This window comes from Equus asinus, chromosome 8 (assembly GCF_041296235.1).
Source record: "Equus asinus isolate D_3611 breed Donkey chromosome 8, EquAss-T2T_v2, whole genome shotgun sequence".
Lineage (NCBI taxonomy): Eukaryota > Metazoa > Chordata > Mammalia > Perissodactyla > Equidae > Equus > Equus asinus.
In genome coordinates, this window is record NC_091797.1 from 85,665,688 (window position 1) to 85,916,236 (window position 250,549).

General features: G+C 48.4%; 6 protein-coding genes, 1 long non-coding RNA gene and 3 pseudogenes across 25 annotated transcripts; 5 read left to right on the forward strand and 5 right to left on the reverse strand.

Moving 5' to 3' along the window:
• Positions 1–34,701: 34,701 nt before the first annotated feature.
• LOC106844808 (derlin-3) lies at positions 34,702–37,133 on the reverse strand. Of its 2 annotated transcripts, none has more exons than XM_044775747.2 (7): positions 36,968–37,133; positions 36,704–36,769; positions 36,543–36,616; positions 36,327–36,420; positions 35,694–35,889; positions 35,037–35,127; positions 34,702–34,933 (listed from the first exon to the last, which is right to left on the reverse strand). In XM_044775747.2, exons 1-7 carry the CDS (start codon positions 37,058–37,060, stop codon positions 34,852–34,854), a joined length of 696 nt encoding a protein of 231 aa, XP_044631682.1. In that variant the 5' UTR covers positions 37,061–37,133; the 3' UTR covers positions 34,702–34,851. The 2 variants fall into 2 exon arrangements, with proteins under 2 accessions (XP_044631682.1, XP_044631683.1); XM_044775748.2 differs by having other exon boundaries at positions 36,704–36,766; positions 36,968–37,111.
• Positions 37,134–53,577: 16,444 nt separating this feature from the next.
• On the forward strand, positions 53,578–60,062 carry LOC106829419 (tubulin alpha-3 chain-like). Its single transcript, XM_070516206.1, has 4 exons — positions 53,578–55,384; positions 56,249–56,397; positions 56,713–57,393; positions 59,048–60,062. Exons 1-4 carry the CDS (start codon positions 55,264–55,266, stop codon positions 59,342–59,344), a joined length of 1,248 nt encoding a protein of 415 aa, XP_070372307.1. The 5' UTR covers positions 53,578–55,263; the 3' UTR covers positions 59,345–60,062.
• A 131-nt stretch (positions 60,063–60,193) lies between these two features.
• Positions 60,194–66,943, reverse strand: LOC106844744 (mitotic-spindle organizing protein 2B). 5 transcript variants are annotated; one of them, XM_044775741.2, is made up of 6 exons: positions 66,587–66,943; positions 66,022–66,279; positions 65,749–65,912; positions 65,404–65,552; positions 64,253–64,432; positions 60,194–60,454 (listed from the first exon to the last, which is right to left on the reverse strand). In XM_044775741.2, the coding sequence occupies exons 3-6, from the start codon at positions 65,910–65,912 to the stop codon at positions 60,297–60,299; spliced, it is 651 nt and encodes a 216-aa protein (XP_044631676.2). In that variant the 5' UTR covers positions 66,022–66,279; positions 66,587–66,943; the 3' UTR covers positions 60,194–60,296. The 5 variants fall into 5 exon arrangements, with proteins under 5 accessions (XP_044631676.2, XP_070372309.1, XP_070372308.1 ...); XM_070516208.1 differs by lacking the exon at positions 66,587–66,943 and adding an exon at positions 66,404–66,536 and having other exon boundaries at positions 66,041–66,279; XM_070516207.1 differs by lacking the exon at positions 66,587–66,943 and adding an exon at positions 66,404–66,536.
• Positions 66,944–70,326: 3,383 nt separating this feature from the next.
• On the reverse strand, positions 70,327–91,768 carry LOC106844809 (cationic amino acid transporter 4-like). Of its 5 annotated transcripts, XM_070516202.1 has the most exons (6): positions 91,571–91,764; positions 77,373–78,389; positions 76,785–76,906; positions 76,266–76,317; positions 75,901–76,009; positions 74,250–75,800 (listed from the first exon to the last, which is right to left on the reverse strand). In XM_070516202.1, exons 2-6 carry the CDS (start codon positions 78,352–78,354, stop codon positions 75,494–75,496), a joined length of 1,572 nt encoding a protein of 523 aa, XP_070372303.1. In that variant the 5' UTR covers positions 78,355–78,389; positions 91,571–91,764; the 3' UTR covers positions 74,250–75,493. The 5 variants fall into 5 exon arrangements, with proteins under 5 accessions (XP_070372300.1, XP_070372301.1, XP_070372303.1 ...); XM_070516199.1 differs by lacking the exon at positions 74,250–75,800 and adding an exon at positions 70,327–73,282 and having other exon boundaries at positions 76,266–76,906; positions 91,571–91,768; XM_070516200.1 differs by lacking the exon at positions 74,250–75,800 and adding an exon at positions 70,327–73,282 and having other exon boundaries at positions 75,901–75,946; positions 76,266–76,906; positions 91,571–91,753.
• A 195-nt stretch (positions 91,769–91,963) lies between these two features.
• On the forward strand, positions 91,964–178,604 carry LOC106846949 (mitotic-spindle organizing protein 2B-like). 10 transcript variants are annotated; one of them, XR_011505386.1, is made up of 8 exons: positions 91,964–92,181; positions 92,297–92,460; positions 171,617–171,765; positions 172,243–172,269; positions 172,528–172,636; positions 172,737–175,349; positions 175,936–176,048; positions 176,422–178,604. XR_011505386.1 is itself a non-coding variant. In XM_070516213.1 (6 exons), exons 2-6 carry the CDS (start codon positions 92,297–92,299, stop codon positions 176,477–176,479), a joined length of 507 nt encoding a protein of 168 aa, XP_070372314.1. In that variant the 5' UTR covers positions 91,964–92,181; the 3' UTR covers positions 176,480–178,604. The 10 variants fall into 10 exon arrangements, 5 of the variants coding, with proteins under 5 accessions (XP_070372314.1, XP_070372312.1, XP_070372315.1 ...); XR_011505385.1 differs by having other exon boundaries at positions 172,737–176,048; XR_011505387.1 differs by lacking the exons at positions 172,737–175,349; positions 175,936–176,048 and having other exon boundaries at positions 172,197–172,269.
• On the reverse strand, positions 98,993–102,810 carry LOC106844812 (tubulin alpha-3 chain-like; annotated as a pseudogene).
• LOC139045968 (Y-box-binding protein 1 pseudogene) lies at positions 102,902–111,673 on the forward strand (annotated as a pseudogene).
• LOC106844814 (P2X purinoceptor 6-like) lies at positions 151,054–154,811 on the forward strand (annotated as a pseudogene).
• A 7,253-nt stretch (positions 178,605–185,857) lies between the features above and the next one.
• Positions 185,858–200,895, reverse strand: LOC123282845 (NBPF family member NBPF6-like). Its single transcript, XM_070516205.1, has 10 exons — positions 200,607–200,895; positions 199,587–199,665; positions 198,778–198,992; positions 197,650–197,698; positions 196,810–197,024; positions 195,675–195,726; positions 194,723–194,898; positions 192,563–192,799; positions 190,015–190,229; positions 185,858–187,035 (listed from the first exon to the last, which is right to left on the reverse strand). The coding sequence occupies exons 1-9, from the start codon at positions 200,893–200,895 to the stop codon at positions 190,024–190,026; spliced, it is 1,518 nt and encodes a 505-aa protein (XP_070372306.1). The 3' UTR covers positions 185,858–187,035; positions 190,015–190,023.
• A 17,306-nt stretch (positions 200,896–218,201) lies between these two features.
• LOC123288032 (uncharacterized) lies at positions 218,202–225,079 on the forward strand. Its single transcript, XR_011505396.1, has 2 exons — positions 218,202–219,892; positions 222,752–225,079. It is a non-coding gene; the product is annotated as an uncharacterized lncRNA (long non-coding RNA).
• Positions 225,080–250,549: the final 25,470 nt, after the last annotated feature.

Sequence of the window (250,549 nt, forward strand, 5' to 3'; positions counted from 1 at the left end):
GAATCTCTGTGCCTGCTCCCTTGTCCAGGGACTCAGGGACGTTCTCAGGGCTTTTGGTGCCTCTGCCGTCACCGAGACTCTGTAATGGGGAGACTCTGTAATGGGGGAGAGAAAAACAGAACAAATGGGGGAGACCCCTCCCTCCTGACGCACAAGGCCCCTTTCCCACTAGTCGGGTTAGAAACAAGGAGTTGGTCCCAGGGTGTTCACTGGGCTGCTGGTGAGCGGGAGGCAGAGGAGGGAACAGCTCCCATCATCCCCCATCACAGGGGATTCCAGTCCTCTCTGCCTAGTGGTGTTCGCATCTTAGAGTTCTCAAGGACGTGCTTTCTGTCCTCTGTGAAGAGTGTCATTTGTCATCTGAGAGAGAGAGGTTGTGTGGGACTTACTGCATCTTGGCCCAACCAGAAGTCTGCAGTCACTTTAAAATAAATGTACTCATGTGTTGCACATGTCAAGATATCCTTTTCTTTTCAGGCATAATAATATTCCAGGGCATGCATATCCAGCATTCTCTTTATCCATTCACCTGTGGATGGATGCCCATGTCTCGGCTGTCGTGAGTGATGCTGCGGTCACACGGGGTGCGGAGATCTCTGAGATCCTCCTTCGATTCTCTTGGATGTGTATCCACAGGCGGGATTGCTGGAGCGTGCTGAGTGAAACAGGCCAGTCACCGAGGGACAAATATTGCAGGATTCCACTCAGATGAGGGCTCTAAAACAGTTAAACTCTCTGTGGTTGATGACACTGCATTGTGTAATTGGAGTTTGCTAAAAGAGTAGAACTTCAGTGTTCTCACCAAAAAAATAATAACGTGAGGTGATGGATGTGTTAATACTTGATGAGGGAATCCTCACACGATGTATCAGATCATCAGGTTGTAAATTGCTAACAATTTTATTGTCAATTATACTCCAAGAAAGCGGAAAAAAAGGACTCCCCCAAAAAAGGAAGAAGAAGAAAAAATGTCAAACTCATAGAAGCAGAGAGTAGAATGGAGGTTGCCGGGGGCTGGGGGAGGGGATGCGAGTTGCTGTTCCACAGGCCAAGGTGGCAGTTGTGTGTGATGGATAGTTCCAGAGAGCTGCCCACGGCACTGTGCCTGTAGTTCACACGACTGCGCCACACACTCAAATGTTTGCTGAGAGGGGCAACCACGTTTTAAGTGCTCTCACCACAGTAAAAAAATGACACAATTTCTGGTGATCACAAAATGCTTAGCATATATAACTGAAGGAGTCGTACAGCAAATATCAAACTCTAGAAATAGGTAATTTCCGAGAAATAAGAACTAGAATTATTTGACAATGAAAGAATTGATATCTCACTAAATTTGTGCTCTGAAAAAGATGTACAGTACTGATAAAGGCATATGAGAAAATGTTTTATAGTTGTTTCTATTTTATATGGTCATAGTGTATTACAATGTGTTAGTGCTTGTCTGTGATTACTAAGGTTGCTTGCTTTGTAATTTTCTACATTTTTCTATCTTTTTCTGAGTAAAGGCATGTCTTAGGTAATTTAAAAAGTCATGAAGCAATTTTAGCTTTTGATCAGCCACCAATTCCTCCTTAGCCTTAGGAATTGGATTCTTTAACTCAAGGAAACAGAATAGTAGATAAAGAAAGAGTGTGAGCGTCAGATGGTGGCAGTGATTACGGACAGCAGGAGATGTCCTTGCCACAGTTACTGCTGGCTCCAGAAGAGTCTCACTGGCTGTGTGACCCTGGGCAGTCACTGCACCTCTCTGAGCCTCTGTCACCCACATGAGACTAGTAATCCAGCGGAGCCAGAAACCCAAGGACCTGGTGTCAGAGGGACGTGGGCCCCGCTGCTGACCTGACGTGTGGCCCAGAGCTGTGGAGGAGCCTTGGCTGTACCCTGGCACAGAGCCCTCTCTTGCCCTGGCGTCCTGAGCACTGGGGACTTGGGGACAGTGAAGGCTCTTAGCTCACACAGAGGAGATGGAGCAGAACATGGGAGATGTGCCTCTGAGCCCACAGGACCCGGAGACTCAGCACCCAGGGAGACCTGTGGGGATGGAGGGACCTCCTCCTCCATGAGCACCCACGGCTCGGGCACTTGGGGATCCTGGGTGCTGGTGAGGCGACCTCACTGACCTCCCCTGCTGGGGACACCACACATGCAGCTCACCTTCCTGGCTTCTCCGTCAACCTTTGTCCCACCTTTAAAACTCTCTCTTCCAAATGTCGTTGTGACACTTTGTCAGTTTCCTTCTCCTCTGCTGGGGGCTGCTCTGCACCCACCAACACAGCCCCCAAGTCTGATTCTGAGAGTCCTGGTGTGGATGAGACAGGGAGGCCATCCAGTCAGCCCTTCTCACTTCCCAGAAGGCGAGTGGAGACTGGAGTGTTTGCCAGGCTCGTTGATGTCATGGTGACGATATTAACTCCAACACCTGTAACTTGTCCAGCATTCAGCGTGTGCCAAGCTCGTTACACCGATTAGCTCCTGAAACCCTACAGACCCCTGTGATGTCAGTTCCCATCCTCCACATGAGGAAATCGAGTCTCAGAGAAGTGATGTGACCTGCCCAGAGTCACACAGCACAGAAGTGGACAGGCTGTTATTTGACCACATTTTTGTCGAAGTCCAGATGCCAGAGACATCGTGTTGTCCTGCTGCCCATGGCAGTTGCTGTTTATTATGCTCCTACTGTGTGCTGGGCTCTGGGCGAGGCTGGGAGATGCAGAGATGATAAGACAAACCCATTCTGTGGGTGGTTTCTCATCTGTCCTCTCCCCTGGGAACCTTGAGAGCAGCACCCACAGGTCCCAGCACCTTGCACAGAGCATGGCACACAGTAGGGCCCCAGTTAATGCTGAAGAAATGAATGAGCTACTGCAGGTTGTACAACAAGCATTTATGGTGATTGCAGTTAAAACTCCTGTCTCTGGGAAATTGAAACCAAAACAGGTTTTGTTACCAGACCAAACATGGTCCCTTCTCGGGAGTCGAACCAGAAGTAGTCGTTTCACGAAGTCCAGTTTTTATTTGTGGCATGCAGCAAAGAAAAAGGTGGAGAGCAGAGGGAATCATTTCACAAAGCTGTGGTCCCCTGAGCACAGGGAGATGGGGGTCTTTATTTGAGGTAGGGACTAAATATTCAAAGGGGAAGTGTCAACATCGCCTGTAGAGGCGGGCATAAGCTTGTGTGCGTGGTTTGAAATCATGTTTCTACATACATTGCATGATCTAAAAACGGCTGCTTCACCTGTCCCAGAGGAGGGGGATTTACGATGCTGGTGAGGGCAGGTTACTTTGGTACAACTCTCTGCCTATCTGTGCCAGTGTCAGTCTTGTGGTTGCAGTCTGGGCCAGTCTGGGCCAGTTCAGAGCAGCTGGGTCCAGGGCGCTTGTCACTTAGAGCTTCTTCCTGGAACAGAGCTGAAAACCTCGTAAGCTCAAGGCCCCAACGTGGTAGATGAAAGAACGCCTGCACCTTGCAAGGAGACAGGAGAATTAGGTCAAACAAAGGTTAGAGCTTAGGCAGGACAAGTAAAGCGGGTCAGGGTCCATGTCTGGTGACAGTTTGACCACCCTTTTCAAGAAAGGATGCTGGGTCAGTTTTGTATATGGAAATCTTTGACCCGACCTCAAACTCGTATCCAAATATCAATTCCAGATTTATTGTGGATCTAATTGTATGAGGTAGAACAATAAACATTGAGAAGAAAACAAAGGAGAGGGTTTCCCGACTTTGGGGTGGGCAGAGATGACGTGACTAGGGTACAAGGGAGGCGACCGTGGAGGAAAAATTGACGCCTTTGAAATGAAGAACGTCTGTTCATCATAGACACCAGAAAGAGCATGGGAGATAAGCCACAAAGTGGAGAAGGATTTCTGCAACCCACACGTCCAATGGAGGACTCATATCCACAAAGAAAACAAGAGAAAATGGGCGAAAGACATGAATGGACACTCCCCAGAAGAGGAGATCCATTGCTAAGACTCAGACGGAAATGTGCTTAGCCTCATTAGTCTTCAGTGAAACGCAACTTGAGAACCATGCGTGCTCCTGGAACACAGTCAGAAGAACGTCTACAGTGGAAATTGTCCCTATTGAATGTTGTGAGGATGTGGAGGAACCAGAACTCTCTGTAGTGCTGATGGTCAGCTAAATTCATAAAACACTGGGGAAAACTGTGTTACTATCTCCTAAGACTTAACACAGTCATACCCTTGGCCCCTGCAGTCGCCCTTCTGTATAGACTCAACGCAGATGTGTACTTACATGCACACAAAATACACACAAACTGGAATGTTCTTAGCATCACGATTCCTAAGAGCCCCAGATGTGAGACTATCCAAATCCCCATTAAAGTCCGGATGGATGGGGTGCGGTGTATTCACACAGTGGGACACTGACAGCATCGAGAATGAGCTGCTACAGCTGCGCGCAGCAGTGTGGACGAGCCTCACAAGCAGAGTCACGGAATCAGACCCCAAAGATCACCTGCGGTTGGCTGGTATCTTATGTAGAGTTTAGGATTCGATTCAGGGCCAACAAAGAGCCCTTTAAAAGCACCGCTGGATTCTTTTAGTTTTATCCTTAAGGTATCTGTCACTTCTTTTTAAAAAAATTATTTTAGTGAGGTCATATTGCCTTATAACATTGTATAAATTTCAGGTGTACATTATTATATTTCACTTTCTGTGTAGACTGCATCATATGCACCACTGATAGTCTAGTGTTTTTGTTTATTGGGTCATATTGGTCGATAACATTGTGTAATTTCAGGTGTCCATTATTACGTATCATTTTCTGTGTGGACTGCATTGTGCTCACCACCAATAGTCTAGTTTTTGTCTGTCACCATACATATGTGCCCCTTTACCCCTTTCTCCTGCCCCCCAACTCCCTTCCCCTCTGGTAACCACCTAATCAGTTCTCTTTATCCATGTGTTTGTTTATCTTCCACATATGAGTGAAGTCATACGGTGTTTGTCTTTCTCTGTCTGGCTTATTTCGCTTAGTATAATACCCTCAAGGTCCATCCATGTTGTTGCAAATGGGATGATTTTGTCTTTTTTATGGCTGAGTAGTATTCCATTGTGTGTGTGTGTATGTGTGTGTGTGTGTGTGTGTGTGTGTGTGTGTATTGAAAATAATGCTGCAGTGAACATAGGGGTGCATAAATCTCTTTGTGTTTTTGATTTCATGATCTTTGGATAAATATCCAGTAGTGGGATAGCTGGATCGTATGGTGTTTCCATTTTTAATTTTTTGAGAAATCTCCATACTGTTTTCCATAGTAGCCGCACCAATTTTCATTCCCACCATCCAAGTGTATAAGGGTTCCCCTTTCTCCACATCCTCTCCAACATTTGTTATTTTTTGTCTTGTTAATTATAGCCATCTGACAGGTATAAGGTGATATCTCATTGTAGTTTTGATTTCCATTTCCTTAATGATTAGTGATGTTGAGCATCTTTTCATGTACCTGTTGGCCATCTATATACCTTCTTTGGAAAAATGTCTGTTCATATCTTCTATCCATTTTTTGATCAGGTTGTTTGTTTTTTTGTTGATGAGTTTTTTATATATTTTGGAAATTAACCCCTTGTCGGATATATAATTTGCAAATATTTCTCCCATTTGGTGAGTTGCCTTTTCATTTTGCTGATGGTTTCCCTTGCCTGGCAGAAGCTTTTTAGTCTGATGCAGTCCCGTTTGTTTATTTTTTCTTTTGTTTCCCCTGCCTAAGTAGACATGGTATTTGAAAAGATGATGCTAAGACCGATGTCAAAGAGTGTACTGCTCTATATTTTCTTCTAGTAGTTTTATGGCTTCAGGTCTTACATTCATATCTTTAATCCATTTTGAGTTAATTTTTGTGATGGTGTAAGATAATGGTCTACTTTCATTCTTTTGCATGTGGCTGTCCAGTTTTCCCAACACCCTTTATTGAAGAGACTTTCCTTTCTCCATTGTATGTTCTTGGCTCCTTTGTTGAAGATTAACTGTCCGTGGATGTGTGGTTTTAGTTCTGGGCTCTCAGTTCTTTTCCATGATCTGTGTGTCTGTTTTTGTGCCAGTACCATGCATGCTGTTTTGATTACTGTAGCTTTGTGTATATTTTGAAGTCAGGGATTGTGATGCCTCCACCTTTGTTCTGTTTTCTCGGGATTGCTTTGGCTATTCAGGGTCTTTTGTTGCTCCATATAAACTTTAGGATTCTTTGTTCTATTTCTGTGAAGAATGTCATTGGGATTCTGACTGGGATTGCATTGAATCTGTAGATTGCTTTAGGTAATATGGACACTTTACCTATGTTTATTCTTCCAATCCATGAGCATGGAATATCTTTCCATTTCTTCACGTCATCTTCGATTTCTTTCAACAATGTCTTATAGTTTTCAGTGTATAGGTCTTTTACTTCCTTGGTTAAATTTATTCCTAGGTATTTTATTCTTTTTGTTGCAACTGTAAATGGGATTGTATTCTGTTAGTGAATAGACAGGCAACTGATTTTCATATGTTGATTTTGTACCCTGCAACTTTACTGTATTTATTGATTATTTCTAATAATTTTTTTGGTGGATTCTTTAGGGTTTTCTATATATAGAATCATGTCATCTGAAAATAGAGTTTTACTTCTTCCTTTCCAATTTGGATCCCTTTTATTTCTTTTTCTTGCCTAATTACTCTGGCTAAAATTTCCAGTACTGTGTTGAATAAGAGTGGGGAGAGTGAGCACCCTTGTCTTGTTCCTGTTCTCAGAGGGATGGCTTTCAGTTTTTCCCCATTGAGTTGGTGTTGGCAGTGGGTTTGTCATATATAGCCTTTATTATGTTGAGGTACTTTCCTTCTATACCCGTTTTATTGAGAGTTTTTACCATAAATGGATGTTGGATCTTGTCAAATGCTTTCTCTGAATCTATTGAGATCATTATGTGCTTTTTATTCTTCATTTTGCCGAGGTGGTGTATCACATTGATTGATTTGTAGATGTTGAACCATCGCTGCATACCTGGAATAAATCCCACTTGATCATGGTGTATGATCCTTTTAATGTATTGCTGTGTTTGATTTGCTAATATTTTGTTCAGGATTTTTGCATCTATGTTCATAGGTGATGTTGGCCTATAATTTTCCATTTTTGTGTTGTAATTGTCTGGTTTTGGTATTAGAGTAATGTTAGTCTCATAAAATGAGTTAAGAAGTGTCCCATCCTCTTCAATTTTTTGAAAGAGTTTGAGAAGGATAGGTATTAAATCTTTTCGAATGTTTGGTAGAATTCACCAGAGAAGCTGTCTGGTCCATGGCTTTTGTTTTTTGGGAGCTTTTTGACTTGTTTCAATTTCTTTACTTGCCATCGGTCTATTCAGATTCTCCATTTCTTCTTGATTCTGTTTTTGGGGGTTGTACGATTCTAAGAATTTGTTCATTTCTCCTAGGTTATCCAATTTGTTGGCATATAGCTTGTCATAATATTCTCTTATAAGCCTTTGTATTTCTGTGTTGTCCGTTGTAATTTGTCCTCTTTAATTTCTGATTTTATTTATTTGAGTCTTCACTCCTTTTTTTCTTAGTGAGCCTGGCTAAGAGTTTGTCAATTTTATCTATATTCTCAAAAAACCAGCTCTTAGCTTCATTGATCTTCTCTCTCTCTCTCTCTCTTTTTTTTTTTTTGGTCTCTATTTCATTTGTTTCTGCTCTGATTTTTATTATTTTCTTCCTCCTACTGACTTTGGGCTTTTTTGGTTTTTCTTTTTCTAGTCCTTTTAGGTATAGCATAAGATTGCTTGAGTTTTTCTTGTTTCTTGAGGCAGGGCTGTATTGCTGTAAACTTCCCTCTTAGGACTGTTTTTGCTGCATCTCATAAGTTTTGGTATGTTGTGTTTTCATTTGCATTTGTCTCCAGGTATTTTTTGGTTTCTTCTTTGATTTCTTCATTGATCCAATAGTTGTTCAGTAGAATGTTGTTTAGTCTTCACATATTTGTGACTTTTCCAGCTTTTTTCTTGTAGTTGATTTCTTGTTTCATACTATCGTGGTCAGAAAAGATGCTTGATATGACTTCAATCTTCTTAAATTTGTTGAGGCTTGCTTTGTTCCCCAACATATGGTCTGTCTTTGAGCATGTTCCATGTTCACTTGAGAATAATGTGTATTCTGCTGTTTTTGAATGGAATCTTCTCTATATATATATCTATTAAGTCCATCTGGTTGTGTTTCATTTAAGCCCACTGTTTCCTGATTGACTTTCTGTCTGGATGATCTATCCATTGATGTAAGTAGGGTGTTGAGGTCCCCTATTATTGTGTTGCTGTTAATCTCTCCCTTTAAGTCTGTTAATAGTCACTTTATACAATTTGGGGTTTCTGTGTTAGGTGCGTATATACTAATAAGTGTTATGTCTCATTGGTGGATTGTCCCTTTTATCATTATATAATGCTCATCTTTGTCTCTTGTTATCTTTTTTGTCTTGAAGTCTGTTTTGTCTGATTAAATATTACTACACCCACTTTCTTCTGCTTGCCATTTGCTTGAAGTATAATCTTCAGTCCCTTCATTCCAGACTTATGTTTGTCTTGAGAGCTGAGATGTATTTCCTTGAGGCAGCATATTGTTGGGTCCTGATTTTTAATCCATCCTGCCACTCTGTGTCTTTTGATTGGAGAATTCAATCCATTCACATTTACAGTGATTATTGATATATGAAGGCTTATTATTGATATATGAACTGCATTTTTTCTTTTGTTTTCTGGTTGTTCTATATTTCTGTTGTTTCTTTTCCTTTGTGTTTCTGGCTGCCATTTCAGTTTGGTGGTTTTCTGTGATGTTTTTCTCAGTTTTCTCTTTATTTATGATTTGCAACTCTTCTTTGATTTTTTGTCTAGTTGTTACCATGAGGTTTTTATAACAGATCGCATAGATGAGATGGTCCCTTTTCTGACAGCCTCTTATCCCCATTGGCCTATGCGGGTTCCAGGCTTTTCCTCTTCCCCTTATGCTTTTGTTGTCACAAATTATTCTTTCTTGGGTTGTGAGTTTGTGCCCAAATTGAAGTGGATATAGTTATTTTTGATGCTTTCCTTCACTTTATCCTTTATGTTTTAAGTGTTTACTAACCTATTCTTATATAAAGCTACAATTTTCCCATTCTGTCTGTTTATCTCCTTACTCAAAGCTTTGTAAAGCTTTGCCTTTTTGTTTCAGGTAGGAGTGCCTCTTCCAGCATTTCTTGTAAGGCAGATCTAGTGGCTATGAACTCCCTCAGCTTTGGTTTGTTTGGGAAAGCCTTTATTTCTCCATTGTATCTGAAGAGTAATTTCACTGGATAGAGTATTCTTGGCTGATAGTATTTGTCTTTCAGTATTTTGAATATATCATTCCACTCTCTCCTAGCCTGTAGGGTTTCTGCTGAGAAATCCACTGAAAGCCTGATGGAGGTTCCTTTGTAGGTTATTTTCTTTTCTCTTGCTGCCCTTAATGTTTTTTTCTTTTACATTGACTTTTGACAGTTTTATTATTATGTGCCTTGGAGAAGGTCTTTTTGCATTGTAGTAATTAGTAGTTCTATTAGCTTCATGTACTTTTATACCCAGTTCTTTCCCCAGGTTTGGGAAGTTCTCCACCATTATTTCTTTGAATAAACTCTGTTCCTTTCTCCCTCTGGGATACCTATTGTCCTTATGTTACTTTGCCTAATTGAGTTGGATATTTCTTGAAGAATTTGTTAATTTTTAAAAAATCTTAGTTCTCTCTCCTCCTCCACCAGAATCATTTCTAGATTTCTATCTTTGAGCTCACTAATTCTCTCCTACATATGGTCTGCTCTATTTTTGATGCTTTCTACTTTATTTTTCATCTCATTTATTGTATTCTTCATCTTCAGAATTTCTGTTTTTTTTTTTTTTTGAGTTTCAATCTCTTTAGTGAAACACTCTTTCTGTTCATTAATTTTATTCCTGAGCTCATTGAACTGACTTACTGAGTTTTCGTGTAACTCATTGAGTTTCTTCATGATTGCTATTTTTAATTCTCTGTCAGTTAGATTGTAATCTTCTGTGACTTCAAGTATGGTTTCTGGAGAGTTGTCAGTCTCTTTCTTTTTTTTGGGAGTTGGGGGAAGATTAGCCTTGAGCTAACTGCTGCCAATCCTCCTCTTCTTGCTGAGGCAGACTGGCCCTGAGCTAACATCTGTGCCCATCTTCCTCTACTTTCTTTGTGGGACGCCTACCACACCATGGCTTGCCAAGCAGTAACATGTCCACACCCGGGATCTGAACCAGCGAACCCTGGGCCACCGAAGAAGAACGTGTGCACTTAACTGCTGTGCCACCAGGCTGGCCCCTGTCAGTCTCTTTCTATTCTGCCCTGTTACTGTACTTCTTCATGCTGTCTCATGAACTGATCTTTCACACACGGCACATTTGTGATAGTAACCATCTTCTCTTATTTGAGTACAGCTTTGGTTACTTTGGTTCTGAGTTGCTTCTGGTTGTATTTGAGAGCCTGCACTTTTTGCCCTCCACTGTCTCTGCCAGAGGTGTCATCAGCGCCCTCTTTGTGCCACTTGTGCCTCTGAGGTTGCAGGTGTCTTGCTGCTTATGATGTCACTACAGTCTCATTGGTGCCACCAGGGTCACCAGGCTGTGAGCACTTCTGCTGCTTCTGGGGTTACCTGGGTCTTGTGTTCGTCCCCTGGCTCTCCATGGGCTTGAATGCAGCTGCCCTGTGCCCCACCTGTGCTCCTGCTCTTGGGTTGTCTGGGGGTGCTGACTGCATTGCTACCAGGGGTGCTGGGTTCACAGGTGTCACTGTCACTGCCAGCATCCTAGGACCTGTGGACTTGTATGCAGCCCCTGGGGCTGCTGGAACCTGTGTCGGGAGTGCCACCACTTTGGGCTGGGTCACCAGTTCTGCTGTGGTTCTTGAAGCCTCTGGTTGCAGGTTCCACCTGCCACTGCTGTGAGATACCAGGGGCTAAGCCAGGAGAGGTTATTGTTGCTTGCTTGTGCAGCCTCAGGTCTCTGGCGCCAGCTGGTGTGTTTTGAAAACTCAGGTGAGGATGCCCCATCCTAGCCAGGACAATCTGAGTTTTGTATACTGTGCCTACTTTTGGACGGGCCTGGCCACTGCCGGGAGAGGGGGAGGGAGCACACACACTGGACTCACTGGAAGACGGGCAGGGAGTGATCTGCACCCACCTTCTCTGCCCGTGCAGCATCCACTCACAGGCGCCTGAGCCTGGCATCTGCTCTTTCTGCTCCCACAGTGGTCGCTCGCAGGTGTGCACCAGTGTGAGGATCTGCTCCCTGGATAGCTGCTGCCGGGGGAGGAGGAGGGAGCTGCTCCTCTAGTTGCACTGCCTCCTGGGGGTCCAGTCCTGCCACCTTCAGATTTATAGATGCATGGATCTCTTAGGTGTCCTTTCGTGCTCTGTAGGAAATCCTCTATTGGTCAATGGATGTCCGATTGGTTGTGACTCAGAGGGGAGACACAAAGGGAATAACCTACTCCTCCATGGTGCTGACGTCAGCCCCGTCACTTCTGGAGTCTAGTCCAACTACGAGGAGGAGAGTCACTCTAATGCCTATGAAATGGAATCTTTATAAGATTAAAGCTGGGAGTTTAGAACTCCCAGTTTAGAGTTAAAACTGGGAGTCTGGGAGATTCAATTCTTCGTGATTGCAAAATATTTATTTCTTAACATTTTGGCTTTTCACAAACTGGTGACTTGAAGGAGATATTGTTATTGGGCTGTCTGACTTTTGAGGTTGTTTTTGAGGGTGGAGCAATAATAAGTGTGGGTCTCTCATACTCAGGGTGCAGATCCGTGTGACCCAAACTCTCACACTTCTTTCCATTTGATGACTTCCCTGTGTTCCCCTCCCGCTGAGTGATGATAATCCTCTTCTGACTCTTGTGAATACGTTTTTTAAACTTTAGGTGCCTTGTTTTTTTTTTTAATTAAAACATGGTAATCCTCATGAATATTTCAGGATGTCCTGGTATCTGGAACGTTAACTAATGGAATGCCTCTGGGTTTCGTTGCCCTAGTTCGGGTTCTTTAAATTGTGCGAACAAGATTCTATTCTCCCTTCTGGGGGTTACTTTCTATGATGATGATGCACAATTCAGTCTTTTAATCTTTAAGCTTTAGTGAGGTATAGTTCACACACAATACAAATCACACTTGAAGGTGTGCAATTCTGTGTTTTTCAATATATTCACAGAATTGTATAGCATCAACCACAACCGATTTTAGAGCTTCCCACTATCCCACCAAAAGAGACAGCTTCCTCATTAGGAGACAGTCCCATTTCCCCAAATGCTTAAGGCCTAGACAAACACAAATTCACTTTCTATTTCTATGGATTGGCCCATTTTGAACATTCCATATAAATGGAATCATAGAGTGTGTGACCTTTTGTGTCTGGCTTCTTTCACTCAGCATGATGATTTCAAGGTCCATCCATGTTGTGGCATGTGTCAGCCCTTATGGCTTTGATTGCTGAGTAATATCCCATTGTGTGGCTGTAGCACAGTGTATTTCTCCATTCCTCAGTTGACGGACGTTTGGGTGGTTTCCACTTTTTGGCTATCATTAGTATGGCTGCTGTGAATATTCCTGTGCAGGATTTTGTGTGGGCATCTGCTTTCATTTCTTTTGGTGTATACCTACGAGCGGAATTGCTGGGTCATTTGCTAACTCTGTGTTTCACTATTTGAATACCTGCAAGACTTTTTCCAAAGTGACTGCATGATTTTACATTCCCGCCAGCAGTATGTGAGGGTTCCAGTTTCTCCACATCCTCACCAACACTTACCTGTCTTTTTGATTCTAGCCATGCTATGGGTGTGCAATGAGATTTCACCATGGTTTTGATTGGTATTTCCCTGGTGGCTAATGATGAGTCAGCTGTGTCAGCATAGAACGGCACCTGGGGAATACCCTACTGAGAGCCAGACAATGAAGTCCATCTTCACCACTGCACAGGGCAGTCAGCCAGCCAGGCCCAAATGGGCAGCCTCCTCCGCACAGTCATGGTGGGGGGCAGCAGTGGGCTTGCGGGGCCCGGGTGGGCCTGGGGGAAACACAGACCAACAGTCAGGGTCCCAGCTTCAAAGGACCCAGTAATAGTGCGGGGGCCCAGGGGCATCAGGAGAGGCACAGCCTGTCTCCCCTCCAGGGGGTCTGAGTCAGATGGTTAAATCCGTCCCCCCCCCCCTTGCTGGTCTGAGAGGGGAAGCCAACAACCTGTGCGGGGGGGGCCTCAACCAAAGGTGGATGTCCTCCCCACTGCTCAGTGCTCTCCCTGAATCCCACCTGCCCAAACCCTCGGCGCCTTCTCTCCCTCCATCCACGCTGGCCCGGAAGAATAGGATAAATTTCTCAATGAGAAGCCTAAACGCTAATTAGACTCCAGGTTTTTCCTCCCCGGAGAATTTGTTTGCTTTTTTTTTTCCTCTCCAGGGAATTTAATGGGAGCAGTGCAGAGAGAAGCAGGGTCCAGGGGTCACCCTGTGTGGTTGGCAGGGTGTGGGTGGGGTGACTGGAGGCCCAGAAGGCCAGAGGCTTTCCAAGTGCACATGATAGGGTGCTCCACACACTAAGGGGGCCTGCAGCACTGGAGGGGGCTGTCTCCCATCCTGAGGCCTCACCTTACCCAGCCCCTGCCTGTGGCATTTGCATCCCTAGAGAGGCCGCGGGGGTTCTAGTTAGTTCTGGAGAACTCCAGAGGCTTGTGGATTAATGCAGGGTGTGCAGGATCCTCTAGGACCCTAGCACCCCATGTGCACAGAGCCAGCCCCAGATCATTCCCCATCCCAGGCCCCGAGAACTGCTCTAGACAGAATCCAGCCCCTGTCCCTAAAGCCACTTGCCTAGAAATCTGGGGTCTAAATGTGAGGACCCCATGCAAGATGACGGTCTATGGTGCACTGGCCCCAGCCAAGCTGAGAGTGGTGGGGACTTGAGCGGGGAGCGGGGGTCCCCAGTGGAGGCGTCCACACCTTTGGAACCTATGCCACCCCTCGTGTCAGCCGCCCCCTGGCAACCCTCACCTGAGCCCCACTACCCACTGTGACTCACCTGGCACCTCAGCTCTGGGTCTCCAGATATTGCTGCATTAGGGTCCGCAGGAACCACAGGGGAGTGGTGAGGGGCAAGGCCAGGGCCAGGGAGGGGTGTGCTGGGGTGGGGCCTAGTGTGCACGTGGCTGTGGGGCCAGGCTGAGGACATAAGGATGTTCAATTGTCGGGTCGTAATTTACTGAAAGTCTCGTCTCACAGCAAATTGAGGGCAGACTTGAAGGTGCATCCTCCTGCCCCAGAGACGGGGTTTCCCCAGGACCCCAAGCCCCGGCCTCTGAAACTCTGGAGGAATCCCCAGGTCTCGGCAGCAGAGGGAAGCAACTCCCCTCCTGGGCCCAGGTCAGAATCTCGAGCAAGGGCAGGGGGTCCTCAGACTCTCCCCTCATGCTCCAAGTGCTGTCCAAGAGCCACAGCAACGCTGTCCCCAGAGGGACACCTGGCCCAAGCAGGTGTCACAGGGCCAGGGGACTATGTTCCACCTTTGGGTTATGCCAGAAGCCCCACCACACCTGCCTCACTAAGCATCCAGTTCAGGGAGATGACCCAGCCCCAGGCTGGAACCCAGTGAGGAAGCATGGTGCCATCTAGGGACTGTGACCACACGGGTGACCCCAGAATGATCCTCTGAGACCAGATGGCTTCTTTGGAGGCTGCTGCTCATTTGGAGGAAAAATAATCTGGCCAAACCCATGAGCTGTGTGCTGGGCTCCGCAGAACTTCCAGGGGCCTGGAGTGAGGGATCCCCCTCGCATCCTCAGAGCTGGGGACGAGGATGCCGGGAGCCCCTGTCCAGCTGCCCCTCCAGCTCCTTTTCTGCACAAGGTCTGTCCCTCTCCAGGCTCCTCTCTGAATGGTCTCATGGAGCAGCCAGGAAACTTCCCCCAAATCGTGTGCTCATCTAAGGAGCTGCCAGGAGCCGGTGATCCTCACGTCTCCCCGTGTCTCCGCCAAGGAGGAGAGTTGGGTCCTGTGGTGACACGTGAGGCTGCTGGAAGGGCTGAGATGGAGGCGATCTGGCTGAGTGATTCTCCATCCCCCATTCTCTCTCCCTCTCCTTACACACACACACCCCCATGCACACACACGCGCGCACACTCTCACATGCACAAACACACAGACACATACCACTTCAGGGAGCTCTATTTAGAATTTCTCTCCTTCACCTAAATCAAATTAGAAATGGCACACCAGATTGCCCAAATACAATTTAACATCTCTTTTGTTCTTGCCTTTAAAATCGTACAAATATCTATAACATACTGAGTGATTCCTATGAGCCAGGCCCTGTGCTAGCATCTTTCCTGGAATTAGCTCATTTAATCCTCCCAACAGCTGGTATCAATTAGGATTCAGATGGGTTGCAAGGACGAGAAACAAAACAACAGTGGCTTAAGGAAGAAAGAAGTTCATTTCTCTCTTGTGTTAAACGAGTTCAAAAACTGTTGGTCCAGGACACATGTCAGTGACTAGAGCTCCCTCTTTCTTGAGGCCCCGTCATCCTCAGCATGTGGCTTTCTTCTCATGGGCCAACATAGCTGCTTGAGCTTCTGCATCACAACCACATTCCAGCTAGCAAGTAGGAGGAAGGGAGAAAGAAAGGCTCACCTCTCTCGTGTAGGGTCCTTCTAGGCAGTTGTAGGTGACGTTTATGCTCACATCTTCTCAGCCAGAATTAGTCACATGACCACCCCCGGCAGCAGGGACTGGTGGGAAATGAAGTGTTTACTCCAGGTGACCGTGAGTCCAACTGCAAATCAGGGAAGGAAACGGGAGGATGGCTACTGGTGGAGGGGGGGCACTTGTGGTCTCGGCCACAGAGTTACTATAACTCTGCTTCTCAGATGGGGCACCTGAGGCTCAGAGAGAGGCACTGGCTTGTCAGAGGTCACCCAGACAGTATGTGGAGAGCCAGAGTTGAATCCGTGTCTGTCTGACTCTGAGCCACAGGGCCTTTTGAAATCTGTATAAAAAGATGGAGAGGGGAAGTTCCACGAACAGGAGGAACCCGGAGACACACCTTCAGCATCACTGGCTTCAGGTCTTGGATTTTATACGCAGAGTTTCAAACCAGAGCCATTTTGACAACTGAACGCAAATCCCCAGGAAAGAGCTGTTTCTCGTGGAGGCGGTGAGGGAGCCTTCATTACAGCGGCCTAGAGAGTGCGGCGTCTGCAGGACTCAGGGGAGAGGGCAAGAACTCCGTTAGAATGTCCCTTCATGGCATTAAACCCGGGAGGAGGCCAAGGGAGCACCCCTGGAGGTCCCTCCAAGGTGGCGGCAGGGCTGTTTGTGGGGCCGTCTGTCTCTGCCCGCGGCGGCTCTGAGGATGTGCAGGTAAGCGTGGTCATTAGAGTTGCCTCCAGAGCGGGGAGAGCATGAGATCCGCTGAGGAGTCGGCGAGGAAGGACCCATGCAGGGTGCCCAGATCCTGTTCAGTCCTGACGTGCTGGGCCCACGACACCTGGCTGTGGAACTGAGTCCTCGGCCCTCTCTCCCCCCAACCACTGTGCACATCCCCCCCAGGAGAGGAGATACACATGACAATGAGCACAGCGAAGCCACTTCCTCCTCACAGTGCCTCCGTGACAGAGGGACGTGAATCATCCCCATTTTACAGCAGGGAAAACAGGCTTAAAGACAGGAAGCAAATGGTACAACCACGGTGGAAGTCTGTTTGTTAGTTTCTAATAGAGTAACACACACTCTCACCACAGGACCAGCTCGACTCCAACATATTTACTCAAGAGAACTGAAAACAAAAGACTGGTAAAGGAAACACCCAAATGTCCACAAACAAGAGGATAGATTAAAAAAAAGGATGCTATAGCCACACAATGGAATATTTCTCAGCAATGAAGAGGAAGGAACCACTCATATGTGCAACAGCGTGGATATGAGTCTCACAGAGATTATGCTGAGTGAAAGCAACTGGACACAAAACAGTATACAGTGGAGGATGTCATGCATCTGAAGTCCAAGAACAGGCCAAGTTACTCTAGGGAGACAGAAATCAGAATAGTGCTCCCCTTTGGGGGAAAGGGCACTTAGTGGGAGGGGCACAGGGAAGCTTCTGGAGTGATTTTACATAAGTTGATCTGGATGATACAAGAATGTTGCATTTGGCAAAATAAATCCAGCTATAGACTCAAGATTTGTGCGTTTTTCTGTATGTGAATGATGCCTTGATAGAAAGCGGGGGAAAATATATGAGGCGGCGCAGTGACTCGCCCTGCTACACAGCCAGAACACGGCTGAGCTGCGCCATAACCAACAGCCAGGCAGAGCCGAGTGGTGACGGGATGGCCACTCCTCTTTTCCAAGGATTGGGACGATCTCTGTTCAGGTCTGAGCTTTGTCCCTGAGCCAGGCCCTGGGCTGGGGCTCAGTGAAGATGAACACAACACTACACTCCCGTCCTGATGAAGCCCCTGCCCCAGGACAGAGGACAAGCAGACATCCCAGGGCCATGCAGGGAGCTAGGAGGGGAGCAGTGGACACCCCTGGAGGGGACGGAGTCCAGATTTCCTCGAGGAAGGGGCAGCAAAGCTAGAAAGGAAGGAGGGAACGTGATGCAGGTGTGAGGAAGAGGCGGGGCAATGACCCGTGGTGTGCGAGGAGAGGATGTGGTCCATCTGGGGCAGGAGCTGCTGGTCATTCAGTCCTCCTGGAGCTGAGATGGGGATAGGAAGGGATGGAAAATGCGGCTGATAAGAATAATAAAAGCAGCCGCACTTATGTGCTACCTACTCTGCGCAGAGCACTCTTCAGACGTTAACCCACCCAATCTTCACAAGGACCCTCTGCCGCAGATTGCCCCCATTTCACAGATGATGAAATTGAGGCTCTGAGCGGGGAAGCAACCTGGCCAGGGTCACACAGCTGGTAAGTGGTAGAGACAAGATCTGAACTCAGGTCTGCTGGGCCTGGAATCTGTGCACACAGTCACTCTGCTGCACAGCTGTCGAGGTGGAGAGGGACAGACCACCCCATCCCTAACCAGCCATTTTAGGATTTCATCCACGTGCAGTGGGAGTTACTCAGCCCCTGTCTGAGCTTCAGTTTCTGTGTCTATAAAACATAGACATTAGTAGTTTCTACCTCGAGATATTGTGATGGGGCTTAAAGTGGATGAAGAGTGTGGAGCCACCAGCGAAAGGCCTGGCCTCTATCCCAGCTCTCATTATTCCATGGCTGCAGTCACTGAACAGCCCACGCGCGGGGACCTGCTACACACAGGTGCTCTGCTAAGGGTTTGCATGAGTCACCTCATTTAATGCTCGTAGTGATGTTTGTGTGTGCGTGTGTGTGTGCATGCGTGAGTGTGTCCTCTTCAAAGCCATTTCCCTCTAGGCTCCCTCGTCACCGTTTTTAGCATTACACCAGCTCATGGAGGGTAGGAGAAGGCAGAGGGGCCCCCACACAAACACAGAATCACAGTCCTCCCCCCGCCATCCCCCTGCCTCCCACTCCTGGCCGCTCCATCTCATGGCCTCTGGGCCCTGCAGGTCCAGGCTCTGGCCCCTGGCAAAGTTATTGAAGCTGAGATCCACTGTCCTCCCTTCCCACGGAAATGGACATATGCTACTTGGGGCTGGGGAGGCCCTGGGAACAAGAGAGCTGGCGCCAGGCAGATGGATATAATTCGGTTTGAAGTGTGAAGAGCAGGACTCTAGGCTCTCGTGTTACCAAGCAGAATGGGGGGCAAAAGGATCCCAAGTGGACTGAACAGCCCACGTCGGGGTGGAGGTGGGGCTTCAACTGAGGGACGGAAGCAGTCCTATTCCCTCGGAAGTCAGGGAAGGGGTGAGATTTGGGGGGCCCAGACCCACAAGGCTCCTCCAAATCTCAGTTTCCACATCTGGAACAAGGGTCATTTTGGTCCCCCACCTCCCAGGTCCTCACGAAGACTGAATGAGGCAGTGCAGGTGACGTGCTTGGCTGGGAGCCTGGCGCAGAGCACGCGCTCAATGAACGATGAGCCATTCCCTTTTATTTCCCCTCCCTCCGTGATGACTCTGAACATCACCGATCCTCTGGTTCCCATCAGATGCCTGGAATGCAGACAGATCCCTGGTTCTGGAGTGACGCCCATGGGAGGTGGTGAGCAGAGCAGTGGGGAGAGGCTCACATAAGGTCCCTGAGTTTAAAGCCATCATTGCAGCACGTGGATGGAGTATTGTTACACTAACAGTGGGCTACCGAGACCTTAGGGCCTGGAACAGAAGGTGAGATACAAGGGCCTGGATGTCAGGTCCCCTAAAGGTCCGAGAGAAGAGTCTGAAGTGACTCCATACTGGACGACAGGAATGATTTATGCTGTTTTCTGAAGAGGAGGGTGAGAAAGGCGGATCAGAAAAGCTTGAGGGGCGGAGAGGACGAGAAGAGGCAGCAAGATGGTGAGGGGCGGGAGCTGGGGGAGGCAGAGAGGGCTGAATCTCTCATCAGCACCACCAGCCCCGGAAAGTGTCGATCAAGGGACAGTTTACAAACCAGGGTGCCCAATGCTCCATTTTGAAGTTGTCTCCTTAAAGCACTGTCAACCCCTCCTGTCTTCCACCCCACCCCTGGAATCTGCGGAAAATTCTACTGTCTTGAAAAATCATTTGTACAGTTGGATTTCTTCCTATTTTTTTTCTAAACAGAACTCAAACGGAGTTTCACATCTGCAGAGATGTGGGGCCACAAAGTGTGGAAGCAAGAACCATGGGAACCTGAATCCTTCTGAGAATCGGCAGAAGCCTTGAGGGGCTCTGAGCCAGCGTCATGTTAAGACTTCCCCTTGCCCAAAATCCTCCTGCAAGGCGGGCGTAATCCTCTAGAGAGCTGGGCTCTCCTCTTTGCTTGTGGCAGCTCTGTCTCTATTTGGAGTCTTTCAAGAAAAACGCAAAAACGGGTTGAGTCTAGCTTAAAAGCAAGGGGAGGGGACACTGGAAAGTTCCTGGAAGCTCATAGAATTGAGACGAGACTAAACCATCAGCTGCAGAAAGGCTGGTGACCAGGGCAGGGCAGGGATCTCGGCAGCAGGAATGGCGGGCTCCCTCGGATGACAGATATATTTATTCCTTCTGTCCCTGTGATATCCACTCAAGATTCATGTCCCCAAGAAAGGGACTCTGGGGCCGGCCTGGTGGCGCAGCAGTTAAGTGTGCACACTCTGCTTCGGCAGCCGGGGTTTACTGGTTCGGATCCTGGGTGCGGACATGATACTTGTCAAGCCATGCTGTGGCAGGCGTCCCACATACAAAGTAGGAGAAGATAGGCATGGATGTTAGCTCAGGGCCAGTCTTCCTCAGCAAAAAGAGGAGGATTGGCGGCAGATGTTAGCTCAGGGCTAATCTTCCTCAAAAAAAGAAAAAGAAAAAAAAAAGAAAGGGACTCTGATTGGGCTGGCTTGGGTTCATGGTCACCCCTGCAGTCAGAGGGGTGGGCTTTGTGTGTGGCAGCCCCGGTGGCATGACTTGGAGGGGTGGAGGGACAGTTCCCTAAAGAAAGGAGATGTTGTTCCCAGAATAAGGACAGAGGATATGGGCTCTCACACACACACACACACACACACACACACACACACACACACAGATCCCATCACGTTCCAGCCCTTGGTTGCCCAGCACCCCACTTCTTCCCACACAGACAAATTTAAAAATTGACCCCATCACATAATGCAGTTTTTCCACACACAACTGCACACCCACACACCCCTCCTCACTGAGAAAAGGGCAAATAGAGCAGCCTGTTGATCTGGAAATTCCACTTTCCAGACTAAGTTTAACAGTCTCGGGGTCTATGAGCATGTCAGGAAGGGGTGAGGGGAGGAGGTTGGGGGCTGCTGCACAGACTAGGCACCCAGCCCCCTCAGCAATAGGGACAGTCTAGCTCCAGAGGAGGCGGGTCCACTCAGGCCACGTAGATGGGCCACTCGTCCTCAGTGTTTGGCTCTGACAGTGGCCACATCAGAGAGGAGGTGACGCCACCCAGTGGGACTTAGTCCAGTCCTGAAAGACACCATCATGCGGCACTTGGAGCTCACAAGTGCAAAGAGGAATTTGACTTGAGCAGCAGATTCTTGCGTGCCCACGCGTCCTGACAGGCTGGCGGCCCTACGTTAACACATGCATAAGGATGAGCGTGGAGAAGTTGGAAAGGAGGGTGGCTCTGCAGGGAGGTAGAACGAGGGTTGGAGCCTCTTCCTGGGTCCACAGCCTCGGGGAGGGCTTTACTGTCGGAGCCTCAGTTTCCCCAGTTGTGAAACGGGTTCATGTCTCTGTCACAGTGTTGTCCTGAGGAGCAAATGAGCTAATGCACATCACCTGCTTAGACTAGTACCTGGAACATGGGAAAGGCTCAAGAATCTGGACCGTGCTTGTCCTCTGTGTCTGATGGGGGAGCACACCGGGACTCAGGGGGGAAGAGGTGGTGTGTCCGGGACAGCACACAGGTCCTCAGATTTCATGGAGCAGAAACACATGAGCGAAAGAAAGGGTTAGACGGGTGTCATTCAGTAGAAATGCAATGAGTCACATATATAACTTTAGATTTATTTATAGCCACATTTTCAAAAAAGTAAAAGTATGCATGAAATCAATGTCAATAAAATGCTTTATGTATCCCAATATATCCTGAATATTATCATTTCAACATGCAATCCCTGTAAAAAATGATACTTTCCATTTGTTTTTTTCTAGTAGCCACGTTGAAAAAAATAAAAAGAAGTAGGTGAAATTTGTTTTGATTATATAGTTTATTTAACCCACCATATCCAAAATGTTATTATTTCAACATGCAATCGACGCGAAGAAGCAATAATGAGATATTTTGCATTCCTTTTATCATACAAAGTCACTGACATCTGGTGGGTCTTTTTACAGGTACAGCACATCTTAGTTTGGAGCTGAGGCATTTCAAGTCCTCAGTGGCCACATGTGGCTGCCGCAGTGGACAGGGCAGCGGTGGACCATCTGCACCCCATTTAGTCCTCGCAGTAGCCCTATGAGGTATTAACAGCCTCATTTCGTAGATGAGGAAATGGTCCCCGTGAGGGTAAGTGACTCGCCCAAGGTCACATAGTTCCAATATATCCTGTTCCGATATAGCCGTGCTGGGACCCGGGTCCTTCCACCCCCTCTGGAGCCTGTATGCTTGTCTCAAGATTGTCCACCCCCCAAGCCATGGATTACTGCCATGACTTATGGCCCTCCTGCCAGGCAGCCCTGGGACATAATTAATTTGTCTCTGCCGTTGGAGGCCTGCCTGGACACCCTCACCTCCCCGCACCGCCTCTGCTTCCAGCCCAGAGGATCGATTGATTCACAGCGTGTCAATGGTGCCGGGGAGTAACCTACGGCCGCAGTTAGATCTGCTTAATCAGGCACTTGCTCAGAGCAGCTAGCTGACAATTTTACTGGGTCGGGAGCATCATATTTCAGTGTCTGTTTCCGCCCAGGATTCTTGTTCCTGGATCAGTCGGGGTGGACGCTGATCTGCTGCTTTCTGTGTTACAGCAGTGTCCGGGCTCCTTCCCAGGGAGAGGAAACCCACTGATCAGAGGGACATTGACTGTCTGACCTGGATGGGGTCACCTGTCAACCGACCTGCATTTATTGAGCTCTGTGGGTGAGCTCAGCTCCAGCGGGATAGTATTACTGATGATAATGCCTGTGACTGTAACATCAGTAACAGCTAACCTTGATCCAGCCCTTCCTGTGGTCCAGGTACTGTTCCAGCATGTTGCACATATACAAACACTGCAGGGTAGGGGCTTTAATATTCCCATTTTATAGGAGAGGAAACTGAGGGGCAGGACAGTCAAGAGACTTTCCCAAAGTCACATAGCAGGGAAGAGATAAATTTGGGATCTAATCCCAAGCAGTCTGGCTGCCCTGAAGAGCTCACTGCCTTGTTGAAGAGGCAAGATACACACTCAAGAAAAAGGTGATGCGCACGTGAGGAGAGGAAGCAATAGGGGCTACTGTTTGTGGACTCACAATAATAATATCATAGAAAATGCTTGTGGGAAAACTCATGATGAACCAAGCTCTGTTCTAAGAACTTTACACACCGTAGCTCATTAAATCTCTACACAGCTCTGGAAGGAGGTGCTATGACCATCTGATTTTACAGATGAGGAAACTGAGGCCTGGAGAGGTAAAATGGCCTGGCCAAGGTCACGACAGTGTAATTGCAGTGAGTGGACAAATGATCCTGCTGGGATGTTCACCCGTGTGTTTGGTTTACTGACGGTTCCTTGTCCTGTCCACCCAGGGGACTGTGAGGAGAGGGTGACACCCCCAGAGAGATACCTGAGCTGCTCGAAGCTGACATTGAATGGCACATCCCTAACTGACACAGCTTCATAGTTGTGACGTTTTATGTGCTTTCAGATGAGAAGATGCATGAGCTTCATTGAATTCTCAAAAAATTGAAGACCCACTGCTCTAACAGGTTGTTTGGAGGGAGAAGAGGGGTCACCTTTCCATGGGAAGTGTTGAATCAAGTGGTGAAGAGGATGAGGGATCTGGAGCCAGACCTGATTCCAATCCTGGCAGTGTCACCAAACAGCGGCGTGAACTTGAGCGAGTGGGTTACCATCCCTGAGCTGGGTGTCCTCATCTCTCAGACGGGGGTTGAAATGGTACCTGGTTCACAGGGTCATTGTTGTCGGGATGCGCTATGGATGGAATGTGTCCCCCAAGTTAATATGGTGAAAACCTAACCCACAATGTGCTGGTGTCTGGAGGTGGGGCCTCTGGGAGGTAGACACCTCAGGAGAGAAGCCCCTGGTCATGGATTACGCTCTTGTGAGAAGAGACACGGAGAGCTGGCTCCTCTCTTTCTGCCATGTGAGGACACAGCAGGCAGGCGGCCGTCTGCACACCAGGAAGAGCCTTCCACCAGACGCCACACCTGCCGGCACCTTGACCTTGGACAAGTCAGCCTCCAGAACCATGAGAACAAATGTTTGTTGTTTAACCCCCGTCTGTGGTATTTGTTATAACAGCCCAAGCTGACGAAGAAAGACATGGTGAGACGAGGTTGTATGTGTCAAGTTTGAGAAGAATGCTTAGGGCCGGCTCCGTGGCCGAGTGGTTAAGTTCACGCGCTCCGCTGCGGTGGCCCAGGGTTCGGATCCTGGGCGTGGACATGGCACCGCTCGTCAGGCCACATTGAGGCGGCGTCCCACATCCCACAACTAGAAAGACCTGCAATTAAGATATACAACTATGTACAGGGGGGTTTTGGGGAGATAAAGCAGAAAAAAAAAAAAAAGAATGCTTAACACACAGGAACCCTGGATAAATGGTCTCTGCCGCACAGCTGGTTTCTGCATCCCCCCACACCTTCTCCCAGCCCCGAACTGGGGTTTCTCTAAAACGTAAAATTAAAAATCACCTAAGCCTGCTCTTCACCATCTGCCCTCACACTGCTCTCTGCAAGCGTCGTTTCTAATAAAGCCAGTTCCGAGCCAGTGGGACCCCAAAAGATGCTTCTGCTCTAATGGAAAGTGGACATTCTCCAGAAAAGCTTAGAACCCCCCTTCTCACTGGCCTTCTGTCCTTGGCTGACATTTTCCAAGCCTCCCCCCCGCCTCTCAAACACAGTCCATCTCTCCGTGCCCCATCAGCAGCCAAATGGGAGTGAAGTGTCCCCAATGAAATGCTGGTGATGACGCAGAAATTTCCAGGAGGAACCTCAGGCTAGACCCCAACTTTAGACACCCGCTGCTATGGATCCTGGCACAGCCAGTTTCCTGTGCTACGCACTTTCCACACATTTGCTCATTTAAGTCCTCACAGCGCCCCTCAGTGGCAGATCGTGTTATTACCCTCATTTTCCAGTTCAAGGAACTAAGACTCAGAGAAATGAAATCGCACAACTAAAAAGTGGCAGAGACAGGATGTGAGCCCCAGATCCACATTCCTGACCACAGGGCTCTGCTGCCTCCTTCCCCCAAAGTAAGTGGTCTGTTCACACACAGCAACCATTCAGGATGAGTTTCAGGTAGGACCCAAGGTCCAGTGGATTTTTTTTTTTTAAAGATTGGCACCTGAGCTAACGACTGTTGCCAATCTTTTTTTTTTTTCCTGCTTTTTTCTCCCCAAATGCCCCCAGTACATAGTCGTATATTTTAGTTGTGGGTCCTTCTAGTTGTAGCATGTGGGACGCCACCTCACCGTGGCCTGGTGAGCGGTGCCATGTCCCCACCCAGGATCCAAACCGGCAAAACCCTGGGCTGCTGAAGTGGAGCATGCCAACTTAACCACTCTGCCCCGGGGCCAGCCCTGGTCCGGTGGATTTTTGTCTAACCCCATACCCATCATAAAGGAAGAAAAATCCAGGAGGAGGAACTGGCCAGGAGGCTGCAGCAGGAGGGAAGAAAATGCCACCCCAAATCACACAAACCACTGTGGGTGTCTGCACAGTGAGGACACGTCAATGGTAGCAAGGAGGCGCTGAGAGACTAAACGATCAGAGAATTTATGGTCATTTGGTACAAGGGCTCCCAGGCAGGATGAACCCTTGTGCAGGAGCGCACTGTTCTGGACGCTGCCTGGAGTTGTTTCCACACTGCGTCTCCTGATGCCTCATCCCTTCTCCCAGTCAGGCTGCAGGTGGCTGGCCAGGCATCTCTGTCTAAGGAAGAGCTGACACAGAAGACGAGACGGAATAAAGCAGGCAGGTCCTTGGCTCGTGAGTTATGGAGTCTCTCTCCTGAATCGGAGTCTCTGGGGACCTGACCTGCACACAACTGCGGTTTGATTAAGGTCCTGGGTGATTCTGACGGTCACTGAAGTTGAGAAGCACTCTTGCGATGCTGATGAAGTATTGGGAAGAATGTTTAGTGAGAACTAGGTATTTTATTCTCAGAAAAGCTTCCTGGAATGGAGGAAGCAGAGACTAAGAGAACCAGAGTACTCGGCCAGCAGCAGGACCCTGAGAAAGAACCCGCTCCTCGCCCACCTGACCCCCAGGCCGATTCTGCGGAGCAGGGAAGCAGCCCTGGGTAGGTGGGGACATCTGAGAGCAGCAGGCTTCTGCCGCAGCCCCTCCTTGGGTGTCACCGCAGGAGGGGAGACGGGAAGACCTCGGAGTTCTCAGCGCCCAGGGCGGGATGGTCTGACCTGTGATGTGAGCGGGAGACCTGCCTCCTGAGAGCCCTGGGCTGCAGCACAGCACAGGAGCAGAAGAGAGGTCCAGGGGCCGACGGGGATCCTGAGGATGGAGTCTCCTAAACCCCAGAGTGCTGTGGAAGCAGCAGAGGGCTCCGACAGCACATGCAGGGGACCTGAAGGACCTCTTGGTCGGAAATTCAGACTCATTTGGCAATGACCTAGATGGGCAGATGCATGAAGAGCAGACAGGTTGAGATGTTGCAACTCTTGCCAGATGGAATAAACTAGAAAAGAAGGATCTGATCCTCAGCTCACTGCCCTTCTTTGGCACTAGGTATGCCCCCAGGGTCACCCCAATTAGACTGAGACTAGATTTCTGCTCTGAGGCACGGCGGGGTCTATAGCAGATGCTATGGTGCCCCACCACCATCCTCAGACCCTCTGTCACTTCCATGCACACAGTCCCTCCATGTGCTCTGTCACCCTATGGCCGGCACCTGCATCTCTGTGTGGCAGGGCTGCCCTCAGGTTTCCAGAACCCCCTTGGCCTGCCCACCCAGAGAACCCAAGGTGCCCGCATATTCACATCCCCCAGGACAGCCCTTAACTGATGCCTGACGGGTGCAGGGAGAAGGAGATGCAAATTTGTCAGCTTCCGGGGCCCCCTTCCGGAACTCCGATGTGTGGCCATCACTGTCCCCAGTGCCCTGCAGGACGGAGTCAAGGGTACCCTCTGTGGGATTTTACTTGACCCCTTCTCTTGGGGTCTCACATGCCTGCTCCCTGATCAGGTTTTCCTGGGACCACTTCCTTATAAATCACTTTTACATGACTCCTCATCCTAGAATCTGTTTTTGAGGAATTCCATGTAAAAGAGGAGTTCAAAATAAAACTGAGTTTAGTTATAGGAAAAAAAGTAGGTATCCCTTTATGCCTGGCTGAGTTCATAGACTGAGCTCTGTAAGACTGCACTCGTTATTGAAGACCTTCATAACATCACCTCTTGTCAGCACTCACACGTTTCCATGAATGATCTCATTAAACCCAGGAGTCGGAAACCACTGTTATGCCCATTTTACGGATCCCAAGAGGTTCAGTAACTGTCGCTTCAAGGGCTACAAGCAGTCGGGGCCCTGTGCCAACCGTGGCTCTCTGCCTGGGTCTGGCTGAATTCCAGGGCTCTGAGCAGAAGCGCTGAGGGAAGGCGGAGACCTGGTCCTGAGCTGGGGGCCCAGGGCTCCTCCCACAGGGCGGGTCTGGGCTGAGAAGAGAGAGGACAGACCTCACAGGGCCTTTGTGGCAGAAGGGGCAGGGCTCACAGCATAAAGGCCCCGAGTGCAGTGAACTCCCAGCGTGAGCACCTGCTTGCTGTGTGGCCTTGGGCAGGTCCTGTCGCCCCTCTGAGCTTCAGTTTCTCACTTGAAAGTGGGGTTGATAATGACTAAAGATGCAGATCCACAGGCTGGTGATTCGGGAAGTGGATGTGGGTTCCTGACAGCTGTGGTCTTGAAGAGCTCCTGCCGGAGCGTGCTGATGGCTGCATTCACTATGAAATGTGTCAGAAAAACAAGAAGGTGGGCTGGCGGATAGATAACTGATAAAGCAGGAAAAATAAAAGGCTAGTGGTGGAATCTTGTGATGGATAATGTTCTTTAACTTTGCTTTTGGTTTGACATTTTTCATAAGAAAATGATGGGGAGAAAACCTCCCAACAAGTGATTCTTTTCTGATGTGAATGGTCCCGTCTCTTCTTTATGAGTCATTCTGATGCCCAGCAGGAGAGCCAAGGGCCTGAGGGCTTATCTCTGTAGCATCCCCTAAGGTGGGCATGTCAGTCTTCCATTTGACTTTTCTTTTCTTTGGGAGTTATCAGGTCCAGAGAGCATGTCCCCAAGGTCCTCTGGTTCAAAGGAATGCTGGTTTTGATAGTGAGGTAGTGGGAGCAGGGCTGCAGGTACCCAGGGAGGAACAAGATGGATCTCGCAGCCACTAGATGTGACTTCCCCACGGGGCCCACGCTATTTCCCAGTGCTTAGGAAATCACCCCCATTCATCACCCTTTATGCTTCTGATTCATCTTGCAGGCAAGACAGGTCGTTTTATGCTGAAGCAGGATTCTTTCTATAGCCCTCTGAATTAGGGGGCTGTTTATTCTCTCTCTCCAAAGGCTGTGTCAGTTCATCCTGGATCTGTCAGGGTTCATCCTAACGTGCCTCCCTCCAGCAGACAAAGCCACAAGCGGCCAGGAGCAGCTCACTGGTAATTCACCCAGGGCCAGAGAGACAGCTGCCCCATAGTCAAAACCATGGGGGTCACAGTTAACAATGTAACTTTTCGTGGGAGGTTCCCAGGAAATGACATGACAAGAGGATGCTGGGCATCAGTCAAGGCTGAAGGGTGAAGAAGCAGCATCTATTCTGAAGTTTATTTGTTCCCTTTTATGACACAAGAATTAACTTCTTGGTAGTGATTCAATGCCCAACACACCAAAGCCAGCCGCTATCTTTAGCACAGAGCCTGCCCCACAGTAAATACTCAATAAGTTCTTGAATGAATAAATGAGTGGACAGTAGAGAAAAATACATTTTCCTTCATGGATTAATAATATTTGACATGACTTATTGAGTAAATTGTGTGCCAAATTACGGTAGATTGTGAGTAAGATGGCTCTAATTGTTCCCCTCTCCGCATCCCCTTGTCAGTGTGACTTTGTGTCTCCTGTTAAGAGGAAGAATCTGTTTTCCTGCCCCTGAATCTTGATTGGCCTGTGACTTGTTTTGGTCAAGAGGATGTGGCAAAAGTGCTAGCATGCCAGCTCCAATCCTAAGCTCCCCAAGGCCTGGCGCATGTCCCCTCACTATCCTGGACCCTGTCACGAGCCAGCTGGGGGAGGAGAACTTGAGTACAGACACGCGCTGCTCAATGATGGGGATATGTTCTGAGATGTGTCCTTAGGCGAATTCGTCATCGTGTGAACGTCATAGAGTGCACTTACACAGACCTACATGGTGTAGCCTACTCCACACCCAGGCTCCATGGTACTAACCTTATGGGACCACTGTCGTACATGTGGTCCGTTGTTGACCGAAACGTCATTACGTGGTGCGTGACTGTAGAGCAGAGACAAGATGGTCCAGCTGGGGCCATCCTAGATCAGCCAGCCCCCGCCAAGCCAACCAACCCAGCAGCTGACCAAAACAGCGTGAGGAAGCTGAGATCAGCTGAGACTAGAACCACTCGAGGGAGCCAGCCCCACTGTGAGCTGAACTGTTGTTGTTCTGGGATCTGAGTGTTGTTGCAAGACGCTATGTGTTAGGGGTGTTTTATCACAGCAAAAACTGACAGACACACATACACTCTGTCACCTAATGTCATTTGACCCTTACAATGACCCTCCAAAGTAGGTGTGATGGATACAGTTACCTGTCTTCCAAAATGTCTTCTCTCCTTATCCCAGAACAAGAGGGTTTTAGCGAGAACAGAGCCACCCAGCTATGGACTGAAGTTCCCAGCTCCTCTCGCACTTACAGGCAGCAAGGTGAGTGACTTCTTGCCAAGAATCGCCAAAATGCCTATGACGTGCAAATTCTGCCTCAGTTGCTTCAGATAAAGTCCCTTGCCTGGGAATTCTGCTGCTGTCCCCTCCTGCTGACAGGGCTGGGATAGCGAGGGGACCATAGCTCTGCTGTCAGGCCTGGGTGGACACACCTCTCCAGCCGACCACTCCTGCAACCTTGGGCCAAGCTAGACGGCGGCTGTGTAACAAGGCACTTGACCCCTAGGAAGCTCCTTCACTGGATGTGTGTTGGCTGCTGTAATAATAGTCATCCTCTGAAAATCCCTCACAGCAATATTGTCCCCATCGTCCAGAGGAGGCATCCAAACCAAGGCCACCCACCAGGGGCCCATCGTCTTCTCCTCCATCAGCGTCTGCCAGGCCCTCTCCGCCTTCACTCCCTGCAAGTTCACGGGCCAGGTGGGCTCCAGGCTGTGGGGAACAGACTCCTGACAGGGCTGCAGGAGAGCAGGGCAGGGCTTCTGGGGGCTGAGCCTCAGGAGAGGAGCAGGCCGCCAGCTGGGGCAGAGAGAAAAGGGCCCGGGGAGGCTGGAGAGTGGACAGGGGGAAGGGGTGGGAGAGCATCACGGTTAGGGCTCCACTCTGAGGGGTGCCTGCCAGGCCAGGGGTTTGGGGGTCAGCCTTGAAGGTGAGGGGCGCGTGGGCTCTCCTGGTGGCTGTGGCCTCCAGATCTCTTTGGCCTCCTGTCTCCACACTTGGAACCAAGGCCTGGAGAAGAGGCAGCTCAGCCCTCCACCCCTCTCCCCCCAACCCCCGGCTTCACAGTCTTCACCCAGGCTGACCCCACCCCCACCGCTGTGTCCACTGGGCAAGAGGATGCGCAGGTGGCCCTCGGGGCAGTCACTGAGGGACTCCAGGGTGGAGTGGTTGGGGATGGGAGTTCCAGGGCCCAGCTCTGTGCCCTAAGCAAAGAGCCCAGCCTCTCTGGGGCTTAGGTGGGCCCCCATGAAGTGGGTGGAGGGGCAAGTGTGTGGAACCTTCAGGAGCAGCCAGCCACCCCGCGGCCCTCAGTGAGGGGATGTCCAGGGCTCTCAGGTGGACCATCCTCTTGGTCTCCTTTCACCTCTGTCTGTTTCCTGATTGGTGGGTCCTGGCCCTGAACGTCAAGCAGGGCAGACAGCCCTCCCTTCCCCCCAGGTCCAGTGGTGATGGCTGGCCCAGTGACACCGTCCTCTCAAGGGAAACACCCCCACAGGGAATGCCCCTCCCCAGTCTTGCAGACCCAGAGATGCTGAGGTGGCAGCAAAGGGTCTGTTGAGGGTCTGCTTTGAAGAGAAGCCCGGGGTCCTGGGGGCAGCACTGTTGTTGCCAGGGGAAGTCCTGGCGGCTCTGGCAGCTCTGCCTTGAGCTTCAGGTGACAAAAGCATCCCCAGCCACCCCTCTCAGTAGTGCTCCTCTGAGGAACTGTGCACAGAAATGGGCCCAGGGGAGGAGGCGGAGGAAGCAGGAAAGGTCGGGGCCTTTCCACCCTGCCCTGGCTCCACTGTTCCATCTGCTGGGGGCGGGATGGGGGCGGACAGTGGTTTCTGAGGGCCTTTCCAGCTGCCGCCCTGTGAACTAGCAGGGCCTCCTCTCTCCGCCCCACAGTGGGAACCCCCTGCCCACGGTGGAGATCGCCATCCAGAACGCAGGCGATGCTGACCAGTGATGTCCGCTGCTGGAGACCCTGACGGACACTGAGATGGAAAAGAAGATCCGTGACCAGGGCAGGAACACAAGGTACCCCCTGCAGCTGGCTCTGCCCACAGGCACTGTCTCCCAGGCATGGTTGGGGACCTGTGCTGCCAGAGGCAGGGCCCTGGGTGAGGAGTCCCCATCCAGACCCCAGGTGGGTTTCCTGCAGAGAACAAAGGCAAGCCCTCAGGCCAGGTCTGACCACAGCCCAGACCCTGTGTCAGGACCTGGAGAGATGGGCGGGGCCTGAGCAGGCAGGAGAGAAGGCAGCCTCAGGCCCCAAGCAGACAGGCCCATGCCTAGGGAGGGGCCGGGGATCCCACCACCCACGTCCTGTCTCTGTCCTTCCTCCTGCACCTGGCTGCCCTAGAGATCCCTAGGGGTGGGCAGCTGCCCCAGAGCAGGCAGCTGGCCCTGGGTCACTGCTCTCTCCCCTCCTGCAGGTGGATGAGGCATCTGGCCAACACTGCGCCCCACACCCCCCTCCCCCCCCACCTCGGTAACCAGCCCATTGGTGCTCAGCTCCCATGGAGCATTCAGGATTCAAGTCAACCTGCCTCTCCTTCATCTTCTGGCAAGGGGGCAGCCCAGGCCATCCTGAGGAGCATGGGGCAGGGGGTGCCATCCAGGTCGCCCACCCCAAGGCACACATTCCACTTGCTGAGCCCTAGGACCCACCTCCCCAGTCTCTGGTCAGGAAGTGGCCTCGTTTGGGGTTGTGCTCTGTTTTTGTATAGGAGCCCCAGGCAGGGTTAGCAACACTTTGTCAGTAAAGGCAACAGGTTGTGTTCCATGTCTTCCAAGAGGTGGCATAAAAATCAGAACGAAGAGAGAAAGGAACAGGGCCAGGCTGGGGGTGGTGAGTGACCAAGGCTGGTGTGCCAGGCCTCTCGCCTTTCTGTGCCTCCGATCCCAGGTGGGGGTGATGGGGCTCCAGGGCCCCCATCTCAGCCCCCCAAGGCCTGAGGCAGAGCACAGTCCTTGCTCTTCCTCGGGCCCTCCGGCTTCCAACCCACAACCTGTGCTCCGCACGTCCCCGCACAGAGGGAGAAATGAGAAGTGTGGTCGTGAGGTTCCGAGGGCGGGGGCCCACCTGCCTTCCAGTGACAGCCCCCCCCCGCCCCCTTGGTTGCCTTAGGAAGCAGCTGCAGGCTCCCCTGATGTCCCTGGGCTCTTCTGGGTCCACTTGGTCAGGCCACCCCCAGCCAGGATTGCCTCCTCTCTGGAGTCCCTTGCAGAGGCCTGTCTGGTGAGGACACTATGGGGACATCACCAGCCTGCACTCCAGCAGCAGGAGTAGCTGGACTCTGGCCCTCGGGCACCCAGCTGGTGTGTACCACTCTCCCACACCTCCCAGCAGCGCACTTGGAACAGGCAGACCGGGGCCCATCTCCCTGCTGCCTGGGGCTGTGGCCCAGGCCAGCTCCCAGGAGCTGGTTGTGAGGAATGACGCCCGGGGTGCAGTGCGCCCAGCCAAGTGCTGGCTCGGGCGGTGGGGTGGAGACAATGAGGCACAGCTCTGGCCTCTTTCCAGCTGCGTCTCTGAGGAGCTTGCCATCCCCTCTGCATCCTCGTCTCTTGTGTGGAAATGTCCCCACTCTATAGGAGAGACATGGATCCACGAGGACGGCACCTGTGGGTCTCCTCACTGCGCCAAGCCCAACTTGGTGAACTGGGCACACAGCCGCAGTCTTACTGAAGTACTCGGCCCAGACCTCCAGCACCGGGCTGGCACCACCTTCACTTGCTGGCAGGTCCTTCCCTCCCAGGGCAGGGCTGAGGGTCAGGACTGCTCTGCTCCCCAGGAAGGGGAAGGGGCCCTATGACTCCTGGCTCCCAGCCCAAGCCCCACGCTGGGCAGGGGCCGAGCTCTGAGTAGGGACTGGGGATCCTGGTTGCCAGGATATAGGGTGAGATGGGCATGCCCTCTGGTCTGGGAGCTCCTTGGAGCACACCCTAGGATGACAGCTCCCAGGGAGTTTGTACTCAAACACCTGCCCTTTGTCCAGGAGTGTAACTTGTTGGAACCTCACAGCAAGGGGACAGCTGGCCTTTAGTGGAAGGACCTGAACAAAGGGGAAGATTCCAGGCCCAAGCCCAGCTGACCCTGGAAATGGCTGGGCTCCATTGCTGAGGTATATGTTCAGTCCACGGGGCAGGAGAGAGCCTGGGCCTCCACAGCTGGTGGGCTGGAACAAACGCTGCCTGCCTCAGCCCCACTGGGTGGACCAGCCCACCTGCTGGGAGAGGCCTGGGGAAGGGCCAGCACACCAGTCCCCGGGGCTGGGCCCTCACCGCTGCAGAGCCCGCTGCTGCACCACAAGGTGTCACTACAAAACTAAGGTCAGACTCTGGATAATGGTTTCATCATCCACCAACATGACAACCTTGGCTGGAGGAGCGCTGTGCTGCTGACCATCCAGGGATAAACCGTAACTGGACTGGTCCGGGCCAAGGAGGAGAGCTGGCCAGGTCGTCTGATGCCCACTTTACAGAAGAGAACAGTGAGCTGTGTAGTCAGCTCAGGCTCCCATGGTCCTCAGCTAAAATTGGCAGGGACAGAACTTCCCAGAGGTCTCTGCCCCTGCCAGTCACAGGACTCTGATGAGGGGAAAACTTCTCAAGGCTTTGGGGTCACAGAAGCGTCAGAGCACCTGGTCCTGGGCTTCCTCTGCACCTGACCCCATGGGGCCTTGGCCAAGTCTGCTCGATGCTCAGCTGGAAAATGGGGCAAAGGTCCACTTGTTGGTGGCTGGTTAGGGACAGGAGGGGCCAAGTGAGGCATCAGCCTGAGGGCACCACGGACAGGAGCCCCTGCAGACCGGGCTCAGCACAGACAGGGACAGCCCAATCCCCGCCCCCGCCACTGAGATGTGGTCAGCCCTTCGCTGACTGGCAGGGAGCAGAGGCCCAGCACGGGTGGGTTTCCCCAAGGCTCCAGCAAGGCACTGGCAGGGCTGAGATGAGAACTCTCTATCTGCCGTTGTGAGCTCAAAGCTCTGCTGGGCAACGTGGGCACGTTCTTGAGCCTCTCTGGGCCTCCCATCATTCTGCCTACCATTAGTCTGATAGGGTAGGCCAGGCTTGGCAGGAGTAGAGCTGTGTCCTGGGCCAGCCCCACGCCAAGGGCAGAGGATGGGCATGGCAGGACTAGGCTGGTGGCCCTAGGTCACAGCCAGAAGCACTTGCCCAGTGTGGCAGGGTGTGGCCACTGAGGCGGGGAGGTGGCGGCGGGTGGGGGGGGGGAGCAGTGCTTGGGGCGAAGAGGCCACAGGTCACTCTGTTTATTCGGGTGAGCCCTGGGCACGGGCCTGGTCTCCAGAACAGACTGCTCTGCTGCAGCAGAAGGGAGAGGTGAATGGGAGGCCTGCCAGAGGCCGGGAAACAGGCCCTGGGGCTGGCCCTGGCCGTGGGTAGGGTCACTGCTGCGGGGGTCCTGGCTGCTCCTCAGGGAGGGGCAGGTAATCGGGGTCTTCCTCTGGGGCATCCAGTAGCAGCTTCCTGTGGGGAGGGGTGCTCGCTGAGCTGAGGCCAGCTGGGGCCCTCCATGGGGCAGGGAGGCCTCTGAGGGAGTGGAGGGGGAGGGTTGTCACCCCACACTCACAGGAAGCTGGGGGTGTGTAGCAGCCTCTTGCCTCCAGGCTGGTTGGGGAAGACATCCTCCAGGAAGTAGTAGATGTGGCCCACAGCAATCCCTGGGGAGAGCCGGGGAATGCCAAGGCCACCCTCCACCTGCCAGAGCCCAGGGCCAGCAGAGCCTGCCCCAGGCCTCCATGCAAAGCCCTGGAGGCCCAGCCAGGCCCAGAGCAACCTCGGGCTCCAGAGCCAGAGTGCTCAAAGTCCTGGACACACTGCCAGACCAGGAGCAGGGCCGGGGTTGGTCCCAAAGGACAGGCTTACAGGGCCCAGAAGAGGGCAGGACCTGGGGAGTGGAGGGCCTGAGCACATCCAAGGAGTAGGAGCCATGGCTGGCCAGCCATGGCTGGAAACTTGACCCACCCATCCCCACCCCAGTCAGGACCCACACAAGCACCAGTAGGTCAGACCTGAAGATGTGAAACCTACAGGCCGGCTGGCATGTTCCAGGGGCTGTGAGAAGCAAGAAGCTGGGAGGGCAAGGCTGGGGGGTGGGGCAAGTGAGAGGTCAAGTGCAGGTGAGAGGGAGGGCTGTGCGGGAGCAGCCAGCCTGGGTGGCCCTCCCACAGACCCTCGGGTGCCAGACAGCCAGCTTGGGATGGGCTAGGTGGACAGGCAGGCTCACCCAGCAGGTCCACGAGGATAGAGTTGCCCAGCAACAGGGAGAAGCCCATGAGCGCCCAGGGCAGGAATGGCGCCTGGAAGGTGAGGAGGCCGAAGAAGTTGACCCTCACCCGAGGGCTGCGGCGGCTCCAGACGTACACCAGCATGGCGGTGAGGGCCTGGCCCAGGAAGAACAGGCTGCCCAGGAGCCCCAGCAGCTGGGCCAGAGTCAAGGTGAGGGGAGGCCCTCCTGCGGTGCAGGCCTCAGCCCTACCCAGGGCCCTGACTCCTCAACCCCTGCACTCCTCCCACTGGTTTCCCTTCCCTATCCAGTGTTCCCTTCCAGTCAGGGCCACAGGGGATCTGCTTCGCGTCTCCACCTCACCCCAGCCTCCAATCATGGCCCATCCCTGCCCCAGTTTCTCCTGCTCCTGGCATCAGGGCTCAGCCCCCAGGCACCCCACCTGGCTCGCCTGCATTCCCGATTGGCACTCTGTGTGCACACTGGAGGTGTTGCCCTGGCACCTGGAGCTCAGCACACACTGCACGCTCAGTGCATCCTAATCTGGGGTGACCCGCTCGGTCCCTCCCCGGGCCAGGCGCTCAGGTGGGGCCCCAGGGCAACACAGGCTGGACGCAGAGGCCTGAAGGATACGGTCATGAGGACGCCCCCGAAAAGAAACATGAAGACGAAGTCGGCCTTGCGGCCGCGGAAGGAACCCTCCTCCAGCATGCGGCAGTAGCGGAAGCTGGGCGTCCGTATAGGAAGGGCCACCGGGCCGGCCTCAGTCTCCCCGCTCCGGCCGCCTCCTGCCCGGCCAGCCCGCCCCCTCCCCTCCCCGCCCCGGCCCGCTGCGCGCGGGGAGGATACACGAAGAGCATGTTGAAGAAGAAGCTGAATCCCAGGGGCCCGAAGAAGAGGAAGTTGGTGACGAGCCTCCAGACCTGCGAGGGGAGCGCGGGCGGTCAGGCCTGGCGGGCGGGCGGGCGGGCGGGGAGGCAGGGGCGGGGGCGGGGGCGGGGCGGCCTCACCTGGAACTTCCGGAGCACGAGGTGCGGGTTGAAGTAGAGCTGGAAGGGGCTGAGAAGCTCCAGCTGCTGCGGAACCAGGGGCGCGTTAGGCGCTGCCGGCGAGCCTCCGTAGCCATGGCGACTTCCCCACCGCTGTAACCAGGGCCACCCCACCCCCGCCCCCCACCTGTAACCAACCACGGCGACCCCCGCCCCTGGGCTGTAACCATGGCGATCCCCACCCCTGGACTGTAACCATGGCGACCACCCGCCCGCCTGGCTCACCACCGCCGCAGTGGTGAGGACGCAGGCCGCAGTGTAAGTTCGCGTCACCGCCGGCACCTGCAGGAACTCGGCCGCCACGCCCCGCCACGCCATTGAACCTTCCCAGCCCCGCGTGGCCCGACCTCCGGCCGCGCTTTTTAACTCGCCTCCACGCCCCGCCTGCCCGCCCTCGGCCAATCCGCGTCGGAAGCTCTGCACGCCCAGGCTAGGGGGCGGGGCCTTGAGTCAGGTAGCCAATACGGGGAGGAAGCGGGGCGCCAGGGGCAAGACGGGGGTGTGGGCGGGGGGAGAGTCGGGCCAATGAGCAGGCCCAGCGACTTAGCACGTGGCAGTTGTTGTGGTGGCTGTGGCGGCCGGCGGGAGAACTTGCGGCCAATGAGCACCTGGTCTCCTAGCGGCAAGCTGGAGAGGACCAATAGGAAGGGCCACCACAGAGGCGGGGCTAACTACTTGTTAGTGGAGAAAAGATGGGATCCCGGCCCAGCGACTGGAGGGGCGGGGCCACACGGGGGCGTGGTCGGGGCTGGCTGGACTCAGAGCCTGGCTGCGTGGCTCTGCTGTCCCCCTGGGGCTTCTGGCGACTCTGGGCCCGTCCCTCTTCCCTCTGAGAACCTGAGACAGTGCCACCTGACCTACAGCAAAGGAGGCGCTCGGCAGCGTGTCTCAGTTCCCGCACGTCCAGGGCTCCACTGGAACACGCGGCTCCAGCAGGAGTCTTCCTGGGAGTCCTCGAGGAGGGCCTGCGCTGGGGACTTGAGCCCTCTGGGGGACGCGAGGCTGCTGAGACGGCTGGAGCAACTGGACGGGTTAGAGACGCCTCATTATTTTGGTGGAAAGAGAAACTCCATTTATTCATTCTAATGAAGAAAGTCCACCGTTTATTGAGCACCGACTGTGTGCGGGCACCGTTCTGGATACTGGAGTCACAACAGCCAATAGTGATGCTGTCCCTCATGGTGGAGCCGAGGAGACAGGCAGTCAGAGGCCCGTGCTAACATGATAGCTAGTGTAGACAGGACCCTGCGCTGACGGAATTAGCCACGTGGGGGGTGGAGGATCCGGTAGCCGGCCCCATGCTAGATGGGCTGATCTGGGAAGCCTCTGCGAAGAGGTGACGCTCGATTGTCACTTTAAAAAGATCCCTGTGGCTGCTGTGAGGACAGTAGATAACCAGAGGAATCAGTGAGCAGGGGGAGGCTGCAAGGGACATTGGTGGCTTGGGCAGTATGGAACCTGGAGGGCAAGGAGGAGTGGGATGTGGGTTTGCTGGCACACCGGACAGAGCTGTGAGGTTGGAGTCAAGAGTGACATCGAGGCCTGAGCCACAGAGTGGATAGAAGGCAGTGGCCTTTACTGACATGGAGAATGCTTGGGGAAAAGGCGGGTGGGTGAAGGGTCCTGTTCTGGCCTCATTGAGTTTGGGCACCTGTGTGACATGTGCCTGGAAAAATCCAAGGGTGATGTTGGGGTAGAGGTCAGGCAGGCTGTCCAAATGTGGGTGTCAGTGATCAGCAGACCAGTGGCATTTTGGCCTTGGGCCTGCGTGAGATACCCAAGGGGCGAGGCTAGATGGAGAAGAGAAGAGGCCGGGCCTGGGCAGCTCGACCTTCAGCGGTCAGAGAGGGAAGGGAGACCCAGCCAGGGAGACCTGGGAAGGCTGGATATGGGGCAGGAGCTGAGCCAGGAAAGGGCCTCAGGAGGAAGGCAGGGAGAAGCCCCTGCAGACGTGGCCTGGGAAGGACTGTGGGGTGCAGCCATGCCAAGGTCCCTGGTGACCAGGATAGTGACAGGCATGAGGGAGAGGAAGGTGCCCAGATGGACGTGCCTTTCCCACCATGGGGAGCTCAGCCTTGGATGTAAGTGTGGAAGATGAAGGATGCCTCGGACAGGGCCCTGAGGTCCCCTGAGGAGACTGGACTGGGGGAGAACCAGCTGAGAAGCTTATCTCAGGTAGATCCCATGGAAATGAGGGACCTATGAGGGCCCTAAGAGGGGCCTCCTGGGGAGTGGCTCATAGAGCCCCCGTTCTGGAGGGGAGGGGAGTGGGGAGAGGCTGGGAGCACTGAAGGGGGATGTGTGTGTGGTTCAGGAGTGAGGAGAGGTCAGCAGAAGCTGGCCCAAGGTGCTGAGAGGGGGGCGGTGGGAGCAGGCTGAGGGACCCCCTTGGACAGCCTCCATTTTCCAGGGAAGCAGCCCAAGGTCAAGTCTGAGGTGGGCGGTACAGAGTAGATCCCAGCCAGGTGGAGGTGTGGCAGCAGGCAGGGATCCAGGGCTGAGAGCGGGGCAGGTGCCTGCAGGGCAGGGAGGAGCCAGCAGGGAGGCCCGGCTGCCTGTCGGCCTGGGGCAGGGCAGGTGTCCCTGCCTCCAGCACTAGCAGGCGCTGGCTGGGCCTCCACTCAGGGTCAGGGCAGGGCTGACAGGAGGCTGTCGTGGTCCACAGGGGCCTCTGTCTCCACTTCTACTGGGGCCCATAGGGCAGGTTTCGGGGCGGAGAAGCACATTCCTGGGAGGCTGGGAGCCCAGGGTGGAGCGGCTGTCCGGGTGGGATATCCAGGGGAGCAATGGCTGAAGTCTACTACGGATACCCCCTTCTCAGAGCCCTGGGACCCTCAGATGGGGAAACTGAGGCCCAGGAGGAGGCAGAGCAGGGCCGGGGCAGACCTCCAACACCAGTCCAGGCTTTTCCTGTCCAGTCTCAGGCCCAGGACAGGCCACTCTGGAGACACCAGGTCCACTTCTCATCTGACCCTCAGGCATCTCCAGACAGTTCTTTATGGAGAGAAGCCCCGGGCACGGCACGTCCATGGCCTGGAGATGCAGGCAGGCAGTGTGCTAGATGCTCACATCTGGGGAGCTCTCTCCCAGGCAGCAGGTGGCTGTCCTGCCAGCTAGGCCCGCCTTCTCTCTCCTGTGCTGAGGACTGTGGCAGAAGGAGGACCTGTGGTCCCTTGGCAAGGTGACGACGGGCCCTGCTCCCCAAGCTGCCTCTGGGGTCTGGTGACCCTGCCTGCTGCAGAGCAAGGAGTCCTAGTATCCCTAGCTCTGGGAAAATGAGGGGTCCCCTAAACCTTCTATCCAGGCTCTCCCAGTGCCATAGGCAGGACAGCAGCCCTGTGTGCCCCCAGGCCTGCCTTTCCCTCACAGGCCTCAGACACTAGGAGAGGCCCTCACCAGCCCCTGGGGACACCCAGACAGCTGGGGTCATCCATGCCCTGCTCTCCACAGCCCCACATGGCACCTGATGCTCCCCCGGAACTCTCCAGTCCTCTCCCTCCCCTCCCCCATGCCTCACCACCACCACCACCTCTTTCTCAGGCCTCAGACTCTCTCTTCTGGGGGTGCCCCGGATCTCTGGCTCCTTCCTTCCTTCATTTTCCTCCCTACCAGCCCAGATGTTCTGTTAAAGAGCAGAGAAAGGGAGAGTGGTAGAAACACCCCCTACTCGAGGAAGCCCTCCTTGAGGGGACCAGAGCTCCCCTGTCTTCTGTTAGGGCCCCACACACTGAATTTCTGAGTGGATTTTATCCCAAAGGCAGCACATGCCTGTGGGAACAAACCAGAAGACTCAGACACAAGGCGAGGGTGTGTGGGCGTGTTGGAGGCAGCTGTGCTTTCCTCTGACAACACAGGGTGCCCCTTGCTTGCCCTGAGCATCCTCCGTCAGGGGCCTTTCCTTGGGGGCTGTGCGCTCAGTCCCCACCTCTTCCGGTACATGGACCCCCAACTGTGGTGGGTGTGCCTCCACTGCACCTCCAGCCAGCCCCTCCCAGGAGCAGCAGTGTCCCCTTGGCCCTTTCTGTCTGAGTCATGGATATTTTTAGGACCGAATCCGGAACCCACTCCACAGCAGCTGCTCACAGGCAGAGCACAAGAACAATACACTCTCCAGGTGGCTGCTTCAGGCCTGGGCAGCAGAGGGAACACTCTGGGCCTGGCCCTCTGAGCCTGATAGCAGAACCCGGACTTCCCAGGAGTGAGTGGGTCTCTCCATGGGATAGGGAGGGAGGAGGCAGTGTGGGGCCCGATGAGGAGGATGAGTTGGCATCAGCCAGGGCCGATGGGACCAGCCTGTGCAAAGGCCCTGAGGTGGCATGGAGGGACTGAGAGAAGGTGAGGGCAATGAGGAGGAGCTGCGTCTGATGTGAGGCTGGAGAGAGCTGGGCCAGGCCAAGGAGGGCCATGTGGGCTGTGGCCTCTGTCCCAAGGGCAGTGGGAGCCATGGGATAGTTTTCAGCATGGGGGTGAGGTTAGGATCAGGTAGCAGCTCTTTGGAGGGAGAAGGGGTTGAGAGGAGAAGTGGTCAGAGCAGAGGAGGATGGCAGCAGCCTGCAGTGGTGGGCGTATGACAGAGGGAGCGAATGGGTCAGGAGGTAGAAGCCACAGGACTCAGCGCTAAGACCTTGGGGAGGGCCGGGTTTGGGAGGGAGCCCACCTGTTGGTTTGAGACAGGCCAAGTTTGGGGTGCTGTGGGGACATGACTGCCTCAGGCAAGCCCTCCATGGTCCCCCCAGCCCGGCCCTCCCAGCTCCTTGTCCTCTGCGGCTCCGGTCCTGCCCGCAGAAGGGCTGCCCCAGGCTCTGTCTGTCCCTGGGATCTGCTGTGTGCTGGGCACGGGCCAGCCTCAGACCTGGACTCAGGGCTGGCTCTGCAGCCTCAGGGCCAGCAGTGGACCTGGCCCCTCCCCTACCCCTCCTCCTCGGCCTCAGTGTCCCTGTCTGTGACATGGGCCGGCTGCAAGAGTCCATCTGGAGAGCCTCCTCCAGCTTGAAGGCTGCGCTCTGTTCTACTGTGGGAGGTCAGAGATTCCGGGCGGGGGCCCCTTCCTGTGACAGTCGTGGTTGGCCTCCCCTCCAAGGCCAGTCTCTGCTGTGAATGAGCACCCGCCTGGGAGCGAGGATGCACTCAGGAAGGACTCTCTCTCCCAAGGCAGTGTCCCTGCCACCTCCTCCTGACCTGGGGCTCTCATGTGCCTGTGTCAGGAAGATCCATGGAGGCCTGAAGGGCATGGGATGGAGGCAGTGGGGCCACCCCTGTCCTGCAGGAGCTCGTCCTTGGCCAGGGGGAGACTGGGACGCCCATACTAAGCAGGGAGGGGAGCTTGGCTGGTCAATGGTCCAGAGACAAAGAGCCACAGGTCCTCTGAGGAGGGCCTGCCAGGCAGGAGGACTCTTGACAAAGACAGTGTTGGGATGGAGAGGGGAGAGGGCACGCTAGGCAGGGAGAACGGCTTGAGCAAAAGTGCAGAGGCAGGAAAGAACTCACCTCTCAGGGGTGAGGAAGACACTGCGGATGGGGGCTCAGAGCCCACGCTGGAGCCTGTCACTCTAGTGATAACAGCTGCTCCATGACCCCTCATCAGCCTCTGCAACACGGGTTTTAACAACCTCACTGAAGCCTCACCAGCACCTTACAAAGTAGGTTCCTATTACAGATGAGGAAACAGGCTCAGAGAGGTTAAGTAACATACTTGAGGACACACAGCTAAAGAGGAACCAAGATACCAGGGTGCCAGTCCTGGCTTTGCCACCATGAGGGGTGATGGAAGGAGCCAGTGGGGAGATGGTGAGCACCCCCACTGCTGTGGCACAGGGGAGAATCACCACAGAGGGTGAGGTGCATCATCCGCCTGAGTCTGTGGAGGCCTCCCCAACCAGGCAGCCCTGAGCAGCCTCAGACCCTTCTCCAGGAGCAGTTTGGGTGCAAAACCACCCTGCCACCTCTGGGCCCCTGGAGTGTCTCTTACATGAGACTCTGCTCCCTCGAGACTCCCCTGCCGAGCAGCTTTGGGCTGTGGCTCCCGCCTGGACCTTAGGTTCACTGTCTCTGACCCCCAATGGCTGGATGAGATGGGTCCTTCCCCACCCCAGCTGCAGGGCCAGCCGGAGCCTGGGCCCAGCTCTCAGACCCTCAGCACTGTCCCCAATTCCCACTTCCTGCTGTAGGTACTATGCAATGTCCAAGCCACCTCTGCCCATGCCCACAGCCCCAGAGGGTCTGATGGGGCCTCCTCTCCCCTGCCTCAGCTACTTTTGGGCTCAGTGGGCTGTGTTTTGGGGGAAGCAGATAATCTGCTTGGCAGACTTTGCCCAATGGCAGGGCCGGGGAGGCGAGTTCACAGAGACAGAAGAACCAGGAGATAGAGAGATGAGACTGTGTGACCCGTGCGAGTGTGTACTGCCTGACTGTGTGACCCGTGCGAATGTGTGCTGCCTGTCTGCACACCCAGGGTACACACACCACGGGTCCACACACCCAGGAGTCTTCACACCCAGTCAGGTCCATGTGGCCCTGGGGTGTGTGTATGGAACCTGAGGCCACTGTCCTATGGTCTCCTACTTGTCACCTGCTGGCCAGGTCATCAGGCAACTCTGGTCTGGCAGAGACCTGGAAAGACAGGGCAACCACTCTGGGTGCCCCTGCCCAAGACCAGTGATCAGAGCTCTGGTCAGGTGGACGGAGAGGCTGGGAAAGGCCCGGGCTCACCCGCCTCCCGCTTGGCTTGCATCACTGACATCCCTGCCCAGCAGCCCAGGCCCTGCTCCCATATCTGAGGAGGCGAGCCCCACACCAGGGGCTTGTCCAGCCGCTTGGACAAGAAGCTCACACTAGTGGGCTGGGAACAGAACCCAGAAGCCCTTGTCATCCCTGGTGAGGCCACCAGAATTCCTGCCTCTTTCCTGCCACATTTTGCTCAGAACGTTCTCCCGGCCCCACAGGCCCTTCACATTCTTCAGGTTTGGGGGCCTCTTTAAGAAAACAATACAAAATTACAAATGCAAGATTAGGTATCAAAGGGAATACCTGCTTAGAATGAGAACTGAACAAAACTAACAAGTTCATCAAAGCTGTTGAATACCACTCCAACTTACAAAATGCGGAAAAAATTCCCTCGCTGGTCAGAAGCGCCTCCAGACCTGCCTTACAAGTCATGTTAAAAGAAGTTCTTCAGAGAAGGAAAATAATGTAGGTCAGAAACTTAGACCTGCGAGAGTAGCTATGACAGAAGCACAGTGCAAACGTTACGTTCCCAGGCTGGCCCGGTGGTGGCATAGTGGTTAAGTTCGCGTTCCGCTTGGGTGGCCCAGGGTTCACATGTTGGGATCCTGGGTGCCGACCTAGCACTGTGTGTCAAGCCATGCTGCGGCAGCATCCCACATACAAAACAGAGGAAGATTCGCACAGATGTTAGCTCAGCGACAATCTTCTTCAAGCAAAAAGAGGAAGATTGGCAACAGATGTTAGCTCAGGGCCAATCTTCCTCACCAACCCCCCAAAAATTTACATTCCCTCTGGGTGGAGACGTGGTATATGTGCATAAGCCCCATTTCCTTAATGGCCTCCCAACTCTATTTTAGAAGTCTCGACATATGCTATGCCATTTTGTTATCTCTGTCCCCAGAGAAAATAAACTTCTGGTTTTTAAGCCACCCAGTCTGGTATTTCGCTATGGCAGCCCAAGCTGACTGAGACAGAAGGATCCGCTCCCAGGGAGAAGCAGCAGGGAGGGTTTCTCCTGGTTTCCCTGGCTCTCTGCCGACCTCCCTCCAACCCTCCTGCCTACTGCCAAAGCCGTCTTTCTACCAGCAGACCTGATGGCACCGTTCAGAGGCTCCCCAAGGCCCATCTGGTGTGTCCCAGTGCAGGGGTCGGGTCCCCACTCTCCTCTAAGGAGGAGAAGCTAAGTGTCTCCTTGAACATCCAGTAAGGAGTCACCAGAACCGAGTGCTGCGTTCCGGTGCTGACCTGGGGTCCGCCTGGCTTCCTCCTCCCCTGCTTTTCCCAGAAGTATATACACATTGGATCCCAAAGAAAGTTCAGTCCCCCTTTATGGAATGGAGGAATCGGTGACCGTTCCAAAGTTCTCCAAAAGGGACACTGTGCCCCAACCCAGCTCTTGGGGGTGGGAGGGCTGCAGCGTCGTACCCTCCCCGTCCCCTTAATGAGGAATCCCACTCCTCCTTAAAGAAGTGATCAAATCCTGCCCGGTTCCTGGGTGCTGGACGGGAAAGGCTCTCCAGCACCGGAGAGGGGTGGACAAGAAAGAGGGGGCAGACTTTGGGTAGATGATGGGCAGGCACGTTTGCAAAGATCCCAATAAGGAGTCGGGAAGCGAGGGGGCCTAGGGCATGGGGCGATGGGATGGCAGCACAAGGTTGGGGGGCCTCACTGGATTGCTAACGTCCTGTGCGCCCCCCAGGGGGCGCTGTGGCCACTCCAACCTAAGGTCCGAGGACCCGCCGCCCGCCCCCCGCCTCCAACGCCCGGCCCTCCCTCCACCTTCGGTGACCCTCAACCTTCCCGCCAAACCTGCATCCAATCAGAAAGCGCCTCACGTCGCGCGTGGAGCAACAGCCAATGGAAAGCAGGAATCCTGGCGTCGGTCCGCCCCCAGGCGCTCGGAACCAATGGCCGCAGGGCGGCGGCGGGCTGCCCTTCCGCTGCGGCGGTTGACGTCGAGGAGCGGTTGACGTCGAGGAGGAGCGGTTGACGTCGAAGAGCGGCGGCGGCGGCTGGGAGCTCACCATGGTGAGGCCTGGCCTGAGAGGGGCGCCGGGGGCGCTGGCTCTGGGGGCCCGGGCGCTGTGGCCCCGTGGACGCGCAGGCGGGAAGGCGGGGGACCCGGGCCCGCAGGCGTCGGCGGGGAGGGGCGGAGATCGCGGAGGCCCGGCCTGCGGGGAGTTGAGTGCTGGCGCGGGCCGCGAGGCCTGGGCCCGGAACGGGCTCCATCTCCGGAGGTGGCCGGGGCAGTGGGACCCCGGCGTGGGGGGTCCGGGGAAGGGGTCGCGGTGCGGCCGGCTCTGGAAATCGGTGGTCAGCGGCCACGGCGGCCGCGGGTCGTTGCCCGGCCTGGACTCGGCTCCGAGAGGACGAGGGCGTGGGGTCCCGCAGGCTGGGGGGGGGGGGGGTCCCGGGGCCTCCCTCCACGGCGGAGCGTTCCCGAGGACCCAGGGCCGGTGTTTGTGGGTCGTGTCTGTGGGTGTGGGTCACGCTAGAAATTCAGACGGAGACGATTCACGAATACTTTCAAGCGACGCGTTAACGCAGATGACGCACATGAAAGCCTGAATCGCCACGGCGGTCAGTTCTTTCACGTAAAACCCAGCTTCCACGGAAAAGCAGCTAGTTCAGCTGGCGACTCCAACAACTGCCCCAGTGCTGCTTCCTGAGACCGCGTCTCAGCGTGTGCACGGGTGCTGCGTCTCTGCTCTCCGTTCTGTCCCGGTTTTCCAGGGTGGGGATTTAATACAATTGATCGTCTTTTTTGCTTGATCAAGGACATTTTTGTTTTTGAATTCATAGTAGTTTACATCATTGTGAAGTTTCAGTTTCTTGTCTGTCACCACGTAAGTGCTCCCCTTCACCCCCTGTGCCCAGCCCCCACTCCCCTTGTCCTGGTAACCACTGAACTGTTTTCTTTGTCCATGTGTTTGTTTATATTCCACATATGAGTGAAATCATCTGGTGTTTGTCTTTCTCAGCTGGCTTATTTCACTTAGCATAATTCCCTCCAGGTCCTTCCGTGTTGTTACGGATGGGATGAATTTGTATTTTTTATGGCTGAGTAGTGTTCCATTGTATATATAGACTACATGTTCTTTATGCAATCATCAGCGGATAGGCACGTGGATTGTTTCCATGTCTTGGCTATTGTGAATAGCTCTGCAATGAACATGGGGGCACATATGTTACTTTGGATTGTTGATTTCAAATTGATGGGTAGATACCCAGTAGTGGGATAGCTGGGTCGTATGGTAGTTCTATTTTTAGTTTTTTGAGGAATCTCCATACTGTTTTCCATAGTGGCTGCACCAGTTTGCTTTCCCACCAGCAGGGTATGAGCGTCTCCTCTCCACGCCCTCTCCAACATTTGTTGTTTTTAGTCTTAGTGATTATAGCCACTTTAACAGGTGTAAGGTGGTATCTTAGTGTAGCTTTGATTTGCATTTCCCTGATGATTAGTGATGTTGAACATCTTTGCATGTGCTTATTGGCCATTTGCATATATTCTTTAGAAAAATGTCTGTTCATATCCGTTGCCCATTTTTTGGTCAGGTGATTTTTTTATTGTTCAGTTGTGGAAGTTCCTTTTATATTATGGAGATTAACCCCTTGTCACATATATGATTTGCAAATATTTTCTTCCAATTGGTGGATTGTCTCTTTGTTTTGATTCTAGTTTCTTTTGCCTTGCAGAAGCTCTTTGATGAACTCCCACTTGTTTATTTTTTCTTTTGTTTTCCTTATCTGAGAAGACATGGTATTCAAAAAGATCCTTTTTGGTTCGATGTCAAAGAGTCTACTACCTATATTATCTTCCAGGAATTTTATGGTTTCAGGACTTATCTTCAAGTCTTTGATCCATTTTGAGTTTATTTTTGTGTATGGCGTGAGATAATGGTCTGCATTCATTCTTTTGCATGTGGCTGTCCAGTTTTCCCAACACCATTTATTGAAGCGACTGTCTTTTCTCCATTGTATGTTCTTGGCACCTTTGTCAAAGATTAGCTGTCCATAGATGTGCGGTTTTATTTCTGGGCTTTCAGTTCTGTTCCATTGATCTGTGTGCCTCTTTTTATACCAGTACCATGCTGTTTTGATCACTGTGGATTTGTAGTACTTTTTTTTTTTTGAGGAAGCTTAGGCCCGAGCTAACTGCTGCCAATCCTCTTCTTTTTGCTGAGGAAGACTGGCCCTGAGCTAACATCCGTGCCCATCTTCTTCTACTTTATATGTGGACACCTACCACAGCATGGCTTGCCAAGTGGTGCTATGTCCGCACCCGGGATCTGAACCGGCGAACTCTGGGCCGCAGAAGTGGAATGTGCGCACTTAACCACTGCGCCACCGGGCCAGCCTCTGTAGTACATTTTGAAGTCAGGGATTGTGATACCCCCAGCTTTGTTCTTTTTCTCTTAGGATTGCCTTAGCAATTCGGGGTCTTTGGTTGCCCCTTATGAATTTTAGGGTTCTTTGTTCTAGTTCTGTGAAGAATGTCATTGGGAACTGATTGGGATTACATTGAATCTTAGATTGCTTTGGGTAGTATGGACAGTTTATTTTTCCACTCCACATGCATGGAATTTCTCTTTCCATCTCTTTATGTCATTATCAATTTCTTTCAATAATGTCTTATAGTTTTCATTGTATAAGTCCTTTACCTCCTTGGTTAAATTTATTCCTAGGTGCTCTATTCTTTTAGTTGCTATTGTAAATGGAATTGTATTTTTGAGTTCTCTTTCTGTAAGTTCGTTATTGGAGTATAGAAAAGCAACTGATTTTTGTAAGTTGGTTTTGTACCCTGCAACTTTACTGTAGTGGTTAATTATTTCTCTTAGTTTTCCAATGGATTATTTGGGGTTTTCTGTTTATAAGATCATGTTGTCTGCAAACAGCACGAGTTTCACTTCTTCCCTCCTTTTTTGGATTCCTTTTATTCCTTTCTCTTGCCTAACTTCTCTGGCCGAAACCTCCAGTACTGTGTTGAATAAGACTGGTGATAGTGGGCATCCTTGTCTTGTTCCTGTTTTCAGGGGGCTGGTGCTCAGTTTTTGCCCATTGGGTATGATGTTGGCTTGGTTTTGTATGTATGGCCTTTATTATGTTGAGGTAATTTTCTTCTATCCCCATTTTGTTAAGAGTTTTTATCATAAATTGTTGTTGGATGTTGTCAAATGCTTTCTGTGCATCTATTGAGATGATCATGTGGTTTTTATTCCTCAATTTGTTGATGTGGTGTATCATGTTGATTGATTTGCATATGTTGAACCATCCCTGTGTCCCTGGTATGAATCCCACTTGATCATGATGTATGATTCTTTTGATGTATTGCTGAATTCAGGTTGCCAAAATTTTGTTGAGGATTTTTGCATCTATGTTCATCAGCGATATTGGCCCGTAGATTTCCTTTTTTGTGTTGTCCTTGTCAGGGTTTGGTATCAGAGTGATGGTGGCCTCGTAGAATGTGTTAAAAAGTGTTCCATCTTCCCTAATTTTTTGGAATAGCTTGAGAAGGATAGGTATTAAATTGTCTCTGAAAGTTTGGTAAAATACCCCAGGGAGGCCATCAGATCCTGGGCTTTTATTCTTTGGGATGCTTTTGATTACTGTTTCAATCTCTTTCCTTGTGATTGGTTTATTCAGATTGTCTGTTTCTTCTTGATTCAGCTTTGGGAGGCTGTAAGAGTCTAAGAACTTACCATTTCCTCTAGATTATCCATTTTGTTGGCATATAGTTTTTCATAGTATTCTCTTATAATCTGTTGTATTTCTTTGGTGTCTGTTGTTATTTCTCCTCTGTTATTTCTAATTTTGTTTATCTGAGCTTTCTCTTTTTCTTTGTAAGCCTGACTAGGGGTTTGTCAATTTTATTTATCTTTCTTTCAAGCTCTTTGTTTCATTGATCCTTTCGACTGCCTCTTTTAAATTTGAGATTGCTTATTTGGGATTTTTCTTGTTTGTTAAGCTGTGCCTGTATTGCGATGAATTTCTCTCTTAACATGGCCTTTGCTGCATCCCATATGAGTTTTCATTTTCATTTGTCTCCAGATATTTTTTCATTTCTCCTTTAATTTCTTCAGTAATCCATTGCTTGTTTAATAGCATGTTGTTTAGTCTCCACATCTTTGTCCCTTTCTCAGCTTTTTTCTTGTAATTAACTTCTAGTTTTACAGCATTGTGATAGGAAAATATGCTTATTATTATTTCAATTTTCTTAAATTTATTGATGCTTGCCTTGTTTCCCAACATATGGTCTATCCTTGAGAATGTTCCGTGTGCACTTGAGAAGAATGTGTAGTCTGTTGTTTTTGGATGGAGTGTTCTCCATACCTCTATTAAGTCCAACTGGTTTAGCTTTTTATTTCATTCCACTGTTTCCTTGTTGATTTTCTGTCTGGATGATCTATCCATTGATGTGAGTGGGGTGTTGAGGGCCCCTACTATTATTGTGTTGTTATTAATATCTTCTTTTAGGTTTGTTAATAGTTGCTTTATGAACTTTGGTGCTCCTGTGTTGGGTGCATAGATATTTATAAGTGCTTTTTCTTCGTGATGGAGTGTCCCTTTTTATATACTGCCCCTCTTTGTCTCTCTTTGCCTGTCTTATCTTGAAGTCTACTTTGTCTGATATAAGTATTGCGACATCTGCTTTCTTTTGTTTGCCAGTTAGCTTGGTGTATTGTCTTCCATCCCTTCACTCTGAGCCTGTGTTTGTCATTGGAGCTGAGATGTATTTCCTGGAGGCAACAAATTGTTGGGTCCTGTTCTTTAATCCATCTTGCCGCTCTGTGTCTTTTTATTGGAGAATTCAATCCATCTATGTTTAGGGTGATTATTGATGTATGAGGGCTTAATGTTGTCATTTTATTACTCGTTTTCTGGTTTTCCTGCATTTCTTTTGTTTCTCATCCTGTGTGTTTTGGTCTACCCATTGAATTATCTAGTTTTTTAATGATGTGTTTCTTTGTTTTCTCCTTATTTATTATTTGTGTCTCTGTTCTGCTTTTTTGTTTAGTTGTTACCCTGAGGTTTGTATTTAGAATCTTGTGTATAAGATAGTCCATTTTCTGATGGCCTCTTATTTCCTTATTCTAAACCAATTCAGTCCCTTTCCTCCTCCCCTCCTAAGTTGCTTTTCTCATTTCTTATTCCATCTTGTGTTGTGACTTTGTGGTTAAAATGACAGGGTTATCTTTGTTTTTGGTGTTTTCCTTCCCTTTAGCTTAATGCTGTACTTGAGTATTTGCTGTCCTATTCTGATTCGGTCTACCTGTTTATCTCCTTATGCTGTGTTTTATGACCCCTTTCTCCCTTTTTTCCCCCCCTCAGGTATGAGGGCCTTCTTGAGGATTTCTTGGGGAGGGGTGGGGGTCATCTTGTGGCTACGAGTCCCTTAGCTTTTGTTTGTCTGGGAAAGTTTTTATGTCTCCCTCAGATCTGAATGATATTTTTGCTGGATAGAGTATTCTTGGCTGAAGATTTTTGTCTTTTAAAGATTTGAATATGTTGTTCCATTCTCTCCTAGCTTGTAAGGTTTCTGCAGAGAAATCCACTGAAAGCCTGATAGGGGTTCCTTTGTAGGTTATTTTCTTCTGCCTTGCTGCCCTTAGTATTCTTTTTGTCATTCATTTTTGCTAGTTTTACTTCTATATACCTTGCAGTAGGTCTTTTTGCATTGACAAATCTAGGAGATCTGGAAGCCTCTTCCACATGGATTTCCCTCTCTTTCCCTAGGTTTGGGAAGTTCTCTGCTATTATTTCTTTGAACATGCTTTCTGTTCCATTCTCTTTCTCTTCTCCTTCTTGAATACCTATAATTCTTATGTTGCATTTCCTCATTGAGTCGGATATTCCTCGGAGACTTTCTTCATTTTTTTTTTTTAGTCTTAGATATCTCTCCTCTGTCTGGAGCATTTCAACATGTCTATCTTTGATTATGCTGACATGCTCCTCTATGATGTCCACTCAAGCACTCAGGGAATCCATATTTTGTTTTATCTCTTCCATTGTGTCTTTCATCTCTAATATTTCTAATTGATTTTTCATTATAGTTGCAATCTCTTTTGTGAAGTAGCTCCTGAACTCGTTGAATTGTTTCTATACATTCTCTTTTATGTCCTTTAGTTTTCTGATGATAGCTATTTTGAATTCATTGTCATTTAGATTACATATTTCTGTGTCCTCAGACCTGAATTCTGGGTGCTTGTTTTCTCTCTGGTCTGGAGATTTGATGTAGTGACTGATGTTGCTAGAGGTGGCTCGGTCTTACGCATTCTGATATTATTTGGTTGCAGTTACCACCTAATGCCACTGGCTGGGGGTTGAGAGCTGGGTATGCTGAGCCCTCTGTCATCAGCTGAGATCTCAGGTAGTGGAGCAGTTGTAGGGTGAGAGGGGGAAGGGGGGCTTTCTTCTGCGTGCTCGCTGGGCTTTCTCGCTCTGCTCTAGCTATCTGGTCTCCTGGGGTGTTGGCTTCATGAAGGCAAACTCCCCCCGCCGCCACCCCCTACCAAAGCTTTTGCCCCATTCGAGGGCTTCCTTCTAGGCTACAAGGGCCCTAGGGAGTCCTTCTTGATCCCCTGAATGAACGTCCCCTCCCCCGTACTTTCCCTCATCATGCCTCCCATGGTTGTGAATTGCAGTCTTTAGAGGAGGGAGTGAAGTTCTCTCTTACTCTGTTCTAGCTCCTCAAGGCGGGCTCCAGCCTCTCTGCCCTCCGTTGTATAGTTCCATGTCTCTCCAACGTTTTTGTGTTGTGTTAGGATGTCCTCTGTTGGAGTATGGAAGCCCATTTTTGTTGGAGGGGAGAGAGTCCTAGGCAAGTTCACTCTGCGATGATGCTGACGTCACTCCTCCGTCAAGGACATTCTTAAGTGAAACTGGCTTTTTCTTTTCTTTTTACTCTGAGCGCATAGGGGTGACGAATCCAGTGACCACTGGTGCAGTCTGGTGCTGCTACCTTGATTTGGGCTCAGGTGCCAGCACTTGTGTCCACCTTTGATTGGGCACCATCGGTGCAAATGTCAGCACGGTGAAAGGACCAGGGACCTTATAGTCCTGCTATGAAATGCTTGTATCTCTGTGCTCCCTGGAGAGGTCTGTGGACCCCCAGCGCCTGGGAACTGCGCTGTGATCACTCTGAGGACCATTGCTGCGTAGGGCATCAGGGGAAACCAGGGGTCATTCCCAGGAGGGAGCACAGCTTCCCTGTAAAGGAAGGAGGAGAGCAGAGAGTCTGTTTGCACATTGGGTGGCAGGAAGGTGAATCTTCTGGGTAGGAAGGGAACAAGGTCGCCTTCCAAGACTATGAAGAGAGGAGTTGGTGTGGAGTTTGAAAAGATCAGAGGAATTTTAAATAATTTTTTCAAGGGCTGGCCCCATGGCTGAGTGGTTAAGTTTGCATGCTCCGCTTTGGTGGTCCAGGGTTTCACCGGTTCAGATCCTGGACATGGCACCACTCACCAGGCTGTGCTGAGGCAGTGTCCCACATAGTACAACTACAAGGATCTGCAACTAGAATATACAACTGATATCGAACTTGAAGTGAGTTAGCTCACCAGTTGTGCAGCAAGCCAATCTCTGACATGAGGTGTAGTGGAAGAAAGTAGGAATTTTATTAATGCAAAGCACTGAGGAAGGAGAGAGGGCAGCTAACGCTGAAATCCCAAACTCCCCGAAAAACTAAAAGGAAGGGTTTTTATTTGGGGTTCTAGATAGGGGAGGGTGAGCATATGGCTTTGCTGGCCAGAGCTTCTCCATCAGCCTGTCTTTGGCCTTGAGACTACTTGCAGAGAGGAGGGAGCCCGTGACCTTGCTGGTCAGCAGCTTTCCCATCAGCCTGTATCTCTTTGTGGGGAAGAGATAATGAATCCAGGTGCTTGTCCTTGGTGGTGTCTGTCTCCATGGAGGATAGTGGATTCTGGAGCCAGGAAGCCAGGGAGTAAGCAGGGAATGAGTATTTTGATTTTAACCACGTATATGCTGGGTTTAATGCAGGAAAACTGATATTGGGGTTGGTATCACAACTATGTACTGGGGGGCTTTGGGGAGAAGCAAAAAAAAAAGAGGAATTGGCAACAGATGTTAGCTGAGATACCAATCCTTAAAAATATATAAATAAATAAATAATTTTTCCAGAGAGGAGATACAGCTGACTAAAGAAATGTAAACTTTAATGATCCAGGTGAGGTTGGTGATGAATTTATAATTAAGGCTTTCTGTTGAAAGCTAGGGATGAGTTTCCTGACTGCTTTGGTTAGTGTCTTGGTTAGATCGTCAGATGGAACCGGCCTTCAGACCCCTTAGCTCCCCAGCCCCCTTTTTGTAAATGAAGAAATTGGAGATTTCCCAGGTCACAGAGCTGACTGATCATCCGGGGGCTGAGGGAGTGGAATGCCACGTCAGGCCTCCTGGGAAACACATCCTGTGACATACAGGGTGTCTGGATTTAAGTGAGGCAAAACGAGTAATATGGATTTGAAAATGGTGTGATTGGCTGGATTCCAAAGCACTTCCCAGAGTGTTGATGAATTTTTCCTCTGGAGGAGTGAGTTCCTCGTCACTGGAGAGGTTCTTTCTGGAACTCAGTGCTTCCTTCTGGGATGCTGTGGAGGGATTGCTGCATTATGTCGATCTTTGATGCCCTGACGACTCTGAGATTTGGTGCTTGTATAGAAGACAACAGGACTTCAAGTTCTTGTGGTTGGGTATTAGAATTTAGGGTGGCGGGACACCTCGAATTTCATTTGAGTTTCTCTCTGTATTATAAGGATGATGTGTCTACAGCTGAACAAGTGGTTAGTGTCCGTACACTAAGGTTCACAGCAGGAAATAGGTGGTACTTTCAGAAATAGGTACTTTGTGGAACATCTTTAGAAAGGAACTTCATAAAGGAATGGGCAGAATTTCAGGAAAACACCAAAGGGCAGTGCAGTATCCCAGCATGTGTGATGTCTGGGAGCCATCACCTAGGCTTGAAGCAGTGAGGGGAGGGAGTGGTCACTGGAAGTTGACAGGGTAACTTCATGAGGAGCACTGACTGCTGAGAGTTGTGGCCTTGGTAAGGGGACTCCAGCAACCCATGGCAGTTGGCCAGGGAGGGAGCACCCTGCCCACACTTTCTTCTGACCTCCCACTCTCTTGCTGCTGCCTGACACTGGCCAAAGCAAGTGGAAGCCAGAGGGCAGGGCAGCCCTTTGATGCAGTCCACATGGGTCAGCCCCCGGGAGCCCAGAGCTGGATGGAGAACGACAGAGGATAGACCTAGTGGGAGACACACACAGTGACCACAGTGCTTGGGCTATGGTGACCCATGTCCTAGTCCACTTTTCCTTCCCTGACTTCATCACCCTTTACCTTATTCCTTGGTCTGGACACAGTCAAAAACTGCTATATGCTTCAGAAAATTAAGTGACTAGCCATCATTTGGAGTTTACTATTGACATTACGGGGCTCCCAAATTTTAAAATAACCTAATTTTTGTATAGTAACAAACACACAGAATCTGGGGCTAACTGTGGTGTTTTGTAGCTAGGGTGGTTTAGAGCATGTAGTTTCGCCTAAAGGTCACATAAGCCTTGTGGGAAATAAGGTTTGAAAAGGCTTAGATACTCAGAAGTACATACGTATGTTCTGCATGCCATAGAGTGCCGATTGCCTTGAAGACGAGAGTCTCATGTTTATTTTCTGGTTTCCAGCGCGAGTGCATCTCTATCCATGTGGGGCAGGCGGGGGTCCAGATCGGCAATGCCTGCTGGGAATTGTACTGCCTTGAACATGGAATTCAACCTGATGGTCAGATGCCAAGTGACAAAACGATCGGCGGTGGGGATGACTCGTTCAACACGTTCTTCAGTGAGACTGGGGCTGGCAAGCATGTGCCCAGAGCTGTGTTTGTGGACCTGGAGCCCACCGTAGTTGGTAGGTTCTGAGGCCTCAGGCCGCTGTCCTGGGAGGGTAGGAGAGCCTAGCTAAAGCCCCACATGAGCTCCTTTGAATCCCTCAGCAGAAAGGATAGACGTACAAGTGTATGCCCGTAGCCACGTTAGGGGAGAAACTGGAGAGTTAGTGCTTGAAGTGTCTGTGGGACTCAGGCTCCTAATTAGGAAAACCTCCTGTAAGGTTGGCCAGCAGGAAGATGGGCTGGTGATAGATCCACTCGTGGCCACCTCCGCCCCGGTTAGGTGGTCATGTAGACCCTGTCTGCAGGGTGCCCGGGCACTGGTAGGCTGTGTACTCCCTCAGGCTGGTGCACAAGTCTTGACCTGCATCTTAGGCGTAGAAAGGTGAGTATAGAACATTCGTTGGGTTCTTCCAGATTAGAAGTCTGAGGCAGTTTCCAAGGAGAGCTGCAAAGAGAGCCCCTTTCAGTGGCCACCCAGGGGATGACAGAATGCCACCCTAAAGTCTGTGAGACCCAGGCCACATAGCGCAGCAAAAGCCATGCTGCGGACTGTCTAGTACGTAAGGGATTTTTAAATTGTGCCCTTGGCTGTGCTGGGGTATGAAAACACGCGTGTGTAGAAGGGCCTGTGCGGGTGGGGCTCTACTCCTTCTTTGGGAAGCAGTCCCACTGACATTGTACCATGAGTTGACCCTTCTCTCCTGGAGCCGTAGGGTGCGGTTGTGGTCTGTGCATTAGAGACGTTCCCTGTGAGGCACTGATGCTGCTGACCTACAAGGAACAGCGTGTACTTAGGAGAATGGAACGGCCCCCGAATCTGCCCACTCTGGTGAGTTAACAATAGACCTTAAAGACTCGCGGCCCCTGTGTCCTCTTTGCAGATGAAGTGCGCACAGGGACCTACAGGCAGCTCTTCCACCCGGAGCAGCTGATCACCGGGAAGGAAGACGCGGCCAATAATTACGCCAGAGGCCATTACACCATCGGCAAGGAGATCGTCGACCTGGTCCTGGACCGGATCCGCAAACTGGTAAGAAGAGCTCTGACAAGGCTGCCTGGGGACCTTGTCCTGGACGGGAGGGTAGGCCTTGGATTGTGACCGGGAGGACATTTTGGGAAAAACCGAGGCCGGAGTCATGAATCCACAGTCTTACTCTGCAGTGTGGCTGCGGTGCATCCATGCAGCTTTCCCATCTGCTCTGCTTTGCCTCTAAGTGTGATACGTGTTCACTGTGGAGGTGTGAATCGTGTGATCTCGCATGTGAAGAGAAGTGACCGTGGCGGGTTGGAGGTTGGCAGTGTGGTTTCTCCTGGGCGCTGGCTCACGTCCTCTGCTTTCTCTCAGGCGGATCTGTGCACGGGGCTGCAGGGCTTCCTCATCTTCCACAGCTTCGGGGGCGGCACCGGCTCTGGGTTTGCGTCTCTGCTCATGGAGCGGCTCTCCGTGGACTATGGCAAGAAGTCCAAGCTCGAATTTGCCATTTACCCAGCCCCCCAGGTTTCCACGGCCGTGGTGGAGCCCTACAACTCCATCCTGACCACTCACACGACCCTGGAACATTCTGATTGTGCCTTCATGGTGGACAACGAAGCCATCTACGACATATGTCGGCGCAACCTGGATATTGAGCGGCCCACATACACCAACCTCAATCGTCTGATCGGACAGATCGTGTCCTCCATCACGGCCTCGCTGCGGTTCGATGGGGCCCTGAATGTGGACTTGACGGAATTCCAGACCAACCTGGTCCCGTACCCCCGCATCCACTTCCCGCTGGCCACCTATGCCCCGGTTATCTCAGCCGAGAAGGCCTACCATGAGCAGCTGTCCGTGGCCGAGATCACCAATGCCTGCTTCGAGCCGGCCAACCAGATGGTCAAGTGTGACCCTCGCCATGGCAAGTACATGGCCTGCTGCATGTTGTACAGGGGCGACGTGGTCCCGAAAGATGTCAACGCGGCCATTGCCACCATCAAGACCAAGCGCACCATCCAGTTTGTGGATTGGTGCCCGACTGGATTTAAGGTAGGACTGGTGATGGGGAGTGGGTCTCCCTGTTGGCAAGCAGCAGACCCTGCCATACAACGCTGCCCCTTTGCAGAGTTCCCCTGTTCCCTGACAGCTTGGCTCTTGGTCATAACTTAGGGGACCACAGTGATCATTTATTCAATGGCATCTTTTGAACTTCCTTCCTGAGTTATCATACTGTAGATCTGTGGTGAGTACATTTTTTTAACAAAATCTTTTGAAGGACTTTTGTTCCCTTTTCTGGGTGGTAGAATTAGTGTGGGAAATGTAGGTTGGACTGGGAAATGTGGGCATTGTCAGGGCATTTCGGTAATTCTTGTGGTTCTCTGGGGAATTACTATCAATTGATTGCCGTCACTGAATCTTCCTTCATTCCATAAGGGTAGAAACTACACCCAATTTCAATGTCCTGTGCAGTGTTGGATTTAAAGAAAAACTATCATGAATCTTTTGTGAAGAAAATGGCAACATCTTTATTTCTCTCTTGGGAAGCCTAGAAATTCTGGCCTGAGTTTGCCTCAGACCACAGTTTGTCCCCACCTTCCATTGGATACGGGATGGACACCTTGCTGTCGCTCTCCAGCTTTGTCCAGTCCTGGGTCACTGAACCCTGTGGATGATTTCCCTCAGGACTGTGCTTCCTGAGCCTTTTCATGTCTCCTCTGCCAGCCCAGACCCTCCCTGCTCCTGCTGGGCCTGCTGCAGTGGATTCTGAACTAGGCTTCCTCCTCTGGTCCTCCTCCTCTAGTTCAGGAGTCCGCATGGTGGGTGGACCAACCGCCTGCTTCTGTAATTATGTTTCATGTGGACACAGCCACACCTGCTCATTGGTGTATTGTTGTGGCTGCTTTTGCTGCAGACAGAACTGAGGAGCTGTAACAGACCATGTGGCCCACCCAGCCTAGACTATGCAGGGTCTCGCCCTTACAGACAACGTTTGCTGACCCAGGCTCCAGCTGACCCTGTGTGCTGCTGCCAAATCTCTGAGCACGTCATCCTTTGGGTCCTGTACTTGGAATGCCTCCCCTTTGGTCCCAGCCCTAGAATATCACCTCCTTCCTCCTCCTTAGCACACACATAGGCCACCTCCTGGTGCAGTGGGAGCAGCAGTCCTAGGACCTCTGACAATGTACCTGTCACCTGCTCTGCACAGGCTGGCTGATTTGGTGGGAAAGCAGGGGGTATGATCTTCCCTTGTGATACAACCACAGCTGTGTGCTCTGAATCTACTGGGTGGAAGAGGCTTCAGCCACAATTTAATCCCCATCTCGTTGAAGCCTGTGGAGATAATAGCATATGAAGAATCCAGGGCAGTGTCCCTTTTCAGAAGGAAGACGTTGCTGTTACCTGCGCACTGATCACACATCACAGTTGCTGGGACATAGCCCTTCAGGCAGCTTGGGACCCAGCCAGGGTGGCTGACTCAGGCTCCTCTTTTCCTGTTTTCCTTTTCTGGAAACCAGCACCCTGCTCTCCTGGCACCTTGCCTGGCACCTCGCCTGGCACCAAGAAGGGCTCAGACTGTAGGGTGAGCCGAGTCTTCTCCTGGGTCGCCAGAGGGGACCTGTGCATCTTCTGTTTCCATGATTCAGCCTCCATTTCTGGGTTTGACAGAAGCTTTACAGAGTGCTCTCTTCCCCTTCTCTGGCAGGTGGGCATCAACTACCAGCCCCCCACGGTTGTGCCTGGGGGAGACCTGGCCAAGGTGCAGCGGGCAGTGTGCATGCTGAGCAATACCACCGCCATCGCCGAGGCCTGGGCCCGCCTGGACCATAAGTTCGATCTCATGTACGCAAAGCGAGCCTTTGTACACTGGTACGTGGGGGAAGGCATGGAGGAAGGAGAGTTCTCTGAGGCCCGGGAGGACCTGGCGGCGCTGGAGAAGGACTACGAAGAGGTGGGCGTGGACTCCGTGGAAGCCGAGGCCGAAGAAGGGGAAGAATACTGAGTGGGAGAGTGTGGCTGGCAGCCCCTCCCTTTGTGTCCTTGCCCCGCTGTAACATTATGATACGCTTACATATTAAAGTGTCTGTGTTAAACCTCTGTCTGCTGTGGTGCTCGGCTGGGACACACTCGTCTGCGCACAGGAGTGGGTAGGACCCCAGAGCCTGATGGCCACATGGAAGGCTGGTCAGGGCTGCACAGGGCTGCCCTGCTGGAGTGGGCGGAGTGCCACCTACATCTGTAAGGAGCCACTGCTTACATGACATGACTCGGGGCGAAACAGTCAATATTTCCAATCTAAGATTTCAAAGCATGAAGATTTACTAAATTCTAGGAAAACTGAGTTAGGTTTTTCAATTGAATTTGCCATTTTTTACACTTCTCCATTGATGGCACATGTGGACTAAAGTATAAAAGTTTGAACTGGAGTTTTAAAATCTGAGGTCCGTGCAAGTTTGGGGTGTTCACCAAATCCTAAAACTGTCAGTCAGATGTGTAAGGTCAGGAGATTTTTGGGGAAAAGGTTTTTTTTTAAATTTTCCATGGTATTTATGACCCTCAGAAGGTTAGAAGCTGTAGGTTACAACAAAATTCATCTTTGTCCTCACATCCATGGTCTCAGTAAAAGCATCGTACTTTTCACTTTAAGCAAAACGTGTTGATGTGTTTATGAGACCTGGTAATACGGATATTTTCTCAGACCCGAACCTGAGGTCCTGGAGGGGGAAGCCACTGGCTTAAGTCACTTGGTTAGTTCAGCTGTAGCATAACCAGGACCAGCACACAGAACTAATTCTACATCTTTGTGCCTTACCATATTCAACAGGTGATAGAGAACGTCTTGAACAGACTCTCAGCTTTTCCGAAAGGTTTATTACCAGCTGGAGGAAACCACACAGAGACTCTGTGAGGGGGCTGGGGAGCCCACAGTAGGGCGGCAGGAGTCTCTGCCCATCTCAGGTGCTGCCCCGAGTGGGGCTCTTCCCTGGTGCGCCCCCCTTGGGCAGCCTGGTAGCACTGGGCTGGCGGGGCATCCTCTGGCTGGACCCTTCCCGGCCGCCACGTTCTGCCAACGCTGGGCCTCCACCGAGAGCACTGCTGCCTTTGTTTCTCCCTGAGCAAACAGAGAACACCACGGTCAGGAACCAGGGCAAGCTCCACAGACGCAGCACACCTCCTGTGTTTGTGTTCTCTAAGCGACGTTTACGTTGAGTGTGTTTCTGTCACGGTCCTTTCAGCCAGGGACCCTATGTCAGCCCTGAGTCCTGAGTCCTCCAAGAGGAGTCCTCAGCAGAGTACAGGAGGCCCTCCTAGGACAGGGGCAGTGTCAGGAGTGATGGGGAAAGTTCTAGTGGTCAATTTCGGGGAAGGGAAGCTCAGCCTGTTGACTCCTGCCCTGGAAAGCCTACGCAGCTGGCCATGACTGCTAGCGGCCCTGCCCCCAGGCACTCTCCCCTCTAGACAGCCTGCGGCCTGCATCTGAACCGATCAGGAAACACATCAGTCATTGAGCACAGAAGTCAGGCCTTTAGATTTGATCTGGAAAGCTCTTTCTCATGTTTCGCGCCCTCCCTGTATTCTGCAAACATTCAGTGGTCAAGCTTCCTGTTCCCAGGGTCATTCCTGGCTCCTGCCGAGCCTCGACCTCCTGAGCCTGCCCTGACCACTAGGTCGTCACGCTCAGAGAGAGGCTCCACAGACGGAGCCCATGGGTCCAGACCCTCCTTGATTTATCCCTTGCTGACTTTATTCTCTCTGAAGACAGCTGGGAAGATCTTCAGCCACACAGGGGCCAGAGCTGGATTAAAGGAGTAGCTGCCCTGGGCTCAGGGGGTTGACAGCATCAGTGAGACTGAAAGGACTCCATGAGGACAAACATGCCTGGGAATAGGCTCACCTGCTGGGTACCAGACCCTCCCCCTTGGGCCTGCCCCAGCCAGGATTCTTCTCTGCTCCGGCCTGGCAGGGTCTGCCCTGCAGGCTCTGACCAGGGTACCTGTGCTCCGCTTAACCCCAGCCTCCATCCTGGTTCTCGGTCAAAGAGCCTGCAATGGGGCATTGTGAATTCTTGGAGGAAAGACTCAAGGAAGGTTCTCAGGGGCCTTGCTTTAGGTCACTTCAATGTCACCATTTGTCACCTTGAGCAAGCGGAGGCGTCTGCCTTTGAGACTCTGCAGAACCTGGCACCTCCAGAAGGAAATCAAATTCACTTTCATGCTAATACTGACAACTGAATTCTCCCCAGGATGCCTGCAGGGATAGGACAGACCTTCTTACGAGAATTTCTGGAAAGTTCTTCCTCAGAGAGCAGGGGGTCTTTGCAGCCTACCCACTGGGGACATGACAGCCCTGCTGAAGGAGCACACTGCGTTCGAGCATGGCAGCACAACATCTTCAAGGCCGGGTGACAGGGTAATAGCCAGGGCAAGTGGGTGGCCAGAGCAGTCCATTGCCTGGCTAGAGAGCCCACCAGAAGGTCTGTACCTACCAGCCAGTACTGCTGCCCTCTCTGGCCAGGCACACAGTAGGGGCTTAATCAGTGCTTCCAGAACACATTACAGACATAATGACAGACCGACGTACACCAAGCACATGTACATGTGCACTTTTAACCCTAAACTGAGCCTCCACTTCTTGGGACGGTGTTCTCCCTCATGGGTGTGCCCAGTGACCCCCTCCCTGCATGCGTGTACACAGCCCTGATGCGGTGTTTTGGGAGAAGTGTTATCGTGAATGGAGCAGCGCTGTCAATGGAAATGAGATACAAGCCAAATGTGTAATTTTTACTTCAAAAAGCATATATATATATATATATATATATAGTCATTTGCACATGGGATCAGTATAAGAATTACCCGTGAGGTGTGACATCCCCTCTGTGCGCCCATCCCTTGGCATCTGGGCACATGGTGGGCATCCACATGCCCAGCACCAGCCCCGGGGCCTGTGGCTCCCGCATCAGACAGTGCAGCTCCATGTGCGGCTCACGGCTTCGACGCCCAAGCTCATCTCACCTGTCTTGGAGGGACATCTTTCTAAAACATATAGTTTCCCTAAACTTCAACAGGGAACACTCAACTGAATGTAACTTTTCTTCAGTGACCCCACATCCTCCCCATGAGAAGCACTCCCCCACTGTGTTTCCAGGGGTCTTCTACTTCCCCTTTTTCTTCTGGAAAAGGCAGAAATGAGAGAGCTTATCGGTGATAGTCCCCACAGGCCACCTCGATGGCCAGGGGTCAGGAACAAAGTCAGACCCCTCAGTGGGACTCCAGCCCTTGGACTGGAGCAACTCCACACCCTGATTCTGTGGGAAACGTAACGCTAGTGAGGGCCAACAGCCCAAACCCCCTCATTCTCCTGGCCACCATGGTCCCCACATTTGCCTCGCTCTGACAACTCTCCACCCCAGATCCTGCCATTAATGAGGTGGCCAGAAGGTCTCTATGCACAGATGCTGTGACATGGGGCCTCAGAGACCTGTCTTGTGCGGTGGGCTCTGTCTCTCAGCCACAGCACATTGCTGGCATGGCCTGTCAGAGGCCCCACTCCCCTCCACCACCTCCCCATCAAACCCTTCCCCGGGCTGCCCTAACCCCCACCAGGCATCTCCCCAGGGCCTCTGTGTCCTGGTATGCTGGCCGCTGGCCACCCAGCCCAGCAGCACCCAAGGCCTGAGCACTTGAGGAGAAAACGACCCCATGGAGCCCAGGGCTCCACTCCTGTCCCCATGCTCGGGGCTTCCTCCCCACCTCCCTCAGAGCCCCCTCTGACCCTCCCAACCCCTCTATGCCAGTGCTCCCAGCACCATTCCCACAGCACACCTCCTGACCCTCTGCTCTCTCCCTCTTCCCACATCCCCCAGCTCAGGCCCTCCTCCCACCAATGGGCTGCATCCACGCTCTGCATCAGCCTCCCCACCTGCCCTTCCCCGCTCAGCGCCCTCCCACCACCCCACCTGCAGGGCTGTAGGGCAAGGAGACTGGAGCTGGCCCAGAGGGCCCCCCGGCCTGCTTAACTCTTACTGCTCCAGCAAGGCCCGCTGCACTGGCCTCCTCTCGTCTCTGTTACTGTCGGTTTGTCTAGCCATCTCCCTCCCTGGACCAAGAGCATGTCCATCTCGCAGTCCCACTGCACCCCAGCACTGACAGCCGGCCTGGTACCCAGAGTCCTGAGAAGTGAGCCCCAACACCCCTCAAGGGAGGAGGGCTCTGTTCCCAGTTTCTCCCTCCCCCTGGAAACTCAGCCATCGATTCCTCAGCCCAGCCTCTAGTCCACGCCCCCCCCCCCCCCCCCCCCCCCCCCGCCCCGACCTGCCCCTCGGCCCTTCCCCACTCCTCCCTGGCCTGAGCTCCAGGGGGCACCTGGAACTTGGAGGTGGGCGATGGGGAGAGGGGCGTGAAGGAGGGCAAAGCCAGAGCATCTGTGGGATCTCAGGCCCTCCCTCACACACCCCTGGAAACACCTGGAAGGTACCCCAGCTCAGGAACCAGGCAGAGAAGAAGAGTCACAGTGTATCCTCCAGGCTGCCCACCCGGGTGGCCGACAGCATCTCAGAGGCCAAGCTGTTTCTCACACCCAGGGCTTTGCTCTCCAGAGCACGCCAGGCTGCCCCTTCCCTGCCCCTCGGTCTACTGTCCTCCTCTGGGGTGGGGGCACCTCTACAGAGCACAAGTCTCACCCAGCAGAGTTAACCTCTGGGGGCGGGGGTGTTGGTCCCATTCTAGAAGGACTGCGGATTGTCTCTAATAAAGTGAGCCATGAAATCCTGTCCTCAGTCTCTAAGTTGATGGCAGGGATGGCCCGCAGGGTCCTGCCCTTGCAGCTCGAAGCTGCTCAGGCTTTCTGGGGGCCACGGCAGTTTCCATGGAAACAAGAGCACAACCCCCAGAGATAAACCAATAAACACAACCTGTAAAACGAGAGAACGGGCAGCAAGAGAACCGGAGGGACCCGGGGGGCCCGGGAGAGAGAGGCGAGTGCGGGGCAGCGGGGCCGTGGAGCAGAACCGCAGAGGCCGCAGGTGGTGGGACCCAGGAAAAGGAGGGCCTTGCAGGGGGGCTACAGTTCTTGGCAGAGAGAGAGGAGGCCTCTGGAGGTCAGAGAGAGACACAGAGAGAGCAGACAGAGTGTGGGTCAGTGGGGAGGCCTGTACTCGAGCGCCCAGGGCCTCATGGGACAGGGGACGCAGGAACCCAAGGGCCCTGGCACTCCCAATCACATGGGCCCAGCCTGCCCTCCACCCGAACGTCAGCCCTTCTCGGGGTGTCTGTAAGAGCCCTGTGCTTCTGGCCAAGGAGCCAGCCCAGGAGGTCCGGCTGCATGCCAGAGGGTTTCTGACAGCCTCTGGGAGCAGAAGGGACACAGGGAGGATGCAGGTGGAACTCCACGGTGACACCTGGTCACCAGCGCCTGTTCACCATGCCCCAGTCTTCACTCTGGAGAATGATGAGGCCCCTCACACCTGAGCCCAGCGCTCTGCCACTCCGGCCTCTGCACCCGAGTGTCTAGGGCAGTCAGGGGCTGCCAGGCTGACTCCCGACCTGCATCCAAGGAGGGAAACTCAGCTGGCCAGACTCCTCAGCAAGGCCTGGGCCAAGTGGGGTCCAGGTGAGGGGGTGGGAGGAAAGCTTCTGCCTGCCCGGCTCTCTGAGCACTTCCCTGGAGTCTGTACAAACATGAGAACAGGAACGAAAGCAGTCTCGTTCCCGTGTTTGTGGGATGAAGGCAGGAGCCCAGAGGTGAGAAGAGGCTGGGGCAGCAAAAGCCCCAGATGAGGCCTAGCCCACTGGGCCTCCCTGGGGCACCCGCTCTGCGGCCACCCGATCTGCACGAGCTTTCTCTACGGCGGCAGCCAAGCCGAAGATGGAGACTGAAGCCCCAGGGCCGAGCCCTTGGCTGGCCCAGCGGGTCCCGGGAGAAGACCAGCAGAAAGGCCTGGCCACGGAGGGCCAAGCCGGCGCAGGGCTGGGCGCTGCCTCCCCCTGCCCCCGGCCCCGCCCACGCCCCCGCCATCTCGCTGCCCCGGCCGCAGGGGCAGGGAGCACCGGGCCCAACTCTGACCTCTCGTCTCAGGCGCGCTCGATGTGGGCAGTGACACGGCCGCGGGGGCCTGGGACTCGCTCGGCAGCCTCTGCCCGGCGCACATGGACTTGAGCATCTGGAAGACGGCGAGGGGCGCCACGTTCAGCTTCAGCAGGTCCAGCAGGATCCTGGAGAGACAGACGCGCTGCGCAAGGAGCCTCCTCGCCGGGGCCAGGCTGCTCGGCCAGAGCGGGCAGGCGTGGCCGCCTCCCTCAAGACCCCGACTCTACCCTGGGCCTCAAGGGGTTCCGACAAGGGCGGTGGGGGGAGAGAGCTGGAGGGTCGGGGGTCGCCGAGTGCGCAGCCCCGCCCGCGCCCGCTCACTTGAACACATCGGGGTCCATGGCGCCGCCCGCCGCCTGGGCCAGCTCGTACAGCTCCATCTCCTCGGCGCTCAGCACCTTCTTCCGCCGCAGCGCGAGCTTCTGCAGGGCCGCCTCCAGCCCCGGGGACGCCCCCGGCCCCGGTCCGGCGCCCGGAGCCGCCATCTGCGCGGCCGCGGGAAAGCGCGCTCACGGCCAAGCCCCTGTCCCCGCCCCCTGTCCTCCCCGCTAGCCCGGTCACCTAGCCCAGCCCCACGGGCGCGCCCACAGCGACCTCTAGCGGCCCCTCCGACCGTTTCTTTCCCCGCAGCCCGCAGCCGGAGGGCAGGCCGGCTCCGTCTCCCCTCCGTCCCTCGGTCCGCAGACGTATACGCGCTGGACCGTCTGTTAGGTGTCCCAAGGAAAAAGTGGCCGACCGCTGAGACCCGCTCCTTTTCGATCACGGCTTCCCTGCTGGACTGCCTCGGCCGTTGTCCCTTAGGTAGCAGCACGCAGCGCAGTGCCTGGCATCCACTGGGCGCTCAATAAATGCCTGTCGGAGGAAGAAGGGCAGTCAACACACTCTGCGTAATTGGTCTGCGCCGGTTCCCCACGAGGGGGCGTGCCTCGAGGGCCCGAATCAATGGCGTCTCATTCCGCGAACGCGCAGTCCTTGCCTCTGACACAGCGTGTGAGCCCGTGTCTAAGCGGTACAGCTGCCCCCACTGCGCACGCGTAGTCAGAGGCGGCATCCATACATCCGGCCGCCGTTGGTTGTGCGCATGCGCCTTTTGAGGGAGCGGCCCGCGGAGGCAGCGGCGCGTTTCCCGCCAGGCCAGGGGGCGTCACGCCTCGCGCACCTTGATGCCTACGTTTCGGCGCCCAGAAGCCGAACGGCGGACTCGGTCCCTGAGGCGAGCGACGCTGCGGACCCCACAGGTGAGTGGCGGGAACACCCCGCGTTCTGGCGGCCTCTGGAACCTCCGCCGGCGCCGTCTCGGTCCCCCGCGCGCCCGGGCTGGAACGGCGGGGAGCCAGGCCGGCCGCGCCCTCCTGCCGCCTCCGCGCCCCGCGGCGGGGCTCGGTTACCGCGCGGCGAGCGGCCGGAGGCCGGGAGCTCCGAGGGAGAGCGGAGCCTCGGGTCAGCCGGCGGTGGGGGTCCGCCCGAGCCCTCCTCCCTTGTGGCTCGAGTTCTCCGAGCCTCAGTTTCCCCGTCTGTAGGAGGGGACCCCGAGGCTCCCTTACAGGACGCAGCGGCCGGGGGGAGGCCTGGCGCTGTCGGCGGTGCCAGGGCTGCGGCTCTCAGGAGAGCCCGCCGAGGCGGGACCGCTCGCGCCGGCGGGCGGGGTGGCAGGGCGGGAGCAGCCTGGCGGGCGGGGTTCCGCGCAGGACGGGGCGGGCGCCGCCGCCTCGGGGTCCCGGGGCTGGCCTCCGGCCGCTCCCCGCCTCCTGTAAGCGCGGGCGCTCCGCTCTGGGCCCGCGGGACAGGAGCTCGCGCCGCTCGACCGTCCCCGAGTGCGGCCCGTGCTCCCGGGAGCCCTTGGCGGGGACTCAGTCTTCCTCAGAGCTGGCGTGGGCAGCGGGCGGCATGGACAGCTGAGAGGCCCGGGAGGCGTCCGCCCGGCCGAGGGGCGGAGGTGCGCGTCTCCCCTCGGCCTCGCCGCCGCCACCGGCCCGCGCTCCCGGTCTGTCCCCTCCGATCGCCCCGGCCGTCCCGCAGCACCTCCCGGAGGCAGCGGGACCCGCGTGCCTCCTCCGCTCTGGGTCTTTCCCGTCCGCCCGGGGCGCAGGGCCGAGTCTGCAGAGCCGGCCCGACGTTCTGACGGCTCCTGCCGGGGCCCCTCCGCTGCCTGCGTCCCCAGCAGGGGTGAGACCGAGGAGGCGTGCCCGCCCGCCCCGTGAGGGGTAGTGAGAGGCCTGTGGGCTTGACCCTCGGCTCTGCCCGTTCCCCCCGCCTCCTTCTCCTCGTCTGTGCGGCCCCGAGTTGTTGGGAGGCGGGATTTTCTGTTCTTGCTCGGCAAGCTGGCAGCACAGTCACGTGGTCAGCCGTGCAGGCTCGGCTGGGTTCTCTGCTCCGGGTCCCCCAAGGCCGAGATCGAGTGTTCTCGTGAGGCCTCGGGAAGAGTCTGCTTCCCAGCTCGCGCAGGTGGCAGCAGTTCCTCGGGGCTGTGGGACGGAGGTCCCCTTTCCTTGCCGCGTCGGCCCGGATGCTCTGTGCCGTGCGGTCCGCCGACTGGACACTCTCCTGTCGTCGGCAGGACCCGTCGGCGGTGCCTCGAGGGGCGTCTGACCGACCGCCGGCGGCGGGCCCTGAGGCTGTCCTCGGAATGCTGCCTGCCGCCGCCGGTTAAGGGGACGGCTGCGGAGAGCCCTGCACCCAGGCCTGGCTCCCGGCGGGGCTGGACGGGCGTCCCCGGGCCCCGAGGACTCCCCGCCGCGGGCTGGCGCCGAGGCCGAGGCGGTGCCGGGAGACGGGGCTGGCCGGCAGCGGGGTGGCGCGCAGCGGGCTCTCCGGGCGCTGGGAGGAGGCGGGGTCCCTCCTCGCGTTCCCCCAGCGCTGTCCTGAGACGGCCTCGTCCTCTCCGCGGGAGCCGCTGTGGCCCCTCGCCCGCGGCAGCCCAGCGTCCTGCGGGAGGGTCCGGCGAGGACAGTGCTGCCGCTGGGACTGGGGAGTCTGGCCGCGGACTCGAAGACCTCTCCAGTGGTGGTTTTTGGGGGCCTGTGGACTCGGGTTAGAATCCTTGGGCCAGACTCTGCCTCCTGTTGGTGCAGGGCCTCGCGTTTCCTCGAGCGCTGAGCCCTGGTTTTCTCTTCTGTAGGATGAGCGGATTCAGCTGCAGTTTTCCTGCTTCCTGGGGTATGGGGAGGAGCAAGAAAAAAGGACGCACATCCCAACTTTCAGGTCTTGTAAGTCCTCACACAGAAGTGAGGCGTTCTAATAATCATAACTGTCGTCAGTGAAAGGTGGAGGGACACTGCTATGCTGGGGGCCACCAGAACTGTACTTAAGTATTGAAGGCGCTGCTGAGAAGCTAGTGTGAGGCAGGTATCAGTGATGAAAGTTCCTAATTTCAGTTCTCAGAAGACACTTGCTGTAAACGTTGATTTAGAAGGACGTTCTTCCTCAGTGCACTGTCTAGCCAACAGATCGGAGCCATGGCCTGAACAGCCCAGGTCTCCACCTCTGACTGGACCCCGTGACTCTACCCCTGTTTGGAGGTGGACAAGGCCTGAGATGTCCTTTGGCAAAGCCCTCTGGTTAAAATTCTGGCATTTCCTCCTGATCTTTATCCATCTGCACAGAGGCTTCTTTTCTTCACGTAGTCAGGATACATCCATGCTTTTCCTGCACCCCATGACCTCGGTAGTTTCCTTAGTTCTTGTCCTGAATGTTTTCTTTCCATCGCCTTCCTGATTAATGTCAGCACTTGGCTGAAGCCATCTGTAGTTTTTAGCCTGCCTTATTTCTTAAGGTGATGAATTCAGTAGGTTCATTCTCTACTGCATAAAGGACATCTTGGTTAAGAGGGCTTAAATGACAAGAGAAGACACCCTTGTTTTTTTGGACATTCTCACTGGTAATCACAGTGGGGTACATCATGGGTGGTCAGTCACATGGGAAATCTCCAATTCGGGTGTACACATGGTGAGTACTCTGTGGTCTCTGAGGGGTGCCCTACATGATAGGATGCCCCTTCAGGCTGTCGGGTTGACCTTGGAGCCGACCCCTGCTTATGGATTGGGTAGAAGTCAATTTTGTTCTGCTAATGTGCACTTCTCTCAGGTAACTGGGGATTCCTGAGGGAGGATGCTGGGAAGCAAGCCTGGGACTTACTGGTCTAGACAGCATAGGACTTGCCTCTCTTCTAGTAGCATCCTTTAGGCCAATGGCACACACAAGACCTGATGTATGAGGTATTGAAGAGTCAGGCCAGTGGTTTGTGTCTGACTCCTGCTTAGCACTTGGATTTCTGTTTTGACTCAAGCCACAATATCAGCAAAAGCTACAAAGTGAATATGCTCCTGATTTTTTCCATTTGTTCTCTCTTCTAGGCTAGCCTGAAAAATGAGTCTATAAATGAGTCTAAACTCTTTGCACAGTGCTGCCAAGACTTGGTTGAAGCCATTGAAGATTTTCCTCCGCTTGCTCAAGAAGTTGACAAATGCTGAAACAGGTGACCTAACAGGCCCCTAAGAAACCTCCTTGAGTCTTTTCTCCGAGAACTAACAATTATCCGTTGCAGGCTATTTGACCAAGAACCAGGATGGAGGTTGGGGGTCAAGCGGGGCACACACACCCTGGTCAGAGCCTGCAGGGCAGACCCTGCTAGGCCGGAGCGGAGAAGAGCCCTATCTGGGGCAGGCCCAATGGGGAGGAACTGTGACCCAGTGGGCGAGCCTGTTCCCAGGCACATTTGGTCCCCTGTGTGGTCATCTCTGCTCAGCATGCAAACAGCCCACTGCACCATAGCCAGCTCTCCCCCAGGGATGACGGTGGGAGGCTGGTAGTCGATGCCCACCTGCCAGAGAAGGGGGAAGAGAGCACTCTGTGAAGCTTCTGTGAATCCCAGAAATGGTGACTGAATCATGGAAACAGACGATGCACAGGTCCCCTCTGGTGACCCAGGAGAAGACTTGGTTCACCCTGCAGTCTGAGCCCTTCTTGGTGCCAGGCAAGGTGCCAGGAGAGCAGGGTTTTGGTTTCCAGACAAGGAAAACAGGGAAAGAGGAGCCTGAGTCAGCTGCCCTGGCTGGGTCCTAAGCTGCCTGAAGGGCTGTCTCCCAGCAACTGTAAGGTGTGATCAGTGTGCAGGTGACAGCACCGTCTTCCTTCCAAAAGGGACACTGCCCTAGATTCTTCATATGTTATTTTCTCCACAGGCTTCAACAATATGGGGATTAATTTCTGGCTGAAGGGTCTTCCACCCCAACAGATGCAGAGTACACAGCTGTGGTTGTATCACGAGGGAAGATCGTACCCCTGCTTTCCCTCCTAACGAGCCAGCCTGTGCAGAGTAGGTGACAGATACATTGTCACAGGTCCTAGGACTGCTGCTCCCACTGTACCAGGAGGTGGTCTATGTGTGTACTGAGTAGGAGGAAGTAGGTGATGTTCTAGGGCTGGGACCAAAGGGGAGGCATTCCAAGTTTCAGATCCAAGGGACAATGTGACCAGAGGTTTTGGCAGCAGCACACAGGGTCAACTGGAGCCAGGGTCAGCAAATGTTGTCTGTAAGGGCAAGACACTACATAGTCTAGGCTGGGTGGGTCTGAGCTGGCAGAGGAGGCATGAAAAGGCTCAGGAAGCACAGTCCTGAGGGGAAGAATCCACAGGGTTCAGTGACCCAGGACTGGACAAAGCTGGAGAGCGACAGCAAGGTGTCCATCCCGTATCCACTGGAAGGTGGGGACAAACTGCAGTCTGAGGCAAACTCAGGCCAGAATTTCTAGGCTTCCCAAGAGAGAAATAAAGATGTTGCTATTTTCATCACAAAAAGATTCATGATAGTTTTTCTTTAAGTCCAACACTGCACAGGACATTGAAATTGGGTGTAGTTTCTACCCTTATGGAATGAAGGAAGATTCAGTGATGGCAATCAGTTGACAGTAATTCCCCAAAGATCCACATGAATTACCCAAATGCCCTGACAATGCCCACGTTTCCCAGTCCAACCTACATTTCCCACACTAATTCTACCACTTAGAAAAGGGAACAAAAAGCCTTCAAAAAATTTTCTATTCTGTTAAAAAAACAACTCTCACCACAGATCTACGGTGTGATGACTCAGGAAGGAAGTTTAAAAGATGCCACTGAATAAATGATGACTGTGGTCCCCTAAGTTATGACCAAGAGCTGAGCTGCCAGGGAACAGGGGAATTCTCTGCAAAGGGGCAGGGTTTGCTACTATACAAAAATTAGGTTATTTTAAAACTTAGAAGTGATGTAATGGCAATCGTAAACTCCACATTATGGCTAGTCATGTAATTCCCTGAAGCATATAGCAGTTTTTGACTGTGTCCTGACCAAGGAATAAGGTAAAAGGTGATGGAGTCAGGGAAGGAAAAGTGGACTAGGACACGGGTCACCATGGCCCAAGCACTGTGGTCACTGTGTGTGTCTCCCACTAGGTCTATCCTCTGTTCTCCATCCAGCTCTGGGCTCCCGGGGGCTGACCCATGTGGACTGCATCAAAGGGCTGCCCTGCCCTCTGGCTTCCACTTGCTTCGGCCAGTGTCAGGCAGCAGCAAGAGAGGGGGAGGTCAGAAGAAAGTGTGGGCAGGGTGCTCCCTCCCTGGCCAACTGCCATGGGTTGTTGGAGTCCCCTTACCAAGGCCACAACTCTCAGCAGTCAGTGCTCCTCATGAAGTTACCCTGTCAACTTCCAGTGACCACTCCCTCCCCTCACTGCTTCAAGCCTAGGTGATGGCTCCCAGACATCACACATGCTGGGATACTGCACTGCCCTTTGGTGTTTTCCTGAAATTCTGCCCATTCCTTTATGAATAGTTCCTTTCTAAAGATGCTGCACAAAGTACCTATTTCTGAAAGTACCACCTCTTTCCTGCTGTGAACCTTAGTGTACGGACACTAACCACTTGTTCAGCTGTAGACACATCATCCTTATGATACAGAGAGAAACTCAAATGAAATTCAAGGTGTCCCGCCCACCCTAAATTCTAATGCCCAACCCCAAGAACTTGAAGTCCTGTTGTCTTCTATACAAGCACCAAATCTCAGAGTCGTCAGGGCATCAAAGATCGACATAATCCAGCAATCCCTCCACAGCATCCCAGAAGGAAGCACTGAGTTCCAGAAAGAACCTCTCCAGTGACGAGGAACTCACTCCTCCAGAGGAAAAATTCATCAACACTCTGGGAAGTGCTTTGGAATCCAGCCAACCACACCATTTTCAAATCCATATTACTCGTTTGCCTCACTTAAATCCAGACACCCTGTATGTCACAGGATGTGTTTCCCAGGAGGCCTGACGTGGCATTCCACTCCCTCAGCCCCCGGATGATCAGTCAGCTCTGTGACCTGGGAAATCTCCAATTTCTTCATTTACAAAGTGTGGGCTGGGGAGCCAAGGGGTCTGAAGGCCGGTTCCATCTGACGATCTAACCAAGACACTAACCAAAGCGGTCAGGAAACTCATCCCTAGCTTTCAACAGAAAGCCTTAATTATAAATTCATCACCAACCTCACCTGGATCATTAAAGTTTACATTTCTTTAGTCAGCTGTATCTCCTCTCTGGAAAAATTATTTATTTGTTTATTTATTTATTTATATTTTTGTAAAGATTGGTATCTCAGCTAACATCTGTTGCCAATTCCTTTTTTTCTTTTTGGGCTGCTGGGCTGACGAGGACTGTCCTGAAGGGGAGACAGGAATGCACAGCCACAGTAACTGAGGGCCCTGTCTTCCGGCACCTCCACTGGGATGGGGGTTCAGGGGGCGGTGCTGGGACCTCGGGTGGCTCCAACGTACAGGCCTGGTGGTGCCTCTGCATTTCTTCTTTCTGCCAACAGTCCCCTGCCACTCCCTTCCCAGACCCTGTGGAGATTGAAGGGCCCGGAGTTTCCCCTGTGTTTTCAAGGCATAAACACAGGCCAGTGTGTGGTGTTCAATGGGACCCACAGGACCTGTGAGATCCAAGGCTGGTGCCCCGTGGAGAGCAACACTGTGGCGGTATAAGTGTCCCTGACACGCAGGGCAGGGTCCCAGGACCAGCAGAGCCTGCCCCTTACCTCCCCCCACCTGCAGGAAGCCCCTGCTGGTCCAGGCTGACAACTTCACGCTGTTCATCAAAAACCCTGTCACTTTCAGCAAGTTCAACCTCTCCAAGTAAACATGGCAGGTCCTGGCTGGCCTCAGATCCTCCTTGTCCCTTGCCGGGCCTGACCCCTGACCTCACCTATCTCAGGTCCAATGCCTTGGAGACCTGGGATGCCACCTATTTCAAGCAAGGGCCCTGTGACCCACGCTTCAGGCCCTCCTGCCCTGTAATTCCCCTTTGGGGACCTCACAACCATGGCTGGAGGAATCTTTGAGGACCTGGCATTGTGGTGGGTCTGTTGGGGGCAGGGATCTGGCAGGGCTCGGGGAGAGAGCTCCCTGGGCTGGTGGAACAGTGACGCGCTGTGTGCAAGGCGGTGCTGTGGGCATCCACCACTGCTGGGATTGTGACCTGGACGCCAGGGGCTCTGACTGCCGGCCCCCCGACTCCTTCCAGCTGCAGGAGAGGAGCTACAACTTCAGGTGTGGCCCCACTGCCCACCTGCTGCTCCTCAGCCAAGTCCTCCCCGACCTGTCCTCTTGTGGCGGCCGGGACAGACCACACCTGGTCCGTCTCTTTGGACGGTCTGCTGTGTGTGTGACGGGGGCCCCAGGGCAGGAGGGGTGCTCTCAGCTCCAGGTCCCCCAGCACAGGCTCTGTCCAGCCTCCCTCCTGAGCCCTTTGGCCTCCACCCCACCTGTCCCCACACCCCTCCTGCAGCTGGGACCCCCTACCCCAGCCCCTCCTCCACTCCACCCTGCCTCCAACATCTCCCTCCACGCCACAGGGGGCTTTATTTTTCACTTTTCCCTTAAAGTTTTTTCTGAAAAATTACAAGAATCTATAGAAAACTCCAAAGATTAGTACTGTGAAAACACATATAGCCTTCATCTGGCTTCGCCAGGTTTGTTTTTATTTATTTTTTTTTTACCATTTTGTCCCATTTGCTTTCTCTGTCCTCTGGAGTGAGCTGTGTATATTTAGATTTCAAAGGAAACTGCTGGAAAGCAAGTGGCAGATATCCAGACACTCACCCCTCTCAATGCTGTCCTAAGAATAAGGACCTTCCCCTGGTGACCGCTGTCCTCTTGTCACACTCAGGAAATTTATCACTGGCAGACAAATCTAACATTTAAATTTCCCCAGCTGTGCCAATAATAGTCCTATTTTTATTTTCCGATCCAGGATGCACTCAAGGATCTTGCCTTGCATGTATCATCATACCTTTGAGTCTCCTAAGCAGACATGCACATAGCCACCAGACCTGGAGGGGATGCCGCTTGACACTGCTCGCTGGGGCTGGCCTGGCCTGGCTTAGCTGACCTCCCCAGCTCTTCACAACCATGTGGGGCTGGACCTGCCCACGCCCTGCCCCCTCCCCTCGGTGCTCTCCCCGCCCTATGTCTCTGCCTCGAACTCCTTCCTGACGCCTGGAAAACCAGCCTGACAGTCTCCCGGCAGGAAGCCCCTGGTTACCAGGGGAGTGAGTCCCCTCTCTGGACCCCACAGCCCAGGCCTGCCCCCACTGCCCCCACCCCACTGACAGCGTCTGTTTAGGGACCCTTCTGTCCCTGTCCCCTCAGCAGGCAGGGAGCTTCTGAGAGGCAGGTCCCAGCTTGCTTGTCCCCTGTGTCCTCAGCAGTGACACAGGGCTGAGACCCAAGTCTCAAACTGGGGGTGGATGGAGTCAATGGATGAGTTAGATGAGGCCTGTGAGGGCCGGGCCAGCCCAGGAGTCGGCAGAGCAGGCCAGTAGACTCTCCTGCCCCCAGGACAGCCACTCACTCAGGGAGGCCTCAGGTGCAGAGGATCCCCTTCAACGTCCTGGTCTCTAGGCAGGTAGGGGCCAGGTTGGGGTGGGTGGGGAGGCAGGGGAGAAGGGTGGAAAGAGGCGATGGCCACAGTCAGGGAGGCTCAGCCCAGGTCTGTCTCAGGCAGGGAAGTTCGGGCCACAGCCCATTCAAATGATTTGAAGTTCGCCACCTGTGCTAAGCTCCTGTGATCCTGAGGACCCCGTGGCATGGGCAGGCCTGCAAACCCAAGCTGCCCCAGATAGAAGGGGCTGCCATCCCCTCCAGCCTCCTGAGGAGGTAGGGGAGGACAGGCAGGCCCCCAGCGGTCCTCATAGACTGGTAGCCTGCTCCATTTGACTGGGCTCCTGGGCTGGGGCCTGGTTGAGGGGCTGTAGGGCCTGCACCGTCTCCTCCAGGCTGCCTTGTGTGGCAGTCAACCCTGGCAGCTCCTGCTGGTTCTCCTTGCTGTGCCTGATGCCATAGCCAAAATACGCCACAAGTCCTGAAAGGGTGGCACAAGCCTGAGGGGCAGGTCCCAGCCCAGCTTCCCTGCTTGCTTCCTCCTGCAGCCAACCCAGGGTCCCAGCCTGACCCCCACTCACCGATCAGTAGCCAGACGGACAAGCGCAGCCAGGTCAGGTAGTTCATCTGCAGCATGAGGAAGATGTTGAGGAGGATGCTCAGGGCTGGAGTCAGGGGCACCATGGGAACCTGAGGGGCAAGGGCAGGGCTGCTGGGATGCAGGGAAGGGCTGCTGGCCTGGGGCCTGATTTCTCAGGAGTCCATGGAGCCTTTCTCTGCCTCTGGGGATTCTGGAATCAAGGGCCCACTTGCTATGCAGAAAGAGGGGGATGGAGTACTGGCTTTCCCCGCCCCTTGACCCTGGTGCATCCTGCCACAGCAGAAGAGGAAGGGGCGAAGGGAGGCGGCTGGGCTGAGAGTGAGGGGTGCTGGCTGGAGGAATTACCTGAAAGGTGTCCTCCCGGTGCTGTTGCTGGTGGGCCCCCAGGACGAGGAGACTGAGCAGAAACAGGACAGAGCTGAGCAGGAGCAGCAGGGTGTGGCCCCAGGGTGGGAGGTGCAGGGCCGAGTCCCCAAAGATCAGCCCGCAGTCCAGAATGATGGCTGAGACCACCAGGACACAGAGTGCCCAGGCCACGGCGACTCCAGGTCTGCACCCACTCATGAAGCCAAGGAAGGGCCTCAGGGCTGGTCGCAGCTGCCCGGGCTCAGGGGCTGAGGGGTGCTCAGTGTCCTCCAGCCGTCTGTGTCCTGAGGAGTCCTCATACCCCTCAGCCACAGGGCCAGGGCTGACTGGGCCCAGGGAACTAGATGGAGGGGTCTTTTGGAAGCGTAGCACTATAATGCTGGTGGCCACGAAGGTATAGTCCAGCAGTGTTCCCAGGGACAAGAAATGGACCAGTGCCTGGAGGTCCAGCAGCAGCGCCAGGAAAGCCATGAGGACCCCGAACACCAGGATGCTCACCATGGGCACCTGCGTCTGGGGGTGCATGTAGGTAAACACCTGGAAGAAGAGCCCATCGGCGGCCATGGCATGGACCATGCGTGGCAGGTAAAAGAGGTCGTTGAGGAGGAGAGTGTTCATGGCTGTGGCAGAGGGTGGGAGACTGGTCAGCATGGTGGACAGGCCCCTTGGGCCACTGCTGGGGACCAGGGCATGGGTGGTCCCTTGGGAACAGGGGCATGAGTCTATCTGGGCTCTCAGAGTGAGCCTGAGTATATGTGGGGTGCTGAACTGTTCCCCCTCGCCACCCAGGAATGCGACAGCCCAGTTTAGGTGACAGACCCACTGGAGAATCTGATGAGGGCTGAGTCCCTCCACCAGGCAAGGACCTGGCAGCACATGCCAGAACTGACATTCTGTGTACAATTGGGAGGGGCAGTGATTAGGTCCCTCCCAACAATGCTGGGTGGAGAGTCTAATCATTATCACCTTCCTGGACCCAGGATGCAACTGAGAACGCAGGCCCAGAAGGAGGTGTGTTCCCGGGGAGGCTTAGGGCAGGGTCCCACCACCCTGTCCCCTCCCTCCTTGCCCGGAAGGACCCCTTACCGCAGACGGAGCCAGCTGCCACAATCAAGCCTGCCCAGTTGTAGCCCCGCTGGTAGAAGGCATCAGCGAGTGCTGAGTCAGGGTCCAGGCTGTGCCATGGCACAATGAGGGTGAGGACAATGGAGACAAGGATATAGCCACCAGCCACCAGGCCAAGTGAGATGGTGATGGCCATAGGCACGGCCCGCTTTGGGTTCTGGGCCTCCTCGCAGGAGACTGCAATGATATCAAAGCCCACGAAAGCATAGAAGCAGGTGGCGGCACCGGCCATGACACCAGAGAAACCGAAGGGCGCAAAGCCGCCCTCCTCAGTGCTCCAGTTGTGCGGGCGGGCCAGGACAAACCCCAGGATGATGATGAAGAGGATGACGACCAGGCTGACAGCAAGGAAGATATGGTTGAGCCAGGAATAGATGCGGCATCTACAGGAGATCAATGCAGAGGCCAAAAGTGTGATACCAGAAGCCAAGAAGTCCGGGTACTGGGCCAGGAAGGGCACTTGCCAGATGCCCACATGGGCCACGGTGAAGCTGCGGATGCGGTGGCTGAAGATGGCATCCAGGTAGCCACTCCAGGCGCGGGCCATGACGGTGCCACCAACGAGGTACTCAAGAAGCACATTCCAGCCAATGAGGAAGGCCCACAGCTCACCCATGGACATGTAAGTAAACAGGTAGGCAGAGCCTGCGCGGGGCACACGTGCCCCAAACTCCGTGTGGCATAGAGCTGCTAGCAGGGAGGCCAGAGTGGCCACACAGAAGGACATGAGCAATGCAGGGCCAGCCATCTCCTTGGCTACGGTGCCTGTGAGTACATAGAGGCCCGAGCCCACCATGCCACCCACACCCAGCAGGGTCAGGTCCAGTGTGGTCAGGTGGCGCTGCAGCGATGTCTCTGTGGTGGACTCCTTCAGTGTCTTCAGCCGGTTCAGCTTCTGCCAGAAGCGCGCCAGGCTGGCGGTGCTGGGCAGCCCCCGGGCCATGGTGGGCGGCTGAGAGGAGCACCAGCTGCCGGTACCTACGAGGGCCAGAGCGGAATGACAGGATGCTCATAAGGGTCCTGACAAGTCTTCAGTCCTTGCTCTGACCCTGCCCGGGGGATCCAAGCCTGGAACTACTGGCTGGCTGGAGGGCTGGGAGGAAGCAGGGTTCTGGGTCTGCCAACAGGGTGGGCAGGAGGTCACCGGGAAGCATGGAGATCCCCTTGGCCTGCCACCCAGGCAAGGGAGGGAGCCTAGTGGAGCCTGATTGGGGTGTTTGGGACGGGCCCTGAGGGTGGGTAGGGGGCAGCCCCAGGGAACCCAGCTAGTAACTGCTCCAGTGGTCTGGGATCCCAGAGCAGGGTGGAAACCTGAGGCTTCCCAGAAGCTGTGCCAGGGCTCCAGGACCCAGAACAGGAGCTCCTCTGTGGCCCTGGGCATAGCCCAGATGGCCACCTGGCCTCAGACAGCAGCATTCATCCCCCCATGCCCTGTCCCGCTGGGCAGCTGTATCAGTGCACCCCGCTGGGAGTGGGGGGGCACCCTGGGTCCTACGTCCTGCGCGTGTACCCTGACATGCTGCTGCTGCTGCACCACTGCCTGAGCCACTTCCTCCGTGCTCCTATCCCTGAACAGACGTTTCTCCAAAGAAGATATACAAATGTCCAAGAAGCACATGGGAAAATTCTTGACATCATTAGTCATTAGGGAAATGGACATCAAAACCACAGTGCGATGCACCCCCTAGGGTGGCTACAGCCAAAAGCCAGAGAAGAACAAGTGTTGAAGATGATGTGGAGTGATTAGAACCCTCATACACTGCTGGTGGGAAGGTAAGATAGCGCAGCTGTTTTGGAAAAACATTGGGCAGTTCCTTAAAATGCCAAACATAAAGTTACTGTATGATCCAGCCATTCTGTCTCTAGGTGTGTACCCAAGACGTGAAAATATGTGTTCACACAAAAATTTGTGCATGGATTTTCATAGCAGCATTACTCATAGTAGCTCCAAAGTAGAAACCATCCAAATGTCCATTTACTCACAATGGATAAATAAAATGTGAACTGTCCATACAACGGAATATTACTTGTCCATAAGAATGAATAAAGCAGTGATACGACATTAATGAATTTCTTTTTTTTTAAAGAGTGGAACCTGAGCTAACAACTGTTGCCAATCTTTTTTTTTTTTTTATTCTCCCCAAAGCCCCCCAGTACATAGCTGTATATCCTAGTTGTGAGCGCCTCTGGTTGTGCTATGTGGGATGCCGCCTCAGCATGACCTGATGAGTGGTGCCATGTCTGCGTCCAGGATCCGAATCAGTGAAACCCCAGGCCACCGAAGCAGAGTGTGCGAACTTAACCACTCGGACACGGGGCCGGCCCCTGATGAATCTTGAGAACACTGTGTTAAGTGAAAGGAGCCAGTTACAAAAGACAACATATTGTCTGATTTCATTGATATGAGATGTCCAGAACAGGCAAATCCATAGAGACAGAGAGTAGATTAGTGGTGGCCAGGGGATGGGGGAGGGGGAATGGGAAGTGACTGCTAATGGATACAGACTTTCCTTTCGCGGTGAGGAAAACGTTGTGAAATTAGATCCCAGTCACGGCTGCACAATTCTGTGGATGTACTAAAACTCACTCAAGTGTACATTTTCAGTTGGTGAGTATTATGGTGTGTGAATAAAGTTGTTGTGAAAATAAAAGATAAAGCACCAAACCCTTTCCAAGAAAGAATTCCAGGGGCCAAAGGGCTGAGCACCTGAGGGAGATGAAGCCTGGTGAACAGAGGAGCAGAGTAAGAAGTCGGGGACCACTGTTTCTCCCAGGCTGGCCCCTTGTGCTTTACCTGATTGAGGATATGAAATGTGCAAGAAGACAGAGTCTCTTATGTCTAAGGGCTCTAAAATGGAGCTGGGAAGCCACGAAGGAGACGGGTCTTATGCACGTCCTCATGGAACAGAACCTGAACCTCTGAACTGGGTGATGCTGCAAGACTCCTGCAGCTCGTCACAGTGACGGAGGTTTGCTTCCCTCCAGCCAGCCTTAGCAGTCACTTATTTTTTAGCCAAGATTAGCTATCTGCTCCCAACCCTAATCAACATTTTTAGTAATGCAAACCTCCCTTCTGTGCCTTTAAAAGTCCCTGACTTTTACTCCCTACAGGGACACTATTTGGGTTTCTACCTGAGTCTGTGGTCCCCGAATTGCAATTCTCTGATCCCCAAATAAGCGCCTCTCTGCCCCTCATTTTGGCTCTATTTTTATGTTAACATACATGGTGTCAATAAAGTGGAAGTTGAAGTGATCTCACCTTCGTGGACCGGCCTCCCCTGGAACTGGGTACGGTAGACACATGAGCCATGTGGGGCTCACCGTTTCCATGGATCACCGACCCTTCCAATTGGAGGTCCTCTCAGGTTCTGACCTCCCTCCATTTGGTTGAAGTCAGTGCTTTTTTTGGGATTGGGGTGACCTTCTAGGAGATGACTGTCTCAGTCTGGTGTGGAGGCCACTGCCACAGGATGGCACTCCTCAGCAAGTTTCTTCTTTGAGAGGTGAGCACCCTCACTAAATTGAGGGATTTCTCTGTTGTCATTCTGTAACTGTGGGCCCTCCAGGACCAGCTCAACTGAGCCCATCTCTTAGCAACAGAGTGATAAAGAATTGCCTTTCAGAAAATCTGCAAAGTCACATAGCCAGGGCATGTACAAAAGAAGAAATGGTGACCTGCAACGACCTCAGAACCAAAGATCCTCCTTCCCACAGAACCCAAGGATAGGGGCACGACCAGAAGTTGAAAGTCAGACTTATCAGAAGCAAGGGGTCCCTCATTCCTGAAGATCTGCTGTTAAAATTCCTTCCCCACTTCATCAAAAATGTTTAGAACCCCAGCAAAAATGTTTAGAACCCTGTCATAAATTTTTAAAACCTTACCATAAATGCTTGAAGCTCACCAATCAAAGCCTGTCCCACCAGCGTTTCCACATGCCAGCTTATTCTCCCTAACCTCTTAAATTTCACCCCAAATCCTGTAGTGGGGAGACAGAGTGATACTGGCTCATCCCAAGGTTGACATAAGGGAAGCCATATTGTAGAGAAGAAACCATAGTGTAACTTTGAATGACCTCTGACTAACTAACCCAGCTGGATATGCACCCCCCAGGAGATCTTCCTGCTCTGTAGATTTTATGACCCCTGCTTGTGCAGGTACCTCCCAGCTGCAATAAGACAATAACTTTGTTCTTTGGAGTCCCTTAGTGATGACCCCAGACAGAGAGTCTATCTTGTGTGGCTACTCCCAGTCGGTAACACCAGAAGGTCAACATTCCTAACCCCTCCCCTGTAACCCACTGGCCTATATAACTGCTTCAAGACTGTGCCCCCTTGAAGATGGTTCTTTTGGGCATCAGTCGGCCATCTTCTGCCCTGTTAACAAGCTGTAGTAAAATGCCCTTTCTCTGCCACCATCTTGTCTCTTTTTTTTTTAAGCGAGGATGCCCTGGTTTTTGTTTTTTTTTTTTTAAAGATTGGCCCTGAGCTAACATCTATGCCAATCTTCTTCTTTTTTTCTTCTTCTTCTTCTTCTCCCCAAAGCCCCCCAGTGCATAGTTGTATATTCTAGTTGTAGGTCCTTCTGGTTGTGCTATGTGGGATGCTGCCTCAGCATGGCCTGATGAGCAGTGCTAGGTCCGTGCCCAGGATCCAAACCAGTGAAACCCTGGGCTGCTGAAGTGGAGTACGTGAATTTAACCACTCCGCCATGGGGCTGGCCCCACCTCTTGACAACTGGCTTTTGTCTTGCTGTGAGCAGATCAGCAGATCGTGCAGTAACAAGATCTGAGGGCACAAGCCCCCAGTCTCCCTGCAGATCAATCTCACAGAATAAAGCTGATCTCTTTTCCAAAGGCTGATGCCATAATTAATTGGCTTGCTTATGCGCATGGGGCAGAGAACCCCAATTTTGTGTGGTAACAATTCCTGTCTGTGTGCTTTTCTTTTACTCGAGACTTTCATTTTCTAAAGTTTCCTGAAAGTTTCTCCCTCAAAAATTCCAGCTGGTCTTATGTTTAAGAACTATGGTCCCTTCTCTTGTACCTTTCTCTCTCAATGGAACCAAAATTACTAAGGATGATTTAAAATCACAATGGCAGCAGAGGAAACATTCTAATGACATAAGATCATTTCAAAGGTGCACTTAAAAGCAAGGGTTCAAAATTCTAAAATAGCTTCATTGAAAGTTTTATTGCAAAAAGCCAATGAAAAATTAAAGCTCTAAGAGGGACCTAAAAGAAAAGACTACACAACCGTAAACAGAAGTCCACCAAGTTAGTGGCTCTACTGACACCCTCTTATCTACTCTTGCAGGAGGGCCCCCCGGGGGGGACCCTTCCGGAGTTGATGAGTCTCTGAGGGTTTTCCTGTAAACTTCTATGTTATTCTCTTAAACAGCCTAGGGGAAACTAAAATTAGAATCAGTGAGGTTATTAATATTGCCAGAAATATTTACTGTTTGTTGTGGCTGAAAACTAACAAGATATTTATAAGGATTTCTGGGGGTTGTTTTTTTTGGTAGCTCAAGGGTCAAAAATTGGCTAAATTAAAAGCTGATATTCAGAGCCTGATAGAACATTTTTTTTTTTAATAGGCTTTCTTCCCCAGGTGTTACCACGCAAAATTCTTTCCTCAGGGTTCCTCTTCCACAAACTTTCTATAATTTTCTTTGTTACATTCAGAATTTGTCCCATGCTTTCTTTCTTCCCTTCTAGTACTTCAGGACAAATTTATCTTTCTTAACAAAACAAACAAAAATATTTCCATTCTTGGGGCCAGCCCAGTGGCACAGCAGTTAAGTGCGCACTTTCTGCTTCTCAGTGGCCCAGGGTTTGCCAGTTCGGATCCTGGGTGTGGACATGGCACTGCTTGGCAAAAGCCATGCTGTGGTAGGCGTCCCACATATAAAGTAGAGGAAGATGGGCTTGGATGTTAGCTCAGGGCCAGTCTTCCTCAGCAAAAAGAGGATTGGAAGTAGTTAGCTCAGGGCTAATCTTCCTCAAAAAAAAAAAAAAAAAAAAAGACTGCATGTGTGCATCATATCCAATGCTGATAACTGTCAGGACATGTCCATTTTAAGCAAATCAAAATTCTTAAATAAGCTTTCATTTACCAAAAATTATTTTTTATCATGTTAACTTGAAAGACATTTGGGTTAGTTTCTATTACATTTAGAAATAATTTATATAAGTGCTTACTTGAAGCCAATTGAATAGAGCTCCTTAGAAACTATACCATCAGGAGGTGCGACGTCACATACACATATAAACATATAGACATACACACACAGAGACTCCACAGCATTTGTTTTAAAATTACTGACATGAATCAGATACAGTAATCCAACTCTCCCTAGATATGAATCCAAATTTCGTTTTAAGCTTTTTACTAATATTTGTGGAGAAGACACTCAAGATGCTAAATTTTTGGTGAGAGTGCTCTTATGGCTATTTTTCTTTCCTTTTTCCGTTTTTTTCCCCTTCACTTTTAGGAATTGGTGATGGGCTAGATATTTCCCAGAAAATTTGTCAGCCCTTTGAGATAAGGGACATGAGTGGAATCTGAACTGCCTCTAGAGCTGCATTTCCAGTCTTGCAAGGATTTTTTTTTTATGACAGTTGCTTTTAATTCTTCAGAAATTGGGCTGTAACTTAAATGACATTATAGATTGATCTACTTGTCCAACTACATCACAGAGACAAAGAGAAACTGCTCACATTTTCTCCATGATACAATTTCTGGGGCATATTTGCCTTACCAGTTTCTAACCTCCCAATATCTGGGAGCATTTGGAGAGGAACAAGGGAGGATTTGGGGATTGGAAAAAGGACAAGTGAACTTTGAACCGCCTTCCAGAGCCATATCTCTGGCCCTGCAGGGATGTGCAAGACAAAGATGGTTGTTTCCAGTTCCTCAAAGAGCTGGTTTACAGTCTGAATGATAAAAGAGTTTGACCTACCCTTTCAGCTACATTTTTCCAATTGCTTCTTTATATCGGGGAGATTTTTAATTTAAGATGTTTATCAAAAGATTTTTATGTTCTAAAACTTTAGGGCAATGTATCACACCTTTAAAAAGTCTGCACAAGGTGTTTAAAAAGGCCCCTTTCCTTAAGTGCACAATTCAACTCTAGACCAATTTACTCTGGGGGCGTGGAGCTTTCATTAGCATCTGTAAAGACACAAGAAGAAGCTGAGACTCCAATTTTGATTAAATTCTTAAGATTAGTCATTATGAGAGCTCTCTAAAATTATTTCCAATTTAGAAGTTTTTCCAATTTATGGATCCATCCTCTGACCACTGATGAGCAGGATCTTAACAGCAACTCAAACCAAGAAGCATTTATGGTTTAACTATGGACACAAGAGGTGTCCTCAAAAGAGAGTGAAAAAGAAGCAGCCCTAGGGGTTCAATCTGCCTAGGGGCAGACTTTTTAAAGGTGTGATACATTGCCCTAAAGTTTTAGAACATAAAAATCTTTTGATAAACATTTTAAATTAAAAATCTCCCCGATATAAAGAAGCAATTGGAAAAATGTAGCTGAAAGGGTAGGTCAAACTCTTTTATCATTCAGACTGTAAACCAGCTCTTTGGGGAACTGGAAACAACCATCTTTGTCTTGCACATCCCTGCAGGGCCAGAGATATGGCTCTGGAAGGCGGTTCAAAGTTCACTCGTCCTTTTTCCAATCCCCTGTGGCCAAGGGGTTAAGTTCGCACGTTCTGTTTTGACGGCCCAGGGTTTTGCCAGGACAAATCCTGGGCACAGACATGGCACTGCTCATCAAGCCATGCTGGGGTGGCATCCCACATGCCACAACTAGAAGAACCCACAACTAAAAATACCCAACTATGTACCAGGGGGCTTTGGGGAAAAAAAGAAAAAAAATAAGTAAATAAAATTAAAAAAAGAAGCAGCCCTCACAAGATCCAGAAAGTTCACTTCCAAAAATAGCCCAAGAAAGCAAAGGCTTCCGCTGCACAGGTGGTGGTGCACTAACAAGCAATGAAAGTTGAGACGACAAAGGCCCCCAGTGGTCTGGGACGCCTCCTGACCAACTCCCCTGAGAGCTGATAAAGCCAGACAAAGAGAGTACATCTCAGAACCGTGGTCTACTCAACTGGCCACCAAGATGTACACTGGGACACGCATGCTCCAGATGACAGAGACCAGAGGTCATAAAGCCAAGCTCTCAAGACACAGAGCAAGACAAAAGAAAAAAACCTCATCTTAAAAGTCTTCTCCACAAATATTAACAACAACAACATAACTTTTAAACAGGTAATCTTAAATTGTTCCATCTTCTAGAGACATAATTATTTGTAATTATGTTTTTATGTATGTACGTTTTTATTATATGTAATTATTGTAAACTACTGTTTTGTATTGTACCTGATTCACAGCTAAAAATTTTTTTTTTGAGGCAGATTAGCCCTGAGCTAACTTCCGCACCAATACTCCTCCTTTTGCTGAGGAAGATTGGCCCTGAGCTAACATCTGTGCCCATCTTCCTCTACTTTATATGTGGGATGCCTGCCACAGGATGGCTAGATAAGCAGTGGGTAGGTCCACGCCCAGGAACTGAACCCGCAAACCCTGGGTCGCCAAAGCAGAGTGTGCACAATTAACCACTATGCCACTGGGCCAGCCTGCCCAGCTAAAATTTTTTAAATGAAAGCTTTAAGATCTCTGTGTCGGTCTATATACATGTATGTACATTATATATGTGTGGAAGGGTTCTACCTCCAGATGGTATTAACAAAATTAACTTCTAAAAAGAGTTCTATTTAATGAACTTCAAGTCACAGCTTATATAAATTATTTCTAAATATAATGGAAACTAACCCAAATGCTTTTCAAGTTAACATGATATAAAATAATCTTTGGTCAATAAAAGCTTGTTTAAGTTTGTTGGTTTAATGAAAACAGGCATGTCTTCAGCGTTACCAGCACTGGATATAATGGAAACATACAACTTTTATTCTATCTAGGTTATTAATCAGATAAGCTCATTATCACTGTTACAAGCTTTGTTAGCAAGAAAAATTAACTTAAATTGATAGCTAACTGCCTTAATGTCTCATAAAGTTTTCATGAATAATCTAACTATGATTGTTAAGAATAAATGAATTACATAGATGTTAATGAAATAAGGAGTTTTAAGTACAATAATTATGTTTTATGGTATGTGTACTTTAAAATAGCTTCCCCAAATCTTTTGGTAACTTGAAACCTTAGAGTTTTGCTAAAGGAAAGTAAATGATGGAAAATTCATTAAATATCTGGAAAAGATACAACAGATTTTCAGAAAAGATAAAACATGAAACTGTTAACTACTGAACAGGAGTTTATCTACTTTTGGCTTCTTCTTACAGAAAAACTAAAAGATGTTTGGGTCTAAAAAACTTATGCTATGAGAAAATGTATGTTTTCAGTAAAAGAAGGTATAAGAAATGGAGATATTTTTGTTAAGAAAGTAAATTTGTCCTAAACTAACACTGTTATGGGAAAGAAAGGGCAAATTCTGAATGTAAAAAAGAAAGTTTGTGGAAGAGGAACCCTGAGCAAAGAGTCTTGTGTGAGGTCGAGCTGGATAAGATTGGAATGAGTTGAATTAAGTAAATGAGTTTTAATATCAAAAATAAGCTGGTGCAAAATTAGAATTTGGTTTTCTCTCTGTGCTTGTTATAAGGACAAGGTTTCTTGGGTTTTTAATCTACTCCTGATTAAGAGATGATGAAAAGTTTTTCTTTCCCTTTGAGTACTCTGCCTAAAAGGCAGGGATTTTGTGTTTTATCAAAACAATTTCCTGTGCTTTATGTTAAACGCTGAGTCTTTCCTACTCTAGAGAGCTAAGCTTTTGCAGCTATGTAACCTTCTATATTTGTCTTTGAAATCTTTTCTGCCATCTTGGTTAATAAGATAACTAAATATTAAGTTTCATAGTGATGTGTGATCCTATTTAGGCAAGTATCTTAAGACCTTCTTTGATATTTTTGACAAACTTCCTCAAATCAGATTCTAAATGAAGTCTTTTTGACCTCTAGCTAACATTGGGATTTTTCAAAGGATCCTTGAAACATGTCAAAAGATTGGTTTTCTCTCCTTTTAAAAAGAAAGATATTAAACTAATTAGGCTTATCCGATATGTTAAATTACATGGGAAACATTGTCAAACAAACAATTAAGCCTTCTTTATGTTATGTCTCTACAAGTATATGTTATGAGTTCCAGAAATTCCATGAAATTCCTGGGAGTCTAACATGTCCTGGGATAAAATGCTGTCTGTCATCAGAATTGAGGCTCACACTAAACATCAGGAAAGCTCCTTAGCTGACTTTCATGCAAAGGCAGCAACCACAGAATCTACAAAGATTGGCACATGTGGATGAAGTCCATTCTGCCTCTGCAAAGAATAGTCCCTCACTGCCAGACTTCTGCCATCCTGACATCTTTACAATATGGGGACAGTCTGCTCCTGAATCAGGGAAATGAAGGTGGGTAAACAATGGCTGTAAATTCAACGGTCAGGGCTATGGAAAACCCAAGACAGCTGCTGGGCTCTTCCCGGCTGTCCGGCAAATCCCATTTTTCAGTTTTCACATTGCCTCACCCCCCATAGGAAAAAACTACTTCTCTCCCAGAGGCCTCACAACTCCTCCCTCCGGCTCCTTTGAGCACCTGCAGCTGCACTTCATTCAACTGCCACTTCCTATGACTCATCAATATGTTCTTGTTATTGTATGTGTTTTCTGGATGGGTTACAGCCTCTCCTTTGCCACAAAGCTGATGCCCTCATGATGGTAAAGAAACTGCTAGAACATGTGCTTTCCCCTTGGGATGTACATTCCACAACCTCCAGTGACAAAGGCACCCACTTCAGTGGGCAATCATAGGAACCTTAACAAAAATTCTGCAAACTTCTTGGGATTATCACTGACCCTATCACCCTCAATCACGAGGCAAATCAAGAAAACTAATGGAAAAAGGGATTCAAGCAAAGAAATATTAAATTACACAGGACTACATGAGCTGAGAAAGATGCTCTAATGTTTTATTTTTCCAGATTTAAAGAAACGTTTTCTCTTAATCTGTCAACAATTTGGTAAGACAAACCTTTGTGAACAAAGATGAAACACTGACTTTTTTCTCCCTACCTGATCCCTCCAGAATTCAGAGAGTCTCAGTAAGCATTCTTATTTTCACTTTTATAAAAAATCAGGCCAGGTTTTTAATAACAACAAATTAGTTTTGCCATGATTATCTTTGGCAAAAAAAAAAATTGAGGATAATTGTAGAGGGAAAAATTATGTGTGCACCCTTATACAAATTAGATTCTAGTCCTGTTAATTGTCTTTGAGGTTTGTTATATACCATGGACCGGACTCCCCTGGCCTAAGGCATTGCCTTGGGTCTTGCCGACTGTTGGCTGTGCCCTCTTTGGAAAATATGAGTTAACTCCATGAGACAGTCACCAGCAGATCAGCATCTGCTGGCACACAGCCTTCTGCTGCTCCCCCATTGCCCTATGTGCGTATGACCAGCTACTGTGAGTCTCTATGGTCTTATGCTCATTCCCATCACCAACAGGTTAAAGACTCTTTCCCAGATTCCAATTTAAAGGATGCTGTTGGTCACTGTCTAGAGCCTGGTGACTGGATACGCTAGAAGCATCATCAGAGGAAGACAGCCCTGGAGCCCCACTGGAAAGGACTTTACGAAGTGTTCCTGACCACTGACACTGCTACAGAGCTAGAAGGCATTGTATTCTATGTGCCCCTTTTGGGTACATCTTTGTGTGTGATTATTATGGGAAACACTGGGCTTATGAATGTCTAGATTCATAAGCTGGCATACGGCAGGAAAATGCCTTTTAGGACACCACAGTATTCTATTTCAAGCTCTTGTTATAGAAGGAACCCAACCACAATCTCATAGGTCTAGGTGAGACTTGGAGACCCCCTTTTTACACCCCAACCACTCTCCATTGATTACTACTGCCAAAGGCTCTGTCCTTTGGATTGACGTTGTCCATTACAATCTGTTGATAAAAAAATGTATCCCTAACCATCGATACACTGGAATATTCTACCACTTGAACCCTAGCTCAACAACAATGATCCCTGGATTCCCAAGGATGGGTTGTACTAGATAATCGAATGGCACTCAACGATCTCCTCACAGAACAGGGTGGCATCTGTGTCACAGACAACACTTCCTGCTGTACCTGCATCAACTCTTCTGATGATGTTGAGTTAGAACTCGGAAAAATTATAAAAGGTGCACAAGATGACTGCAGTCCAATGTCTTTCAATGACGCCCTCTGGATCCCTGTTGATGTTTTCAGCTGGCTTCCGTCAGGCAGAGGTGCTTGGATGAGACCAGGACTTCAAATATTGTTTATGAGTATTATTAGCATTTTGCTATGTGTACTTGTATTTAAGCTTCTTATGCTACTACACACTCAGATCTGCTCCAGAACTTCACCAAACACCAAGATTATTGTCACTCAACATACTGAATGATGGATAAGTCTTATGCACCTGAACCTTCAGGCAACCGGATGAAATTCCCAAGAGTCATTTTCAGACCGCCTCCTTGTTGCTCAAATATGGCCTAACCCTTATGATGCTGACTCCTTGGAGTAACCATTGGGAAAAATATACTAATTTCCCCCTGAAGTGGGACATGACTCTCTGGGACAGGTCCATCCCAGCAGTGTGGGACTAAACAAATCTATGGTTGATCAGTGATGCTTTCAGAGAAAAACCTCAATCAAAAGCGGGAAAATGTGAAACGTGAAATAAAATGGAGTCATATATGTCTAAGGGCTTTAAAATGGAGCTGGGAAGCCATTAAGGAAATGGGTCTTATGCACATCCTCATGGAGAACATGAATATATATATATATATATACATATATATATATATATTTTTTTTTTTGGCGAGGAAGAGTGGCCTTGAGCTAACCGCTGTCCCAATCTTCCTCTATTTTTGTATGTGGGATGTTGCCACAGCACGGCTTGATGACTAGTGTAGGTCTGCACGAGGGATCAGAACCTGTGAACCTGGGGCCAAGGAACAGCCCCTCAAACTTAACCACTACACCACCAGCTGGCCCAGAACATGAACTTTTGAACTGAGTAACACTGGAAGAAACCTGCAGCTCATCACAGAGTCAGACATTTGCCTTCCTCTGGCTAGCCTTGGCAATCAATTATTTTTGGCCAAGATTAGCTTTCCGCTGTGAACCCCAACTAACATTCTTTGTAATGCAAACCTCCCCCGTGCCTTTAAAAGCCCCTAACTTCTACTCCCTAGCGGGACACTATTTGGGTTTCTACCTGAATCTGTGCTTCCTGAATTGCAATTCTTTGAGCCCAAAATAAACACCTCTGCCTCTCATTTTCGTTCTTTATTTTTAGGTTAATCGGGCCAGTGGTGTGTCTGAGTCCCGCTTTCTGTTTTGACTGGAGCCAGAATACCAGCAACAGCTGCAAAGTGAATATGCGCCCGATTTTTCGATTTGTTCTCTCTTCTACACTAACCTGAAAGCTCACCGTAAACGACTCCTTTGCACAGCGCTGCCAAGACTTACTTAAAATCACCGCGGAGTTTCCAGCAAGATATAGCTCTGCTAGTGTCTCTGGGGCGTGTCTCCCACACTCCCTAAAAAACGTCATTACTGATCCCACCTCTGAGCGCCGGCCTACACAGAGGCTGACCTGTACTGTAACCATCACATTTACACCCGCATTTAAACACGCGAACATGTACAGGCCAGGACCGCGCCAGGCCTCCCCCCGGCCGCTCCGAGGGCCGAGCGCGCTCCGGCTCGGGCTCACCAGCATCCTGTGGGGGAGCCTCGGGGTCCCCTCCTACAGACGGGGAAACTGAGGCTCGGAGAACTCGAGCCACACGGGAGGAGGGCTGGGGCGGGCCCCCACCGCCGGCTGACCCGAGGCTCCGCTCTCTCTCGGAGCTCCCGCCCTCCGGCCGCTCGCCGCGCGGTAACCGAGCCCCGCCGCGGGGCGCGGAGGCGGCAGGAGGGCGCTGCCGGCCTGGCTCCCCGCCGTTCCAGCCCCGGCGCGCGGGGGACCGAGACGGCGCCGGCGAAGGTTCCAGAGGCCGCCAGGACGCGGGGCGGTCCCGCCACTCACCTGTGGGGTCCGCAGCGTCGCTCGCCTCAAGGATGGAGTCCGCCGTTCGGGTTCTGGGCGCCGAAGTGTCATCATCAGGTGCGCGAGGCGGCACGTCCCCGGCGTAGCGGGAAATCCGCTGCAACCGTTGGGGGATGTTACCCTAAAAGGCGCGGCGCCAAACCAAGGCAGGCTAGGTATGGGTACTAACTCTGACTGCGCGTGCGCAGTGGGGGCAGCTGTGCCCCTTAGACACGGGCTCACGCGCTGTATCCGTGGCAAGGACTACGAGTTCGCGGAATGAGGCTGTTGATTCTGACCCTCGAGGCAGGCCCCCTCGTGGGGAACCGGCGCAGAACAATTACACAGAGTGTGTTGACTGCCCTTCCTCCCACAGGCATTTACTGAGCGCCCAGAGGATCCCAGGCACTGCGCTGGGTGCTGCTACCTAAGGGACAACGACCGAGGCAGCCCAGCAGGGAAGCCGTGATCGAAAAGGAGCGGGTCTCAGCGGTCGGCCACGTTTTCCCCTAGCGCGCGTACACGTCTGCGGACCGAGGGACGGAGGGGAGACCGAGCCGGCCCTGCCCTCCGGGTTCGGGCTGCCAGAAAAGGAACGGTCGGAAGGGCAGGTAGAAGTCGCTGTGGGCGCGCCCGTGGGGCGGGGCTAGGGGACCGGGCTAGGGCTGGGGACAGGCGGCGGGGACAGGGGCCTGGCCGTGAGCACGCTTTCCCGCGGCCGCGCAGATGGCAGCTCCGGGCGCCGGACCGGGGCCGGTAGCGTCCCCGGGGCTGGAGGCGGCCCTGCAGAAGCTCGCGCTGCGGCGGAAGAAGGTGCTGAGCGCCGAGGAGATGGAGCTGTACGAGTTGGCCCAGGCGGCGGGCGGCGCCATGGACCCCGATGTGTTCAAGTGAGCGGGCGCGGGCGGGGCTGCGCGCTCGGCGACCCCCGACCCTCCAGCTCTCTCCCCCCACCGCCCTTGTCGGACCCCCTTGAGGCCCAGGGTAGAGTCGGGGTCTTGACGGAGGCGGCCACGCCTGCCCGCTCTGGCCGAGCAGCCTGGCCCCGGCGAGGAGGCTCCTTGCGCAGCGCGTCTGTCTCTCCAGGATCCTGCTGGACCTGCTGAAGCTGAACCTGGCGCCCCTCGCTGTCTTCCAGATGCTCAAGTCCACGTGCGCCGGGCAGAGGCTGCCCAGCGAGTCCCAGGCCGCCGCGGCCGTGTCACTGCTCACATCAAGTGCACCTGAGACGAGAGGTCAGAGTTGGGCCCGGTGCTCCCTGCCCCTGTGGCCCGGGCGGCGAGGTGGCGGGGCCGGGGTTGGGGGCGGGGGGGCGGGGCGGGGAAGGCAGCGCCTAGCCCTGTGCCAGCTTGGCCCTCCGTGGCCAGGCTTTCTGCTGGTCTTCTCCCGGGACCCGCTGGGCCAGCCAAGGGCTCGGCCCTGGGGCTCCGGTCTCCAGCTTCGGCTTGGCTGCCGCCCTTGAGAGAGCACGTGCAGATCGGGTGGCCGCAGAGCGGGTGCCCCAGGGAGGCCCAGTGGGCTAGGCCTCATCTGGGGCTTTTGCTGCCCCAGCCTCTTCTCACCTCTGGGCTCCTGCCTTCATCCCACTAACATGGGAACGAGACTGCTTTCGTTCCTGTTCTCATGTTTGCACAGACTCCAGGGAAGTGCTCAGAGAGCCGGGCAGGCAGAAGCTTTCCTCCCACCCCCTCACCTGGACCCCACTTGGCCCAGGCCTTGCTGAGGAGTCTGGCCAGCTGAGTTTCCCTCCTTGGATGCAGGTCGGGAGTCAGCCTGGCAGCCCCTGACTGCCCTAGACACTCGGGTGCAGAGGCCGGAGTGGCAGAGCGCTGGGCTCAGGTGTGAGGGGCCTCATCATTCTCCAGAGTGAAGACTGGGGCATGGTGAACAGGCGCTGGTGACCAGGTGTCACCGTGGAGTTCCACCTGCATCCTCCCTGTGTCCCTTCTGCTCCTAGAGGCTGTCAGAAACCCTCTGACATGCAGCCGGACCTCCTGGGCTGGCTCCTTGGCCAGAAGCACGGGGCTCTTAGAGACACCCCAAGAAGGGCTGACATTTGGGTGGAGGGCAGGCTGGGCCCATGTGATTGGGAGTGCCAGGGCCCTTGGGTTCCTGCGTCCCCTGTCCCATGAGGCCCTGGGCGCTCGAGTACAGGCCTCCCCACTGACCCACACTCTGTCTGCTCTCTCTGTGTCTCTCTCTGACCTCCAGAGGCCTCCTCTCTCTCTGCCAAGAACTGTAGCCCCCCTGCAAGGCCCTCCTTTTCCTGGGTCCCACCACCTGCGGCCTCTGCGGTTCTGCTCCACGGCCCCGCTGCCCCGCACTCGCCTCTCTCTCCTGGGCCCCCCGGGTCCCTCCGGTTCTCTTGCTGCCCGTTCTCTCCTTTTACAGGTTGCGTTTATTGGTTTATCTCTGGGAGTTGTGATATCATTTTCATGGAAAAAGCCATGGCCCCCAGAAAGCCTGAGCAGCTTCGAGCTGCAAGGGCAGGACCCTGTGGGCCATCCCTGCCATCAGCTTAGAGACTGAGAACAGGATTTCATGGCTCACTTTATTAGAGACAATCCGCAGTCCTTCTAGAATGGGACCAACACCCCCGCCCCCAGAGGTTAACTCTGCTGGGTGAGACTTGTGCTCTGTAGAGGTGCCCCCACCCCAGAGGAGGACAGTAGACCGAGGGGCAGGGAAGGGGCAGCCTGGCGTGCTCTGGAGAGCAAAGCCCTGGGTGTGAGAAACAGCTTGGCCTCTGAGATGCTGTCGGCCACCCGGGTGGGCAGCCTGGAGGATACACTGTGACTCTTCTTCTCTGCCTGGTTCCTGAGCTGGGGTACCTTCCAGGTGTTTCCAGGGGTGTATGAGGGAGGGCCTGAGATCCCACAGATGCTCTGGCTTTGCCCTCCTTCACGCCCCTCTCCCCATCGCCCACCTCCAAGTTCCAGGTGCCACCTGGAGCTCGGGCCAGGGAGGAGTGGGGAAGGGCCAAGAGGCAGGTCAGGGGAGGGGTGGGTGGACTAGAGGCTGGGCTGAGGAATGGATGGCTGAGTTTCCAGGGGGAGGGAGAAACCGGGAACAGAGCCCTCCTCCCTCGAGGGGGTGTTGGGGCTCACTCACTCAGGACTCTGGGTGCCAGGGCGGTTGTCAGTGCTAGGGGCACAGTGGGACTGTGAGATGGACACTTCTTGGTCCAGGGAGGGAGGTGGCTAGACAAACCAACAGTAACAGAGACGAGAGGAGGCCAGTGCAGTGGGCTTTGCTGGAGCAGTAAGGGTTAAGCAGGCGGTGGGGGTGGGGGAGTTTCTGGGCCAGCTGCAGTCTCTTTGCCCTGCAGCCCTGCAGGTGGGGTGGTGGGAGGGCGCTGAGCGGGGAAGGGCAGGTGGGGAGGCTGATGCAGAGTGTGGATACAGCCCATTGGTGGGAGGCGGGCCTGAGCTGGGGGATGTGGGAAGAGGGAGAGAGTGGAGGGTCAGGAGGTGTGCTGTGGGAATGGCGCTGGGAACACTGGCATAGAGGGGTTGGGAGGGTCAGAGGGGTTCTGTGGGAGGTGGGGAGGAAGCCCCGAGCATGGGGACAGGAGTGGAGCCCTGGGCTCCACTGGGTCGTTTTCTCCTCAAGTGCTCAGGTCTTGGGTGCTGCTGGGCTGGGCGGCCAGCGGCCAGCATACCAGGACACAGAGGCCCTGGGGAGATGCCTGGTGGGGGTTAGGGCAGCCTGGGGAAGGGTTTGATGGGGAGGTGGTGGAGGGGAGTGGGGCCTCTGATGGGCCATGCCAGCAATGCGCTGTGGCTGAGAGGCAGAGGCCACCAGACAAGACAGATCTCTGAGGCCCCATGTCACAGCATCTGTGCACAGAGACCTTCTGGCCACCTCGTTAATGGCAGGATTTGGGGTGGAGAGCTGTCAGAGTGAGCCAAATGTGGGGACCGTGGTGGCCAGGAGGATGAGGGGGTTTGGGCTGTTGGCCTTCACTAGCCTTAGATTTCCCACAGAATCAGGGTGTGGAGTTGCTCCAGGCCAAGGGCTGGAGTCCCACGCAGGGGCTTGACTCTGTCTGGGTTCCTGACCCCCAGCCATCCAGGTGGCCTATGGGGACTGTCACTGAAAGCTCATTCATTTCTGCCTTTTCCTGCAGAAAAGGGAGAAACAGAAGACCCTGAAAGCACAGAGGGGGAATGCTTGTCCTGGGGAGGATGTGGGGTCACTGAGGAAAAATTACATTCAGCTGAGTGTTCTCTGTTGAACTGTTAAGGGAAACTATATGTTTTAGAAAGATGTCCCTCCAGGACGTGTGAGATGAGCTTGGGCGCAGAAGCCGTGAGCCTCATGCAGAGCTGTGCTGTCTGATGTGGGAGACACAGGCCCTGGGGCTGGTGTGGTGAGATGCGCTGGGTGCGTGGGTGCCCACCACGTGCCCGGATACCAAGGGATGGGTGCACAGAGGGGATGTCACACTTCACAGGTAATTTTATACTGATCCTATGTTGAAATGATAATAGGTTGGGTATTTGGGGCTAATTAAAACATATTTAAATTGATTTCCTGTTTCTTTTTACTTTGTAATGTGGCTACTAGAAAATTTAAAATACACATGTGGCTCGCATCACATTTCCATTGACAGCACTGCTCCAAAACATTCACAATAAGACCTCTCCTAAAACACTGCATCAGGACTATGTGTGCGCGTGCCAGGAGGGGGTCACTAGGCACGCCCACGTGGGAGAACACCGTCCCAAGAAGCGGAGTCTCATTTCAGGGTTAAAGTGCATGCGTGTATCTCCTTGGTGCACATCGGTCCCTGTCATTATGTCTGTAACGTGTTCTGGAAGCACTGATTAAGCCCATACTGTGTGCCTGGTCAGGGAGGGCAGTAGTACTGGCTGGTGTGTGCACACCTTCTGGTGGGATCTCCAGGCAGATGATGGACCGCCCTTGCCGCCACCCTGCCAGGCGCTCCTTACAATCTCGGGGTGGCCACTGTGCTGCCGCACTGGCCGCAGAGCGCCCCCACAGTGGCACTGTCGTGTGTTCCGTCCTCTCCTCATTCCCTGCCCCACCCCATCCTCCCTCCCCAACATGCATTCAGTGCACACTCAAGGCCAGTCACTGATATTTGCCTCCACGGCCCCTCTGGCCCATTTCCGCACGAGGGGGCGCTCCCACCACGAAGGAGAAAGAGCTTTCAGGGACCGGCAGGAAGGGATGGGAGCAGCAGCTCCACTGGGCTTTTTATAAATCTTCCTTGTCAAGCAGCTCTGCTGGCAAAGCTTGCAGGGGCTGGTGAGTGGGGATCACGGGTCCGCGCCAAAGAGAAATGGCAGAGTGGGTCCACCGGGTCTGGTGGCTCCTCAGCTTCAGGAGTCCCCAAGTCACAGGTGGCTGACACGCTAGTGTATTTTAGGCTTTTGCTTCATTAGACTGTCTCAGAACACAGAGTGGCCTCAAGTTGGCCTTAGGGATGGGAGGAGCACTGATGTTGAAGACAATAAGCTGGAGTGGTTTTTACATTCAGTGATCACTGACCGTCTTTGACGCTTAAGAGGGCCCCTCAGGAACCAGGCCTGGGAGCATGTCCCCACCGCTCCCCACCCGAGCCTGCAGTCACCGTTGGCTCAGCCCCACCCTCCATTCCCTCTGACCCTAATAACCCTTCCAGGGGGAGCTGGGGCAGGTGTGATCAGCTCCAACATGTCCCTTGCTGGATCCCCCCGGGAGTGTGTGGTTGAGCTGGGCTTGACAAAACAGGTCTTTCCATTGCCAGGCCCTGCAGACCATTCTCCACCTCCCATCCTCGTGTAGGAAATGAAGAGGCCTGAGTGGGTCCCCCCCACCCCCTGCTAATCCCAGGAGCATGTGATTCCTGAAGGACCCCAAGAACCGCACAGAGCTGGGTGATGGCCTGCTTTCATTGCTAGATGGGTTCTCAGTGCCTTCTCAAAGTTACATTGGTTTCTCATGTCCAGGGTTGATGGGCCTTGTCAGATTTAAAGATGAACGTTGTTTGCTCTTCTCTCTTTCCTCTCATCCTTGAGTTTCTAGAACAGCCTGGTCATTATACTGAGGAGGGAGGAAGCTCTCGTGTGTGGCAGGCTGAAGACAAGCCGGCTTCACAGTCAGGCCCACGCCTGAGACCCGCCACTTGGTGGGGGTCAGCTGTGCCTGGTGGTACTCCCGAGTCCTCAGGAAAGGCCCCTCGTGGAGAGTTCGTGGGCACCTCAGCACCGAGGGTTAGGCCAGAGGCCACAGAAGCCCTAATTCTGCCTGGCCAGGCCTGGGGTGGGGCTGTGGCCTCAGGAGGGCACTAGCATGTTGGGAGACACTGCAGGGTGATGGGGCCCACGCTCTCATAGGAGACGGGGTCCTTGCAATGGGACCAGAATATTGGCATTTGCACCAAAGGAAATGGGGGGTGAGGGTTCTCTTTATGTCTGTCTTTTGGGAGTCACTGGTGGGCTGCCTTGGCCCAGCTTCTCCAACCCCCCCCCCCACTCCTGTCTGCTCCCCCTTGGCCCTGGATAACCTGTTATCACACCTTTGTCACATCAAGTGTATGCAAGCACTTGAGTGTGAAGCCCACGGAGGTGAGGCCAGGAAAACCTGAGCCCTCAGAGTTCCCAGCATGGCACCACTGTAACCCTCCCAACCCATAGGGCAGCAAAGACCCCCCGCTCTCTGAGGAAGAACTTTCCAGAAATTCTCTTAAGAAAGGCCGTGCTGGAAGCCAGCCCCGTGGCCGAGTGGTTAAGTTCCACACTCCACTTCGGCAGCCCAGGTTTGGCAGTTCAGATCCTGGGTGGGGACCTAGCACCGCTCATCAAGCCATGCTGAGGCGGCAGCTCACATAGAAGAACTAGAAGGACCCACAACTAGGATATATAACTATGTAGTGGGCCTTCCGGGCGGAAAAAAAAAAAGAGGAAGATTGGCAACAGATGTTAGCTCAGGGCCAATCTTCCTCACTAAAAAGCATTAAAAAAAAAAAAAGAAAAAAGAAGGGCCGTCCCATCCCTGCAGGCATCCTGGGGAGAAGTCAGTTGTCAGTATTAGCATGAAAGTGAGTCTGATGTCCTTCTGGAGGTGCCAGGTTCTGCAGAGTCTCAAAGGTAGACGCCTCCGCTTGCTCAAGGTAACAAATGGTGACAGAGAAGTGACCTAACAGGTCCCTGAGACCCTTCCTTGTGTCTTTCCTCCAAGAACTCACAAGGCCCCATTGCAGGCTGTTTGAGAACTGGGATGGAGGCTGGGGTCAAGCGGGGTACACGTACCTTGGTCAGAGCCTGCAGGGCAGACCCTGCCAGGCTGGAGTGGAGGAGAGCCCTGGCTGGGGCAGGCCCCATGGGAAGCACTGGGACCCAGTGGGTGAACCTGTTCTCAGGCACATTTTGTCCCCTGTGTGGTCATCTCAGTGCTCAGCATGCACGCGGTCCACTACACCTTGGCCAGGTCTCCCCCGGGGACAACCGTGGGGGGCTGGTAGTTGATGCCCACCTGCCAGAGAAGGGGAAGAGAGCACTCTGTGAAGCTTCTGTCAAACCCAGAAATGGTGGCTGAATCATGGAAACAGAAGATGCACAGGTCCCCTCTTGTGACCCAGGAGAAGACTCGGTTCACCCTGAAGTCTCTGAGTCCTTCTTGGTGCCAGGCAAGGTGCCAGGAGAGCAGGGTGCCGGTTTCCAGACAAGGAAAACAGGGGAAGAGGAGCCTGAGTCAGCCACCCTGGCTGGGTCCCATGCTGCCTGAAGGGCTGTCTCCCAGCAACTGTGATGTGTGATAGGTGCCCAGGTGACAGCACTGTCTTCCTTCTGAAAAGGGACACTGCCCTGGATTCTTCATATGCTATTATCTCCACGGGCTTCAACGAGATGGGGATTAATTTCTGTGGCTGAAATCTTTCCACCCAGACAGATTCAGAGCACACAGCTGTGGTTCTATCATGAGGGAAGATCATACCCCCTGCTTTCCCACCCAATGAGCCAGCCTGTGCAGAGCAGGTGACAGGTACATTGTCAGAGGTCCTAGGACTGCTGCTCCCACTGCACCAGGAGGTGGCCTATGTGTGTGCTAAGGAGGAGGAAGGAGGTGATATTCTAGGGCTGGGTCCAAAGGGGAGGCATTCCAAGTACAGGACCCAAAGGATGACGTGCTCAGAGATTTGGCAGCAGCACACAGGGTCAGCTGGAGCCCGGGTCAGCAAACATTGTCTGTAAGGGCGAGACCCTGCATGGTCTAGGCTGGGTGGGCCACATGGTCTGTTACAGCTCCTCAGTTCTGTCTGCAGCAAAAGCAGCCACAATACACCAATGAGCAGGTGTGGCTGTGTCCACATGAAACATAATTACAGAAGCAGGCGGTTGGTCCACCCACCATGTGGACTCCTGAACTAGAGGAGGAGGACCAGAGGAGGAAGCCTAGTTCAGAATCCACTGCAGCAGGCCCAGCAGGAGCAGGGAGGGTCTGGGCTGGCAGAGGAGACATGAAAAGGCTCAGGAAGCACAGTCCTGAGGGAAATCATCCACAGGGTTCAGTGACCCAGGACTGGACAAAGCTGGAGAGCGACAGCAAGGTGTCCATCCCGTATCCAATGGAAGGTGGGGACAAACTGTGGTCTGAGGCAAACTCAGGCCAGAATTTCTAGGCTTCCCAAGAGAGAAATAAAGATGTTGCCATTTTCTTCACAAAAGATTCATGATAGTTTTTCTTTAAATCCAACACTGCACAGGACATTGAAATTGGATGTAGTTTCTACCCTTATGGAAGGATGATTCAGTGATGGCAATCAATTGATAGTCATTCCCCAAATATCCACCTGAATTACCCAAATGCCCACATTTCCCAGTCCAACCTACATTTCCCACACTAATTCTACCACCCAGAAAAGGGAACAAAAAGCCTTCAAAAAATTTCCTATTTAGTTAAAAAAATAGCACAGATCTACAGTATGATAACTCAGGAAGGGAGTTCAAAAGATGCCATTGAATAAATGATCACTGTGGTCGCCTAAGTTATGACCAAGAGCCAAGCTGTCAGGGAACAGGGGAACTCTGCAAAGGGTCAGCGTTGTATGGCAGGGTCTGCCACTTTCAACAGGGAGACCCACTCCCCATCACCAGTCCTACCTTAAATCCAGTCGGGCACCAATCCACAAACTGGATGGTGCGCTTGGTCTTGATGGTGGCAATGGCCGCGTTGACATCTTTCGGGACCACGTCGCCCCTGTACAACATGCAGCAGGCCATGTACTTGCCATGGCGAGGGTCACACTTGACCATCTGGTTGGCCGGCTCGAAGCAGGCATTGGTGATCTCGGCCACGGACAGCTGCTCATGGTAGGCCTTCTCGGCTGAGATGACCAGGGTGCAGGTGGCCAGGGGGTAGTGGATGCAGAGGTAGGGGACCAGGTTGGTCTGGAATTCCATCAAGTCCACATTCAGGGCCCCATCGAACCGCAGGGAGGCCGTGATGGAGGACACGATGTGTCTGATCAGACAATGGAAGTTGGTGTACATGGGCCGCTCGATATCCAGGTTGCACTGACATATGTCGTAGGTAGCTTCGTTGTCCACCATGAAGGCACAATCAGAATGTTCCAGGGTCGTGTGAGTGGTCAGGATGGAGTTGTAGGGCTCCACCACGGCCGTGGAAACCTAGGGAGCTGGGTAAATGGCAAATTCGAGCTTGGACTTCTTGCCATAGTCCACGGAGAGCCGCTCCATGAGCAGAGACGCAAACCCAGAGCCGGTGCCGCCCCCAAAGCTGTGGAAGATGAGGAAGCCCTGCAGCCCCGTGCACAGATCCGCCTGAGAGAAAGCAGAGGACGTGAGCCAGCGCCCAGGAGAAGCCACACCACCAACCTCCAACCCGCCACGGTCACTTCTCTTTACATGCGAGATCACACGATTCACACCTCCACAGTGAACACGCATCACACTTAGAGGCAAAGCAGAGCAGACGGAAAGCTGCATGGATGCACCGCAGCCACACTGCAGAGTAAGACTGTGGATTCATGACTCCGGCCTCGGTTTTTCCCAAAATGTCCTCCCGGTCACAATCCAAGGCCTACCCTCCCGTCCAGGACAAGGTCCCCAGGAAGCCTTGTCAGAGCTCTTCTTACCAGTTTGCGGATCCGGTCCAGGACCAGGTCGACGATCTCCTTGCCGATGGTGTAATGGCCTCTGGCGTAATTATTGGCTGCGTCTTCCTTCCCGGTGATCAGCTGCTCCGGGTGGAAGAGCTGCCTGTAGGTCCCTGTGCGCACTTCATCTGCAAAGAGGACACAGGGGCCGCGAGTCTTTAAGGTCTATTGTTAACTCACCAGAGTGGGCAGATTCGGGGGCCGTTCCATTCTCCTAAGTACACGCTGTTCCTTGTAGGTCAGCAGCATCAGTGCCTCACAGGGAACGTCTCTAATGCACAGACCACAACCGCACCCTACGGCTCCAGGAGAGAAGGGTCAACTCATGGTACCAATGTCAGTGGGACTGCTTCCCAAAGAAGGAGTAGAGCCCCACCCGCACAGGCCCTTCTACACACGCGTGTTTTCATACCCCAGCACAGCCAAGGGCACAATTTAAAAATCCCTTACACACTAGACAGTCCGCAGCATGGCTTTTGCTGCGCTATGTGGCCTGGGTCTCACAGACTTTAGGGTGACATTCTGTCATCCCCTGGGTGGCCACTGAAAGGGGCTCTCTTTGCAGCTCTCCTTGGAAACTGCCTCAGACTTCTAATCTGGAGGAACCCAACGAATGTTCTATACTCACCTTTCTACGCCTAAGATGCAGGTCAAGACTTGTGCACCAGCCTGAGGGAGTACACAGCATACCAGTGCCCGGGCACCCTGCAGACAGGGTCTACATGACCACCTAACCGGGGCGGAGGTGGCCACGAGTGGATCTATCACCAGCCCATCTTCCTGCTGGCCAACCTTACAGGAGGTTTTCCTAATTAGGAGCCTGAGTCCCACAGACACTTCAAGCACTAACTCTCCAGTTTCTCCCCTAACGTGGCTACGGGCATACACTTGTACGTCTATCCTTTCTGCTGAGGGATTCAAAGGAGCTCACGTGCGGCTTTTGCTAGGCTCTCCTACCCTCCCAGGACAGCGGCCTGAGGCCTCAGAACCTACCGACCACGGTGGGCTCCAGGTCCACAAACACTGCTCTGGGCACATGCTTGCCAGCCCCAGTCTCACTGAAGAATGTGTTGAACGAGTCATCCCCACCGCCGATCGTTTTGTCACTTGGCATCTGACCATCAGGCTGAATTCCATGTTCAAGGCAGTACAATTCCCAGCAGGCATTGCCGATCTGGACCCCCGCCTGCCCCACATGGATAGAGATGCACTTGCGCTGGAAACCAGAACATAAACGTGAGACCCTCTTTTTCAAGGCAATCATTACTCTATGACATGCAAGTGGGACCTGATATCATAAATTAATGTTTGTAAAATATTTTGGTGTCTAGAGATTTTCTCATACATTACACCCATGACCTGCTAATGATCATTTCATATCTGAACACCTGCCCATCCAACATGCCTAGAAACACACTTCAACTATGAATAGGAATACAGCCACTATAATCTCATCTTCCAAGCCATCAATACGTAATACAAAAATTAATTTAAAATAAGCAGTCAAGAAATGTTGCTTCCACCTAAGGGTGGATTTACCACCCTGTTTTAAGCAATGGCTTAGAAAATCAGATGAAATATATGAAGTAACAGTTTTCAGTCACTGGCCAACATGCAGCAGAGACAGTGATTGCTAATAGAAGAGAAACAAAGTCAGCTGCATTCCTGCCCCAGAAGTTTCCTGCTGGGGAGTTTCCAGGCTGCAGCAGAGGAAGGGAGACCACAAGCCCAGGGAGCCCCCGAGTGGAGAAGAGAGGATTCGGGGCCCAGGGCGGCCGGGGCAGCAGGAACCCACGGTGCTGATGCTGGAGGGGAGAGAGCTGCAGGGAAAGCGCTCTGTGCAGACCAGCGGGGAGCGCCAGGGAGTCCACAGCTGAGGCCTGCTCAGCACACGTGTGTGAGGGACTCCTGAGCTCACAGCCGCCATGCTGGAGAGCCCCTCCCTCACAAACACTGAATGGGCTCCTCAGAAGTGGGGCCGAACGAGGTCTACATTCAAGGCTGTTCTGGACCCACCTAAGAAAGCTGAAAAGCAAGCCTCAAAGGATCCCACTGTCCAACTGTCTCCAGGTATATGAACAGCATCCCAGAAAAAAGCCTACAGATAGTTAAAGGAACACCAAGAAAATCTAGCACCCAAGAATGTAAAATTCATAGTGTCTGGTACCCAATCTAAACTTACCAAGTATACCAAAAAAAGAGAAAAATTTCAGAAAATATGACCTTATGAAGAGAAAAAGCAATCAACAAAAAGAGACCCAGAGGCCTGGCCTCGTGGGGCAGTGGTTAAGTTCACGCTCTCTGCTTTGGCGGCCCAGGGTTCACAGGTTTGGATCCTCATGCAGGCCTAGCACTGCTTGTCAAGCCACGCTGTGGCAGCATCCCACCTACAGCAGAGGAAGATTGGAACAGATGTTAGCTCAGCAACAGTCTTCTTCAAGCAAAAAGAGCAAGATTGGCACAGATGTTAGCTCAGGGTCAATTTTCCTCACACACATACACACAAAACATAAAACATTAAAAAAAAAAAAAAAGACCCAGAATGGCATAGATGACAGAATTAGAAGACAAGGAAATTAAAATAACTATTATATATCCATATGCTCAGGAAGGTAGAGGAAAAAATTAGCATGATAAGGGAGACAAGTTTCATATTAAAAAGACCTAAATCCAACTGCTAATGATAAAAAAAGAAAATATCTGAAATGAAAAACACAGTGGATGGTATTAACAGCAGATTATGTACTACAGAAGAAAGGATTTGAGGATGATGAAAAAGTTCTGAAAACAGTGGTGCTGGTTATACAACATGTGAATGTGCTTAATGGTACTGAATTATACACTGAAAAATGGTTAAAATGGTAAATTTTGTCGTGTGTATTTTACCACAAAAACAGTTGATACTCAGCAATAAAAAGGAACCACGTTGACACACGCAACAACATGGATGAATCTCAAAATAATCATAGTGAGTGAAAGAATCCAAACCACAACAAACAATGAACTCAGTGATCCCATTTACACAAAATTGTAGAAAATAGAGAAAAGTAGACTGGCAGGGATGGGAGGGGGGCAGGCGGGAGAGATTACAAAGGGGCACGAGGGAACTTGGGGGTGATGGACATGTTCATTATCTTGATGGAGGTGATGGCCTCATGGGTTATCAATATGTTAATAAATGTCAGACCTTGTCAAATTATACACTTTAAATGAGTACCTTATTTTTATGTCAATTATACTTCAATAAAACTGTAAAGAAAAACGCAAATAAGGATTTTTTCAGATATTCAAGAACTGAGAGGATGAATCATTAGCAGGTCACTACTGCAAGAAATGTTAGGGGCCGGCTCCGTGGCCGAGTGGTTAAGTTCGCGCACTCCACTGCGGCGGCCCAGGGTTCGGATCCTGGGCGCGGACATGGCACTGCTCGTCAGGCCACGTTGAGGCGGCATCCCACAACTAGAATGACCTGCAACTAAGATATACAACTGTGTACAGGGGGGTTTGGGGAGATAAAGCAGAAAAAAAGATTGGCAACAGTTGTTAGCCCAGGTGCCAATCCTTAAAAAAAAAAAGAAATGTTAAAGGAATTCCTCCAGGCAGAGGGAAACAATACCAGACGGACAAGTGGGATTACACAAGGAAGGAAGACACTACAATTGCTAAATACAGGGGCAAAGAGAAAAGGCTTTTTGCCATATTTTAAACATATAATTGAATGTTAAAGCAAAATAATGGTTTATTGTGGGGTTACTAGGTCATATAAAAGTAAAATATGACAAACAATAGCACCAAGGCCAAGAAGGGGAAACGGGAGTGGACTGTCATGGACAGTTTCACCTGAAGGTCGACTGGCGTAAACAGAAGATGCAGGCAGTAATCCTCAAAGCAACCACAAAAAATAAAATGAAGGGGAATAGGCAAGAAGCTAATAAAGGAGATAAAATGGAACCATACAAATAATTAACCCAAAAGAAGGTAGAAGAAAAGAAGGAAATGGGAAGAAACAAATGGGATAATTAGAAACAAAGAGGAACCTGGTGGGTTTAAACCCAACCACGCCAATAGTCACATTAATGTCCTTACAAGTCCAGTGCAATTACTTAATAAACAGCAGTTTGTCAGATGCAGAAAAAAGCAAACCCTAACTCTATGCTGACTACAGGAAGCCCAGTGACATGGTAAAAAGTAAAGAATGGAGAAAAATACAGCATGTTAAGGCTACACCAAAGGAAACAAGGGAGGCATAGGAACAGTGTGGTTTTTCTTCTGTCGTGTTTGTTTTCTGCTGACACCGGCACATTCTGAGCACACAGACTGGCCTTGATCCAGGAGAGGGGAGGTTGGGATGGACGGACCGCCCCATCAGGTGTCCTTCAAGCAGTTTTAGAGGAAACATCACGCGGGTACCAGGTGATGAACCTGAGTTCCCCCACTCTGCCACTCTTCTCATGCTTCTCCACAGTGGGTTTGAACCCATGGCTGGGCAGGTGGACCAGCAGGAACTCAGGATCTCTCATTTCTGGCATTCTCTGATGCCCCAGCAGGCCTGTTCTTGGGGATAAAGGGCAGGCCCCACCAGACAGCACATTGCCTACAGGGAGCTCCCAGGGAGCTCCCAGGGAGCAGCGCATTCATGTGGTGTCCAGGTCGGGAAGAGTGCTGGTCAGGACCAACAGTGTTGCTTTCAGAGCAAAGAATTTTCCCAGGGAAAGAGGGTCATTTCACAATAATAAAAGGGCCAACTCACCAGGAAGACATCACAGTCCTTAATGGTTATGTATCATTAGAGTTATAGCTTCTAGACACAGAGCTTCAAATACACAAAGCAAAACGTAAAGAACTGAAAGGAGAAATAGACAATCTATAGGCAAAGATTTCAACACTCTCTTGATAATTGATCGAACAAGTGGACAGAAATGAGGAAGGATACAGAAGCCCTGGATGGCACTGGCAACCACTCTGACCTAAATGACATTATAGAACATCCCTCCAACACAGCAGAGGACACATTCTTCTCATGAGCACAGGGGACATTTGCCAACAGAGACCACATTCTCCAGCAACCATGACATGATTCTCAATAAATCTCAAATAATCCAAATAAGAGTTTGTCAGTAGTGGGAGGGAAGAGCGGACCCCGAGAGCCCTGAGCAGCCCATGCACCTCCTCCAGCTCCAGTCTCCGTCACTGCACCCTTGAGTGGTGACCTGGCCCAGTCACCATCCCCACACGCCGAGCAGCCAGGCCAAGACCCTCAGCTGCCCCCACCCCCAGTGCTGCCAACACCTAGCCCAGCACCAGCGGGAGGGCGCAGGCACAAGAGGGTAATTGTAACAAAGGTTTTGGGAACAGTAAAATGGTTGAGTGTAAGAAATGGATGTGGTTTTATCAAGAGGAAGGACACCAAGGAAGATGTGTGTGTACACAGACGGCCACAGAGAGGAAGAACCCAGCGAGGACCTTCGCGGCGCAGGAGACGGGGAGACTGTGCGGTCTGATGCTGTTGGAGGAGAAGGGGTGCAGAGGCAGCAGAGGTGACAGGCTTGGTGGAGCTGCAGTGCAAGACAGTAAACAGGCAGCAGCCCGGGACCATCATAGCTGCTGTTCACATCACAGGGGTCCTCCACACACCCACCAGCAGGACCACCAGAATAGTGAGAGCAGGAAAGAGCAAGGGATCAGAGAGTGCTCCTGAAGGCCAGGCCCCACAGTGCCAGCCCGACCACATGCAGGCCACAGTCCCCACCTTCCTACACGCAGAGACACTATGGGTGACAAGCACCATGTTCCAGCCGTCCTGTGCAGGGAGAAGTGATGGAGGGGACTGACAACCAGAGTGCAGGAGAACAAGGGAGACCAGTGAGACAGAAGCCGTGTCAGGATATAGACCACAATTCCGCAAGGATCTTCCTCGCCAAAGACAGCCCTGAGAGGGTGGCCATGGAGATCAAGAAAATCAAGGAGATGAGACCTAATGTAAGCAGCCACCTCAACATCAGCACCGCCGCACCTTCAATGACCAATACAGATGCCAGGAAAACCCTAAAGCACAAGATGGTAAAGGGACAAAAGCAGTTGCTCCTGCCGCTGAGAATCCCGCCCCTCCCGAGGCTGAGCAGGCAGGCTGGGGAAATGTGGGCTCTCCATCGCCGCCACCAGGTGGGGAGATACAGGCTCTCCATCGCCACCACCAGCAGGTTTAGTCAGCCGACAGGAAGGAAGGAGTATGAAGTTCCACCAATAAGAGAGGAACTAAAGGTGGGAGCTGAAGACCTGAAGTGCTTGCTTTCTGCCCATTGACCAGATAACTAGAACCATCTGCATCATCCCATGCAGCACGGGACTTTCATTAATCTATCTAAAGACGTCTCTTTTTGGTAATGACAAATGTGTTTTTTTTTTTAATGAAGACTAGTTTTTCTCAATATGTCTTTAAAAGTATTAAAATTGTTTCATATCTGGTCAAGTTAAATTTTTAAGAACCTCATTTTTAATTTGTGATAAAAGTTTACAACTTGATATTCTCAAAAAACTCAACAAACTGCAAGCACCTGTTAATAAAGATCTTAAGAAAAAATTTAAATAATACAAAATATTTTCTCTGAATGTTGGAATTAAATTAGAAATCAGTAACATAAAGATATCTGAAAAATCCCCCAAATAGTTGGAAACTAATAACAAGGGAGATTAGAAAACATTTCAACTGGAATGAAAATGAAAACATGACACACCAAAATTTGTGAGATGCAACAAAAACAGTGCTTAGACGGAAACATATATAAAACACTCATAGCAGAAAAAGCTAGAAAGGTCTAAAACCAAAGATCTATAAAACTCTTCAAGAACATAGAAGAGAAAGGAACGCCTCCCAACTCACTCTACGAGGCCAGCATCACCCTGGGACCAAAACCAACAACAGGACAAGGAGGCACAGACCAGTATCCCTCATGAACACACAGAAAGTCCTTGGAAAGTTTCAAAATCAGTGACCTAAGCTTTCAACTTAAGAAACTAGAAAAAGAGCAAATATCCTAATTATGCTGAAAAAAGGAAATAATAAAGAGCTGAAGTAAAGTAAATAGAAAACAGAGAAAGGGAAAACAAGAGAAAAATCAAACAAAAACCTGTTTTTTTGAGCTGAACGATCACATTGACAAACCTCTACCCAAACTGATTCACAGGAAGAAAGGATAAACATTACCAATATCAGAAATGAAAAAGAGGATGTCACTATTGATACTAAGATATTGAAAGGGTAAAGGAATATTATGAACGACTCTGTGCCAATAAATTCGACAACATAGACGAAATAGACAAATTCCTTATACCTACTACTGGAGCCCCTGAAGGAGAGAGAACCAGAATAAAAATGAGACAGGCAGTCAAAGTGGCCACATAAGGATCCAGATCCTTTTAAGCATGGGTATTATTTTCCCATCTTACAATTATGATCACAGTACAGTTTAGAAATCTCAAATTACTTCAAGTTGTTTCTGATTTCCTAACCCAGCACGGTAATTCCTAGCTCATTAAGAGTGATGGTCTGGAAGCCTAGAAATTCTGCTTCTGGCCTTGTCCTTAGTAAATGAAAGATGAGGGGCTAATTCACAGCTGATAGGCTAATTCTGGTTCCAACCAAACTGCAACACTGAGCCAGAAAAAAATTACCCTTCGAGGCAGGGACAAATTCTCCAGAAGGTTCTCAACTTTGTGATGAGGCTCTGGGATTCCTAAGGGAGGATTTTACCCAAAATATCTGTGGCTGGTATTTCCATTAAATACATCTTGAGACACAAATCCTTCTAACACAAAGGAGAAGTACCTGGAATGGCCAACACTGTCTCAGAGGAGATCAGTGGAAGTTCTTTTAGGTTAAATTCACACCAACTTGTCACCACCTCCCCCTCATCTGAAGTTCCGGTTTTTTTTGTTTTTTTTTTTTTTTAGGAACGTTAGCCCTGAGCTAATATCTGCTGCCAATCCTCCTCTTTTTGCTGAGGAAGACTGGCCCTGAGCTAACATCCATGCCCATCTTCCTTTACTCTATATGTGGGACGCCTGCCACAGACACGTCTGCACTGGGATCTGAACTAGCAAACCTCGGGCCACCAAAGCAGAACCTGCACACTAAACCGCTGCACCACTGGGCCAGCCCACTGAGGTTTCTTAATTTAGTTGGTTCAACTAAGTACTATGGTCTCGTAAAATCTTATTAGGCATTTCAACTTGAGAAGACACTATTATACCAACAAACAATGGCCAAATAGCTCCTCTGAAAGTATTAATCATGGTATTTTTCTCATGAAAGACAAAGACTTTGCTAAAAATAACAGTGCCTAAACATGATGAAACGCACAAATTTCTTCTAAGTTTTGGAAGCTTCCTTTTACTTGTCAGGTAAAAGAAGATACTTTTCCTTTACACTTGGAATACTTTACCTCTAACAAACATTTTTCTGAGCAGCTTGATTTCATGCTGTGCAATGACCAATAAGAGAAGCCTCAAAACCAACTTTTACAAGAGGAGAATGCAGAGGTTAGCGTGAGTTATTATGTAGTTATATACTTTTTGTAAAGTTTGGAAGCTACCACAGTGGTCAGGAGGGGAAACTGAGGCTGAGATGACTAGCCATCAGCCTCAGTTAACTGGGGAACAAGTGAAATCTGCAACGGACCATGTAAAGCCCTGTCCCAGGGTCACTGTGGCCTCTCTCCACATAAAGCTGTCTCTTGGGCTCTGCTTGTTTTAGAGGTGCACTATGACAGGGCGTTGGTTGGGTTTCATTTACGTGTAAACTATCACCGCGTTAATTCAACAATTACCCAGTAGATACCTATGAGCTGAGGATATAAAAATGAACAAATTAAAGGCAGAAGCCTACCCTGCTGTGGGAAAACAGGAATTCTCATAGATTGCTGATGGAAGGGAATCCGACAACATCTACAAACTCACAGCCATCCACTTCTGGCATCCTGTATGCATCCACACCAGTAAGAACCGGCACACGCACAGATACTCACTGCAGCCTTATGTGTAAGGGCTGGACAGCATCCCAGTCTGCAGCGATACCAAACAGTCTGAATAACCTGCAGCCACACACTGGAACACTGTGCGGCCGAAAACGACAATGCAGATCTTTGTATGCTGACACAGAGGGAGCTGGGTGTTTCGTACAATCAAAAACAGGTGAAAGAGTGCACACTGTGTGCTACCTTTGGTGCAAGAAAAAGAGGATATAGGCACATCTATTCTTGTTTGCTTGGTTTTGCTTAAAAAAATTATCATTATAAACTACCGGGAAAAAACCTATCTAATGGAGGAAGCAAGATTTTCCGCATACACCATTTTCGATCATTATTATTTCAAGACCTTGTAAGTACTGCCCATTTTCTTAAGTGCCCTGGTGAGCTCGCAGCGTAGCAGAGACACACAGGAGAGAGTTCAAGTGCAACACTTGGTGCTGCATCGGGAAGGAAGAGTCTGGAAGGGCGAGGGCAGGAGGCGACGGCACGTGCGCAGTGTGCCTCGTGCCCTCCCCTGACCCACAAGCTGTGGACACGACCTTGGGTGGTGCCCGGTCCTGGCACGCCCCGAGCAGGGACAACACCCTTGCGCCCCGCTGCCCGCCGGGCCTGCCCTCCACGTCCCGCCTCCCACAAAACCCCAACCCGCCAGCCGCCAGCCGCCATGCTGCACTCTGAGCTCCCACCTCCCCTCGGCCCAATGAGACGGGCCTGACTGCGAGCCTGCGGGGTCCTCATTGGCTCGCTGCCCGCCTGACTGCCATTGGCTCTGACCCCTTTGGGGGGCGGGCCCCCGGCTGGGACCCCAATCGCGATTGGCCATTTTCTTGACGGGCAAAATCACTCTTCTGATTGGTCTTCCCTTTAGGAGGGAAGTGCCCCTCGGCTGCAGCGCAGCGGTTGCACGTCTGGCGCTGCGTCGGCGGAAGCTGCGAGCCTGGCGGCCGCTGAGCAACTCTGACGGGGCAGCCGCAGGCCAGGAGGGAGCCCCTGACGGGTGGAGGCCGCGCTGCCGGAGCTCTTGCGCCTGAGCCCCACTGTCCGTCCTTGACAGGCAGTCTCATCGTGAGCGGCACGGGCGTGGCGGCGACAGGGCCAGGGCCTGGGAAAGGCCTTGGCGGACGTCAGCTCTGCAAACACCCGTGAGGGGGCCGTCCGGGCCCTCTCACTGGGCTGAGGTCAGTGTCCTGGGCTGGGAGGAAGCTTTACGAGGGGGGCTGTCAGGGGCAGATGGGTCACCGACTCCGTCGCATGAGCACGTGCGGCGGACCACGTGATGGCCCCCGGGAGGAAGTGGTGGGGAGGTATGAGGAGGGAGGCAGGGGGTACCTCCGCCTTCCGGGGCACGTAGGACCTGTGAGCGGGTCTTAAAGAAAGTATCGCGAGGTTTCCAATCAGCGAGGGGGGAAGGGTGGAGCGGGCAGGGCGGGCTCTGGCGAGTTGTGGGATTCACCCGGGCATGGTCTGCGGTCGAGAGGGCGACGCTGGCGGCTCTGGGCTGGGCTGGCGCGACCATGGCCGGACCAAGGAGTTTGGCTCTCCTGGGTGGGCGGGAGCCGGACAGCAGCAGATGCGGGTGAACGGGCGCCTAGGGGGAGCACATGGCAGCAGGGAGAGGATGAGGGCGGGAGACCCCACAAGCGGTCATGGCAGGAGGCCAGAGAATTACCCACCCCCACACCTTGGTGAGAGGACACAGAACTTCCAGGGTTCCTCGAAGGGTGACTGATGCCCCCTGTTTACCCCCTAAAACTCCCCCATTCCTGCTGCTGGTCCATGGGAGAGTGTGTTTACCCTACAGAAGGAAAGAGCCCCTTCTCCTGGATCTTCTAAGCACAACCTGAATGAGCTGGAATTTTCATAGAGAAGGCAGCACCAAAAAGTAGTTAAATATAGAGAATATAAATATATAAATATAAATTGTGTGTAGTAATTTACAAATATAAATCATATATTAATATATTAATAAAGGTAAAGTTAAAAAACCCCACTATGTCAGGCTGGCCCCATGGTCTACTGGTTAAGTTCAGCACACTTCGCTTCAGGGGCCCAGGTTTGGTTCCTGGGCGTGCACCTGCACTGATCCTCAGCAGCCATGTGGTAGTAGTGACCCACATACAATCTACAGGAAGATTGGCAACAGATGTTAGCTCAGGACTAATCTTCCTCAGCAAGAATAAAAACTTAAATAAATAAAAAACAGAGATGGAAAACGTAGATTTCTTGCCCTGCCTACCACGACTAGGCCAGTGGGCACATGGGGTAGGGTTTCAGTGGCAGTTCAGATGGTCTGGGTTTGAGCAACACATGCCTCCCCCCGAGCACAATGGAGTCAGTGGGCACAACTCTTCAGCTGCCTGCTCCTCCCTTGCTCTGGCAAGTTTCAGGAGTGTGGTCTGGATGGTAGAATGATGGGGCAGCTACCTGGGGCTGCCAGGGAGTGGTGTTTGGAGAACCAGTTACTCTTCCCAGGGAGGCCCAACATGGTGGGTACAAGAACCCAGAGTCAGCCTCGGGCAGAGAGGCTGCAGGAATTGGGGGAGGATGCACCTGTGGTAACGGCTGGAGCACGTGGGGACAGATGTGACTGCCATTTCCAGGGCTGGAGACAAAAAGAAGGAGGGGCTAGGAAACCAGTTCATAGTGAGGTGTAATGAGGATAATTGTGGAGAGGTAATTTGGGGCAGCATGCAGTGGGCCTTGATGGTGGAGCTTGGGCTAAATCTGGCCCTGGGGAGAATTGCAGACTAGGGAAGGGAACAGCCTGGGGACAGAGAAGATGGAAGCTGCAGGAGACAGACAAAAGTGGACGAAAAGATGGCAGTGAGGACTGACTTGGGAGAAATGTGAGACTTTTTTTGCCCCATGCCCCCCTAAAAAAATGCTCTCAGATATTGGGGAGGGCATGGACTACCCAAAGTAAATGAACTGATTTGAGCAGTGTCATTTGGATACTGACAGAAGGGGGAACTCCAGGAGGCAGGAAGACGTAGGGACATCTGGGTCACATGTAGAATTAAGAGGAGTAGGGCAGAGTAATGCCTTCGCCTTATTAACCTAAAAATAAGGAGCCAAAATGAGAGGCAGAGAAGTGTTTATTTTGGGATCAAAGAATTGCAATTCAGGGAGCAGAGATTCAGGTAGAAACCCAAATAGTGTCTCACTAAGGAGTAAAAGTTAGGGGCTTTTAAAGGCACAGAGGGAGATTTGCTTTACAAAGAATGTTAATAGGGGTTTGCAACAGAAAGCTAATCTTTGCCAAAAATAATTGATTGCTAGGGCTAGCCAGAGGGAGGCAAATGTCTGAGTCTGTGCTGAGCTGCAGGTTTCTTGCAGCATTCCTTGGTTCAAAAGTTCATGTTCTGCTGGAAGAGGATGTGCATAAGACCCATCTTCTTCATGGCTTTCCAGCTCCATTTTAAAGCCCTTAGACATAAGTTACTCTCTTTCATTTCACATTTCACGTTTCACATTTTTCCCCTTTTGGTCAAGATCTTTCTCTGAAAGCATCGCTGATCAACCATAGATTTGTTTAGTCCCACATTGCTGGGATGGACTGGTTCCGGAAGTCATGTCTCATGTCAGCGTGGGGGGTGGAGATTGTGCCTTCCCAATGGATATTTCCAGGGGTCAGTGCCATAAGGGTTAGGCCACGTTTGAGCAACAAGGAGGTGGTAAAGAAATGAGTCTTAGGCAGTTTCCTTGCCTTGGAATTTCATCTGGTTCCCTGAAGGTTCAGGTGAATAAGCCTTATCCATCATTTCAATACATTGAGCGACCATCAGCTTGGTATTTGTAGGAGTTCTCGAGCAGATCTGAGTGAGTAGTAGCATAAGAAGCTTAAATACAAGTACACATAGCAAGAGTCTAAAAATAATCATAAACAATATTTGAAGTCCTGGTCTCATCCAAGCACCTTTCCCCAAAGGAAGTCAGCTAAAAACACTGATAGGGAACCAGAGGGTGTCATTGAAAGACATTGGATGGGAGACATCCTGTGCTATTTTTAAATTTTTTCCAAGTTCTAACTCAACTTCGCCAGAAGAGTTGATGCAAGTACAGCTGGAGGTGTTGGTTACAACACAGATGCCACCCTATTCTGCAAGGAGATAATGGAGTGCCATTCGATTATCTAGTACAACCCTTGCTAGGGAATCCAGGGATCGTTGTTATTGAGCTAAGGCTCGAGCCGTAGAATTTGCCGCTTTAGCTGTAGTTGGGGTTAAATTTTTAATCAAGAAGTCATTATGGACAATGTCAATCCAAAGGACAAAGCCTTTGGCAATGGTAATCAGTGGAGAGGAGATGGGGTATAAAAAGGGTCTCTAAGTCTCACCTAGACCTTTGAGATTGCAGTTAGGTTTCATCTTTAACAAGAGCTTGAAATAGAATGTTACGGTATCCTACAGGCATTATCCTGCCATATGCCAGCTGTCTAGATATTCATAAGCCCATGGTTCCCCTAGGTGGAAGGTATACCCAGAAGGGACACATAGTATGCAGTGCCTTCCAGTTCAGTGTCAGTGGTCAGGTCCTTTCCAATGGAACTCAAGGGCTGTCTTCCTCTGATGAGGCTTCCAAAATACCCAGTCACTAGGCTATAGACTGTGACCAACATCATCCTTTGAGTTGGAATCCAGGAAAGCATCTTTAACCTGTTGATGATGGGCTTGAGCATAAGACCATAGAGACTTACAGTAGCTAGTCAGACATGCATAAGACAACAGGGGTCAGCAAAAGGCTCTGTACCAATACACACTGATCTGCTGGTGACTCTCTCATGTGGAGTTAATTCATGTTTTCCAAAGAGGACACAGCACACAGTCAGCAAGACCCAAGGCAATACCTTAGGCTGGGGGAGTCTAGTCCACAGTATATGACAAACCTCAAAGACAATTAACAGGACTAGCATCTAATATGTACAAAAGTGCAAACATAATTTTTCTCTCTACAATTATCCTGAATTTTCTTTTTGCCAAAAATAATCACAGTAACACTAATTTGTTTTATATTAAAAACTTGGCCTAATTATTACTTTTTTTTCTTTTTGAGGAAGATTAGCCCTGAGCTAACTGCTAGCACTCCTCCTCTTTTTTGAGGAAGACTGGCCCTGAGCTAACATCTGTGTCCATCTTCCTCTACTTTATATGTGGGATGCCTGCCACAGCATGGCTTGCCAAATGGTGCCATGTCCGTACTCGGGATCCAAACCCGCGAACCCTGGGCTGCCGAAGTGGAACGTGAGCACTTAACTGCTGCGCCACTAGGCTGGCCCCATGGCCTAATTATTTATACAAGTGAAAATAAGAATACTCACTGAAAGTTTCTGAATTCTGGAGGGATCAGGTAGGGAGAAAAAGTAAATGTTTCATCTTGGTTCACAATGCATGTCTTATCAAATTGTTGGTAGCTTAAGAGAAAAGTTTCTTTAAATCTGGAAAAACAAAACATTAGAACATTCTCCTCAGCTCATGTACTGCCCAGTAATTAACAGCCGTCCTGCTTAAATCCAGTTTTTCCATTAGTTTTCTTGACTTTGCCTGATGATGGAGAGTGATAGGGACAGTGATAATCCCAAGAAGTTTGTGAAGTTTTTATTAAGGTTCCTATGATTTCCCAGTGAAGTGAGTACCTTGGTCACTGGAGGTTGTGGAAGATTCCCAAGTGGGAAGCACATGTTCTAGCAGTTCCTTTGCCATTGTGAGGGCATCAGCTTTGTGGCAAGGGAGAGGCTTTAACCCATCCAGAAAACACATCCAACAACAAGAACATATTGATGAGCCATAGGAAGTGGCAGTTGAATGAAGTTCAGCTGCAGGTGCTCAAAGGACCCAGAGGGAGGACTTCTGAGGCCTCTGGGGAGGAAATAGTTTTTCCTCTAGTGGGTGAAGCAATGTAGAAACTGAAAAGTTGGATTTACCAGAGAGCAAGGAAGAGCCCAGTGGCTGTCTTGGGTTTTCCACAGCCCCGACTGTTGAATTTGCAGCCATTGTTTACCCACCTTCATCTGTCTGCTACAGGAGTAGACTGTTGCCATGGTATAAGGACATCAGGATGGCAGCTGTCTGGCATTGAGGGATGATTCTTTGCAGAGGCAGAATGGACTTCATCCACATATGCCCATCTTTATAGATTCTGTGGTTGTTGCCTTTGCATGAAAGTCAGCTAAGGAGCTTTCCTAACAATTAGTGTGAGCCTCAATTTTGGTGACAGATATAGGGGAGGAAAACAATTCCTCTACCCTCTAGGTCCTTCTGGCTGGTCTAAGAATTGAATTGGCATGACACAGATTAACAGGAGAAAAGCAAACAAAACTTTATCACATATATACATGGGAGAAACCCAGGTAAGATGAGGAACTCACCAGAATGGCTGAAGCTGCCACCTTAACTCCCGTCTTCAGCTCAAGACAAAGGATGATGTTGGGGGTAGTGGTTAGGGACTTCAAAGGGGAAGGGGGCAATTTACATGGAGATGGAAATGCAAGTGTTTGTTGTACAAGTGTTTGCTGGGCCAGCTATAGACAATGTTATCTTATGATGGTAGCTCCTTCCTGGAATAGGCCTTCCATCTTAAATTCTTTTAGGCAGTTAAGGGAAAGGTCAGTGTCTCTTTCAGAGTCTTTCATTCTTAAAAATAATCAAGCCAAAGGAAGACATTTTGGGGTGGCCAATTCTGATCCCCCACAGTCCCACCTTTGAAACTTTAAGAAATTTCACATTTAATAAATAAATGACGAGCAATAAGATATATTGGGGTATATGAGGAAGCCATTTGGCTTAAAACTAATTCAGCCTCAACTTGTTTTTCCAAAAGGGACTGACGTGGCCATTGAGCACACATTGTACATCTGCTTTAAATATTTACTATGTCCCAAAGACAAGAATGTTGCCCTTAAAGATAGGGATGTAACTTCCCCCATGTCAGCATTTCCTTTAGGGTAAGCATCTCTCCCTAAACTAAGGATTAATTACTGACTTGCTCTGCTCACCTGTGACCACTCACATTGTGACCACTGACCTGCTGACCACCAACTTGCTGTGCCACTATTGCTTCTTGTGACCATTGTAAAAGGGACATTCCAATCATATGTGATATGTGTTCTTTGATGATATCTAACCACCCTGTACTCTCCCACTGCTTTGGAGTGCTCCATTCCTTTGTGAAAGGACTCTCCCGGGCTATATGGTCCCCAGCATTGACTCATAATACACTCACTACAATTTTGATTTATAGATTGCTTGTGAATTATTCGCATTGACACAGTTGAAAAGCTGAATTGTTAGATTTTTCCATCTCATTGAACACATTTCTTTAGTCCTGATAATAGATCAGTCAAGTTAAATTAATTTTAGAAGGTGGTGATGTAGGTGGGTTCCCAGAGCTAGGCTTATGTTGTGGAAGGAAGCAATCAGGCTTTTTTCTTTTTTTTTTTTTTTTAATGTTATGATAGATTACAACCTTGTGAGATTTCAGTTGTACATTTTTGTTAGTCATGTTGTGGGTACACCACTTCCCCCTTTGTGCCCTCCCCCCACCCCCCTTTTCCCTGGTAACCACCGATGAGATCTCCTTGTCAATATGTTAACTTCCACCTATGAGTGGAGTCATATAGAGTTCGTCTTTATCTTACTGGCTTATTTCGCTTAACATAATACCCTCTAGGTCCATCCACGTTGCTGCGAATGGGCCAATTTTGTCTTTTTTTATGGCTGAGTAGTATTCCATTGCGTATATATACCATATCTTCTTTATCCAATCATCAGTTTCTGCTCATGTAGGTTGGTTCCACGTCTTGGCTATTGTAAATAATGCTGCGATGAACATAGGGGTGCAAGGGACTCTTGGGATTTCTGATTTCAGGTTCTTAGGATAGATACCCAGTAATGGGATGGCTGGGCCATAGGGTATTTCTATTTTTAACTTTTTGAGAAATCTCCATACTGTTTTCCATAGTGGCTGTACCAGTTTGCATTCCCACCAACAGTGTATGAGGGGTCCTTTTTCTCCACAACCTCTCCAACATTTGTCGCTCTTGGTTTTGGATGTTTTTGCCAATCTAATGGGTGTAAGGTGATATCTTAGTGTAGTTTTGATTTGCATTTCCCTGATGATTAGCGATGATGAACATCTTTTCATGTGTCTGTTGGCCATACTCATATCTTTTGAGAAATGTCTGTTCATGTCCTCTGCCCATATTTTGATTGGGGTGTTTGTTTTTTTGTTGTTAAGCCGTGTGAGTTCTTTGTATATTATGGAGATTAACCCTTTGTCGGATAAGTGGCTTGTAAATATTTTTTCCGAATTAGTGAGCTGTTTTTTTGTTTCAATCCTGTTTTCCCTTGCCTTAAAGAAGCTCTTTAGTCTGATGAAGTCCCATTTGTTTATTCTTTCTATTGTTTCCCTCAACTGAGGAGTTATAGTGTCCGAAAAGATTCTTTTGAAACTGATGTCAAAGAGTGTACTGCCTATATTCTCTTCCAGAAGACTTATTGTTTCAGGCCTAATCTTTAGGTCTTTGATCCATTTTGAGTTTATTTTGGTGTGTGGTGAAAAAGAATGGTCAATTTTCAATCTTTTGCATGTGGCTGTCCAGTTTTCCCAGCACCATTTGTTGAAGAGACTTTCTTTTCTCCATTGAAGGCCCTCTGCTCCTTTGTCGAAGATTAGCTGTCCATAGATGTGTGGTTTTATCTCTGGGCTTTCAATTCTGTTCCATTGATCTGTGGACCTGTTTTTGTACAAGTACCATGTTGTTTTGATCACTGTAGCTTTGTAGTATGTTTTGAAATCGGGGATTGTGATTCCGCCGGCTTTGTTTTTGTTGCTCAGGATTGCTTTAGCAATTCGCGGTCTTTTGTTGCCCCATGTGAATTTTAGGATTCTTAGTTCAATTTCTGTGAAGAATGTTCTTGGGATTCTGATTGGGGTAGCATTGAATCTGTAGATTGCTTTAGGTAGTATGGACATTTTAACTATGTTTATTCTTCCAATCCATGTGCATGGAATGTCTTTCCATCTCTTTATGTCGTCATCAATTTCTTTCAAGAAAGTCTTGTAGTTTTCATTGTATAGCTCCTTCACTTCCTTGGTTAAGTTTGTCCCAAGGTATTTTATTCTTTTCGTTGCGATTGTGAATGGGATTGAGTTCTTGAATTCTTTTTCTGTTAGTTCATTGTTAGTGTATAGAAATGCTACTGATTTATGTATGTTGATTTTATACCCTGCTACTTTGCTGTAGTTGTTGATTATTTCTAATAGTTTTTCTATGGATTCTTTGGGGTTTTCTATATATAAGATCATGTCGTCTGCAAACAGTGAAAGTTTTACTTCTTCATTGCCTATTTGGATTCCTTTTATTTCTTTTTCCTGCCGAATTGCTCTGGCCGACACCTCCAGTACTATGTTGAATAGGAGTGGTGAAAGTGGGCACCCTTGTCTTGTTCCTGTCCTCAGAGGGATGGCTTTCAGTTTTTGTCCATTGAGTATGATGTTGGCTGTGGGTCTGTCATATATGGCCTTTATTATGTTGAGGTACTTTCCTTCTATACCCATTTTATTGAGGGTTTTTATCATAAATGGGTGTTGGATCTTGTCGAATGCTTTCTCTGCGTCTATTGAGATGATCATGTGGTTTTTGTTTTTCATTTTGTTGATGTAGTGTATCACGTTGATTGACTTGCGGATGTTGAACCATCCCTGTGTCCCTGGTATAAATCCCACTTGATCATGGTGTATAATCTTTTTGATGTATTGCTGTATTTGGTTTGCCAGAATTTTGTTGAGGATTTTTGCATCTATGTTCATCAGTGATATTGGCCTGTAGTTCTCCTTCTTTGTGTTGTCCTTGTCAGGTTTGGGGATCAGAGTGATGTTGGCTTCATAGAATGTGTTAGGGAGTACTCCATCTTCCTCAATTTTCTGGAATAGTTTGAGAAGAATAGTTATTAAGTCTTCTTTGAATGTTTGGTAGAATTCTCCAGAGAAGCCGTCTGGTCCTGGACTTTTATTTTTGGGGAGGTTTTTGATTACCGTTTCTATTTCCTTGTGATTGGCCTATTCAGATTCTCCATTTCTTCCTTATTCAGTTTGGGGAGATTGTAGGAGTCTAGGAATTTGTCCATTTCTTCCAGGTTGTTCAATTTGTTGGCATATAGTTTTTCATAGTATTCTCTTATGATCCCTTGTATTTCATTGGTATCTGTTGTGATTTCTCCTCTCTCATTCCTAATTAGCAATCAGGCTTTTAATAAGAAGTATTTCTATTGAAACGTAAAGAAAAATGAGGTTAATGGTTGAGCAAATGATAAACCAGTTTCTGAGTCCAGGGGACAGTCTAGATATCAGGGTCCAAGCATCTTTTATAGTGTTAAATGTCTCTGATGATGTCATTGAGTGTCCAGGTATCCTTTTGAGTGTCTTACATAGTAGCAGGCATGTTATTGTGGTGCTCTCTCTTATGTTTATATCAAGTTATCCAGCTTCAGTTTGTAGGGCTTCAGGAAAAAGGCTGATTTTAGTTCTCGATGGTTCAAAATGAAAATGATGGGAAAAATTGAAAACATTAGCTTGTAGATTTATAGCCAGATATTTCAGGAGAGTAGAAGAATTTAGGATGCAGTCCAGTTTACAGGTAGAAAACAAAAAACCTCAAAGACTATTAACAGAACTAGAATCTAATATCCATGAATGTGTTTTATAGTTTTTAGTGAAACATAATTTTTCTCTCTAAAATTACCCTCGTTTTTACCAAAGATAGACAAATTAAGACTAATTGGTTTGTAAAAGAAGTCTAGTTTCATTAACTTTGGCAAAGTTATTTACATAAGTACAGCAAGAATAGCAATTGATCATATGGCATCTTTTAAATCTACTTTGCTGGAACTTTTTAAGGAATCTCAGGTTGAACTTTAAAGGCCTCTCAAGGCCAGGAAAGCCAAGGACATGTCAGACTTTATTAGTAATACTTATAGATGTGGGCAAATTCCTCTCTTTTTGAGGTCACCCAAATATTCTGAGGTTCCAAGCAACTGCCAGAGAAGTGACCATCTTTACTCACCTGGTAATGTTGATGGGAACCATGTAAACAAGGTACCAGGCCAATATATCCAAGTGGCTTTATTTCATAAAATCCAGTCTTTGTTTCTCAAAAGTTGTCTTATCATATCTAAGTCTATCATGTTTCTGTCATGTATGACATTCCAGTCAAAGCTTTGGTAATATAACCAGTATTTCCAATTGAGTCCCATTATCAGGAGAACAGATTCTCATCGAACTTATGTAAACAACTATATTGCCATGAAAATAAGAATATTCACTTACCAAGAGTTTCCAAATTCTGGAGGGATCAGGCAGGGATAGAAAGATAAATGTTTCAGTTCTGCTTACAAGAGTATAATTTACCAAATTGCTATGAGTCATAGTTAAGCTTAAGAGAAAAAAAAGGCTTTCTTAAACCCCAAAAAACAAAACATAACAAATTAGCAACATTTCAAATGAAAAGTCATAAAATTTCTAATCATCCTCGTTAGTTCATTCAGTCCCATGTAATCAATCTTGATCTTGATCTTTTGTTAGCAGTTTCATGAAGTTATCAGTTTCTCTGTTAGACTTCTGTAATTTCTTTTTTTTTTTAGTGAGTTATTGATAGGTTACAATCTTGTGAAATTTCAGTTGTACATTAATGTTTGTCAGTCATGTTGTAGGTGCACCACTTCACCCTTTGTGCCCACCCCCCACCCCACCTTTCCCCTGGTATCCACTATACTGTTCTTAGTCCATAATTTTAAATTCCTCATATGAGTGGAGTCATACACAGATTATCTTTCTCTCACTGGCTTATTTCACTTAACATAATTCTCTCAGGGTCCATCCATGTTATTGCAAATGGAATGATTTTGTTCTGTTTTGCAGCTGAGTAGTATTCCATTGTATATATGTACCACATCTTCTTTATCCATTCGTCTGTTGCTGGACACTTGGGTTGCTTCCACGTCTTGGCTATTGTAAACAGTGCTGCAATAAACATTGGGGTGCATAGGACTTTTGGGATTGCTAACTTCAAGCTCTTTGGATAGATACCCAGTAGTGGGATGGCTGGATCGTATGGTAGTTCTATTTTTAATTTTTTGAGGAATCTCCATACTGTTTTCCATAGTGGCTGCACCAGTTTGCATTCCCACCAGCAGTGTATGAGGGTTCCTTTTTCTCCGCAACCTCTCCAACATTTGTTGCTATTAGTTTTAGATATTTTTGTCATTCTAACTGGTGTAAGGTGATATCTTAGTGTACTTTTGATTTACATTTCCCTGATGATCAGCGATGATGAGCATCTTTTCATGTGCCTATTGGCCATCAGTATATCTTCTTTGGAGAAATGTCTGTTCATGTCTCCAGCCCATTTTTTGATTGGGTTGTTTGATGTTTTGTGGTTGAGTTGCGAGAGTTCTTTATATATTACGGATATTAAGCCTTTGTCAGATATATGACTTGCAAATATTTTTTCCCAGTTAGTGGGTTGTTTTTTTGTTTCAATCCTGTTTTCATTTGCCTTGAAGAAGCTCTTTAATCTGATGAAGTCCCATTTATTTATTCTTTCTATTGTTTCCCTTCTCTGAGAAGGCATGGTGTCCAAAAAGATCCTTTTAATACTGATGTCAAAGAGTGTACTGCCTACGTTTTCTTCCAGAAGCCTTATGGTTTCAGGTCTCACCTTTAGGTCTTTAATCCATTTTGAGTTTATTTTGGTGAATGGTGAAAAAGAATGGTCAATTTTCGTTCTTTTACATGTGGCTTTCCAGTTTTCCCAGTACCATTTGTTGAAAGACTTTCTTTTCTCCATTGTATGCCCTCAGCTCCTTTGTCAAAGATAAGCTGTCCATAGATGTGTGGTTTTGTTTCTGGGCTTTCAATTCTGTTCCATTGATCTGTGCACCTGTTTTTGTACCAGTACCATGCTGTTTTGATTACTGTAGCTTTGTAGTATGTTTTGAAGTCAGGGATTGTGATGCCTCCTGTTTTCTTCTTTTTTCTCAGGATTGCTTTAGAAATTCGGGGTCTTTTCTTGCCCCATATGAATTTTAGGATTCTTTGTTCTAATTCTATAAAGAATGTCATTGGGATTCTGATTGGGATGGCGTTGAATCTGTAGATTGCTTTAGGTAGAACAGACATTTTAACTATGTTTATTCTTCCAATCCATATACATGGAATGTCTTTCCATCTCCTTATGTCGTCATCCAATTCTCTCAGAAAGGCCTTGTAATTTTCATTATATAGGTCCTTCACTGCCTTAGTTAAATTTACCCCAAGGTATTTTATTCTTTTTGTTGCGATTGTGAATGGTATTGTATTCTTGAGTTCTTTTTCTGTTGGTTCATTACTGGAGTATAGAAATGCTACGGATTTATGCAAATTGATTTTATACCCTGCAACTTTGTTGTAGTTGTTGATTACTTCTAACAGTTTTCCAATGGATTCTTTGGGGTTTTCTATATATAACATCATGTCGTCTGCGAACAGAGAGAGTTTCACTTCTTCCTTCCCTATTTGGATTCCTTTTATTCCTTTTTCTTGCCTGATTGCTCTGGCCAGGACCTCCAGTACTATGTTAAATAAGAGTGGTGATAGAGGGCATCCTTGTCTCATTCCTGTTTTCAGGGGGATGGGGTTCAGTTTTTGCGCATTGAGTATGATGTTGGCTATGGGTTTGTCGTATATGGCCTTTATTATGTTGAGGTAGTTTCTTTCTATGCCCATTTTGTTCAGAGTTTTTATCATAAATGGCTGTTGGATCTTGTCAAATGCCTTCTCTGCATCTATTGAGATGATCATGTGGTTTTTATTCCTCAGTTTGTTGATGTGGTGTATCACGTTGATTGACTTGCGGATGTCGAGCCATCCCTGTGTCCCTGGTATGAATCCCACCTGATCCTGATGTATGATTCTTTTGATGAATTGCTGAATTCTGGTTGCCAAAATTTTGTTTAGAATTTTTGCATCTATATTCATCAGTGATATTGGCCTGTAGTTCTATTTTTTCGTGGTGTCCTTGTCAGGTTTTGGTATCAGCGTGATGTGGGCCTCATAGAATGTGTTAGGAAGTGTTCCATCTTCCCTAATTTTTTGGAATAGCTTGAAAAGGATGGGTATTAAATCCTCTCTGAAAGTTTGGTAGAATTCCCCAGGAAAGCCATCTGGTCCTGGGGTTTTATTCTTTGGGATGTTTTTGATTGCTGTTTCAATCTCTTTCCTTGTGATTGGTCTGTTCAAATTGTCTGCCTCTTCTTGAGTGAGCTTTGGGAGATTGTAGGAATCCAAGAATTTATCCATTTCCTCTAGGTTATCCATTCTGTTGGCATATAGTTTTTTGTAGTATTCTCTTATAATCTGTTGTATTTCTGCAGAGTCTGTTGTTATTTCTCCTCGCTCATTTCTGATTTTGTTTATTTGAGCTTTCTCCCTTTTTTTCTTTGTAAGTCTGGCTAGTGGTTTGTCAATTTTATTTATCTTCTCAAAAAACCAGCTCTTTGTCTCATTGATCCTTTCTACTGCCTTTTTTGTTTCAATAATATTTATTTCTGCTCTGATTTTTATTATTTCTCCCCTGCTGACTTTGGGCTTCATTTGTTCTTTTTTCTCTAGTTCAGTTAGGTGTGCTTTTAAGGTGGCTTATTTGGGATTTTTCCTGTTTGTTAAGATGTGCCTGTATTGTGATGAATTTTCCTCTTAATACAGCTTTTGCTGTATCCCATATGAGTTAGTATGGCATGCTATCATTTTCATTTGTTTCCAGGTTTTTTTTATTTCTTCTTTAATTTATTCAATGATCCATTGCTTGTTCGGTAGTGTGTTGTTTAGTCTCCACATCTTTGTGCCTTTCTCAGCTTTTTTCTTGTAATTAATTTCTAGCCTTATAGCACTATGATCTGAGAAGATGCTTGTTATTATTTCAATTTTTTTAAATTTGTAGAGGCTTGCCTTGTTTCCCAACATATGGTCTATCCTAGATAATGTTCCATGTGCACTTGAGAAGAATGTGTATTCAGCTCTTTCAGGGTAGAGTGATCTATATGTGTCTATTAAGTCCAATTGTTTTAGTTTTTCATTTAGCTCCACTATTTCCTTGTTGATTTTCTGTCTGGATGATCTGTCCATTGATGTGCGTGGGGTGTTGAGGTCCCCTACTATTATTGTGTTGTTTTTAACATCTTCCTTTAGGTCTGTTAATAGTTGCTTTATGAATCTTGGTGCTCCTGTGTTGGGTGCATAGATATTTATAAGCGTTATTTCTTCTTGATGAAGTGTCCCTTTGATCATTATATATTGTCCCTCTGTGTCTCTCTTTACCTGTCTTATTTTGAAATCCACTTGGTCTGATATGAGAATTGCAACACCTGCTTTTTTTCCCTTGGTATTTGCTTGAAGTATTGTCCTCCACCCCTTCACCCAGAGTCTGTGTTTGTCCTTGGGGCTGAGGTGTGTTTCCTGGAGGCAACAAATTGTTGGATCTTGTTCTTTAATCCATTTTGCCACTCTGTGTCTTTTTATTGGAGAGTTCAATCCGTTCACATTGAGAGTGATTATTGATGCATGTGGACTTAATGCTCTTAATCTGTCGCTTATTATCTTGTTTTCCTGCATTTCTTTTCCTGTGTGCTTTATCCTTCCCATTTAATACTGCAATTTCTTATGCTGGGTTTCTTAGATTTTTCCTTATTTATGATTTGTGACTCTGTTCTGTACTTTATTTTAGTGTCTACCTTGAAGTTTGTATTTAGAATCTCGTGTATAATATAGTTGATTCTCTGGTGGTCTCTTCCCTACTTGACCAATATTGATTTAGACCCTTTGCTCTTCCCCTCCTAAATAATTATTTTCATTTTTTATTCCAACTTGTCTTATTAATTTGTAGTTAGAGTGCTAAGATAGTCCTTGTTTTGGTAGTTTCCTTACCTCTACCCTAATGCTATAATTGAATATTTGCTATCCTGTTCTGGTTCTATCCATCTGTCTCCCTCGTCTGTGGATTGTGTCCCCTTTCTCCCTTTTTTCTTTTTTCAAGTATGAGAGCCTTCTTGAGGATTTCTTGTAATGGAGGGCTTTTAGTTACAAATTCCCTTAACTTTTGTTTGTCTGGAAAAGATTTAATTTCTCCCTCATATCTGAAGGAAATTCTTGCTGGATAGAGTATTCTTGGCTGAAGGTTTTTATCCTTTAAAGCTTTGAATATATCACTCCATTCTCTCCTAGCTTGTAGGGTTTCTGTAGAGAAATCCGCTGACAGTCTGATAAGGGCTCCTTTATAGGTTATTCTCTTTTTTTTTCCTTACTTCCCTGAGTATTCTCTCCTTATCATTCCTATTTGCCAACTTTACTACTATGTGCCTTGGGGTAGCTCTTTTTACATTGACAAATCTAGGAGATCTAAAACCCTCCTCTACACACATTTCTCCGTTGATCCCTAGATTTGGGAAATTCTCTTCAATAATTTCGTTAAGCACACTTTCTGCTCCATTTTCCTTTTCCATGTTCTCGGGAATTCCTATGATCCTTATGTTCTTACTCCTCATTGAATCCATTATCTCTCGGAGATTTTCCTCATTTTTTTAAATTCTTAGTTCTCTTTCTTCCTCTGTCTGACGCCATTCAGCCTGTCTGTCCTCAATTATGCTAATTTTCTCCTCTATGTTGTCTACGCGGGCATTCAGGGAATCCGTATTCTGTTTTATCTGGTCCATTGTGTTTTTCATCTCAAGTAATTCTGTTTGATTCTTCTTTATGATTTCAATCTCTTTTGTGAAGTAACTCCAGAACTCGGCTTGTTTCTCTATATTTCTCTCTACCTCATTGAGTTTTTTGATTATAGCTGCTCTGAATTCATTATCACTTAGTTCACCTAATTCCAAGTCCTCAGGACTTAATTCTGTGTTTTTATTGTTTTCCTTCTGTTTTGGGGCTTTTATAAATTGCTGGATGGTGGAGGAGCGGTTTTTTCTCATGGTGGTAGAATTCAGTTGCAGTTACAGCCTGTCGCCACTAGATGGGGGTCGAGAGCGGCGTGTTATGAGCTCTCCGCCTTGGGGCAAGATGGCTGCGCCCACTGGCTTCACTGGGCGGGAGGGGCTGTTACTCACACGCGCCGGTCTGGGTTCAGATCAGTTCTGTTCTCTGGTCTGCCAAGGCTCTTGATTTATGGGGTCCCTGCGAACTGAAGCTTCCCCCCCACCCCCCATCAGCGGGTCTCCACTGAATCAGCGGCAGGAGTCCTGGATGATCCCCCGGTCGCACGGCCCCTCCCCTGCTCCCTCCCAACCCACGCAGCAGCTATCGCAGACTCTAGGGGAGGGAGCAATGTTCTCTCCTACTGTTCCAGTGCCTCCGAGGGTGTAAGCAAAGTTTATGATCTCCGCCTTCTTGGTATTGTAGGTCTCTAATGAGCTGGCATTATTTTTGTTCTCTGAAATTCAGTTCTTCCAATCTTTTGTTGTATTTTGGAGGGGAGAGAATCCCGGGTCAGCTCACCCCGCCATTTTGCTCCGCCCTCTTCCCAGACTTCTGTAATTTCTTACCCAACTGAGTTTTATGATCTGAAAGTTTGTCAGAAATCTCTATTCTAGAGTAAGTGTCAGAGTCCCTTCCATGAATCTCTCTTAAGATGAAACATATTTTCAAAAGCAGAGTAAAACAAAACTGTCTGTAAATGACAGAAGACTTAAAAATGGCAATCGACAAAGAAATTGGCTATTTTTGTGACACACAGTGCTTTAAAATACTAACTAGAATTTATGACTGATAACCAGGACAGATCAGAATTTTAGGAATGTTATATAATTTTTAAAAAAACACTTATATGAATAACACCCACACAGTATCATAGGTCCCTATGAAACAATGCGTATCCATTTAACCCTGGTGACAATGAAAGATTTTCAGGCCAATGTAGAAAATCAAATAGCTGTTAGAAAAACCTTAGTGCCTGTGATTAAAGACCTGATAAAAACAATACAGGAAATTTATTTTGATAAAGCATAAAATCCCTACCCTTCTGGTAGATGTATCTAAGAAAAAACCTTTCATAATGTCTTTATCAGGAGCATAGTAAATTTTTAAGAAAATTATCCTTTTAAGAGAGGGGGAAAATATCAAAGTCTAATTTTGCTCCAGCTTTCTTTTGATACTAAAGCTCATTCACTTAATTAAATTCATTTCAATGTTATCCAATTTGACCATGTAGAAAACTCTTTTCTCTGAGTTTTTTCCCCATTTAAACCTTCTATAACCTTTTTAACAAACAAAAATATCTTTATTTCTTATACCTTCTTTATTGAAAACATACATCTTACCTTCCTTGAATACAAAGATGTTTTCCTTATTAAATTTTAATAGCATTAATAACATTGATTGATTAGAATTCTTAACTCTTAAAGACCTTAACTTTTGGTGAAACCTAAGAAGTAAGCAATTATGAACTGTCTTTTACATTAGCATTCTGTGGCTTTGCAAATTTTTAAATACTTTTTATAGTTTTTAGAAACATGTTACTTTATAGTACAATCTTTTAATAAAATATGAGACATTTTTACTAATAGACCCAAATTTTAATTTCTTTGTAATAAGAAGCCAAATGTAGATAAACCTATATTCAGTAATTAACGTCTAATATTTTAAATGTAAGTTTCTGTTATGACTCACACAACTGCGCTTGTGGGAAGCATTCTCCCCGCCTCCCAGGGCCTTTCCCTTGTGCATCCCTTAGGCAAGACCCATAGGAAGCTTACCAGAACCTCTTCTTTGTTTGAACTGACCAGTCCAGGCTTAGCCTGGGAACCCCACAGCATTCCACCTGTGGACTCCAATGAAGGCGTATGCCCCAGGTCCTCCCCTGCTCTCTGCCTGCACTCTGCCGTTACCTCCCAGTGTGGCCCCTCAAGGTGTGCTGTGGACCTTCTCCAGGACCCGTGAGGAGCAAACTTCTCTATTTCAATTCTTTTGTGGTCGTTTGTTGAAGAGACATTCACCATCCAACACCCCCAGGGCTCTACTTAACAAATGTTAATTTGACAAAGTTGAAACAGATATTATAGGCATACCTCATTTTGTTGTGCTTTGCAGATAATGCCTTTTTTACAAATTGAAGCTGTAGGGAGAGAGGGAAAATCCGCTCCCCCCTTTCCCCTTCTTTTTCTCATGAGAGGCCAAAGAATTAAAAATGACATAAGGCAGGTTAGCAGGAGAAAGTCAAAGTTTAATACATGTACGCAGAGAATTCATATAAGCATGAAGAATTCCAAAGACAGTCAGGCAAAATGAGGTATATATGTCTTTCTGGACTAAGGAGAGAGAGAAAGAGGTCTGAGACTTCAAAGGGGGAGAAGGCAATTTATAGGAAGAAGAAAAGTGTTCACATGTGGTAAACAAATGTTTGCATTATCCCATCTATAGATAATGGGACCTGAAAGAGGTCTTTTGATAAAATGGCTCTTGCTAGATGGCTTCCTGCCTATCACACTGAGAATTATCTTTCTTGAGAGCTCCTTCTTGGGACAGGCCTTAGATCTTAAATTCTTTTAGGCAGTTTGGGGGAAGATCAAATGTTCTTCCAGAGTCTTCTGAGCCATGATTATCTTCAGCTCAAAATAATCTGCATATCGGAGTGGCACATCTGCTCTGAACCCCGTCAGTTCCCTCCTCTGAATCTTCACTGGAGGTTTCACATATTAAAAGCTGAACTGGTGACTGTAGAGAGAGAAAATGAGTTAGTAGCCAAGTTGTTGGGAATCTGCAAAGGGAGAAAAGAACATGGATTAGAATGAGGATGAATAAACAGAAAAGAAGGGATTGTAGAACATCATCTTGTCACACTCCATTAAACCAGTTCCCTGATCTCGGGAATAAGTCAGTGTAATAAATGGGTGAGCTTCATTCATCTGATGGAAATTATTAATCTTCTCTTTTAATAGATGTAAGTTAGGTACTACTTGGGCTATTTGGTTCACATCAAATCAGCGTTTCTCACTGATAATTGTACAAGCTCCTCCTTACAGGGCAGTCACTGTGTCCGCACGTCACTTTTGGAGGACCACAGAGGCTAGGCTGTTAATCTCTGACTGGAGTATTTTCAGTTTGCATGGTGGTGTAGTGGAGGAAGCACTGTTCTTCAACCCTCTACGGCCTTCTTGCTGGTCTCGGAATTAAAGTGACAGGAGACAGAGTAACACATTCAAACAAAATTTAATAGCATGTATACATGAGAGAAACCCAGCAAAGCTGAGTAACTCAGCAAAATGGCAGAAGCCACTACCTTAAATACCATCTTGAAGACAAGGGAGGATGTTGGCGGTAGTGGTTTGGGACTTCAAAGGGGAGGAAGGCAGTTTGCATGGAGATGGAAAAGATGGAAATGCAAATGTTTGATAAACAAATGTTTGCTGGACCACCTATGGAATATGTGACCCGAGAGAGAGAACTTTGATAAAAATGGGCTTGGCAAAGATCCTCCCAGTCTGTTATTCCCAGAGTTTCTATGTTGATGGCCTGTCTTTGGGACAGGTCTTTGGTCTTAACTTCTTTAGGCAGTTGCGGGGAAGGTCAAAGTTTCTTTCAGAGTCTTTTGTCATTAAAAATAGTCAAGCCAAAGCAACACATTTTCGGGTGGCAAGTTATGATCCTCTACAGTCCTGCCTCTGAAGCTTTAAGAAGTTTCAAAATCCAGAAGAAGAGTTGGTAAATTGTTTCACCTCACTGAACTTGTCTTTTAGTCCTGATAATAGATCAGTCCAGTTAAATTCATTTCAGAAGGCAGTGATGCAGGTGGGCAACGTAAGTTAGGCCTATATTGTGTAAGCCAGAAATCTGGTGTTTAATAAGAAGAATTTCTATGGAAAAAAAAAAAAGAAAAACAAGGTTCATGGTTGGAGCAAATTATAAACCAGTTTCTGAGCCCAGGGGATGGCCAGTCAAGAAGATTTCTGGATGTCAGAGTCAAAGCACCTTTTTCAGTTTGAAATGTCTCTGATGATGTCACCAGGTGTTCAGGTATCTTTTGAGTGGCTTACACAGTAACAGGCATGCTATCATGGTGACCTCTCTTAAGTTTATATTATCTCCAGCTTCAGTTTGCAGGGCTTTAAGAACAAGGGTGGTTTCAGTTCTCAATGATTCCAAATGAAAATTATGGAAAAATTTAAAACTTTAGTTGGAGATTTGTAGCCAGATATTTGAGGAAACTGGAAGAATTCAGGATCCAGTTCAGTTCACAGGTAGGAAACAAAAACCTCAAAGACAACAGAACTAGAGTCTAATATCCACAACTGAAACATAATCTTTCTCTCTAAAATCACCCTCATTTTTACCAAGGATAATCAAATTAAGACTCATTGGTTTGTAAAAGAAGTCTAGTTTCAATAAACTTGGCCCAATTATTTACATAAGTACAGCAAGGATATCAATTGATCATATAGGCTCTTTTAAATTTGCTTTGCTGGATAATTTTTTAAGGAATCTCAATTGAACTTTAAAAGCCTCTCATGAGAAAGCAAAGCCAAGGACTTTTCACCAGTCTCTGCCTGCAATACCTATAGACTTGGGTGAATTCCCCCCTTCTTTAGGTTCCCCAAATATCCTGAGGTTTTTTGCACCTGCCAAGGAGGTGACCTTATTTACTCACCTGGTGGGTTGCTGAGAACCCTTAGCAAGGTACCACACTGATATTTCCAAGTGGCTTTATTTCATAAAGTCAATCTTTGTCCCTTAAATCTCAGTCATATCCAAGTCTATGCATGTTTCTCTCAATTGTGACATTCCCATCAAAGCTTTGGCAATATAATCAATGTTTCCAATTGTGTTCTCTCATAAAGAGAACAGATTCTTATTGAACTTATGTAAACAACTCTATCACCATGAAAATAAGAATATTTACTCACTAAGAGTTTCCAAATTCTGAAGGAATCAGGTAGGGAGAAAAAGATAAATGTTTCACTTCTGCTTACAAGAATATAATTTTACCAAATTGCTATACATCGTAGTTAGCTTAAGAGAAAAGAGGAAAAGCTTTCCTTAAGTCTGGAAAAATAAGATGTTAAAAAAAAATGAGCAGTATTTCAAACAAAAAGTCGTAGAAATTATGATCCTCATCAGTTCATTCAGTCCCATGTAATCAACTCTTGATCTTGATCTTTTGTGAGCAGTTTCATTGTTATCAGTTTCTCTGTTAGAGTTCTGTAATTTCTTACCCAAATCAGTTTTATGATCTGAAAGTTGATCAGAAACCTGTATTCTAGAGTAAGTGTCACAGTTCTTTCCATGAATCTCTCTGAAGATGAAACATATTTTCTAAAGCAGAGTAGAACAAAACTGTAAGTGACAAAAGACTTAAGTGTGGCAATTGACAAAGAAATTTGGTTATTTTTGTGACATACAACACTTTAAAATAATAACTGGAATTATGAATGATAACCAGAACAGATCAGAATTTTAGGAATGTTATATAATTTTTTTAAAAACACTTATATTTATAACATTTACCGACACAGTATCATAGGTCCCTATGAAACAATGCTTAGTTATCCATTTAACCCTGGTGACAATAAAAGATTTTCAGGTGAATATAGAAAATCAGATAGCTGTTAGAAAAACCTTAGTGCCTGTGATTAAAGACCTGATAAAAACAATACAGGAAATTTATTTTGATAAAGCATAAAATACCTACCCTTCTGGTAGAGTACTCAAAAAAATTTTTCATAATCTATCAGGAGTAGACTAAAAGTTCAAGAAAGTTATCCTTTTAACACAGGGAAAAAACCAAGTTCTAATTTTGCACCAGCTTTCTTTTGATTCTAAAGCTAATTCACTTAATTAAATTCATTTCAATGTTAGCCAATGTGACCATGTAGAAAACTCTTTGCTCAGAGTTTTTCTCCTGTTAACTTTCCATAACCTTTTTAATAAAGAAAAATATTTCTTATACCTTCTTTACTGAAAATATACATCTTACATTCCTTAAATTCAAAGATGTTTAAATGTTAGTAACTTTAGTCACATTTATTAATTAGAATTCTTAACCCTTAACGACCTTAATTTTTACTAAAAATTAGAAGTAAGCAATTATGAACTGTCCTTTACATTAGCATTCTGTGGCTTGGCAAACTTATAAATACTTTTTATAATTTCTAGGAAAGTGTTATAATATGATCTTTTAATAAAATGCAAGCAATATTTACTAAAAGACAAACATATTTTAGTTTCTCTGTAATAAGCAAAAAGTAAATAAACCTATATTTAGTAATTAATGTCTAATATTTTATCTTATGTTAAAATGATCTAGATATTCAATAAATTTTTATTATTTAGCTTAATTTTTAAAAAACTCTAAAGTTTTGTCACCAAATGTTTTTGAAGTTATTTTAAGTACATATACCATAACACGTAATTATTACTAAAATGTTCACCAGAAACTTTTATCTTACCTACATCTATTTAGTTTACTTGTTTCTGATAATTATGTTTAGATTCACTACAAAAACTTTATGAGACATTAGGCAAAATCACCTATCATTCTAATGTATAATTTTGCTGACAATCTGTAACACAGATAACTTGAGTTTATTTGACTAGTAAATCCAGGCTGCACCTCCACATCATTCCAATGCTGATAACTCTGATAACATGCCTATTTCAATCAAACCAACAAACTTAAATAAGTTTTTATTTACCAAAGATTATTTCATATCACCTTAACTGGAAAGACATTTGGGTTAGTTTCTATTACATTTAGAATTAATTTATGTAAATGCTTACTTTTAGCCAATTAAACAGAGCTCTTGATTTTTGGCCATACCCTCTGGAGGTAGCAAAATATCACATATATGTAACATACTTGTGGACACATACACAGAAAGACTCCAAAGTTTTAAAAGTTTTAAAACTTTAGGGCAATGTACCACATCTTTAAAAGTCTGCATAAAGCATGTAACCAAGGTCCTCTTTCCAAGTGCACAATTGAACTCTAGACCAATTTACCTTGTGGGGGGGAGCAGTTTTTGTTGTTTTTTATTACCACCTGATATTAGCCTCTAGTTTTTATCTCATAGGATGTGGGCTCAGGCAACCCTATTGCCTTCCCTTTAGCATGTTTAATTAACATTGTCTGAAGGACAGATTTATACGCTGTTTTACAATCAGGCCGGGGAAACGTTATCCATTGAGACACAATGTCTATCTCCACAAAACAATCTATAACACAATCAGGCAAAAAGAGATGTAATCACTTCACATAAACCCTGTAAATATATCACTTTTCCAAAAAACTTTCGTCTGAATTTCATCCACTCTTTTACCTCTAATCATAGCTTCCATTTGGACTGCATCAATGGGTGTCGATCTTATAATTTTGGGGAAGGGAAGCATTCCCAGCCAGATATAACATCTGTTTTCAAAACATACTCAGGCAGAGTTGATATAAGCTCTTTATATAAAATTAGCTCAAACATTCCAACCTTTATAATTTCATCAACACTTATAATTTTACATTTTCTCACTTTAATTGTAGCCTGAGTCAGGCTCCTAACAGTAGGGTTTTGGTAGACCTCAAATTTGATTAAGTTTTTAAGGCTAGTCATTATTTCTTTGTATTTCCTTTTTAATTTGGTCTTTCTTAGGTACCAATAAGACAATTATGATGAGAACTCTCTAAAAATGTTTCCATTTAAGAAGTTTTTCCAACTTAAATGATCCATCATTTGGCTACTGACAAGTAAGGTCTTAATAGTCACTCAAATCAATAAGCTTTTTATGGCTTAACCATGGGTGCAAGAGGCATCCCCAAAAGAAAGAGCTAAAGAACCAGTGCTCGCAAGATCCCAAAAGTTCTCTCCCAAAATTAGTCTAACAAAGCAAAGGCCCTCACTGCACAGGCAGTAAGGTGCCATCACTAACAAACGGCGAAAGTTGAGAGGACAAAGGCCCCTTATAAAAGCAACTGGGACTCCTTATGACAAACTCTTCTGCGAGCTGACACAGCTGGGCAAGGAGAGTGTGTCTCAGAACCCCTGTCTATTTGATTGGCCTCAAGATGTATGCCAGTACATGCATCCTCCAGATGGTGGAGACCAGAAAGTTCACAAAGCCAGGCTCTCGTGACACAGAACAAGACAAAAGGAAAAACCTCATGTTATATGCACATTAACGGCTTTAGCTAAGTCTTGGGTCTCTTGGAGCCAAACCTAATATCTAGGGGGAGGTGCTGTGGGGTTTGGCATTGTGTGTATTTTAGAGTACCTGCATGGAAATTGTCTTGAGGTTGGCAGGCGACCTCTTGTCATCTACGCTATTCTGTGACCAACTTATCCTATCATGGGAGTCTTCATGAGGTGGTGAGCATCCTAATGGCTCTTAACTGCCTGACCCATGCCCATCAAATTTGCTGCATCTTTGGTTTCCAAGGTGCCATTGGCAACAGTTTTCACCTCATGCATGTATTCCCAGGACAACAGGCTTATAGAGATGCCTGCATCTTGCTCTGTGGTTTTCCTTTTATAACAAATGTCATAAGAGACAGAGACAAGGAAAAATAGTGACCATCTCTGGGAGGAGAAGGAACAATAAACCAAGAGTACTTAAATCAAATTTCCCAGAGTCATTGAGTCCAAGAAATTAGCTTCACCAATATTTTCTGCTGCTAATATAAATTTAGAGAAGGAAAAAAACTTAACCACTCTCGTTTCCGCTGGACCCTGCAGGCAGAGATCTGGGAGATAGATGTGGTAAGAACTCTTACCTCCTGCCTGCTCTTGTCAGGCACCCAGGATCTCTCAGCTGCAGGAGTCCAGGAGTGAGCAGCATCTAGCCAGTGAAGTCTTGTCCCTTCGTGGTCACCAAACTGTAGGGGAGGATGAACTATTCCTTTATCCTCTACGTCCTTCTGTCTGGTCTAAGAATGAAATTGATTTAAGACAATAACAAGGGAAAATCAAACAAAGTTAAATAACATGTCTACAGGGGAGAAACCCAGCAAAACTAAGTCACCAAAATGTTGGAAGCCACTACCTTAAATACCATCTTCAGCTAAAGACAAAGGAGGATGTTCAAGGTAGTGGTTTCAGACGTAAAAGAGGAGGAAGGCAATTTACATGGAAATGGAAAAGCAAATGTTTGATAAACAAATGCTTGCTGGGCCATCTATAGATACTGTCACCAGAGAGAGAGAGAAAGAGAACTTCGATGTAAATGGGCTTGGCAAGGCTCCACCCAGTCTATTATACCCAGAGTTATTTATGGTGATGGCCTATCCTGGGGTCAGGCCTTCTATCTAAAGTTCATTTAGGCAGTTAGGGGGAAGGTCAAAGTTTCTTTCAGATTCTTTTTCCTTAAAAATAATCAGGCCAAGGAGACATATTTTGGGGTGGCCAATTATGATTCCACACAGTGATGCTGAACTCTTTTTACATTACCTTGGAGAGATTTAAGATTGCCTTTTCCAACTCATAATTTCCAAAGCTGGGGAATGAGACTCTTGATGCTGAAAAGAACTTGGAGTTATGATATACAAGTTGATTCTCTATGATTTCTCAACTGGCACGTTGATGTGACACAATCTTATGACAAAGAAACCCAAGTTTGCACTTTGGCTGGCATTTAGGGTGGAGTATCTGGTGACAGAAAGAGCCAGGTATCCAAGTCCACATTGTCCTGACCAATTAGGTGGGAACCCTTTCCATACTTTGTTGCCATTTAAAATAAAATGACCAGTATGGTTCATAAAAAAGGTTAGAACTGAACGTGTAGTTTCCAGGGTCTGGAATAATCCATCAACTTTGTCACTGGTACTGTTAGTACCTAAACACCACCACTTTCCATGCACTCCTGTCAAGCTGGGAGAGCAGAGTAGATGCAGGATTGCTGGTATAGGAGGCCTGCAGTCTGATTTTGGCAGCTATAAAGTGTGGTCCTGTCACATGACCACGTGAGTCCAGTGTTTGGATCCACCCATGTATAGTTTGTGGTATTGGGCAGCTTAACCATGAGGGCAACTGCAATACCTCAAGTTGGACAAGGATGGCTTATAAGCCATCCAGAACATTTGGTGATTTGGAAAATGTGCCAAAGGGAGTAGTGTTAGAGTCATTTACATTTTCCTTGAGAGCTTTGAAGATGCCACCTGTGGAATCAAACCACAGAGATTGATTGCAAGATTCTCCTGGTATGCCACCAAAGAAAGGTCCAATGTCATGTTTACTTTCAACGCAAAGGGAAAACTTTTCACCTATTATCTTTATCTGGGCAAGGGACAGTCCTGGAGCTTCTCTAGAGGTTTTCTGGGGTGCAAGTGGCTCACCAGGAGAAGAGGCAGAGTGATGTTGTCCTTGTCATGGATACCTTACCCTGTTGTTCATCCATCTCCTGTACTTAGTCCACCAAGTGTTCACATCAGCAGGAACAGAGACTAGTTCAGGTTCTTTTGTGCACTCTAGCTATTGACATAACCAACAGTCAGATTGATTAGTTAGCCTGGCCAGGGTTTGGTAAACTGGCATAAGGGGGTGTTTGGTCTGTGCTGGTCCTGTTGAGAAAGAGAGGGTTAGCAAGAGCCAGACACATACTGGAACAGAGCTGATAGTGGAAACTTAGAGAAGGGAAGTAGGACAGATAGAGACCAGGACTCTCCAGTCTGCTTTCTAATAAATGATTAAAAGGAATATGTATGTTCATTAATAGGAAAAGGGTTGTTGTTTTTGCTGGGGGTGGGGGTGGGGTGGGGTGTGTGTGTGTGTAGGGAGTTTTAAAAGCAAGGGGGGGGGGCGAGGAAATAGATGAAAGCAAGGTTTCTTGATCCATGATCTTGGGAGAAGGTGGCTACTATGTGAGGGCAGCTGCTTCTGGAGCCTGGGAATTGGCCCTGGAATTCCTTAGTTCAAAGTCACCTGTGGGGACGGTCTCCCAGTTGTCTTGAGAGCAGTATTCTTGGTCTATTTTGGTGCAGCTTGGATGATCCAGGAAGATTTTCCTTTTATTTTGATGGCAGTATAGTTGGTCAGTAGGACTTCCTAAGGTCCTTCCCAGCGAGGTGACAGCATATTTTTTCTTCTAAAGTCCTTGATGGACATTTTTTCTTCTAAAGTCCTGATTTTCTGGTCCAATGGGACGGCAAGGCTTATCAGAAGGTGGGGACCATGCCTCTTTTACCTGTTGACTATATGCTTCAAGGATCCTAGTTAACTTTTGTCTATAGCTAGTCATAGCATCAAATTGTTCACTTAAGTTCCCATAATATTCTCTTAATCCAGGAATGGAAAGTTTAGAGACATGAGTAGGCATTGGGTGTCCAAAAACTATTTCAAAAGGAGTCAATCCATGTCTCCTATTTGGAGAAGTCTGGATCTTTATAAAGGCCAAGGGCACAGCTTATGGCCATTTAAGGCGTATTTCTTGACAGACCTTTCCTAAAGTCCTTTTGATGTCTAGATTTTTATGTTCCACTTGCCCTGATGATTGATACTGATATAGAGCATGAAGTTTTAATGACTACCCCAATGTTTCTCCAAGCAAGTGGCTTCTCTCTGCTGTAAAATGAGATCTTTGATCTGATTCAATCCATAAAGGAATTCCAAAACAAGGAATGACTTCAGTTACTATCTTTTCCAATGTTGTGGCATCAGCATGTAGTTGGATAGCATTCAGTCCATCTGCTAAATGTGCAGACAATAACTAAACAGGAGAATAGCCTAAAGCTGGGGGCAAGGCTACAAAGTGCATTTGGAGTGCTGCCAAGGGCAGTGTGGGCCTGGGAGGACTTCCTGGGGTCTGCTGATTTCTCCCAGAAACTCGGTGAGATTGGCAAGTAGCGCACTGGGAAATAATTGGGTCACAAATTTTGTGGATGCCAGGGCAAGACCCGTTCTCTTTTAGTTCCTTAATTATCCCCCATCTGCACATACGTCCCATTTGGTGGGAGATAAGTACAAGCCAAAAAGTCAAAGGAAAAGGAGCTACAGGAAGTCCTTTGGCCCAGTGTCTAATCCATCTGATCACTGTTTGGTGCCATTTTGTATCCAGTTATCATTTTCATATTGTGGGGCACTTGCCTGATAATTAATAATGCCCATCAGGAATAAAGTTAGGTTTAAAAATTGGGTGGAGAAAGGACAAAGGGGCTCACGGTGAGCTGCATATTTAGCGGCTGTGTCAGCCCATCATTTCCTGAAGATATGACGTCAGTCTCCTGAGTGTACGCTGAACAAGGAACAATGACAATTTGAGAAAAGAGGTTAATAGCTCGTAATAGGGCAGCAATTAAGTGACCATACGCAATAGGAGTTCCTGCAGAAGTTAAGAATCCATGGGATTTCCAAATTGTGCCAACAACATGGCAGACTCCAAAAGCATATCTGGAGTCAGTGTAAAGAGTGGCAGTTTTCCCTTTTGCTCATGTGCAGGCTCTATTAGGAGCTATGAGTTTAGCATCTTGGGCTGATTTTACAGTGGGCAAAGAATAAACTTCCAGTGTTTCATGTGGGGAAACTGTGGCATAACCAGTTATTATGTTTCCCTGGAAATCCCATTTATAGGAATCATCACAAAACAGAAGTAAGTCTGGACTGTCTAAAGGGACATCCAAGAGATTTTCTCATGGCTCTGAGACCATTTCTATAGTTGCAGTGGAGGCATGTGGAATGGAGTGGGGCTCTCCATCATCAGGGACAGGTAATAAGGTAGCTGGATTCACAGTGTTACAAGGATGAAAGATGATGGAAGGGTTAGTTAAAAGAGCCTGCTCATGAGTGTTCTGTGGCCATGTAGAGAGGTCTTCTGTCCTATGAACTTCCAAAATAGCAGACACAGCATGGGGAACATAGGGATGAATGGGAGAGCCTAATATTAGAGCACTGGCTTAGTCACTCAGGGTGGCAGCTGCAGCCACGACACATGAGCATGTAAGCATGGGGGCATACCTGGTGTACAGGGTCTAGCTGGCGTGAGAAATGTGCTGTAGGATGTATCTGAGAGGCAAAGACGTCCTAGAATGCCTGCAGCAACTCCATTATTTTAATGGCAGTGTAGATGAAAATGTTTGTCAAATTAGGGAAAAGAGCCAGGGGTGTGGACAAAGCTATTCTTTTTTTTTTTTTTTTTTTTGAGGAAGATTAGCCCTGAGCTAACACCTGCTGCCAATTCTCCTCTTTTTGCTGAGGAAGACTGGCCCTGAGCTAACATCTGTGCCCATCTTCCTCTATTTTATATGTGGGACGCATACCACAGCATGGCTTGCCAAGCGGTGCCATGTCCATACCCGGGATCCGAACTGGTGAACCCCAGGCCGCTGAAGTGGAACATGCGCACTTAACCACTGTGCCACCAGGCCGGCCCTCAATTTTCTCTTTATTTATGATTTTTGAGTCTGCTCTGATGTTTTGTTTCATCATTACCATGAAGTTTGTATAAAAGATCTCATAGATGAGATGGTCCCTTTTCTGATAGCCTCTTATCCCCATTAGCCTATGCAGGTTCCAGGCTTTTCCTCTTCCACTTCTATGTTTTTGTTGTCACAAATTATTCTTTCTTGTGTCGTGAGTTTGTGACCCAATTGAAGTGGATATAGATATTTTTGATGCTTTCCTTCCCTTTATCCTTTATGTTATAATTAAGTGTTTACTACCTTATTCTTACATCAAGCTACAATTTTCTGATTCTGTCTATTTCCTTACTCAAAGCTTTGTAAAGCTTTGCCTTTTTGTTTCGGGTGGGAGAGCTCCTTTCAATACTTCTGGTAAGGCAGGTCTAGTGGCTATGAACTCCCTCAGCTTTGGTTTCTTTGGGAAAGTTTTTGTTTATCCATCGTAACTGAAGGGTAATTTCACTGGATAGAGTATTCTTGGCTAATAGTATTTGTCTTTCAGTATTTTGAATATATCATTCCACTCTCTCCTAGCCTGTAGGGTTTCTGCTGAGAAATCCACTGAAAGCCTGATGGAGGTTCCTTTGTAAGTTATTTTCTTTTCTCTTGCCGTCCTTAATATTTTTTCTTTGTCATTGACTTTTGACAGTTTTAATATTATGTGCATTGGAGAAGGTCTTTTTGCATTGAGGTGATTAGTAGTTCTATTAGCTTCGTGTACTTGTATATCTGGTTCCTTCCCCAGGTTTTGGAAGTTCTCCACTATTGTTTCTTTGAATAAACTCTCTGCTCCTTTCTCCCTCTCTTCTCCATCTGGGATACCTATTATCCTTATGTTACTTTTCCTAATTGAGTTGGATATTTCTTGAAGAATTTGTTCATTTTTTAAAAATCTTAGTTCTTTCTCCTCCTGCACCAGAATCATTTCTAGATTTCTATCTTTGAGCTCACTAATTCTTTCCTACATATGGTCTGCTTTATTTTTAGTGCTTTCTACATTTTTGATCTCATTTATTGTATTCTTCACTTCTGGAATTTCTGTTTGGTTTTTTCTTTTTTTGAGTTTCAATGTCTTTAGTGAAGTACTCTTTCTGTTCATTAATTTTATTCCTGAACTCATTGAACTGACTTTGTGAGTTTTCATGTAACTCATTGAGTTTCTTTATGACTGCTATTTTTTTAATTGAGGTTATGATAGTTTACAACCCTGTGATATTTCAGTTTTACATTATTATTTGTCAGTCATATTATAGGTGCACCACTTCACCCTTTGTGCTCACGTTCCCCCCCCCCCCATTTCTCTTGGTAACCACTAATCTGTTCTCTTTATCCATGTGTTAGTTTATCTTCCACATATGTGTCAAGTCATACAGAATTTGTCTTTCTCTGTTGGTCAGTGGATGTCTGATTGGTTGTGACTCAGAGGGCAGAGACAAAGGGAATCACTCACTCCTCCATGATGCTGACGTCACCCCCATCACTTCTGGAGTCTACTCCAACCTTGAGGAGGAGAGTCACTCCAATGCCTATGAAATGGAATCTTCAGAAGTTTATAGTCTTAAAACTGGGAATCCAGAAGATTCAATTCTTGATGATTGCAAAATATTTATTTCTTAATACTTTGGCTTTTTACAAACTGATGCTTTTGAAGGTGATATTGTTATTGGGCTGTTTGACTTTTGAGGTCGTCTTTGACGGTGGAGCAATAATAAATGTGGGTTTCTTTCATATTCAGGGTGCAGATCCATGTGACTCATATTCTTACACTTCTTTTCTTTTGAGGACTTCCCTGTTGTTCTCATCCTGCTGAGTTATGATGATTCTCTTCCAACACTTGTAAATATGTTTTTTCAACTTTAGGTGACTTTTTTTTTTTTATTAAAACATGGAAATAGTGATGAATATTTCAGCATGTCCTGGTACCTAGAACGTTAACTAATAGAATTCCTCTGGATTTTGTTGCCCTAGTTCAGATCCTTTAAAGTGAGTGAACAAGATTCTGTGCTCCCTTCTGGGGGTTACTTTCTATGTCAATGATGCACAATGCAGTCTTTCATTCATCGTAACAGCTTTAGTGAGATATGGTTCATGCTCAATACAAGTCACACTTGGAGGTGTGCAATTCAGTGTTTTTTAGTACATTCACAGAATTGTGCAACACCACCACAGTCAATTCTGGAAGCTTTCCATCATCCCTCCAAAAGGAACCTCTTCCTCAGTAGGAGACAGTCCCATTTCCCCTAACGCCTAAGGCCTAGGCAAACACAAAGTCACTTTCTATTTTTGTGGATTGGCCCATTTTGAACATTCCATATAAATGCAACCATACAATGTGTGACCTTTTGTGTCCGGCTTCTTTCATTCAGCCTAATGGTTTCAGCGTCCATCCATTTTGTGGCATGTGTCAGCCCTTGATTGCTGAGTAATATCCCGTTGTGTGGCTGTAGCACAGTATATTTCTCCATCCCTCAATTGACGGACATTTGGGTGGTTTCCACTTTTTGGCTATTATGAATATTGCTGCTATGAACATTCCTGTACAGGATTTTCTGTGGACATCTGGCTTTCATTTCCTTTGGTGTATACCTGGGAGTGGAATTGCTGGGTCATTTGCTAACTCTGTGTTTCACTATTTGAATACCTGCAAGACTTTTTTTGAAAGTGACTGTACCATTTTACATTCCCATCAGCAGTGTATGAGGGTTCCAGTTTCTCCACATCCTCACCAACACTTACCATCTGTCTTTTTGTTTCTGGCCATGCTATGGATGTGAAATGACATCTTTTTGTGGCTTTTATTTGTATTTCTCTGTTGGCTAATGATGAGTCAGTCACATGAGCATGGGTACCTAGGGGATGACCTTGAACCCTACTGAGAGACGGTCCATAAAGTCTATCTTCAGCCACTGCGCTGAGTAGACAGCCAGCCAGGCCCGGATGATCAGCCTCCTCTGCACGGCCAGGGGGCATGGGGGCAGCAGTGGGCCTGTGGGGCCCGGGTAGACCTGAGGAAACACGGACCAGCAGTCAGGGTCCAGGCTTCAGAGAACCCAGCAATAGGATGGGGGTCCAGGGGTAGCAGGAAAGGCACAATCTGTCTCCCCTCCAGCCTCAGCTTAACAACAGGCCACAAAGGAATTGAAATAGAGGTTTGTTATCAGAGGTCCTGGAGAGGGTCCACAGCACACGCTGAGTGGCCGCACAAGGCAGCTAAGGCAGAGTGCAGGAAGAGAGAAGAGCAGGACCTGGGGCACATGCCTTTACTGGGGTCTTCAGGTGGAGTGCTTTGGGGTTCCTGGGCTAAGTCAGGATTGCTCAATTCAAAGCAAAGGGAGGTTTTGGTAAGTTTCACCAGATTCTTGTCTAAGGGGCGCACAGGGAGAAGACCCTGGGAGACGGGGAGAATGCTTCTCACAAGGGCAGTTGTAGGAGTCATGTCAGGAGCTGACATGTACTTATGACTCTGCTGATGGTTATCTAGAGCATGGACTCTCGAGAGGGGCTAGTGTCACTTCAAGGACCCTACAGGCCACTATGCCACACAAAATGGATGCTGAGGCAGCAATGCTATGGAATAGTTTCATTAAACTCCCAACAAACTCTTGGAAGAAAATATAGGAGTAAATCTTCATGACCGAGGATTAGGCAAAACCCACTCAATAGTACATTTTCAATTGGTGAGTATTATAGTATGTGAATAAATTTGTTATCAAAATAAACAATAAAGCACCAAACTGTTTCTAAGAAAGAACTCCAGAGGCAGGAAGGGCTGAGTGCTAGAGAGGGATGAAGCCTGGTCAACAGAGGAACAGGATAAGAAGTCAGGGGACCAGTGTTTCCCCCAGGCTGGCCTCTTGTGCTTTACCTGATTGAGGATGTGAAGTGTGAAACAGTCATTTATGTCCAAGGGCTTTAAATCGGAGCTGGGAAGCCACTGTGGGGGGTGGCAATTGGCCACCCCAAGATGTGTCTCTTTGGCATGAGGATTATTTTGGGCTGGTTACTTTTGAAAACTGCAGACAGGAAAGAGGCTCTGAAAAGTGGAATTTACTTACCCTTTGTTAAGAGACATTTACATTGTAAAGGAAATCTCCATCTGTAAAGGTGTCTTCCTCTCTGTATCAGGAAGAAGGGGGAATGACCTTATCTCTAGAAACTCTTGATAAATCAAGGTGGAAGGCAAGGACTTAAATCTGCATAATCTGGTAACCTCCCGTAACTGACTCCACCCACCCCCAACATCCTCCTTTGTCTTCAGCTGAGGATGATCTTTAAGGAGGTGGCTTCAGCCATTTTGGCGAGTTGCTCAGTTTGCCTGAGCCTCTCCCATGTATACATGTTATAAAGCTTTGTTTAATTTTCTCCTGTTATTCTGTCTCAGATGAATTTAATGTGTTCTCTGGCCAGAAGAACCCATAGCGGGTAGAGGAAATGTCTTGATGCCCTACACCACAAAGGAGATGAGTCTTAGGCACGTCCTCATGGAACAGAACATGAGCCTTTGAACTGGGTGATGCTGCAAGACACCTGTAGCTCCTCAGAGTGATGGACTTTTGCCTCCCTCTGGCTAGCCTTAGCAATCAGTTATTTTTAGTCAAGATTAGCTTTCTGCTGTGAACCCCAATTAACATTCTTTGTAATGAAACCCCCCTTCTGTGCCTTTAAATGCCCCTAACTTTTACTCCCTAGTGGGACACTATTTGGATTTCTACCTGAATTGCAATTCTGTGATCCCCAAATAAATGCCTTTCTGCCTCTCATTTTGGTTCTTTATTTTTATGTTAACATACATGGTGTCAGAAAGTGGGAGCTGAAGTGGTCTCACTTTCATGGACCGGCCTCTCCTGGAACTGGTTATGGTACCTATGATAATGAATCTCTTAATCTCAAGTTTGTATCCTGGATGCAAAATAAGCCAGTCACTGAGCCATTGGTGCTTGGAGATGGAGAAAGGTTTATTTGAATTGGCCAAAACAAAAAGGCAGGAAGATAGTTTCTCTCACATCTGCCTTAACAAAAGAAGAAAGCAGGGGTTTTTATAGAGCTAAGGGGCTTGGGAAGAGGAGTTTCAGAGAAACAAAGGGGAAATCTGTGTTTCTTTCAGTCCAAGTATGTCCTTGGGCAATCAGACTTCTGGGTGTCAGTGTCACCGGGGGGCTAGTGATCTGGTGATGATAACTTCTTTGAAGGCATTCTTTTTCTTCTGCAAAACAAGCTCATAAAGCCTTGTGACTCTTAAATCACCCCTCAGATTAAACAAGAAAATAGCAACTTAACAAGATTAACTTATTTTCCTTTCATTTCATATGTTGGGAATGAGTTCAAAGTGTAATCATGTTCTTATTGAATATTTACAGTAACCCTCAGGTAAAAAGCTTCACCTACAGGGGCCTCCATAGACTCTCCATTTCCATAGATTGCTGACTCATCCAATTGTGAGTCCTTTGCTTTTTGACCTCCCTCCATTTGTTCAAGTTCAGTGCCTCTTTTTGGGTTTGGGGGTGACCACCCAGGAGGTGACTGTCTCAGTCTGCTGTGGCTGCCATTGCCGCAGGAGGCGATTCCCTCAGCAGGGCTTTTTCTTTGGTTGGTGAGCACTCTCTCTGGATTGAGGGAGTTCTTTATTGTCATTCCTGTCTGTGCCCTTTTCTTTCACATGGGACTTTCATTTTCCAAAGTTTCCTGAGCATTTTCTCCCTCAGGAACTCCAGCTGGTTTTGTGTTTAACAACTAAGTTCCCTTGTCTTGTGAATTTCTATGTCAATCGACCAAAATTACTACGGATGATGTAGAATTACGATGGCCAGGAAGGGAATAGTCTAATTAGGTAAGATCATTTCAAAGGTGCACTTAAAAGCAAAGGGTTCCAAATTCTAAAATAACTTCAGTGAAAGTTTTGTTGAAAAAAATAATGAAAAATTAAAGCTATAAGAGAGACCTAAAAGAAAAGACTACATAGCCGTAGACAGAAGTCCACCAAATTAGTGGCCCTGCTGACACCCTCATATCCACTCTCATAGGAGGGCCCCCAGATGGGCCCCTCCAGAGTTGGTGAGACTCTGAGGTTTTCCTGGTAAACGGATACCCTATTCCCTTAAATAGCCTAGGGGAAACTAAAATTAGAATTAGGGGGTTGTTTAATACTGCCAGAAATATTTGCTTTTTGTGCCGGCTGAACACTAACAAGATATTTAAAAGGATGTTTTTTTTAGTAGCTCTCTGGTCAAAAAGTGGGTAACTAAAAGCTGATATTCAAAGAATGATAGGGTTTTTAAAAATAGGCTCTCTTGTCTAAGTTAAAATAAAAGTATGTACCCAGAGAGAAAGAAGCAAATTAGGGACAATTGGACAGGTAAATCAACCTATGTTGTGCTTTAAGTTACAACCCTATTCCTGAGGCATTGAGAGCAACTGTCCTTATTTCACAAATCTTTGCAAAAGTGAAAATGCAGCTCTAAAGGCAGTTCACATTCCACCCAGTCCCTTTCACCAATCCTAAAAGCTCCCAGATCAGACTCAGAGCCTGGGAACCTCTCCAGAAACTCCTATTTAGACCATCCTCAATTCCTAAGACTGAAAGAAAATTTTAAGTCATAATCGCCCTGAAACTCCAGGTAAAAAATTTCCATTTTTTCTCTCTCTCTTTTGAAGTTGTACATTTTCCCATATCTTTAGAGTGTAAGCACCCCAGGAGATAACAGCCCGCAGTCACCTGAGACTAAACCTGGCTCCTCAATCAGTAAAGCCTGAGGCTAAAGAAAGAGGGAAGAACATTTCCTCTTAAATTCAGGCTGCTAGAGAGGCTTTCTCCCCTAAATCTAATTCAGAGCCTCCTTATCTCCAGCAAAGACAAATCTTCAAAGTCTTCTCCACAAATACTAACAACAACAAAAACTTTTAAGCAGGCAACCTTAACTTGTTCCATCTGCTAGAGACACAGTTATTTGTTACAGTTATTTGTCAGCTAGTGAGTTTTGTGTTCTACCTGATTCATGGCTGAGATTTTGAAAATAAAAGCTGTCAGATCTCTATGCTGGTATATGTATACACATACCATACATACACACACATATACACACATTATATATGTGTGATATTGTTCTACCTCCAGATAGTATTAACAAATTGATTTCTACAAAGAGTTCTATTTAATGAACTTAAAGCAAGAGCTTATGTAAATTATTTCTAAATACAGTAAAAGCTAACCCATATATATTTCAAGTTAACATGATAGAAAACAATGGTCAATAAAAGCTCACTTACATTTGTTAGTTTAATTAAAATAGGCATGTCTTCAGAGTTATCAGCACTGGATATAACGGAAACATACAACTTAAATTCTACCTGGGTTATTAATCAAATAAGCTCATGTCATCACTGTTATAAAACTTATCAGCAAGAAAAAGTTAAACTGAGAGTTAACTGCTTTAATGTCTCATGAAATTTTCATGAATAATCTAAGTATGATTATTAAGAAGAAATGAAGTACATAGTTGTTAGTGAAAAATGGAATTTTAAGGGCAACAATTATGTTTTATGGCATGTGTACTTTAGAATAACTTCTACAAATCTTTTGGTAACTTGAAACCTCAGAGTTTTGCTAAATGAAAGTTAATGATGGAGAATCCATTGAATATCTAGATAAGATAAAACAGGAAAAAGTTAATTACTGAACAGGGGTTTATCTACTTTTGGCTTCTTATTACAGAAAAACTAAAAGATGTTTGCATCTATTAGTAAAACACGTCTTGTGCCACATTAAAAAATTTATGTAGTGAGAAAATGTATGTTTTCAGTAAAAGAAGGTATAGGAATGGAGCTATTTTTATTAAAGGAAATTTGTCCTAAAGTAAAACTGGTTATGGGAAAGAAGAAAAGACAAATTCTGAATGTAAAAAAGAAAGTTTCTGAAAGAGGAACCCTGAGAAAAGAGTTCTGTGAGATCGAGCTGGCTAAGATTGGAACGAATTTAATACAGTAAACGAGTTTTAATATCAAAAATAAGCTGGTTCAAAATTAGAATTTGGTTTTATCTGTTTTTGTTATAAGGGCAAGGTTTCTTGGGTTTTTAATCTACTCTTGATAAAGAGATTATGAAAAGTTTTTCTGTAGTTTTGAGTAACCTGCCTAAAATCAGGATGTTTTATCGAAATAATTTCTTGCACTTCATTTTAAATGCTGAGTCTTTCCTATTACAAAAAGCTAAAGTTTTGCAGCTATGTAAACTTCTGTATTTGTCTTTGAAGCATTTTTGTCTCCTTGGTTAAAAGGTAATTAAATATTAAGTTTCATAGAGATCTGTGATCCTATTTAGGCAAGTATTTTAAGATCTTATTTTGGACAAAACTTTCCCAAACCAGATTCTAAATGAAGTCTTTTTTGACCTCTAGATAACATTGGTATTTTTCAGAGGATCCTTGAAACATGTCAAAAGATTGGTTTTCTCTCCTTTTAAAAAGAAAGATATTAAACTAATTAGGCTTATCTGATATGTTAGATGACATGGGAAACATTGTCAGATAAGCAATTAAACCTTCTTTATGTTATGTCTCTACAAGTCTATGTTATAAGAGTTCCAGAAATTATGTGAAATTCCTGGGAGTCCAACATGTCCTGGGATGAAATCTTGTCTGTCATCAAAATTGAGGCTCACACTAAACATCAGGAAAGCTCCTTAGCTGACTTTCATGCAAAGGCAGCAACCACGGAATCTATAAAGATTGGCACATGTGGATGAAGCCCATTCTGCCTCTGCAAAGAATAGTCCGGCACTGCCAGACTTTTGCCGTCCTGATGTCCTTTTAACAAGGCAACAGTCTGCTCCTGGAGCAGAGAAATGAAGGCAGGTAAACAATGGCTGTAAATTCAACAGTCAGGGCTAGGAAAACCCCAGACAGCCACTGGGCTCTCCCTGGCTTCTGGAAAATCCCATTTTTTGGTTTTTACCTCCCTTCACCTACTATGAGAAAGTCTATTTCTGCCCCCAGAAGCCTCACAACTCCTCCCTCCGGGTCCTTTGACCACCTGCAGCTGGACTTCATTCAACTGCCACCTCATATGGCTCATCAATATGTTCTTGGTGTTGTATGCATTTTCCAGATGAGTTAGAGCCCTTGAGCCCCATCGGAAAGGACCCTACCAAGTGCTCATGACCACTGACACTGCTACAGAACTAGAAGACACTGCATTCTATGTGCCCCTTTTGGGTAAACCTTTGTGTGTGGTTACTGTGGGGAAGCATAGGCTTATGAATGTCTAGACAGCTAGAATATGGCGGGACAATGCCTTTTAGGATAGCATAGTATTCCATTTCAAGTTCTTGTTAAAGAAACCTACCCACAATGTCATAGGTCTCGGTCAGACTTGGAGATGCGTTTTTACACCCCACCTACTCTCCATTGATTACTGACCCCTCAGCTTGCCACTGTCCCCTCCTGGCTGATTCCCAGAACTCTGTGACCACGTGTAGGTATTAATGTCCCCATTTTATAGCAGAACAAGATGGAAAGGGACTACCCTTTGGTCCCTGGCCAGTATGTGGGGTCCCACTTTCCTACAGCCCCTCTGATGAGGGTCCCGCCCTTTGTCTGCCACGCCCAGCACCTCCACCCTGGCGTGAACTCACCCTCCCAGAGTCCCTCTACCTTCCCTATTCTGTCGTCAGAGTTGGACAAGAGGAGTCACTTCTGCCCCAACCAGGGACAGAGCTATCAGGAGGAGAGGAGTCTCACTCTGCCTTGGGGTACAACACTGCACCCATATCTGGCTGGGGGGCTGCTCACCCTCCCCACTCTGACCACCTCCTTTTATTTGCACCCTCCAGCTTTCCCATGAACCTCAAACTCAGGGAACTCTGGGGGCTAAGCAGGGGAGGGGCATGTCCCTGTAGCCTGCAGGGCTGGGTGACAAAGGGGAGACACCTCCTGGGCCTGGACAGCTCTGCTCTCTCACCACCTCAGCACTCTCCATCCCACTAGGGACCTGTTGGGCTGACGAGGACTCAAGGGGAGACGGGGATGCACAGCCACAGTAACTGTGGGCCCTGTCTTCCGGCACCTCCAGTGGGATGGGGTTTCACGGGACCGTGCTGGGACCTTGGGTGGCTCCAGTGTCTGGTGGTGCTTCTGCATCTCTTTCTGCCAACAGCCCCCTGCCACTCCCTTCCCAGGCCCTGTGGAGATTGGAGGGCTTGGAGTTTCTCCTGTGTTTTCAAGGCATAAACACGGGCCAGTGTCTGGTGTTCAATGGGACCCACAGAACCTGTGAGATCTGGGGCTGGTGCCCCGTGGAGAGCAAGACTGTGCCCTTGTAAGTGTCCCTGACACCAGGCAGGTTCCCAGGACCAGCAGAGCCTGCCCCTTACCTCCCCCCACCTGCAGGAAGGCCCTGCTGGTCCAGGCTGACAACTTCACGCTGTTCATCAAAAACCCTGTCACCTTCAGCAAGTTCGACTTCTCCAGGTAAGCATGGTGGATCCTGGCTGGCCCCAGATCCTTTTCCTTCCCCACCTGGCCCAACCTTCTGGCCCCACCCCCTCTCAGGTCCAATGCCTTGGAGACCTGGATGCCGCCTATTTCAAGTGCTGCCACTATGACCCACGCTTCAGCCCCTCCTGTCTTGTGTTTCACATTGAGGACCTTGTGGCTGAAGCTGGAGGGGTCTTTGAGGACCTGGCATTGCTGGTGGGTCTCTGGGAGGCAGAGTTTTAGGAGGGCTTGGGGAGAGAGAGGGTCCCAGGCCCTCGTGCTGGTGGAGCAGTGATGCACTGTGTGCAGGGCAGTGCTGTGAGCATCCCCGGCCTCTGGGATTGTGACCTGGACACCAGGGGCTCTGACTGCCAGCCCCATGACTCCTTCCAGCTGCAGGAGAGGAGCTACAACTTCAGGTGCAGCCCCACTGCCCACCTGCTGCTCCTCAGCCAAGTCCTCCCCCACCTGTCCGCCTGTGGCGTCCGGGACAGACTACACCCTGGCCCGTCCCTCTGGACAGTCTGCTGTGTGTGTGACGGGGGCCCCAGGGCAGGAGGGGTGCTCTCAGCTCCAGGTCCCCCAGCACAGGCTCCATCCAGCCTCCTCCCTGAGCCCTTTGGCCTCCACCCCACCTGTCCCCACACCCCTGCTGCAGCTGGACCCCTCACCCCCAGCCCCTCCTTCCACTCCACCCTGCCTCCAACATCTCCCTCCACCCCACAGGGGCTTTATTTTTCACTTTTCTCTTAAGGTTTTATCCAAAAAATTGCTAAAGTCTCTAGAAAGCTTCAAAGATTGGTATCAAGAAAACCCATATAGCATTCATGGGGGATCACCAGGGTTTTTGTTTGTTTGTCTTTGTTTTTTACCATTTTGCCCCGTTTGCTTACTCTCTCCTTAGAGGGAGCCGGGTATATTTAGATGTCACAAGAAACAGTTGGAAAGTAAGTAGCAGATATCCAGACACTCACCCCTCTTGATGATGTCCTGAGAATGAGGACCTTCCCCAGGTGACCACTGTCCTCTTGTCACACTCAGGAAATTTAACATTGGCAGATAAATCTAATATTTAAATTTCCCAGCTGTGCCAATAATAGTCCTAAATTTTTTTATTTTCTGACCCAGAATGCACTCAAGGATCTTGCGTTGCATGTATTGTCATATCTTTGAGTCTCCTAAGCAGATGTGCACACAGCCGCCTTCACAACCATGTGCGGCTGGACCCCACCCACGCCCTTCCCCCGTCACTTCTGTGCTCTCCCCATCCTACATCTCTGCCTCAAACTCCATCCTGACGCCTGGAAAACCAGCCTGACAGTCTTCTGGCAGGAAGCCCCCTGGTTCCTGGGGGGAGTGAGTGCCCCTCTCTGGACCCCACAGTCCAAGCCTGCTCCCACTCCCCCCAATTCCACTGCCAGCGTCTGTTTAGGGACCCTTCTGTCCCCATCCCCTCAGCAGGCAGGGAGCTTCTGAGAGGCAGGTCCCAGCTTGCTTGTCCCCTGTGTCCTCAGCAAGGACACAGGGCTGAGACCCAGGACTCAGGCTGGGGGTGGATGGAGTCAATGGATGAGTAAGATGAGGCCTGTGAGGGCCGGGCCACTCCAGGAGTGGGCAGAGCAGGCCAGTAGACTCTCCTGCCCCCAGGACAGCCACTCACTGGGGGGAGGCCTCTGGCGTGGAGGCCCAGAGCCTGCCTAAGCTAATGGGGCTTGAGCCCTGCCTGCTGGAGAATTTCTCTGTGCCCCTAGGCCCCTGGCCAGGGGAGTGGGGGGTGAAGCGGGAGTGGGTGGGAGCTGCAGGAGCCAAGCAATCTCTTGGTCCCAGGGCACTTTCATGGATTTGGGGGTACCCACCCTAGGGAGACAAGCAGTTGCTTTTTCATGGGTCCCTGGTACCAGGGGCATGCTGGAAGCTTGTTGGTAGAGCATCATTGGCCAGGTTGGGGAGGGCCAAGGCTGGGGCTCAGGCTGGGCAGCAGCTGGAATCATCTGGCACCTGGAGCCCCAGCCAAGCCTTGGGGTCCCTGTTGCCTCTCAATCCCCAAAGCAGTGTCCATGGGAGGCGAGTACAGACGGGCCGGGGTGAGAGATCACAGCGCTGCGGCCTCGTTATTGGAGTGGGGTCACGTGTGCCTGGTTGTCCTTGGGGCCCAGAGGAAGCTGATGTGGAGAGTCGAGGAGTAAAGCTGCCACAGCCAGCGGCTTCTGTGTGGTCCTCACAGGCGGGAACGGCGAGGTGGAGGCGTCTATGGTAGACATAGCATGGCCTTGGAGAGACCAGTGGGGGTGCAGGGTTGGCCTGGGGACCCCTAAAGATGGGGCCCTACAGCCACCAGGTGGGGCCCAGGAGCTCATGCACCCACCTGTATGCATGTCCCATCCCGAGCCTTTATCCCAAAGCTTGAGGGAGTGGCAGGGAGAGACGCAGCTGGAGCTGGGGGCCCTGAGCTTGGAAACAGCTGTTGCCTCAGTCTGCACATGGGTGTGCGCCCCCAGGGGAGCTGTGTGTGGGCCTGTGCCTGAGAGATGCGTGTACCCAGGCAGGTGGGCCTCCACATCCTGGGACAGGCCTCAGGCACATGCCCTACTCTGGGAGCCCTGGGAAACTGAGGGAACCCCAGGACTCCACTGACCTTTCTAGGTACCCTCTTTGGGGTCCAGGTTCTCTCTGGATCCGCTCCCAAGGCGACATGTGGGAAACCTGTCGGAGGGAGCCTGGGCCCACACTGTCAGGGATCCCTCTGTGCCTGATGTGTGTAGCTCCCCTCTGAGCTGGCCAGAGGGCACTGGCCCGAGGGTAAGGCCTCAGGAACCAGGCTTGGCCATGTCCCTGACTCAGGGCTGTCCCAGGGCTGATGCCTTCCCCTTACAGATCTTGGCACCTCAGCTGTGGATTGGGGACAATCTGGTTCCTGGGGGCAGGTAAGGACTCAGTGCCACAAAGAACACCACAATGGACACGGCAGCAGGCCACACGGCTGGCCGAGTGGTTATTATTGTGGATCCCTGGGGCTGCGACCCTCTTCCCTGTCTGCCCTACTTCCACCTGCCCAGGTAGCTGGAGTTGGTCATAAACTGGAGGGCGCTAGCCAGAGTCCACCACACCAACGCTGATCATGGCCCACTTGGCATCTGTGCTAAGGTCCTCAGGTCCTGAGGACCACCTGGCCTGATCAGGCCTATAACCTGTGCTCCTCAGAATAGAAGGGTTGCCAGCCCCTCTGGCCTGCTGAGGAGGTGGGGGAGGGCAGGCAGGCCCCCAGCAGTCCTCATAGCCTGGCAGGCTGCTCCATGTGGCCGGGCTCCTGGGCCAGGGCCTGGCTGAGGGGCTGCAGGGCCTACACCGTCTCCTCCAGGCCACCACATGTGGCAGTCAACCCTGGCAGCTGCCGCTGGTTCTCCTTGCTGTGCCAGATGCCATAGCCAAAATACACCACGAGTCCTGTAAGGATGGCACAAGCCTAAGGGGCAGGTCCCAGCCCAGCTTCCCTGCTTGCCCTCCTCCTGCAGCCCACCTGGGGTCCTGGCCTGGCCCCCACTCACCAATCAGCAGCCATATGGACAAGCTCAGCCAGTTCAGATAGCTCAGATGCAGCATGAGGAAGACGTTGAGGAGGATGCTCAGGGCTGGAGTCAGGGGCACCATGGGAACCTGAGGGGACAAGGGCAGGGATGGGCTGCTGGCCTGGGGCCTGATTTCTCGGGAGTTCACGGAGGCTTTCTGTGCCTCTGCAGGTTCCAGAGACAAGTGCCCACTTGTCATGCAGAAAGAGGGGGATGCGGTACTGGCCTTCCCCACCCCCTGAGCCCTGGTGTATCCTGCCACGGCATAGGAGGAAGGGGCGAAGGGAGCTGGCTGGGCTGAGAGTGAGGGGTGCTGGCTGGAGGAAGTACCTGAAAGGCATTCTCCCGGCGCTGTTGCTGGTGGGCCCCCAGGAAGCGGAGACTGAGCAGAAACATGACGGAGCTGAGCAGGAGCATCAGGGTGTGGCCCCAGGGTGGGAGGTGCAGGGCCGAGCCCCCAAAGACCAGCATGCAGTCCAGAGTGATGGCTGAGGCCACCAGGACACCAAGTGCCCAAGCCACGGCAGCTTCAGGTCTGTACCCACCCGGGAAGGAGGGGTAGGGGCTCAGGGCTGGTCGCAGCTGCCTGGGCTCAGGGGCTGAGGCCTGCTCTGTGCCCACAGGACTGACTGAGCCCAGGGAACTGGATGGAGGGGACTTGTGGATGCGTAGTATGACAATGCTGGTGGCCACTATGGTGTGGTTCAGCAGTGCACTGATGGACATGAACTGGACCAATGCCTTGAAGTCCAGCAGCAGCGCCAGGAAAGCCATGAGGACCCCAAATACCATGATGCCCACAATGGGTACCAGTGTTTGAGGGTGCATGTAGGTAAACACCTGGAAGAAGAGCCCATCGGCGGCCATGGCATGGACCATACGTGGCAGGAAAATGACTGTTCTGAGCAGGAAAGTGTTCATGGCTGTGGCAGAGGGTGGGAGACTGGTCAGCATGGTGGACAGGCCCACCAAGGGTTGCTGCTGGGGACCAGAGCATGGGCGGCCCCTAGGGAACAGGAGCATGAATTTGGGCTCTCAGAGTGAGCCTGAGTGTATGTAAGGTACTGGATTGTTGCCCCTCACCACCTAGGAATGGGACAGCCCAGTTTAAGTGACAGACTCCCTGGAGAATTTGATGAGGGCTGAGTCCCTCCACCAGGCAAGGACCAGGCAGCTCATGCCCAGAACTGACATTCTGTGTACAATTGGGAGGGGCGGTGAGTAGGTCCCTCCCAACAAGCCTGGGTGGAGAGTCTAATCATTAGCACCTTCCTGGACCCAGGATGCAACTGGGAACACAGGCCCAGATGGAGCTGTGTTCCCAGGGAGGCTTAGGGCAGGGCCCCACCACCCTGTTGCCTCCCTCCTTGCCCAGAAGGGCCTCTTACCGCAGATGGCACCAGCTGCCACAATGAAGCCCGCCCAACTGTAGCCCCGCTGGTTGAAGGCATCAGTGAGCGCCAAGTCAGGGTCCAGGCTGCGCCAGGGCACCATGAAGGTGAGTGCAGCAGAGACGAGGATGTTAGTACCAGCCGCCAGGCCAAGCGAGATGGCGATGGCCATAGGCACGGCTCGCTTTGGATTCTGGGCCTCCATGCTGGAGGCAGCAATGGCGCCAAAGCCCTGGAAGGCAAAGAAGCAAGTAGCGGCGCCGTCTATGATGCCGGAGAAGCCGAAGGGTGCAAAGCCGCCCTCCTCAGTGCTCCAGTTGTGCGGGCGGGCCAGGACAAACCCCAGGATGATGATGAAGAGGATGACAACCAGGTTGATGGCAGAGAACGTGCGGTTGAGCCAGGAGGAGACCCCAACTCCGTAAGAGACTAATGCGGAGGCCAAAAGTATGACTCCAGCAGCCAAGAAGTCTGGGTACTGGGCCAGGAACGGCACCTGCCAGATGCCCACATGGGCCATGGTGAAGCTGCGGATGCGGTGGCTGAAGATGGCATCCACATAGCTGCTCCATACCCGGGCCACAGCGGCACCACCAATGAGGTACCCCAGGATCGTGTTCCAGCCAACGAGGAAGGCCCACAGCTCACCCATGGACACATAGGTGAACAGGTAGGCAGAACCCCTACCGGGCACACATACCCCAAACTCTGCATAGCATAGGGCTCCCAGCAGGGAGGCCACAGCAGCCATGCTGAAAGACACAAGTACCGCAGGGCCAGCCATCTCTTTGGCCACAGTGCCCACAAGCACATAGAGGCCCACACTCCCCGTGGTACCCATGCCCAGCAGGATCAGGTCTAGCATGGTCAGGTGGTGCCTCAACGATCTCTTCGTGGTGGAGTCCTCCAGTGTCTTCAGCCGGTTCAGCTTCTGGCAGAAGTGTGACAGGCTGGTGGTGCTGGACAGTTCGTGGGCCATGGTGGGCAGCTGAGAGGAGCACCAAGCCAGCTGCCGGCACCTACGAGGGCCAGAGGGAGTGACAGGCTGCCCAGCTGGGTGCTGACCAGCCTTCAGTCCTTGCTCTGACCCTGCCCTAGGGACCCCATCCTGGAACCACTGCCTAGCTGGAGGACTGGATGAGGCAGAGTCAGGGCCTGCCAGCAGGGTGGGCAGGAGCTCACAGGGAAGCATGGGGATCCCTTTGGCCTGCTTTCCTGGCAAGGGAGGGAGCCCGGTGGAGGGGGACCCTGGGTGTGCCTGGGAGGGGCCTTGAAGGTGGGGAAGGGGCAGTCCCAGGGAACCCGGCTAGGAACCACTCCAGTGGTCTGGAATTGAGAGCAGGATGGAAACACAAGGTTTCCCATGAGCTGAGCCAGGCCTCTAATACCCAGAACAGGAGCGATTCTGTGGCCCTGGGCTATGCTGAAGCAGCCACCTGGCCTCAGAGAGCTGTGTTCATCCCCTCGTCCTAAGCCTTGCTGAGGTGGTGTATCAGCGCACCCTACCAGGAGTGGGGCCATCTTGGGCCCTGCACCCAAAGCCAAGGCCTCATGCCCTGCCCTCACACACTGACACACGACCAGTGCACTACTCTGGGAGCCACTACAGCAATGCCCTTGTCCCCAGGTACCCAAGCCTTCACCTCATCTTCAGCTTAAGTCCCTTCCCTCAGAACTTGATGCAACTCACTTGCTGTCACTGCCTCCCCTACTCTGTGCTCTGTGCAGAGGATCTGCCCTCACCCCTGAGCACCAGATCCAGCACTGGGCCCTGCCTCGCAGTCACACACGCATTCAGCCCACCTACCCACACCTCAGACAGTCCAGACCAGACTCCCAGGTTCTAGGGAAGCCCTGTTACTGTGCCTGGTTCACAGATGAGGAAGCCCAGGCCCCCAGGAAACTGACTAGCCCAGCCCACCTGGGTGGCGTTGAGAGGCTGGTGGAGGTCAAGGTCCAGGTCTTGGGTGGGGCCTGGAGCCCACCTGCTTTCCATTGCTGCAGACACCCTCCTTGATCTCTCACCTCAACACATGGACTCCACCAGCTGGAGCAACATCCAGGCCCCCTCAACACTGGGAGGTGTGGGGGCTGAGCTGGTCAACATCTAGGCCCCCTCAACACTGGCATCTGTGGGGCTGTCAACATCCAGGCCCCCTCAACACTGGCAGCTGTGGGGGCTGAGGTGGTCAACATCCAGGCCCCCTCAACACTGGCAGCTGTGGGGGTGGTGGGTGTCAGGCAAGACTCTGGTACGATGAGGGTATGAATGTGACTGAGAGGCCCTGGGCAGTGCTGACCTCTCGGCACAAAGGGATGGAAGTAAGCCACCCTTATTCATTGATGAGGGAGTGCTTGGCTTTGGGGAGTGTTCTGTGAATCGGCAGAACGTGAACTTGAACATGCACAGAACATGAACATGAGTTCTGTGAACTCATGCTGGCTCTTCTGAGCTTCTAGCTCCAGACAATGTCCTCAAAGGAGGCAAGCAGACTCCTGAGGACAACCTCCAGTCCTCCAGCTTGGGGCACCCTGAGAATCCCTCAGACACCAGTGGCAGCCCCTCCTACCCCAGAAGCACCTGTCAAGCCTGGAGGACCGTGGGGGACCTTAATGACAGCTCCCCACTAGGGAACTTTTTGCTGAGGAAGACTGGCCCTGATCTAACATCCGTGCCCATCTTCCTCTGCTTTATATGTGGGATGCCTGCCACAGCATGGCTTGATGAATGGTGTGTAGGTCTGTGCTGGGGATCCGAACTGGCGAACCCCCGGCCACTGAAGGTGAGCGTGCGAACTTAACCACTATGCCACTGGGCTGGCCCCAGGACTTAGACTTTGTGATTTTTAAACTGACTGCAAAGCTAAAGTAACTAAGACAGTGTGTTACTGACCTAAGGATAGACAAATGGATCAATGGAATAGAATTGAGAGTCCAAAACTAGGGCAATTAATTTTTAAAAATTTATGGCCAATTGCTTTTGAAAAAATTGACTGTATTTTTTAGAGCAGTTTTAGGTTCACAACTAAATTTAGCAGAAAGTGGAGTTCCCAAAATCACGTGCACAGCCTCCCCGACTCTCAACACACCCCAGCAGATGGGTACATTTGTTGTAATTGATGAACCTACACTGATCCCTCATTGTCACCTTAAGTCCATAGTGTAAATTAGAGCTCACTCTTGGTGTTTTACGTTCCATGGGTTTTGACAAATGTATAGACATGTGTACACTGTTAGGGTGTGCCCTAAAAGTCCTTTGTGCTTGACCTGTTCGTCCCTCCCTCCCCACTAACCCCTGGCAACCACTGATCTTCTCACTGTCTCCACAGTTCTGCCTTTCCAGAATGGCATATATTGGTAATCGAATCACACAGTCTGTAGCCTTTGAGATTGGCCTGTTTCACTTAGTCGTATGCATTTAGGTTGTCTTACGTCTTCTCATGGCCTGATGGCTCCTTTCTTTTTAGAGCAGAGTAATGTTTCTTGTCTGCACGCACTACAGTTCACTTACCCATTCACCTGCTGAAGGACATCTTGGTTGCTTCCATGTTTTGGCAATGATGAATGAAGCTGCTGTAAACATCCATGTGCAGGGTTTTGTGTGGACATAAGTTTTCAACTCATTTGGGTAAATATCAAAGAGTGTGGTTCCTGAATCGTGGTAAAAGTATGTTTAGTTTTGTAAGAAACTGCCAAACTGTCTCCCAAATGGCTGTGCCGTGTTGTGCTCCCACCAGCAATGAAGGAGCGTTCCTGCTGCTCTGCATCCTCAGCAGCATGTGGTGTTGTCCGTGAAGTGGATTTTCTCCCTTCTCACAGGTGTGTAGTGGTAACTCGTTGTTTCAATTTGCGATTCCCTAATGACATATGATGTGGAGCATCTTTTCATAGGCTTATTGCCAGCTGTATATCTTCTTTGGTGAGGTGTCTGTTCAGATCTTTTGCCCATTTTTAATTGGGTTGTTTTCTCATTGTTGATTTTTAAGGGTTCTTTATATATTTTGGATAACAATCCTTTATTAGATATACTTTTACAAGTATTTTCTCCTAGTCTATGCATTGTCTTCTCTTTCTCTTGATGGTCAATTTATTTTTGACAAGAGTGCCAAAACAATTCAATGGGGAAACAATAGTCTTTTCACCACACTGTGCTGCAACAACTGGATATCCACATGCAAATGAATGAAGTCAGACTCCTACCTCACACTACACACACAAATTAACTCAAAATGGATCAAAGACCTAAATCTAAGTGCTGAAACTATACATGCATATCTTGGGGTTATTAGGGGTTCACTCCAGGCCACCGCAAGAAAATGAATATCACAAAAATGTGAGTCACACGAACTTTTTGGTTTCCCAGTGCATATAAAAGATATTTTTACACTATATTGTAGTCTATTAACTGTTCAATAGCATTATGTGTGAAAAAAGAATGTACAGGGGATGGCCCAGTGACATAGTGGTTATGTTCACATGCTCTGCTTTGGCAGCCTGGGGTTGATGGGTTCAGATCCTGGGCATGGACCTACACACTGCTCATCAAACCATGCCATGGAGACATATCACATACACAATAGAGGAAGATTGGCACCAACATTAGCTCAGGGACAATCTTCTTCAAGCAAAAAAGGGGAGGATTGGCAGCAGATGTCAGTTCAGGGCCAATCTTCCTCACAAAAAAAAAGAGAGAGAGAGGAATGTATGATATGTACATTAATTTAAAAATACTTTATTGCTGTAAAAAATGCTAACCATCATCTGAGCTTTCAGCGAGTCGTAATCTTTTTGCTGGGGGAGGGTCTTGCCTCAATGTTGATGGCTGCTGACGGATCAGGGTGGTGGTTGCTGAACGTTGGGGTGGCTGTGGCAATTTCTTAAAATAAGCCAACAGTGAAGTTTGACACATTGACTGACTCTTCTTTTCAAAACAATTTCTCTGTAGCATGCGATGCTGTTTGATAACATTTTAGCTGCAGTAGAACTTCTTTCAAAATTGGAGTCAGTCCTCTTAAACCCTGCCACTGCTTTATCAACCAAGTTTATGTAATATTCTAAACCCTTTGTTGTCATTTCTACAATCTTCACAGTATCTCCACCAAGAGTAGGTTCCATCTCAAGAAACCACTGTTTTGCTCACCCAAGGAAGCAACTCCTCATCCATTAAAGTTTTATCGTGACTGCAGCCATTCAGTCACATCTTCAGGCTCCACTCCTAATTCTAGTTCTCTTGCTGTCCCCACCACATCTGCAATTACTCCCTCCACTGAAGTCTTGATCCCCTCACTGTCATCCACGAGGGTGGGAATCAACTTCTTCCAAACTCCTGTGAAGGTTGATATTTTGATTTCTTCCCATGAACCAAGAGTTTCTTAAGGGCATCTAGAAGGGTGAATTCTTTCTATTTACTCTGCCCAGATCTATCAGTGGAATCTCTATCTATGGCAGCTATAGCCTTACAAAATGTATTTCTTAAATGAGATTACTCCTTGATCCATGATCAAAATGACTGCCCATATCCTGCAGAATGGATGTCGTGTTATCAGGCGTGAAAACAACATGAATCTTGTTACACATCTCCATCAGAGTGCTTTGGGGACCAGGTGCATCGTCAATGAACAGTCATATTTTGAAAGGAATCTTTTTTTCTGAGAAGTAGGTCTTAACAGGGGGCATAAAATATAGAGTAAACTATGTTGTACACAGATGAGTTGTGATCAAGGCTTTGTTGTTCCATTTACCGAGCACAGGCAGAGTTGATTTAGCACTATTCTTAAGGGCTCTAGGATTTTCACAATGGTCAATGAGCACTGGCTTCTGCTTCAAGTCACCAGCTGCATTAGCCGCCTGTCCTTTGAAGCTTCGAAGCCAGGCATTGACTTCTTTCTAGCTATGAAAGTCCTAGACAGCATCTTCTTCTGATATAAGGCTGTTCCATCTGCATTGAAAATCTGCTGTTTAGTATGCCCTTCTTCACTAGTGATCTCAGCTGGATCTTCTGGAGAACTTGCTGCAGCTTCTACATCAGCACTTGCTGCTTCACCTTGTGCTTTTATGTCATGGAGATGGCTTATTAGCTTACACCTCATGAACCCACCTCTGCTGCCTTCGCCTTTTCTTCTGCAGCCCCCTCACCTCCCTCAGTCTTCATAGAATTGAAGACAGTTAGGGCCTTGCTCTGGATTAGATTTGGGCTTGGGGAATGTTGTGGCTGGTTTCATCTTCTATGCAAGCCACTAAAACTTTCTCCCTCTCAGCAATAAGGCTGTTTTGCTTTCTTAACATTCACGTGCTCACTGGAGCAGCACTTTTAATTTCCTTCAGAGCTGTTCCTTTGCATTCACAGTTGGCTAACTGCTTGGAAGAAGAGGCCTGGCTTCTGGCCTATCTAGGCTTTCGACATGCCTTCCTCAGTAAGCCTAACCATTTCCAGCTTTTGAGTTCAAGTGAGAGATGTGTGAGTCTTCCTTTCACTTGAACACTTAGAGGTGATGATAGGGTCATTAATCAGCCTAATTCCAATGTTGTTGTGTCTCAGGGAATGGGGAGGCCTGAGGAGGGGGAGAGAGGCAGGGGAACGGCTGGTCGGTGGAGCAGTCGGAACACACACATTTATCGATTAGGTTTGCTGTCTTCCACGGGTGAAGTTCATGGCAACGCAAACCACCTGCAATGCTAACATCAAAGATCACTGATCGCACATCACCACCACAAAATAATAATAATAATGAAACGTTTGGAGACATTGTGAGAAGTGGTGAAATGTGACACAAAGTGAGCAAATGCTGTTGGAAAAATGGCACAGATAGACTTGCTTGATGGGGGGGTTGGTCCAAACCTTTGATGGGGTTTAGGGCAGGCTGCTCCAAGGTGTGCCACTCTGATATGCAGATTCTTTTGAGCTGAAGACAATCAAGGCTCAGAAGACTCTGGAAGAACATTTGACCTTCCCCCAAATTGTGTAAAAGAATTTAAGATAGAAGCACCTGTCTCAGGAAGAGCTCTTATCATAGATAATTGCCACGATTCTCAGTTTTTAAACCTGGCTTTATCCCTGACTGACATTATTAACTATCAGACCAATAAGCCACAATCTGAAAAAGACAATGGGATACAAAATGCCATCAAACAATGATCAGATGGATTAAACACTGGGCCAAGGGACTTCCTGTAGCTCCTTTCTTTGACTTTTTGGGTTGCGCTTATCTCTCAACAATTGGACATATGTGCAGTTGGGGGATTGTTAAGGAACTAAAAGATGATTGGTTTTTCCCTGGCATCCATAAAATTTGTGACCCAATTATTTCCCAGTGCACTGCTTGCCAATCTCACCAAGTTTCTGGGAGAAATCAGTGTACCCCAAGAAGTCCTCCCAGGCCCACACTACCCTTTGCTGCACTGCAGATGGACTTTACAGACTTGCCCCAAGCTTTAGGCTATCCTCATTGTTTGGGTACCATCTGTGTGGTTAGTGGATGGACTGAATGCTGTCCAACTGGATGAGCACATGTCACAACTGTGGTAAAGAAATGAATAACTGAAGTTAGTCCTTGTTTTGGCATTCCTGTATAGAGTGAATCGGACCAAGGAACTCATTTTACAGCAGAGAGAAACCAGTTTCTTGCAGAAACGTTGGCATGCTCATTGTAATTTCATACCCCATATCATCCTCAATCATCAGGGCAAGTGGAACATAAAAATCTAGACATCGAAAGGACTTCAGGAAAGGTCTGTCAAGAAACTGGACTTAAACGGGCAGAAGCTCTCCCCTTGGCCCTTATTACATCCAGAATTCTCCAATTAGGACACATGGATTGACTCCTTTTGAAATAGTTTTTGGACACCCAATGCCTACTGGCATCTCTAAACCTTCCATTCCTGGATTAAGAGAATATTATGGGAACTTAAGCGAACAATTTGATGCTATGACTGACTCTAGACAAAAATTAACTAGTCTACTTGAAGCAAATGGTCAACAGGTAAAAGAGTCGTGGTCCCCACCTTCTGACAAGCCCTCCTGTCTCTTTGGACCAGGAGGTTGGGTGTACATCATGGTCTTTAGAAGAAAAAATAAGCTGTCACCTTGCCCGAAAGGACCTTATGAATTCTACTGACCCTCTACTCTGCCATCAAAATAAAGGAAAAATCTTCATAGACCCAAGCAAGCCGTGCCAAAATAGACCCAGAAGATCACTCTCAAGACAATGAGAAGAGAGTCCCCACAGGTGACCTTAAGCTAAGGACTTCCTGGGCCGATTCCCAGTCCCCAGAAGCAGCTGACCTCATGAAGTAGACAGCTTTTCCCAAGATATTAGATCAGGAAGCCTTGCTTTCACCTATTTTCCCCCCTTGCTTTTAAAACTCCCTATACACTCACACACACACTTTTCCTGTTAATGAATATATATGTTCCTTTTTTTTTTTTCCCCAACGATTGGTACCTGAGCTAACATCTGTTGCCAATTTTGTTTTCTTTCTTCTTCTCCCCAAAGCCCCTCAGTAAATAGTTGTACTTCCTAGTTGTGAGTCTAGATGTGAGTGTCTCTAGTTGTGCTATGTGGGACGCCGCCTCAGCATGGCCTGATAAGTGGTGCCGTGTCCACGCCCAGGATCTGAACCGGCGAAACCCTGGGCTGCTGAAGTGAAGTGTGTGAACTTAACCACTCAGCCTCGGGGCCGGCCCCTGGATATTCCTTTTAATCATTTATTAGAAAGCAGACTGGAGAGTCCTGGTCTCTATCTGTCCTACTTCCCTTCTCTAAGTTTCCACTATGAGCTCTTTTCCAGTATATGTCTTGCGTTTACTAACCCTCTCTTTCTGAACAGGACCAGCACAGACCAAACACCCCCTTATGCCGGTTTACCAGACTCTGGCCATGCTAACTAATCAATCTGACTGTTAGGTATGTCAACAGCTGGAGTGCACAAAAGAAGCTGAACTAGTCTCTGTTCCTGCTGCTGTAAAAACTTGTTGGACTAAGTACGGAAGATGGATGAACCACAGGGTATGGTGTCCACGAAAAGGACAACATCACTCTGCCTCTTCTCCTGCTGAGTCACCTGGGCCCCAGAAAACCTCTAGAGAAGCTCCAGGACTGTCCCTTGCCCAGATAAAGACAACAGGTGAAAATTGTTCCCTTTGCATGAAAGTAAATATGACACTGGACCTTTCCTGGGTGGTATACCGGGAGAATATTGCAATCAAACTCTGTGGTTTGAATCCACAGGTGGCATCTTCAAAGCTCTCAAGGAAATTGTAAGTGACTCTAACACTACTCCCTTTGGCACAAACATTTTCCAAATGACCAAAGGTTCTGGATGGCTTATAAGCCACCCTTGCCCAACTTAGGATATTGCAGTTGCCCTCATCGTTAAGCTGCTCAATACCACAAGCTATACATGGGTGGATCCAAACACTGGATTAATGTGCTCAGGTGACAGGACCAGGCTTTACAGCTGCCAAAATCAGACTGCAGGCCTCCTGTACCAGCTATTCCACATCTGTTCTGCTCTCCCACATTAACGGGAACACATGGAAAATGGAGATGTTTAGGTACTAATACTACCAGTGACAAAGGTCATGGAATACTCCAGACCCTTAGAACTACATGTTCAGTTCTCACTTTGTCTGCAAACCACACTGGGTCTTTTTATTTTATGTGTCAAGAAAGTATGTAAAGGATTCCCACCTAACTGGTCAGGATGATGTGGACTTGGACACCTGGGCACCTTCTGTCACCAGACACTCCACCGTAAATGCCAGCCAAACCACAAACTTGAGTTCCTTTGTTCATAAGATTGCACCACATAAATGTGCCAGTTGAGAAATCATAAAGAATCCACTTGCATATCACAACTCCAAGTTCTTTTCAGCATCAAGAGTCTTATTCCCCAGCTTTGGAAATTTATGAGTCCGAAAAGGTAATCTTAAGTCTCTCTATGATAATGGAACACGAGTTTAACACCACCATGGAAACTTTGAAAATACTGCAGTCAGAGATTAACAGCCTAGCCACTGTGGTCCTCCAAAATCGACCTGCTGTGGACACACTGACTGCCCAGCAAGGAGGAGCTTGTGCATTCATCAGAGAAAAATGTTGCTTTAATGTGAACCAAACAGGGCAAGTAGCATGTAACTTACATCTATTAAAAGAGAAGATTCACATTTTCCATCAGATGAATGAAGCTCACCCATTTTATTGGACTGACTTATTCTCAGGATCAGGAACTGGTTTAATGGTGTCTGAGGAGATGGGCACTGATGTCTTCTTTCCTGTTTGTTCATCCCGATTCTAATCTATGATCTTTTCTCCCTTTGCAGATTCCTGACCACTCAGCTACTAACTCATTTTCTCTCTCCACAGTCACCGGCTCAGCTTTTAACATGGGAAACTTCCAGGGACGTTTCAGTGGAGGGAACTGATGGGGCTCAGGGCAGGCCACCCCAAGATGTGCCCCCCTGGTATGCGGGCTATTTTGAACTGAAAACAGTCAAGGCTCAGAAGATTCTGGAAGAACATTTGACTTTCCCCCAAAGTGAGTAAAAGGATTTAGGACAGAAGGGTCTGTCTCACTGATAAATACCTGAAAAGCAATAGGATATATTGGAGTATATGAGGAAGCCATTTGGCTTAAAACTAATTTGGTCTGACCTTGTTTCCCAAAAAGGGCCTGACATGGCCTGTTGAGCATGCATTATACATCTGGTTTAAATATTTACTATGTCCCAGAGACAAGAATGATGCCTTTAAAGATAGGGATGTAACTTCCCCCATATGGGCATTTCTTTAAGGAAAAGCATCTCTTCCTAAACTAAGGATTAATTACTGACCTGCTGTGCTCACCTTATGACCACTGACCTGTGTTCACTGATCTGCTGTGCCAGGAATGCAATCTCATGACTATTGTAAAAGGGACATTCCTGTCATATATGAAGCATGTTCCAAGACGGTATATAACCACTTCGTACACCAACTTCTTTGATGCCCTTCCTTCTTTAAGGAAGGAAGGTCCTGGGCTAGTCCTCAGCTCTGGCACATAGTAAATTCACTCCAATTTTGATTTATAGATGGACTGTGGATTATTCATGTCAACACCAGGAAGGAGCTCTTACCATGGATAATTCTAGATGTGGTAGGCAGGAAGGCATCTAGCAAGGGCCATTATATCAAAAGATCTCTTTTGGGTCCCATTGTGTACAGATGGGACGATGCAACCCTCTGTTTACCAAATATGAACTCTCTTCATCTTCCTATAAATTGCCTTGTCCCTCTTTGAAGTCTCAGACCTCTATCTCCCTCTCCTTAGTCCAAAAGGACGTATATACCTCAGTTTGCCTGACTGTCTTTGGAATTTTTCATGCTTATGTGAATTCCCCATGTACGTGTATTAACGTTTGTCTGATTTTCTCCTGCTAATCTGCCTTATGTCATTTGTAATTCTTTGACCAGCCATAAGAACCAGAAGGGAAAAGGGGGGAGATTCGGTCTCTTCCCTTACACCTTCAATTGGTAAAAAACAAAATATCTTCAAAGCACAATAAAAGGAGGTATGCCTGTAATATGTGCTGTGACTTTGTCAAATTAACATTTGCTAGGTAGAGCCCTGGGGGTGTTGCATGCTGAGCCTCTGTTCAACAGAAGACTGCAAAGGAATTGAAATAGAGAAGTCTGTTACTCACGGGTCCTGGAGAAGGTCCACAGCTCACCTCAGAGGAGCCGCATGGGGAGGTTAAGGCAGAGTGCAGGCGGAGAGCAGGGGAGGACCTGCGGCATAAGCCTTTATTGGGGACCACAGGCAGAGTCCTTGGGGTTCCTGGGCTAAGTCAGGATTGGTCAATATAAATGAACAAGAGGTTCTGGTAATGTTCCCAGGGGTCTTATCTAAGGGGCACACAGGGAGAAGGCCCTGGGAGGTGGGGAGAGTGCGTCTCACAAGGGCAGTTGTAGGAGTCATATCAGGAACTGACAGGTACTCTGACTCTGCTGGTGGTTATCTAGGGCATGCACTCGGGAGGGGCCAGTGTCACTTCAAGGCCCCTGCAGGCCACTAGGCCACACATTATGGATGCTGAGGCAGCAATGGTATGGAGTAGTTTAGCTAAACTCCCAACGAACTCTTAGAAGAAAATAGAGGAGTAAGTTTTCATGACCACAGATTAGGCAATGGTTTCTTTTTTCTCTTTTTATCTTTATTGAGGTAACATTGGTTTACAACATCACATAGCTTTCAGATGTACAACACTGTAATTCAACAACTATATACACTGCAGCATTCTCACCACCAAAATATAGTTACCATCCACCACCATGTAATTGACGCTTTTTACCCATTCTTCCCTCCCCTGAATGGTTTCTTTAAATATGACATCAAAATTCAAGCAACCTAAGAAAATTGGACTTATAAAATTGGATCTATAGATAAAATGGATTTCATCAAAATTAAAAACTTGTGTGCTTCAAAGGATACCATCAAGAAAGTGAAAAGAGAACAATCCACAGACTGGGAAAAATATTCGCAAATCATATATCTGATAAGGGGATTGTATCCAGAATACAGAAAGAACTCTTACAACTCAACAATAAAAAAGATAAGTAGCCCAATTTAAAAATTGGCAAAGAATCTGAATAGGCATTTCTCCAAAGAAGATATAGAAATGCCCAACCAGCACATGAAAAGATTCTTGACATCATCAGTCATTAGGGAAATGCAAATCAAAACCACAGTGCGATGCACCCCCCAGGATGTCTACAGTCAAAAGTCAGAGAACAAGTATTGAAGATGATGTGGAATGATTGGAACCCTCATACACTCCTGGTGGGAATGTAAGATAGCGCAGCTGTTTTGGAAAACCACTGGGCAGTTCCTTAAAATGCCAAACTCAAGGTTAGTGTATGATCCAGCCATTCTGCCCCTGTGTATAATCCAAGACATGAAAACGTGTCCATGCAAAAACTTGTATGTGAATTTTCATACCAGTATTACTCATGATAGCCCCAAAGTAGAATTCCCCTGAGGCTGATGGCAGTTTGGTAGGACCCTTAGCCAGAAATTGGAGTGCAACTGCATTTTTGCCCAATTGTATATTAGGACCTCCTACCTGATTATTAAGTCAAGCCCTCAGAATGCTAAACAAGCTTGGTAAGATTCTGCAGATCCTTGTAAACATTTACAGCTTCTGGAACCTTTAGGTACTGAAGGTGGTGAGCTCAACTCTTTAAAGAACTTTCTCTATTGCCTGGCTCTTAAAAAGGAGCCCCAAAGTGGCCACTGTAATTTTAAATCATCCGGGGTCATCTTGCCAGCTGTTTATGGTTATCCCTATTTTAGGGTGCCTTCTCCAAAGTGGCCACAACAAACAAGGTAATTTCTAAAGAGGGTTTGATATTATCACCAAGAAACTCAGTCCCCAAACAGCCTATGCACTTCAGACAAACATTAACACACAATACGATTCTACATATAACACAGACCAGAACACTAGCTAGTTTTTCAGAAGTGACTCAGAATCAGTGCCAGGAGCTACTCAAAACCAGATGGTCAGGGGCAGTTTACAACCAGAGATGTCTTAATCCAGAAGCTATTTCTTCTCCCAAAAGGAAAAAAACACCCTTGGGGTCTGGAGCACTGCAGTAAGAAATGGGAATCCAATCAGTTGAGCCTCTAGACAAAATTGTCTAGGCAGCCACCTAGGGCGTATGAAAAGACCCCATACCCTGCTGGGGGTTCCAGAGACTTGGGCAGGCAGTAACAGGACCTTGTCCCTTCATGGTCACTAATTGTTACTGCACAAAATTGGAGTTTTCTTGCCTGATGTGCAGAAACGGTGAACTAATTATAGAATCAGCCTTTGGGGGAGAAATAAGCTTTATTCTGAGACTCACCTGCAGGAAGTCAGGAGGTGTGCGCCCTCAGATCTGTCTCCCTGAATCAGGATTAGGGGCAAAATTGAAGAGGTTAGGGAGAACAGCGTGGCTCCAGGAAATGCTAGTGGGACAAGTTTTGATTGCTGGGCTTCAAACATTTATGGTAAGGCTTTAAACATTTATGATGAGGTTCTAAATTTTTATGATAGGGCTCTAAATATTTATGATGAGGTGGGGAAGGAATTTTAACACTGGATCTTCCTAAACGAGGGACCCCTTGCTTCTGGTAAGAGTCCAAATTTCCAGTTCTGGTAGTGTCCCCGTGGTCCTTTTGGGTCCGTGGTGAGGAGAATCTTTGGTTTCTCCATCACAGTGTCAGCTTAGGGTCAATCTTCCTCATCAAAAAAAAAAAAAAAGGCAAAAGGCGCCCCATAGTGGGGAACTGGCGAGGAACAGTTGTGCAGAATGTTGATTGCCCTTCCTCCTACAGGCATTTATTGAGTGCCTACAGGATGCCAGGCACTGCGCTGGGTGCTGTTACCTAAGGCACAACGACCGAGGCAGCCCAGCAGGGAAGCCGTGATCGAAAAGGAGCGGGTCTCAGCGGTCGGCCACGTTTTCCCCTACAGCTAACAGACAGTCCAGCGCGTACACGTCTGCGGACCGAGGGACCGAGGGGAGACGGAGCCGGCCCTGCCCTCTGGGGTCGGGCTGTCGGGAAAGGAACTGTCAGAGGGGCAGGTAGAAGTCGCTGTGGGCGCGCCCGTGGGGCGGGGCTAGGGGACCGGGCTAGGGCTGGGGACAGGGGGGCGGGGACAGGGGCCTGGCGGGGAGCGCGCTTTCCCGCGGCAGCGCAGATGGCGGCTCCGGGCGCAGGGCCGGGGCCGGGGGCGTCACCGGGGCTGGAGGCGGCCCTGCAGAAGCTCGCGCTGCGGCGGAAGAAGGTGCTGAGCGCCGAGGAGATGGAGCTGTACGAGCTGGCGCAGGCGGCGGGCGGCGCCATGGACCCCGATGTGTTCACAAGTGAGCGGGAGCGGGCGGGGCTGCGCGCTCGGCGACCCCCGACCCTCTAGCTCTCCCCCGCACTGCCCTTGTCGGACCCCCTTGAGGCCCAGGGTAGAGGCGGGGTCTTGAGGGAGGCGGCTACGCCTGCCCGCTCTGGCCGAGCAGCCTGGCCCAGGCGAGGAGGCTCCTTGCGCAGCGCGTCTGTCTCTCCAGGATCCTGCTGGGCCTGCTGAAGCTGAACGTGGCGCCCCTCGACGTCTTCCAGATGCTCAAGTCCATGTGCGCCGGGCAGAGGCTGCCGAGCGAGTCCCAGGCCCCCGCGGCCGTGTCACTGCCCACGTCGAGTGCGCCTGAGACGAGAGGTCAGAGTTGGGCCCTGTGCTCCCTGCCCCTGTGGCCCCGGCGGCGAGGTGGCGGGGGTTTGGGGGTGGGGATGGAGGGGGCGGCAGCGCCCAGCCCTGCGCCGGCTTGGCCTTCAGTGGCCAGGCCTTTCTGCTGGTCTTCTCCCAGGACCCGCTGGGTCAACCAAGGGCTCGCCCCTGGGGCTCCGGTCTCCAGCTTCGGCTTGGTTGCCGCCCTTGAGAGAGCACTTGCAGATTGGGTGGCCGCAGAGCGGGTGCCCCAGGGAGGCCCAGTGGGCTAGGCCTCATCTGGGGCTTTTGCTGCCCCAGCCTCTTCTCGCCTCTGGGCTCCTGCCTTCATCCCACAAACACGGGAACGAGACCTCTTTGGTCTTTGGGGGCTCGGCCCTGCACCTCCCGCCCTGGGGCTACACCCTGCTGCTCCTGCTCAGCTCCGTCGTGTTTCTGCTCAGTCTCCTTGTCCTGGGGGCCCACCAGCAACAGCGCCGGCAGGACACCTTTCAGGTACTTCCTCCAGCCAGCACCCCTCACTCCCAGCCCAGCCAGCTCCCTTCGCCCCTTCCTCCTCTGCTGTGGCAGGATGCACCAGGGCTCACGGGGTGGGGGAGGCCGGTACCCCATCCCCCTCTTTCTGCATGGCAAGCGGGCCCTTGATTCCAGAATCCGCAGAGGCAGAGAAAGGCTCCGTGGACTCCTGAGAAATCAGGCCCCAGGCCAGCAGTCCATCCCTGCAGCCCAGCAGCCCTGCCCTTGCCCCCTCAGGTTCCCATGGTGCCCCTGACTCCAGCAGCGAGTATCCTCCTCAACGTCTTCCTCATGCTGCATCTGAGCTCCCTGACCTGGCTGCGCTTCTCCGTCTGGCTGCTGATTGGTGAGTAGGGACCAGGCTGGGACCCTGGGTTGGCTGCAGGAGGAAGCAAGCAGGGAAGCTGGGCTGGGACCTGCCCCTCAGGCTTGTGCCATCCTTACAGGACTTGTGGTGTATTTTGTCTACGGCATCTGGCACAGCAAGGAGAACCAGCGGGAGCTGCCGGGGTTGACTGCCACACATGGCAGCCTAGAGGAGACAGTGCAGGCCCTGCAGCCCCTAGGCCAGGCCCCTGCCCATGAGCCTGGCCACATGGAGCAGCCTGCCAGTCTATGAGGACCGCTGGGGGCCTGCCTGCCCTCCCCTACCTCCTCAGGAGGCTGGGGGTGGGTGGCAGCCCCTTCTATCCGGGGCAGCTCGGGTTTGCAGGCCTGTCCATGCCAAAGGGTCCTCAGGACCTCAGACCTTAGCCCAGATGCTGAACTTCGAGTCTTTGGGAGTGGGCCACGGCCACTTCTGGTGGTGGACTCTGCCCAGCACCTTCCAGGTTATGACCAACTCCAGCTACCTGAGCAGGTGGAGTAGGGTGGGCAGGGAAGAGGCCTGCAGCCCTAGGCACCCAAAGTAATAACTGCTCAGCCACCCACATGGCCTGCTGCTGTGTCCACTGTGGCATCTTTTGTGGCACTGAGTCCTCACCTGACTCCGGGAACCAGGTGATTGTTCCCAATCCACTGCAAATGTACCGAGGTTCTATAAGGGGGAAGCACCAGTACAGGGAGAGCTCAGAGTCTGGGACATGGCCAGGCCTGTGACCCAGGGTCCTGCCCTCAAGGCAGTGCCACTGGCCAAGCTCAGAGGGGACCTAACACACACCAGACACAGATGGGTCCATGACAGGGAAGGGGCAGGCTCCCCACATGTCCCCTTGGGAGTGGATCCAGAGAGCAGAGCATAGACCCCAAGAAGGCTGCCTAGAAAGGGCAGCGGAGTTCTGGGGTTCCATGAGTTTCCCAGGGCTTCTAGACTGCAGGGCATGTGCCTCAGGCCCCAGGATGTAGAGCCCCACCTGCCCAGGTACATGCATACTTAGGCACAGGCCCACATGGCCCACACGACTCCCCTGGGGGGGAAAACCCCCATGCAGACTGAGGCAACAGCTATTTTCAAGCTCAGGGCCCGCAGCTCCAGCTGCCTCTCTCCCTGCCACCCCATCAGAGCTTTGTGATAACAGCTCGGGGTGGGACACACACGTGCAGGTGGGTGCACGAGCGCCTGGGCCCCACCTAGTGGCTGTGGAGCCTGATCCTGGGGGGTCCCCAGGCCCACCCTGCACCCTCACTGGTCTCTCCAAGGCCATGCTACATCTACCGTAGACGCCTCCGACTCCCTGTTCCTGCCTGTGAGGACCACACAGGAAGCTGCTGGCTCTGGCAGCTTTACTCCTCGACTCTCTGCAGCCTTGACATCAGCTTTCTCTGGGCCCCGAGGACAACGAGGCACATGTGATCTCGCTCCAATAATCAGGCCTCAGGGCCATGAACTCTCACCCCACCCCTTCTGACCCCACCTCCCATGGACACTACTCTGGGGATTGAGAGGCAGCAGGGACCCCAAGGTTTTGCTAGGCTCCAGGTTCCAGGTGATTCCAGGTGCTTCCCAGCCTGGGCTGCAGCCTTGGGCCTCCCCAACCTGGCCCATGTCACCCCACCAGCAAGCTGCCAACATGACCTGGTCACCAGGGACCCATGAGAAGGCAGCCCCTTACCTCCCTGGAGTGGGTACCCCCCAAATCCCTGCCCCTCCCTGGGACCAAGAGAGGGCTGGACTGCTGCAGCCCCCGTCCCTCCCCTCCTGACCGTGGGCCCGGGGACATGGGGAAATTCTCCAGCATGCAGGACTCAGGCCCCCGGGAGGATGCCAGAGCCAGAACCAGGCCACCCTGCCGGGGGCTTCCATGGGCTCTGTTACAGGCATTGTCTCTGGCCCCTGGGCTGCACCTGGAGTCTTGGTCAGAGCATGGTCCCTGTGCAGTTGCCTCAGGCTGAGGTGGCCAACTGCCCAGACATGCTCTCAGGTGTGACCTTGGCCAGCAGTGACGTGTGCAGATATACAGCCTCCCCACCCCTTGGCTCCCAATAGCTTGGTGAGCAGCTTCCTGGGCATTGGGTTGGGAGTCACCAAGGAGACAGATAGAAGGTCCCAAAGGACCCCATGCCCACCAACTCAGCCCCTCTACCCTCCTCCCCATTCAGCCCCCCACAGCCCAAGGGCTGCCACCAGGAAGGGGCTGGTGCTCATAAGCTGAGCAGGTAAGGGCCCAAGAAGTGCCTGGTATCCTAGGGGGGGTTAGATCACCTGCTCCCTGCACTCGTCATTCCATGGATGAGGCCCAGAGCTGGGAGGGGCCCTGCCCTAGGACCCCAGGACCAGAACAGCTGAGACAACTCTTGTCAGGCTTCTTTCTCCCCCACCTTGGACTCTGGCTGCACAGACCCCCATGCAGGGTAGCTGAGAGGGCAGGGGTTCTACCTGTGGTGGGAGGTCTGGGAGCCGGGCAGGGCCGGAGTTAACCACAGCCGGGGTGGTGGACAGCTGGAGAGCAGGGAGCTGTGGGGAACACTCGAGACAGAGCCCGGGAGAGCGTTCTCCAGCCCCAGCAGGAGCCCCACTGTTCCCCTGCAGGCCTCCATACAAAACTGGCTTCTGTGATCCCCAGGGAGCACCCCGCCGAGGCTGGAGCTGGGGGAGTGACAGTCAGTGTGGGAGCTGAAGGGTAGGATTTTTTCCCCCACCCCCTGCCCTGGGCCTGCTAGGGCTTCATCCATGAGTCCGCTAGGCAGGGCCCCCACCCTTGCCAGCCCCTATCTCTCCCCCCAACTCTCAACCCCCAACCAGCAGAGAAAGGCTACAGGCCTCAGGAAAGGGCGAATGAGTGGGTGCCAGGGCCACCCTGGTGACAGTGTCCAGCTCCCCGCAGGTGGGGGTAGGTAAGGGGCAGGCTCTGCTTGTCCTGGGACCCTGCCCTGGGTGTCAGGGACACTTATACTGGCACAGTGCCACTCTATACGGCACCAGCCCCGGATCTCACAGGTCCTGCGGGTCCCATTGAACACCACACACTGACCCGTGTTTATGCCTTGAAAACACAAGGGAAACTCCGGGCCCTTCAGTCTCCACAGGGTCTGGGAAGGGAGTGGCAGGGGGCTGTCAGCAGAAAGAAGAGATGCAGAGGCACCACCAGGCCTGCACGCTGGAGCCACCCGGGGTCCCAGCATGGCCCCTTGAACCCCTATCCCAGTGGAGGTGCCGGAAGACAGAGCCCTCAGCTATGTGGCTGTGCATTCCCATCTCCCCTTCAGAACAGTCCTCGTCAGCCCAGCAGGTCCCCAGTGGATGGAGGGTGCTGAGGTGGTGAGAGAGCAGAGCTGTCCAGGCCCAGGAGGTGTCTCCCCTTCGTGGGATGCTCGGTAGTGTCAGTATTTTTTTTTCCCATGTGAGTCATTCTAATAGATGTGTGGTGGTACCTCAGGGTGGCTCTAATTTGCATTACCCTACTGCCTAATGCAAATCGAACATTATTTGTTGAGTTATTTGCCAACATCATATCCTCTTTGCTGAAATGTCTATTCATGTCTTTTGCCTGTTTTGGGGAGGGAGTGGGTTGTTTATTGTTTAGTCTGGAGAGTTCTTTGTATACTCTGGACACAGTTGTCTTAGTCTGCTCATACCACAGACTGGTTGACTTAACAGATATTTCTTTTCTCGCAGTTCTTGAGGCTGGAAGTCAGATATTAGGGTGTCAGCATGGTTAGGTTCTAAGGAGAGCTCTTTTTTCTGTCTTGCAGGTGGAACCTTCTCACTGTGTGTTCACACGACCTCCTCTTTGTGGGTGAGGGGTGGTAGGGGAGGCAGAGGAAGACAGAGACATAGAGCTTTCTGGTGTCTCTTCTTTGAAGAGTACTGATTCCGTCATGAGAGCCCCATCCTCATGACGTCATCTAGCCCTAATTACCTCCCGAAAACCCCTTCTCCAAATACCGTCACATTTAGAGTTAAGCGTTCAACATAGGAATTTTGAAGGTAGGCACAAAATATCAGTCCATTGCATTCTGCCCCTGACCCCCCAAAATTCATGTCCCTCTGCTATCAAAAATACATTCGTTCCATCCAAATAGCCCCAAAGGCCTTAACTCATTCCAGCATCTCTAAGGTCTAAAGTCCAAAATCTCATCTAAGTATCATTTAAATCATGTATGGATGAGACTAGAGCTACGATTCATCCTGAGGCAAAATTCCTCTCCAGCTGAGAAGCTGTGAAACTAGACAAGTATTGTGCTTCCAAGATACAATGATGGGACAGGCATAGAACAGACTTTCCCATGCCAATAGAGAAAGACCAAAAATAAACGTCTGTGATGCTCTAAAAGATTGGAACGACATTGAGATTCATGGAAGGCTACACCCAACAACTGAGGGTACACATTCTTTTCAAGTTCACATGGAACATTCCCTAAGAGAGACTACAGGCTCAACAATAAAATGCGCCTCAAAACTATTAAAGAAGAGGACTCTGAGTGTGTTATTTTGACCATAAGAGAATTAAATTAGAAATTAATAATAGGTATCTGAAAAATGGCCAAATATTTTGAAGTCAAGCAACATGCTTATAAAAAACCTGTAGGTCAAAGAAGAAGTGACGTTGGAAATGAGAAACTCTTTTGAACTGAGAGATGATTTTAAAGCCACATGTCAAAACTGATAGGATGAGGCTGAAGAAGATCTTAGAGGAACGTTTCTATCTCTAAATGCCTATATTAGAAAAGAAGAGAGGAATTAGATCAATTTTTGGAGCTCCCACTTTGAGAAGATGGGAAACTAAAGTGACGTATGCCAAAGTAGGCAGGAGGAAGTACACAGTAAAGCAAAACACTGGAACACAGAAAGTGGAAAACACAGAATCAATCAAGAGAATCAACAGAAGCAGAAGGTAGTTCTGCAAAAAGATTGATAAACTTGACCTACCTCTAGCAACACTCATTAAAGACAAGAAAGAGAGGGAGGGAAAGAGAGAGGAATTAACAGTCTAAGGAAATAAAGACAGGATATCACAGCCCTCAAACCAAGAGGATTATTCTGAGGCTTTGAAAGCTAAGTGAGGAACTCCTGCTAGTGTTTGCCCACCTTGATTTTCAAATTCTTTGGGGTCAATGACTCATTTTTACCTTCTTTTTTCTCCTTTTTTGAACTGGAATGTCTCTAATTTTTATCCAATGCCTGTCCCACCAATTGTCTATTGAGAACAGATCTCAAGACGGAGAGGAATTGTGCCCAGGAGCTGTACCTGATAGATTCTATTCAGGAGCCTCAGCAGCACCTGATGTGGACATTGAACTGATGCTGTCGTGGGATGAGGCTTTAGGAACCTTAAGAAGGTGTGAATGTATTTTGTATGTGGGATCTCTGGGGGCCAAAGGGCACATTGTGGTAGACAGAATTTCTACACTGGCCTCCCAAATGCGTCTCACCCTAATCCCAGAACCTGTGAAGGAGATGAGATATCAGTCCTGTGATTATGATGTTATATGGCACAGTTCTCTTTAGGATGGGGCGATTATCTGGGTGGGCCAGGCCTAATCACATGAGTTCTTAAAGGCAGAGAGTTTTCTCTGGGTGGTAGGAGAAGACAAAGCCAGAGACATTCGCAGCATGAGAAGGACTCGATGCCACATTATAGCATAGAGGATCTGAGGAAGGAGAAAGCCACCTGAGAAAGAATGCAGACAGTCTGTAGAAGCAGAGAATGGCTTCTGAATGACAATCAGCAAGGAAACAGGGACCTCAGTCCTTCAATGCAAGGCACTGAATTATGCCAATGCAGGAATGACCTTGGAAAGGGACGCTGAGTCTGGGTGAGAATGTAGCCAGCCATCACCTTGATTTCAGCCCTGAAACCCTTAGCAGAGAACCCAGGCACATCATCCCAGATCCTGACCTACAGAGTCCACGATAATAAATGGGCATTGTTTTAAACGGCTGTGTTGGTGGTCATTTGTTACACAGCAATAGAAAACTAACACAGATGCTGTCTCTATTTTGCTGAGTTTCTGTCATCAGATACACATAATCTGATGCCAGCAGGAGCAAGAGTGTCTGCAACCACAGGGTAAGTCCTGCATGCACATTTGTGTGACTTGTCCTGACCCAGTGCCTCTTGAGGAACACCATGAAAGTCATTTCAAACTCTCAAGGAATGGCTCTTCACACAAACCTCTGAAAAAATTAAAAAGATGCAGTGCTTGATTCTAAATTGACATTATCTGAGAAGTCATCATCTATTTCTATTTCCTATGTCAAATTTATGCAATCTCCTTGTACACTGGAGCTCACCTGCCAAGATTTTAAAGCAAGGACCACTTACTGGCACAGACAAAATTCTTCCACAACAACAAAAACCTCCAGTCTTATTAAATTTCCCCAAATAAATGAAAGTGCCACCAATGCAACCCCTCCACCCATTGTCATGAAAAATAGGGAAAAAGGGAAAAGATCCCTTGTTGAAAGACCCAACGTAACAAACCTTTAAACTTGAAGGCCTAGTTTTCTGATTTTTATTTTTCTCATGCTCAGTCATGCGGGCCTCGCTCCATGAGATGGGTGGTCCCCAGTTCACTGGGCTCTCTCTGGGAGGAAGTCAGGTTAACCAAACGACAAGTCTCTCCTGTGAATCAGTCCCTCATCCACAAAATCCAGAAGGACATGTGAAGCCAACAAACACTGTCATCCCCAGCAAGCAATGAGTTTGCAGTGCTATCTGCTGCCAGCTTATCTAACAGAACAGAGATGACAGAGATAGCAGATAACAGAGAAAAAAAAGGGTATCCTGGTTTCAGCTTTTCCAGGGTGCCAGTTAGTTGGGCTACTTGCCCAGAGTCCAATTCTGTGGTAACTCCTGTGGGCAAATCTCCCAACAGGGGTTGATTGTTGGCAAAAAAAATTGCAGGTCCTGGTACTATGCATGTTGGCAAGAGGTTGGAGAAAAGAATATTCTCATAAACGGTGAGACTGTGACTTGGTCCCACTTCTTTGCAGGGCACTGAGGAGGGAGTTAGCAAAAGGGAGAAACGCACGAGTACTTTGATCAGGCAATTCCATTACAAGGAACCTCTCCTAGAGAAGAGTGCTAGCGAGGAGGGATATATGTGTAAGGGGCTCCCCTCCAGCACTGTTTGTAACCGTAAACGTTGAAACCAATTTCACGTCCATCAACTGGGAAACGTTTCAATGGATAATGACCAGTCCACACCATGAAAGGCTATGCAGTCATTTAAGAGAACACAGGAGATAATGAAAATGCTGAGTGATGGGCTGACAAGAACTCCTGTATAGTGAGTATTTACTATGTGCCAGACACTGGGCTCTGATAAGGTCAAATTTTACCAGAGCCTTGTGATCCTGGGGAATAGGGCAGGTTAAGAAATCCTGGGACCCTTTGCGTCCCAGTCAGTATGGCTGACTGCAAAGATCTGCCCTTTCCACGTGACTCAGATGACACACATGGACACCTTCCTTGTCTACTTATGACAAGGCCAGACACAGACCCTCCCATTTCCACTCTTTGCTTCACACATGATCAGCTGAACTGCTGGAGACACTAACCGATTAGAACAAAATGATTGTTAATCCAACTCTGGTTAAGTCTCTCTCCTTCCTCCAAGCCCCGGAATTTTGACCCGTCTGCAGCCTGAACTGAGTGTAGGCTGGTCTCAGGATGGCACATTCCCTGATCTGCTGTCTAATCAAGCCCCTTTCATCTTACATGTCCACACCTGGCTCTTCTCCCCTTGCTTACTGCCCCCATAAAAGGAAGCTCTTTTGTCTGACCCTTGAGACACTTGCAGATCTTACAGTCAAGGCTAGACTACTTCGCATGTAACTTGTTTGGTTAGATTTCAGTTGCGATCTACATTCATTTTTTTTTTTTAAGATTTTATTTTTCCTTTTTCTCCCAAAGCCCCCCGGTACATAGTTGTGTATTTTAGTTGTGGGTCCTTCTAGTTGTGGCATGGGGGATGCCACCTCAGTGTGGCTTGATGAGCAGTGCCATGTCCACAGCCAGGATCCAAACCAGCGAAACCCCGGGCCGCCAAAGCAGAGCACATGAACCCAACCACTCAGCCACGGGGCAGCCCCTCTGCATTCATTGTGACATAACTATAAAACTAAATGAAATTTTCAGAAATTTCACCTCTTGACATTGAAAACACAATGCAACAAATGAACCCAACTGTGTATCCCTGTTGTAGAACAGCCATGTGGATTAGAACTCTTCCAAGAGACTCTCAAACACAATAATTTATCTGTACTCCAAGAGAGTGACAAAACCGGAAGCCACTTTCCTCAAGCGTGTTATTAGTGGTGGTGTTGCTATTGTCTGTATTGTTTTGTTTATCTAAATGAGGGGAAAAAGTAAATGAGACATTTTGGGATATTCTAATTCTATTACTCCCAGTGTCCTTTAAAACAAAAAATGTCAGTGTTAGAGAAAGGAGATTCAGGTGAAAGATAGCCGATAAAATCCCGATAGTGGCAGCCCCTGTTGCCTAGTGGTTCAGTTTGGCATGTTTGGCTTCAGCAGCCTGCGTCCAGTTCCCGGGTACGGACCTACACCACTTACCTGCCAGTGGCCATGCTGTGGCAGTGGTTCATACACAAAAGAGGAACATTGGCGAGAGATGTTCGCTCAGGGTGAATCTTCTTCAGCAAAAAAAGAAAAAACCCCTGTAGTTCCAAATTAGAATTGGCAGTGTTGGTGAATATATGGGAGTACATGAATCCGTATGAACATAAATGCGCATTTCCTAGTTCTGTCCACTGGAAACTAATGAATGGCAATGAGTACCTCTAGGATACACAGTTGGATCTGGCAAGACCATTATGCACAAAAAGAAACCAGAGTTTGTTAAAGAAATGGCTGAGTCCAGGAAGGAGCAGTAAATATTCAAGATGAGATAGAAACACCTTGTCATACTGATATCAGGAGAGGTCTCAGAGAGTATTAGCATGTTATCAAAAGGATTAAGGGGCCAACTTGAGCTCACATTCTTTGCTGAAAGGGAGGATAATTGGAGCATCAGTAAGGACCATATTGCAATGGATTGAACTGCTTCTATGTGTCTGAATCCTAGAGTTCATGGCAACCCAGGAAAAGAAAAAGAAAGGAAGCTAACTGGTGATGACAGAGGGTGCTAGGGGACCAGCTCATTTAGCTGCAGTTCTCTTTACAGACTGTGCCGTTAAATGACTGGCTAGTTATTTAGGGGAAGTTTCTCTTTCTACAAGTGTCCCAGGTAATAAGACCTGATGATGGACTATCACCAGTTTGCTCCGCGTCATCACTGAATGGACCTGGGCCTTGCACATGAAGGGCTGCTAACACCATTAGAAGAGGCACACAGGACGTGATGTGTCCCCTGATGGAAGAGCACACACCGCTTTTGAGGAAGTCTTGTCACCCTATCAAACATGAATCCGATCAGTGTCTGCATCTGCGGATCCAACACAGTGGCCACAAGAAACGTGTGGCTATTGAACATTTGCAATGTCGCTAGGGGTGCAGAGGAGCTGAATTTTAATTTTATTGAATTTATAACATTTAAATGTAAACTTACAAACTGAAGACAGGTAGAATGCTATTTTATTAGACCCAACTGTGTAAATTTCGTTTCCCTCAACAGTAGCAGTGTACAAGATGAGCCTTTTGTTTTGTTGACTGCTCGTACATGTTAGTTTCCAAGGTGGCTACTAAGTTTTTTTCCTTTTTTAGAGATTGGCACCTGAGCTAACATCTGTCGCCAATCTTCTTTTTCTTTCTTCTTCTTCTTCTTCTCCCCCCAGCCCCCCAGTACAAAGTTGTGTGTTCTGGTTGTAGGTCCTTCTGGTCGTGTGATGTGGGACACCACCTCAGCATGCCCTGATGAGCAGTGCCATGTCCGTGCCCAGGCTCTAAACCAGCAAAACCCTGGGCCACCAAAGGGGAGCGTGGGAACTTAAGCACTGAGCCAGATGGCCGGCCCTACATTCATTAAATTACATTTGACATTTGGCCCTGCGTTGTCTTTCTATCAGACAGCACTGCTCCAGATTCTACCACCCACTGAGAGGAAGTGTGGAGGACAGAGGAACGTGTTAAAGTGTATCCGGGGACAAAATCAGCCAAATTCCGACTGCGAGAATGCTACAGAACAAACACTTCAGTTTCATCACAAATAATTGACAAAAGAGGAGAGAACAAGAGTGAGAGGAAGAGAGAAAGTGAGAGAGAGAGAGAGAGAATGAGGGAGAACCTGTATATGCAAGAGGCTTAAAGACATATCCACTGATCATAGTTTGTGGATTTTTTTTGCATATTGACTCAAAGAAACAAACCTAAAAACAACAATGGGATAATTGAACACTGTCTATTTCATGATATTAAAGATTTTAAATTATTTACTGAATAATTTTAATACTATCATGATAATACTTTCAGAAAGAGTCATCATTTATGGAAACATTCTGTTATAATTACAGATGAACATGATGTGTGGGGTTTGCTTTAAATAATATAGGAAAAGGGATGTCAGCGGGATTGTATCAAAACAAGTTGAGCCTTCAGGTGATAATTGTTGAAGCTGGTCAATGAAGATGGGGATGTTCCCTTGTAGAATTCCATTTCTGTGTACTATAGAAAGTCTGCATTTGACAAGAATGGTAGCGAGTACAGGTCCACCTAGGATGATGGCAGCTGAATTTCTCAGCATTATTTCAAAGGACTAGGAGTTGACATGGAGAGTTGTAAAAGAAAAATCCAGTTCATTCCTCCTGTGTTTTTCTTTCCCGTGTGTCTCCTTTATTCGTCACACAAAACACTTCACCTCTGACACTTCCGGTCACCAAATGTGTGGGTTTTTTCCCACACCAAGCAATTCTCCAGGACACCAACTAGGTGTCCCACAATTTCACTCAATTCGGACACTGTCTCCCTGGAGATAGTGTCAAATCCCACAGATAAAGGGCTCAGTCCCACAAGAATGTTCCCACCCCACTTCACATGCCAATTGCATGTAGTAGGTCCTCAGGCTACCCACAACTTCTGTCCCACTTGGCTACAAAGCAGAAGTTCCCACAACCCCTTCCTCAGGTTTGGCTAACCAATGCAAAGCCAGATGAAGACACACATAGGGTGAGGTCCAGAAGGGTCGTGACTATAGGAGCTTCTGTCTTCGTGGAGCTGGGTTGCCTCACCCTCCTGGTGTGAATATGTACACCACCCTGGAAGACCTCCGAACCCCTGACTACTGGGATGATTTAGAGGCTTCTTTCCATAGGAAAGGTCAATTATTAACTCCATTTTCAGTCCCTGTCCCCTCTCTGGAGGGTGGGGCGTGGGCTAAAAATTCCAAGCTTCTAATCATGGCTGGGTCTTTCTGGTGGTCACCCCTAGCCAGGAGCCATCCAGGAGACCACCCAGAGTCACCTCAATAGAACAAAAGCCGCTCCTGGTGCTCCTGTCATTTAGAGATTTACAAGGGTTTTCAGAGCCCTGTGTCAGGGATGGGGTCAAAGACCAAATATTAGCAAAAGATTTGCTCCTTTCTTATCACTTATGAAACTACCAAGGTTTTAGGAGTTGTGTGCCAGGAACCAGGAGCAAAGAAAATAGTTTCCATTGTCTCACAAGAGTCCAAAACACCACTCATAAACTTCTACCCGAACCACCAGGGGCCAGAGAACACTGTGGACTCAAGTGGCTTCCACTGAGCCAGGTCTGGGGGCCACACAGCAGGGGAAGGATCAGCAAAGACCACGCACATAGAGGAGAGGACAGCAGGGAGGGCCTGCTCAGGAGGGAACACAGGGAAATCCTCCACAGAAAGGGACTGTCATAAACTCAGAGCAGGCCTGAGACCAGGGCCACCACAGCTCTGGCTGCTGGGGAATTGAAAGGAAGGGCTTCCACAGTGCAGAGGACCAGAGGTGACAATCTTGGAGAGGCACAATTGCTGGGGCCAGGGAGAGACCTGGAAGAGGACGTAGTGTCTTTGGAGGCTTGTGGGGAAGGAAAGAATGAAGCAAGTGGTAGAAATGAAAGGTCCTACTGGAAGAAAATAGATTCCCCAAATCCAGAAGACACAGCCCGCCTATCCCCAACCTCACGTCTCTTAGACGAATTGCACCAAAGAGAGAGATCCAGACCTAAGAAATGGACTAAGCCAAACACATCACTCATCCGTTCCTGGATAGAATGTTTGTTTCTCGTTCAGTAAACCTAAGCATGTTAACGGGAAAATCATGTAGCAGACAGGTGTTCTAAGATGACAGAAGAAAAAACCAGAACTAGAGAGTCAGAGAGTTCAGCTCATGAAACAATTCCCCTCAAAAGCAATGAGCAAACATAGGATCACTGTAAAATGCCATCCTGAACTGAATTCAATGTTCCTGACAAAGCATTTGTGGATACGAAGAAACAAAACTTCACATAAGAAATACTCAAAAGAGAACTGGGTACGAAACAGGAAATGAGAAGTTAGAATTGGCAGAACCAAGGAAAAAAATGAAGAAAAAGAAAACTCTCTGAAAAAAGGCTAAATGGCAAGGTTCATAAGGGCAACATATTTGTTCAAAATTATAAGAGACATTGAATAAAGAAAGTATCAAGCAGAACAAAAGCGAAGAAAAGATATTGAGACAGGATCAGAGAGAAAATCATAGATTCCTGGGAGAAATAGACTGGAATGGTCAACTCCAAGTTCTATCCTCTTAGAACCAAAAGACTTGAAAAAAAGAAAAACAAATTCCTCTCAAGTTCCAGACATTCCCAAAGTTCCCCACCCCTCAAAGCCAATTCACACACAACTGGGAGAAAATGGATTTACGTTCTCCATCTCAACAGAACATACAGAGCAAGACAATGTTTTTAAAAAACTGAATAAGAGTCATTGTGGGCAAGTCCTTTACATTCCACCAAGCTGTCCCTGCATCAGGCAGCAGAACGAGAGAGTTAAACATGCAACCCCCGGGGAGTCCTGATTCCATCACGGGAAGTCTTTGAAGGACCAACTCTACCCAATAAGAGATGACTGAGGAAATTTGATTCATGGGGGAAGCTTTAGCGCATAAGTATGAACAGGAGGAACAAGAAGATTTCTATTGACTTAAATCCATATCCAACAAAATCAATCCTGAGTATAATGGATTACGCTAATGCATGTAAAAAATTCACGAGTCCACAGTGATAGTCACAACAGAAACTTTAATGGTATGAAAGGGGGAAGGTAAGTTCTTTTCCACAGCACTGTGCCAGCAGCTACAAGTATAGAGGAATGACGAAATTAGAAAATGTCCAGTGTACAAACAGGAATACGATAAGTGACACACAGCAGGGCTCATTAATGATGGTAAAAATTTTAGAGAAAGATCTTTAGAGAAGAGGATATTCATACACTCTCAAAGTACCACTCACCAAATTGCTAATGATAGAAAGAAAAAAAAGGCCTCTTTACAATGAACCGATCTCGTGGGCCCTCCAGAACAAAGTGACCAATGCTAGTCACACAGTAACGGTGGTGGATAAACTGGACATCCTTGGTCTCCAGGGGGCTGCGCTAGGATGCTCACAGCAGAAACTAACTGTATAGTGTTCTTGGCAGAAGGGTGAGTCTGAATTTCATCAGGAGGAAACGGTCAGACAACTTCAGAATGCAGACCACTGAGCCAGACGACTGACCTGTCCCCTGCAAACAAGGCCACATCACCACCACCACAGACAACCGCAAAAGGGTGAGGAGATATTTTTGGTCCCAAAGGACTAAAAAAACACAATAACATAATCCTTTCAGTCCTTTGGAAGCGAAAATATCTCTTCTCCTCTTTGTGGTCGTCGTCTTTGTGGTGGCACTGACTGTTGGAAGAAAGGCCAGTTGTCTTGTTCAATGGTCTACGTTCTGCAGCTGTCTGATAACGACCTCATGATGAAATTCAGCCTGCTCATTCTCAACAAGAACACTGCACGGTTACTGCTGTCTGCTCCTAGCACAGCCCTGCTGGTGGCAAAGAACGTCCGGATCGACACGTTGTCTTTGCCCACTTGCTCCTGATTCTGGTTATGTAGCGGATGGGAATGGAGAGGAGCGAGGGTTAAGGTCTCTCAGAACCGTGTGTGCATGTAGGCATTGGGCTCCTTCGCGATGTCCCACAGCTGGAGGCTGAGGGGCTGAGATTGCTCCCATCGAAGCAGGCTTTTGGAGTAAACATCGTGGAGAGTGGTTTGTGCTTGTGATGTGGATTCTCAGCAAAGGATCCCTCTGGTGTTCTGTTTGGGCTGGAGCTGGATTGGCTGTTTTAGATGTGTTGCATCAAGTGGAAAAGCGACTTTTCATAATGGGGTTTCTTCTTTTCTTGGTTTTGGAAGTCCTTGGTATCTGAGAGAGAGAGAAAAAACAAGCCAGTGTGAGTCTTTGTCAGGTCCTGCTGCGAGCTGAGCCTGGAGGGCTGGCTACATGGTGACAGAGGCCAGGAGCAAGCTGAGCTCCTACTGGGAGGAGGAGCTGAAGGGGAAACTGAGATCCAAAGTTAGAAGAAGAACCTCCCTAAACTTCCATCCAGTCTGCGGTGCAGGATCCAGGGAGCCCTGTCCTCGCCCACCAGGAGCTGGTGACGTCCGAGCTCAGAGCTGCTGCAGAGCCTTAGCCAGATCCCCACCACCCTGTCCTCAGCAGCCACTTCACTCCTGAATCCCGTTCGTCTGGAGCAAAGGGATGGTTGTCTCACACCTCCCAGGGAGGGATGTGCTCAGCATCCATCACACATTCACAAACAGACTGCTGTCGGAGGGAGAGGACCCTTGGCAGAGAGGCACGCCCTCTTTCTCTCTCTGTCCCAGCACTCTGAGGAGAAAGGGCAGGTGATGGGAAGAGGTCCGGAATGGAAGAGCCTACAGGGACCTCAGAATACATCCAAATCCACTTCCACCTTCTGCAGATGAGGAGTGGGGATGCCAGGGGGCTCAGGCCTAACTAAAGCCACCTGAGCTGTTATTGACAACCCTGGGGCCAGAACTCAGGCCTCTGCCTTTGTGTCCATTTCGGGGAAGGTGAGAGGAAAGGCTCCAGTCCGGAGGTGTCGACAGGAAGTAGATACTGTTGGGTCACCTTGGCTGGACGAGAGTAAGGCTTTACAGAGAAATATTCTCCCGAGGGACTGAGGAAGAACCCCACAAGGGGAAACGCACAATGGAATTAGCAAAAAAACAGCAAGGAGTATAACCATGGACGCACTCGTTTTCCTTCAGTCCTCCTGTTGATTCCACACCAGGATACACCTTAGGGCATTGCTAGGAATATTCTCAACGTCTAGACCAGAAAGTCTCTGAAGGGGATGCAGAAGGCAACTGGTTTGACTAGGTTCTCTTCCACCTGCCCTTTGATTCCCCCAAAGCACTCCCTCAGGAAAGGTTCCTTTTTAGGATTTACGCCGGTGTAAAGAATGGCATAAAGAAGCATAAACCTAACTCTTTTTCCTAACGTCCAATTTATTTACTATTATATTTTCTTTAGGGGAATGAATATAATGGATTTTACTTAATGACCAAAATTGATCAATAGTAAAATTTTCCAACTGTAGCGCCAAACCCATTGGACTTGATTTCAATTTGATGGACTGTGAACTTCACATTTTACATTATAAATATGAAAGAAGGGACTGGCGTGGTGACACAGTGGTTAAGTTTGCACCCTCTGCTTGGGTGGCCCGGGGTTCCCGGGTTCAGATCCCAGGCATGGACAGACACCCCACTCATCAAGCCATTCTGTGGCAGACTCCCACATACAAAATAGAGGAAGATTGGCACAGATGTTAGCTCAGCTACAATCTTCTTCAAGGAAAAAGAGGAAGATCAGCAACAGATGTTAGCTCAGGGCCAATCTTCCTAACCAAAAAAAATAAATAAATAAATAAAAGAAAGAAGAGAAAAAAATTAAAGAAAGTACTAAATTCTGTTATTTGTAATAGGGAGGTATTGTTATCTGTAAACTGAGTTTCTATGTAATGTTTATTTCTCATTTTATCTTGTATTATAAAAAGTTGGAGAAAGTCTTTTCCAAGTAGAGTTCTTCTAAGTCTAATCCATTCATCTACCTCTTTTTCTTCTTGATTTTCTGGCATGTTATACAGATAGTACAGCTGAGAGAGGAATACAATTCCATCAAGGACTGATGGATACTCAGATATTTCAATGAAGCACTGACATGTTTGGCACATTTCTATGCTGAACCTGAGGTCATAGGAGACAAAGGGTTCTTCTTATCTCTAGCTGCATAAAAACCACTTGAGAGCTTTCTAAAAATACTGAAGCCCAAACCCCACCCCAGAGCATTTCAATGAGAATCTTGAGTTGTGAGGTCAAGGCATTCATCTAAATAAAAGTCCCCAGTTGCTTATTACATGGCAGTACTACTGCCAGCTCCGAGGAGGCCCTGAGGTGGGGACACTCGGTCCCTGGAAGCCCCATGCAGACCAGCCAAGGGCTGAGGAGGAACCCGACCCCAGGCCAGTCCAGCACCCGCACTCAGGCTCTCAGTGAGGTTTTTTCTTTTTAAAGATTTGCCCTGAGCTAATATCTGTGGCTAATCTTTTTTTGTTTTCTTCTTCTCCTCCTTAAAGCCCCACAGGACATGGTTGTATGTTCCAGTTGTAGGTCCTTCTAGTTCTGCGCTGTGGAACGCTGCCTCAGCATGGCCTGATGAGCAGTGCTAGGGCCGTGTCCAGGATCTGAACCAGGAAAACCCTGGGCTGCTGAAGCAGAGCACGTGAACTCAACCACATGGCCATGACCCAGCCACTCATTTAGTTTTTATAACCAGGGCTCTTTCTCCTCAGTTTCAACACTTCCTATTCACGTGGAGAAGTCCAGGGTTAAGGGTTGTCCTAGGTCGGGTTCCCTAACACATACAGGAGGAATATCCATGTGCAAGTGATCTGTTTGGACAATGCTCCCAGAAGAAAGAGGCAGTGGAGTTGGGGAAGCAGGGAAGGGAAGGCAAAGAAGCCAAGAAAGTGTGTGATTTCAGACAAAGCACAATGTGTTCAGTGGCTCAAAGATGCTTTGTGATGAAGAGGACCATGGGGCCAGGCTTCCCCTTGGCTAAGAAGAAAGGTGAGAGGGAATATCAGGACAGCGGCAGTGGAAACACAGCAGAGGTCAGAGTGCAAACAGGAGACGGAGATGGAAGGGCCTGGCACAGTGGCAGCCCCCACGGAGGACAGAGGTGAGACCAGACAGAGGTAGCACCAGATGTTGAACAGAACAAACAAGGGAGAGAAAAAGAGCAGGAGACTGAGCTATAAGCTTAGACAGACAGCACTGAGGAATAAGTGCATCTGAGAGCCCCGGATGGGCTCACCTCTGCACCCTAAGCTTGAAGGCCAGGGAATCTGCATGCTAGTCTCCACTTGCTGAGCCGCAGTTTTCTTTCGAGAATCCTCTGTTGGATGACAATTGAGGCATCAATGTGGCCAATGACTTGACACCCCTGCTTGCTGGCATCCGAACATTCAAGAGCATCACCCTTCAGCGTGGGAGGGGTCTTCATCCTGAGGGATGCATCCAAACCCAGCTCTGAAAAGAAAACCACAGCCAACAGGATCCACAGTTATTCACGACCCACAGTGACTTACTCCCCACCCGAGAGCGACATCGAATAAGGAAAGTGGCTCGAACAACAACGGCCATCTGAAAGTCCGTGGGGGTGAGGTGAAGCCAATGCAGACACTGATATTTTCTTTTTTGTCGATCTTTCTTACAGTGCTCAGTGGTGATGAGATGGTCAGGAGGCAAACACACTCCCATTTGCCAAAAGATATCAAGAGAAACAGAATTGATAAAGACAGTGTCTCAGCAGAGAAGACAAAGGGAAGGAAATCACATGGACAGAGGTTGTCCTACTGGCAGGAAGGAGATTGTAGAGATCACGCAGTACCAGAGTGCATGGGAAAACAGGAGAGAAAAAAACTGGGGGAGGGTGAAAGCAGGGGAGTTTACAAAACTTGCATATATATATGTCATATATGTACCCTGTACAAGGTACACACAAAATACACAGAATGTATGACATAATATATAAATACATCTATGCATATGTGTTTTTTTCTCTAATGGAACAGATGAATAAATAGGGATTTGGAGGCAATGAATATGACATTCTAATCACTATTCTGGTCAGTTGAAATTGGAAAAAATTTAGAAGTGCAAGAAGAAGGAGAAAGCCTGTGGCGAGAAACAGATGACCCGTGGAACACCAGGAGGAGGACGGTGAGGATAACACAAAGAGCATTGACGGAATCTCCAGAGAAGGATCGCTTACGTTCCCCCAAATTCCTCTGTGGAAACCGGATCCCCAGTGTGATGGTGTTTGGAGGTGGGGCCTTTGGGCGGCACGTCCCTCGTGAATGGGATTAGTGCCCTCATAAAGGAGACCCCACAGAGCTCCCTTATTCCTTCCAGCACGTGAGGATGGCATGAGAAGACAGTCTCTGTGAACCAGGAAGGGGGCTCTCCCCAAACATCGAAGGTGGCAGCGCCGTGATGTTGGACCTCTCAGCCTCCAGAACTCCAATAAATAAATTTCTGCGTTTTCTATGTCACCCAGTCAATGGAATTTTTGTGACAGCAGCCTGAATGGACTAAGAAACTATCGTTGGCCAAAAAACCTGGCATGGAGCCTGGTTTCCTGCTCAGGTCTCTGTGGAAAGTGAGCAGGAAAGAGAGCGACTAGGTCAGTGAGGCTGAGTCTTGGCTGGGATTGGGGAAGCCAAGGAGAAGGAAAAAGAGAGGCTAGAGGGTGAGAAGACAACTCAACAGCCCAAGATCTGACGGCACTTGTCAGGGCTACGCCTCCCCTGACCCTCACTGAGACTTTCTGTAGCACCTGTCCATGAGCGACAGGGTGCTCCTTGTTGCCCCACCTCCGCTTGAGAACATGGGTCTCTCCTCCTTCCTCAGAGGACACCGTCACCTGAAGGATGAGCACCAGGCAGCTCCAGGGCCCAGGAGGAGATGCTGAGAGTGGTGGAGGGTGAGGAGGAGCAGACCCAGAGGAAATGGATGTCAGGGTCTGGAAGCTCAGTTGTAAGCAACCTCTCAGGATCCTGAGGAGAAAAACACTGAGGACATGGACTTAGAGATGAGTCGAGATGGTGAATTAAATAGAGTCTCCTAAAAGAGACTGACTTGTGCACTTTAAGGATGAAGGTGGCCCTTTCCATGAAACAGAGGGAAAAACGTGGAGAATAAGGAGGACACTGAGCCGTGCACCAGTGTTTCCATGGGGACTGAACGTGTCTATGGCAGTGTTGCTGGGGGCACCTAACAGGAAAACTGGCCTGATGATGGATCCTGAAAGGAGAGGGGAAAATGGGCAAACGTGCCTTTCTGACAGAGAAGGGAAGATGGGGTCCAGAGAGAGTGGAGACCATCAGGACTGCTCTGCATCAGACGGAACAAGGCACGTGGAATCATTTTGTAAGTGTTAAAGCACCAGAAAGATACGGGGGTAGATTTGACATACTCATAGTTGTTATCAAGCAATTTTTATTGAATCAGACACTGTGGAAATGATGTCCTTAATACTCCCAAGAGTATTAATGCAGTATGAGTAAGAGTATGGAAATGCAGACCTAATTCTCAGGGGATTCAGATGAGGGAATTGGGATGTAAATACCTAAGAGATTAAGCAACCTGGCCCAGGGAAACAGCCAGTAAGATGCAAACCCGGGACCTGGAGCAGAGCTGATCCTAAAGCCCAGGCTCTCACCACCTCTCTCTCTCAGAGCCTCATGGGTTTCAACCTGACCTGAAGCGATCATGGGAGAGGCCCCATTGTCGCCTCCCCCCACAACCCTGTGACGCCCAACACGTGGACTAGAGCTCCCTATTCTTCTTTTCTTTCTTACCTTGGAAGAGTGAACCTCGGTTTGCGGAAACACTGTTGGCTGCAAAGCTCCAGGTGGTGAAGGAAAGACCAAGCGTGGCTTTGCCATCCCCGCAATGGAACTGGTCCAGCTGCAGCCCCAGATAATTGCTCCCCCAGCTGCTTGGCTCCAGCGGTGCTTGTGAAGTTTGCATCTCTGTCCTTTGGAAACTCAAGTTTCCACTCAAAGGCCCTTGCTGACAAGCCTCCCAGGAAGGAGCTGAAACAAGAAGTGGTTTCAGTAGGACCAATCCGAGTTTCCCGTTGCTAAGCTCTCCCAGACCACCCATTTCAGAAGTCCCTGCTTGTCAGTGGTCTCAGGAAACAAACTCAGACTTCATGTCTATGAAGGAGATGTCGCCATGACGTGTGTGCCTGGGGAGGCCGAGATGGCAGGTGCCCAGGCTGCAGTGGCCTGAAGTGGACAATCACCCACTGGAGTCCAGAGGGCTTTGCATGGGCAGATGAGGTCATGCCTATTACTCTGTTACTAGTAACCTTAGTCCAGGAGCCTACAGAGAAGGTTCTAAAGAGGACTCAGGACATGGGGGAGAAAGAGTTGCTGATGTCTACCCAGAAGAATATCAGAGGAAGGGAAGAAGTATGGTCCCAAGGCTTCTGTTTCCAGTAAGAAGGGAGTTGGCAAACTGTAGACCAAGTTTGGAATCTTTGCAAAGTTCTGGAGCCTTTTGACCTTCCTTTTCTGTAAGTTTTGGCTGCCCTCCACCCACCCACACATATATATATTCTTTTGCCACTTGGTGGGCAAGGTGGGGGGTAGGTAGTAGCAGCTGTAAGTAATGTAGTAGAGGTCTGAGACCCTTATAAGAAACTTAGGGGCCAGAGGTGCTACAGCATCAGGCTTTGTGTGGTTCTTCAGGGACGTAATATGCTGCACAGTCCTTATGTTACACACTCTTCCAGGGGGTCTGGGCTTTAGTCCCTAATCCAACATGTTTCAATTTCTTCTGTGAAATGAAAATCTATTTCTCAGAAAGAGGGCTACCCAAAGACCTGAAATAGCCTCAGACCAGTCCAGGTCAGGCTAAGGCGGGTCATAACCCCCAGGGCCTTCTCCACACCACTGTGGGTTCCCCATTCTCCTCCCCTCTGCACATCCTCATTGCCACCAATGTTTGTTTTAAATGTTTCGTAAAAATCTCATTTGGGATGGTGTTACCATGTAGATTCCTGACAACACATTCTATGAGACTCTCATCATTGACACCTGGATCCATGAATCTCCTTCTGCTTCTCTGATCCTGTCATCTCCACATGATCAAACGTCTGAATAATCCAATCACCCAGAAGTCCTGTTCTCATCATGGTCCAACTCTACACATGCAGCCGCCTCCCCCTGCCTTTGTAGTCCTTCTGTCCTGTGGCCTCATGTTCTTCTTTGCTCATAAGTTAGACGAGGGTCCTATCAGGCACACTGGTTGTTGACATTTCCATGAGATTAGAACACTAAGATGTGACTCATGCTTGAAGCTCTAACCCACACATGGAAGAAGTCACTGAGCCTACACAAAGGATGAAACCCATGGCCATTTATGGAGGAGGGGAAACCAGAGCCAGAGCTCTGGCTTCATTGAAACCAAGGGGCACAGGCAGGATGCGGCGTCCAGGATCTCGTTTTTAAATCTTCAGAGGGAGGTAGTCACCCCAGAGGAAGTAGAGCATCAGCTTTGAACCCCAAAATCATGAGAACAGACCTCCAGAATAATTGAGTAAAACTGTTCCACGTGTGGATGGCCAGAGATGAGTGGGAGACACTGCTCAGGAAATGCAATTAGCAAAAAGACTGCAGGAGATGACATGCGTCATCTTAAAGAAAGAGGTCTGACACATACCTACTCTGCCCCTGCTGTAGTGCTGGCTGTGAGGTGGTCATGATCCCTTCTCTCTCCCACCTGGGGAAAAATGGCTTGCAGATGCCACTGAGGGACAGGCTGAGAGGGACATAGCTAGGGAGTAGGGTGACAGCACAGCTCCCAAGCCCTCCTGAAATCTGTATGTAAAACTTGGTCCAAGAGCCTGCAGAAAGTATATCTCTACCTGGCCAGCCGTGGTGAGCTTAAAAAATATGGAGGCTAACTGGGAGACCACTTGGATTTATCTGCTTTCTAATGGGAGTACTCACTGGCTGCCTCCAGAGTCAAGCTGACTTGAGGCTCATCACACGGAAAGGCAGTGCTTCTGAGGGGTTCCCCGGAGGCAGACAGATCACGAGGACTAGAAGGAGTCGAATTCTGTTCACCTGCTGGATCTGGAAGGATTTCATTCACAATCTCCTTCTCCAGCAGCTCCCTCTCCAGACTGGTGAGAGAGGGAAGAGAAAAGAAGAGATCAAGAAGGATTAGACACCACCGTGTCCCAGCTGGTTCTGATTGAAGGGTAGTGTCCAAGGGCCTGGGGCAAAGCCTGGCTGTCCTGGAACAGGAGAGAGGGAGAGAGAGAGAATGAGAGTGAGCAGAACGTGCTCAGTGCCCTGGACCGGCAGTGAGGTGGTGACGGGGCTGCGCTCTCCCTGTAAGGCAGACGCATCACACTCGGAGACCCAACACAATGGCTTCCAGTTTGTGAATACATTGTGTTGAATCTACATATGGCAGCCCAGCGAATGCAGGCTTCGGAGGCATCGTGGACTCCCAGAGATCTTGTGGCTTCTAGGCCATTTTCTGTCAATACTGTGACCTGTTATGTTTTTTTTCTTTTTTTAAATTTTGTCTAGATCCTTTCTGGCTATGCTATACCTATGAAGGACCTAAGGCCATCAGTTGGGAAAGCAGACATGCATCTCCTCCTTGTTTTAGCCTTCCAAGAGAGAACAAGGGATTTCTTTCAGGGCAGGAAATCCCTGAGACTTCTTAGTTCCCCTTGTCAGACCGAGGCCACGAGTACCACAAAGACAAGAGACAACCTCATTCAAAGGGCTTTGCCATCGTTGCTGGAGTGAGTGGAATCAGCAGCAGGGGCGGTGCCGGTTCCCCCTTGCCTGTGAACCCTGGGGCTATTTGGCCCTCAGGGTCTTTCTTTCAGGTGCTCTCCCCACATTGCACCCTTGCTTATTAGCCCTCCTCGTTCATTGTTACCTGGGGCTCAGCGATTCTTCTTCTTCCTCCTCTTCATCGTCTTCCAGGTTTTCTGCAAACAAAATCCAGACAGAGATGAAATAGTGCCCCTTCACCCGCTACAGACACAAAGGCCTGCCTGGGCACGGACAGCAATGACCTGTGTATGAGGTCAGGACACACTGAGAGAATTGCACTGACAGCCCCATGTGTGACTTTGAAGGAATGGCCTGGGATGGTGTCCTGACCCATCAGGCAGAATGTCCTTGATCTGCTGGATCCCCATCATGGCGTGCTCTGAGTTTAACTGCGTAAAGATCAAATATCTTTTGTCTCCAGGTCATTGGGTAGTTGTCCAGTTTCCCTCTGGAATTCTCTAGCTCTCTCCTCCTCCTTCCACAAAGCTGGTTCCCAGTCTCAGTGACTCTATGTCCACTCAGAACCCCCACATAGACCCTACTCCTTTCTCTAAAAGGAGGATAGAAAACCCCATGACTCACCCCTCCATACATCCCGGGACTTCACGGGGACCTGCATGTTGGCTTTTATATCATAAGAGGGGAAAATATTCTTGTGGAAAGTGTTCTGTTACAAATCAACGTATCTGCCCCAAGATTTTCAGATTATAACCAAATAAACCCCAAACAGTTAGGAGTATGATCCCTTTCTGAAGCACATTCATGAGCATTCCCTCCTTTAGTAGTTACAGCTACCAGGCAACACATCTTTTGACCCACTTTACAGATGAGGAGACGGAAATCCAGGAAGGAGAAATCAAATACTCGCCTGTAGCTATAATAGCCAGAGCTCAGGCAAGAGCCCAAGGAGCTCTGGCTCAGTCCAGGATTCTTTTCACTCTAACAAGCTGCCTCCTGTCACGTCCTCCTTTGTGTGCTGTGACACCAGGTGGAGGCTGCCTCCTGCCCCAAAGGGCACGGTCCCTCAGGGCGGAAGCAGGCTCTTGGAGCACTATGACGTCCTCCTGTGCATTTCTCCCCTCTGCTCCCACCCAGCCAGTCGTGGTCCTGTCATGGCTCCAAGTGCGATGTGGATACCAGGACAGCTGGTGAAAGCATTATGAGGGGAGATGCCGAGGCTCTTGTCAGCCAGGGACCTTGGAGGGGCTCAGCGCAATCAGGGCTTCTGGCCGCCTTACCTGGGCTAAGCTTGCGGACAAGGCGCTCTGCCAGTCTGGATCCCTCAGCCAGTTGTTCTTGGAAGCCCTGTCCCCAGTCTCTGCCAATGTCACTGTGGGTGAGGAGGTCCCTGAGGTGCTGATGGAGGAGGACAGAGAGCTCTCTTCCTTCCCGTAACGTCTGGCGTATCCGGGTCAGCTTTCGTGCATGATCATGAATGAGGAAATGGTATTTCCTAGGCGGGAGAGAAGAGAAATCCTCAGAGTGGAAATGGGGTCATGAGAGATGATAAGGAGTTTGAGAGAGATTTTGGTGAGAATATCCCCAAAAGGCCTTCCAAGTAGAAATCTGCTCATTTTTGGTGGACCGCATTTTTTCTTCTTTCCTTTTGCATTTTACACACAGTGACCCAGTGAAAACATGCTCCTGAGACATTGGAGACTGGAAGAGATCTTGGAACTTCTAGGCCTCCTTCTCTAAAGGTTGAGGCAAAATAGGAATGTTTATTTAGTCTGGTTACTTTCCTTGTCATGAAATACCTGCCAACACGCTCAGGCCCACATGCAGAGAGCAGGTATGGACCTGACTCTGGGTTTTGACCCTCCGGAGGAGAAGAAGGCATCTCTGAAGGGGCAGGACATCTCTAGGCCTGGTTACCTCACTGGGAGTGAGACAGACTCCACATGCTGCAAAGAACATGGACGATCCAGATGGGGGGAGTGGAGGAGACCAGCACAATCAGCCAGTTTTGTGCCTCCTTGCTTCAGGAAAGCAGCTACTTTTGACCTCTGCGTCTGTTCTTTCCAGAACCCTCTCTGCATTTGATTGTACATTACCCTCCTCTGATCCTTCACTGTTACCTGGGGGTCAGCGATCCCAGTTGTTCTTCAGCCTCCTCTTCGTGGTTTTCTGCAAAGAAATTGAGAAAAGTCCATTTAGACATGAGCTAGTTCCACTTCACCCGTTACAAATGCAGGTGCCTTTCTGGGCCTGGAGACACGAATTACCTCTACATGAGTTCAGAAAGGTGTCGTGTTTTGTCTGTAAAGAAATGGGCTGCCGTGGTATTCTGATGGATCAGGCAAAGTGGCCCTGATCTGATGGGTCCCAGATGGCATGCTCTGGTGGAACTGGGCAAGGAGTTAAAAATTGATTTGGTTACCCAGATCAAGAGATGCTTCTGCAGCTTTCCTAGGGGCTCCTCCCACTCTCTCCTCCCTCCTGCCACAAGGCTGGTTCCCAAGCTCAGTGACTCTGTATCTCATCATGCCTTTCACAGAGAACCTCCTCCTTTCTCTCAGGAGACGAAAAACAATTCTGTCCCACGAGTCTCACATGACTTGGTCCTTCGTGGGGACTTCCACGTCTGCTTCTACCGTTCACCAGGAAAATTCTCTCCTCGTTAAGTGCTAAGTATTCTAGTGTAAACCCACATCCCACTACCAGATTCTACCATACCCAGTACTGAAATCAACCCCAGTGAGTGACCCTAGCATTGTGAAAGTACGCTCATAGGCCTTCCCTATTGGAATGCTACAGCTACCATGCAACACATGTGTTAATCACGTTAGAGATGAAGAAACTGAAATCCAGGAAGGATACATCCATCCCGCGCCCACTGTTAGAAAAGACAGAACTCAGGCTGGAGCCTGGGAACGTCCACGCTTAGCTCAGGGCCCTTTTCAGCCTTACTAGCTGCCTCCTATCATGTCTGCCTTTCTGTGCTCTAACACTGGGTGGAGGCTGCCCCCTGTCCCAAGGGCCATGGCAAATGAGGGAGGAAGCAGGCACTTGGAACACTATCACCTCCACCTTGTACATTTCTCCTCTCTGTCCTTCCACCCAGCCGCTCCTGGTCCTGTCATGACCCCAAGTGTGATGTGGAAACCAGGACAGATGGCAAAAACATTAGGAGGGGAGAAGTGGAGTCTCTTGTGAGCCGGGGACCTTGGAGGGCTCAGCGCAATCAGGGCCTGTGGCCGCCTTACCTTGGCTGAGCTTGCTGACAAGGGCCTGGGACAGCCTGCATCCCTCAGCCAATTGCTCTTGGAAGGCCTGCCCCCGGAGGTTGTTAAGGTCACTGCGGCCCAGGAGCTCCTTGAGGTTCTGATTAAGCAGGAGGGATAGCTCTCTTCCTTCCCATGTCTTTAGGCAAAACTGGGTCAGCTCTCGTGCCTGAACTCGAATTAGAAATTCGAACTCCCTATGTTGGGTTAGAAGGGAAAATGTATAATTGGAATTGAGTCAAAGGTTCTTAGGACCTCCGCAGAGGTTTCTATGAGAACATCCCCCATTTGCCTTCAAAACAGAGTTTTTGGACATGTTTGGCAAATGCCTAAATAGTTTTGAAAGCTCCATCAGCGGCCAGGCAATACCAGCTCCTGAGGCATTGCAGACTCCAGCGTTCTTGTACCTTCTAGGCCACCTTCTCTCAGTGTCTAACATAATACCACTTTCGGGGGTCTAGTTACCTTCCCTGCTGTGAAATACCTGCCAACGATCTAACATGAACTCTGCAGAAAGCGGATGTGAATCTCACCCTGCCTTTTAACCAACCATCCATGAGAGGACACGTGATGTCCGGGAGTACAGGAAATCCATGAGAGTAGTTGGTTCACCTTGGTTCAGACTAACTTTACAAGTACCAGAAGGAGACTGCACAGCCCCATTCAGAGGGGTGTCGTTGTTGGTTGAGGGAATGACAGGACTGCAATCTGTAGGTTTGGGTGACCATCGCATCACAGATGTGGTCACGTTTGTGCTCCTTGATCTTTCTAGGACCCTTTCCATACTTTACCTGTCCTTTACCCTCCCCTGGTCGTTCATTTTGGACAGTGGTTCTCTCTCTTCCACATACTCCTCGTCTTCATGACTTTCTGCAGACAAATTCAGAAACGTCTAGTCAGATATCGGCCCTGCCCTGGTAGATCATCACCCCCATGTCCTCTGCCCTGAGTCGAGCAAACAGTTAAATACGGCTATTTCCACCAAAGATCACAGGGAACATGTCAGCAGCATTCAAGAGGTGTTGCCGAAAGAGTCAGCTTGGACCCAGCAGACACCCTGGTCTTTGGTGAGATAGGTGGGATTGTACACCAAGATGAGACTGATGGATGGAATCCATACACCCCATGGAGGAAAGCGTATTTGGCGCTTTCGAGAGGCCAGGATCCTGGGTGATTCATAGAGGTGGGGCCACTAGGGCCCATGCCTTGATTTCAGCGAAAACTCCAGACATGGAAAGAAAGCGGTATCTTTGTCTCGTTTCTCAGCAGACTGTTTAGCAAGGACAAGATATCTCAGAGGTGAGAGAGACCAGAGTCCAGAGCTGAGGAACCATGGTAACAACATCTCCAAAGAAATAGGCAAGACTACCACGCTACTTGGACAGGCATTAATGCTCAGTTCAGGAACTCAATTAGGAAGAAAATTACAGGAGAGATCAGAGGGCCCATCTTTCTAGAAGGAGCTCATGGAGACTCCTGTTGTGCAGGAGCATCAGTGGTGGCTGGAAGCGTGTTATGATCTCTTGAATCTCCCCACTGTGGTTTACCTGGTGTTCACCAGCCTGTGCTTGGCATTGGGTCCCAGAGTGACAGAGATTTGATCTGGGACTTGGAAGGGTGTACAGCTACTTGACACACCCCATGTTTGTGCTTACAACTGAATCTTAGATTCTGACTGAAACCAAGATGGGTCACCAAGGCCTGCCACCAAAGAGACATTTCTGTACCTGGACAGAGGTGTGAGCACCAAGAACATGGAGGCTACCTGGGAGACCATTCGGAGCTTGTCCTCTTTCCAATAGAGTACTCACGGGCTCCATCCAGACGAGAGCAGATTTCATGCTCATCAGATGGGATGGTGGGACTGTCGGGAGGGTGGCAGGAGTCAGACAAGTCATGGTGACTGGAAAGAGCCAAATACTTTTCATCCAAAGAATCCTGACACGCATCATCCATTTCCTCCTCCTCCTGCAGCTCCCTGCCGAGCCCAGAGGCACAAAGATAACAGAATATTAAACGAGGAAAGACTGGACACCGCAACTTCCCCACTGGTTCTGATTGGAAGACTAAGGGAGAGGTCACAGAAGGTAAAGAGGGCATCCCTTGAAACAGGAAGAAGATAACAGTCCTTCTCTGACTGCAACTAAGTGAGGCTGCCGTGGTGGGCGGAGGGAGGGCAGCAGGTGCTCACTGCCCCGTCCAGATAACAAGTTACTGAGGAAGGAGACTCAGCTCTCCTCTATGGCACAGTCATGACACAGAGCACACAACGAGAACCACAGGAGTTCCTGCAACTCCAAAGCATAACTTCTGTTCCACTTTTCTTACAGAGGCCCAGTGAGTAAAGGCTCCTGGGGCATTGTGGGCTCCCAGACATCTTGTGCCTTCTAGGCCTGTTTCTGTCAATACTGTAATACCATAGACACATTTTTGTCGAGCTGTATGTCGTGCTATGAAATCCTCACCGTTAAACAGGCGGCCAAATGTGCACACAGAAGTTATGCAACTTATCTTAGTTTTCCCCAAACAAGAGAGGACACGTGGTCTCCCTGAGTGCAGGAAATCTCTAAGATTGGTTAGTTTGCCTTGTGTCAAGCTGATTCTAGGTTCCTAAACTTGAGACATTAATACCAAGTGGAAACTAACAGGACAAGTCCCAAGGAAACAGACAGCATTCTTAAAAGGGGTGATTCGTGGGAGTGTGATGGGATGAAACAGGTCTACTGGTGCTTTCTAATTCTCCCTGGATTTGAGATCTTCAGATGTCACCATTGCTTTCACAACCAGGATTATCAGTTACCTGGGGGCTGTTGGCTCATCTCTTTCCTCATCCTTCTGATCTTTTTGAGTTTCTGCAAATAAATTTGGACAGGGCCAGTCATCATAAAAAGTTGCTTCTTGACACATTACCAACCCAGGGGCCTGTTTAAACACAGGGACATAAGTCTTCTCAGCGTGAGAACAGGATAGTCTCAGAATATTCCAGGAGGCCTCGGGTTGTGTCTTCTGAAAAGGGACCAGGCTTCCTTTCCTGAGTCATAGGGCAGACTGTCTCTGAATTGGCAGATCAATACAACAAAGTTCTCTTCCCTGAACCTGGGCAAAGAGTTCAACATAGTCTTCCCGAGGTCACGAGGAGCTCATCTAGTTGCTTTCTGGAAAGGCTGTGGCAAGATTCAGCTCTTATTCCATCAGATATGCTGGCTGCTGTTGGTTTGGATGAAGTTATACACCGAGACTAGACTGATGGATGGAATTTAATCACTCCTAAAGAGGAAAGAATCTATGGTGCCACCTAGAGAACAGGATTCTTGCTGTTCAAAGTGGTGGAGGGTGCCAGGGTTCACACCACGCCCTGGGTGGTAAACTTCCAGACACATTCAAGAGGTGTTTATCTTTTGACACTTAGATGGCTCCCTACTGAGGATAAACCAACTTAGAGGAGACAGAGACTGCTGTTTGGAGCGGAGCAGGCATGGTAACGGGGAGGACAGAGATTTGATCTGGGACTTGGAAGGGTGTACAGCTACTTGACACACCCCATGTTTGTGCTTACAACTGAATCTTAGATTCTGACTGAAACCAAGATGGGTCTCCAAGGCCTGCCACCAAAGAGACATTTCTGTACCTGGACAGAGGTGTGAGCACCAAGAACATGGAGGCTACCTGGGAGACCATTCGGAGCTTGTCCTCTTTCCAATAGAGTACTCACGGGCTCCATCCAGACGAGAGCAGATTTCATGCTCATCAGATGGGATGGTGGGACTGTCGGGAGGGTGGCAGGAGTCAGACAAGTCATGGTGACTGGAAAGAGCCAAATACTTTTCATCCAAAGAATCCTGACACGCATCATCCATTTCCTCCTCCTCCTGCAGCTCCCTGCCGAGCCCAGAGGCACAAAGATAACAGAATATTAAACGAGGAAAGACTGGACACCGCAACTTCCCCACTGGTTCTGATTGGAAGACTAAGGGAGAGGTCACAGAAGGTAAAGAGGGCATCCCTTGAAACAGGAAGAAGATAACAGTCCTTCTCTGACTGCAACTAAGTGAGGCTGCCGTGGTGGGCGGAGGGAGGGCAGCAGGTGCTCACTGCCCCGTCCAGATAACAAGTTACTGAGGAAGGAGACTCAGCTCTCCTCTATGGCACAGTCATGACACAGAGCACACAACGAGAACCACAGGAGTTCCTGCAACTCCAAAGCATAACTTCTGTTCCACTTTTCTTACAGAGGCCCAGTGAGTAAAGGCTCCTGGGGCATTGTGGGCTCCCAGACATCTTGTGCCTTCTAGGCCTGTTTCTGTCAATACTGTAATACCATAGACACATTTTTGTCGAGCTGTATGTCGTGCTATGAAATCCTCACCGTTAAACAGGCGGCCAAATGTGCACACAGAAGTTATGCAACTTATCTTAGTTTTCCCCAAACAAGAGAGGACACGTGGTCTCCCTGAGTGCAGGAAATCTCTAAGATTGGTTAGTTTGCCTTGTGTCAAGCTGATTCTAGGTTCCTAAACTTGAGACATTAATACCAAGTGGAAACTAACAGGACAAGTCCCAAGGAAACAGACAGCATTCTTAAAAGGGGTGATTCGTGGGAGTGTGATGGGATGAAACAGGTCTACTGGTGCTTTCTAATTCTCCCTGGATTTGAGATCTTCAGATGTCACCATTGCTTTCACAACCAGGATTATCAGTTACCTGGGGGCTGTTGGCTCATCTCTTTCCTCATCCTTCTGATCTTTTTGAGTTTCTGCAAATAAATTTGGACAGGGCCAGTCATCATAAAAAGTTGCTTCTTGACACATTACCAACCCAGGGGCCTGTTTAAACACAGGGACATAAGTCTTCTCAGCGTGAGAACAGGATAGTCTCAGAATATTCCAGGAGGCCTCGGGTTGTGTCTTCTGAAAAGGGACCAGGCTTCCTTTCCTGAGTCATAGGGCAGACTGTCTCTGAATTGGCAGATCAATACAACAAAGTTCTCTTCCCTGAACCTGGGCAAAGAGTTCAACATAGTCTTCCCGAGGTCACGAGGAGCTCATCTAGTTGCTTTCTGGAAAGGCTGTGGCAAGATTCAGCTCTTATTCCATCAGATATGCTGGCTGCTGTTGGTTTGGATGAAGTTATACACCGAGACTAGACTGATGGATGGAATTTAATCACTCCTAAAGAGGAAAGAATCTATGGTGCCACCTAGAGAACAGGATTCTTGCTGTTCAAAGTGGTGGAGGGTGCCAGGGTTCACACCACGCCCTGGGTGGTAAACTTCCAGACACATTCAAGAGGTGTTTATCTTTTGACACTTAGATGGCTCCCTACTGAGGATAAACCAACTTAGAGGAGACAGAGACTGCTGTTTGGAGCGGAGCAGGCATGGTAACGGGGAGGACAGAGATTTGATCTGGGACTTGGAAGGGTGTACAGCTACTTGACACACCCCATGTTTGTGCTTACAACTGAATCTTAGATTCTGACTGAAACCAAGATGGGTCTCCAAGGCCTGCCACCAAAGAGACATTTCTGTACCTGGACAGAGGTGTGAGCACCAAGAACATGGAGGCTACCTGGGAGACCATTCGGAGCTTGTCCTCTTTCCAATAGAGTACTCACGGGCTCCATCCAGACGAGAGCAGATTTCATGCTCATCAGATGGGATGGTGGGACTGTCGGGAGGGTGGCAGGAGTCAGACAAGTCATGGTGACTGGAAAGAGCCAAATACTTTTCATCCAAAGAATCCTGACACGCATCATCCATTTCCTCCTCCTCCTGCAGCTCCCTGCCGAGCCCAGAGGCACAAAGATAACAGAATATTAAACGAGGAAAGACTGGACACCGCAACTTCCCCACTGGTTCTGATTGGAAGACTAAGGGAGAGGTCACAGAAGGTAAAGAGGGCATCCCTTGAAACAGGAAGAAGATAACAGTCCTTCTCTGACTGCAACTAAGTGAGGCTGCCGTGGTGGGCGGAGGGAGGGCAGCAGGTGCTCACTGCCCCGTCCAGATAACAAGTTACTGAGGAAGGAGACTCAGCTCTCCTCTATGGCACAGTCATGACACAGAGCACACAACGAGAACCACAGGAGTTCCTGCAACTCCAAAGCATAACTTCTGTTCCACTTTTCTTACAGAGGCCCAGTGAGTAAAGGCTCCTGGGGCATTGTGGGCTCCCAGACATCTTGTGCCTTCTAGGCCTGTTTCTGTCAATACTGTAATACCATAGACACATTTTTGTCGAGCTGTATGTCGTGCTATGAAATCCTCACCGTTAAACAGGCGGCCAAATGTGCACACAGAAGTTATGCAACTTATCTTAGTTTTCCCCAAACAAGAGAGGACACGTGGTCTCCCTGAGTGCAGGAAATCTCTAAGATTGGTTAGTTTGCCTTGTGTCAAGCTGATTCTAGGTTCCTAAACTTGAGACATTAATACCAAGTGGAAACTAACAGGACAAGTCCCAAGGAAACAGACAGCATTCTTAAAAGGGGTGATTCGTGGGAGTGTGATGGGATGAAACAGGTCTACTGGTGCTTTCTAATTCTCCCTGGATTTGAGATCTTCAGATGTCACCATTGCTTTCACAACCAGGATTATCAGTTACCTGGGGGCTGTTGGCTCATCTCTTTCCTCATCCTTCTGATCTTTTTGAGTTTCTGCAAATAAATTTGGACAGGGCCAGTCATCATAAAAAGTTGCTTCTTGACACATTACCAACCCAGGGGCCTGTTTAAACACAGGGACATAAGTCTTCTCAGCGTGAGAACAGGATAGTCTCAGAATATTCCAGGAGGCCTCGGGTTGTGTCTTCTGAAAAGGGACCAGGCTTCCTTTCCTGAGTCATAGGGCAGACTGTCTCTGAATTGGCAGATCAATACAACAAAGTTCTCTTCCCTGAACCTGGGCAAAGAGTTCAACATAGTCTTCCCGAGGTCACGAGGAGCTCATCTAGTTGCTTTCTGGAAAGGCTGTGGCAAGATTCAGCTCTTATTCCATCAGATATGCTGGCTGCTGTTGGTTTGGATGAAGTTATACACCGAGACTAGACTGATGGATGGAATTTAATCACTCCTAAAGAGGAAAGAATCTATGGTGCCACCTAGAGAACAGGATTCTTGCTGTTCAAAGTGGTGGAGGGTGCCAGGGTTCACACCACGCCCTGGGTGGTAAACTTCCAGACACATTCAAGAGGTGTTTATCTTTTGACACTTAGATGGCTCCCTACTGAGGATAAACCAACTTAGAGGAGACAGAGACTGCTGTTTGGAGCGGAGCAGGCATGGTAACGGGGAGGACAGAGATTTGATCTGGGACTTGGAAGGGTGTACAGCTACTTGACACACCCCATGTTTGTGCTTACAACTGAATCTTAGATTCTGACTGAAACCAAGATGGGTCACCAAGGCCTGCCACCAAAGAGACATTTCTGTACCTGGACAGAGGTGTGAGCACCAAGAACATGGAGGCTACCTGGGAGACCATTCGGAGCTTGTCCTCTTTCCAATAGAGTACTCACGGGCTCCATCCAGACGAGAGCAGATTTCATGCTCATCAGATGGGATGGTGGGACTGTCGGGAGGGTGGCAGGAGTCAGACAAGTCATGGTGACTGGAAAGAGCCAAATACTTTTCATCCAAAGAATCCTGACACGCATCATCCATTTCCTCCTCCTCCTGCAGCTCCCTGCCGAGCCCAGAGGCACAAAGATAACAGAATATTAAACGAGGAAAGACTGGACACCGCAACTTCCCCACTGGTTCTGATTGGAAGACTAAGGGAGAGGTCACAGAAGGTAAAGAGGGCATCCCTTGAAACAGGAAGAAGATAACAGTCCTTCTCTGACTGCAACTAAGTGAGGCTGCCGTGGTGGGCGGAGGGAGGGCAGCAGGTGCTCACTGCCCCGTCCAGATAACAAGTTACTGAGGAAGGAGACTCAGCTCTCCTCTATGGCACAGTCATGACACAGAGCACACAACGAGAACCACAGGAGTTCCTGCAACTCCAAAGCATAACTTCTGTTCCACTTTTCTTACAGAGGCCCAGTGAGTAAAGGCTCCTGGGGCATTGTGGGCTCCCAGACATCTTGTGCCTTCTAGGCCTGTTTCTGTCAATACTGTAATACCATAGACACATTTTTGTCGAGCTGTATGTCGTGCTATGAAATCCTCACCGTTAAACAGGCGGCCAAATGTGCACACAGAAGTTATGCAACTTATCTTAGTTTTCCCCAAACAAGAGAGGACACGTGGTCTCCCTGAGTGCAGGAAATCTCTAAGATTGGTTAGTTTGCCTTGTGTCAAGCTGATTCTAGGTTCCTAAACTTGAGACATTAATACCAAGTGGAAACTAACAGGACAAGTCCCAAGGAAACAGACAGCATTCTTAAAAGGGGTGATTCGTGGGAGTGTGATGGGATGAAACAGGTCTACTGGTGCTTTCTAATTCTCCCTGGATTTGAGATCTTCAGATGTCACCATTGCTTTCACAACCAGGATTATCAGTTACCTGGGGGCTGTTGGCTCATCTCTTTCCTCATCCTTCTGATCTTTTTGAGTTTCTGCAAATAAATTTGGACAGGGCCAGTCATCATAAAAAGTTGCTTCTTGACACATTACCAACCCAGGGGCCTGTTTAAACACAGGGACATAAGTCTTCTCAGCGTGAGAACAGGATAGTCTCAGAATATTCCAGGAGGCCTCGGGTTGTGTCTTCTGAAAAGGGACCAGGCTTCCTTTCCTGAGTCATAGGGCAGACTGTCTCTGAATTGGCAGATCAATACAACAAAGTTCTCTTCCCTGAACCTGGGCAAAGAGTTCAACATAGTCTTCCCGAGGTCACGAGGAGCTCATCTAGTTGCTTTCTGGAAAGGCTGTGGCAAGATTCAGCTCTTATTCCATCAGATATGCTGGCTGCTGTTGGTTTGGATGAAGTTATACACCGAGACTAGACTGATGGATGGAATTTAATCACTCCTAAAGAGGAAAGAATCTATGGTGCCACCTAGAGAACAGGATTCTTGCTGTTCAAAGTGGTGGAGGGTGCCAGGGTTCACACCACGCCCTGGGTGGTAAACTTCCAGACACATTCAAGAGGTGTTTATCTTTTGACACTTAGATGGCTCCCTACTGAGGATAAACCAACTTAGAGGAGACAGAGACTGCTGTTTGGAGCGGAGCAGGCATGGTAACGGGGAGGACAGAGATTTGATCTGGGACTTGGAAGGGTGTACAGCTACTTGACACACCCCATGTTTGTGCTTACAACTGAATCTTAGATTCTGACTGAAACCAAGATGGGTCTCCAAGGCCTGCCACCAAAGAGACATTTCTGTACCTGGACAGAGGTGTGAGCACCAAGAACATGGAGGCTACCTGGGAGACCATTCGGAGCTTGTCCTCTTTCCAATAGAGTACTCACGGGCTCCATCCAGACGAGAGCAGATTTCATGCTCATCAGATGGGATGGTGGGACTGTCGGGAGGGTGGCAGGAGTCAGACAAGTCATGGTGACTGGAAAGAGCCAAATACTTTTCATCCAAAGAATCCTGACACGCATCATCCATTTCCTCCTCCTCCTGCAGCTCCCTGCCGAGCCCAGAGGCACAAAGATAACAGAATATTAAACGAGGAAAGACTGGACACCGCAACTTCCCCACTGGTTCTGATTGGAAGACTAAGGGAGAGGTCACAGAAGGTAAAGAGGGCATCCCTTGAAACAGGAAGAAGATAACAGTCCTTCTCTGACTGCAACTAAGTGAGGCTGCCGTGGTGGGCGGAGGGAGGGCAGCAGGTGCTCACTGCCCCGTCCAGATAACAAGTTACTGAGGAAGGAGACTCAGCTCTCCTCTATGGCACAGTCATGACACAGAGCACACAACGAGAACCACAGGAGTTCCTGCAACTCCAAAGCATAACTTCTGTTCCACTTTTCTTACAGAGGCCCAGTGAGTAAAGGCTCCTGGGGCATTGTGGGCTCCCAGACATCTTGTGCCTTCTAGGCCTGTTTCTGTCAATACTGTAATACCATAGACACATTTTTGTCGAGCTGTATGTCGTGCTATGAAATCCTCACCGTTAAACAGGCGGCCAAATGTGCACACAGAAGTTATGCAACTTATCTTAGTTTTCCCCAAACAAGAGAGGACACGTGGTCTCCCTGAGTGCAGGAAATCTCTAAGATTGGTTAGTTTGCCTTGTGTCAAGCTGATTCTAGGTTCCTAAACTTGAGACATTAATACCAAGTGGAAACTAACAGGACAAGTCCCAAGGAAACAGACAGCATTCTTAAAAGGGGTGATTCGTGGGAGTGTGATGGGATGAAACAGGTCTACTGGTGCTTTCTAATTCTCCCTGGATTTGAGATCTTCAGATGTCACCATTGCTTTCACAACCAGGATTATCAGTTACCTGGGGGCTGTTGGCTCATCTCTTTCCTCATCCTTCTGATCTTTTTGAGTTTCTGCAAATAAATTTGGACAGGGCCAGTCATCATAAAAAGTTGCTTCTTGACACATTACCAACCCAGGGGCCTGTTTAAACACAGGGACATAAGTCTTCTCAGCGTGAGAACAGGATAGTCTCAGAATATTCCAGGAGGCCTCGGGTTGTGTCTTCTGAAAAGGGACCAGGCTTCCTTTCCTGAGTCATAGGGCAGACTGTCTCTGAATTGGCAGATCAATACAACAAAGTTCTCTTCCCTGAACCTGGGCAAAGAGTTCAACATAGTCTTCCCGAGGTCACGAGGAGCTCATCTAGTTGCTTTCTGGAAAGGCTGTGGCAAGATTCAGCTCTTATTCCATCAGATATGCTGGCTGCTGTTGGTTTGGATGAAGTTATACACCGAGACTAGACTGATGGATGGAATTTAATCACTCCTAAAGAGGAAAGAATCTATGGTGCCACCTAGAGAACAGGATTCTTGCTGTTCAAAGTGGTGGAGGGTGCCAGGGTTCACACCACGCCCTGGGTGGTAAACTTCCAGACACATTCAAGAGGTGTTTATCTTTTGACACTTAGATGGCTCCCTACTGAGGATAAACCAACTTAGAGGAGACAGAGACTGCTGTTTGGAGCGGAGCAGGCATGGTAACGGGGAGGACAGAGATTTGATCTGGGACTTGGAAGGGTGTACAGCTACTTGACACACCCCATGTTTGTGCTTACAACTGAATCTTAGATTCTGACTGAAACCAAGATGGGTCTCCAAGGCCTGCCACCAAAGAGACATTTCTGTACCTGGACAGAGGTGTGAGCACCAAGAACATGGAGGCTACCTGGGAGACCATTCGGAGCTTGTCCTCTTTCCAATAGAGTACTCACGGGCTCCATCCAGACGAGAGCAGATTTCATGCTCATCAGATGGGATGGTGGGACTGTCGGGAGGGTGGCAGGAGTCAGACAAGTCATGGTGACTGGAAAGAGCCAAATACTTTTCATCCAAAGAATCCTGACACGCATCATCCATTTCCTCCTCCTCCTGCAGCTCCCTGCCGAGCCCAGAGGCACAAAGATAACAGAATATTAAACGAGGAAAGACTGGACACCGCAACTTCCCCACTGGTTCTGATTGGAAGACTAAGGGAGAGGTCACAGAAGGTAAAGAGGGCATCCCTTGAAACAGGAAGAAGATAACAGTCCTTCTCTGACTGCAACTAAGTGAGGCTGCCGTGGTGGGCGGAGGGAGGGCAGCAGGTGCTCACTGCCCCGTCCAGATAACAAGTTACTGAGGAAGGAGACTCAGCTCTCCTCTATGGCACAGTCATGACACAGAGCACACAACGAGAACCACAGGAGTTCCTGCAACTCCAAAGCATAACTTCTGTTCCACTTTTCTTACAGAGGCCCAGTGAGTAAAGGCTCCTGGGGCATTGTGGGCTCCCAGACATCTTGTGCCTTCTAGGCCTGTTTCTGTCAATACTGTAATACCATAGACACATTTTTGTCGAGCTGTATGTCGTGCTATGAAATCCTCACCGTTAAACAGGCGGCCAAATGTGCACACAGAAGTTATGCAACTTATCTTAGTTTTCCCCAAACAAGAGAGGACACGTGGTCTCCCTGAGTGCAGGAAATCTCTAAGATTGGTTAGTTTGCCTTGTGTCAAGCTGATTCTAGGTTCCTAAACTTGAGACATTAATACCAAGTGGAAACTAACAGGACAAGTCCCAAGGAAACAGACAGCATTCTTAAAAGGGGTGATTCGTGGGAGTGTGATGGGATGAAACAGGTCTACTGGTGCTTTCTAATTCTCCCTGGATTTGAGATCTTCAGATGTCACCATTGCTTTCACAACCAGGATTATCAGTTACCTGGGGGCTGTTGGCTCATCTCTTTCCTCATCCTTCTGATCTTTTTGAGTTTCTGCAAATAAATTTGGACAGGGCCAGTCATCATAAAAAGTTGCTTCTTGACACATTACCAACCCAGGGGCCTGTTTAAACACAGGGACATAAGTCTTCTCAGCGTGAGAACAGGATAGTCTCAGAATATTCCAGGAGGCCTCGGGTTGTGTCTTCTGAAAAGGGACCAGGCTTCCTTTCCTGAGTCATAGGGCAGACTGTCTCTGAATTGGCAGATCAATACAACAAAGTTCTCTTCCCTGAACCTGGGCAAAGAGTTCAACATAGTCTTCCCGAGGTCACGAGGAGCTCATCTAGTTGCTTTCTGGAAAGGCTGTGGCAAGATTCAGCTCTTATTCCATCAGATATGCTGGCTGCTGTTGGTTTGGATGAAGTTATACACCGAGACTAGACTGATGGATGGAATTTAATCACTCCTAAAGAGGAAAGAATCTATGGTGCCACCTAGAGAACAGGATTCTTGCTGTTCAAAGTGGTGGAGGGTGCCAGGGTTCACACCACGCCCTGGGTGGTAAACTTCCAGACACATTCAAGAGGTGTTTATCTTTTGACACTTAGATGGCTCCCTACTGAGGATAAACCAACTTAGAGGAGACAGAGACTGCTGTTTGGAGCGGAGCAGGCATGGTAACGGGGAGGACAGAGATTTGATCTGGGACTTGGAAGGGTGTACAGCTACTTGACACACCCCATGTTTGTGCTTACAACTGAATCTTAGATTCTGACTGAAACCAAGATGGGTCACCAAGGCCTGCCACCAAAGAGACATTTCTGTACCTGGACAGAGGTGTGAGCACCAAGAACATGGAGGCTACCTGGGAGACCATTCGGAGCTTGTCCTCTTTCCAATAGAGTACTCACGGGCTCCATCCAGACGAGAGCAGATTTCATGCTCATCAGATGGGATGGTGGGACTGTCGGGAGGGTGGCAGGAGTCAGACAAGTCATGGTGACTGGAAAGAGCCAAATACTTTTCATCCAAAGAATCCTGACACGCATCATCCATTTCCTCCTCCTCCTGCAGCTCCCTGCCGAGCCCAGAGGCACAAAGATAACAGAATATTAAACGAGGAAAGACTGGACACCGCAACTTCCCCACTGGTTCTGATTGGAAGACTAAGGGAGAGGTCACAGAAGGTAAAGAGGGCATCCCTTGAAACAGGAAGAAGATAACAGTCCTTCTCTGACTGCAACTAAGTGAGGCTGCCGTGGTGGGCGGAGGGAGGGCAGCAGGTGCTCACTGCCCCGTCCAGATAACAAGTTACTGAGGAAGGAGACTCAGCTCTCCTCTATGGCACAGTCATGACACAGAGCACACAACGAGAACCACAGGAGTTCCTGCAACTCCAAAGCATAACTTCTGTTCCACTTTTCTTACAGAGGCCCAGTGAGTAAAGGCTCCTGGGGCATTGTGGGCTCCCAGACATCTTGTGCCTTCTAGGCCTGTTTCTGTCAATACTGTAATACCATAGACACATTTTTGTCGAGCTGTATGTCGTGCTATGAAATCCTCACCGTTAAACAGGCGGCCAAATGTGCACACAGAAGTTATGCAACTTATCTTAGTTTTCCCCAAACAAGAGAGGACACGTGGTCTCCCTGAGTGCAGGAAATCTCTAAGATTGGTTAGTTTGCCTTGTGTCAAGCTGATTCTAGGTTCCTAAACTTGAGACATTAATACCAAGTGGAAACTAACAGGACAAGTCCCAAGGAAACAGACAGCATTCTTAAAAGGGGTGATTCGTGGGAGTGTGATGGGATGAAACAGGTCTACTGGTGCTTTCTAATTCTCCCTGGATTTGAGATCTTCAGATGTCACCATTGCTTTCACAACCAGGATTATCAGTTACCTGGGGGCTGTTGGCTCATCTCTTTCCTCATCCTTCTGATCTTTTTGAGTTTCTGCAAATAAATTTGGACAGGGCCAGTCATCATAAAAAGTTGCTTCTTGACACATTACCAACCCAGGGGCCTGTTTAAACACAGGGACATAAGTCTTCTCAGCGTGAGAACAGGATAGTCTCAGAATATTCCAGGAGGCCTCGGGTTGTGTCTTCTGAAAAGGGACCAGGCTTCCTTTCCTGAGTCATAGGGCAGACTGTCTCTGAATTGGCAGATCAATACAACAAAGTTCTCTTCCCTGAACCTGGGCAAAGAGTTCAACATAGTCTTCCCGAGGTCACGAGGAGCTCATCTAGTTGCTTTCTGGAAAGGCTGTGGCAAGATTCAGCTCTTATTCCATCAGATATGCTGGCTGCTGTTGGTTTGGATGAAGTTATACACCGAGACTAGACTGATGGATGGAATTTAATCACTCCTAAAGAGGAAAGAATCTATGGTGCCACCTAGAGAACAGGATTCTTGCTGTTCAAAGTGGTGGAGGGTGCCAGGGTTCACACCACGCCCTGGGTGGTAAACTTCCAGACACATTCAAGAGGTGTTTATCTTTTGACACTTAGATGGCTCCCTACTGAGGATAAACCAACTTAGAGGAGACAGAGACTGCTGTTTGGAGCGGAGCAGGCATGGTAACGGGGAGGACAGAGATTTGATCTGGGACTTGGAAGGGTGTACAGCTACTTGACACACCCCATGTTTGTGCTTACAACTGAATCTTAGATTCTGACTGAAACCAAGATGGGTCTCCAAGGCCTGCCACCAAAGAGACATTTCTGTACCTGGACAGAGGTGTGAGCACCAAGAACATGGAGGCTACCTGGGAGACCATTCGGAGCTTGTCCTCTTTCCAATAGAGTACTCACGGGCTCCATCCAGACGAGAGCAGATTTCATGCTCATCAGATGGGATGGTGGGACTGTCGGGAGGGTGGCAGGAGTCAGACAAGTCATGGTGACTGGAAAGAGCCAAATACTTTTCATCCAAAGAATCCTGACACGCATCATCCATTTCCTCCTCCTCCTGCAGCTCCCTGCCGAGCCCAGAGGCACAAAGATAACAGAATATTAAACGAGGAAAGACTGGACACCGCAACTTCCCCACTGGTTCTGATTGGAAGACTAAGGGAGAGGTCACAGAAGGTAAAGAGGGCATCCCTTGAAACAGGAAGAAGATAACAGTCCTTCTCTGACTGCAACTAAGTGAGGCTGCCGTGGTGGGCGGAGGGAGGGCAGCAGGTGCTCACTGCCCCGTCCAGATAACAAGTTACTGAGGAAGGAGACTCAGCTCTCCTCTATGGCACAGTCATGACACAGAGCACACAACGAGAACCACAGGAGTTCCTGCAACTCCAAAGCATAACTTCTGTTCCACTTTTCTTACAGAGGCCCAGTGAGTAAAGGCTCCTGGGGCATTGTGGGCTCCCAGACATCTTGTGCCTTCTAGGCCTGTTTCTGTCAATACTGTAATACCATAGACACATTTTTGTCGAGCTGTATGTCGTGCTATGAAATCCTCACCGTTAAACAGGCGGCCAAATGTGCACACAGAAGTTATGCAACTTATCTTAGTTTTCCCCAAACAAGAGAGGACACGTGGTCTCCCTGAGTGCAGGAAATCTCTAAGATTGGTTAGTTTGCCTTGTGTCAAGCTGATTCTAGGTTCCTAAACTTGAGACATTAATACCAAGTGGAAACTAACAGGACAAGTCCCAAGGAAACAGACAGCATTCTTAAAAGGGGTGATTCGTGGGAGTGTGATGGGATGAAACAGGTCTACTGGTGCTTTCTAATTCTCCCTGGATTTGAGATCTTCAGATGTCACCATTGCTTTCACAACCAGGATTATCAGTTACCTGGGGGCTGTTGGCTCATCTCTTTCCTCATCCTTCTGATCTTTTTGAGTTTCTGCAAATAAATTTGGACAGGGCCAGTCATCATAAAAAGTTGCTTCTTGACACATTACCAACCCAGGGGCCTGTTTAAACACAGGGACATAAGTCTTCTCAGCGTGAGAACAGGATAGTCTCAGAATATTCCAGGAGGCCTCGGGTTGTGTCTTCTGAAAAGGGACCAGGCTTCCTTTCCTGAGTCATAGGGCAGACTGTCTCTGAATTGGCAGATCAATACAACAAAGTTCTCTTCCCTGAACCTGGGCAAAGAGTTCAACATAGTCTTCCCGAGGTCACGAGGAGCTCATCTAGTTGCTTTCTGGAAAGGCTGTGGCAAGATTCAGCTCTTATTCCATCAGATATGCTGGCTGCTGTTGGTTTGGATGAAGTTATACACCGAGACTAGACTGATGGATGGAATTTAATCACTCCTAAAGAGGAAAGAATCTATGGTGCCACCTAGAGAACAGGATTCTTGCTGTTCAAAGTGGTGGAGGGTGCCAGGGTTCACACCACGCCCTGGGTGGTAAACTTCCAGACACATTCAAGAGGTGTTTATCTTTTGACACTTAGATGGCTCCCTACTGAGGATAAACCAACTTAGAGGAGACAGAGACTGCTGTTTGGAGCGGAGCAGGCATGGTAACGGGGAGGACAGAGATTTGATCTGGGACTTGGAAGGGTGTACAGCTACTTGACACACCCCATGTTTGTGCTTACAACTGAATCTTAGATTCTGACTGAAACCAAGATGGGTCACCAAGGCCTGCCACCAAAGAGACATTTCTGTACCTGGACAGAGGTGTGAGCACCAAGAACATGGAGGCTACCTGGGAGACCATTCGGAGCTTGTCCTCTTTCCAATAGAGTACTCACGGGCTCCATCCAGACGAGAGCAGATTTCATGCTCATCAGATGGGATGGTGGGACTGTCGGGAGGGTGGCAGGAGTCAGACAAGTCATGGTGACTGGAAAGAGCCAAATACTTTTCATCCAAAGAATCCTGACACGCATCATCCATTTCCTCCTCCTCCTGCAGCTCCCTGCCGAGCCCAGAGGCACAAAGATAACAGAATATTAAACGAGGAAAGACTGGACACCGCAACTTCCCCACTGGTTCTGATTGGAAGACTAAGGGAGAGGTCACAGAAGGTAAAGAGGGCATCCCTTGAAACAGGAAGAAGATAACAGTCCTTCTCTGACTGCAACTAAGTGAGGCTGCCGTGGTGGGCGGAGGGAGGGCAGCAGGTGCTCACTGCCCCGTCCAGATAACAAGTTACTGAGGAAGGAGACTCAGCTCTCCTCTATGGCACAGTCATGACACAGAGCACACAACGAGAACCACAGGAGTTCCTGCAACTCCAAAGCATAACTTCTGTTCCACTTTTCTTACAGAGGCCCAGTGAGTAAAGGCTCCTGGGGCATTGTGGGCTCCCAGACATCTTGTGCCTTCTAGGCCTGTTTCTGTCAATACTGTAATACCATAGACACATTTTTGTCGAGCTGTATGTCGTGCTATGAAATCCTCACCGTTAAACAGGCGGCCAAATGTGCACACAGAAGTTATGCAACTTATCTTAGTTTTCCCCAAACAAGAGAGGACACGTGGTCTCCCTGAGTGCAGGAAATCTCTAAGATTGGTTAGTTTGCCTTGTGTCAAGCTGATTCTAGGTTCCTAAACTTGAGACATTAATACCAAGTGGAAACTAACAGGACAAGTCCCAAGGAAACAGACAGCATTCTTAAAAGGGGTGATTCGTGGGAGTGTGATGGGATGAAACAGGTCTACTGGTGCTTTCTAATTCTCCCTGGATTTGAGATCTTCAGATGTCACCATTGCTTTCACAACCAGGATTATCAGTTACCTGGGGGCTGTTGGCTCATCTCTTTCCTCATCCTTCTGATCTTTTTGAGTTTCTGCAAATAAATTTGGACAGGGCCAGTCATCATAAAAAGTTGCTTCTTGACACATTACCAACCCAGGGGCCTGTTTAAACACAGGGACATAAGTCTTCTCAGCGTGAGAACAGGATAGTCTCAGAATATTCCAGGAGGCCTCGGGTTGTGTCTTCTGAAAAGGGACCAGGCTTCCTTTCCTGAGTCATAGGGCAGACTGTCTCTGAATTGGCAGATCAATACAACAAAGTTCTCTTCCCTGAACCTGGGCAAAGAGTTCAACATAGTCTTCCCGAGGTCACGAGGAGCTCATCTAGTTGCTTTCTGGAAAGGCTGTGGCAAGATTCAGCTCTTATTCCATCAGATATGCTGGCTGCTGTTGGTTTGGATGAAGTTATACACCGAGACTAGACTGATGGATGGAATTTAATCACTCCTAAAGAGGAAAGAATCTATGGTGCCACCTAGAGAACAGGATTCTTGCTGTTCAAAGTGGTGGAGGGTGCCAGGGTTCACACCACGCCCTGGGTGGTAAACTTCCAGACACATTCAAGAGGTGTTTATCTTTTGACACTTAGATGGCTCCCTACTGAGGATAAACCAACTTAGAGGAGACAGAGACTGCTGTTTGGAGCGGAGCAGGCATGGTAACGGGGAGGACAGAGATTTGATCTGGGACTTGGAAGGGTGTACAGCTACTTGACACACCCCATGTTTGTGCTTACAACTGAATCTTAGATTCTGACTGAAACCAAGATGGGTCTCCAAGGCCTGCCACCAAAGAGACATTTCTGTACCTGGACAGAGGTGTGAGCACCAAGAACATGGAGGCTACCTGGGAGACCATTCGGAGCTTGTCCTCTTTCCAATAGAGTACTCACGGGCTCCATCCAGACGAGAGCAGATTTCATGCTCATCAGATGGGATGGTGGGACTGTCGGGAGGGTGGCAGGAGTCAGACAAGTCATGGTGACTGGAAAGAGCCAAATACTTTTCATCCAAAGAATCCTGACACGCATCATCCATTTCCTCCTCCTCCTGCAGCTCCCTGCCGAGCCCAGAGGCACAAAGATAACAGAATATTAAACGAGGAAAGACTGGACACCGCAACTTCCCCACTGGTTCTGATTGGAAGACTAAGGGAGAGGTCACAGAAGGTAAAGAGGGCATCCCTTGAAACAGGAAGAAGATAACAGTCCTTCTCTGACTGCAACTAAGTGAGGCTGCCGTGGTGGGCGGAGGGAGGGCAGCAGGTGCTCACTGCCCCGTCCAGATAACAAGTTACTGAGGAAGGAGACTCAGCTCTCCTCTATGGCACAGTCATGACACAGAGCACACAACGAGAACCACAGGAGTTCCTGCAACTCCAAAGCATAACTTCTGTTCCACTTTTCTTACAGAGGCCCAGTGAGTAAAGGCTCCTGGGGCATTGTGGGCTCCCAGACATCTTGTGCCTTCTAGGCCTGTTTCTGTCAATACTGTAATACCATAGACACATTTTTGTCGAGCTGTATGTCGTGCTATGAAATCCTCACCGTTAAACAGGCGGCCAAATGTGCACACAGAAGTTATGCAACTTATCTTAGTTTTCCCCAAACAAGAGAGGACACGTGGTCTCCCTGAGTGCAGGAAATCTCTAAGATTGGTTAGTTTGCCTTGTGTCAAGCTGATTCTAGGTTCCTAAACTTGAGACATTAATACCAAGTGGAAACTAACAGGACAAGTCCCAAGGAAACAGACAGCATTCTTAAAAGGGGTGATTCGTGGGAGTGTGATGGGATGAAACAGGTCTACTGGTGCTTTCTAATTCTCCCTGGATTTGAGATCTTCAGATGTCACCATTGCTTTCACAACCAGGATTATCAGTTACCTGGGGGCTGTTGGCTCATCTCTTTCCTCATCCTTCTGATCTTTTTGAGTTTCTGCAAATAAATTTGGACAGGGCCAGTCATCATAAAAAGTTGCTTCTTGACACATTACCAACCCAGGGGCCTGTTTAAACACAGGGACATAAGTCTTCTCAGCGTGAGAACAGGATAGTCTCAGAATATTCCAGGAGGCCTCGGGTTGTGTCTTCTGAAAAGGGACCAGGCTTCCTTTCCTGAGTCATAGGGCAGACTGTCTCTGAATTGGCAGATCAATACAACAAAGTTCTCTTCCCTGAACCTGGGCAAAGAGTTCAACATAGTCTTCCCGAGGTCACGAGGAGCTCATCTAGTTGCTTTCTGGAAAGGCTGTGGCAAGATTCAGCTCTTATTCCATCAGATATGCTGGCTGCTGTTGGTTTGGATGAAGTTATACACCGAGACTAGACTGATGGATGGAATTTAATCACTCCTAAAGAGGAAAGAATCTATGGTGCCACCTAGAGAACAGGATTCTTGCTGTTCAAAGTGGTGGAGGGTGCCAGGGTTCACACCACGCCCTGGGTGGTAAACTTCCAGACACATTCAAGAGGTGTTTATCTTTTGACACTTAGATGGCTCCCTACTGAGGATAAACCAACTTAGAGGAGACAGAGACTGCTGTTTGGAGCGGAGCAGGCATGGTAACGGGGAGGACAGAGATTTGATCTGGGACTTGGAAGGGTGTACAGCTACTTGACACACCCCATGTTTGTGCTTACAACTGAATCTTAGATTCTGACTGAAACCAAGATGGGTCTCCAAGGCCTGCCACCAAAGAGACATTTCTGTACCTGGACAGAGGTGTGAGCACCAAGAACATGGAGGCTACCTGGGAGACCATTCGGAGCTTGTCCTCTTTCCAATAGAGTACTCACGGGCTCCATCCAGACGAGAGCAGATTTCATGCTCATCAGATGGGATGGTGGGACTGTCGGGAGGGTGGCAGGAGTCAGACAAGTCATGGTGACTGGAAAGAGCCAAATACTTTTCATCCAAAGAATCCTGACACGCATCATCCATTTCCTCCTCCTCCTGCAGCTCCCTGCCGAGCCCAGAGGCACAAAGATAACAGAATATTAAACGAGGAAAGACTGGACACCGCAACTTCCCCACTGGTTCTGATTGGAAGACTAAGGGAGAGGTCACAGAAGGTAAAGAGGGCATCCCTTGAAACAGGAAGAAGATAACAGTCCTTCTCTGACTGCAACTAAGTGAGGCTGCCGTGGTGGGCGGAGGGAGGGCAGCAGGTGCTCACTGCCCCGTCCAGATAACAAGTTACTGAGGAAGGAGACTCAGCTCTCCTCTATGGCACAGTCATGACACAGAGCACACAACGAGAACCACAGGAGTTCCTGCAACTCCAAAGCATAACTTCTGTTCCACTTTTCTTACAGAGGCCCAGTGAGTAAAGGCTCCTGGGGCATTGTGGGCTCCCAGACATCTTGTGCCTTCTAGGCCTGTTTCTGTCAATACTGTAATACCATAGACACATTTTTGTCGAGCTGTATGTCGTGCTATGAAATCCTCACCGTTAAACAGGCGGCCAAATGTGCACACAGAAGTTATGCAACTTATCTTAGTTTTCCCCAAACAAGAGAGGACACGTGGTCTCCCTGAGTGCAGGAAATCTCTAAGATTGGTTAGTTTGCCTTGTGTCAAGCTGATTCTAGGTTCCTAAACTTGAGACATTAATACCAAGTGGAAACTAACAGGACAAGTCCCAAGGAAACAGACAGCATTCTTAAAAGGGGTGATTCGTGGGAGTGTGATGGGATGAAACAGGTCTACTGGTGCTTTCTAATTCTCCCTGGATTTGAGATCTTCAGATGTCACCATTGCTTTCACAACCAGGATTATCAGTTACCTGGGGGCTGTTGGCTCATCTCTTTCCTCATCCTTCTGATCTTTTTGAGTTTCTGCAAATAAATTTGGACAGGGCCAGTCATCATAAAAAGTTGCTTCTTGACACATTACCAACCCAGGGGCCTGTTTAAACACAGGGACATAAGTCTTCTCAGCGTGAGAACAGGATAGTCTCAGAATATTCCAGGAGGCCTCGGGTTGTGTCTTCTGAAAAGGGACCAGGCTTCCTTTCCTGAGTCATAGGGCAGACTGTCTCTGAATTGGCAGATCAATACAACAAAGTTCTCTTCCCTGAACCTGGGCAAAGAGTTCAACATAGTCTTCCCGAGGTCACGAGGAGCTCATCTAGTTGCTTTCTGGAAAGGCTGTGGCAAGATTCAGCTCTTATTCCATCAGATATGCTGGCTGCTGTTGGTTTGGATGAAGTTATACACCGAGACTAGACTGATGGATGGAATTTAATCACTCCTAAAGAGGAAAGAATCTATGGTGCCACCTAGAGAACAGGATTCTTGCTGTTCAAAGTGGTGGAGGGTGCCAGGGTTCACACCACGCCCTGGGTGGTAAACTTCCAGACACATTCAAGAGGTGTTTATCTTTTGACACTTAGATGGCTCCCTACTGAGGATAAACCAACTTAGAGGAGACAGAGACTGCTGTTTGGAGCGGAGCAGGCATGGTAACGGGGAGGACAGAGATTTGGCCTGGGACTCGGAAGAGTGTTGAACTACCTGACCCACCTGATGTGTGTGCTTAAAACTGAGTCCTAGATTGTGATTCAAACCAAGTTAAGTCTCTAGGGCCAGACTGAAGAGATGACATATCTTGACCCGGACAGGGACGTGGGGAACATGAATATGGACACTACCTGGGAGACCTGTTGGAGCTTTCTTCTCCTGTTGATGGCAGTTCTCAGTAGCTGCAACCAGAGCAGAGAAGTCTTCGTGCTCCTCAGACAAGAAAACATTGGTGCTGGGAGGCTCATGGGAATCAGATGGGTACTGGTGACTGGAAGAAGTCACAGGGCCTTCATCCACTGACCCCTTCAGGGCTTCATTCACACTCTCTTTTTCCTGTAGCTCTGTGCTCAGGCTAGGGGAAAAAGGATATGATGAAACCAAGAAGGATCGGATGCCAGAGTCCCAGGTGGTCCTGATTGGTGGTAGAGAGAGTGGTCACAGAAAGTGAGGGACAGTCCCCTCAAAGAGAAAGAAAACAATCCTCCTATGATGAGGGCATGGTCTGGCTGCCCCTGAGGGCAGGAGAGAGGGGAGTGGGCGCTCAGTGAACTGGCCAGATAGCACTCAATGAGGAAGGAGAATCAACTCTACCTGGATGGTACAGCAATGGCACTCAGCAGACACAGAGAACCAGAACAGTGGCTCAACCACGTGCAGAAATGGTGTTGAATTTTACATACTGCCACCCAAGGAATGCACGTTCCTGACACATTGTAGATGCCCAGAGACCTTGTGCCTTCTAGACTTCTTTCTATCAATATTGTGACGGGACATGATTGTTTTGGTCTAATTACCTTTCTTGCTATGAAATGCATGCCAACAAGCTAAAGTCCACCATGCAGAAAGCAGATATCCATCTCATCTTAGGTTTAGCCACAGAGGAGAGAACAGATGGATTCTGTGACTACAGCAAATTCCCTGAGACGGGTTAATTTCCCTTACGAAAGTATAACAAGTATCACAAAAGCAAATGACAACCTTTGTAGAAGGCTATTTCCTGATCGCTTAAGTGAATGGAATAATTCAACCAGCAGTTTCTGTCACTTTTGCCTTAGAAATCTGTGGCTAGTGTTGGCCTCTCGGTCTTTATTTGGGAACCATCCTCTTATTTTACCCATCCTCTTCCAGGCCCTGATCATTCCTTGTTACCTGGGGTCCATTGATGCTTTTTCTTCTTTGTTCTCCTCCTCTGCATGATTTTCTGCAGAAAAATTCAGAAATTCCAAATTCAGAAATGTCCAGCAGGCACTAAGGAGTTCCATGCCACCCATTGTAAACACAATGGCCTGTCTGGTCACGAAGACATAAATACCCAACTACAATTTCAGGATACACTGAGAGAATCGTACTGAAAGGTCTCTTCTTTGTATTAAATGAATGCCCTTTCTTGTTCTTATGATCCATCAGACACAGCTTCCCTGATGGCATGCTCTACGTGAAACTGGAAAAAATGTTAGACATGTCTTTTGTTGCCAAGATCACCATGTACTTGTCCAGATTCCCTCTGGACTTCTACAACTGTATCATTTGTCTTGACGTAAAGCTGGCTCTCAGGCACAGTGGGAACTTTCTCTAAGGCGACCATAAACAAGCCTCTCAGTCTCCCCTCAAGACGTCTAAAGAGACTTCCAGTTTCTGGTCCCACAAGTAAGGATCTTGGAAGTCATCACTCCTGTCCTCACAACAAGAAAGGAGCTGAACAAACTGAAAATCAACCACTCTTCTTCGATCCGTCAGAGAATGAAGGTCAGAGAGCAAACCACTGCCCCCAAACTGGACATACAAACAGGCTAGGCAAACAAAGAGAATTACAACCTATTGAAGCAGAAACCTAGGCAGGAGCCAGGACCAGAGGAGGAAAACTTAGCATGTAATTGACTAATTGCTGGAGACTCAGTGTGGAGAAGTTTGAGTTAAAAGCATCAGGGGGCCCAGTTGTGGGAGAAACCCAAGAGTTCTGGAGAGTTTTCTGTCCAGGAGCCCTATCGGTTTCTCACAGTGAAGACTAGAGAAAAATCTCCTTACACCTCTGGCAGAGTGAGATGAAAGTAGCTATTGGGAGATAGATCCGGAGCATTTTGTTTTTCTTGACAAAGCCTGCTCTCAAAGAAACTATTTGACCAGAGCCTAACCAACTGGGATTTTACCACAACCCAACTGACCTTGGGGAAAGGAAATGCCCAACTCCAGCCCCTCTAGCCTTCCTTTTCCATCGAGGGCACCTGGAAGGTGAACCCTGAGAAGCTCTTGTGAAGGCCACAGCCCAGGGACCCAGGCTGACTCACAGACTGAGCCCTGATCATAGGACTACAGAATGTGTCCACACACACACACACACACCTTACCAGCACATCCATAGGGATCCTAGATGATAACAGGGGAATATAACGGAAAGGATACAACTGAAAGAACCGCACGTTCTCAGTCCTCATTTAAGCAGAAATCACCAGGGACACTCAAGAGAGCTGAGAACACAAAACCAAGTATTCCAGAGGGGACTTAAGCCTCTGACATCTACAGCTCCAATAAACAGGAAACCCAGCCTAACCCCTAGCCAGATAAAGACAAAACTTCACACTAAGGCCTACTTACCTCAAATCCTTTACCCAGTATATCATGTTTGGCTTTTAACAAAACATTATAAGACATACTATGAGACAAAAAAAAAACACAGTTTGAAGAAAGAAACTAAGCATTAGAACCAGGCTCCGATATGGCAGACATGGTGGAATTACTAGAGCAGGAATTTAAAATGACAGTGATTAACGTGCTAACGGCTCCAAAGGGAAAGGTGGACAGCATGCAGGAACATAAGGGGAAGGTAAGTAGAAAGATGGGAACTCTAAGAAAGAATCCAAAGGAGATGGTAGAAATGAAAAACACTGGGACAGAAATGGAGAGTGCCTTAGAGGTTCAACAATACACTGGACACAGCTGAGCAAAGAACCTGCGAGCTTGGAGAAATATCGAGAGAAATTTCTAAAACTGAAATGCAAAGAGGAAAAAGAATGAAAAGGAAGAGATGATCCAAGAACTGTGGAACAATCACAAGAGGTGTAAATATGTGTAATGTGACTATCAGAAGGAGCACGGAAGAAGCATTTGAAGCAATAATGACTGAGAATTTCCTAAAAATTTCTTCAGTTTTTGCCACCCAAAGGTTTTTTTTTTTTTAATATTGGCACCTGAGCTAACAACTGTTCCCAATCTTCTTTTTTTCTTCTGCCTTTTCTCCCCAAATCCCCCCAGTACATAGTTGTACATTCTACTCTGGGTTCTTTTAGTTGTGGCATATGGGATGCCGCCTCATGGTTTAATGAGAAGTGCCACGTACGCATCCAGGATCTGAATCAGTGAAACCCTGCACTGCCGAGTGGAGCGTGTGAACTTAACCACTTGGCCGTGGGGCCAGCATCCCCTAAAATTAATCATAGACATTGAACCACAGATCCAGGAAGCTCAGAGAATAGCAACCAGGGAAATACCAAAATGTATACACCTAGGAAAGAATATCATATTCAAAATGCAGAAAATCAACAACAAAAGAAAAGTCTAAATGAAGCCAGAGGGGAAAATACCTTACCCGGAGAAGAGTAAGGATAAGAGGTATATCAGACTTCTCTGAAACCATGCAAGCAAGAAGAGAAGGGAGTATAAGGAAGACACCCCACCCACCTCGAATTCTGTATCCAGTAAATTATCCTTCATCAGCAAGAGAAAAAGACAACATTCCTAGACAAAGAAGAATTGAAGGAATTTGTCACCAGTAGGCCTGCCTTGCAAGAAATGTTCAAAGAACTTCCTCAGAACAAAGGAAAACGATATAAGTCAGAAACTGGGATCTACACAAAGAAAGGAAGAGCATTTTGAAGCAATGAATTCAAATACCATAATTTATTTGTCTTTTTCTTGATTGATCTAACTGATAACAGTTCAAAACAATAGTAGCAATAATGGATTTGGATAAGCAGCTTATGGATAAGTGAAATGAATGACAGTAATGCTCTAACGGATGGGTGGAATGAATTGGGAATACTGTGTTATTAGGCACTTGTGCTAGCCATGAAACAGTACACTGTTCTTTGAAAGAGCACTTGGATGATTTTTAAATGTACATTGCAAACTCCAGGGCAACCACTGAAAAAGAAGAAAGAAAACATAAGAGTACAGTTGACACGCCAAGAGAGGAGGAAAAAACGGAATCACGTAAAATTCTTTTTCACAACCAGAGAAGACGGAAAAAGAGTGGAAGACAAAAAAAAGAAACCAGGAAGAGAACAATGAATATAAAACAGTAACTAATATGGTAGACGTTAATCCAAGTATATCAACAAAAACCTTCCAAGTCAGTGGTCTAAATGCACCAATTAAAAGATAGACTGTCAGAGCGGATGAAAAAATAAGACTTAATTAGATGATGTGTATAAGATATCCACTTTAAATAAAAAGGCACAGATATAATAAGAGAAACAGGATGGAGAAAGATATACCACGCTATCACTGATCAAAAACAAAGCTGCAGTAGATCAAACAATTTCAGACAAAGCAGACTTCAGACCAATGAAAATGATCAGGGATAAAGAGGGGTGTCATGTAACAAAACGGGGTCCATTCTCCAAAGACATAACAGTTTTTAAGGTGCACCTAGGAGAAGAGCACGAAAATAACTGAGGCAAAAACTGAGAGCTGCAAGGAGAAGTAGATGAATCCGGTATTACAGTTGGAGATTTCAACACCCCTCTGTCAGAAACAGAGAGATCCAGCAGGCAGAAAATCAGGAAGGATAGAGTTGAAATAAACAGCACCATCAATCAACTTGATAGAATCGACACTTCTACAATTCTTCATCAAACGAGGGGAGAACACAGATTCTTCTCAAGCTCACATGGAACATTCTCTAGGGCAGGCACTATGCTGAGAAGGAATGAGAAAAAAGACAGAAGATACAGATTACTTACATGAGAAGTGAAAGAGGGACTGGCACTACTGATCCCATGGACATCAAATGGATAATCAAGGAATGTTAGGAACCAATCTGTGCCCTGAAGTTTGAAATTCATACTTTACTTGAAACATACAATCTACCAAAATTCCCACAAGGAGAAACAGATCATCTGAATAGGCTTATATCTACTACAGAAATTGAAACAACAAAAGAATCTTCCCAAACAGAAAGCACCAGGCCCAGATAAATTCACTGGTGAATTCTATCAAATATTTAAGGAAGAAATTAGGCCAGTTGTCTACCATCTCTTCCAGAATATAGAAACAGGGAATACATCCTAACACATTCTATGAAGTCAGCATTCTCCTAATACAAAAACCAGACAAAGATGTTACGAAAAGGAACACTCCAGGCCAATAAGTCTCATGAACATAGGTGCAAAAATCATCAACAAGATTTGACAGATTGAATCCAAGAAAGTATACAAAGAATTATACACCACAACCAAGTGAGATTGATTCCAGCTATGAAAAGGGGGTTCAACACTCAAAAATCAATTAATGTGATTCACCGTCCATCAGGAAAGAAACCTCTAGTTGGACCACTGTGGCCTGTACCCAGTGCATTTCTCCTCTCTGTTCCCACCCTGCCAGTGCTGCTCCTGTGATGGCCCCAAATGGGACATGGAAACCAGAACAACTGGTTAAAAAAAAAATCCTCGTGAGTGGAATCTCTTGGAGCAGCTCAGTGCAGTCAGGGCCTATGACCGCCTTACCTGGGCTGAGCTTTCGGGCAAGGCGCTCCACCAGCCTGCGGCCCTCAGCCAGTCGTTCTTGAAAGCCCTGACCCTGGAAGTTGGTAGGGTCATCGTGGGTGAGAAGGTTCCTGAGGTGCTGCTTGAGGAGCACAGAGACTTCTCTGCCTTTCTCTATCGTTTGCTGTAACTGGGCCAGCTCTTGAGCCTGATCTTGGATTAGGACATCATATTTCCTAAGGTGGCACAGAAGAGACCGTTTAAACATGCAAAGAGTCGAACCATAGATCATAAGATTTTTCATGGAGATTTCTGTGAGAAAATCCCCAAGGAGCTATTGTAGCAGAATTCTGGCACATGTACGGTGACCTGCTGCTGCCAGCCTGCTATCAGTTCCCCTCCATTAAACCCAGCGTATGTGGGGCTAAAACCAAAGCACTCTTTCCCCGCTTACTCCCTGGCTCCAGAATACTCTATCCACCATGGAGACAAACCACCTGGGTTCCCTATCATCTCCTCCTCCCCGCTGCAAACAGTGTCCCAAGGCCGAATGCAGGCTGGTGGGAAAGTTCCGACCAGCAAGGCCACTGAGTCCCCCCACCATCTACAAGCAGCCACAATCCTCACAAACCTTTAAAAACACTCACGTCCCCTCTTTCGGTGAGATGAGATGAAATGAGACAAATGTGAGGGCTCCCTCTCCTCTCCTGGCTCATGTCACCCGAAATAACAACCCTCTCCTTGCCTTAAGCCTGGTGTTCCAGTTTTTATTGGGCCTCTCGTGTGGCAGGTAAAGAACCGATGTCTGTAGGTGGTAAAATCTGATGAGCCAACCAGAAGGCTCTTGCCCATGGGTCCATGGCCCCAGGCCAACTGGGATTTCCTGGGAAGCAGTCCTGCAGCCACCTCGGTCATTTGCCCTAGGGACTGCCCTCAGTACTTTCCATCTGCCTCGGAGCCACTGACCCTAGGCCCATTTTCTCATGGCGAGGAAACAGATTCTAGATTGGTTTGTTTGCTGCTTCTTCCTTCTGGGAAGTCGATGGACTCTGAAATAGAGTAAGTTGCCTCAGAGATGCCCATGAACTTCCTTCCCCTCTTTTGGGGTCCCCTCCATTCACGGAAGGGCCAACTTGGGTCCTTTCCATTCACGGAGGGGCCGTCTGGGCACGCATTTGGAGTGGGAATAGTTGTAGGACTTTCTACCCTCCATCTGGGAACTGGTTCACTGGTGTCTGGTATTTCTGTGTCTGGATCTGAGTGTCTGTCTCTCTGTCGCTGTGTATCGGAATGGGAAACATGCTATCTGTCACCAAGCAGAGCCCATTGGGGTTAATTCTGAGTAGATGGTCTAATTATAGTTAGAAGCCAATGTCTGAAACGGATGGTTTTCTTTTGTGACACTGTTTGACCACAATACTCTTGAAACTCTGGAGAGAAGATGGCCAAACAACGGATCCTTAAGTTAGAAAACTTTTAGAGAGCTCTCTTCATAAAGAGCTGTTTTACTGGTACCTATGAGAAGACCAAATTAAAAGGAAAATACAACGACTAATCTCAAAAACGTCATCAAATTTGGGGTCTCAGCTTCTTCTTGTGGTCTCACAGATGCAAATGGAAACATCAAGTTAACAAAGAGAAGTGAAGAAGGGAAGAGTGACAGAACTCACTCCAACAGGATGGCAATCTTTAGTCATTAAAAAGAAAGAGCAGGGTGAATAGAACAGACACAAATACTGTCAAAACGAAGCTTTGACTAAAACACTGCCTAAGGTTGGATGGGCTAAAGGGACCCCATATTGGCCCCCAACATTAAAGAATATCAGACAAACTTGTTCTATTTCTTCCAGTTTGAAAAAAATTTTAAAAGTCAGTAGGCAGAAATCACAGCGAGAAACCTATCAACACTTGTTTGGGGCAACAATTAGGCTGCTCAGGTTGGTACAAGTACAAAGATTAAAGTGTTTACCCTAATATTTCATGAGGAGATTATGTCAACTTTGCTTGGATGCTTTTTTGGGAATAAATATTATGCCTAGCTGGGAATGCATTCCCTACATAACACTGTAATACCAAAACTTGTGAGTGAAATTCTAATATAAGTTATAATTAGGGGTACAAGAGTTGAAAAAATTAAGATAAAGGTTTGTCAAAGTTGGTGTATGTAAATAGACCTTCTGTAAAACAATTACATCTGTTTTGCTGCATTGCATTATAGATTCTGTAGTGGGAATAAACATTATGTGTCGCTGGAGAACGTGTCCCTTGCCTGATATTGCAAGAGCTCATAAACCCACCCTTCAGGCTCTGCGAATCGAACATGTAGAGGAGATTTCACTTTACAATGGCCAAAATGAGGCAGTTTCAGTTTACTCAAACCGATACATGCAATCGGAACAAGCCAGCTACAACAGGAAGCCTATTCTAATCTTTTGATGCTTCTAAAGAAAATAAGAAATATTTTACTGCCTCTTTAAGAGAAAAATCATTAAATAATTAAACATGCCAGGGCAGAAGCCAAGCCTGCTGCTTCTTTCTCTTCTCTCACTGAGATTTGCCACTTCAACTCCCCCAAAATGCCTGATCTGAAACTAAACAGCTGAAAATAGGGAAACTTTTGAGATAATTTGGAATTATAATGGCCACTCTGGGGAACCTCTGCTTCAGACGAGTCCACCTGAGGGGTCTCCCTTCAAAGAGAGGATTCAAAATCTCTTAGAACGGAACACAGTCTTTAATTGACAGACAGAACCTTCTAAAAGACAAAGCTATTTAACAGGATCTAAAATGAACTTTGGGAAATAAAAGCCTGTTTAAGTGTGCTGGTTTGATTTAAAATAGACATGTTCTCAGAGTTATCAGCAGTGGATATAATGCAGACATACAGCCTGGGTTTACTCGTCAAATGAGCTCATGTTCTCTCTGTTACAAAATTTGTCAACAAGAGTAATAACTTAGAATAAAAGCTGATTTTGTTTAATGTCTCATGAGGTTTTGGTGGACCATGTAAATATAACTCTTGAGAACGGGTAAACGAAATAGATGTAAGACTGTCACCATGCAAAGTTGTTACAATATTGTGGACTACCGTCCCTATGCTCTACATTCCAACCCCATGACTTACTTATTTTGTAACTGGAAGGTTGTACCTCTTAATCCCCTTCACCCATTTCACCCACCCCCAACCCCTCCTCCCTCTGGTAATCACCAGTTTATTTCCTGTGTCTATGAGTCTGTTTGTTTGGTTTGGTTTGTTTTCTAGATTCCGTATAGAGGTGGAGAAAAAGAAACCCTCCTAGACTGTTGTTGGGAATATAAATTGGTGCAGCCACTGTGGAAAACAGTGTGGAGGTTTCTCAAAACCTTTAGAAAGACAGGTTTTTTTCAGAGAAAGCCTGACAAACTGTAGTCAGTCAGGAGGTGATTGTGATTAAAGGTAAATGCGGTAGTGATTGCACCACATCCTGAATATCCTAAATGCCACTGAATGGTTCACTCGAATTTAGCCAACTTTAGGTTCTGTGAATTTCACCTCAATAAGTTTTATTTTAAAAAAAGACTCAAGGAACCTTTGAGTAATTGGAGTCCATAGTTTACCAATTATTGTTCTCTAATGGTGTTATGCAAATTCGTATGCATGTGGCTGCCATGAAAATTTGAGCCATTCTCCTGGCCCAGAGTTGCTCCTTGCCCCCTTCAGAGATGCCTACAACTTCCCAGCAGACGCCCAGCACAGAGCCCCCCTTACTTGAGCTTCTCCGCTAACGTTGACTTCTCTGTGGGCTTCCCCTCCTGGAACTGCAGCTTCTCCCCCAGCACCGATTCAATGATGTGTTTGCACGCTCCAGACTCTGAGGAAAGACAGAGAGGCCGGCCTCAGTGGAAAGCTGGCCATGCTGCTGGGGTCACTGTCTGCAAGGGAGGAGGCAGGCTCCATCTTCTTCTCTCAGAGGGAGATAGAACCCCAGCACCAGGCTCTCCACTGAGATTTCCACCTTCTATTGCTCAGCCTCCCAAATACACAGCATTTGGTCACTCCTCATTTGAGAGCTGAGCAAAGAGAAGCTTCAAGGCAGAGAAAGTGACCAGACAAGATTAGCTGACGTTTGGCAAGCTCAGAATTCACATGCCCTGAGACTGACCCCAAGTCCTGGGCCACTTTACCAAGACTTGCAGCCTCTTGAGTAAAACACTAAGCGGCATGAAGTAGTGATCCCTGTGTGCTCGGGAAGGCCCCTGGGCCTACTGATTGTTGGGTCCTCTGAGCTCAGAATTTCAAGGACAAGTACCTTCACGATGAAATATAAATGTATATGAATGCAATTCTGAAAAATACAAGGCATAACCATCAGTCCCTGAAGGAAATAGGCACAGGCTGTTGAAGAAGTTGTTTTCAATTCCAAGTAGTACAAGAAAGAACTAATCAATAGTGTTTCCTGTGTGTCAAGAACTGTTTTAGTAACTTTACAGAAATAACTCATGTGATTCATTGCAACCGCTCAAAGAAGTAGGCACTATGACAGCGCCATACTAACGGAGGAGGAAACCGTGAGGCTCAGAAAAAGCCACAGCTTGGATCTGAGCCCAGGAAGAGTAGCTCAGTCTTCACCAATGCACTGTGTTACCTCGCCACAAGATCTTGGGTGACATCTTTCTTCTTCATCATCTTCAAAATTTGTTTCCTACAGTTATGTTACGCCTATAAAAAAAAGCTGTAAGGAAAACTGAGTCCTTTCTCAAAACCTCATCTCGTCACTTTCTTAAATTGCAGGTTTCAATGTTTACTTTTCTCTGCGTCAGTCATTTGAAGTTCACCACTCCCACGATGGTTTACTGGAAAATAACACCCATCCAGACTCAGAGTCGTCGAGATCCCTTCTAATCACTCTGTTTGGCACGAGGCCCTGTTCTCACGATCCCTTTTGTCACCACAGCCCCTCTTACTGAACAGGTGATGGAGCTTCCAATTGCGAGGCTGACTGTGGGAGGGAAGGGCCTGCCCCAGACACTGGTTTGAGTTTTTACTGGGGCTGGTGGCCACCCCCACTTACCGTCATTCTCACTTGGGCCATGTCTCACAGCCCAGACCCTCAAGGTCACCCGGACCTGCTGGCAGTCCTGCATCACCAAAGGTTCACCAGCTCAAAGAGACACAGAAGAGGGGGTACGGATTCTCTCATTTCCCCCGAGACACCCTCTACCTCACCCCAAGAGGCAAAGTGGCTTCCTTGGCCTCAGAAAGAAAAGCCTGTGCTCAGGAAGCATGGCTTCCCGCTCAGCAGGGTCGTCTCTGTCTGGATGGCGTCACTCATGGATACCACAGTGTCAGCGAGGAGCACACTCATCTTCAGGCTCCTGTAAAGCAGGGAACATCACCTGCTTCCCCCGGTGTGTACCATCACCCCATCTCCCCAGTGTAAGGAGCACAGAGCTTTGCCAGTGGGACCTCAGAGAAGCCTGAACTGATGGAGCTCATTAGTCCCAGACACTTAGGCCAAGAGTGATGCAGGATCTGATTCCGTACACAGAGGATGCTGAGAGAAACAGGTTAGCCTGTTCCAGAGTGAAACACGCAGTTCTGTGCCTGCACCAGGAATCAGTCACTGGGATTTTACCTAATCCCACCCTACACCTCACTGCCAATCTGGAAAAGTCCCTCAACTCTTTGGGCCTCGGTTTGTCCATGCTCAGCAAACTGAGGGTAAAATACCCACTTGTACCTTCCCTGGACTGTGGTCAGAATGAAGTTTATTTTGCCTCAGGGAACAGAAGAAAAGGTCTGGAGAGTTTTTAGTTTCTTAGGGGGAACACGGTGGTCACTCATCCCTCTGGTGACCATGACCCTGTAGGACTTACTGTATTTCTGCAGCTGGTTGGCCAGGATGTAGGCAGTGGACTCAGAGACAAGGAACTTCTGTTTGAGGTCTCGAAAGTCCTGTTTGCTTTGTTCCAGCTGGGACTGAAGCTCCTGGTTGATTTCCAGGAGGGTCATTTCAGCCCCCGGATCAGACACAGGGCCAAGAGAAACTGCCATGGTGACGTGGGGCGGAAGAGGTAGGGCGGGGACTGGGGAGAAGAGACCCAAACACAGAATGGGTTAAAAACAAGTGAAAGCAAATAGGTTTAATGAGGACTGAGGGGTGAGGATTCAGGAATTCTTAACTTACTGTCGGCAACAACGTGATCAACACCCCACAGCACTTGAGAGTCTGTAACCCCCAAAACAAGGTTCAAGACGCCAGAGCTCAGAGCCAAAGGCACTGCCTCTAGCTCACACTCCAACACGAGTGACGGAGGGAGGAGCCAGCGCGCCAGGTAACGGTCTGGAGTTGCAATAACAGAACTGGAAGGTGGGGGGTGTCATGGAATCTTAGGAGCCCCTGCCTTCCAGTTGCCTAGGCCGCGAGGATACATAAGGCCCCCTGGTCTCTTCTGAAAGTCACCACCGATGGGGCCACCCTCAGCAGCCACTCTCAAGAGGTGTCTACCCTTGTGCTGATAGTGCCAACCTATTTCTTTCCAAGACACATCTAAGCGGAACAGTTTCTCAGTGTTCATTCTTGTATGTTTACAAAAGCATCAAGGCAGAAATAGTTTCCCAACAAGTTTTATTTTCTTAAGGGCTGTCATGAAGTCACCCAACCTTCTCCTTAAATTCAAACAGAGCTTAAGGTTTTTCCACAAGTGAAAGATGTTAAATTTTTCGACTCTCATGTTGATGTTCTTCTACCGTTTTTTCTATATCCATTAAAAAGTGTAGGACAACAGCAGAGTATCCTATAAAGGAATGAACAACTCATTTAAAAAAATGTGTTCTGTCCTGAAACTCTAAATATTCTGTTTGCTGTATCCTTGTGTCACGTTGGCTTCTTTTCCATCACTGGGGCAGCAAGTTAAGTCAAGTTGAACACGCCTACCTCCCAAAGTCCTCCTGTATTTCTTGGTTGCTTTTTGGATGTTGTTCATCAAAATGTTGTTCACCATGTTTGATGAGGATGCTTTCAATGTCACTAGACAACATATGTCATATTTCTCACTCGTGGATCTCATTCTAGTACCACAAGAGCTCTTTCTGAGTTGTCAAAATGATTAAAATAGTTCAGGTATACATCCCGGAATACGTGTTGTGCTCATCCTTTTGGAAAGATTTCTAAACGTGACGCTAGTTTTTACGTTCCCTCAGTTCCCCTACACATTGAACAGACAGGGATCCAGGGCAGTTTTCATGGAACGTTGCTCGATAGATCTCTTTGACTTGTCCTCATGCCACTGACCTGTAGTTGTATTCCACTAAGAGAGCACAGTCAGTTCAAGGTCAAGGGTCAGGGATGGTTGATGATCCACAGTGTACATGTGCAATGGGGTTCAGTGACAATGAAGCTGAGGTCTCGAAGAGAAGGAGAGGTAGGCAGGAAAAACGATGCCCTGAACCCTCTCCTGACCTTCTCAGCATCCGATGCCAACTGGGTCTTGTGAGCCTGAGACTTGGCAGACCCGCTGTGGCATCGGCCTCTTCAGGTTAGCTGCTGGACTTGCCTGAGTTAAGGCTGCAACTGGTGTGAGCACGTGCGGCCCAGCGTTCCCATCACAGTGCAGGATGGAGGTCCAGATCAGCCACTTTTGGAAGCTCATCTGCTCGCCGTCCCACGCCGTCCTCCAACTATGCTGTGGAATGATAGCGGCGTGAGAGCCACCAAAGGCTTTAAAGAAATCTACTTTCTGGTGTTTGTGGGACCTGACATTCGGTAGGAAAAAGAAAACATTGTCAAATTCCTTCACTTTAAAACTGACGAGACGGAAGGCTCGCAAAAGTTACATGACACACTTGAAATCACAGGGAGGAGCGTTTTGCAGTGCTAATTATAGTAATCATAATAACAGTAATAGTTCATTGAGTATTATTGTGCCAGGCATTTTGCTAAGAAGCGCTGTCTACATAGAAGGGCATCTTATTTTCATCATAATCGTTTCAGGTAATATTACTGTCCATAAGCAAAAAGTAAAAAACTTGAAGAAGGGGACGTTCAGTAATTTACTTGGCCAAATTAAAAATAGAAAAAAATACGAAAAGCACTTCTTCTTTATAAGAGCAAGTGAGTGATTGCTTTGCGTTCTGGAACAGTAGGAGAAACCTATTTGTCTTTATCCTGCATTTGTCCCGTTTACTGTGCTCTTTTTCTCTCTCTGTGACCTGGCTTTGCTTCTAGAGCGCTCCCTTGTCCTACTAACCCAGCTCCATGCACGTCCAATAGCAGAAGTGCCGGCTGGACTCTTCCAGAGTCTCCCTGAAATGCTTATGGTGTCAGGACGTCAGGCACAGTCTGGAGGCAAGAGCGACCCAGATCTGAGAATGGGTAGCTGCTTTCCCACCTCATTAGTCGGCATGATGTCAAACGACAGGAAAGATGACCTCCCTGTAACTCAGGTCAGGAGTCATGTCTCAGTGCCTGTGATCTATTGGGCTGAACTGTCCTGAACTTGCTAATGTTCTGGTTTCTTGTTGAGTGGCTAGAATATTTATAAGGCTTTCTCATTTAAACTTCTCTGTTGAAATGTGCATTAATCCCGGTATGATTAAATTTGGTAAGGTAAAAGGCTTGTGGAAGACTGGTCCCTTCCATGAGCAAAAGAGGGTAAATTTAACTTCTGTTCAAAGCAAGCCGGGACTTGAAATGAGGGCTTTCACTATTTCAAGGTGGACCGTCAGGTGCCTCAGGTGTATGTCCCCAAGGGCTTGTGTCTGTGCCATAAACTGGATGAGGTGAAAACGGGGTCAGCCACACCAGGTCCCTTTCCATTCTAGGGTCCTCCAACACTTCCTCCTCTGCTTGAGAGAACAGATGGGAAATGTCCTTGTGGTTCTGCCCTGTCCTACTTTTGTCTTTTGGGTAAAAGTTACAGAGCTCAGTGTTTCCCGCCCCGGGGGGCGGGGGGAATCATTAGAAGAGTCATCTGGGAGGGTTGGTACCAATCAAGTTCACAGTCCTCACTCGTAGCGATTCTGATTCAATGGGCGGAGGTGGGGCATGGAATGGATTTGCTGAAGTTGCTCAGATGCGAAAGAGGTTGAGGGCCCACTGCTGTCATCGACCTTCCTCACAGTTTGGGGATGATTATTTCAGATAGATTATTAATTCTAACCTTCACCATCGACTTGTGAGGAAAGCATTACATTTCCCTGGTTTGCAGATGAAGAAACCAAGGCACAGAGAGGGTCTGTAACTGGCCCAAGGTCGCCTGGCTGTAAGGGCTGAAGCCAGGGGTCAGGTAATCCCCCACTCCCCCCCCAAATCTTCTTCCCACATTTTCCAGTTCATTCTCGTGTCATGTCTTCCCTAGGAGGTACTTTCTTCACCTATACCTCATTGCTACCAAAATTTTCCTGAGTTTAATTTTTTCATCCAATATATTGTTCACAAAAGGCTAACAGCATCATATTCTGGCCACTGGTTATTAATTTGAGACACATTGTTTCACGAAAATACAGGGCATGGGACTGTGCAAAGTCACATTGCTGCCTTATTATCATCATCAGGGCATAATTCATAAACAGTAAAATTCAGCATTTTGTGTACAAGTCAGTGACTTTCAGTCTATTTGGAAGGTGGTGAAACTATCACCACTACCTAATTTCTGAATGTTTGCATTACCTCCAGAATGAAACGCCATACCTATTGGCAGTTACTGCCTGTTCTCCCATTCTCCCAGCCCTTGGCAACCACTTCTCTACCTGCTCTCCCTATGGACTTGCCGAATGTGGACATTTCTTCTAAAACGAACTATTCAACATGTGGTCTTTCGTGTCTGGCTTCTTAGCATACTGTTCTCAAGGTTGACCCATGGTTTGGCATGTATCAGTACTCTTACTATTTTCATGCCTTAATACAATTTCATTTATGGCTATGCTACATATTGTTCACTCATCAGTTGATGGCTATTTGGGTTGTTTCTACTTTGGGCTGCTATGCATAATGCTGCTATGAATGTTCATGTGCGAGTTTGTTTGTGACCACATGTGCTCAGTTCTCTTGGATGTATACCTAGGAGTGGAATTGCTGTGTCTACATCAGCTCTATATTTAACTTTGAGGAAGTGACAAACTGTTTGCCAAAGCAATTGTGCCATTTTACGTTCCCACGAGCAACGCACGAGGATTCCAGTTTCTCCACATCCTCCTCAACACTTGCTATTCCTGTCTTTTAATACGTCATAGTAGCGGTTGTGAAGTGGTATCTCATTGTGGGTTTGATTTCCATTTTCTTAATGACTAACGACGTTGAGCGTCCTTTCATGTTCTTATTGACCATTTGTACATCTTCTATGGAGAACTGCCTATTCAAATGCTTTTTCCATTCATAGATTATTTGTCTTTTTACTGTTGCATTGTAAGAGTCCGTTAAATATTCTGGGCACTACACACTTACCGGATACATGTTTTGCAGCTGTCTTCGCTGATTCTGTGGGTTGTCTTTTCACTTCCTTGTTGGCATCCTTTGAAGCACAGAAAATTTTAATTTTGGTGAAGTCCAGTCGATCTACTTATTCATTGATTGTTTTTGCTTTAGCTGTCAGATCTCAGCAATCATTACCTAATCAAAGGTCACAAAGATCTAAACCTCTGTTTTTGTCAACACACTGCTTTGAATTAGACCTTTCCTGGGTTAGTATAGGAGGACATTTTTGAATTTTGATTCCTATAAATTGATATATATTTATATCCTTCTTGTTGATATTCACAGGCCTGCCCACCACTCCGATGGAGCATCCATGTACTAGAACAGAGATCTGGGGGGCCGGCCCGGTGGCGTAGCGGTTAAGTTCGCATGTTCCGCTTCTCGGTGGCCCGGGGTTCGCCGCTTCGGATCCCGGGTGCAGGCATGGCACTCCTTGGCAAAAGCCATGCTGTGGTAGGCGTCCCACGTATAAAGTAGAGGAAGACGGGCATGGATGTCAGCTCAGGGCCAGTGTTCTTCAGGAAAAAGAGGAGGATAGGCAGCAGTTAGCTCAGGGCTAATCTTCCTCAACAAAAAAAAGAACAGAGATCTGGGAAATGGTATTTATTGACATCCTGGCATTGATTCAGGAGAGAGTTCTGGTTTTGTGCTTCAGCTTCTCCTTGACCTCTCCTGGTTTCAAAAATTGTTCAGTATCTTTAGAGTGGAGCAACTGATTGTTTTTCTGAGAAACCCTTGGGAGCCCTGATTGTTCTGGAGCTAGAGTGGACGCCCTCAGTCCCCTCCAGACGGGGAAGACTGCAGGGGCTGGGCTTAGGCAAGACTGTCCTCTCTGGTCTCTGATGGAAACGAGCCCCGCTTCAGGGTTTGGGGATGGCTGTTCAAAAGGCTCTTGTTCCTCTCCAATTCTTTTTACTGCATCCACGACTTCTTTCCAGAAATGGTGGAAAAGTGTTTTTGTAAGAACAACTAATGTGCTCTCTGCCCACAGTTTTCTGGCTACAGATTTACGGTGAGTAAAGGAGGACTCAAAGTCACGTATGTTCTTAGGGCCTATTATTGTTCGGGTGTGCATGTTTAATGCTATGAACTAGCCTGTTAGTCAGGTTTTTTTATTCTTCCTCTCCCTGAAGCCCCCCAGTACACAGTTGTATAACATAGCTGTATGTTCTAGTTGCAGGTCCTTCTAGCTATGCCATTAGTCAGGCTTTATCCTGAGAAAACCCAGAAAGACTACACAGTTTCCCAAGATCACACATCGAGTGAGCAGAGGATTGAGCACTAGAAACCATTTCTGTTTGGCCTTCGAAGTCAGCCTCGTACCATGATGTCAAACTGTGTGGCAGTACTTTTGCTGGAATAATCTCAGCGTTTGTGGTTCTAGGGTGATTTTCCCAAGGTAGCAGCGCGTCACTTTAATATTATTAGAACTTTTAAATTTCATTATCTTTTTTGGTTAAACTATACTTTTCAGTGTTTGTTCTGTTCCATTGCTTTGGGTTCCTTCTCAAGGGATTCTTATTATTTTTACGTCCAACATTTATTACCCATTTTCTGTCATTTGTCACTCTTTTTACTCTGTCATCATCTCTCTTTTTTATTGCTAACTTTTTTTTATTGAGGTATAATTTACCTAGAAGAAAATGCACAAAACTTAAGAGTACAGCTCCATGAATTTAGCATGCACAGGCCTTGTGTAATCACCACCCAGACCAAGAAACAGAACATTTTCCATCACCCCCAAGACTTCTGTCGCACTCCCTGCCAGTCAAGACCCATCCCCCACAGAGAAACTATTCTGCGTTCTCTCACCATAGATTAATTTTGCTTATTTTTGCACTTCCTATAAATGCAATGATGCGGTATCTCTCTTTCGTTCTGTGTTCTTTCCCTCAATATCTGGTTTGGAGGTTCAATCTTGACAGGCTACCATGTCAATAATTTGGTTTTTTACTTGGCAAGAAATATTCTCTTTTATGGTTATAGCACAATTTCATTACCCATTTTTCCGATGATGGACAGATTCATTTTTGGTTATTATGCATGAAGCAAGTGTGAATATTCATATATGAGTTTTGGTGGGGACATTCACTTGTGGAGATACCCCGTCTCCTGGGTACATACACCTAGGAACAGAATTGCCTGGGGAAAGGGTCGAAACTGACACAGACTCTCGCAAAGGAGTTGTATCCTTTCACATTTCCCCCCAAATACAGGACACTTCCAGTCTCTCTAGTATAGTCCCCAACACTTAGTATTCTCAGTCTTTTCAACTTTAGCCATCCTGCAGGCTGTGTAGTGGTTTGCCATCTCGGTTTTCCAAAGCTCACTGGCCAAGTGACTCTCTTATTATGCCAAGTGGCTTTTCTAATCTGCTCATTAATAAATGAGGTTGTTTGTAATTTTCCTTCTGACTTTATAGGATTTACTGTTCCTCATCAGATATAAGTATTGCAAGTAATTATTTCTAGTCTATGAATTGCTTTTACACTTTTTGAATAGTCATGTCTGATAAGCTAAAGAATCGATACTTTATGAAATCCACTTTGATCCATTTTTCATCTATAGCGAGTTCCTGGGTATTGTGCCTAAGAAATTTTTGCCTCTTCATGGTTCATGAAAATATTTGCATTTTTTTTCAAAGGCTTTATAGGTTTAACTTTCACATCTCCAATTAACTTCAATGTACGGTGGGACGTGGTTGTTCATATTAACTTATTTTTAAATAAATATTCATTTTTTCTAACACTTTTTATGGAAAAGTCTTTGATTTCCCCAGTGAAACGTATTGGTGACTTTATTAGAAAAAAAAAACCCATCGGGGCTGGCCCCGTGGCCGAGTGGTTAAGTTCGCGCGCTCCGCTGCAGGCGGCCCAGTGTTTCGTTGGTTCGAATCCTGGGCGCGGACATGGCACTGCTCGTCAGACCACGCTGAGGCAGCGTCCCACATGCCACAACTAGAAGAACCCACAACGAAGAATACATAACTATGTACCGGGGGGCTTTGGGGAGAAAAAGGAAAAAATAAAATCTTTTAAAAAAAAAATCCAAGCTTATAAAAAAAAAAAACCCATCAAATAATTGTGTGTGTACGTGGGTAAATATTTTACTCTTGACTCTTTCACATTGATTTGCTTGTGTTGTGTTTACTTGCACCAATATTACAATGCTGTAATTATTATAGCTTTAAAGTGAATTTTGAAATGTAGGAGAGTGTGTCCTCCAACTTAATTCTCCTTCAAGGTTGTCTTCACTATTCTAGGTACTTTCACTTCCATATACAGTTTAGAATTAGCTTGAAAATCTACCCAAAAAATTCCTGCTGCAATATTAATTGGGATAATGTTGGTCTGTCATTCTAACAATATTGAAGCTTCCAGTCTATGAATTTCATAGATTTCGGTCGATTTATTTAGATCTTCTTTAATTTCTCTCAGTAATAGTTTTCAGGGGTCTTTATTATACGTGTTCTAAGGCGTTTAATGATTGTGGATGGTAATCTTTATACTGTTTTACTGAATTTCATTTTCTCAGTAACTCATGGCTAGAATGGAGAAATACAACCGATTATGATATGAACGCTGCTGAGGTATAATTTAGGTACAATAGGCTGCACCACTTTAAAGGATACAATTAAATGCATCTGACGGACTATACACTCATGAAACTACTGCCACCATCATGACACAGGGCATTTCCATTAGCTCGTGACCTTCCTTGCTCCCCTTTGCAGTCCATCACTCCCTCAACCCCCAGCCCCAGGCAACACGGTCATTACAGATGGGTTTGCATTTTTAACGACTTTATATAATGGAACCATACATGTACTCTTTCATGTCTGCATTTCTTCATGCAGCATAATGATTTTAAAATCCATCCACGTTACTCCACACACGAACAGTTCATGCCTTTGTATTGCTAAGGGGTATTCCTTTGTCTGGCTGTATCGTGTCTATTTATACATTCGTCTATTAATGGACATCTGTGCAGTTTCCAGGTTTTGGCCATTATGAACAAAGCTATTGTGGATATTCGTGTGGGGATTGTTGTGTGAACATATTGCGTAAACACCTAGGAGGGGAGCGGCTTTTCCGTGACTGGTGTGTGTTTACCTGTGGTGCAGCTGTTCCAAGTGGTTGTGCCATTTTTCATTCCCACAAGTGCAAGAGATTTCTAGTTGCTTTGCACCCTCACCACATGTGGTATTTCCAGTCTCTTTAATTTTAGTCATGCTGATGGATGGGGAATGGGAACCATTGCAGGATGAATTTATTTCCCGGACGACAGAGTTGAGCAACTTTTCATGTGCTTTTTGGCCATTAACATATCTTCTGTTGAGAAGTATTTCCTCAAGTCTTTTGACCAATTCTCTCACTGCATTATCTTACCAGACAAAATATGTGTAAGAAAGGTCCAGTGAAAACTACAGAACAATACTTCGAGAAATTAAAGAACTCAATTAATGGAGAGAGAAACTTGTTGTGGATTGGAAAACTCAAGATGCTTTAGACGTCAATTCTCCCCAAAGGGATCCACAGATCTATTACAATCCCATTTCAAATTCCGGCAGGTTTGTTGGCACACTGACAAGCTGATTCTGAAATTTATATGGAAACGCAAATGATCTTGAATTATCAAAGCAATTTCAGAAAAGTAGATGAAAGATGGATAGCTTACATTGCCTATTTCCAGAACTACTATACAAATCTTCCACCCAATTTAAAATTGGTTTGCCTTTTTATGATTTGGTTTTAAGAGTTCCTGTATAGTCTGGGTATAAGTCCTTTCTCACATAAGTGAGTTACAAATATTTTCAACTCACAGTGGCTTGACTTTTCATTCACTTACCAGTGTTTTCTGAAAAGCAAATGATTTCCATTTTTGTGACAGTCAATTTCTCAATGTTTTCTTTTATTGATTATGTTTTTTGTATCAATCTAAGAAACATTTGTCTAACCTAAAGTCACAAAAATTTTGCTCTTTGTTTTCTTCTGAAGTTTTACATTTTTCACGTTTACATTTAGATCTATTATCTATTTTGAGTTAATTTTTGGATATCCTGTGAGACATGGATTCTATTTATTTATTTAAGTATTTTTCATGTAGATATAAACAACCACTAGTTGAAAAGCTTGAAAAAGATCATTCTTTATCATTTGTTGAAAAGACTATCTTTCCCCACTGCAGTGTCTTTTTGCATTTGCCAAAGATCAGTCTCCTGGGGCTGGCCCAGTGGTGTAGCAGCTAAGTTTGTGTGCTCCAAAGGTGGCATGGGATTCACTGGTTCGGATCCTGGGCGGCGATCTCCTCACTGCTCCTCAAGCCACGCTGTGGCAGGCATCCCACATATAAAGTAGAGGAAGGACACAGATTTTAGCTCAGGGACAATCTTTCTCAGCAAAACGAGGAAGGTTAGCGGCGGATGTTAGCTCAGGGCTACTCTTACTCAAGAAAAAAATAAATAAATAAATAAAAATGTAAAAAATCAGTCTCATTATAGGTATCAGTTTACTTTTTGACTCTGTGTTCTGTTCCATCGATCTGTTGACTTATCATTACACCAATTCCGTACTGCTTTGAACAAAATAACTCTCTAATAGTTCTTGAAATGAGGTAGAGCTGGCCCTCCAACATTGTTTTTTTATTTTATAAATGTTTTCACTACGCTAGATCTTTGTCATTTTATATTCATTTAGAATCACATCGTTCCTGTCTCCCCAAGATGCTGACTGAGATTTGAGTTGGCTTGGGTTGGATCTATAGACCCAATTGGGGAAAACTGACATCTCAAAAATAATGAGTCTTCTGACCCATGAACAGGGAATTGGTCTTCATGTTTTAGGTCTTCATCAATTTCTTTCACCAATGTCTTGCAGTTTCATTTGTTTGATGCTATTATTTCTTACATTTCAGTTGCGCACTGGAATTACATAGACATAAAATAGATTTTTGTATATTGACCTTGTATCCTGCTAGAAACAAATGCTTCAGAATCAAGCCAGATCGGGCAGAGACCACAGTTTTGGGGACTTGTGTACTTGCCAGGTGAGAAGAATCTTCTTCAGATCAATTGAGGTTTGACCATCAGGCCAAAGAAGATAATCAACACCCATGTTGAGTCCTGTGGCCGGGAGGTGTTTGCAGGAGGGCTGTTGTGGACTAACAAATATGAAAGCTTTTCTGTGTTCATCAGCAAGACTTCCTTAGAAGGGACCATTCGGTTGGTGAGGCTGCCAGTTTGTCCTTGTATCCAGCTGCGACGCCAGTTGCGAGATTTAGGGGGCAGTCTGCGCCCGTGTTATTTCATCTAGTCTGCCATAATCCATTCCAGCATTATGTCCTGCCAGAATCTTTCCAACGGTATGCAAACATAGAGCCCTCAAATACCATAAGTTCCTGCTTAGACACTGCCTCCTATACCATCTCTGAAGTAGGCGTTCACTCCCATCAGTCTGTAAGGATCGGAGCCCTGTGGCTGCAAGAGAATCTGTAGTCCCTTTGCGCCAGCTTCATTCCCCCCAAAAGAGGGTGTAAGACCTTCCGTTCAAATTAGGCCATGACCGGTGTGTGCAGCATATTTCAGTTCTCTCTTTAGTCACTGAGCTTTCCAGCCAGTCATGTAAAGCCTGCTCACCTGGATGACTCACAAGGTCTCATTCCCAGTGGGTCAGAATGACTTGTCTCTGAAAGAACAAAGCATCTATTTCTCATTATGGATCTCTCCTAAAGCTTATTCTTGCTGGGCTAAAACATGGCTCACAAACACCTTTAAATGCGTTTTCTTTACATCTGCTTAATCGTTTTCTAAAGGCAGTGTCCAAACTGACTTTCTTTGTACAGTCCAATGTTTTGTTTCCCAATGCTCTGCCCATTTGACAGGACCCGGGAGTCAATATAAACATAGACTTCTCCCATTGGTTTGTTACCAACCAACTCACAGTTGTGTACGTTACACGTAATTCTATACATTGGGCTGACTGTCTCCTCCTTCTTTGACCTGTTTGCTGTTGGGCGTTCAGGTGTTGTAATGTCACTCACTACTTCCACTGACATTCCTGGAGGACGGTGTGGTAACAGTAAAAGCAGTTGTTTTCCATTGCTATTTATCAAAGTTATCATACTCTCTTTAAGTCAGCATATTTGTGAGCATCATGAGTAGTTAATATCTATGGCAGTCAATTCTTCAGTTAGGTCAAAAACTCCAATTTGGAAATGAGAAATAACTTCTCTATTATTCTGGCTTTCTTGAAAAAGTACATCATTTCCATTTCAGGTGTGTGTGCTGATGTGCAGCTTCCTGACCTCCTTTATAAAAGTGACTGTTGGTCCAAGAGAATACAGAAGGAATTCTATACATAATGACCGCAGATCACAGGCTAACCATTTAGTGTCCACGGGGTCCAAAATTTTGCCAAACATGTTTTTCTAAGATGTCATGTTCTTCTGAGCCAACTCATTTGCGACTCCAAGAGCCTCAAGCCATTTTCTCTGCCATCTTGCGGCCACTGCCATAAAATCTGTTTTGCGTCTTCTTATGGCCCCCACAGTCGGATTTGTTTTGTTTCGTGGCCCTACAGACCCAGCCGTTTTCCCAGCTTGTTTGAGCGCATGAAGGACCTCCTGCTTCTGTAAGATCAGTGGAAATCAGTGGCTCTCTTCGTTATTTGGTCTGTACAGTCATCATTTGGGTCATTTGGGGAAGGTGTTGTTTTTACAAGTTGCTAAGTGCTGCTAAATGCAATTGATTTTCTCTCGCTACATGACACTACACCCCAACCATGGATTGTATTCCTGAAAACATCACTTTCTGAGTGGGATCTTGAAAGTTTTTGAGATTCATTGCCGAATCACACATTGTTCAGTCATTTTGAGTCCATCTCTCTGTTTTTTCTCTTGATACGGCTACTATGTAAACAAGATCTGTGAAATGAAACACAGGAAGGAGGCCCATGCCAATATTTGGGACACTCAACTATGACGGTTGGTCACCAGGACACTCTCTGGAGGACATTCTCTAGACTTTTGGTGGTGAATAATGTCATGGAAACAGAAGTCGAATAATAATGAAGGATATTTGAAATCTGTAGAATGTTATAAAGCAACGTTCCCTCATTAAAAATAAAAGAAAAAAATTAAAATTAAAGAAAAAGCCTAGTTAGACTTGCCTCTTTATTTCTCCAGCTGGCCAGGACATAGACAGTAACTACTGAGATCAGCAGTTTTCTCTGGTGACATTGGTAGTGTTGACTGCTTGGAGCCAACATGGAGCCTAACTGCTTGTATCCCGAGAGGCTGAAATCTGGCTGAGGTCCTAGGTCACCGGGCCAGGAAAGGTCATCTATCTGCTGGAAAAAACAGAAAGGGGAGAAGGACAACCAGCGAGGTCATCCCAAGGCAGCACTGGCCACTTCCTGCAATGACCCACTACCACTACGTTTTTCATGACTTCCTGGTTCCTAGACTGAGAGCTCTGTGAAGCTGGAATATTTTCTTCATCTCTGTATTCATGGCTCCCAGCACCAAGTCAAGCCCTGACGAGGCTCTCGTGACATTCATTCACTGATCGAATCAAAGTGGTTGCAAATCATCATCTCGCTACATTCTTGTCCCAAATGTCCTGTCAGGAATGCTCTGCTCTCTCTCAGGATGTAGCAGATGCCCAGCCTTAGAGAGGAGCCTGCCCTACACTCTCTAGGCCCTATGACACTCACCTGGGGTCAGCTCTGCTGATGACGGGACTGTCCTCACGGCTTCCACTCAATGGTTCACCCTGTCATTAGGAAGAGATGTCCTCGGCCTCCCCTCCCATCCTCTGGGCTGCCACGACACCCAAGCTTACGAGAGCTACCACATGGTATTGAAACTGTCTGCTTGTATTCTTCCTCTCACTGCTCTGATTTCCTCAGGGAAATCTCACTCTTTTCTGAACTCCAAGTTCTTAACACAGCATAGGGGAAATTAAGCTCTCAACAAATATTTAAGACATATCGTGTGTGAAGCCTTTCTCAACATAAATACAGAAGAACATTATTAGTATCACTGATTCAGATGCAAGGGTTCCCTAGCCATGGCCCTCCTGGCTTTAGGGCACAGCTGTTTAATGTAAGAACGGACATCTCCAGCCTTTCCTCAAACATCATTTACCCCTCTAAGCCCACACTTACTGCGAGGGCATCCAGTGTGAGGGCAGCCCCAAGGTGGAGGCTGCGGGGTCTAGGGCAGAGCCTCATGGTCGCTTCCTCCTCTTCTTGGAATTGGTGCTTCCCAGAAGGAGAAACCAACCCCGATCCATCCTTGGATCTCCTTGGCAGGTGCACAGGTTCACCGTGGAGTAAGTTGCTCTCCCAGTCCTCGCTGTTCAGCTCAGGCCTGCTCATGCGGAGCTGTCCGCATTCCTCAGTTTCCCGTGACTTTTCTGAACTCAACTTGGCCTGATTCTCACCTCCTTTGGCAACCACCTGCTCCACCAGTACCTGACCATTCTTTGGGTTGTTCTCAGCCTCCAAACCTGCTGATTTTCTTTCTTCCATCTGCTCTCTCAGTTCTGTGTTTTCAGCCCGTGAGCTCAGCTCAGGCTCCTGCAGGAGACAAACAGAGAAGGGACCAAGGTCGGCTCTTGGCTGCAGTTCCCAGGGCACATTTAACACACAACTCATTCCTCCATGCACTTAGAGAAAACTGAGCAGGAAAGGATTTTGAGAATTTGAATAACAACCTTATCTTACTGATGAGCAAACTGAGGCCCAGAGAGAACAGCAGATTTTCCCAGGATCCTTCACCACTTGACGGCGGCAGAGGCACCACAAAAGCATCAGCCACAAGATTCCATGTGCAAAAGCACCTACCACACCCTCCAGGAACCCACATCTGAATGTGAAGGGACACTGGATCAAACATCAGTATTTCCACCGTTAAAACAAAAATATCTGAAGGACCGTGTCGGGGACTATTCTTTTATCACAGTTCTATAGTCTCCTCATGTATACTCAGTCAGTTTTCAAGCCGAGTTGGCACAGTGAGACCAGCACACACAAGTATTAAGTACAATTTATCACAGCGACCATTGAATTGTACTTAGGGGGGCCAGCCCTGTGGTCGTGCGGTTAAGTTTGCCGGCTTTGCTTTGGTGGCCCAGGGTTTCACTGTTTCGGAACCTGAGTGTGGACATGGCACTGCTCATCAGGCCATGCTGAGGCAGTGTCCCGCATGCCACAACTAGAAGGACCCACGACTAAAATATACAACTATGTACTGGGAAGATTTGGGGAGAATAAGCAAGGAGAAAAAAAAGACTGGCAACAGTTGTTAGCTCAGGCACCAATCTTTAAAAAGAAAATGTATTTATGGGAGCATCTGTGAAACGTCTAGCTCCTGTGTCAGAAGATCATCTTCCTGAGAGCAGGCGCGCTCTCTGCCTTGTCCACCCCATCTCCCCAGGGCCTCCACAAGAGCCCGCCAGATAAACCTCTCAGGAAATACTTGCCAAGTGGATAAATAAGAGTTCCCAGGAATAACTAACTTTCGCTGATGTCTTCTGGTCCCAACCACACCTGCAGGCAAACCCTATCCCAGGTCCGTGTTGAAGCAATAGAAGCACGGCCTTGGGAAAGGCAGTCAGAGGGTCAAAGACCAGCTCCACCACGGACCCAGAATGCTTGTGTGGAGGATTGCATTACCCTCTTTGAGTGTATTTACCTCATGTATAATGGAGGAGAATGTAGAATGTGAAAGAGAGAAGGCAGCATTGACCACCAGAGTGGTGGTGGATGATTAAATGAGATATCATGCAGTAGACAGGGCTCCAATCCGTGGCCACCAGCTTCATAGCTAAAGACATCCACATCGGAGACAGTGTGGCGCTTGTTGAAAACGTCTGTGGTTAAGGCCCAAAAAAGTGCATTTCACAAAAAAATTCCAAGGACAATCTCATGCAAGGAAAGAGCCCCACCATTAAACAAACAATCTAGGATGGAAACCTCCAAAAGCTCTAGGGGCAGCAGGAATGACTCAGCTGGAGCACGGTAAGTCCCTTGTCCAAGGTGTCCTTTGTGTGGGAAGTGTCCCCCTTTCCAGGAAGGGTTCTCACCTGATGTGGGACACAAAGAGGACCCTGCTTCTGCAGTCGGGGCTTCTAGAGTGCCTCCACTGTCCTTTAGGTTTTCTCTGCTGTAATCACTGGGGATCTCAACCCTCATCTGGGTCATTTCTGTCTGAAGAACTCTGTGATTTTCTTCTCCTCTTGGAGAAAGAGAGGGCGGAGGTCAGTTCTGGGGCTCCACAGTTCTAGGCTTTCTCCTAAGCCGCCTAGGGGAGCGGAAAGAGATCACGATGGAGAGAAATCAGGTCAATAAAGAGGATCCCAGAGGAGCATGAGATCGCAAGGGCAGGCCCTCATGGGAGACAGTCAGAGCCCCGACAGGGTCAATATCAGACCTATTCAGAGGGAGAGGACACACCGATCGATTCTGTGGGCAGAGGATCCAGTCCTGTCCTTCCAGACTTCTGATCTACAGAACTGTGAGATGACAAATGTGTGTTGTTTTATACCACTGTTTTTGTAATCTGTTAACAGGCAGCATTAGAAAACTAATTCAGATGCTTGTCTCTATTCTGCTGATTTTTTAATTTTCAAAACACGTATGCTAATGCCCATAAACTAAAAAAGACCAAAGAACCACAGTAAAAACCTTGTGCCGTGTAAATCTTGTGTTCCCCTTCCTATGACTGTTCCCAAACCCTTGTATCAGGAAGGACACTATGAAGGGCATTTCAGGCGCTGGAGGAATGTCTCTTTAATGGGACCAACCAAATCTCTAAAAGAGTGAAGAGGCCACGATACTTAACTCCCCATAACATTCTCTACGAATCCATCATCTACCTCTATTTTCTAAGTCAGATCATGTTTTAGCTCCTTGTTCTTCTGAACTCACCAGACAAGGTTTTATAGCAAGTACCAGTTCCCGGCACAGGCGAACCAATTCAAGGAGAGCAATAGAACAGCCACTATATTAAGTTCCCCAAGCACATTCTTTACATTGAATGCAATCTCTCCTCCTATTCGGACTAGAAATAAAGAACAGTTCTATTTTTGGAACTCCATTTCTAATGAAAATTTCAACTCACAGGTCTCTATTTTCCAGGTTTTCTTCTGCTCGATTCCAGTCATGGACACCTCACTCCTTAGGGTTAGCGAGTTCCCAATGCCCTGCAGCCTGGACTCCCTCAGTGGAACTCAGGGGAACGCAACGTCAAACCTCATCTATGAACCAGGCCCTCACCCTCAAAATCCAGGACGGTGTGCAAACCCAACAGGCAACAGCATCCACCCAGGAGGAGGGGATATGTTTGCACGTCTCTTGGCCCAGATTATCTGAGAGAACAGAGCAGTCATAACATAGAAGAGAACAGAGAAAAAGCATATGGATTTCAGCTTTGCCAGGATGTCAGTGAAGTCAGACGAATGAGCATAAACTCATTGGAGGAACTCTCTCAAGAACGGTTTAATCATTGACAAAAATAGATGGTAGGTACAGATGCTACCGAGTGTTGGCAAGAGGGTGGAGAAAAGAATATTCTCTTAAATGATTGGGAATATGAAGTGGTAAAGCTTCTTTGCAAGGCAGTAGGGCAGGATTTAGCAAAACTATACATGTACAAATATATTTCTAAACCCAGCACTTCCCTTTACAGAGACAGATGCTAGAGTAATACTTACACAAGCAATGATAGATATAGATATAGACATAGACATAGATATACAGATGTCCCATGCAGCATTGTTTGTAAAACACTGGAACGAAGTCCACGTCCATCAATTGGAGAACACTTATTTATAGTGGTCCATCCATACCCTGAAAGGATCTGAAGCTGTTTGAAAAAACAAGGCAGGTAACAACAATGCAGATGGGGATGGACTGGGAAGAGCTAAGATGTACTGAGTATTTACTCTGTGCCAGGCACTGGGCTCAATGCTTTCCCTGCACATCTCATTTAAACCTAGGACAACGCAGCGGGGAAGAACTCCTATTTCACCCATTTTTAAGTGAGAAATT

Coding starts and splice junctions, on each gene's coding strand:
- LOC123282845 (XM_070516205.1), bottom strand. CDS start 200,895: ATGCCCTCTTTACCTTCTGTGACCTCTCCCTTAGTCTTCCAATCAGAA. Junction 199,666..200,606: donor CTCTCGTCTGGATGGAGCCC/GTGAGTACTCTA, acceptor ATTTGTCTGCAG/AAAGTCATGAAGACGAGGAG. Junction 192,800..194,722: donor CTTGACTCTGGAGGCAGCCA/GTGAGTACTCCC, acceptor TTCTTGTTTCAG/CTCCTTCCTGGGAGGCTTGT.
- LOC106846949 (XM_070516210.1), top strand. CDS start 92,297: ATGGCAGCTCCGGGCGCCGGACCGGGGCCGGTAGCGTCCCCGGGGCTG. Junction 92,461..92,656: donor ATGGACCCCGATGTGTTCAA/GTGAGCGGGCGC, acceptor CTGTCTCTCCAG/GATCCTGCTGGACCTGCTGA. Junction 92,806..93,781: donor AAGTGCACCTGAGACGAGAG/GTCAGAGTTGGG, acceptor TCTGACCTCCAG/AGGCCTCCTCTCTCTCTGCC.
- LOC106844808 (XM_044775747.2), bottom strand. CDS start 37,060: ATGGCGTGGCGGGGCGTGGCGGCCGAGTTCCTGCAGGTGCCGGCGGTG. Junction 36,617..36,703: donor TCGTGCTCCGGAAGTTCCAG/GTGAGGCCGCCC, acceptor CTCCCCTCGCAG/GTCTGGAGGCTCGTCACCAA. Junction 34,934..35,036: donor CTACACACCCCCAGCTTCCT/GTGAGTGTGGGG, acceptor CCCTCCCCACAG/GAAGCTGCTACTGGATGCCC.
- LOC106844744 (XM_044775741.2), bottom strand. CDS start 65,912: ATGGCGGCTCCGGGCGCCGGACCGGGGCCGGGGGCGTCCCCGGGGCTG. Junction 65,553..65,748: donor ATGGACCCCGATGTGTTCAA/GTGAGCGGGCGC, acceptor CTGTCTCTCCAG/GATCCTGCTGGACCTGCTGA. Junction 60,455..64,252: donor CCCGTTCTCTCGTTTTACAG/GTTGTGTTTATT, acceptor CTGTTTGCTCAG/GGAGAAACAAAGGCAGCAGT.
- LOC106844809 (XM_070516199.1), bottom strand. CDS start 78,354: ATGGCCCGGGGGCTGCCCAGCACCGCCAGCCTGGCGCGCTTCTGGCAG. Junction 76,907..77,372: donor GGCAGCTGGCTCCGTCTGCG/GTAAGGGGTCCT, acceptor CCTCTGCCACAG/CCATGAACACTCTCCTCCTC. Junction 73,283..75,900: donor GTCCGTCTGGCTACTGATCG/GTGAGTGGGGGT, acceptor CAATCTCCACAG/GGTCTGGGAAGGGAGTGGCA.
- LOC106829419 (XM_070516206.1), top strand. CDS start 55,264: ATGCCAAGTGACAAAACGATCGGCGGTGGGGATGACTCGTTCAACACG. Junction 55,385..56,248: donor CCTGGAGCCCACCGTAGTTG/GTAGGTTCTGAG, acceptor TCCTCTTTGCAG/ATGAAGTGCGCACAGGGACC. Junction 56,398..56,712: donor TGGACCGGATCCGCAAACTG/GTAAGAAGAGCT, acceptor GCTTTCTCTCAG/GCGGATCTGTGCACGGGGCT.